At 38.7% G+C, this 243,793-nt stretch overlaps 10 protein-coding genes and 25 non-coding genes across 37 annotated transcripts; 21 read left to right on the plus strand and 14 right to left on the minus strand.

Annotated features, from left to right (window-relative positions):
* Positions 1–42,989: 42,989 nt before the first annotated feature.
* LOC134669532 (uncharacterized) lies at positions 42,990–52,245 on the minus strand. The gene is made up of 3 exons (XM_063527134.1): positions 52,206–52,245; positions 44,843–44,960; positions 42,990–44,284 (listed from the first exon to the last, which is right to left on the minus strand). The coding sequence occupies exons 2-3, from the start codon at positions 44,936–44,938 to the stop codon at positions 43,064–43,066; spliced, it is 1,317 nt and encodes a 438-aa protein (XP_063383204.1). The 5' UTR covers positions 44,939–44,960; positions 52,206–52,245; the 3' UTR covers positions 42,990–43,063.
* Positions 52,246–57,879: 5,634 nt separating this feature from the next.
* On the minus strand, positions 57,880–66,718 carry LOC134669575 (T-complex protein 1 subunit gamma). Its single transcript, XM_063527228.1, has 12 exons — positions 66,565–66,718; positions 66,427–66,488; positions 66,158–66,334; positions 65,562–65,759; positions 64,631–64,755; positions 64,292–64,487; positions 63,643–63,797; positions 63,300–63,468; positions 61,724–61,816; positions 60,373–60,487; positions 59,304–59,479; positions 57,880–58,044 (listed from the first exon to the last, which is right to left on the minus strand). Exons 1-12 carry the CDS (start codon positions 66,596–66,598, stop codon positions 57,913–57,915), a joined length of 1,632 nt encoding a protein of 543 aa, XP_063383298.1. The 5' UTR covers positions 66,599–66,718; the 3' UTR covers positions 57,880–57,912.
* Positions 66,719–69,362: 2,644 nt separating this feature from the next.
* Positions 69,363–118,742, minus strand: LOC134669565 (uncharacterized). Of its 2 annotated transcripts, XM_063527215.1 has the most exons (3): positions 118,702–118,742; positions 71,433–71,635; positions 69,363–70,125 (listed from the first exon to the last, which is right to left on the minus strand). In XM_063527215.1, exons 2-3 carry the CDS (start codon positions 71,633–71,635, stop codon positions 69,363–69,365), a joined length of 966 nt encoding a protein of 321 aa, XP_063383285.1. In that variant the 5' UTR covers positions 118,702–118,742. The 2 variants fall into 2 exon arrangements, with proteins under 2 accessions (XP_063383285.1, XP_063383284.1); XM_063527214.1 differs by lacking the exon at positions 118,702–118,742 and having other exon boundaries at positions 71,433–71,641.
* Positions 118,743–123,234: 4,492 nt separating this feature from the next.
* Positions 123,235–127,645, plus strand: LOC134669550 (centrosome-associated zinc finger protein Cp190). 2 transcript variants are annotated; one of them, XM_063527156.1, is made up of 2 exons: positions 123,235–123,351; positions 123,567–127,645. In XM_063527156.1, the coding sequence occupies exon 2, from the start codon at positions 123,622–123,624 to the stop codon at positions 127,642–127,644; it is 4,023 nt and encodes a 1,340-aa protein (XP_063383226.1). In that variant the 5' UTR covers positions 123,235–123,351; positions 123,567–123,621; the 3' UTR covers position 127,645. The 2 variants fall into 2 exon arrangements, with proteins under 2 accessions (XP_063383226.1, XP_063383227.1); XM_063527157.1 differs by lacking the exon at positions 123,235–123,351 and adding an exon at positions 123,361–123,470.
* A 1,371-nt stretch (positions 127,646–129,016) lies between these two features.
* On the minus strand, positions 129,017–131,222 carry LOC134669569 (ubiquitin-conjugating enzyme E2 J2-like). Its single transcript, XM_063527221.1, has one exon. The coding sequence runs from the start codon at positions 131,117–131,119 to the stop codon at positions 130,442–130,444; it is 678 nt and encodes a 225-aa protein (XP_063383291.1). The 5' UTR covers positions 131,120–131,222; the 3' UTR covers positions 129,017–130,441.
* Positions 131,223–133,586: 2,364 nt separating this feature from the next.
* On the minus strand, positions 133,587–176,376 carry LOC134669573 (centrosomal protein of 120 kDa-like). Its single transcript, XM_063527225.1, has 20 exons — positions 176,226–176,376; positions 176,002–176,149; positions 175,683–175,815; positions 174,478–174,588; positions 173,706–173,799; positions 172,273–172,421; positions 171,175–171,260; positions 170,519–170,670; positions 169,167–169,372; positions 149,417–149,586; positions 148,167–148,397; positions 146,381–146,436; positions 143,199–143,308; positions 141,593–141,775; positions 140,414–140,590; positions 139,162–139,248; positions 138,676–138,836; positions 136,983–137,104; positions 135,482–135,521; positions 133,587–134,697 (listed from the first exon to the last, which is right to left on the minus strand). The coding sequence occupies exons 1-20, from the start codon at positions 176,275–176,277 to the stop codon at positions 134,550–134,552; spliced, it is 2,616 nt and encodes an 871-aa protein (XP_063383295.1). The 5' UTR covers positions 176,278–176,376; the 3' UTR covers positions 133,587–134,549.
* On the minus strand, positions 149,935–150,053 carry LOC134669725 (5S ribosomal RNA). Its single transcript, XR_010098955.1, has one exon. It is a non-coding gene; the product is annotated as a 5S ribosomal RNA (ribosomal RNA).
* LOC134669727 (5S ribosomal RNA) lies at positions 150,555–150,673 on the minus strand. Its single transcript, XR_010098957.1, has one exon. It is a non-coding gene; the product is annotated as a 5S ribosomal RNA (ribosomal RNA).
* Positions 150,948–151,066, minus strand: LOC134669732 (5S ribosomal RNA). Its single transcript, XR_010098962.1, has one exon. It is a non-coding gene; the product is annotated as a 5S ribosomal RNA (ribosomal RNA).
* Positions 151,588–151,706, minus strand: LOC134669736 (5S ribosomal RNA). Its single transcript, XR_010098965.1, has one exon. It is a non-coding gene; the product is annotated as a 5S ribosomal RNA (ribosomal RNA).
* On the minus strand, positions 151,961–152,079 carry LOC134669740 (5S ribosomal RNA). The gene has a single exon (XR_010098969.1). It is a non-coding gene; the product is annotated as a 5S ribosomal RNA (ribosomal RNA).
* Positions 152,714–152,832, minus strand: LOC134669729 (5S ribosomal RNA). The gene has a single exon (XR_010098959.1). It is a non-coding gene; the product is annotated as a 5S ribosomal RNA (ribosomal RNA).
* Positions 168,044–168,162, minus strand: LOC134669731 (5S ribosomal RNA). Its single transcript, XR_010098961.1, has one exon. It is a non-coding gene; the product is annotated as a 5S ribosomal RNA (ribosomal RNA).
* LOC134669735 (U1 spliceosomal RNA) lies at positions 172,659–172,820 on the minus strand. Its single transcript, XR_010098964.1, has one exon. It is a non-coding gene; the product is annotated as a U1 spliceosomal RNA (small nuclear RNA).
* A 794-nt stretch (positions 176,377–177,170) lies between the features above and the next one.
* Positions 177,171–222,311, plus strand: LOC134669549 (uncharacterized). Its single transcript, XM_063527155.1, has 15 exons — positions 177,171–177,578; positions 182,980–183,700; positions 184,856–185,034; positions 186,652–186,772; positions 191,228–191,471; positions 197,173–197,400; positions 197,782–197,975; positions 202,729–203,518; positions 204,411–204,555; positions 204,828–205,058; positions 211,302–211,420; positions 214,534–214,645; positions 216,469–216,922; positions 218,426–218,610; positions 220,114–222,311. The coding sequence occupies exons 1-15, from the start codon at positions 177,553–177,555 to the stop codon at positions 220,655–220,657; spliced, it is 4,293 nt and encodes a 1,430-aa protein (XP_063383225.1). The 5' UTR covers positions 177,171–177,552; the 3' UTR covers positions 220,658–222,311.
* LOC134669737 (U1 spliceosomal RNA) lies at positions 187,390–187,551 on the plus strand. Its single transcript, XR_010098966.1, has one exon. It is a non-coding gene; the product is annotated as a U1 spliceosomal RNA (small nuclear RNA).
* Positions 195,046–195,164, plus strand: LOC134669728 (5S ribosomal RNA). Its single transcript, XR_010098958.1, has one exon. It is a non-coding gene; the product is annotated as a 5S ribosomal RNA (ribosomal RNA).
* On the plus strand, positions 195,449–195,567 carry LOC134669741 (5S ribosomal RNA). The gene has a single exon (XR_010098970.1). It is a non-coding gene; the product is annotated as a 5S ribosomal RNA (ribosomal RNA).
* LOC134669714 (5S ribosomal RNA) lies at positions 196,545–196,663 on the plus strand. Its single transcript, XR_010098945.1, has one exon. It is a non-coding gene; the product is annotated as a 5S ribosomal RNA (ribosomal RNA).
* LOC134669738 (U1 spliceosomal RNA) lies at positions 200,677–200,838 on the plus strand. The gene has a single exon (XR_010098967.1). It is a non-coding gene; the product is annotated as a U1 spliceosomal RNA (small nuclear RNA).
* On the plus strand, positions 201,359–201,477 carry LOC134669716 (5S ribosomal RNA). Its single transcript, XR_010098946.1, has one exon. It is a non-coding gene; the product is annotated as a 5S ribosomal RNA (ribosomal RNA).
* On the plus strand, positions 201,740–201,858 carry LOC134669717 (5S ribosomal RNA). The gene has a single exon (XR_010098947.1). It is a non-coding gene; the product is annotated as a 5S ribosomal RNA (ribosomal RNA).
* On the plus strand, positions 202,110–202,228 carry LOC134669718 (5S ribosomal RNA). Its single transcript, XR_010098948.1, has one exon. It is a non-coding gene; the product is annotated as a 5S ribosomal RNA (ribosomal RNA).
* LOC134669733 (5S ribosomal RNA) lies at positions 203,709–203,827 on the plus strand. Its single transcript, XR_010098963.1, has one exon. It is a non-coding gene; the product is annotated as a 5S ribosomal RNA (ribosomal RNA).
* LOC134669719 (5S ribosomal RNA) lies at positions 204,133–204,251 on the plus strand. Its single transcript, XR_010098949.1, has one exon. It is a non-coding gene; the product is annotated as a 5S ribosomal RNA (ribosomal RNA).
* Positions 205,575–205,693, plus strand: LOC134669713 (5S ribosomal RNA). The gene has a single exon (XR_010098944.1). It is a non-coding gene; the product is annotated as a 5S ribosomal RNA (ribosomal RNA).
* LOC134669720 (5S ribosomal RNA) lies at positions 209,893–210,011 on the plus strand. The gene has a single exon (XR_010098950.1). It is a non-coding gene; the product is annotated as a 5S ribosomal RNA (ribosomal RNA).
* LOC134669721 (5S ribosomal RNA) lies at positions 210,568–210,686 on the plus strand. Its single transcript, XR_010098951.1, has one exon. It is a non-coding gene; the product is annotated as a 5S ribosomal RNA (ribosomal RNA).
* On the plus strand, positions 211,147–211,265 carry LOC134669722 (5S ribosomal RNA). Its single transcript, XR_010098952.1, has one exon. It is a non-coding gene; the product is annotated as a 5S ribosomal RNA (ribosomal RNA).
* LOC134669723 (5S ribosomal RNA) lies at positions 214,699–214,817 on the plus strand. Its single transcript, XR_010098953.1, has one exon. It is a non-coding gene; the product is annotated as a 5S ribosomal RNA (ribosomal RNA).
* LOC134669724 (5S ribosomal RNA) lies at positions 215,318–215,436 on the plus strand. Its single transcript, XR_010098954.1, has one exon. It is a non-coding gene; the product is annotated as a 5S ribosomal RNA (ribosomal RNA).
* On the plus strand, positions 215,887–216,005 carry LOC134669726 (5S ribosomal RNA). The gene has a single exon (XR_010098956.1). It is a non-coding gene; the product is annotated as a 5S ribosomal RNA (ribosomal RNA).
* A 261-nt stretch (positions 222,312–222,572) lies between the features above and the next one.
* LOC134669564 (aldehyde dehydrogenase, mitochondrial) lies at positions 222,573–238,009 on the minus strand. The gene is made up of 11 exons (XM_063527213.1): positions 237,865–238,009; positions 236,893–237,041; positions 236,059–236,155; positions 233,843–234,011; positions 231,005–231,153; positions 229,978–230,080; positions 229,441–229,617; positions 228,573–228,691; positions 227,401–227,565; positions 224,950–225,084; positions 222,573–223,746 (listed from the first exon to the last, which is right to left on the minus strand). The coding sequence occupies exons 1-11, from the start codon at positions 237,961–237,963 to the stop codon at positions 223,576–223,578; spliced, it is 1,533 nt and encodes a 510-aa protein (XP_063383283.1). The 5' UTR covers positions 237,964–238,009; the 3' UTR covers positions 222,573–223,575.
* A 1,692-nt stretch (positions 238,010–239,701) lies between these two features.
* LOC134669228 (tRNA-uridine aminocarboxypropyltransferase 2) lies at positions 239,702–241,146 on the plus strand. The gene is made up of 2 exons (XM_063526741.1): positions 239,702–240,045; positions 240,406–241,146. The coding sequence occupies exons 1-2, from the start codon at positions 239,963–239,965 to the stop codon at positions 241,076–241,078; spliced, it is 756 nt and encodes a 251-aa protein (XP_063382811.1). The 5' UTR covers positions 239,702–239,962; the 3' UTR covers positions 241,079–241,146.
* Positions 241,147–241,760: 614 nt separating this feature from the next.
* On the plus strand, positions 241,761–243,574 carry LOC134669533 (small ribosomal subunit protein uS19). The gene is made up of 4 exons (XM_063527135.1): positions 241,761–241,909; positions 242,063–242,148; positions 242,376–242,598; positions 243,382–243,574. The coding sequence occupies exons 1-4, from the start codon at positions 241,901–241,903 to the stop codon at positions 243,505–243,507; spliced, it is 444 nt and encodes a 147-aa protein (XP_063383205.1). The 5' UTR covers positions 241,761–241,900; the 3' UTR covers positions 243,508–243,574.
* The last annotated feature ends 219 nt before the right edge of the window (positions 243,575–243,793 follow it).

The raw sequence follows: 243,793 nt of genomic DNA on the forward strand, positions 1-243,793 counted from the left end.
TTTTGCGTGTCGGGCTGTCGGCGTGATAAACCTTATAGAATCCTTGTTTCAGCAATGAAGAGATATGAACTGTTTACTTTATAAATGTTTTAGTATTTAAAAAAAAAGGCGATGAACATATTATTAAATAGAATTTTATACTTAAAACCTTGAGAGCCCGAATCTGCAGCTTCAGTCTTTGGCCCATCGGCGGAAAGTCGCCAGCCTGTCGGTATTCTACAGGTTGCACTTCGGGGAGTGTGCCCAAGAGCTACACGAGCTTATTCCACCGTCCCCATTCTACCATCGGACTTTTAGACGCACGGCCGGTTTCCATCCTTACTTGGTAGATATTCCACCAATTCGCACGAAGCGCTTTGCTTCTACTTTCCTTATGCGCACTGCCAAGGAATGGAATTCCTTGCCGGCGTCTATATTTCCGTGTTCTTATAACCCGGCAACCTTCAAATCAAGAGTGAACAGGCACCTTCTGGGCGAGCTCGCTCCATCGTAGGCCACGTCTACGCCTCGGCTAGTCTGTGGCCATGAGTAAGCCCATTCATAATAAAAAAAAAAAGCAACGCATTCAGATGACCTTAGAGATTTTTCCATGCAAAAAGCAGGTTCCTTAGGTAAAGTAGAGATTCAAGCTTTGAATTTATTTAGCGTACCATTAATCGCACAACGTGTTTTGCCACGTTAATGAGTAGGTCAATAATATTAGAAACAGGTACAGGTGGGTGAAAATAATTATTAACATAAATAATTTTATACTTAAAACCCTTGAGAGCCAGAATCTACGAGGCCACGCAATAAATTCAGATAATCCAGAGATATTCCACACAAAAAACAGGTTACTTCGTTATGTAGAGCTTTCAATTTCTAAATAAATCAGCAGGTGTGTGGTGCCTTGCCTTTAATCGCACAATAACAACAACTAAAAGCAAAAGCAAATGTCATGTCGTGTCTACAGGGACTTAAGGAACCTGGCCGAGGACCGCGAAAACTGGCGCATACTCCACCGACAAGAGCCATGCTCTCAAATTATGATGATGATGATTCAGGTCGCGTGTTTTGCCACGTCAATGAGTAGGTAAACAATGTTAGAAACAGTAGGAACGCACAAATCGTTTACTTTGTCGTCACATCAGGGGCGCGACCCCAGTTCATCGTCGCGAGATCATCCGTCATCCGACGCACCGTTGATTACACTTGTTTTCACGCCTTGACGCGTTTCATTGCAGAAATTGATTTGAGTGCCTCTACTATCAGTTGGCAGAGTATTTTTCACTTACTTTCAGTGAATAAACGTGCCGTGTGTCACGTTTTACGTTTCTTTACGGTCTTATGTACCTAACTTCACTCCACTCCAAATGATGTTGTCCCTTTCTAAGTATACTATAAAACAGAGCAAGAGTTATATCGGAGTTTTATACAGCGCCTCTAGGATTCACCTATAGAACTAAATAACAAAATTGACACATTTTCTCACGTCTACGTAATTTACTATCTATGCATCTCGCTCTCGCATATTAGTGCAAGTGAGATGCACAGAAAGTAATGTTACATATACTGATGGTAGCCGTGAATATGGAGGGTAGAGGTAAGGAGAATCCTTTATTACTTTATGAGAAAACTCCTTTATGGGAGAATATTTGCAAAAAGTGGGCACGCTGTCAGCTATTATAATTTTTCTAAATCTCTCCAGAGTAGCGAAAAAAAGAAAACCCATAAACCTAGTTTTTCATTGTATCAATACCGTACTAAAAATCATGGAGAATGGAAGATACTCGTATTTACAAGTGGAAAAACGTTTTCTCTTTTTGTATGGACGATTACGTAGTATACTTCCCTTTCAAGGTTTTTGACGGACACTTTTTCATTATTAATTACATGGAGATTGTATTCCTTACCTCTACCATCCACTAAGAGCATTTAGAAGGGACATGTCATCGCTGTCATTTTCTTTACAAAACAGTCTGCCGATTTTTGCGGGGGAGGGGACGTCAAATGTATTGCTATTTCTACATGATTTGTACGTAACGTACAAATAGCCATGTCAGGATATACAAAAGTTTGCACAATTGTGTTTTTCGGCAGAGGGGTAAGTAATAATGTCAACAAAAAAATAAAGAGTATACCTACGAGACTACTACGACTATGATATTTGATTTATTCGGTTGTCAATATAAAACAAATGTAGGTGTTCTTTCTTCTCGTATGAGACGCCATTACTATGTAGTCTTGCTTGAGATTAATAAACATTACCTATATGGTGTTAAAACAAGCTTTTCTTTCCTGCTTGGAACCCTAATCCTAAATCCTAACAGTAAGCACTCAATGGCCACTCCAGTTATTAAATGCTCTAAGACCAATTTTGTCACTTTGTTACTGACTCAACCTTCATTCTACAATTTTTTAAAGATTTGACGTTGCCATAGTTACGAAAATAATAAACACATCAATGTTAGTAAACAATGTATAAATTAAAATATATTGTATTCAAGACAAAAATTGCAAAATATGATAATTACGTAAACATCAATAATAATCGAGTTAAAATTATGACTTTACGTGTTAAAAAATAGGAAGCAAAGTATACGGCGCGATTATACAGGCTACTTTTGGCTACATATTTATTACCTATGATGAAAATAGTACACACATGAGCAGAAATCTTAAAATATTAAAATCGGTATGTATTATAATGGTCCGCATCATGACAGCGGCCGTCTCCTACTGCTAAGTAACATTATCTAATAGAGTGTGCGGAAAGAGAAGAGTCGTGAAAGGGAGCCCATACATTATACCTACATTATACCTACGACTCTTCTCTTTCCGCACAGACCCTACGTATGACCTTAATAGCGATCTTAATTTTATACTACCTATATGATCTCGAGTATATTTCAGTGCCAAGCGCCCCATTTCCAATACAAAATGAACCCACGCAGCGGGTTTTTGGCAATAAATGTGTTTTAAATTTTCAGATTCTGAACCACCAGCAAAAGTTTTTGAAGAAAGTTTTATATTTCCTGTTACCAAGTTGACATGAAAAACGAGTACTTACCAAACACAATAATTTGAACAACGGAAAATAAAATAATACTTACTTAGTAAAGAAAAATAAATAAACTCACAGAACATTTGTATGTTTTATTTTATTTAAGATAATAATGCTTAATAAAATACGTAGCAATTCTTGTGTAAATATTCTTACTATGTGTTATGTGCACCCAGCAACAAAAACAGCAACATGTCTATGTACCGCTCCTTGTATTGAGCCTTAATTCTTAATACATATGTAACTTCTACATGCATACGCATGCATACATTATGCAATCCGGGTTTTCAGGGAAATGTTGTTTTCAATCAGCTTCTTGCCTAAAACCAAAAACTGCTCGTAAGCAATGTGATTTTCGCAAATGTAGCAGTAGAAATAGGAAAATATGATGTCAAGTATAACTCATTACCTTTGTACTAAATCAGCCTTTTATCGAACTATTAATTGATTTATCCCTTAAAGTTTTGCTTGAAGTTCACATACTGTTATAAATTTATACATATTACGTTGAAAATTGCATTAATATTCGTGAAAAATCTGCGTATTTGTTGTGTTTACAAGTTGACAGAAATGTCACGTTGGAAACGCACGTATTTTTCCATAACATCTGTCACGTTTACTCGCGTAAAGTATTTACGCAGAATAATTCTGGCTCAGTTTTCATTATATAATTAGAAAGAGAGCGTTTTAGGTGTGAAGTTAGGCAAGTATGGAAAACTCGCGTAAAAACGTTTGTAACTCATGGTACAAATTGAAATTTTTAGTTCTTTACGTGACCGGTAGAGGCACTGTACAATTACTCCATACATTTTCCTTAACTTTCTCACTATCTTCACTTCTCACTGTCATTCACGGAACTCATAGTAGAGCTAGAGGTCTGTTAAACAATTGCTAGTTTTGTACAGCCCGCCACGTTTTTCTTTTGGTTGCTTTCACGATTAACTATGATACCTACACATGCAAAGTTTATCAGTAAATAGTCTTTATTTTCAAAGCCACAAACATTCCAAGTCAATCTGAAAGTCTACTTAACAATCTACATACCTATACCCTAAAATAAATGTCCTAACTTAATATCTAAACACATTACTAATACTTAAAATCTAAACACTATCAAAGTTTATTTCATTTTTAACCGATGCCTTTGTGGCCGCGAGCTGAGCGACTTTTACTAAAGAAAACTAGCACGTTTTTGCCATGGCCATAAATAGGTATGTAAATATTAGGATTGTATCCTGTTTAAAAACTCCTAATCTTCCACAATCATTTTTTCTGTCTACGTATAACATTTCCAACCCCATTTTCAAATGCCCATTACCGCAACACATCCGAATCATTCTTCAACTCCCACAAAACCGATGCTTCTACATTTTAATCCACTAAACCGCAAACACGGCCAAGCAAGACAAATTGACACCATAAAAGAGCAAAATAGACCGCTAAGCAGATTCGCCAACTCAATATCCAAATTGCCACCGTAAAGTCAACCCCTCCTTAATCCAATCACACCCATCCTTGTCAACGTTTTGTTTCTACCAATACTGCCAACATAAAAGAACCTTCCAATACCCCCCTTCCCTGTAGTCCACTATAATAAACAAGAAGGGAGGGAGCTCTGAATATAATAGACACGAAACAAAAGAACGTCACAAAAAGACCCATAGGTAATATTGTTTTTGAAAAAAGAACACACGAAGAAAATAATCCATTTAGTCGCGTGCCGCGCAAATGCTTGGCCGTTAGGGTACAGTGAGGAAAATGCAGTAGGACCACTCCATTAGGAAAACTAAATAAACTGTAGTGATACGCATAGATATATTACCTATGCAATTCTTACTTACGTGTCTATGTATAGAAATAAATAATGAGGCAAAAAAATATATATATACAAGTCTTTGAAAAATCAGTAGTCACCGTACTTGAACTATACTAAGGTTGACCGACGGCCGTATCTTCGGCAGACATAATAGCGTACCACGTACCAAATGCGTATTTATACCATGCTCTAATACAAATATACTTAATGGTCTGATTGGTGGTTTCATTGGGAAGAGATTAGCCAACTTTTTGTCAAAAGAAATCAATAGAGATGTGAGCTTATTAATATATGTAGATAAACGCGAGTGAGTGAGTTGAACAATTCATTGACTTTTGAATCATTGAGTTTTAAATAATACACCGTTTACATCGTTTTCTTCTCCTGCAACACGGTTGGAAGTAAGAACAGAAAATATTAAGAAGTCAGTACCTATACCTTAGCAGATTTGCATTTACCCGAAACGTTTAGCTCCTAACCCCCTTATTCATAAACGTTTACTAAAGTTGACAAGCCGATAATAATCGTTTGTCCCTTTCCATCATACAAATACGTCGGAAAGGGACAAACGATTATTATCGGTTTGTTAACTTTAGCAAACGTTTATGAATAAGGGGGTAACTAAAAACAAAGCCTTGTTCCTAAAGTAATCCCTTTTTCCACATAATAATTATGAACCTGCTGGACTTGTGTGCACTACGCTGCGACCGTTAAGGGATGCACGAACGAGATCAAAACACTCGCATTTCGAACGCGGCCATTCTTTTATTTCGGCCAGTCAAAGCGAGGGGGAAATTTAAAATGTACTTAAATTCGATTCGAATTTCCGTTTTCCGAATTTTCTTTTTAATTTCCATTCGTGTCCATGGCAGCTTGTTTTAGGCCATTCATAGTTAACGCGAGTGGTCTTTTGTAAGGGCTCTCTCTGAAATTGGAGAGGGCAGTGTTTTTGCCTATTTGCTAAATCAAAATTACTGTCTCTGTCTCTGCTCGTCGTGTCGTGTACGATTTACTCAGACGTGTTTGATATATATATTTAAAGGCAGTGTCATTTTGTTATTTAAAATCCGGATAACAGCTGTTTTTAAACTGAATTCGTTAATGTCTGGTAAATTATTTAAATACCTAATAAGTTATTCACAATTACAAAAAAAATGTGCAGTCCATTCCTAATTGCCTTTTATAAAAGGTGTCCAAGTATTTTAAATTTCCTCACAATTTTAATCAATAAGAAAGAAAAGCTTATCTTACGACTCAGCGCTAATTTAACTTAGTTTCCCAGGCCAAAGACCCAAGATGCAAGATGAAGAAGGACCGATCCAAGATGCATTGCCAAAGTGAAAATCGTCAATCGAAAATGCCACCCGAACAGTACCAATCCTATTATAAAACGGGGCTATGAAACGTGACTAAAAACCGGGCAAGTGCGAGTCGGACTCGCGCACGAAGGGTTCCGTACCATAATGCAAAAAAAAAAACAAAAAAAAAAGCAAAAGAAAAACGGTCACCCATCCAAGTACTGACCCCTCCCGACGTTGCTTAACTTTGGTCAAAAATCACGTTTGTTGTATGGGAGCCCCATTTAAATCTTTATTTTATTCTGTTTTTAGTATTTGTTGTTATAGCGGCAACAGAAATACATCATCTGTGAAAATTTCAACTGTCTATAGTCCATTTTTTTTAGCATTAGAAAGAACTTCGCAGAAGTAAGCTTGTGGTTCCAAATCCGGCACTTTTAGCGGTAATAATTTGAAGTAAATTATATGTATTGACCATGCTACATTAGATAATTCAATAATTATTAACAATTAAAGACCAAGATAAAAACTGCACGCTTGCTTCTGTGGAGTTCTTTCTAATGCTAAAAATAACGAACTATAGCTATCACGGTTCGTGAGATACAGCCTGGTGACAGACGGACGGACGGACGGACGGACAGCGAAGTCTTAGTAATAGGGTCCCGTTTTACCCTTTGGGTACGGAACCCTAAAAACTATCGCCGATTTCCCATTGAACCCTGCGAATGCATCGAGTGTAAATAAAAGCGGTGGTATCGGTTTAAACCGTACTACGCAACCGGCGCGGCGTGACACACATCCTAATAGTTTTTTATTGGGGAAGCTGCAAGCTGCCTGAGGGGCACTCACACGAATCGTTTTTGGAAAAACTATTGTTATACAACGAGGATTTATGAAACACAGCACGAAAAATTTTCAAAAATTTATTACAATCTGTAAATTGCGCTTCGTATAAAAAAAATGTTTAAAAATCGTTTTATAGGACTAAAGGACTAAAGGTTGCTATTGGTGGGAACCTATAATTGGCTTTCTGTTATTTACATACATAACTATTGTGCAATTGATAGCTGTTGGGTCTCCGAATAATAAATAAATAAATAAAACCTACGTCTCCATTCAATTTGCGGTTGTATTAAAATACACGCTGTATTTTCTGTAATATCTTTAGCGACAATTTACATTACGTACTACAACTGTATTATTAGTAATTTACATACCTAATGAATAAAATTGGAATTGGTACCTATCTACGGAATCACTAAAGTCTAAACAGACCGTAATATCATATCATGTCTTCGCACGGCAATGCCTGATGTAAATTAAATTACAGACTTTAAAATTTTTTTTAATAATAAAGACAGGCCACTGGACATATTCATAATGAGTCGTAGAATTTTTCACAAATAGACATGCCTAACATTACTGACGTAACAACAACGTGGTCTAAAGGAGCCCACAGATCACCAGTTCGCTGGACGATATCAGCCCTTCAGTTAAACGCAAAAGGTGACAGATCCGAACCACTGACAGAATGAAACCAAGTTTAGATAGCACGGTGTGAGTGGCCACCAATTCAAACGGCATTTGAAAACATCGCTTAAACTTAAGATGAAGAACCCCTCGAGTCGGTTGTCCACGCAACATTACCCACTGCGGGTCAAGACGCTTGACATGTGTCGACAGGAATTTCTATTAGCTTTAAGGAATCAAGTAAACTTTGTAAACGGACTGACCGGGGGCGTATTTTGAACCGTAAAATGCGATGTCCGATTTGATTTCAATTGCGTGTCATGCTCGTGCAAACATAGAAACGCGTCATATTTAATTTAAGTACATTTTTTGAATGCGTAATGGACATATGAATATGCTATGGTAAGAAAAACATAATTATGGCGGATAATCATTAATATCACCTCTAAAGGTAGATGCTAGCGCAATATGTATACTGATAATCATATTAAATGGATATTGAAATTGTGATTTCAATTTCATTGTCAACGAATGTAGGTCTACGACTGATCAAAAGACAAAAATCTTAAAACATTTTATAAACGCTATTACTTAATAGTGATTTAAATATATGTACCTATGTATACCTATGTTCTATTTTAAATTCCTTACACCCCAGCACCGCTAAAACATGGGTCTATATCATCATTAAATTTCATTAAACGAGCAAATATTATGTTATCAGTTCCCCTTCCATAATAAGCAAAACAGACACAATATTAAACCGAAAAACCAATTTACACTTCCTGGAAATTGACTGTAAATTTATTAAAGCGACGAACCAACGAACAAATTACGACAAATCCGACTTTTTGTCCGCCATATTAAAATAATAAAACATACATTTACAAATTTAACTTTGCATTTAATTTGAAATACTTGAGTTACTACTGACTATGTGCAATTGAAATAGAGTTCAAATTAGTATGAACTAGATATAATATTGGTGGTCGGACGGCAAGACGAAGTGGTGGTTTAGGGTAAATCACACAGTAGGCGAGTACGGTTTTGGCGCGACAGGAGGTCCGTTAGAGGTTTCCCGGCGAGACTTGCTTCTGATATCCAATATTGGGGCATCTACCGTGCTGGATGATTATTGGTCCTATCGCTACTATACATTAAGGAACTGGAAATTGTCTGTGAGTTTATCAATTTTCTAAGTACCTTTGAATCCCTACCAAAACAGTCGGCAACACGTTTATGGCACCTCTAGAGCTGCAAGCGTCCATAGCCAAAGGTGGCAGCTTATTATCAGCGGCTCATACGTTTGTTTTCGACAGGAAAAGGCTTTAAATTCTCTTTGGTCTAGCTAGAAAGTCACAGTCATAATTGTCATAAAGTCTTCTCTTGATTTTTACATACCTATAATGAATCAACCGTCTACCTACTTACTTATATATCCAGATATGTAGGTAGTTATAAAGATAGGTAAGTATGTATAACCTTTTTCGAGATAATATTCGTCGCTCAAAATGAGATAGATAAAACTATTTGCACTTCAATGTGAATGGTATCTGTTATTTTTTTGAACAACTTTTATTATATCAAATAGAATATAAACAAAATTTAATAAAGTATTTACGTCTAACTTTTCCCAAGAAAACACGTCCCACCACAGACTTTAATCAAAGCACCAAAACCGCTGCCACAGATAAGCCAAATAAACCGCCCCTGTCAAACGCGGCGCGCCGCGAAATGTCGTGCGATTCAAAATGGCTACGGGAAACCTTATATTTTACACAGGGCTGTGCCACTCGCAAGATGGGGAAATTGAAACTAATACGAATTAGAATATTCTGTTGTGAGTGATACGTCTACAAAAATGTCAAAAGTAGTCACTGCCATAATCCCTTGCACTAAAAAGAGGTGAAAGTCGTTAAAAAAATAAAAAAGTTTTACGCGGGCGCCGCACAGTTGATGTCAAAACTGCTATAGCTTCCATTTAGTACGTCTAGAAAAACTACATTGGGAATTTTTTTTGTCAACAGTACGTTGTCAGTACTAATTATAATTTTATACCGGGTGTGGCCTGTAATACGAGCAAAAAATTTAACTGTATGCTGTACTCCTCATACTTACCAACATTTGTTCAGCAACTTTTAAAAATAACTTGTGGTTTGATTTTTAATACACTTTAAAGTTTATTCTAAGACGCAATGTATTGCGAATTTTGTTATGTTCCAGGCGTGACAAGCAACGTCAATCTCAATGATATGGCGTGATGATGGCGTCCATTGAAGATAATATTTATTTTGTATGAAAAATAGGGAGTCTAAATACTTCATAATTTTTTAAAGTTGTTGAACAAAAGTGTCATCGTTTGAAGAGTACAATCTATATTTAATTATTTGCTCATGTTACAGGCCACACCCGGTATATTATGAAGCTAGGTAAGTAGCTTCATAAATAAAGAAAAATATAAAACAATAATTTCACCGCCTCGATGAGATTAGAACTCGCACTGTTCGAACTTGGTGAATCTTTCCTGAACATCTAATTTTCTTTTTCGACGCAATGTAGACTTCTTTTATTTTCATAAAAAAAATCACATAATTATTGCTGTATGCACAACCCTATAGCATCTAGCTAATATTGTTGAAATATCTGAAAAATTTGTCTTTGTTTGTTGTTGAGACTTCTGAGTAGATTCTTTTGCTCTTTGCGAGCATAAATTAGACACAACTTCTCCCCCATCCGTTGACAGTTTAAATATGCCTCTGTCTTCTTTAAGACATTTTATTCATTTGAGAATTGGGTTTGTGTCTGTAGGAATTATTTTTACATTGAAAATCAGTGTATTTTTTTAATAGTGTGTGAAAATACATACGAATGTTAGTACCTGGTCCTTTTTAGTGTTCCGTACAAAACTTTGTTTACGGAACATTTATGGGATCACTTCGGTCTTGTTTTAATTATGAATGGGCTTACTCATGGCCACAGACTAGCCGAGGCGTAGACGTGGCCTACGACGGAGCGAACTCGCCTAAAAGGTGCCTGTTCACTCTTGATTTAGGTTGCCGGGTTATAATAAGAACACAATACCTACGCAATTTTGGTACCTACAGTCCAAAACTACATTATGAATAGTACCTATAGATATATCAAATATCTCATAATGACCACCAACTACGGCAGCTACGTAAGAGTAGACAGAGTCACAAAAAGACATAAATTAAATTTTAACATTTTTATGTCGGATCGTGATAACTTTTCACAAAATCTAGTCCCCAAATGACTCCTAACAGGCAGCTTAATGTACACTTTATAGCACATTAGGCCTCACAAGGATATTTTTGGCTCCTACAAGTTCGCAAGTTGGCCACCCGCATTTCCGGCACCCCGTCACCGGCGTCCGGCGTGACGTCACATCCGCTGCCGCCGCGATCAATGTACTGGCTAATTCCAGACTGATTTATTTGCAAGACGTCTTTGTTTATCTAGGACAGTGGTAGGACAGGGTGCCTCCAAACCACAGATAACTTTTATGGAACAACACTGTACAACACCTATGAAAATCGTAGTTCAAGACCAAAAAAAGTAAGACAATGTTGCCACTTTTTACTAGCGCGTCTTGTATTTATGTAAAAATAAGTAAATAAAAGTACTTTTTAAATCGTAGGAGTAAAATTACCAATAAATAAATTATCTTACAAGGAAGGGTACCCAACTGTCCGACTCTGATTTGATTTATTTTGATATATGTTATAGAGTAGTCTAAAATAACGGACACGTATTTTTTTTTAGCTGCCCAAACTCAACCTGTTAGGAGAAAATGGCCTTAAAAGTACTGAAAATTGACCAAACCTTCTAATTTCTATGAAAAACTTTTTTCAAAAAAATTGATAATTAATTACTGGTTTCGTTATACATATGTTGGAGAACATGAATAAAGAATGGGGACGTGTTTTGTCATTTCACCACTAACTCATTTTTTATATAACAAAATATATATATATATATAATAAATAAATATAATAAATATATTTTTATAAGTGCACATTGCAGACTGAGCTGAGTGCTCCTCAGAGCAGAATGCTGATTTGCTATGCCGACTTGTGTTGCTCGCATTATTGTCGTAGGCGCTTCATAATTGGACGTGCAAAATATGGTAAAATAAATTTAAAACTAAAATAAATGAATAAAAATGTTTTATTAAATATTTTAATTTCGTGTTGTATCTGATTCGGTCTCGACATCTGAAGGGTTTTGTCATCTTTTCTTTTTATACCTTCTAGTATGATATTTATTTTGTCTCAACAAGATTTTCTATATAGCTTTTGTTTATAGTTTCCTGACCCTACAAATTCTATTCATCATTAATCAAGTCTGTGTTTAGCTCCAATCCTATCCACCAACTATTTTTCCACATATGTATATAGTAAGTAGTCTATTTGTGAACCAAACAAAACTACATCAAACAAAGACTCGTCTACGACAAGCATCAATAAAAGAATCCAATCAAGTGTGTAGCGACAGACGATAATGATTGCCCTTTGACCACCATCAACAACTGCCAAACGACTTTCGACCTAATTACAATATAGTTAGGGTGGAAAAGAAGTTGCGTGTTGGTCGCAGTTTGCGAAACAACAGAACGCGTTCATAAACTAGTTGTTCTGTCGAATGACATTACTGAGGACGTGTCGAGGAAGTGTGGCCAGGAAAACAGCGATAGCAGGGTAAATAGTAAAGTTTTTGGACTTTGTTTAACTTACAAGTTTACAACTCAATCAGATCCAATGTATGTAAATCCACATCATAATGTACAGTCCGTTTTGTTTTATATTTTCCCCGGCTTTTCCTATCAAGCAGGAAAAAACATACACCTATAATTTATTAGTAGTATATTTTTTCTAACTACATAGTTCCATTATTATACAAGCTATTTTTGTAAAAATCATAGGTAATGTGTGAACATTTTTGAAGGGAAACTTGACTGAAAGTGAAAGGCAAGGAAGCCAATTATAGCAAACATGGATCGAGTCCTTATTAGAAGCTTTCAGATCTTAACCTAAAGTTAATAGGTATTAAACGTCGTGTCATTAAAGTCGATCTACCGACAAGAGCCTCTCTAACTTTTATGTACGTGTAAAAGGTAACTCGTCGCCAGAAAAAATCGCGAAATTTCCACATGGAATAATTACGGAAACTTCATATTTTTGTACGACCAACTGTTTTTCTTTCTTGTAAAATTTTCCTGAATTTCCAACTTTCCAAATTTTTGGATTTTTAAGCAAACTACCTACAGCATAGCTGAAACAGGCGTGCAAGTTGCGAATAGGGCTGTGACCGCGAAAATTTTTGAGCAACTATCTCTCACTCGTCACTCTTTGTATATGATTACGCCTTAATTGGAGAAAAATATAGTATAAATAGAAATTGGAGACTGGAGTAAAAGAGAAAGATGCCTAGAATTTGCGAGCTTTGCTGTTCACGGTAGTCCCTCAGATACATATTTCTCATTGGTATAGTTTGTTTCGTGGCCCACCAGCCTCCCATAGTTAAGACGCCATCTTTCTCGCCGCCATCTTGCCTAATTAACCACTGTCCGTTAGTGTCCCTGTCTCCTAAATTTGTGATTAGCTGCTATACTAGTAAAGTCATACCGACTAGTTCCTAGATGTATATAATTCTATACTTTACTTACTTTATCGACTTGTCTAAAAGAGGTTCATATAAATGTTCATACACATATGTACTTTGTACGAGTATATAATATTTGGGTACGTGAGTTGTTTCCGATTGATAATTTCGTCGACAAAGCGATTGCTTTTAGTTTCAGCAATCAAAAGCAATTGGTTTGTTTTTCCTACTATTGAAAATCAAAAAAATATACGCTTGTGGACGGAATAGCTCCTATGACGGAATTAGCCACATTGATTGACCTTAGAGTCTATTCGGAAAGAGAAGAGTCGTGAAATGTATGGGGCCCAATACATTCCACAACCCTTCTCTTTCCGAACAGGCTCTACCTGCATCTAAATTTATTTATTTATTTTGTATCTAATTAAAACATGCTCTCTATGTAGAGAGGTAAAAAAAGCAAAAAGAAGGTCAAAGGTGTGAAGTATCGCTACAATCCTTTAGACATCCCGACTTATATACAACATACAACTATATGGACTACGGATGGACGCTACAAAATTGTTACCTACAAGCAAGTTCTGTTGGGAAAGAGAAGAGTCGTGGAATGTATGGTCTCTTCCGTACAGACTCTAGTAAACGCTGATTCAATTATTTTCTGTCAAGGTACACTTGTAGGTATCATAAATTCTATGTCTAAGTAAGATTCACAGTATATTAGCACGCCAGGATACAGCTATTTCATTAGTAGCCATCGTAAACGACTTGGACCGAACGGTCCGATTAATCCTAATGTATTGCTTTCGATATTTTCTTCTAAATTTCGTCTGTAATTGTTCTAGATTTAAATTTCGTCTGTTATTGAGGAACATGATTTACTTACAAAATTAACGAATTAAAAAGAGATAGGTTTTTAAACCTAAAGCTGTAAAATTGTTGTAAATAATAGAAAAGTTACATGAAAGTATGTGAGTCTCATTCATTTAAATACTGAACCCTTTCAAGTGACTTAAAAGGCCGAGAGAAAATAAATAAATTCAATTTAATTTTAAACAATATGGAACTAAGTATGTCTATTAAGTAGGTGATAGAATCGTCTGAATTCGAATGATACCTACCTTAACTCTGTTACATGGCAAAGATTGAGAACTTTTCTTTTCATTTATAAATTATTTTATTATTATTTCTTTGTAAAGTCATGTAGGTACACAGTAGGTCAAGATATTATTCAGTTAAATAAAAGTCAGACCATGACACCCTGTAAGGGCAACTTAAATGAAAGTCTTACGAATAAAAAGATCGCCGGTTGTTATCAGAGGGCCTACCGCGAACCACGTACGACGTGTTGCCTCTCTGTCACACTTACGTACAAATTTACAAGTGCGACAGAGAGGCAACACGTCGAACGTGGTTCGCGGTAGGTCTTCAGAGTATAGTAATAGCGATAGCAATAAGTACTTCGTAGTAGTGTCCTAGGGGACACGTCGGAGGCTGATGGAATGGTGTCTAATTTTGTGCAACACGGAACGAGGAAATAAACAAGACATTTTGTTTAGCAGTTACCCGTGGGTTTACACAGCTGTGGGCTTGTTACACACACTACTACATATACATACACAGTTACACACACTTGTATCTTATGATTCTACTCAGCCGGCCTAGCCAAGGTTACAATCGCTATCGCTTCGACAGCGAAAAGCTTTATGTCTCTCTATCACTCTTCCATGTAACGCTACGTCTTACGTAGGCGAACAACGCGCGAACGCGGCGCGGCGCGGCGCGGCGAAATCAATCCTTTGATGCCCATAGAAGTGTCCTACGTAAGCGATCTCGTTGCGAACGCGGTGCGGCGCGATTTGCACGCGAATGTCAGGCGGCGCGGCGCGGCGCGGCGCGGCTGCGGCCGCTTTCGCCGCGCCGCGCCGCGCCGCGTTCGCGCGTTGTTCGCCTACGTAAGACGTAGCGTTAGTGCGACAGTGACAGTTGCGTTTCGATCGCTACGGAGCGTAAGCGAATGGCATCTTGGCTACGCGGGCTTATGGCAAGTGTCTGAGACATACAGTCTAGTCAGTCTACTAAAATAATTTAATTTTAATAAGTACCTTTAAGTCGCTAGGGACCTCATATTATTGCCACTGTGACACGGTACGAAATGGTACTGAAATTAAATTCATTGACCACTGTACCTACACTACCTACCTTTGCCAAAGTGTCGATCAAGGCTCTTACTCGTAATACTACGCTCTCTGTGTTACTAATTCTATTGTTATTGATCCTATAGTTCGTTTTTTAGGGTTCCGTACCCAAAGGGTAAAACGGGACCCTATTACTAAGACTTCGCTGTCCGTCCGTCCGTCCGTCCGTCCGTCCGTCCGTCCGTCCGTCCGTCCGCCCGTCCGTCCGTCTGTCACCAGGCTGTATCTCACGAACCGTGATAGCTAGACAGTTGAAATTTTCACAGATGATGTATTTCTGTTGCCGCTATAACAACAAATACTAAAAACAGAATAAAATAAAGATTTAAATGGGGCTCCCATACAACAAACGTGATTTTTGACCAAAGTTAAGCACCGTCGGGAGTGGTCAGTACTTGGATGGGTGACCGTTTTTTTTTTTGCTTCTTTTGTTTTTTTTTGCATTATGGTATGGAACCCTTCGTGCGCGAGTCCGACTCGCACTTGCCCGGTTTTTTAGCATTAGAAAGAACTTGCAGGAAGGTAAGCGATCTTGACATGTCTTTTAATTGAAAAACGCTTTTTAAAAATCAGAAACTATTACTTATGAAAGCAGAAGAATATAAATGATCGTATTAGATTTATAATTGTTACATATTTGCCGTAACTTATTTTTAAAATGTGTTTTTCAATTAAAAGACACATCAACATTGTTTACCTTATTTCTAATGCTAAAAAAAACGAACTATAAAACCAATAAAATTATACTGTTTCTTCAAAGTCTGATTTTGTTGAATATTTTCTTAATTTATAAAGGAATTAATAAGTATTTATAAAAACCGTCAAATAGTTCAGTATTTAGACGAGGCTCGACGCGAAATACCTAAATGTTTTTAGTAAATTGACTAACCATTGTGTCAATCACACAACCTCAAACAGCCAGACAACTTTAAACAATTTAGAAGCGAATCAAAGCTTTTTATATATGTATAGACAACATACTTTAAATGTAGACAATATTTTTCCCATGACACCAACTCGCAAACCTGTCGGTCCCGCAATAATTTTACTAAATAGCTCCAAATTACTCTTATTATCGGATTACCGCGCGGTCAGCATCATTTCCGAATATTGTTGGACAATGTTAAGGCAGTGTCTTGCATTCAAAATGAGCCCGGGACGGCAATTCCGTTTTTTAAATCTCATGACATACCTCGTGACATAACTTTAAAGGTGTTCACTTTAACTTTCGCATGCTATCACTTTTGAGAGCAAGCGATTGTGGACTAAAGCTTTAAAATGCAAAATAATATATTATATGTATCTTTGTACTCTTTGTAGTCTACTGTACCATATAAGTTTTTTTTTTTTTTTAATTATGAATGGTCTTACTCATGGCCACAGACTAGCCGAGGCGTAGACGTGGCCTACGATGGAGCGAGCTCGCCCAGAAGGTGCCTGTTCACTCTTGATTTGAAGGTTGCCGGGTTATAAGAACACGGAAATATAGACGCCGGCAGGGAATTCCATTCCTTGGCAGTGCGCATAAGGAAAGTAGAAGCAAAGCGCTTCGTGCGAATTGGTGGAATATCTACCATGTAAGGATGGAAACCGGCCGTGCGTCTAAAAGTCCGATGGTAGAATGGGGACGGTGGAATAAGCTCGTGTAGCTCTTGGGCACACTCCCCGAAGTGCAGCCTGTAGAATACCGACAGGCTGGCGACTTACCACCGATGGGCCAAAGACTGAAGCTTAGCCGTTAGCTTCTTGTCGCCAATCATCCTCCTGGCTCTGCGCTCCACTGAGTCCAAAGCGGCGAGTTGGTATTTAGCTGAGCCATCCCACAGGTGGCTGCAATACTCCATACACGACCGGACTTGAGCTTTGTAAAGTGTTAGAAGCTGTCCAGGTGTGAAGTATCGCTTCAGCTTATTTAGGACGCCCAGCTTTCTGGCCGCAGTTTGTGCTTTAGACTCAATGAAACTGCCGAAGCTGAGGACTGAACTCAGCTCCATGCCGAGGAGTTCCAGGCTGTCGGCAATAGGTACAGATGCACCCCGGAAAGAAGGAGTCAGGTCGAATGGACTCCGTTTTGCGGAAAATAGACACGTCTGCGTTTTGGAGGCATTGAACGTGACCAGATTGTCATCACCCCACTGGGAAACGAGACTAAGGGTCAAGTTCGTTCGCTCAACCATGGCCTCTCTCTGTGAACGTATATCCTCCCTTTTAGTAGGAGATAGGTAAAAAAAGTTATTTTGTTGTCTGACATGACAATCTACAATCGCAGTCTATTGGACCTAAGGGCCAGTTGTACCATTCACTTTACCCGGGGTTAGTCGGTTAAACCTGGAGTTACCATGGTTACCAGTATAATTTGACACTGGGTTAACGGTTAACCCCGGGTTAGCGGAATGGTGCAAGTGGCGCTAGAGTCTTCGGTAATCGCTCACCCATCGATAGGGTTGTCACCGCGAGTAATTTCGCGTCGTCGTTTTGTTGATCGGACAGTGACGGGCATTCATAATGAGCTGCGGGATCCAGTGATTATTCACCCGCTCTTAGGGCTGTCAGCAGTTTTCTGAATACAGTTTAGAGATTTTTATGTCGAAAAAAAAAACAAATTTAAGTTTGCAGATATTTAAAATGCGGTTTTTTATTCAAACCGCAAAAAAATGTACATGTAGATACTAGCTCCTTTAAGGAAGGGCAAAATCCATATGTACCTGATATATACGATGATCTTTTAAATGTTACTAATTATATAGATATTCTTATATGTAAAAAAACCGTTTTTGTTTTTCATTTATTTCTTAAACAGGCACAAAACTAAACAATAAAAATTGTGTGAACACATTTTTCAACGAAAGCACAGCATTTAACAATTTAATGAAAAGTGGTAATTCGTTTTGTAAACGCCAATAAACAAAACATTGCAATTAATTATTAACAACCTGCCAGCCCTACCCGATGTCAAGAGTGACCGTACGTAAATTATTTGTTAAATTTAGAACAGGATCGACTAAACGTTTCGGGGCATCAATAAGTAATACCCCCCATTTTACGTTGACCTACCCCGCCCCTCGCTTCTTTCTCACCCGTAGGGTTTTTTAGGTAAAGGTACCCAGTTCGAGAGGTCTTCGTAAAGTGGTGGGTGTGTAATTATGGCTGGTCGCAATTACGTGGACGGTCCGCAGTGACAAATGTTCATGAGTTTGTCACTTGGACATTGTACGGGGGATTTAATGCTGGTTTTGTTTCGCCGCCGGGATCGGACCTTTGGACGGCGAAGTGGAATTATTGCAGCGTATGTAAGAAGTTATGGAAGCTTTAAATGCTTTGTGAGATATTTTAATAATAAGAGAACTATTTGGGAACAATCTTAGTCAGACCGGCCTAGTCCCAAAATAAACAAAGCTTGTAGGTTCCTATTGGGCATCATACCTTACCTAGGCTAGGCGACGATAATACTTACTTTTTTTTAACGAGCCTATAAAGTGTCCCACTGCTGGGCAAAGGCCTCCCCCCCTAGACTTCCAATCATTACTTAAAGAAATACTTAAACAAATGCAATACATTTTTAGATAAGCAGGTAACTACTCGTATATATAAAACATGTATAACTAAGGAACAATAATTAATAGAAAAGGATACACGTACCGGTTGTACCTAATTTTTCACACAAGAAGGATTTTTTTCTTGTAACAGAAATGTCACATAAATACTCTAAAGAGAAACTATAAATAAGAAAGTGGACATTCTGTATAGCCATTCAGTAAAAACAAAGACCACCCACCCGTGTTGTGTTTTCAGCCTATTCAGTCAGCCTTTGCCTATAGGCCGCCTGTCTCGCCAGTACAGTCGCCATCAGATATATCGGAGCGGCTAAGGTGCTCACAAATATCTGAACACGCCTCTATTGTCAGGGCGTTAGAGTGCGTGTTCAGATATAGTGAACACCTTGGCCGCTCCGATATATCTGATGGCGATTGTACCTAAACATAGAACTAACATTGTCTTGGCTCATTTATTTGTGGCTTGGACTCGGCCGTAGATCTCCGGAGACTGAGCGATATTAGTTTAAGTTAGTAAAATCATTTGTTTACTTCAGAAGTTAACTTTAGCCGAGCAAACTTTAAATCTGTGTCGAAAATGTCGAAATCCCATACATACCATTCGTTTTATAAACGGTAGTTAACATTCAGAAAAATTACACAAAAAAATTTCCGCTCAAAATAACTCAACCCGCTGTGTAAAGTTAAACACTCAGTTTATTTTCCAAAATCTGATAACATGTAGTTCGTCTTGCAATGCAATAAGTAGGTAGGTAGATAAGTACCTTATCCAATAGCTAGACTGGTCATTGCCCGTCATTTGGCTGTTTTGCTTTTTGAAGGGACTATACCTACGCCAAAAACGCATTCTCAGCGCAATTTTAATCATATATATAAGCGTGGAAAAATGCATAATAGAAAGTTGCAGTTTTTTTTTAATACAAGGAATTTTCATTGACCTTAAATGGCCCCGGTTTTGTGACAAGACGTTAAAACCATGATTCGGCGCTTCAGTATTGGTCACTTTTCCTCAAACGCATACCAAAAGGTCAACGGTGTGGATAAATCAATAGCAGACACGGTATATTTTGTCACCGGTCGATATAAATATCGCGTGGTTTATCGAGACAATCGCCATAATTACTGGGAGGCGCAGCGGGTGACGATTGGCTGTACATGATATTTTCAATATACACAACTATAAGTACAAGTTATATGAATATGTTTTAACAATATATTAATATAGGTATATAATTAACTAGCGACCCGCCCTGGCTTCGCACGGGTTAACAAATTATACACCTAAACCTTCCTCAAGAATCACTCTATTGATTGGTGAAAAATGCATGAAAATCCGTTCAGTAGTTTTTGAGTTTATCGCGAACATACAAACACACAAACAGACAGACGCGGCGGGGGACTTTGTTTTATAAGATGTAGCTGTAGTGATATTTGTCAAGAGTGAACAATTGTAATCGATATGGGGTTTTTTTCGTCCAAAATTCTTCAACATCATCTCTGTATTCAGTCTTTGATTAGTGCATTGTGGTAGCTCGCAATTAGACTCATAAGGTGACTCAGTCACTTAATATGCAATAGAGAGACGCTGTGGAATACATAACCAGGAATGATAATTGTATGTGTTGAGCATCATGTCATATGTTAGTCATTTGGGCTTTATCATACTCTCGAAACACGATATCCTCTCTTCACCAGTCGGATAAAATGTCCGCCTACAAGTTTAGGCAATGCTTTGTCACCAGTCGATATATGGCATTGATTTATCGATCGACAAGTCGTGTAATTACCGAGAGACACAGCGGGTGTCGATGGGCTCACGCGATATGTTAAATCTCGATATAGAAAGGTTATAATTATGCTTTTAACCTGTCTTTTTTTTAGCTGGAATATTTGCAATGTCATGGGAACCATGTGAAGTCATGCAAAATCTTTTGAATTTTATCATAACATCATAACATGTCATCATCATCATATCAGCCCTTTATCGCCCACTGCTGAGCATAGGCCTCTCTTCTAGTACGCCACTTGTCCCGGTCCTGAGCTAATCTCATCCAGCAGTGACCCGCAATTTTCCGGATGTCGTCCACCCAACGAGCCAACGGACGCCAGGCGCTTCTTTCATTTGAAAGCGGCCACCATTCTGTTAACATTTTAGTCCACCTGCCATCACTCTGCCTAGCAACGTGTCCTGCCCAATTCCATTTTAGTTTGGTAATGACGAAACCCACGTCATGCACCTTGGTGCGGCGACGGATCTCGACATTCCTTACTCGATCTTGAAGCTTGATACCGAGCATGGCGCGCTCCATGGCTCTCTGTGCTACGCGGATTTTATGCACAGCCCCCTTAGTGAGCGTCCATGTCTCGGCACCATAGGTCATGGTGGGCAGGACACATTGGTTAAAGAGGCGAGTCTTCAGGCATTGTGGAATGTTAGCAGGTTTCAGGATGTCCGCTAATTTATTGAATGCCGCCCAACCGAGCTGGGTTCTCCTGGAGATCTCCTTCTGCTGGTGTGTTTTGTCAAATGATAGAATATGTCCAAGATACAAGTATTGCTCGACCACCTCCAGTCTTTCGTTCCCAACCAACCAACATGTACTAGAACGTATGCAACAGTTTATTTCTACCAACGGGCTAGGTAGTAAGCTACCTGCTACCTGCAAGGCGTTCAAACGAGGATCACCGTGGAACACCGTGAGCGCAGGCGAATATGCATATTCAATAGGTATGTAGTTGTGATTGCTTGATTACTAGGTGTTATTCTGTCTTATAAACAAAATAAGCTTACCAACCTAAAGAGTTCTATCTTAGTAGTAATTCTTGTGTCATCGCCGATTACTCAAAGTTGCCACGTACGCGGTTCATATTGGTCCGTATCCTGACTCACATTTTTAGGAACCAACTAACAGCTGAGAGAAAATGGCCTGTAAATTAACTAGCAGATCCCTTTTCCCAGCAATAGAGTATAATACTCGTGTCTCCACTCAATAACTCAGTGCAGGGCGCTCCTAAAACAAAGTGTCGTAATTAGTCAATAGGGGAGGACAGGGCACTCGTAACAAGTTATTTGGAGCGGCCATTCCAGCGTGTTTATTATCCCCGGTGTCCCCAACTAATTTATTTGGCCCTTAGCGCCCTTTGGCCGAGATGGATCGCCTAATTTAACATTAAGGTGGGCACCTTCATACTTCTGCAGGACGCAATGGCAATCCATAAAATACATAATGGGCAAACAGGGCAATAGATGCCGGTGAGACGAAGGGTGCAATCAAGCCATTATAAGAAGTTTGTATCGTTGCGAAACATTAAAATTTTAGTAGGTATAAAATAAGGTCAAATAACGATGTGGTCAGGTGATTGATTCTCAGTAAGTAGCCAGAGTAAGTGAAAAAAGGCTTACCACCACATATGCCTACAATATGTTGTCTAACTATAATACGCTATAAGGTACCAATACCAAGTCCTACTGTGTCCTAGCCTAGCAACAACTTTATAAAGTGTTTTTTCTTACCATATAACATTTATACCTGCACTAGCTTCTGCGACTTCGCTTGCGTAAAATGATGATGATGATTTAAAAACTGTCCTACTTATATCATTCCTCGGGCCTCAATGTATCTCCTTGGATACCAAATTTCATCTAAATTGCTTCAGCGTCTTTAGCCGTTGCGGCATGAAGACATACAGACAGACAAGAGTTACTTTCGCATTTATAATAGGTACTTAAATACTCACTAGTACATATACCGGGTGTGGCCTGTAACACTAACAAATACTTAAAACATAGATTGTACGCCTCAAACGGTGACACTTTTGTTCAACAACTTTTAAAATTTATGAACTATTTAGACTCTCTATTTTTCATACAAAATAAATATTATCTTCAATGGACGCCATCGCCACGCCATATTATTGTGATTGACGTTGCTTGTCACGCCTTAAACATAACAAAATTCGCGATACATTGCGTCTTAGAATAAACTTTAAAGTGTATTAAAAATCAAACCACAAGTTATTTTTAAAAGTCGCTGAACAAATGTTGGTCAGTATGAGGAGAACAGCCTACAGTTTAATTTTTTGCTCATATTACAGGCCACACCCGGTAGTAGAGTTTATTGCAACCACCAGTCGCCCCGGCCTTACTATAACAGAAACAGATGTCGTACGAAAACAAATTCTTACTGAATTTGCTAATAAATAAATACACTATAACCCAATAAACTGCAATCATAATCCCAAACTGTATCGACATTCCCCTCCCAGCGATAACCGTAAACACGCTACTCTGTGGCGTAACCCTGATCTAATTTGCCATATTGATGTACACAAGGAGTCCTAAAGTTCACTGAAATAATATAATGGCTCATATTTACTGGTTGGGGGAGTTAAGGGTTAGGTTTGCATGGTGGTATCGGAAATGGCGTAACTGCTCATTTAAGACGTGAGAAATCGTTTGAAAGGAGTATCATTGACATCGTACCTACATACCTATTATATTAGCACAATTGGATTAAGACTAACTTCGAAATTTCTAGAACAGTCCTGAAATTTAGTATGTACATACGTTAATTAAAGGTATTTTTAATTTCGTTTAGTAGTATACCACTGTATATATTTTCACGCAAAATAGGCGCAATAATAGACGTCGAGTTGCGGAAAACAAGCCCGCGAAAACCTATAACCTGTATATTGTATCTTATGAAAACACTCTTTACTCTTAGCCCTGTGGCCCTCAAGTCCAACTCTCCTAAGTTTCGCAAGTGTCCTACCAACGCGCATTATCGCACGGCATCGCGTCTATCAGAGCAGCGCGTAAATAAGCGCGCGCTACAAGGTTGCGCACTCAGCGCAGATAGCTTTGCGGTGACAATACCGTGCGAGCGCATGCGCGGTAAAATGGTGCGCCGATTACTGTGAGTTTATTATACACTTTATACAGCAATAGTCAGAGCTGCGCGTAAATAAGCGCGCGCTACAAGGTTGCGCGCGCAGCGCAGATAGCTTTGCGGTGACGCCGGTGACAATACCGTACGAGTGCATGCGCGGTAAAATGGTGCGCCGATTACTGTAAGTTTATATAGCAATAGTCAGAGATGCGCGTAAATAAGCGCGCGCAAAAACGTTGCGCACTCAGCGCAGATAGCTTTGCGGTGACAATACCGTGCGAGCGCATGCGCGGTATAAAGGTGCACCGATTTGGTAAAAAAATAATTAATAACATCATCATAAATATTAATAAAACCATTATAATAAGTAGTTATCACTAAATGGGCCCAACTTGTATACTGTTGCCTTAGAGGTCAGCATTTGTCTTGCAGTAGAGATCATTCAGTGATGACGATGACCGGCTTACGAAGGGTAACAATATATTCAGATCAGCGCCGCTATCTTTCCACAAGACAAAAGTTCTGTTGTTAGTGACAAGAGCTTGATTTTCGGTCCAAAACTTTTTTAAACCATTCGTTGTGAATCAACAATTTTCTATGTGTCCCATCAGATTACGTCATATTTGTTCCAAATATACCTACCGTATTTTTATTTTGCCTGGCATGGAAATATTTTTTTTTCTTTTTTTTAAAATCCTTGCAATTAAACGATAGCCGTGTAACCTGTCATTAGAAACTCGGGATGCCTATACCAACAAGTCTAGCCTTAAAGTCCTGAGTTCCTTTAAAAAGAACAAATTAAAATCGAATTGTGAACTATAATGGAATAAAAGACGATTCCAAATTCAAAACTGCAAAAATGACTCTGGATTTTAGGAGTCTAGAGTAATTTAAACCTCGCACCACAATTTGCTATTCGACTCTCAAATAATTCGCGAATATCGACCCCTACCACTTCCATTCACTCCCATTCCATTACCACGTGCTATACATTACTGGCGCACTTTACTACACAAATAGTTAAGCAAGACCCAAGCCCGCAATGGATTGTTTACCAATACAGTAATAGCCATACGGTGACAATTGATAAAGATTTTGTAGTACAAGGTCGTGACAATGTAGGTTGTAAAGAGTAGTTCGTCTTCATGTTCCGTCTTTAATTACCTACCAAATCGATAGCCCAAACCGTCTTGAGAGAGGACGCCAGTGTGGGACATTAAATAAAAGCCTGAAAACGTAACTAAGTATTATGAAAAAGGATTTATATAGTAGACTATTATTAACTAGAAGACTATCGAAGACAAAGAATTAATGATACACTGGCCGTAGATTTTGATGGCATATATTTTCTTGGGGTCCATTTCTCTTGCCGTAAAACCGAAACGCTATCAAACCCTGCTTGTATTTACAACATCTCATCCTTACAAAATACAAATACAAATGTTTATTTCTTAGAATATGGTACAATGATGGCCAAATTACAATAAGTGCATCATATTCTGCCTCTATCGGCGTAGAAATATTACAATTATGTTGCTATATCTACTTGATTATTGCTAACATGCATATATATTAAAGTAGGTATTTACATGTTTTAATAAATATTATAATTACCTACTCCACGAAACTAATTGAAATTTGGAACCATCATCAAAATCATACGTAATACTAACCCACCTATAGTCTAAACGAATTTCTAAAGCTTCGAGATAGTTTACTGTAATTGTCTCTACTACGATCGTGTTATCGAATTACGATTTACAGTGTTCCCTGTACTGTATCAGTTGAAGCGCGTGTCGCCTGAACTTTTTGCTCGGCCGGTATTGTTTGCAAAATATTACGTGGGAATGCTGCCTTGCCTTGTTTATAGACATCGATACTGGACAATACTGGGCTTTGTAGGTGTCGTCAAACTAAGTTTAGGGACAATAAGACTCCTAGTAAGGGTTACTCAATAAAACATCAGAACGTAGAGATATTAAAGATAGCTAGAATACTCTTTATTGGCACACCTCAGTAAAAAGATACAAAAGAAAAGAACAATTAATTAAATGTAGAGGCAGACAACAGGCGGTTTTATCGCTAAAGAGTGATCTCTTCCAGACAACCTTTGGGTAGCGGAAACAGAGAAATAATCGGAAAAGCAGGTGTTGCAAAAACATTAGGTATGGAGCCTGCGTTTACACACACAATGACGTAGGTATGGACGATATTGCTATAGAAACTATAACGTCTATAACTCTACGTATATCATTATCCTATAATTTTCATACTTTCTACTTGAGTTCGTCCAAGCCAACTCTGCGCCGATTTGAACAGAACAAAGTGTGGGAGTGTCATTATAAGCGTCATATTTGGTTTGACTTGGTTTGGTTTGGTTTGGTTTGGAGACCGGTCTGGCCTAGTGGGTGCGAAGCCGATGGTCCCGGGTTCGAATCCTGGTAAGGGCATTTATTTGTATGATGATACAGATATTTGTTCCTGAGTCATGGTTGTTTTCTATGTATTTACGTATTTAATATATTATATTATATTATACATATATCGTTGTCTGAGTACCCACAACACAACCCAAGCTTTCTTGAGCTTACCGTGGGGCTTAGTCAATTTGCGTAAAAATGTCCTATACTTATTTATTTATTTATATTAATTTTCATAGTTTCTAATACTTGAGTGTGTCCAAGCTAACTCTACGCCTACTTGAACAGAACAAAGTGTGAGAGTGTCATATTTTCACGTCATATTTTCATATAAATTACACATTAATGATGAGATTGCCGCACTTAAATTTATTCCGTTTTTCAGTTTAACATATATTCACTATCATTTATTATTATCATTATAGGTATGTCATGTAGAGAAACTTTGGTAACCGCTGAATCTCCTTAATTTCATATGCCTGTGACTATAACTTCGGAAACGGTTAGCCATCGGTTACTATATATACTGATACGACTTCAGTTGACTTTAAAATTGAGGTAACATTCGAACCCGCCATCAATAGTAACGGGCCCCGAGCGCCCATCGGGCTTCCAAATCATTCCGCCGCTAAAATATCAATAAAACAAGCTCGCCCCCCGGCGCCCCCTGCCTTGGGACTCGTTGAGATTGCTCCCGATTACAAACGATCGCCAAACACGGCCTGGCATTTTCATGGGACACTTTGGTTTTTAGGGTACCGTACTTCGAAACGCTCTGCAGTCTACAGGGTTCTCAAACAAACAACTGTAACTAGCCGTAACCAAACGACTAGAGTCTGATCAAGTAACCACGCTAAATTGCACAAACTTAACAGTAAGAACACCAAGAACGCATACTCGTTCAGACGTTCATGCCCCTATAAGCTCGACTTAGCACTTGGCATGAATACTTAGCGTGGTCCGCTCTCCATCCGGATATGATGGTCGTTTTTGTCACCTACGTGACAGCGTGGTAAAACGGTGTCCGTCACTTTTTATCCCACGGTGTTAAACAGTAACAGTTATTTTATCACGTGGATAAAGCCACCCACATACGCCTGCAGCTGACATCAGAAAGAAAACTTTATATTTTTTGTCTAGAAAACTAAACTTACTTGTCGACAAATATAAAAAAAAAACAAATGTCTTGGATTTGAGACACCAGTATGCTCGAGAGACATGTATACTTATTAGGTACACAACAGAACGTCAGATACAGACAGCTCACCTCAGGGCATGCTGGTTCATTAGATACGTGTAGCGTCTGGTTTCCTGAAAAGGTTTTTGATCTTGAATGGCAGTGCAAATATTTTACAAACTCAAAAACCAACCTCTTCCATTATTTTTTGCACAAATAATATAGTAGCAGAACCCTTCGTTGAAAAGGCCGCTTCGCCCTTACTACATTTTTTATTGCAACCGACCGTACACCGCAAAAGTGCGTTATGTGATTTACATTGAGTCGTTATTTTATTGCAGGTAATGGCAATGGGGCAAGTGCCCCAAATGGCCCAAATGGCCGAAATGAAAAATTTAACCAACAGCCACGGGGAGTTATTTGATTTGAAGAGCAACGTGGCTTTTACCGGTATGACGGGTATAAAATAAAATTGTTGAGGGTAAATATAAGTGGATAGTAAGAACCACTTATTTTTCTATTTTTATAATAAGATTGGTGCAATGCCACAGAATAAATAATAGTAGGTACTAAGTACAGAAGACTCACTCTCTAACAAAACGCGTCTGTTACGATCAGCACAGATATGGCCGCTAGGTGGCGACGGCGCCACGCGCGGCTTATGGCAAACCCCAAAATTGGGGCCGAACGGATGTACTTTTAGCTACCTGTAGCAAAGCGACGAAATCGCGGAGTGAGACACGCCTGGCAATGTTGCGATACGATGCTTTTATCAAGAGCAAATATGATATTTATTTTAGTTGCAAATAATAGGTTCTTTAGCATGTTACTGCCCCCTGCTTTCTTCGAGTAACCATATTATCCTGGTCATGAGCTGATCTTATCCCGAATTAACCCCCTAACCTCATAAAACCATCGGGCTGTATAGGCAGTGTTTCTCGTGCTTGAAAACCACCACCAAACAGCCTTACAAAACGGTTTTTGAATTATAATTTTATACCAAAGGACACGTACGACATTTACACCTTCCTAGACGAACTTTTGTTACTGCAAATCGGAATCCAAACCACCAAACTGCTTACCAAACTTTCTCACATACGTGTAAAGCGTTCAAAAGTGAACTATAGGGTTACCCCTTTACAAAACTTGTGAAAAACTTTATCCTAAAGTTTCTGAGATAAAATAAAAGTACCTACGCCAGCGAGGCTCGTGCTGGGGTGGCAATAAATATCCCGGAATCCAGGAGTTTCCTATCGCCGTGATAAAAGTCCTTTCGTTCGACCGACTTGTGATCTTAGCTGGGGATGGGACAGAGCTAATGTCGATAAGAATACGCTAGATATACACAAGTGACTTCAGCCTTATCAGGGGGCCTAACCTAACCAAAATAACAATCGTAAATTGACAAACGCCAAACGAATAGAAAAAATGTATGACAAGTCATATATTATTTAAGTTTCGGTTAGCGTTTTCTATCAATGATTGTAATTTTGGCTAGGGACCCTAATTAGGTCTCTATTAGAAACCGATGACAAAATACTTGGAAACTGTAGTTAATATTATAGTCACATGCAATCCTGCGGTTCCACCGTTACAAAAAGAATGTACCTAGTACCTATCCGTAAGGTATATGTACGGATTCCCCATACTGGCCCATTTTTTATGTCTCTTTACGATTAAGGTTACCTACGGGTTAGATTAGTAGAGTTAAATGTTAAGATAAATGTTTTTGTGTTTTCTACAAGTATACGTCAAAAATCGTAGCCAGTTACTTAGAAAACCTTACCGTACTCCGCTCTAGCGATATCGACATCGATAATCGATATCATCCCGTGTCCCATCCCACGTCTGACCGTTAGTGTGCACCGCACGTCGCGGACGGCGCCTGTTTTCTTTTTAATTACCTCCAATAAATAGAGGGGACCGTGCTTGATGCACGAGGTGTTTGCGAAACTTGCTGGAGAATACTAATTAAAGATGGAGACGTTTTTGACCAAGACATTGTCCATATGACATATACCATCGACCTCTATAGTTCGTTTTTTTAGCATTAGAAAAAAAGGTAAACAATCTTGATGGGTCTTTTAATTGAAAAACACGTTTTAAAAAAAAGTCACGGCAAATATGTAACAATTATGAATCTAATACGATCATTTTATATTCTTCTGCTTTCATAAGTAATAGTGTTTGATTCTTAAAAAGCGTTTTTCAATTAAAAGACATGTCAAGATCGCTTACCTTCTTGCAAGTTCTTTCTAATGCTAAAAAAACGAACTATGGTGTCCATAGGCGCCATCAATATTGGTTGACCTAGTCGAGACTTCGCACTTACTTACGTATTATTATACGTAAGTATTATATTAGTCAGCCTCCAAGCCTGCAAAACAATAATAAAACACGTTAAGCTCTAATCGATGTCAACCACCATAAATTATACGACATTGTAAACTTTTAGGACCAAATCGCCGCATATCTTCGTTCATTATACTTTATGTGACACCCGGTCGCCTTCAACTGGCTTATATTCAGGTTTTAGAATCCAATTTCAATATCTTCGGCACGTCTCTCTCGCACTCGTAGATGACCTGTAGTACGGATATGATGATCGTTCTTGTCTACGTGACAGCGTGATAAAACGGTGTCCGTCACTTTCTATCCTACGGTGTTAAAAAGTGACAGTTATTTTATCACGCCTGGCTGAGGCGGTAGGTATCAATCATGGTCGCATTTTTATCACTTGTCATGCCATGCGTCACTTACGCACTTACATATATGTTAGAACGTGGCAACAATGGTGACAAATGAGAGATAAATGATAAGAAATGATCTTAGCCCTACTGGTATATATAGTTGGTCAAACCAAATTTGTCAGTAAATAAGAACAAAGAAACTATACTCATCTTTTTCCATCCGTCCGTTTGGGTGCTATTACTAGTGTAAGACAAAGATAGTATGATTCTCTCTGTCTATGTTTGAAATGTGACAGTCCTTGAACAATCTATATATAGAGTCTTACACAATAAGTAAAGCCAAATCAGCCCAGATTTCTCAATGAATATTTTTGATGCGCAGCCGCTGATTGTTATCATATTTCTAGACTCTGAATGAGCCCGCTGGTGTTTGACCCGTAACAAAGGGTCTTCTAAGAAGAATTCACAAGCAATCGGCGATAAAAAAATCATTTGCATAACATACTTTGTCGCCAATTTATTATACTATGACACATACTTTGAGAGAAATTTGGCTGATATGTTATGAATGTTAGGTTAAAGGCACCGTTCTGTGAATCAGCGGTGATAAAATATTGATCATGGAGACATTTAAAGCGTTTATTAGAAATCAACCGTAGGTCTTTATTTAACCCAATGATGCCACAGGCTAAAGTCAAATCGTAAAAATCTTAAAAATTAAACCAGCCAATTTTTACAACGCTTACATAAAAACGCTTCGATTAGTGTAGAGTAGGGTTTGCGATTCGGATCGAACTAGTACGAAATTACCCGAATCGGGATCTGATGGACCTTCCATACTAATGGTATCCTGGCAATAACAGACGCGTTCATGTTAATAAAGACAATAAATGTGATTTGGTATGAATATTTCTAATTAATTTGACCAATTTTCTTTACACTTGAGTGATATTTATTGGAAGTGGAGTCCGGTGTAAATTTGACATTAGTTATAGGTAGTAAACAGCGATACCTATAGTTCGTTTTTTTAGCATTAGAAATAAGGTAAACAATCTTGGTGTGTCTTTTAATTGAAAAACACATTTTAAAAATAAGTTACGTCAAATATGTAACAATTATGAATCTAATACGATCATTTATATTCTTCTGCTTTCATAAGTAATAGTTTTAGATTTTTAGAAAGCGTTTTTCAATTAAAACACATGTCAAAATCGCTTACCTTCTTGCAAGTTCTTTCTAATGCTAAAAAAAACTAACTATACTACCAAAGAAGTTTTCACTATAGCTGGAAAAAATGTGTAATTTTTATACTTACTCTTTTGCTTATTCTACCGATAAACAATTATTTTTGAGTCGCTTGCGATGAAAACTGAGCCGACTGTACGTGTACAGCACATCCCAATATTAAGACAAAACTTTCACACTTCCATCAATGATAAAATCTCCAATCGATAATGTCCGCAATAAATAATAAAAATATCGACCATAAACACAATTGATACGTTACGTTGGCATATTTATGGTTAGTGTCGCCGGGTTCGAGTCCGGGCGAAACACGGCGCGTAATGTAGCGCGGAGTGATCGCCCGTAATGTGTGTATGGTGAAAATTATTGCGATTCTGACGATCTGCATGAAAATATGCTCTACTTACTTAGTGATGTGCCGTCAGAACGTGTCCAAAATTGCGAATCTTCCATTTAAATTCCATATAGTATTCCATTACCAAAATGAGTATCATTTGTTAAAAATTTAACTGATGTGAAATTCCTAAAATTTCCGAGAACTTGTCCAACTTTTAGGAAACTTTAGTGGGAATTGTAACTATCAGCTGCTCTTTAGTATACCTATAGCTTGAAATGTCAACAGTTTGAAAATTCTAAGAAAAGTTGCAATTTTGACGATAAAAAGTAACCCTAAACAATACTATACGCGCAATTCAGCCGCACGGCCAGATTCGAACAATGCTTATAAGAAGTCACAGCGGTACGATACCGATCTTTCAGTGTCAAAAGTGACATTGCTTCAACCAAAAAACGTCACTTTTGACACTGAAAGATCGGTAACATTTCTTCAACCAAAAAACGTCACTTTTGACACTGAAAGATCGGTATCGTACCGCTGTGACTTTTTTATAAGCATTATTTGAATTGGCCGCCAGACTCATACTCGTACAATGACAAAAAAGTAGAGCCACTGTAGGACCGGCGCGGGTCACTATCCCAGCAAGGCTTCTTTATAGTCTTGTCATATCGGTTAATGGTCGCGCTTTGTCGCACCGCCGCCGATAGCGCGATCCTATCGAACCGGCCCCGCATGTCGATAAGACGTCCGGCACTCCTGCACTTAGGTACCTACATTACATACCTTTCAGGAGGTCGATGTCGCGTCCGTGGCGATAAACGATAAAAAGTAAAACGGCCCAAAATGTTAGTAGTTCATAGAATGTCGCACGGCACTAAGTAGCTTCTAAATCTATAAATTGTATATGCAGATGTCAATCACAATGAAAAAATCAACGACTCGGGCCAACGTGGGACTCGAACCCACAATAAAAAATAAGCGGTTTTGACTTATTCACAGTATTAGTGATAGTACTTGCTGTAACTGTTCCAAATTTTAGGTACCTACATCAAACGGTCTTTAGAAAAACTCATTTAACCGATTTGCAAGACCGAAGTGATCCCATAACAGCTCCGTGAACAAAGTTTTGTACGGAGCTCTAAAAAGGAAAAATATATGTATTAATATTTAAGCTTCTAAATCATTGTTTCAATAGGCATGTTGACTAGATTTTTTATAGCGACAGGTATGTGAACTTCATTCATCATTTTCGTAATTTACCTATTTAAAGTTCATACATAAAATATCCGAACGAAGGTAGGATTTCACAAATATTATGCTTTGGCTAATCGTTTTCACATTTCCAATCCAGCATCAGATGTCAGATACGACTATAAAGAAGGATAAAAGAAAAGTGGCTTTTGATATTTTTTATACCGGGTGTGGCCTGTAACATGAGCAAATAATTAAAACATAGACTATACTCCTCAAACGGTGACACATTTGTTCAACAACTTTTAAAAATTATGAAGTATTTAGACTCGCTATTTTTCATATAAAAGAAATATTATCTTCAATGGACGCCATCGCCACGTCTTATCATTGTGATTGACGTTGCTTGTCAAGCCTTAAATATAACAAAATTCGCAATACATTGCGTCTTGGAATAAACTTTAAAGTGTATTAAAAATCAAAACACAAGTTATTTTTAAAAGTCGCTGAACAAAGTCGTTGGTCAGTACGAGGAGTACAGCCTACACTACAGTTAAATTTTTTGCTCATATTACAGGCCACACCCGGTATGTACTACCTACATTTAATTAAGTTTTCAAAAGAAAGCGCTAATGCAAAAATAAACGGGCTTTATTGATGTCACAGGGCATTTTCAGGCAGCTGTTGTTTTTCCAAAGGTCATCCGACATCCGATATCGGATCGGACAATCTAAAAACGCTCTATGTTTCGCAAATATTTTGTTTACCTTACTAAGGTCCACTTGCACCATTCCACTAGCCCAGGATTAAGCGTACTGGTAACCATGGTGACGTCAGGCTCAACCGGTTAACCCCGGGTTAATGGAATGGTGCAAGTGGGCCTAAAACGCTCAAGATATTAAGAACAATTAAATGGCATTGTAATGAATTCCTCTGGGACGGAGGTCGTGAACTATTCAAGCGTATCATGTCAAAACTTACCCCTGTCAAAACATTATCCGTAGTAATGGGGTCGTCGGTAAATATTAATAGTGCCACCGGACCTTTAATGAATAAGCGATGGCTTGACGGTGCCCGGAGATGATACAGGGTGACCCTAAAATACTACCAGATTTATTCACGCCATGAAAGTAAATACTCTTTATGGATATACGTGGTGGGTCCCATAATAACCTGGCCTGAACCAAATATTATTATGCTAGCGAAATAAAACTATTATTACTTTTCAATATAGTCGCTTTTAATGTCAACACACTTTTGACATCTTTGAATAAGCACCTCTATTCCTTTCTAAAAGTACTTTGAGTAATTGTCTTCAAAATGACCTAAAACGGCTGCCTTCAGGTCAACATCAATGAAAAAATTTTTTCTCGCAAGTCTTGCTTCAGGTTTGGGAATAAAAAGGAGTCACTGGGAGCCATGTCCGGACTATACGGGGGATGGTCGACCTCAGTCAACCCGCACTCGCGAACTGCAGCCTTGGCCACGAAGGCGGTATGCACGGGAGCATTGTCGTGTAGCAGCAGTACACCTTTGGCTAGTTCTCCTCGCCTCTTTTCCTTTACTGAAGCCCGCAATTTGTGGATCAAAGAAGCGTAATACTCGCCATTTATAATGGTATTACGTTCTTTAAAATCGACCATCAGGATGCCATGGCAATCCCAAAAGATTGTGCACATCAGCTTTTTGGTGGACTGGTGCACCTTCGCTTTAATATGGGGCTTTTCGTTTTTAAAGCGCCACTCCATCGACTCGCGTTTGCTCTCGGGATCATAATAAAGGACCATTGTTTCGTCTCCAGTCACCAGCCGTTCAATTATGCTTTTAGGGTTTTCGCCACAGAGCTCCATTTCAGAAGTCATTTCACTCGTCCTTCTTTCGGAACAGCTGATACAAGTTTAGGTCTCCACATTGCACTGAACTTACTCTTGTGAAGATGATCGTGAATTATGCGGTGGACGGTGCTATTAGAAAGCCCTAGCCTTGCTGCTATTTCTCTGATCTTTAGGCGGCGATCACTTGAAACTTCCTCTTGGACACTGTTGATATTTTCAGGAGTGAGGACCTCCACTGGTCTTTAGTCATATCTCAGATCTCCGACAGCTTCCCGGCCAAATCGAAACTCGTTTACCCAGTTTTTTACGGTGCTATAAGAAGGTGAAGCCTCGCCGAATACGACATCTAAATGAGCTTTGATTTGAGCGGGAGATAATCCTTCTTTAGCCAGGAATTTTATGACACATCGGTACTCAAATCTGAACATTGTTCAAAATCTTGCGACAACCTTGACTTAACTTTCTCTAAATCTGAAAATAAAGCAACTAAGTTGCTGCTTTTCCGTTTAGAAACTACTGATTAAATGTGCTATCCAATAGTGCATAACATGTCATGACATGTTGCGCAGAAGTGGGTCAGGCCAGGTCATTATGGGACAGCCTGGTATATTTAAACGGATAAAAAGAAACCCTGCTTGTAATTTGTAAAAAAATTACGTAGCTCAAAAATTACCCAGCTTAACGTGAAGAAATGCTAAAATTAGCCAATTGCAAATTTTTGAGTTGGGCCGATTTTTGAATTTCGACCGCTCGATTTCGTGTATTTCGTTCAATAATATCTCCACTATTAGGCATTTAAATTCTACTTAGCTTCGAAATTGTTATCGCTCGTATTTCAAAAATTAGCATTTCGCCGTTTTCCAGCGATTTTCGAGTGACGAAATCGAGGGATCGAAATTCGACAAGTAGAAAACCGGACAAGTGCGAGTCGGACTCGCACACAAAGGGTTCCGTACCACAATGCAAAAAAAAATACGGTCACCCATCCAAGTACTGACCCCGCCCGACGTTGCTTAACTTTGGTCAAAAATCACGTTTGTTGTATGGGAGCCCCTCAAATCTTTATTTTATTCTGTTTTCAGTATTTGTTGTTATAGCGGCAACAGAAATACATCATCTGTGAAAATTTCAACTGTGTAGCTATCACGGTTCGTGAGATACAGCCTGGTGACAGACGGACGAAAGAACGGACGGGCAGCAGAGTCTTAGTAATAGGGTCCCGTTTTACCCTGTGGGTACGGAACCCTAAAAACCAAAAAACTATAATTTAACAAAGGTGTGCTAAGTTTTATGATAAGGGGGTTAGTATTTTAGAAATCTTGACTGATGGAAGTTTACTCTCAAAATTATTGTCTATCTGTTTGATTATCATAAAAGTTCCGTAAAATGTACAAAAAATAAGCGCAGCCCAATAAAGTGAAATATTTCGAAACATAACAGAGAAGAAACAGACAGGGTTTGTAGTAGTAATCACTTTATTGTACACAACACAGGTTTACAAAAATAAAATACAGTAGGTAGGTAATGGAAGTACAAAGGCGAACTTATCGCTATGAGGGATCTCTTCCAGCTAACCGAGTCGATGAGAGGAAAACTCCAGTCAGGTCAGATAGACTTTTGAAGAAAAGCTTGAAAGGTTCCAAACCTCCAACTATACACCAACTGAATTTATAATAAGCTTCTACTTATAGAGAATAGTATGTGTATCGTCCTGTACGCCCTTGCCCCGACATCGGTGAAAATTATCAATTTACCGGACCCTTCGGAATTTAAAGTCAGGGCTGTCGCGCGCCAGTTAATTGAATGCCTTGAGTGGCAGCGGACAAATAGACTTCTGTCAAATTATAAACAGTTTCGTCGAAAATTCCACACATTACCACGTAAATGCTTTTTGGACAGAAGACAACAACTTATAAAAAAAAAGAAATTATAATAACTTGTTGTGAAGAGATAAAAAATATACAACAGCAGACACCAATGTACCTATTTAATATCCTGTCATTTTCTTTCGAAAAATATTACTAGTTATTCTTTAAACCTCTTGTTTTATATTAATAAGGTCTTGTAAAAATATATTTTCCGTAGGCGCGAACCATATAATTATATAAAAGCCGTAGAGGCGTAGAGACTTACTTGTAAAACTTTTCCTCCCTTGTATTGTATTCCTATTAAATAAAAAAATGATATTTATTTATACAATTTGCCTTATACTTATAACCTCATTTTATTCTTAACAATCTTAGCATCCGTATATCCCGTAGACGAATACTCTGAAATGCAGTGACATCTACTCACTACAGCGTAGTGACTACGCGTATAGCGTAGTTATACCTACTCTTAATTAATGGATAAACTAGGTACTCGTATACTCGTAGGTACTTGAAAAGCGGTCCCTCACCTACCCTGCCTAGGCATAGGCAACCCTAAGCTCACCCCTTCCCACACTCGTAAAAGCAATTCGCTAAATTGTTATCTGCATGTTAACGTGGCCCCGAATGTCGTATGTCGCCGTTTACCATCAACATATTAACTCTAAGTATTAACTACATGACATGGTAGCTTTATTATACGAGGATTTAGAGCGTCTTTATACTCGCTGATACGGTATCGGAACGGACTCAACGAACAGCGGTATGGCGGCGAATGATCTTGAAGCAAGTTGCGATAATTTTCTTTTAGAAAGTGGATACTTTCTAAATGAACATTATGGATAGGGCGTATGGATATATGCACCTATAGGGGATATTACTGCAATGTTCTGCCGCCAGAGTGCAGCACTACCGACTCAGTTAATTCATAAACTAACTTATACATACTGTGCCTTAAACTGTTTTTTGATGGTTTTTTGACAAGTTTTCACAGACATGACATTGATGCATCAAGGCGGTTTGTTAACAAGGGCGGACCGGTAAACGTGAAAATCTAAATTTAGTTATCTGCCTCTTTATCGCTCGAATACGCAAGAGTGATAGAGAGATTATATAAAGAAATGTCGGTTTTCTTGTTTCGTGGTAGGCCATGTGATTGATGTGACGTGTGATGTGTCAATGTTGTTTGTTTACTGTAAGTATGTGCCACAAAGGTGCCATCTACGCAGAGCTTTGCCTAATATTCCCTATTGACTCAAATTTTAAATTAATGTATAGGTATTATACAATATTTATACCTATGAGCCTTCAGTGATATCAACGAGGACGCTTTGGATGGCCCGCAATCGGACGATGATTTTCTTACTGTGGGTACTAACGATAAAATCGTTATAGGACCGATTATAATATCGGAAGATCGAAAAGTCTGTAGATGTCTGTGTGCCACATACCTTATTGTGGCGATGTAAGTATAGTGATAATTAAGATCTACCGTAAAATCATTCGGCTATAGTCCAATATCTCCCAACTATGGTCCAAAACTAACTCAAATATCTTGGTTTTGGTGTGACTAGGGATTGCAATCCGGTCCGGCGGATCCGGTAATCCGGCCGGATCCGGCACTCTTTAGAAGCTACCGGATCCGGTTAAAATCACCGGATCCGGACCGGATCCGGGAAAATAGACAAAAAGACCGCACGCAGCACCCACTGCGCATTTTAGGTGAGATAAAGGCGACGGATAGAAGAAAGAAGTTAAACAGAATAAAGAACGAATGAAAAAAATCTAAATTTAGTAAAATAAGAAGATATTTAATATGACGATGATTGAGAACAGAAGAGGATTTCCTCTTCTTTCATGATGGTGGCACAATAATTAGAAGTAAAAATTAAAGGATGGAGATGTCATGGAAGGCATTTGGAACGACCGGTCTGGCCTAGTGGGTAGTGACCATTCAGTGACCCTGCCTATGAAGCCGATGGTCCTGGGTTTGAATACCGGTAAGGGCATTATGTGTGATGAACACAAATATGTATTTGTTCCTGAGTTATGGGTGTTTTCTATGTATATTTATAAGCATGTACAGTAGAGTCCGGTTATAACGACACTCAAGGGACCGCTGATATTACGTCGTACTAACCGGACGTCGTACAAAACGAGCCGCCAATTTTAATATATTTTTTAATCAAAATAATTACATCATTTTGTATTTATTAATACTTATGCGACAATCAAAGAAATAAAACATTTATTTTAAAATATATATTTACGTTAGTATTACGACACCTTGTCTTAAATGGAGAGACTTGTGTGTTTAGAAGAAGCCACTTTTCATCAAGGTACGCGTACTCACTCGTCATCCGCAAATTACTCGAATCCCGTAAAATAAAAAGTCGTAATTCTTGGGGATCTAATCAAGATGACGTTGTTTTATCACATAGTTCCTGTGGCCACCTCCTGTGTCCATCGACAGATCAGCTCGAAGGTACCTACCAAAATATTGTATTGTCACCCAACTTACATAATTATATCTTATTAATCTTATTTTTTTATTATGTGTGTGAAGTTAAAGCTCAATCGAATAATGGGAATTGTTTTATTTAGTTTGCAAGATTACGAAAAGTTGCATGACTATCTATTTCATCTTGCTCCCTATATGCAAAAGGGGGAGGAGAGTTAGGTGCGCGGGACGGAGTAAGCTTCTTACCAACAATTTATTTGTAAAAACTACGTCGCTCGTCGTTGTAACCGGACTTGACGGACGGATTTTGAGTCAGTTTCCGTCGTTAAAAGCGATCGGTCGTTATAAGCGGAGTCGTTATAAACGGTTGTGCTTTCATAGTAGCTTGTACTAAAACCAAACAAGTGCCTATACTTACGTCGCTATAAGCGGTTAGTTGTTATATGCGGAGTCGTACAAACCGGACTCTACTGTAGTTTTATTTTATTGTTAAAAAGTTATTCCTTATTAACTTCAAATTGTTGTTTTATGAATAAATTTATAAAAATACCCTTTATTTCTCATATAACGCATAAAACTTGAAAAATATGTCATTTAATTAATTTTAATATCTTTATACCTAACCGGATCCGGTCCGGCCGGATCCGACCGGATTGAGGCCAAAATCCGGCCGGATCCGGTCGGATTGAAAATCACTCCGGTTTGCAATCCCTAGGTGTGACTATTATTTGAATTACTTTGTTCTAAGCCAACATATACTTTCATAAGTGGCGAATAATAGGTACCTACCCAGAAAAAATAACAATTAACATTGGTGTTGGTACTTTAAGTATTAATCTTATGGACCATAGTTCTACAACTATGGTCCACCAATACCTACGTATCGGTCTATAGTTAGAAGGTTTAACGCTACTGTTGTAACAAATATACCTATATAATTCGGAATTTTGAAAATGTCTCGTGAGTCGTGACGGATCCGTACCGTAAAGGTGTCGGATATTGTAAACGGTTCATAAGAGATGCTATAGTTTTATCATAGTACGTAGTTCAGTTAAGCCTTAATGACCTTATGGTTCATTTGGGAGCTGTTAGGTCCTTTGAAACTAATAACGTTTGAAGTTTGCGGAGTTCGAATATAATATCTTCGTGAACGTTGGGCTAGTGGGACACTGAAGAGACAATTGCCGTTACTAAAATGTGTTTCTAGTAAAATAATTGCTACTTAAGTAAGTACAGTCAGCCAAGAAAGTGGTTTACCACTTTTCGACTCTGTCATCTGATTGATAGAGTCTAAAAGTGGTAGACCACTTTCTTGGCTGACCGTACATACTTCTATGTGCAATTTATTAGTGTATTAGTCCTTTGTAGGCATTATACTTTCACTTTGATCGTAAAGTTCTAAACATACTCGTATTAGTTTTAACTTTTAAAGTATACTTACAGATTTTTGTACTGGAAAATTCTACAAAATCAAACGTTACAAGTCAAAATGTGAAATTATCATACTCCCTGCAATTGCTACAGAAAAAATATTTTCTTTTCATTCATTTGCATGCCTATGTAATTCGTATATCATAATAATTGGGCAGTCCACCGATGAAATGAAAAAAATGGCCAGTCGCCATATCGCTAGCTATTTTTAAAACAGGTCGAATTTGCGTCGCTCATACCAAGGGGGATTTGCGCTCGTAGCTATTTAACCACAATTATTTATTAACATGACATCCTTTATCCGCTTACCGCAAACAAGCCCAATTAGCCTCGTTATCTTTCGCAACCTCTTATCTCACTCGCCTTTTCAATCCGAATGTAACCTTATTTAAAACACATAAGGTTTAAAGTCCTAGTACGTGATTTATAGTTATAAGAGCCTGGATAGGGTATTGTGGGTAATACGGACGTATCTTAAGGCAGGTTGAGTGCCTTGGGGGTCTGTCAACCCTTTCGTGGGGTGTGCTGGTGTTCCAATTTACGGACATTGTATTAGAGAAACCAGTAGGTATCCTTCTTAACCTTCCTTAAGTTTGGGCTCAAAAAGAGAATGAAACATTGTGTATTCCAAACACTTTTTGTCCAAGAGAAGAAAGTACATACCTGTGGTTGCTACCTTCTACCTGCTGCCATCTAAGCAGAGGTGTCCGCTTATCAGAAAGCGGGTCCTACGCTCGTTTGCCACCGTTGTGGTATAAAATACTTAATACATTCGCTTTTAAGAGGCGATATGCACACGATGGATTGCAAGAGTAACGAACGGTGGGGCATTTCTAAATTAGATCAATAATATTATTTGCCATCATCTACCGCCAACATCGAAAAATCGAAACGCGTTATCCGCCTCTATAGCTCATGCATATTCGAGCGATAGGGACACATATATATAACGATATTCGATTTTCCGATATTGGCGGCAGGCATATAACCGCGAAAATCGAAGTTCGCAAATTGCGAGCATTTTTCTCTGTCACTCTAATTACGCCTTCATTGGAGTAAAAGAGAAAGATCCCCGCAATTTGCGAATTTCGGTTTTCACGGTAGCCCCTCAGGCCCTCTGCGAAGGAATACGTACGTATACACCACTTGTAGAGACACGATCATTGAAAACAAGACAAGCACCGTAACTATTTCTTAAAGTCTGCTTTTCTCCGCCGTAGTCAATCAGGTATACTTACCCATCCATCTTACCCGCCTCATGGACACCCTCACGACGAATAAATAATTCTGTCCGGACTCGTCCTGCCGTGTGGACATTACTAATTCAGGGGATAGTCCGACGTAGTATTTACACGCAAAAATGTCTGGGGAATCGGATATTTGGATACCTTGATTGGGCAAGGGTTAGTAATGAGATAGTGGGTTATGTGGATTATGTTTGGGCTTGATTACAATCGTATGGGAATATGTATGTGTAGTTAGTCGGTCCGCTTAGCTACACGCAGGGTTATTTTTTTTTTTAATTATTGCTTTACGTGAAAAAAATCTATTTAATGTTAAGTATTTACATTAGATATTTTTATACTATATTTTCTAAGTCTAAGATGCTATTTCTGGAGAAAGTATTTTGTAGTAGGTAGTAATAAGTATGCTTACGGGTGAGTGTACTTATTCCTAAACCTGACGTTCTAATTCTACTCCAATACATCTTATTCTATTAATCCCAAACACTCCCACGACATCACATCACTCAACACAGAACTGTGTCAGCCAAAATGATTTAAACCCCGGACTCAAGCCTCCCTCAACAAGATTTAATTACTCGTAATTTATCGTCACCATTAATCCGTCGCTTCTGCTTTTAAAAAAAGCGTTTTAAAAAACAAAAAGCGCGGGAATCTATCCCCTTGATTACAAGCTGTCACGTTACGGGATTTTTTCTAAGCCACTCTAATTAGTTGTCGGTTAGTACGCGTGTCTGGAGCATCCATTTTCTTAAATGTTTACTGTAATTGGCCCCCACCTCGAGATGTTGCCAGCCACAAAATTTATTGCTTAATTACCTCGAAGTCGCGTCGCGTTTCAAGCAGATGTTTTTTATTCGCAAGGAAAAACGAAACGGTTTAAGAATGACATTAATTAATTCTTAATGAAATTCGTCTTCACCCTCCTGAGTTTTAATTTAAACGGCCGATTTATTACGCGTACAATTTGTCGCGGGACCCTAGTATAATTAATACAAAACCGTTCTTAATTACATTTATTACCGACAAGTTAAACAGATACTGAATCTGCATTGCATTTACACGGGTAATTTATCGTCGAATTTAAAGACAAAATCAATTTACAAACATAAACATAGGCAACTTATAAAACGTTATTAAAAGTGATCGATACAAACAGGTATTGAAATCATAAAATATTTTAAGACTTTACTAAATCTAGCCTGTTGTTCATACGTTAATATACGTAAATAAAATTCATAACACGTATGAAAATAAGTGTACGAAGTTGCTTTCAATTAGTATTTTCTTTGGTACGGGTCTTCCACGGTGCCTTGGAACAATGGTTCATCGTACCGCAAGTAGGTGTCGTCCTGCCTCACCACATCCTGGAAGGCCTTGTGAGACACCGGCTCATTATAGTTCACCACGCCGTCGTGATACTGGTGACTGTTTATTAGATTCCTGTTCACGTTCCTGTTGTAATCTGTGGGTTTCTTATACTTGTCCTCTTTTTCTGAAGTTATTGGAGTCGGTGTCACTTTCTCCTCGGCTTTCTTGTCTTTTGCTGTCGTACCCGCTCCAGCTAAGTCTCTATAATTCCTTTCTTCCTTCCTAAAAGGTGCGTACGGATATTTGTTTCTGAATCTGTAGTCGTACCTGCCGTTTCTTGCATAGTAATCGTCATCATACGGCCGCCTGTAAGGGTCTACAGAGTACCTGTATCTCAAATCTACGCTAGGAGGCGTCCTGACGACTTCAGGAAGATGGGTGTAGTAGATTATTCTCTTCGGTTTACGTGGTACGTAGTTGTCGTAAGGTTCATCGTATCTATCGACTTTAGGGCCATATGGTGCAGGGATAAACCTAGGAATACTCCTTCTGTCGTAACCGTCGTAGTAAGGATCGCGCCGATACATATCATCAGCGGGGTAGGCCGGGTAAGGGGGGTACCGTTCGTTGTAGTATGGTCGCCGGGATTCTGCCGGGTAGTACACTGCCTGCCGCGGGTACACTGGCTTATACAACTTAATTCGCTCGTCCTCGTCTGGCCTGACGAAGTCTGTTCGTATATCTCGAACATCTTCGGTCCTTGTTACTCTCTGAATGGCTTCCTTGTCGTTTCTAGATTCAGATGCCTCTAAAGCTTTGTTTTGTGTAACGAAGTTAACTCGAGGCATGCGGGAGTTGATCAGCTCTCCCGATGGTTGCGGGGGCGTGAGGATGTCGTCTCTGTTATCCTCTTCGCGGCCTGGATAAGGCAGTTTGATCCAGTTGTCGTTGGAGGCTCTGGCACCTCTGCCAGTAGGTTTATCGGTAACTCTTTCTGTGGTCTGATACAAAGGAAGAACCTCCTTAGCGTTCTCGTTTGTGATAGATATTTTCGTAGTGGGGTCCTCAGGCGGGCCGGGCAGCCAGGGTTGGTTGGCCTCCTGGTTGTTTTCGGTGTGAATGTTGTAAAATTTCTCCTCTTCGATAACACCGCGGCGGCCCCGGGTCATATCAGTTTCCATCGTCACCTGAAAAGAAGAAATATACAGTATGTATGTATTCATTATATATGTATAATTTATCACAAAAGCAAGGGGAAGAAACCAGAGATAAGGATTAGAATTTTTAACTGGACTCACTTCAGTGACTGACCAGTCGAGTGAGAAGAATTGAAAACGCGCTGCTCGATCTATGTCGTAATGGCTTAACAAATCATAAGCAACAATGTACCCTTCCAAAGCATGCTTTATTTTAATAAATAAATAAATAAATATTGGGGACATCTTATCTTACACAGATCAACTTAGCCCCAAACTAAGCAAAGCTTGTACTATGGGTGCCAGGCGACGATATACATACTTATATAGATAGATACATACTTATATACATAGAAAACACTCATGACTCAGGAACATATATTAGTGTTCATCACACAAATAAATGCCCTTACTGGGATTCGAACCCAGGACCTTCGGCTTCGCAGGCAGGGTCACTACCCACTAGGCCAGACCGGTCGTCCATGCCTTATGTATAACATACCATGCCTTATGTAGTGTGTGTATAAAATAACTAGAATAAGAGCTTACCTCTGAATGCGTTTCATATCCATGATGTTCCTCAGCACAGTGCGCAGTCTGTATGAGAGCCGCGCACCAAAATATCAAAATCTTCGGATTCGTCATCGCGGTTTCGATTTATTTCGTTCTGGAATGCAACATAAAAAAAATTAAATCCATTGATTTTTCATTCGTGAGATTATTGGAAGACGATGAGATTATTGGATGGATTAAAGATATTTTTTAAATTGTAGTCATGTCGATTCATTTAGAGCTGACTTATAGCCTTAGCTTACTTTTAGCCTTTTTTTTATAGGCTTTATTTCGACGACGTCTTAATAAACATTAGGTATTAGGTTATAATTATTCTTTAGAGTTACCAGTTAATTTTGCAGAACATTATATGCGTAACTGTTCTATAAACTACCTAATGATTGACCTACCGCTGGCCCAATATTACAGGGTTCTATGTTTCACTTTTATCGAACTGAAATTTGAACATTGTCATAATGATATTAAGTCCAATTTCAACTATCTTGAAAATACTATGAAGTATTTGAACAAATTAAATTATTTTCCAAGAAATATTTTAATTTGTTTTTATCAAGTAGAAACACTACTATATAAATTATAAACTGAAATAAATGTCATATACTAAGAAAAAGTGACCAGGGCCTCCAATACCCCAGGCTGGAATCGAACCAGCGTCCTCTGCTATCGCGGCAGGTGCCTGAACCACTCGGCCACCGGGCCACAGCGACATAAGTCAAATTTTCCAAGTATATGCACTTCTTACTGAAGGCTTGTGGTGCCAGGGGGCGACATTTATTTCAGTTTATCTTGAAAATGTAACAATCCTGTAATATGCCTAGCGCTATGCATTGGCCCTTATAGTTTGTAGAAAAGTCGCCACTACTGCCTTGCAATAAGGTTGAAGGAGGTAAACATTGGTGGGGACATAAAGTACAGTTTACCCGATTAGGTTTTATGGTAACATTCCATTTCTAACCGCAGCAGCTGCACTACCGGTAATGAACGCGTCGCTGTCATTGTCAATTTCCATAGTAAAATGACCAGTAATGCAGCTGTCGTTGGAAATGGACTGTCACCTTTAAACTCTGATATGTGTTATTAGCAGACCGCGCGTGGTCTGAGGTTTTGTCCATTAAAACCATTATGTTACGCGATTGATCTTAACGCTTTGATAGGCATTAAATAAATGGTAAATAACGATGTTTGGTGTCATTGTGGTACCGGAAGTGATGAAATGGGCGGAAGGCGCGACGGACCGTGAATGTTATCTAGCCCAACATTGCTAATGCCCGCGGATTTGGGCGCAGGCGAGGACGATGGCCTGGGAAACGTGAGAATACAATAGATCCTCGATAATACAGACACAGACCCGGCAATCTGGCACCTAATCTTAATAATCTGGACCAGCGGACGGCAACAAGCGGCCCGCGAACCTCTCGCTTGTGGCCCGCGAGCCTCCCTGGCTATTTTGTATATAATATTGACAAACGTCAAAGTCACAAATATTAGGTACCAAAGTGCGGCCCGCGTCAACTTCGTTAACTACTATGTGGCCCTTGGCTGCTAAAAGGTTGCGACCGCTGATCTGGACGACGCTGACGGCGGGAACGTTGGAAGTGTACCTACTACCCCCACCAAAATAAAAAGCGCCTACTCTAATCCGTGCCTAACGCAACGTTTCCATTACTATAGTTCGTTTTTTTTAGCATTAGAAAGAACTTGCAAGAAGGTAAGCGATCTTGACATGTCTTTTAATTGAAAAACGCTTTTTAAAATTCAAAAACTATTACTTATGAAAGCAGAAGAATATAAATGATCGTATTAGAATCATAATTGTTACATATTTGCCGTAACTTATTTTTAAAATGTGTTTTTCTATTAAAAGACACATCAAGATTGTTTACCTAATTTCTAATGCTAAAAAAAACGAACTATAAGGAAATGTGCGATCGCGGTAGAAGGACCTCTAACCCTTACTCCATACTTGAGTAGACGTAGTTGCCCCATTGACCGCGTACTACTCGATAGGTACCTCTACCTACACGTCTACGTATTTTTAAGTATTTAAATAAAAGTAAACAAAATCTACCCTCAAATGGCACCTTGTGCTAGTTGAGGGTAGATGAAAACATTACATGATCAAAATAATGTAGGTTAAAGACAGGTCGTTCAGTGACAGGTTCAGGCGGGTTTGTGTATTTGTTTACTTTTATTTAAATAGCTAAAGATACAGACTATAAGTTAACAACTATAATTTCGTGTAATACTCATGTAATACTCGTATAAATTGCAAAATTATATAGTTCGTTTTTTTTAGCATTAGAAAGAACTTGCAAGAAGGTAAGCGATCTTAACATGTCTTTTAATTGAAAAACGCTTTTTAAAAATCAAAAACGATTACTTATGAAAGCAGAAGAATATAAATGATCTTATTAGATTCATAATTGTTGCATATTTGCCGTAACTTATTTTTGAAACGTGTTTTTCAACTAAAAGACATATCAAGATTGTTTACCTTATTTCTAATGCTAAAAAAAAACGAAATATAGAGCCTGGAATTATAAGAATAAAATCAATTTTTTTAAATCTTATAAAGCAGGAAGCAGTGACAGGAGCAATCTGAAGGGGCTGGTTTTTCGTAACGCCACTTGCACCATCCCACTAACCCGGGTTAACCGGTTAAACCTGGAGTTGCCAAGGTTACCAGGACAATTTGACAATGGGTTAACGGTTTAACCGCTTAACCCCGGGTTAGTGGGATTGTGCAATAAATGCGATGCCGTCTTCAAATTCATCACCAAAGCATTTGTGACGTACGCACTATTAATAACGTCGCTCCAATATTATTGCGGCGCTATGCGACGTAAGCGCCAGCCACCATAAGGTACCTTTTGCCGTGGAACGTCACATTTATGTAAGTATATACTATCGTTAGTACCGACATCTATAATCAGTGTTGGCCGAACGTTAATTGCAATTGACCATTAACCAGTACAAATTGAACCGTAAACGGTAACGGACGGTTACAGTTGACGGTTCAATTTGTACTGGTTATTGGTCAAGAATAATCAAACTCAAACTCAAAATATACTTTATTCGTGTAGGCCTAGCAACAAGCTCTTATGAATCGTAACTAATCTTAATCTAATTAGCTAGGGAATGCAAATAGGTTATTTTTTGTATGGAAATAACCGCGGTTTCGGTTAATAACCGATTATTTCCATACAAAAAATAACCGAAAATAACCGATTTGCATTCCTTAAAGCAATTGCATTAACGTTTCGGCCAACACTGTCTATAATGCTACGTCTCCTACGCCTCGTCATTGAAAATGTGATTCTAAAAGTTAGTCCACAACGATAAACAACATGTGCACCTAAACCTACCACAATAGCTTAACTAGCCTTTAATGAATCACCAAAATCCCACGATCAGGTGTCAGCACGGTACGTTCCGCTCCATATAGCCGCGATCAATAGCAATAGGTCCCGTTACCCGAAATCCTATTCAAACATGTAGAATGCGATCAAATAGTCCGTGCAAATAGACTGTTGACTTATACAGATCATTTATTCATGGGTCCGAGTGTTGAGTATGTACTCAACATCAGAGGTTTGGTGGGATTCCTCGAGGAGCTGGGCTGGCAGGACTAGGCCACCCCTTATCACGCAAAATAGGCGCAGGACGTCGAGTTGCGGAAAATTGCCCGTACTTACTACAATACAATACAATGGATCCGAGTGCATGTAATGTTATCCCAGACGGTGATCTATATTGTACCTACTAACTTTGACCGCGCCAGTCCATATCCGCCATTAAAAAAATCCAAACCCTGAATTGACAATCAGAAAATCTGTAATTAGCGAATCCGTTCACAAAATTTTATGTGAATCGGTTAAGAAATGCGACCTGTACTTGCAGGAGAATAGCCGAACATTATTGTCAAAGCTGGAACCATTGACGTATATCGTATGATTCCAATTAACTTTAATTTTATTATAAATCTTGATCTGATTGTCAAAATATTGTGTTAATGATTAATTTTAATGTACTTACTAACATGTAGCTGTAATGTATTATGGTACTAACAATATTGTATGGAATTTTTAATGTTCTGAAATAATAGTTATTTGTTTTACAAGGGGGCAAAGTTGTTGTTTAACCGCTCGTGCTAATATTGATACCCGAGCAAGCCAAAGATTCCAAAATTGAACCACGAGCATAGCGAGTGGTTCGAAAAATGGAATCTTGAGCGTTGCGAGGGTTTCAAAGCACGAGGGTTAAACAAAATTTGCCCCCGAATGAAACACAAAATTTTTCACCACACCAACTCGAAGCAAATATTAAATGTAAAATATCAAACAAAATCAAACCAAATCAAATTCAAATGAATGTTATTAAAAATTTATCATCCAAAATCATCATTTAAAAGTCAATTCTACCAGCAAACATAAGAAAACAACTCAAAATTTGCATTTGATTACTTTGCCTCGCATGTGGATAAAATGCAACTTTGCTATTCGTTTTTGAAGTACAAAGTAATTCTTTCCGAGCTGGTGTAGTGAAAAGATATTTTTTTTATCTCAGGACTGGCCTTACGGGCAATAAGAATGGGGCCAGTAGGTACAGCGGTACATCGCGATTGGTTGACGAGTTCGCAACACGCACGCGTTGCGTTAGGCTGCACGATTGGCTTGAATTCGTGAGTAACACCGCTGAACTAGTACCATTTATAGTGTCCGTAAGGCCCGTCCTGAGATTTACGTCAATGGCTGGAATGGAGACGCTTCGCACGCGTTTCACGCTGGCTTAGTGAATAAACCCAAAAAGATGTCATATGTATTACGTAGAGAAAAACTGATTAAGCTATGGATATTAGCTTGATCAGTACCCGAGACCAAATCCGAACACGCGTCATCAGATTTCGCTTATAACGACATAAATCCTAGGCGACAACGCAGTGGAAGCGTAACCCATAGGAAGGGCCCATAACCTATTGAAATGTATATTTCTTGAGCCTTGATTATCGAATCATTATATTGAAGACGACATATAAAGACGCATAAACAAAATTAAAACTGTCCCAGAAGTGTGTCAATCCCGTAGGTCAGCGGTCGGCAACCTTTTAGCAGCCAAGGGCCACATAGTAGTTAAAGAAGTTGACGCGGACCGCACTTTTGTTAATATGTGTGACTATCAGACATTGTTGTTTGACAATATTACCTACAAAATAGCCAGGGGTGGCGGGCCGCAAGTGAGAGGCTATTAGCGCGACCTCCGGTTTGTATTGATGATTAGTAAACAGGTGAACATTGAAAACATTCACAACGAAATTGAGCAACAAACACAAAGGATTGGTACAATACCAGCTCAATTTTGATAATGATCATCATGTGCACTAATATTTATTATAATATTATTGTAGATAGTTATCGAACGTGGCCCACAAAAATGGACTCGCCGGAAGATCAGCGCCAACTCTCGGGTCAGCATTATGCTGAGGCACAGAATAAATAATAGTACTAAGTACAAAAGACTCACTCTCTAACAAAACGCGTCTGTTACGATCAGCACAGATATGGCCGCTAGGTGGCGATAGCGCCACGCGCGGCTTATGGCAAACCCCAAAATTGGGGCCGAACGGATGCACTCTTTTACTTCTAGCAAAGCAACGAAATCGCGGAGTGAGACACGCCTGGCTGAGGCAAGCCTATTCGTGGTAAACAATATGTAATTATGTATGTCTAATCATGTTACTATTGTAGGTACACTAAGTTTATCACGAAAAATAAATAATTTATGAGAATAATTATGTGATATAATTTCTTTTTTTCCTCGAGTGCCTACTGCAAGTTAAATAGAACAATAGGTAACATTAATAACTAATAGATATTATGTACTTTGGCATCATACTTTCCTTTTTACCTAGGAATGTAAAAAAATCAAAAGTACTAAGCCAGTTTTGATAAATGGAAATGTTGTTGTCAATCGATAGGCTACATTTATATATCCGACTTTACACACTGCTTTTGTGTTTACATAACACCCGAGCAAAGAGAAGATCCTAAAATAAAAATAAGAATCTTAAGCGTTGCGAGGGGAACTTTGCTTCCGAGTGTCACCACGCTAACGCGAGGAAAATTGAAAATACTAACTGTAAAACACTGGAAATAACATTCTCATGAACATTCAAAATCATGACTTCAAGTAAATTCTACCAGCCAACATGTGGACACACGGCTCGATTCGAAAAATGAGTTACATATCTATTAGACATCAAGAAGTTACGATATGGATAATTTAAAGATATTTGTAAGGTAGAATGTCAAATTTGACGTTTCCACGATTCAGAGCGGCTACCGCGAAAACCGAAATTCGCAAATGGTGGGGATCTTTCTCTTTTACTCCATTGAAGGCGTAATTAGAGTGACCGAGAAAAATCCCCGCACTTGACCATTTTCGGTATTGATGGCGGTAGCTCTACTGGACGTCCTCTTGAACGATTTCCACAAGTTATGATTTAGATATCCAAGTCACATCTACTCGATATCTAATGTAGATCCCAAAAATCTCTAGTTCGTCTCGAATCTTGCAATTATCTCGTTTCCCGAATACGCGTGACAAACTCAAAATTTGCATCAGATTACTTTGCCAGTGTTGAAGATAAAATGTAACTTTCTTATCAGGGGGCCTACCCAAGATGCCAATCATTTGCGTCGTTGCGAACGAAACGCTAATGTCTTTTTATCGCACAATATACATTACTGTATCGTTATGCAACGACGAAATAAGTTCCATAAAGCTTAAATCCATAGTTTCTCCTGCCACTGCTAATGCATAGATCGACGAATCCAGCAACATAAAAACTAGTCTGATGTATTCAAAAGGTACTTATATAAATACAAAATACAGTACGTAGCGGCCCCCTTTTTTAAATGTCTTTCGTTAAATTGAAATAATCAGGCCTATAACCGCAAAAATCGAAGTTCGCAAATTGCGGGCATTTTTCTCTGTCACTCTAAATTACGCCTTCATTGGAGTAAAAGGGGCTGTCCATTACGTCTAATTTGAAATGACATAATTTTATGAATAGCCCCAAAGAGAAAGATCCCCGCAATTTGCGAATTTCGGTTTTCGCGGTAGCCCCTCAGGATTATTTAGCAGTGGCGCTAGTGTGCACGTTGATGGGCTCTTAATCTCATGTTGTTGTCTTATTCCACTTTTATAAATCGTATTAAATGTCGACACGAAATTTTACTCCGCTAAACAGCATTTTTTATATAAATATGTTTCGGGACTTATCTTTAGAACTCGGGTGTGAATCCAAACAAATGTCACCAAAAATGTAAATATCACTCACCTCACATAATCCCGTGGTGTCGGAGCCAGGATCGAACCCATAATGAGCCGACCAGCGGCCGGTCGGTCGTCACGGGCTGTGACCTTTTGTTGTCGCGGTGCGCGGGTCCATTATCGCCCATAGCACAGAATAAATAATAGTACTAGGTACAGACGACTCACTCTCTAACAAAACGCGTCTGTCACAATCAGCATAGATGTGGCCGCTAGGTGGCGACAGCGCGGCTTATGGCAAACCCCAAAATTAGGGTCGAACGGATGTACTTTTAGCTACCTGTAGCAAAGCGACGAAATCGCGGAGTAAGCCACGCCTGCCCATAAGCTAGTTGACTTTACGGTTTTTAAATTAATGGGTTTAAAACCCACAGATTATACTGGTTTCAACTGTCTTTAGTTTCGGTGTGTTCCCATTTCTCTGCCGGACCTAAAATGAATGCACCTATTTGCATTCGTTATTAATCTTTCCCATGTCTGCGCCTCATACGTCACTGAGGCGCGAACACGTTCGACGTGTTACCTCTCTGTCACACTTGTAAATTCGTACGTAAGTGTGACAGGAAAGCAATACGTCGAACCTGGTTCGCAGTAGGCCTTCTGTTTACTCGTATAACCATAAAAATAAAGTGTGAATGCTGCGGCACTCATCACCAAATAATTATTTATTAGAAAGCCTAAAACAATTGAAGGGATGTTTACAAAAACAACATGACTACACTGGTTGACACCTGAAACGATTGACAATGTTCTTAAAAAAGTGTCAACCGCTCTAAGCAGTTATGTTGTTTTTGTAAACATCCCTTCAATTACATTTATATAATATTTGTAGATGGCGTTGTACAGCTCCATACATTATGCGGTAACTCTGGTTATCAAAAGTTTGATACCACACCACCAGAGTTACCTCATAATGTACGGAGTAAGGCTTACATTGACAATTCACCGTACATTTCTGGCCCAGCAAGTAAATAACCGTCGTTATTTGGCTACCTAGAAATGTACAGAAATTAACAGTGTCGATCGTCAATTGTCAAGTTTGCAACTGTCAAAAGTTTGCATAGATGGCGCCATCATGGCTTGCCCCTTTTTCCTATAAAGCGGTCTTTAAAACCAATTTTCTAAAAAAATGGTTTAAAAGGCTGGCATCCAGGGTATAAAGTATCATTAAAAAAAGCAATAAGTTGACACAATTCTAGGGATTGCCAAGGCAAGCTATGCTTGCGCCATCTGCTATATAATTCGACCGTCCAACCTCATTGGTTTTGACCTTACAAAAGTGTAATGGAAACCCGCTTCGTATAACGGTGCGCATTCAAAACATGATCGATAACAATGCGCACACGCATGCGTAGCGTCGCCAATCTGCAAGTCCGACCTATGGCTGAAATTATTTGAGATTAACCGTGCGTCAGTAAAAAAAGTCGCTGCAATTTGAATCTTTTTGCCTAAAATTAGGGTTGATATTTGAATGGACAAGTTAGAAATGATAATCTCGGATACGAGCATTGATCTCTGCAATTAGTGCCACAATATAACTGAATCTGTATATCTGTTCGTCTCTATCAGAATGTTCTGGGTGGATAGAGATAATGAGAGCTTGGTATCAAAGATACAAGGATATAAAAGAAACATCAGAACTAATTATTAGTACATTTATAAAACATTTAATACTATTGCTGTATCATTTTCGTCGCAACGAACATAAATGCATTCTAGACATTAGGTGTGACCATTAACAACAAAATAAAGTAAAACTAGCGTTTTATACGAGGAAATAAAATGTTCCTCTCGAACTGTGATACATAAGGCATTTTAGCATTAAGTGAAAGCTATAGACTTAAATAAGACGTACCGAGATACTAACTGAATATTTATTACAACAAATAATGATGTAGTGACAATTTAATTAGGTCTCAATACCTTTACCCCCTTATTCATAAACGTCTACTAAAGTTGACAAGCCGATAATAATCGTTTGTTCCTTTCCGTCATACCAATACCTCGGAAAGGGACGAACGATTATTATCAGCTTGTCAACTTCAGTACACGTTTATGAATAAGGGGGTTAGTTTACGAGTATTTCCTGTCTTTGCCAATCACCAAACTTGAATCATTTTAAAAGGAGACACAAAAGTATTTTCACCCAACATTACAAATTCTAATATTCGAAATGTTTTGACAGACGACTAAGTAATAAAACTAATAAATATCCACCTTAGGGTAGTATTCTAAATGTCCAATTTCTTTGACCAATCTGTCTCACTCTCTTAGCAAAATGTGAAACAAAATACACATTAAACAAAAAAATTGGACAGGTGGAATACCACCCATAGATACTCTCACCGTAGGACTGGTTATGTTGCCAGTGTCAAAAATGGAACTGTATGGACTGCAATATTAATATTTGTTGGATGAGTGATATGAAATGACGAAGGGCCTCCTGCCCTTCCACACCGGCAATACAACTAGCACTGACTATTCTCAATAAAACACGTTAAGATCGAGCGTGCTCGTGTCGCCACCGACAGTAATTGTACCACGCAGAGTAAGGTTGGCATAGTTACGGGAGTTATAATGTGCTGTAAAAACCAAATCAGATCTTTGTCTTATTTATCAGACTGTGGCGAAATGAGCTGGATATGTAATGTCTTATATATCACACTCTGGCGGTTAAAGGGTTAAAAGTCTGCAGCGATTTTGATAGCCCACGCAGGGCAACTGTTATTTATACGTCATTATTTCATAGAAGTTTGACGTTTAAAATGACACTTGCACTGCGTGGGCTATCAAAATTGCTGCAGACTTCTCGGTCTGACTCTAAACAAAAGTCACTAGTAAATTCATAATTCAGAGACAATTTCAATATGGCGGTTTGTTTACATAGTTAGTAAGTTCCATAGAGCACACGGCGACTTACAGCAAACCATTCAGTAGCTCGTTTTAAAAACGCTCTATTGTTTTTTTTTAGCAAAATGTCGGTAGAAAACGGAAGGTCGCAAATACAAACCTGCAAAAATTCGCCGTGTCCGACAGTGTACTTGACAACAACGTTCATTATTGAACACTGATGACCTGCATCATATCGCATAATTGCACGGAAACAGTTTTAAACCAGATAAAATAATGTATAATAGTTATTTCACCAGTACATTAGAACATGTCTTCCAGAAGCTTGCGCCGCATTGGGGAGACAAGGGGCTGGTTGTCGGCGAGAAAAGGTTAACTAACCTTCGCTTTGCCGATGACATTGTCCTTTTTTCCTCAACGGCATCCGAGCTACATCATATGCTAGAAGACCTTAGCAATGCAAGCCTCGAGGTTGGACTGAAGATGAATATGTCAAAGACCAAAGTCATGACTAACGGTATACAACGTTGGATTGAGGTAAACGGAGAACACATTGCATATGTCCATGAATACCTTTATTTGGGCCAAATAGTCTCTTTCCAGGCGCGACAAGAAAAAGAGGTCGACAGACGGACCGAGAACGCCTGGAAGAGCTATTGGTCCATGAAACACCTCATGAAGGGAGATCTACCTCTGTCTCTCAAACGTAGGCTCATGGACATGTGTATACTTCCAGTCCTCACCTATGGTGCTCAAACTTGGTCTTTGACGGAAGCTCAGAAGTCCAAACTCGGGGTTTGTCAGAGAGCTATGGAGCGCAGCATATTAGGTGTGAAACTAAGGGATCACATCCGGAACACCACGCTGCGCTCTAAAACTCAAATAATAGATGTAGCTCGAAAAGCGGCCAAGTTAAAGTGGGACTGGGCTGGTCATGTCTGCCGCATGCCGAATGACTTATGGGCCAAGATAACCACGGAGTGGGTGCCCCATGAGTCGAACCGGAGATGCGGCAGACCTCGTCGGCGATGGCGGGATAACTTAGACTCCTTTTTGAGAGACTGGCCAGATGCAGCTCAAAATCGGGAAGAATGGAAGAAGAGGGGGGAGGCCTTTGCCCAGCAGTGGGACACAATGGGCTCGTAATAATAATAATAATAATGGCGAGCTGTTGGGGAGTAACGACCCCACGGACCCGAGTGCTCCCGAGAGTCGGTCAGGGTCTCCGTCTCCGGCGTGTCTTCGTCGGTCGGAGTGGACCCCAAGGGGACCCGCAGGACTCTCAGCTCTGGCTTGCCTTCATTGGCCGTCCAGAGAGGAGTCGCTAGAGCTATATGCTCCAGGGGTGGAAGTGAAAGATGCATAAGACGCGAGTTGGCACAGTGGCTGTTAAGTCACTGGGTAGAAAGCGGCGCACACCTCTCGACACCCCTGAGCCGCTCACACCGATGTTGCTCCTGGTCGTCTTCGCGACGGCAGTTTCAGGGGCCCATCTAGTCAGCGGCGAGTCACCGCCTGCCTCGATAACGTGTGTTAGCATTGTTATGGCAGGTGTCCGAACTCTTCACAATAGCCCAGTCTCATTGTCCACCCAAACTTCAATCCATAGACCGGTATACTATTCACTTTTGCTACAATAGTCCCAATGCCTGCTGAGACCGGTTCATGGGTGTCTATTGTTGCACCTGTGAACGGGTTCCAGCAGGCGTTCTACATGACATTAAAGCTCTCCAAGAGGCCTCTACGTGTTGGATCTGTGTCCCCACGCAAGCCTATCAAAAAACCGGGATTATAGGCCCGTGATATCGAAGGAGATACAAATAATAATAATAATAATAGTTATTTACGTTACAAGTGCCGGAAAAGAGGAAATTCGAAACGAGTGGCGATGCGATGAGTCGACACGAGTTACCTATTCGCACGTGTATCGTACAACGTTTTACAATACATATGGTCCTTTAAACTTTTAACATACCCACGGAAAGTGCTCTTTCCCGCCCTAGTGAGGGAAAGTAGCATCATATGTAAATCTATTTACGACTGTGTAAAATGGACACTGATGTTCTTTTGGTTTGTTTGTAGGTATACAATACTGTTATAATAACATCAGCTTTTCCGACATGGAATTTGATAAAAACAATGCTGAAAGTGACTATTGGCTTCTAGCGATATCTATAAATGAATGTAAGTCTTAAGCATATTTGTGTAAAAAAATATCCGCAATCTCGGTACATTTGATTAATTTAAGATTATAGTAAGTATTTAGTCACATAAGAATACTAAGAGTAAGCGTCCGTTATGTCACTAAACAATATAAAATTATACATTTCTTCTGTGCTCGCAATAATGGCTAATAACAACCGGTTAATGGATTGTCAGAATCTTCCGTAGGTGTGATATGAATGAACAAAAAGTCTAGCACACAGATCGTATTAAATTTCGCTTGATTTGCATCATTTGACGCCATAGTAAAATTAGTACTTAGTATCTCAAGCAGATATCCAGGCAAACTTAAGTGTTCTAATCATAAGCGAACAGGAAGGAAAAGGTTTGTCGCTCGATAATGTTCAAACAATTCCATGAGAGTTATTAGTTAAATTTATTTCACAGAAAAGTGATAGACTAGACCTTCGAATGTCCCAACACTAATGCTCTAGTTTCCTAGGATAGCGGTGCCGTCATATAGCGGGCGTCTCCATACAAATACTACGACATCCATATTTAGCCGTATTATTTAGTATGGAGTCGGCCGCTATATGACGGCACCGCTATCCTAGGAAAACCGATCTTAACCGGTGCAATTGGCCAAACGCCAGCACCGAAGAGATGAACTAGCTAGGTGTAAACTTGTGTTTGTTCGTGTGTTACTCGGCGCCGGCAGCCATGGCGGAGGGTGCGGGCGGCGCGGCGGGGTCGTTGGCCTTCTTCTTGGAGCCCGACACGATGTCGTCGATCCGCAGCAGCAAAATGGCTGTTTCCACCGCCGTCTTGTACACCTGTGGAAAAGAAGATAAGGCACGTAAGGAAGAGAATGTTAAATATGTCGCAAATGTGGTGTGGTGTCGTAAGACTCGTAAGTAATTTGTGGATTCGAAAAGCTTAATTATTACGTATGAGTCAGCCTCTATAGTTCGTTTTTTTTTAGCATTAGAAAGAAATTGCAAGAAGGTAAGCGATCTTGTCATGTCTTTTAATTGAAAAACGCTTTTTAAAAATCAATAACAATTAGGTACTTATGAAAGCAGAAGAATATAAATGATCGTATTAGATTGTTACATATTTGCCGTAACTTATTTTTAAAATGTGTTTTTCAATTAAAAGACACATCAAGATTGTTTACCTTATTTCTAATGCTAAAAAAAACGAACTATAAGTTGCATTTACGTTGAACATTTTCTCGTAATCACCAGGCAAATGCTTAACTCTGCCAGCGTACATTTAGTCGGAGCGCTTTTATCCGGCCCGGCTGACGGTTTTTTAGGGCTCAGAGGGCCTACCGCGAACCACGTTCGACGTGTTGCCTCTCTGTCGCACTTGTAAATTCGTACGTAAGTGTGACAGGGAGGCAACACGTCGAACGTGGTTCGCAGTAAGCCCTCTGTACTCAAAGGATAAAAACGGGACCCTATTACTAAGACTCCGCTGTCCGTCTGTCCGTTTGTCACTATATCTCATAAGCCGCGTGATAGCTATGAAATTTTTACAGATGAGGTATTTCTGTTGCCGCTATAACAACAAATACTAAAAACAGAATATAATAAATACTTAAGTGAGGCTCCCATACAACAAACGTGATTTTTTTGTCGTTTTTAGGGTTCCGTACCCAAAGGGTAAAAACGGGACCCTTTTACTAAGACTCCGCTGTCCGTTCGTCCGTCCGTCCGTCTGTCACCAGGCTGTATTTCACGAACTGTGATAGCTAGACAGTTGAAATTTTCACAGATGATGTATTTCTGTTGCCGCTATAACAACAAATACTAAAAACAGAATAAAATAAAGATTTAAGTGGGGCTCCCATACAACAAACGAGATTTTTGACCGAAGTAAAGCAACGTCGGGCGGGGTCAGTACTTGGATGGGTGACCGTTTTTTTTGCCGTTTTTTGCATTATGGTACGGAACCCTTCGTGCGCGAGTCCGACTCGCACTTGCCAGGTTTTTTTGCTTAATGGTACGGAACCCTTCGTGCGCGAGTTCGACTCGCAGTTGGCCGAGTGCCCTCGAGTGGTTCTGCGGCCGGTTTCCCCGTGTCCTACCTGCAGTTTGACGGCGAGAGGTTCCCAGATGCCCTTGGCGGCCATGTCTACAATGGCTCCAGTCTCGCCGTCGATGCCGGCCGTGCTGCTACCAGCAGCATGCTGCGCGCGCAGCGCGGTCAGCGTGCGGATGGTGTTAGCGCCGCAGTTCTGAGCGAGCGTGCGGGGAATGATCTCTGGAATTTCAAAAAATAACAATTTAACTATAGTTTATCAAAGGACTGTCTCATTTCAATTATAGACAGAGAGAATCATACTATATTTGTCTTACACTAGTACTAGCACCCAAAAGAAAAGGATGAGTATAGTTTTCCTGGTTCTTACTGACTGACAAGTTGGTTTGACCAACTATAACAACTATTGAACCGTAAATTAGCAACAGATTTTATACGATGTACATGTGACCAAGGAGCATTGTGCGTTTCATATCTTCAATATTTATGCCGGATTTACATTTATTCGTGTTATCATTGCTGGTTCGATATGTGCCGTAATTTTGTCTGTCGTGCCATCACAGATTATAGTTTGTTTTTTAACACTAGAACAAGACTACGCGATTATGACGTGTCTTTTAATTGAAAAACGCTTTATAAAAATCAGTAACTATTACTATGGAAGCAAAAGAATGTAAATAATCGTATATGATTCATAATTGTTACATAATATATTTGCGGTGACTTATTTTTCAAAAGTGTTTTTTCAATAAAAAGACACGTCAAGATTCATTACCTTTTTTCTAATGCTAAAAACAACGAACTATAGTTTAGGTGAGAATAAAATCATCGTCATCATCTCAGCCATAAGACGTCCACTGCTAACCATAGGCCTCCCCCTTGGATATCCGTACCGATTGGAAGCGACCCGCATCCAGCGTCTTCCGGCGACCTTAATAAGGTCGTCTGTCCATCTTGTGGGTGGACGTCCTACGCTGCGCTTGCTAGTCCGTGGTCTCCACTTGAGCACTTTTCGACCCCATCGGTCATCTTCTCTGCGTGCAATGTGGCCTGCCCATTGCCACTTAATGAGAATACTGAGAGTAGAATAAGAAGTTGTATGAAAGTGTGGTTACCTAGCGCCTGCGCCACGGCGCGGTAGGGCGTGTTGTGCGCGGCGTTGGCGGCCAGCGCGTGCGACACCGCCATCTCCACCGCGCCGCCGCCCGCCACCAGCCGAGGGCTCAGCACCTGCAGCACATACATACCATCCTTCAACAACCTGCTCTATATACGTTTGTATTAATCGACATATTTAAAAGAAGCCTATAAACCTGAAAACAAACAAATAATACAAATAAACTATAGAGGGATTTCTATTCTTTACCAAAAAGTTGTACGTCATAATGTATTGTTTGCCCGCATTTTCGTATTTACTATAGACTACCCCCCGCGTGCGCCCATGAGAGACAGATCATACATAATGCGATCAAAAACACGTTCATACATTGTTGACAAGTTAGGTACCAAAAATACGTAATTTCGTCAGGTTCATTCCTTCTAAGGTAAGCTTTGACAGGCGTGTCTCACTCCGCGATTTCGTCGCTTTGCTACAGATAGCTGAAAGTACATCCGTTCCACCCCAATTTTGGGGTTTGCCATAAGCCGCGCGTGGCGCTGTCGCCACCTAGCGGCCATATCTATGCTGATCGGGACAGACGCGTTTTGTTAGAGAGTGAGTCTTCTGTACCTAGTACTATTATTTATTCTGTGGCTTTGATAAGGAACAAGATACGTGTATCGTCTTGACGTGAAAGAAATTTAAAAAATAGGCAAGTTGAGAATTTAAATTACACTGGCATGAACAAACAATAATAACGCTTTCTCTATTACTCCTATTAGAAGATCCATCAGACGACGTCGTTTTAACCTGGCGTTATCCTCCCCTTAGCGAGGCGCTAGGAGTATCGTGGACAGAGTTTCGTACAAATGACTCCATATTAAAAGAACTCGGCATCAGACAGCGCCTACCAACCACAGTGGAGTCACGCATTTCTGGCCTTCTTCGGCCATGTTTGTCGTCGTGGTAATGACTCCATAGAGCGTCTCGTAGTGCAGGGAAAGGTCGAAGGCACCATGCCACGTGGTAGATCACCAATGAGATGGACCAGATCAAGGCCGCAACTAAGTGCTCGGTTTACGAATGTACCCGGAAAGCTGCAGTCCACGACGAATGGAGCCGTATTAGCAAGATCATCACTCATCGAGATTCACAATGATGACCACGACCACTCTGGCAAGAGTGTACCGACTAAGAAGATAGTCCCCTTAACCTTTTCGTCTCTGTACAATACCTGTTTTTAGACTTAACCCCCCCCCCAACTACCTCCGCCACGATATCGCGTTGATAAAAAAAAGTTACTTCCGCATCCCACTGTCCCAACACAATAGACCCATAAAAATCTAATTAACGTGCATATTGTTTACCAAATTCTTAGCGACATGAAGAGCGTCCTGGAGGTTCCTCTCGATTTCATTCAACACGTCCTTGGAAGCACCGCGGAGGAGGATCGTGCACGCCTGAAAATCAAATATATTTAATGTTAATACGTAATATGGAGGAGACAGCCGCCCACGTCATTCTCGAATGCCCAGGGGTGGCAAAATACCGGGCACAACACCTCGGCTCACCGGGGTCTCTCCCAGAAGTCGTCGGCAACGTCAAGGGTCGGCTAGGCTTCTTAGTAGAGTTGGGTTGGCAATAGTGCCGCCAACCCATCACGCAAAATAGGCGCAATAATATGACGTCGAGTTGCGGAAACTAAGCCCGCGAAAACCTTTAACCTATAATCTAACTATATCTAATATGTTGCTTGGGGAAAATATAGTTCAATCAAAAATAGCACTTTGATGTTTGCGTAAATGCCGAGACTGCACAAGAACATATACAGGGTGTGACAGGGTTAATGTCACAGACTTTTACACATCAACACAAACACAACAATCATTTTAAATAGCACACGACTATTGTTTTATAGATTGTGGCACTAGTCAAAAACATTTTCAGCTTTCATATTCTTATGGCAAGCATTACATAGTGTGTTCATTTCCAATCACACAATTGGGAACACGTGCACGAGAATTTACCCACATGGATTTTAAGTTACAGATGTAGTGCATTGTTTTCCATCGTATTTTCTCGGAAACGTTCGTATGTGCCATGCTAGTTCAGTCAATGTCAGTACTTTTTACACCGAGACTGACTGAAATAGCAAGAAACTTTCGCAAGTTTCCGTGAAAATACGATGGATAATAACTATGCACTACATCTTTACCTGTGTGCAAAGTTGTCTCTCTCTCTTGTGTACATTGCGCCAATCTCATAACATGTAGGCAGTTCCTTAAAAAAGATGATGTTCAAGTTTACTTTGGGGTTCTTGCACTCTGTGATGAAGGAGAAGTAGTCGTCGCCGATCTTCTTGACCTCGAACTTGCCGGCGGCGGTGCCCACGTCGGCCTCGCGCAGCTCCTCGGTGCGGTTCACGATGGTGGCGCCGCACGCGAGGGCCAACCGGTTGTTGTGCGATTGTTGTACTGGTCGCGGTGCCTACATCGCTCCTGTAGAGATACATGACTCACCTTGGGGTTCTTGCACTCTGTGATGAAAGAGAAGTAGTCGTCGCCGATCTTCTTGACCTCGAACTTGCCGGCGGCGGTGCCCACGTCGGCCTCGCGCAGCTCCTCGGTGCGGTTCACGATGGTGGCGCCGCACGCGCGGGTCAGCCGGTTGTTGTGCGATTGTTGTACTGGTCGCGGTGCCTACATCGCTCCTGTAGAGATACATGACTCACCTTGGGGTTCTTGCACTCTGTGATGAAAGAGAAGTAGTCGTCGCCGATCTTCTTGACCTCGAACTTGCCGGCGGCGGTGCCGACGTCGGCCTCGCGCAGCTCCTCGGTGCGGTTTACGATGGTGGCGCCGCACGCGCGTGCCAACCGGTTGTCGTCCGGTTGTTGAGCTGGTCGCGGGGCCGACGTCGCTCCTGTAGAGATACATGACTCACCTTGGGGTTCTTGCACTCTGTGATGAAAGAGAAGTAGTCGTCGCCGATCTTCTTGACCTCGAACTTGCCGGCGGCGGTGCCCACGTCGGCCTCGCGCAGCTCCTCGGTGCGGTTCACGATGGTGGCGCCGCACGCGCGCGCCAGCCGGTTGTTGTCCGTCTTGCGCAATCTGAACATATCATATTCAATTTAAACCACCAATACTCAAATCTCCAATTAAAAAACACACTAAAATTTTCTTGACACCCAGCTTAAAGTTATAAATAAAAAAAATACACTTCCAATGGCGTCGGGCTTCAGCGCGATGATGTCCTCGCACTGCTACTAGACAGCTGTTAGTTACCTGCGGATGGCGGTGATGCCGGCCTTGACCAGGTAGTGCTGCGCCAGGTCGGAGACGCCCTTCTCCGTGAACACGATGTCGGGCTTCAGCGCAATGATGTCCTCGCACTGGCGCTGCACGTGCTCCTCTTCCAGTTGGAGTAGCTTTGTGAAGTCCTGAATACAGTATATGCCATTGTTTACATACAAAACCATTTAGGAAAGCACTGAATTGAATGAGCTTTTGTTCAGCTTTTCCCTCAATGCTAAGATTGTCTGTCATGTTTAAAACGGCATTAACAGTTTAATGTCTAGTCTACACATTTCCTATTATTGTTAACATCTGGGAGACCGAGCTATGCTTAGAAAACATATAAAAACTCAAAACATGCGCGTTTTCCCAGAGATAAGACCTGGCTAGATCGATTTTTGGCCCCCAAAAACCACCATATAGCAAATTTCATCCTTCCCATTATTTCAGCCGTTTCTGAGAAGCCCGAAATATATAAATAAATAAATATACAAAAATTGCTCGCCTATAAGATGAGTAGATTCATTGATTTGCCTTTAACATATTAATAAAGTGCCGCATCTCTATTGTTCTTTAAATTCTCAAGCTTAGAAGTTCTTTTTAATCCTGAAATATAAATCAAAGTATTTCAACATCATACCTGTTCTCCTACAATCTCGATGTTGGTCTGGCTCTCTCCTTTCTTGTACTCAAGGGGACAGTCGAGCAGCACGATGCGCGGGTTCTCGATGTAGCGCCTCATCTTGGGGTGCGTCACGTCCTTGTTGATCATCACGCCGTTCAGGACGCGGGACTCCTCCACCGTGCCGCCGGGGATCTTCTCTACTTTGGCATAGCTAGAATTTAACATTGTTTCATGTTTTTATTATAGGTAGATGGAAAATGTGAACAGAGGCCGTAAAAGTTTTTACCATTAATGTTTACGAAAAAATTTAAATACTCTCAGCAATCAAAGAAAATGAAATACATAATTTCTTACTTCTTAATATCAACCTCCACCCTGCCATTCTCGTTGACCATGACAGTGTTGACTGCATCCAAGGCAATGTCGACAGCCAGGTCGGCCCAACGCCCAATGTACTTGGTGCCTACACATGAACGGATCTGAAACAGAAAAAATATTATGTTTACTCTAATTCACTAAACAAGTGCCCCGCACTAAAAGTCCATTAATACATTGCCATAGACTAGGAATCCTCTAGACGGAGTTTAGAACAATTATTTCATGAAACCGATGCTGCCAAAAATACTGGGGTGCGGAGGACGAGGTGAGAGTCCCGTGCCGTGATCGGTCCATTCAAAGACACAGACATCACACAAAAACACTTTGACTCAAAAATGGAGTAAAACTACTGTATATTTGTGGCAGAGAGGGTAGCGCTACTATGCTCAATCTGGAGGATATCTTGTCTGTGTACATTGCGCTCCACCAAATGTATGAATAGTCTCCTTTTGCTTGCAGATTCGCAGTCCGCGCCCTAAAGCAATAGAACCACTTCTTGTATATTGTCTTTTGCATAACGCTATGGCAGTGATTTCCAAAGTTGACTGGGCTACGACCTACCGAAAAAAACTGCCATTTTCAAAACCCAACTCTCGGCCTAAGTAATGCAAACGGACATTCTTGGAAAATGCATCAATGCTAATAAAGTTGATTAATAGGTGCCGTGCCGTACAGCGGGCCCGAACTGGAGAAGAGTGGCCCACAACAGACCTCAATGAGGCCTTTGCCAAGCGGCACACTGAGCTTAGAGATATACTCTAACTCAGAACAAAGGGGCTAGATAGAATAGGTGCTGTAAAGGTCACTTGATGAATTAAATTTGTACCTAAATATGTGTGCCCTAATTTATAAAAATATCCAAGTCTTTGCAGACTTCTCTACAAAAGGATGCAATAAGATCACTTACAACATCCTTCATCTTTTCCTTGTCATTCATGTCAATGGGGATAGAGATCTTCTCCTCCAGTAGTTTGATGGCATCCTCCAGGGCCTGCCGGTACTCCCTGATGATGACTGTGGGGTGGATGTTCTGGGTCAGGAACTGCTCGGCCACGGCCAGCATTTCTCCGGCCAGGACTATTACCGATGTGGTTCCGTCACCAACCTAGACACATCAGTTGGGGTTTTTAAAGAATTAGAGTGCACCAAAATGTATGGTAATTGGGATTGTTTCTAGACACCATATTATAATGATCCCTTTGTTAAGGTGGTATTCCATCTGTCCAACAACTTGGTCCAATGTGGATTTGAGTCTCACATTTTGCTTAATGAAAGAGTAAGACGCAATGCACATTGGACAAAGAAATTGGACAGGTGGAATACCACCCACACATATGCAATTAGTTTGAGAGTGTCTTAAGCTAATTTTTATGGCACAAAATTAACAGAAACAAGAGATAAGTGAGCGTTTAAGATACAATTAAAAGATTTATTGTATGTGTAATGTTTTAAATTATAGTTAAAGGATTGTAACTGGCAAAAAAGTATAATAATAATTATAACCTCTTCATCTTGTGTTCTCGCTATTTCTATCATAGATTTGGCTGCGGGGTGCTGTACAGTGATCTCCCGAAGAATAGCATTGCCATCGTTGGTCATCACGATGCCACCCATGGGGTCCATCAACATTTTTAACATCGCCTGAGGTCCAAGGCATGTTCGGATTACGTCCGCTATTGTCTAAAATAAATCACAAACGTACAAAATAATAACTAGTATAGTTTGCTAAGTGCGGAAATTTTAAGTATAGTATAATTTGAACACATATTCACCTTTCCTGCATTAATATTTTCGAGCTGAACCTTCCGGCCGGACTCACGTTTTGTGTTTTGACCTGCAACCGTGAATCACCATTGAATAATTTTACCTTTTATTAGACGATACAAAAGCTTTCTTCACACAACACTTACTCAAAACTAAAATAGGCTGTTGACCACCAAACATTTTCGAGTATCTTTTCTGGAAACTAAAGTGAAAACCTTTTAAATTCTTCGAGAAGAAGTACAAGCAAATTCGGAAAGAAAATCGCGTGGTGACTAATGTTGCTATGCGAATGAATAAAAATATGAATGTCATTTGTCAGACTTCCTTTGTTTTTAGAAATTGATGAAATTACCGAAATCGTTTATATAAATTGTATTAATACTTGTATTGTAGAGTATCAATTGTTCTTTTATTCATATTCTAAATACTATAATATTAAAAATGTATAAAAAGTTTTTGGACTATTTTTTTTTTACACCGGCAGCACAACAATAACTGTCAATTCTACTTTTTTTTAACACTATTGTCACGAGACTACAGAAATTTACGTTCGAGTTTCAGTTTGGTTTTATCTTTCTATCACAATATTCTGTTATCTTCACCGATATATATCAGATATAAATATATACAGATTCTGTAATATACTATTTTGAATCAGTTTCGTTTTTAAGTGGCTTTTTTCATTTAACTTACAAGTTCGGATGTTACCGAGTATTTAAATGTTATACACTGGCAACATTCAATCGTTTGACAAATAGTTGACCAATCGCGAATAGCCTTTTGACTAATGTTGCCAGATTATACCTGTATTGTTGTAATTTGGTATTTCGTGAAGGATGACTATGATTGTGAATCGTAACATGTTAATTCGTTCCAATTCCAACCAACCTCGACTTGTATCATCTGATTGATAGAGTCGAAAAGTGGTAGACCACTTTCTTGGCTGACTGTACTTATGGCATTGGGCTTGTGCACAAATCACGCGATGTTCGATAGGGGGAGGGGGGTCACGAAAAAATCACGATAGATCACGTTGGGGGAGGGGGGTTTAAGGAAACCTCACGTGTATTTTTCTACAGTGAACGAAACTAAGAAAAAAGACCTACCACATGAGTAGATACTTTTTCTCGGTTTCGTTAAACATAAATCTTCACTCTGCACTTCAAACTAGTGAGTCTATTTAACGTGAATGGAAAAATAAACAAGATTTTCTATATACAATAACCTGCTATTTATCTTAAAATTAGGTCAATTGAAAAAAAATCAAAAAATACACGTGAGGTTGTGTGTGGGAGGGGGATAGCCAAAAACCTCACCAAATATCACCAAGGGGAAAGGGGGGTCCAAAAGTAGCCGAAAACATCTCGCGTGATTTGTGCACAACCCCATTCTCGGAACTAAGTTGTAATATCATTTTTACTACATATACTTGGTCAAGCAGATCTTGTCAGCAGAAAAAGGCGGCAAATTTGAAAAATGTAGGCGCGAAGGGATAGCGTCTCGTAGAAAATTTGAATTTCGCGCCTTTTTCTACTGACAAGATTTGCTTGACCATCTATCAGTCGATTTTCGGTGTATGTAAACATCGTGAGGAAACTTATAATTTTCCCTCTCCGTTAGTGATCATTATTTCTATTTTTTTTAAATCTAGTTATAGGTACCCTATGATATTATATTATATCATAGGTTATTAACAAGTATGGAAGGGAAGGTTACGGTGCTAAGTAATACTCGTAACGAAAAAGAGACTGTATTTAAGTATCAATATTTTATTATGATTCAGAATAATATGGGTTTTATCATTTTATAACAGTTAAATCGTTACATAATTACTATTAACTCAGAATTTTAATTAAGTACATATACAGGGTGATTCAGGAGACGTGAGCAGGACTAACACTGCGTATTTCGTAAATTATAAGCAGCTGTCTCGTATCAGTATTAGTGAGGTTAACGTTAATTTTCTAGTCATGTTGAAAAAAAAAGTTATTAATTTATTTACGATATGCGTGGTCACCCTAAAATTAGAATACTAAACTACCGATATTCTGTGTCAAATTGAATGTCATCACTGTCATCACGGACTGGTTACTTTTGAAAACTCGTATCTCACTCAAGTTTGACAGTTTATTTTTTTCGTAACAAAATGTTGTCATTATGGTTAATGAGGTTTTATGTTTATTAATTAGGTCTAGTAGGGTGACCATGATTGTACAGAATTAAATTTGCTCTCACCAAAAAGTTAAAAAATAGGAAAAAGTGTGGTTGTTTCACATAAACACGATGGTGATCGATCAATTATGAGTTACTGAGTGTGCAGGATTAGTCCTGCTCACGTCTCATGAATCACCCTGTATAAAGGACTAGATTTAATCACTTTGGAATAGGGTACAATACAAAAATGTTTTATTACATTGAGATCATCATAAACTTAGCTTAAGTCCTACATAGCTTTAAACACGGTGTATACCTATTAAATTAGGTGGACTAGATTTTATTTAACAGCGTTCTCTAAAAATAAACATTGTGTAATACATTTATATACATTCTTACGACCGCTGATAGGTATTAACCTAATAAATATTGATATGATCTAAAACGTGAATTCAAACAAACAACCAATATTTTCGCTCTGAATATTTCTCATCACAGAATATCCATCCTGTTATAGTAGGTACATAGGTATTTACTATTTAGGTAGGTACATCCAGTTATAGACTCAGGCCCGCGCTTATGTAGACAACAGTTACATTAATAATACAATTTTGATAAGTAGGTAATATTTCCTACAAAAATCTTTACTAATCATAATCACATTTAGTTAATCTTCTCAATGCCAGACTTCGCACATTTCATCAATCTATTTTTAATAAAGATTCATTCATCCATCGTCACTTTAAATTACACTTAATTTTATAACTACATATTAGTTAATATCATACAACTAATCTATTATATCTTCGTCAATATCTGAGGACTCGGCTTTCGTATCCTCATCCTTATCTACCCTGGAGACGTCTTTTACATCTTGAGAGCTTTTCAAATTTTCGTAAACGTTTTTCAAATTCTTCATTATATACGACGTCCCGTTGATTTTACCCTGTTTGTTAGTGCCGTTCTGGTCAAAGTATTTAGTTGGTACTTCAGGAGCAATGTTCCCTGGTCTAACTGGGACGGAGAACGCAGAAACGTGGCGTGGTTTCACCCCAAAATCCCTGCCCAATCTTTTGTCTAAGCCGGAATCTTCTGGTCGTTCTTGGCTAATATTGTCTAAACCTTCGGCCAAGGCGCGTTTTCTATCATATATATGTCCAGAGACACGTAAGTCTATGAAGAAGTTTAAAGGGTCTACGCCGAATTGGGGGTTGTAGATGGGTGGATACCACATCGGTGGCGGCGGGGGTAGGATGAGGTTTGAAGGGACGGCGTCAGCTCTGCCGACGCAGGGCGAGGGTTTGGGGAGTTCTTCTGTGCCTACATCGACGAAAGACGACTGTCGGCCGGGAGGTGGGCTACTGCTGGGTTTCTGTTCAATCTTCGGCGATAGCCTCCTCGGCGAAGGAACGCGAGGGTGCTTCTCCACAGTTAACTCTAAAGGAACTTCGGGCCGTGTTTCTGGCTCCTTTTTTTCTTCGTCCTGCTTTGGCCAGTCCCGCCGCCACTCGTCATTTTCAGCGAAATATTTGTGTGATCGTCTTTTGAATCTCCTGAAATTAAAAATATAAAGTTTCAGTTAGTTAATGTACATGTTGAGATTAATTGTGACCTAACCGAGTTTTGTATTGTTAAGGTAATTATGACTAGAATCGTTCGAAGCGTTACATTAAACAAGCATTAAATTCTAATAGAATTGATACACTTTGGGTAACGTTACAATTAATATTAGAGACAGAATAATGTATGTGGTACCACAGAATAAATAATAGTACTAAGTACAGAAGACTCACTCTCTAACAAAACGTGTCTGTTACGATCAGAACAGATATGGCCACTAGGTGGCGACAGCGCCACGCGCGGCTTATGGCAAACCCCAAAATTGGGGCCGAACGGATGCACTTTTAGCTACCTGTAGCAAAGCGACAAAATCGCGGAGTGAGCCCCGGGTGGTACTAAGGATGGCGCCACACTCACTAACGGAGCGTTTGAGTTCTATCACGCTCCGCGACTGTTGCGCCATTTAGGGTCCTATCTAAATTGGTTGTTCAATACTTAGGCACTGGTCCCACCGCGAGCTAGTATGAGCTATCGGCTATAAACACGAACAAAAGATAAGCACTCCTGTGTAAATAAAAGAGACACGGCGATATTTATAGCTCACCGCTGGGCGAGTAACTATAAATATCGCCGTGTCTCTAGCTTTTATTTACACGGGAGTGCTTAAGTATCTTTTGTTCGTGTTTATAGCCGATAGCTCATAGCTTACTAGCTCGCGGTGGGACCAGTGCCTTAGGGTCCTATCTAAATTGGTTGTTCAATACTTACGCTATAGAATTTTCAATTTAGCAAGAACCCAAAATAGCATAACAATCTCGTGTGGTGACTGTACGTGTACAGTCATCAGCAATAGTATCTTACACAACTAGGGCCGCAAAAATATGTGACACGTTCTTATTTGGAGCGCAATAAGAGCGCGTCATATATTTTTGCGACCCTAGTTGTGTAAGATACTATTGCTGATGACTGTACTGATAACCGATTATGTGGTTTGCTCGAACGCTGCTCTAAGGTCGGTGTCAATTGTGACATTACGATTGGCGCGACCCGGACTGTCAGAGGAGGATCGCCTGCCATGGCTGCGTCGGAGTGTGATTTACTTGAAGCTACGCCTGTTTTCCATGTTTTATGTATTAAATCCTTTATTTAATGATGTATGGTGTTTTCTCTTCTAATAGTACATGTAGGTATATGATTTTACAAGTGATCACGATCGTAATTGATTGATAGAATTGGAAGTCAGCTCAGCTCTTTCAACTAGGCAAGTCTTTGAATGTAAGTAGGTAGATAAGAGTGTTACCTGTGGTAGTGGTTAGGCCTTGGATGTCGCGTCACGAACGATCGCAGCATCTCACTGAAGAAGAAAGCATGTGGCTGCAGTGGAAAGGAGCTGTATAAGTATGGTGGTGTAGCGGCGAGCAGCCGCGACACTAGCTCCGCGTTGCGAAGCTCGCGGACTGCCTTCGCTGGCTCTGGGGGTTTCTCCTCTTGCACTGAACTCATCTGTAACATAATGATAAACTCAATTAAAAAAATACCAGGCAATAGGTAGTTACCGTAAAACGGGGTGAGTAGGTTTCGCGGGGAGAGGTGGGTTATGAATGGGGAGAGAAGGTTTGAGAGTGGGGTGAGAAGCGATTTTAAGGCTACTGCTACAAAAATAATGTATTCCAATTTAAAATGGAGCTATAGTAATACGCATAATAAAAAAAAATCGATCCAACAATCTTCCAAAATCACCTTTGTATGAAAAACCCTCTCACCCCAAATACGAGGCACTACGGGGTGAGGTGGGTTTCCCTCTTTATCGTCAAAGTTATGAAATGGAACTACCCAAAATAAAATACAAACGTCCGAACCACTTATTATATACACCATTCAGTTTTCACATGTAAAAATAAAATTTTATAGAGGTTTGAAAGTCAAATTTCAGCCAACTCACCCCATTTTACGGTAGTAGGAATCGCCTGTGCACATAAGTAGCATGTAGGGATTAGCAAAGTGAAAAAAATATCAGAGCAGCTTCTTTACATTCAACCTTCGATTCAACTAACTCTAGTATCATGTACGTATCTGATTTTAATTGATAGTAGTCAAACTCATACAGTTTTTGTTCAGTTGGCAAATTAATCCTAGATAGGTGAAGTAAAAATCCTAAATCGCGCTATTAACACTTTTCTTGGGATAATGACCCCAGATTCAGAAAATGTTTACTTTGTTACCAAATTGCTCGCTAGATTGCATTGTTCCGTGTAATAAAAATCCTGAATCGCGCTATTATGATTTTTCTTGGTATAATGACCCTAGACCGGACTCATAAAACGTTTACGTAGTTTTGATCGTTAGATGGCGCTGTTCTGTGTAGTAAAAATCCTGAATCGCACTATTAAAATTTTTCTTTGAATAATGACCCGAGACCAGACTCATAAACGTTTACGTAATTACCAAATTGATCGTTAGATGGCGTTGGTCGGTGTAGTAAAAAATCCTGAATCGCACTATTAAGATTTTGGGATAATGACGCCAAAGTCATATTTTCTTTGATTAGATATAGCAAATTGATCAATAGATGGCACTGTTACGTGTAGTCGAAGTTCTGGATCGCGCTTTTAACCTTTTGAACGCCACAGACGGCAATTGACGTCAACGCAAAATCGTGACAACGACGCCAAAGACGGCATTTGACTTCGATCATTTTTTAATGTTAATCTACTGAAAAACACCCCACTTTTAGGTTGGCATTATTAATTCACAAAACTAAATTTTACCCCCGTGGCGTCAGTGGCACGGCAAATGGATGCGCCGTTTGGCTTTCAAAAGGTTAAGATTTATTTTGTATGAATTAATATAAATAATATATGAATATACCTAGTATATAGTTCTAAAGTATACCTACTTCAAAACTACAGCGGATTTGACAGAGCTCCGTTTGCAGCGCATCGGAAGCAGGTAGCTGAGCTCAATGTTGTATTTCCAACTTATGCTCTGGTTTCCTAGGATACCGGTGCCGTCATATAGCGGCCGTCTCCATACAAATACTACGACATCCATATTCGACATCTACGACAGCCGTATTATTTAGCATGGAGACGGCCGCTATAAGACGGCACCGCTATCCTAGGAAAACCGATCTTTATCTAACACCGGCGAGACGGGAACCAACATAAATGCTCAGGAGAAGGTGAAGACGAAATAGCGGTGCCGTCATATAGCGGGCGTCTCCATACTAAATAATACGGCGAAATATGGATGTCGTTGTATTTGTATGGAGACGGCCGCTATATGACGGCACCGCTACCCTAGGAAACTAGAGCATAATGGGATAATCAGAAATGTACTATCAGATGCATCCGTACGGATATTTAGAGACCTCGTTACACTGGATTGTCCGAGAATTCTTCTCGTTCTCGCTTGCGCTATACTACCCACAAAACAGACTAGCGAGATCATATTACCATCTCTTTCACTCGTGCTGCGACTATCCAAGTATGAATGAGAAGTTTCCGGATAGTATAGCAATGAGAATACGCTCGCAAGTAGACAGCATTGTTCGCGGATTTCGCGATAATCAACGTCTCACTGGAGAGTCTCTATGTTCTATAGTTTGTCAAAGGACTGTCTCATTTCAATCATAGACAGAGAGAATCATACTATCTTTGTCTTACACTAGTACTAGCAACCAAAAGAAAGGGATACAGAATATAGTTTTTAGAACCAGTACAAATACCTACACTGGCCACTTTTGCAGTGAAATGGGACTTTGGTACTTGTTGTAAAGTTGTGTAAAATGTTCCTTCTACGGTTTATAGATTGTATCCTTCTGAGAACAAGAAGCATTTGTTTTGTTTGTGAATGTGTGGAAACCTTAGTTTCTCAACAAAAGTTTAAAATGGATTGTGAAATAGGTATGTATAGCAATGTACAAATTGCAGAACATTCCCAAAAAGCGGAAACGTTCTCGAGAATGTTCTCAGAACATTCCTGCAACATGGAAATTATTGTTTAAACAAGAGAATATACTTGAAATAAAGTTTAAATAGGCATAACTTAAAACTAAATGTTATTATGCATATATTATTGTCTATTACAGTTAGCTATCTTGTTGATGTGATAAATTTACCAATAAGTTGCTTAAATTCTCACTGTATATCAGAGAACATTTCGACTTTCGACAATTTTTTCCAAAATTTTTTTTAGTTTCATTAGAATCTAGAGGCCTCTATTTCCCGCCATGCCAAATCTCAGCGCGCTCGGACCAACTTGAAAAATTAAAAAAAAAGTCGGCCATTTTTTTTTAATGCAGTTTGTTTTGTCTCGGGGCCCTCTATGACATTTGGTCGAGCACCCCCCACCTATCACGCACCGTTTAAAAGTTGCCATACAAAACAAAAGTGGCTTGTTTTCCCGCAATTGAAGCATTTTTCCAAAAAAAAAATTTCATAGGTATCTAGGAGACCCCGAGATTCCGTGACCAAAATTTCAGCGCGCTAGAACAAAATTAAAAAAGTTTAAAAAAAAAGTCGGCCATATTGAAAAAAAAATGGGGGCGTCAAAAACTGCCAGGGTCCCTCTATGACATTTAGTCGAGCACCCCCCACCTAAGTCTGACCGTTTGGCCGGGCCGTCATACATTTTTCTGACCGGAAGCGGACGACCAAAAGTCGGAATTTTCTGGGGGTAAGGACTACACCTAAACTATCGTGAATATTCATGGTGTAAACTACGATAAATAAATAAATTCTCGTTCTCGAGAACATTCTCAGAAGTTACCGAGAATTTCTCATGTGGAAAGTTTCGCAACTTTGGAAAGTTCTCGTGCGTGCATTGCTAGGTATGTACAAAAATTTGTACGCACTGTCTAGCAATACGAATAAAACATAAATTAACGGATGTGCAATTCGTGAGTTTTGTGAACATATTGATATCATATTTTACATTACTGAATAAGCCTTTAGATACACTACAGACGGCACTGTCCCTGATAATCTGTCTCGCCGCGCATAACAGGCGAAAAAGCCATTTTCAAACTCAAATATTTACCGTATTCTTGCGCAATAAAATCCAAATTCAAACTCATCAATGACCGTTACGACTTTTGTGCATGGTGGGACATTATTTCCCAGCAAATGATGGCTGAGAACATGACAAGTACAATGCTATAGGCACAGTGAAAGACAGACTCTACCATAAAAGATAAATCATAGTAAGTAAGGTTAGCAAAATAGCGTTCACATTATTTATAACAACAGGTAGGTAATGTCGAGAAAGTGGCTTCATAATGCGGTGCGTGTTGCGGATGACATGTGTGAAAATGTACGTTTTATTATGACGAAGCCTGCGCTGTAGGTAGATCTGAAGGTATGCTGTTATTATATGACTGTAATGTGATACGAATAATTGCTTATAGTTGCTATGCAGAATTGGAATCCATTTCAAATTGATTGCTCTTCAATGATTTATATGTGGCACAGGTACTCACATCAACACATTGACCATTGTCCACCTTATGTCGTAGCCATAAGGGTTACGAATGATCAACTCTGTCAACGTTGGTACACTCTGCAATGTTTTTACTATAACCGTTCGCTGGTGACAACAGTTTTAGCTAGATTAAAAACCTGGACCGGATTGTTTGCGGATGCACTGCGATCGGATCGTGTTTACAAACTTTTACACCTATGTCTTTTGTTATTTTTATATGTCCTCTACCGCTACCACAGAATAAATAATAGTAGGTACTATCGTACAGAAAGGAAACTTCCTACAAAACCGAAGTTTGACAGCGGTTCAGGGTCGAATCTTGCTATCTCTTTCTAATATATGGCACTATCCCTTTCGGCTGTTTAGGGTTGTCAAAATTCAAGTGATTATCTTATCTGTGGTCGTGCACGCAAAAGGAAGTCAAGTGGTGCCAACCCTAATAATTGCTCGGAGCAATGCTGAGCCGAGCGGAGCCGAGTTTGGCCGATCTCGGGAGTTTCGCACCCCTGCCGCTACCTAGTTAATAATTGAACTAAAATCATTTTTCGTTTACAAATTAACATCATTGTGGTACATTTGATGCAATGAAGCATAGGGACAAGTTATTTTTAAAAGTCGCTGAACAATTGTTGGTCAGTATGAGGAGTACCTACAGCCTACAGTTTAATTTTTTGTTCATATTACTGGCCACACCCTGTATTTTAATTTTAATTAATCACATAAAGCAAAAATAAAGGGTCCATAGCTTGATTACAGCACTATGGAACCCTAAAAAGGGCTCATCTATAGGTACTAGGGATGCGGTGCGAGCTCGTCTGTCGACATCGATTTTTCAGCTCAGCGCTGTTTTATTGCCAATATTCCAAATTCGAATGACGCATACATCCGATCCGGATTCGGTTAGCTCTCTTTTTAATATCGACATATTTTCATTTGGATTTGAATCCCTTTGACGTAAAATCAAAGGGTTCGTTACCTATCAGGATTTTTATTTAGTTTAGCAATCTGTTTGCATTGGTTTGTTTACTCAAGAGATGTCGTATAGTGTGATTGAAAATACTGCACTTATATAAACGTAAGCAATGAAACAGTTTTAAATTTTCATAACTGGGAATCTGTAACTTTTTATCAATGACAGTTATGGGATCAACACTCCTATCGGTCGTCGGTTCACCTTCTAATTAACTCTGTAGCAACTTTTGATAATTTCAACTAATTAAGACTAACTTAACTTGATAACAATAAATTTACGGCCATCAAGATCGTTTTCCATCCTTTACTCCGTATACGTAAGTAGGTACTTAATTGCATCATCATCATCATCATCATTTCAGCCTATATACGTCCCACTGCTGAGCACAGGCCTCCTCTCATGCGCGAGAGGGCTTGGGCTATAGTCCCCACGCTAGCCCAATGCGGATTGGGGACTTCACATACACCTTTGAATTTCTTCGCATGTATGTAGGTTTCCTCACGATGTTTTCCTTCACCGAAAAGCTAGTGGTAAATATCAAATGATATTTCGTACTTAAGTTCCGAAAAACTCATTGGTACGAGCCAGGATTTGAACCCGCGACCTCCGGATTGAAAGTCGGGCGTCATATCCACTCGGCCACCACTGCTTAATTGCATAAGTGCCTATATTTCTATAGAATAACCACAAGCCATAAAAGTTACACATCTGTATATTATGTTTGCGTAAGTGCGTATAGATGGATAAATTGAAATATAACGAGGGATCCCTCAATGATAGGAATTAAATGTCACATTACCATATCACACGAGTTTCAAGTGAAAGCGATACATCGGATTTACGTGACAATAGGTTTGGGGTGGTAACTACCAACCTAATCCAAAAGAACCCAACTATATGTAAAGCTATGCGACATGTGACGTTTCGGTTTGATGAGCGAGTACAATAAATTCAGCGCCGCGTGCTTCTATTCAAACAGTTGATGTGAGCGTAGAACGGAATGGATCTTGGAATGACGGGCGTAGAAATAGACCCCCCTCTCCCCGTCGCGACTTTGGTTTTTAATTTTGGAACGTGGATGATATAATGCCGTAAACAGCAAGTATTTTGATTTGAATTAATTTATTATGATAATTTCCTAATTTCATTACAATGTTTGTACTGCATAGTTAATGGTCTATAATTTTACTGCTTACTTACATTGTGTATTGTTACTTAAATTTTTTAATGGCTAGTTAAGTAAAAAAATATGTTCACATTTCTTGAATAGAGCTATAAATTTTATATTTTATTTTAACTTTATTGTACTTTACATCAAAAAGGTACAAATGGCGGATTTAATGCCTCATGGCGTTCTCTACCAGTCAATTCGAATTTCGTTTCTTTTTGTATCAACACGGGCTACGACGGCGACGTAGCACTTTGTAGCTGGTAGATTGGCGCTCGACATTTTTCAATGTATAACACAGTGATAATAATAAAAGAACTAAAATTTTTACCACTGACAATTCGTAAACCTTATTGCAATGGAATAAGGTCCACTTTGGGTCAATTAAGAAGTCGTTGTTAGTCCTACAGCTCCGTACTCGAATGGTCCTCTTCCGTCTCAGTACTTCTTTTTTTAATGCCAATGCCAAATGGAACACCGAAAAGTTGAAAATGGAACGAAGAGGGAAATGAACGTTACGAGAGATTGATATCTTTTATTAGTGATTTTCCGTGTTTGTATACCTTGGTTTGATTATTGTCCAATATCGATGTTTATTTGAATTTATGTCTTTTTTTTGTTTGTAGTATTAAATATAAGTCTTTAATCAATGTGTGTTACCAGTGATGACTTACGGCTCCGAAACGTGGTCTTTCACTATCGGCCTCATCTCAAAACTCAGAGTCGCTCAACGAGCTATGGAGAGGGCTATGCTCGGAGTTTCTCTACGTGATCGAATCAGAAATGAGGAGATCCGTAGACGAACTAAAGTCACCGACATAGCCCACCGGATTAGCAAGCTGAAGTGGCAATGGGCAGGCCACATTGCACGCAGAGAAGATGGCCGATGGGGTCGAAAAGTGCTCGAGTGGAGACCACGGACTAGCAAGCGCAGCGTAGGACGTCCACCCACAAGATGGACAGACGATCTTGTTAAGGTCGCCGGAAGACGCTGGATGCGGGTCGCTTCCAACCGGCACGTATGGAGGTCCAAGGGGGAGGCCTATGTTCAGCAGTGGACGTCTTATGGCTGAGGTGATGATGATGATGATGATTAAATATGCGATGCGTTTAAAATAAAAGATATTGCTTTGTATCTGTCTTTCAGTGTGTCAATTCAAACTTCATTCTTTTTAATTTTTAAAACGCTTAACTAACTGCTTTTGCAGTTCAATTATACTTTTCTATAATTACTAATTGCATTGACTGATTAATTTAACCGAGCTCTATAGTTCGTGTTTTTTAGCATTAGAAAAAAGGTAAACAAAACAATGTGTATTTTAATTGAAAAACACGTTTAAAAAATAAGTTACGGCAAATATGTAACAATTATGAATCTAATCAATCATTTATATTCTTCTGCTTTCATAAGTAATAGTTACTGATTTTTAAATAGCGGTTTTCAAATAAAAGACATGTCAAGATCGCTTACCTTCTTTCAAGTTCTTTCTAATGCAAAATAAAACGAACTATAAGTTATAAAACAACCCGTATGAAGCAATAGTAGCACTTGGCTAGGTATCTTAAACCAAAACTGTAGAATAAACATAAGTAGTTTCGTATATTCTGGTACCTGTTTATCTGAAAAGAATCTGCCGCTGCAAAAGTCCATAAAAAATTCAATTAGGCACCCAAATCCGTGGATTTTAGCGGCAAATTCTTTGTGAAAGGCAAACGTACATCTTCCGTCAAATAAAACCAACAGTGCGAATCGCCACTTTATGCTGATACCTTTAAAGGCGAAATTGTGAATGTTAGTGGTATAAAGGGGAAGGAATAAGCTTGTCGAGTACGTCACACGGTAGAACGTTAATTTCCATATTAAAACCGTCACAAAGGAAGCAGATTCAAAAACCGCACGCGGCGGGGGCTGAGCTACGAAGCAGTGGATATATGCGTATTGTGAAGCTTTTTACTTAAATTTTATATGGATCGTCGCAAACTGTATTAATCTTGTATATAAAGAATTGCAGCAGTTAGTTGTACCGAATTTTTATGATTTATCTCCACAGGAGATTTTGGAAATGAGAAAGATAGGATATTTTGGAAATGAGATACGTCTTAGCTCGTAGCAATAATTTGCAAAAAAGTAAAATCACTCAGACACAAGACGCACAAGTGCTGTTGAACTGGACTACTCCTAGGCTCCTGGCCCTGTTCTCTAGTGTGCATTTGACGTATCGTAATACATATTTGAAAATAGTGGTCTTCACTTGACTACTTACTCACTCACAGTCAGCCACACATCAGCACATGACAGCGGCGAACAGGCATTTAAAAATTAACAATCCACTATACATTTCTGAACGAGACATTCTTCCATTTCCAAGTGCCGCATCCTTTCTGCCCACATCCAAAACGACAGCGAGATACCGTCGGGTATGATAATCGCGTCAAAACGCACGTGAAGTGCCGGGGGAGGGGGCAGACGGGTGGGGGGGGGGCTAAGCCGCGCTTTAAAACGCACCCCGTTGTGGGGGGAGTATTTTTAAATCGTAAGGAGCTTTGGGCTTGTTGACCACTTGTAGCCTATTTAAAGGATGTCTTTTGTATCCTTTTGTTAGGCACCGTAGCCAGAATATTATATCTGAAGGCAGTATTATATTCCTAAATGTGAAACCCATTTCTTTTTTTGTCTTTAATATTATAAATGATATAATATAACATATTAATTAACAGTTTTAAATAAAGAAACCTACTCAAAGCGTGTTTGTTAGGGAACATAGAAGATAAAAGATTCCCTTTACGTTCAGTAAGCAATAATACGTTTTGCCTCGAAAAAAAAAAAATCCATCTGCTAGCCGTGCAAACTGCAAAGTGATGTCCAGACGCGAACTATTTCTTTCGTTCGGTCTATAATTTGCCTCTCTATCGCTCTTCCGTATTCGATCGATAAAGAGACAGATAAAGAAATTTCGAATTTCGTTTTTCACGGTAGGGCCTCTGGTACCAACGGGTATTTTAAATTAGCAAAATCCTAACCGTTTGATGTTATAATTATTCTTGTGGCACATATCTCGGAAAACAATAAAAACTAAAACAATTTTTATGCTTTAGTCAATTGTAAATTAAGTTAAATTATTTTCTTTGATGGTGACTTCTTTAAAATATTGAGCTGTAACAATCAGATTCAAATGTATTCAAATCTCATCAATCTACAATCTGTATCAATCTACAACTGTACCTAGCAAACCAATTCACCGCTGTCCTATCCACGTCCTATCCTATCGAGTTGGCAATCGCAAAAAGTCTTAAAAAGTAATTTCGAGCCCGAATCGATGTTCGCCGAACCTAACTCGGTAATGGAGTAAATCGAGCCAGTCGAGCGGAAAGCCGACTCGGGCCAATTTACACCGATGCTGATACCAAACGCATATCGATACGTTTTTAATTCACGTGCGCATTATTTTACAAGCGGATTTCAACCTTGTCACGATAGAGTAAAGTCAAATTTACGATGAATATTTTCAACAAGTTACGCCCTTATCGTATCGAAGTAGGTATATGAAGTAATTTTGACTAGATACAGGTGGGTATATTTTAATTTCAACCTTAATTATACGAAGTAAGGTATCATTTACAAGGTTTGATTTTTTAGAGTAAGAGTTACTGAGTGTACATTCGGAATTGGGAGTGAATGGAATGATTTTAACTGAACGAATGAGTTTTAGTGGATTTGAATAAGATGAAGTTTACTGGTGCGAATATGGTATAAAATGTTACACCACTTAGTTGCCTTTTCGTTACATTTACTTTTTATTTAGTGACCAGTGAAAACCAGTTTTGTCCGTTTTATTTCATTATGCATCTAACTATCAAATCCCCGTGGATGTATTATTAGATTTTTTTTTCAATTTAAATACATAATTTAAGTTAGGTAGGTGTAAAGCTGGGACTTAGTTGCCTTTTCGTTACATTCACTTTTTATTCAGTTTCCAGTGAAAACCAGTTTTGTCAGTTTTATTTCATTATGAATCTAACTATCAAATCCTCCGTGGTACAGTATTATTAGATTTTTTTTTCAATTTAATAACAAAATTTAAGCCAGATAGGTGTAAAGCTGGAAGTCTGTGCTCGTGATTTATTAACATTTGTTATTAGCGTACAGCGTATTTTATTTAAGTTTTATATTCATTCTAAAATAAAGAAAATATATATACCAAACAAAAAATTAAGATATCTTGCTAAGAATAGCACTAAAAAAAGAATTCCATAAAAAAACCTATGAAAATATGCCGTTGTACCTAAATTACCTAATACATCACGGTACCCTATTCAAAATGATCGCTCCCAGCTCCCGCGTCGCCCCTGTTCGTGAGCAATTAATAAACAACCGATAATTAATTAATTATACGTGTTTTGGCGATAATTACCGCGCGACGACGCCCGCTTATTAACGCAAGTCTCATCTCGCGACATCCCAACTAGCAAAAAAGTCTCAGATTGCGCACTTTATAAGAGTAGTAAGCTTATAGCGCTCTTATTTTTGTTTTGAACTTATCATCGCTCTTATATTAGTCTTAGACAAGCTAATACGCACTTTAGTAAGTTTAGTCTTATTACCTAGTCTTATGTATGTATATAAGAGCATTTTATAATACCATTATAAGCCTCTCGCTCTTACAATAACATTTACTAAGTCTCATTGAACTTGAGAGTACCTGGTCTTATATCCACATTCACTAAGTTCATTTGATCTTATAATAGACTTTATAAATGCTATTATAAGAATGTAAGACTAATATCAACATGGCATAATACTATTATGAGCCTCTCGCTCTTACAATAACATTTACTAAGTCTCATTGAACTTGAGAGTACTTGGTCTTATATCCACATTCTCTAAGTTCATTTGATCTTATATTAGACTTTCTAAATGCTATTATAAGAATGTAAGGCTAATATCAACATAGCATAATACTATTATAAGCCTCTTGCTCTTACAACAACATTTACGAAGTCTCATTGAACTTGAGAGTACCTGGTCTTATATCCACATTCTCTTAGTTCATTTGATCTTATATTAGACTTTCTAAATGCTATTATAAGAATGTAAGACTAATATCGACATAGCATAATACTATTATAAGCCTCTTGCTCTTACAACAACATTTACGAAGTCTCATTGAACTTGAGAGTACCTGGTCTTATATCCTCATTCTCTTAGTTCATTTGATTTTATATTAGATTTCTAAATGCTATTGTAAGAATGTAAGACTAATATTAACATAGCATAAGAACACTGTAAGTACGTACTTTTCTGATCTTACTAAAGCTATAATGAGATCAACAGCAGCACTTTAGTAAGATATTAGAGTTATATAAGATCAAGACACTTATATCACAAAAGAGAAGATCAATATATAAGATGGTTTGATCTTAAATCGTTTTTGGGAACACTATTGTTAGTATAAGTAAAGCAAGGAACCGTAATTTATTCAACATGGCCACATCATTTGTATTCAGAATGCTTAAAATACTCTAATAGTGCGCTTGAAAAATGCACCTACATCAATGGCTGACTATCAATACAAAATAAAGAAATAAAATAATTATAAAAATATTCAAATACCATATTTGAGTAGGCGCATGAAGTTTGAAGTGTAAAACAGGGTCTACTTTACAATAAATAATATTTTCCCATGTGAATACTTACCCTGAAACATAAACAGACGATGATAAACAGCACGTTATTATATTTAAACATAATTCATAAAAAGTTTGATAAACACTTACACTAATATGTTTTTGTCACGTTGCAGTTAATTTCACCCGTATATTTATACTTCACAAATAGAATCATAATCATAATCATAATCATTTATTCGATGCAATCCATGGTGTTTATAAAGGTGTTTAAGTTTCATTCAGTACAGCATGGACCCTACTAGGGCGTGGCAACATATTATACGTAAAAAAAGTAAGATATTTAAACATTCATACATTATATAACTATTTATAATTTGTCAAGCTATTTCCGTCAGTAGAGAAAAGCGGTAAATTTGGAAAAATGTAGGCGCGAGGAGTTCGCATCCCAAAAAAGGTTTAAATTTCTTGCCTTTTTCTACTGACAAACTTGTTTGACTGTCTATATTTATTATTTTAGGTAATCAAACTAATTAAATAGGTCACAATATGCTATAGTCCATATACTTTACTATTTAATTGTCCATAAACTCTTGCAAAGTGTATGGGCATTTGGTTAAAAGGTAAGTCTTGAGCTTATTTACAAAGCTATTATATTTATTTTCATTTTTTATATACTGAGGGATGTGGTTATATATTCGAATGGACATTGAGTAAGGGCCTTTGTTGAAGAAATGTAGGTTAGCGGGAACTGCTTGTACAAGTTTATTGCGGATACGTAAGTTATGTAGTTGTGGTATGGGATTTTGGGGTTTTACAAATAAGCTCTCGTGTTTTCGCACAAATTTGCAGGTTTCTATGATGTATAAGGATGTAAGGGTGAGAATATTTAATTTCGTAAAATGTGGTCTACAACTTTCCTCATTACTTATCTTGGTTAGAACTCGTATGCATCTTTTTTGTAGTAAAAATAGGTCTTTAGCGTTTACACTATTGCCCCACAAAATGATACCATATTGCAGCCATGACTGGGCAAAAGCATGATAAGCACATACAGCAGTTTTTAAGTTGGTATTTATTAATATTTGTTTGAGAGCATAAGCAAATCTGGATAATTTAACAGAGATTTTATCAACATGGGCTTTCCAGTTAAAGTTTTCGTCAATATTCAAGCCAAGTAGTGGGCAAGTGCTGGTAAGTTCTAGATTTTGTGATAGGTATGAATAATTTATTTCTAGGGCCAATCTTTGGTAGGGTCTAAACTGTATTAAGTTCGTTTTCTGCAGATTTATAATTAGATTATGATCTTCAAGCCAAGGTAAAATTGTATTAAATATTGTGTCTAAGGTGTTCGTAACTTCAGCGGTGTTCGCGCTGGGAAATATGATAGAAATATCATCTGCATAGAGTAGGGATTTGATATTAGTATTAAGTAATTTTGGTAAGTCATTAATATATAGTATAAATAAGATGCAGCCCAACACGCTACCTTGTGGGATAGAACAAGTTGTGTTAATTGTGGAAGACCGAACTTTGGATAATGTTTTAGTATTGTCATTATAGAATTCTATTTCGACTATTTGTTGGCGGTTCATTAGGTAAGAGGTAAACCATTTATGCGCGGTGCCACGAATACCAATTCCGTATAGTTTGTTTAGGAGTATGTCATGTCGAACTCGATCGTATGCTTTACTCATGTCCAGGAGCAGCCCGAACGCGTATTTCTTATTATCAATTAATTTTAACGCTTCTTGAACAAATTTATATACTGTTAGTGTGGTAGATCTTTGTTTCCTAAATCCGTATTGTCGTTCATCAAACACATTAAATTTGTTGCAAAAGGATGTAAGTCGGTTTGTCATAATGGATTCAAAGATCTTCGAAAAGGTATTGAGCAAAGCAATTGGTCGATAATTTTGGGTGTCTGAAAGGTCTCCCTTTTTAAATATCGGTTTTATTAGTGAGATTTTAAGGCTTTCTGGGAATATTCCTGAGGAAAAGGATTGGTTTATTAGGTCCGTGAGAGGATTTGTCAATTCAGTGGCACATAATTTGACAAGTGAGGGAGGAATTTCATCAATTCCATGACTAGTTTTATTCTTTAACTGTTTAATACATTTGAACGTCTCGCAGGGATCTACAGGCGACAAGAAAAATGTGTTGCTGGTTGGGTTAATGACAGGGCGGCCGTGCGGTATACTATTACTAGTTGTTGATCCTACGGAGGCAAAAAAGGTATTGAAAGTATTCGTTACTAGTTGCGGATCGTTTCTTATCTGTTTCAAACCAAAATAAGCTTATTTAGGCTTACAAGATTCTAACGTTCGACCAATATAAGCCTATGTAGGCTTACAAGATACTTACGTTCGACCAATATAAGCCTATGTAGGCTTACAAGATACTTACTTACCTTCGACCAATATAACCCTATGTAGGCTTACAAGATACTTACGTTCGACCAATATAAGCCTATGTAGGCTTACAAGATACTTACGTAAAAGCGATATTAGCCTAAAGCAGCTTAATATAGTTTTGAAAAAGATTACTGTGAATGCAAACAACATTCAATTAGACTGATATTAGAACGATATTAAAATAAATACGCTTATGCTTTGTGCCCAAACCCGGGCTTATACGATGATATAAAATCAATATAAGAGCGACAAAATTGTAGTCTAGAGACTGTTGTTAGCGTGATTTTGCTAGTTGGGATATTAATAGGTGGTGAGCGTAACGGAACCAACATTATAGAAATAAATTTAAAACTCAACATTAAAGATTTTGTGTAGGTACTCAGTTATATTTTTTTTATCAAAGCATTAATTGTTGTCAATGCAAGCAATTTTTTATATTCGTTTATGTAAACAGAACGACACACAATGCAGCTTGGCTGCAATGAGGCTTAACTTAATTCTTTACCCAAAGGTACCCAAACTTATAAGTAATTTGTGATTTGTGTGTTTGTGTATGTGTTTGATCAAAAGTGATAAAGCAGATTTTATAAGATAAAACACATACTCACAAAATACCTTAAAATTGAATTTAAAATAAAGGTAAGTAACTTATAATTGTACAATCGTCTAAGATAGAAACAAAACTACTTAATCCTAAAAAAATAAAAACATTTATTTCGGACAATAAGGAATTCATATAAACATATACACAATCTTGTATTGTATTAGTCTAGCCGTAACCCACCACACTACTACTAACCAACTCCCTTCATATATTTTTTTTCCTTGTTTCAGTTTAAATTAACTTGTTGTTAATTGTAAAAAAAATCTTATAACTACTTAGATCACACACAGGTTAACTAGTACCTAAATTTTTTTTAAATAGTTTTATTGTAATAATGGTTCGTGGTTACTTTTTGCATGTGTGCTACCACGAGTGCCACGTAAACAAATACGAGTTTAATGTAGTGGAAACTATAGTCTGTCGCTCGTAAGATGCCTCGTTGCTTTATCAAAGGCAAATTAATTACTACTGGAGCTCATGCGCTGACACTATTGAATGTTGTGGAAAATCATAATAATGTTTCAGACAGACCTACAGTTATACCTACATATGGAGGCCAATTTGAACTTACATTCCGATACTAAAATGATGTCATTTTGTGATCGTTCGCTGTTGCATATCGCTATCATTTCATCATAATCCCTACAAATATGAAATCGTCTTGGACCACTCGTAGGTACAGTCATCAGCAATAGTATCTTACACAACTAGGGCCGCAAAAATATATGACGCGCTCTTATTGCGCTCCAAATAAGAACGTGTCACATATTTTTGCGGCCCTAGTCGTGTAAGATACTATTGCTGATGACTGTACGATAAGAGTAGAGTTCCATTGTTTAGGTTTTAGTGGGAGTTTGCCGTCGCAAATGAAGTCTGGTTTCCATTCTTAATTTTTTCTATGACATTTGCCCTTGATTAAAACTGCATTTTGCGCTTGAGTTATAGTCAGACCGTAAAAAGTCTGCAGTGATTTTGATAGCCCACGCAGTGCAAGTGTCATTTTAAACGTCAAACTTGTATGAAATTATGACGTATACATATCACTTACACTGCGTGGGCTATCAAATCCGCTGCAGACTTTTATTGGTGCGACTATAAGCACAAACGAGATGCAAATTCGTATAAATCCGCCATATGACTATACTATAACAGTATGGCAACCCGTCGTTTTCAGTCCATTTAAAAAAGCTTTTTTTTCTAAGCGAACAATAGAAATGTAAAACATTACCATTCTTTTACCGGTACCGGTCGGGAATACCGGTTTTATGCGCCGGCTACAATACGGTACATTTCGCATTTTATCTCGCCATAATAACGCTATCTCGACACAATGCCGAAATGTCTCTACGTCGCGTCAAAACACGGAGCCGCAAAAAATAAAGGAATCATTGGATGTGGCTAATGTCGTCGGAAAGTTTCCAAAGTTAAAAATTTCCTCTTAGGAAATATTTCGAAAACTTATCATATTTATGCTTGGAGGATATAACCAACGGAGACGCCATGTCTAAAATTTTCGGTACAAAATAGTCTGCCGTTTTTTGCGGGGGAGGGGCACATCAAATGTATAGGTACGTCATGTCAGATAAACGTCAGTCCATACATATGGTTGACATGAGGTTGACCATTGGCCGCCTATTTTCGACAGAGGGGAATGCCTGTTAATGGCGGCTCCATTGTTAATTACTCCGAGTATTTATGTATAGAAAACGAATTTCCTTTATTTCTTTTGAAATATTTCTGAAATATCCTAGAACTTTATCATCTTTTTGGAACTTGACCCTGTCGACCCATTTTACTATATCTCATCTTAAATTTATTTAAGTATTTAAACTTTTTTGCATATAACACTATAATAATGTACAAATGGTGGACTTAATGCCGAATGTCCAATGTGTAATTTCTAATTGTAATAAATGGACTTACGATGGAATGGATTAGATATGTCAGTGTCTAAAGTGATTAAACGTCACTTTTGACACTGACATATTTCATCCATATCGGGAATAGGGATTCGAACTTTAAGATATGTCAAATATTACGTCTATCTAGCTACGATATGGATGAAATATGTCAGTGTCAAAAGTGACGTTTAATCACTTTAGACACTGACATATCTAATCCATATCGTATCTAGTCATAATATTTGACGTATCTTAAAGTTCGAATCGGGCCGATAATATTAGATGAAGCAGCGCATCCAAAGCCTTTCAATGCTCCACGGAACATTTCAGCGGCATGGTATCGCGCGGTTTCTTTGTGGAGCCAATAAAGGTGCTACGGAGCTACGAGCGCGTCTACGAGCTACGCCGTAGCGAGGACGTATCAAAGCTTTGTTGCGGCCAATCTCTTTGTAGCCAAATTTGCATTTACTTTTTTTTAATGTGAGGGTTGTTTAGGGTTGTTTATTCTGTCAATGATTTACTTATAAGTTCTCGCAAAAATGAATCTATCTAAAATAGCGGAGGTATTTACATTTAGTAATAATATCCACTACAGATCCATACGATATTTTTAATCAAATCAATAAATTTTATTGACTTTTTAAATCAATTTTTATTATACGTACAGACCTAAAGTGTCATTCTATGGAACTGTCTATAAACAAACCGCCATATTGAAATTGTCTCTGAATGATGAATTAACTTGTGACTTTTTTTACATAGTTAGCAAGTTCCATAGAATGACACTTTACATGTCGCTTTATCATAAAATAATTATTAATTTACTAGTAATAATACTGAGTTGCATATGCACACATTTTCACTCAACTGGACGCATTAGAGCATTTAATATTCCACAAAAATACGAATATATTCCCGTTCAATCGGAAAAAATAAGCGCAACATCGAAACGTATCTCGAATCATGTTCTATTTGAATACCAAACGCGGCAGAGTGGGTTTGTGTGTAACTTTCAATCACACATACATCTCCGAAAGGACGTAACACCACGAGTTTATCATGCGACTATCGACCTTATTTTAAAAGCGTAAGACGCATTTTCAATGAGCCGGTTACAAAGTGTCGCCAATCACTAATAAGCGTATGTCGCCTAACGGGATTAGAGAAATTGAATTTTAAATGTAAGGGATTATAGTTGAAAATTGTACGTACTAGTTTTAAAAAATATAGAAAATGTATACACCTTGTTACCTCGTCGCTTGTCGAATCTGTACCAAGCGTAATGTAACTTGATGTTAGATATCAGTTTACATGGGAAAAGAAAAACAATGTTATTTATAAAGAGTAGAATACGAGACAACAAGTGCATTTGGGATTAAAATGGTTTTTAGAGGGTTCCGTACCCAAAGGGTAAAACGGGACCCTATTACTAAGACTTCGCTGTCCGTCCGTCCGTCCGTCCGTCCGTCCGTCTGTCACCAGGCTGTATCTCACGAACCGTGATAGCTAGACAGTTGAAATTTTCACAGATGATGTATTTCTGTTGCCGGTATAACAACAAATACTAAAAACAGAATAAAATAAAGATTTAAATGGGGCTCCCATACAACAAACGTGATTTTTGACCAAAGTTAAGCAACGTCGGGAGGGGTCAGTACTTGGATGGGTGACCGTTTCTTTTTGCTTTTTTTTGCTTTTTTTTTTGCATTGTGGTGCGGAACCCCTCGTGCGCGAGTCCGACTCGCACTTGCCCGGTTTTTTTTTTTATCTTTTATTAACAATGGCACTTATTTGTATGTTTGCCAAATGAAAAACAATAAGGGAAAAACCAGCTTATAGGTAAATACTCGTATGGGTATTTTCACTTCTTAGAGTCTATTCTTATTTTTTTTCAGCACATACCTACTCTATCTACTTTAAAGGTCGAGTTAAGTAATTTGAAAATCAAAAACTCTCGTTGTTGTTAACTTTGAATACTCAAATGTCAATCTATTTTTGATCGCCAGTAACTAAAGGCCATTCTACGCTTTAAGGGGCCCACTGATTAACAGTCCGCCGGACGGTATCGGCCGGTCAGTTGTTCGGAACTGTCAATTGTTCTAACATGCCGATACCGTCCGGCGGATTGTTAATCAATGAGGGGCCTAAATTTACCTGTGCACCTATACCTGTGTGACTTGGCAGTGACAATGTATATCCAACAGGATCTTGGCATGAAAATTTACCGTGGTCTATTTGGAAATCGGTTAAAAACAAAGATTTAAGCAAACTCCCCAAACCGCCGCCGGCCCGGCTGCGCTTCACGCACGGAATCTAATGAACAAACACACGGAATTGAGTCTTGTGTTTACATTGCCACTCACTCGCTTTTACCGACTGTCACCCTTGTTACCTGGGCCATAGAGTTCACAAATATCAAGAAAATTTAGACTCGTGTGTGGAAGGATTAAAATGTATCACTTCGGTGACATAAGAACGTATGTAAGTGCGGATCTCGTACTGACTTAAGTCTGTTATATTTGAGAAAGTTTGTCAAGGATATGGATAGCCATATTCTTGGTTGATGTTAATATTCATCCACGTTAGGTTAATAAAGACGATATTTGCCTCAATATACCACAAGATATATTATTAACGGGAAATGTATGTTTGGGTGTTTGTTACTTGATCAGGCAAACACGAATGCACGAATTTAGTACGAAATCTGGCTTAGAATTAATTTAGACTTCAAATATAGTTCACATACATAATATTAGGACCCAGGGGCATTCTTATGAGGAGATTAAAGGGTTCTAAGAAGATGACCTCGCGGGCGATTCCTAGTTTTTGAGAAAATAACAAAGTTTATCAGATTTTTTTTTTCTTAGCATTATCTCCACTGTCGTTCCAACAGAATGCGTAAACTTCCCCGTCTGTTTTCAATCACTTTGAAAATACCTGCAGAGGTATTATTCTCAAAATGTTATGTTTCGACAGCGAACTTATCTCTGGCATAACTTGACCTCTAAGTCAGTGCGTAATCCGAAGTATCCGAATTATACTTATACTGGACCATTGAAGTAAATAATAGGTACCACACTTAGTGTAGATTCTGAATAGCTCAGGACTGAAACAATACAGTAAAAGCGGTGCAAACAGGGCATCCCCAGAGTGTTGCCAGTCTGCGGAAACCAGATTACATTCAGTTGGGTGAGGGAAAACAAACGGTTTCGGATAGATTATCGGTACTTGACGTGACGCGTGACGGAGGATTCTATATTAATGTTGACTAGTTTTTATTCGTGATCGTTGACTGTTAAATTTTCTTGAGTCGCGTAAGATAACATTGTAAAAAATTTTAAATTCCCATTTAAGATTTCATCTTGGGCACGTACCTATAGTCAGGCCGTAAAAAGTCTGCAGTCATTTTGATAGCCCACGCAGTGCAAGTGTCATTTTAAACGTCAAACTTCTATGAAATTATGACGTATACATAACACTTACACTGCGTGGGCTATCAAATCCGCTGCAGACTTTTATTGGTGCGACTATACCTATATTACCTAAGCAGTAATTTTCTTTTTATAATATTTTCTAACGTGAAGATAACCTAGGCATCATTAGCAATAATGTAATTGCTAGGTAATGAACCATTATCCAACTGACGATGAAATATGGATTAAGGTTGTATGTGGGTTGAAATATTGTAGTTTTTCACACGCTTTACTTATTGGGATTGGGTTTCATTAATGGTGACTCTTGATTGTTATTAGTTTCTAATCCGGCCAAATAACCAAGGCATATGTTTTACAACTCCTGATGTTAGTACTGCACAAATAGCGTAATCCGACTATACGAAAAAACAACGGGTTGCACTCCGGGAGTGCTGGCAGAAGTGAAAACTCAATGACATTGTAACAGTTTTTCGATCAGGTCACGTGTCCGTCTAACGTCTTACGAATCTTACGGTCACGTGACCTGTCGCGAGTTTAACATTTTTTCCCTATCACAAAAAGTGCACAGCGCCGCTAAAGCAGTTTTTACTTCAACAAACGGCCTCCATTGGTAAAATTATTTCTCTGTATTTATAAAACTGTATGTACCCAACGATCCTAGGTATTTACAAATTGTATACAATACAAGTCTACCTTCACCCACGTTTCAAACACGGGTTTTATCCGCTGGCAGCCCTAAAAGGCGCGTGCACAATAGACGCAGAGACAATGGCGCGGAAGAGCATTGTCCCGGCGGTGTGGACACGCCTTTAGCGCCGGTGTGACGCGAGCGTAGGATTTCACAATCGTTGTTATATTAAAAATCTTATTTTAGATCATTTTAGATGAAACGTTACAGTTTTTAAATTGTGAAGTCTAGACGCAGATTTTATATGATTCGATTTTCCTAAAAGTTTAATAAGTATGACAAAAAGACGCGCCCATACAATATAAAAAATGTTTTTGACAATTTTTTTATTGCTTTAGTTCAATTATGCAGAAAAGGCTGAACTCTTAAAACATCGTGATAGTAACTACTACGGTTATTTTTTTACCACTTGACAGGTATTAACACTTACACGCGTATCCGGGAAACGAGATAATCACAAGATCTAGAGACGATATAGAGATCAACTAGATTTACATTAGATATCGACTAGATGTGACTTGGATATCTAAGTCATAACTTGTCGAAATCGTTCAAGAGGACCTCCAGAATCGCGGAAACGTCAAATTTGACATATCTATCTTACAAATATCTTTAAATTATCCATATCGTAACTTGTTGAAGTCCAGTAGATATCTAATTCGTTTTCCGAATCGAGCCGATATACACTGCCGTATTCGAACTTCAAGATATTCACAAGAGACGACACGTACTAAATCCATTCTAGATACGTTATAGATTAGATATCAACTAGTTCTCTTTTGCAGCGCAATTTGGGCAACCAATGTCACTTTTACGTTAGATAGAGTAAGATATCTATTAGATGTGAATTGGATCTCTAAGTCATATCCTGTGGAAATCGTTCAAGAGTATCTCCAGAAACGCGCAAATGTCAAATTTGACAGTTTAGATCTTAAACATATCGTTATCGTATCTTGGTGATGTCTAAAAGATATTTAATCGATGTCTATTTCAAAATCCGAATCGGGCCCACATATTTTTCTTTGTTTTAATCTCTAACCATCCCCCCGCGTACGACTTATTCATTCAGATTGTAATTAAAATAAAATATATAATTATACACCGTGAAATTTTAGTGGTTGTTTTCCCGCGGCAGGGCGATTTGCTATCGGTAGTACTTTCGAATTATGATAGACAAACTTTTAAATAAACAGTTTTCCAATAAAAAAAATTACAAAAAAAAAACCTAAACTCGAACAAGCGAAAAACAATAGTAACGCACTAAAACTGCAAGTCGACGACAGTTCCCGATATTGTCAAACAGATAAACAAATAAACAAGCACATGTTACTTTTTTAAACTGTGTATAGAGTGCTTTACTGTTTGACAACTGAAATATCTGTACTGAAACTGAAATTCAAATTTACTTAGACTGTTCCTTCACGATTAACAGTTGAAATAAAACCTTTTTATTAGTTTGATGATTGCCATTACGTTGTGTCAACTTTGGTAAATCGAATAATTACATCCTCTTTGCTTATTAAACTAATGTCATGAGTAATGTGATAACAGATCCTGTCAATGTCATCACTGCTATTTCTAGTAAAATGGATCGATATTACGAATATTCTAATTTAGAGTACGTCGCGATGGTGCAGTTGTACGCTAGGGCTAACTACGACTCCCACGCCGCTCGGCGACTTTACGCGGATCGGACCATTTACAGTCGCTGCGTCTTCGGGGGATTTTAAACCCCCAAGTTCCACACGGACGAACAATTGTCGCCGCAACACAGCGGCTGCTTGACCACGGGCAGTTTCAAACGCCAGGACATGCACAGGGCAGAGGTGATTGTGTATTGAACGTGGCGGATTGCACTTCGAACAATTATTGCGGTATCGGGAAGTTTAAGTGTTTGTTTAAGTTTTTGATCATTAAAAGCTTGATCTTAACTTGTTATGTTTACTTTTAAGGATCTGCAAACTAACTGCACGTAAAATGTGTGAAGGAAAAATAAATGGAACTACTTTTTAGGTTATTTTGTTTCATTCACTCAAAAGAATTAGGTAGGTACTACTGCAGTGCTACTACTGGTGTTAGGTCACTTTCGAGTTTCGTTCGACACATTTATAAATCTGGCATTTCTTAACATTATTTAAAAAAAAGATTACACATCGACTGTATATCGATAGCAGAATCATTTCGTTGCGGGAAAACAACCACTAAAATTTCACGGTGTATATTGACCCTCAAGTTATGTATCAAACTCGTATGGACATTTTATACCCACACGACATTACCATATTTTAAATTGAAAAGGTATTGTTTACCCTCCTGGCTTACCCAGTCACTTGCTCTTAATAGCTGTGGCTAAGCCATCACCGTTATTACATAGGCAATAGAGTTCAATGAAAAACTCAAACTTTCTTTAAGCAAAAACATCACTTTTGAAACTGATATATCTAATCCATATCGTATCTAGTAATATTTGACGTATCTTAAAGTTCGAATCGGGCCGCTAGATAACTATAATTATATGCTACGGCTACGACGCGACGTAGCACTGGATCGTAGCACACCTGCGTAGGAAGAGTATAAGTGACATTCCATTTCCAACTGCAGCTGCAATACTGTTCATTTTACTATGGAAATTGACAATGACAGCGACGCGTTTCCATAGTAAAATGAACAGTATTGCAGCTGCAGTTGGAAATGGAATGTCACTCTATACCGGCGCGATTCGGGATATGAATTACAAATTAACTAGATACGATATAGTAAAGATAATATCTACAAACCTCAATAAAATTAGCAAATAATCGTTTGTATTTATCTGTCATTTTGACTTACGTATTTGTAAGAAAGGAATAAAACATAATTTAACTAAATCAGGTCCATAAAGTTTTATGAATTAATTGTTAAGCGCCCTCCAGACTATGCGCGTGAATCGCGGGCGAAGCCGCGAACGCGAGTGTGGAGTCTAGTTCGCTGATGTGCGAAATCGACTCCAGACTCGCGTTCGCGGCTTCGCGCCGCGATTCGCGCACGAGTGTGGAGCGGGCTTTAGACTGTACCTAATAATTACAAATTCAAGAGCCTTTAAGGGTGTGTATCAATTTGAATGTATTTAATCCACACACTCATATAAAAGATTGAGCGCACACAGACTGCGACGCGACGCGACACCGTGTTTGCTCAGGGGGCCGACATTCATATTGTTCGCTGGGATCTAAATGTACTTCAATTGTGGGATCCAGACCGACTAAGAATATAATTTAATGGATATGGTATGATTCCGATTGTAAAATATGATGATACCAATATGCTTCGAATCTCAGAGCGAGATACTTTTTCACTTTTACCATAGAGAAATATAGTAAGAATAGAGTGCTCACTCCATACATCAGTTTTGATACCAAAACGACTATTATTTTCGCAGTCGACATTTAGCATCGAGCAGCGGAATTATCAGTACCACTACTTGATACTAGAATTCTCTAGTGTCGCGACTCACGAAAATTGTATTGAACCACAATTTACAACTAATATTAAAGCAGAAGGAGTTGAAAATAAGTTCTGGTTACTCCGGTTGTAATATTAGCTGAACATGAACATTGGTGAGCATTTACTTTGATTTTTCGGTCGTCGGAACATCTAACATGTCTTTTTTTCTGTATGCTTTTACCCATCTCTAAAAATAGTAAATCCCTGAAAATATAGACCCCGAGAGGGTTTAATTAGCCAGAGTCAACCTTAAAGCATATCAATCCAAAAATGTGACTGGAAGATGTACGGGGAGAACTATGGAAGTACCCGTTTTTGTATTTGTAGGTAACGTACCTGTTTAGTTTGATAACCAAATTTCCTAAAAGATGGCGCTGTTACATACGCAAACTAGGTAACGATAGTGTATCTTAAAACCTACAAAGGAAAATGTATATTATGACGAGAATAAAAGATTGGTACCTATTGATTACTTGATTAGAAACAAAGAGCATATAATCACTAATTAGAAACTTAGCAACATTTTAAACAGCACACGTAGGATCGTAGGTATACTGGAGTCAGTTACGGATCGCTGCCATATATGACCCAAAAACTATTTATTAAGCTATGAGCTTCATCACATATGATCTCTGAGTAATTCTAAGCATTTCTAGCCTCGGAGGCGATAAGAAGCGTGCGTCTAGTCGAGGAGGGCGGGGTACAAAGATGGCCGCCACCCGTCATCATTCAAAAAAATCTGTTCTGGTCTTGGTGGCTACTAGGGCAAGTTTGGTATCATTTTCGTATAAACCGGAGACGTAGAATTCATTGCTGATATTCGTTTTTTTCAGTTTCATAGTAATTTTGCAAGAAAAACGTAAAAAGATAAAAATTTGGGATGGAGGTTTTTGCTTTGAGAGCTAATAACTTTTGTATAGTAGCCAAAAATATAATATAAAAAATAGTATAATAAAGCGTAATTCATGCAGATTCTAAACATATACACGTTGAGTAATATCCTACTGCAAAAAGATGGTGAAAAAATTATTAAATGACCGCAGCGCGGGTATGTTATGTGCAGGTTGAAGTTATTTATTAAAAACAACAAGTAAGTACCTATAAAATTACTTAAAGTGAGTTATAGCATGAAAATTATCGTGAAAATAAATATTTTGCCTCTTCCTAAGTAGTACAATTTCTCTCATAAATAGTGTTTTAATATTATGAGCAAAAATAAGAGCGCTATTTTATTAGAATAATTTCATTTATAATAGTTATTTCTCGAACCTAATTTTGGACCCGGGTATCCTTAAACTACGTTCAAAAGAGAGGTATCGGCACTGTAAATGTCATCTCGCTTTGTGTGGTAGGGCACAGCACAGCGGATGTCATTCCTGATCTATCCGAGCAGAGCCCAACTGGGGAAGTACGTACTTACCTCCACCTTACAGAAAACACCGGTCAAATAACACTAGGCCCCACTCAAATCGTTGCAAGTGCATTAAAATTAAAGTGCATAAAATTATGTCTGTATGATGAATTATGTCTGGATGAAAGTATTTTATTCGTCATCATAAAATCTAGCAAAGTAAGCATACCTACGTAGATCCTCGTACTCGATCATTTTGTAAGATAAACGACGGTCCGCAAGATAAACGAAAGTCCAACTACACGCGCTGCGGTCATTTAATAATTTTTTCACCATCTTTTTGCAGTAGGATATTACTCAACGTGTATATGTTTAGAATCTGCATGAATTACGCTTTATTATAGTATTTTTTATATTATATTTTTGGCTACTATACAAAAGTTATTAGCTCTCAAAGCAAATATCTCCATCCTAAATTTTCATCTTTTTACGTTTTTCTTGTAAAATTACTATGAAGCTGAAAAAAACAAATATCAGCAATGAATTCTACGTCTCCGGTTTATACGAAAATGATACCAAACTTGCCCTAGTAGCCACCAGGACCAGAACAGATTTTTTTGAATGATGACGGGTGGCGGCCATCTTTGTACCCCCCTCCCCTTATTGCCTCCCAGGCTTGAAATGCTTAGAATTACTCAAAGATCATATGTGATGAAGCTCATAGCTTAATAATTTTTTTTTGGGTCAACTTCATAACTGACTCCGCTAGTACGGCAAAGTGTTTTGAAGTGAGTCTTTGATAGTTCATTAATTTTAATATAACAAATGCATGGACCATACGTATAACAAATTTATTCAAATAATTATTGTACACTTATCATCGGTATCTGTACCATCAAATTGCAATGAAATTCAAAATATTAAAACGTATTCATGCATTCATGTTCAGTAAGAGATATGGAGTCATTAAACAAGGGACGAATAAGTCTTGTGCAAATGACTCACTAATCCGAACGTCATATATGCCTCATAAAACTTGCTCGTTGCAAGTTTCGGCGATTACTTCGAGACTCAACCGTCATAGGATGATGCCTGAGACTGCGAAAAACGTGCAAGTTCTTAACGAAATATATATATATTTGTTTATTGAACAAATATTAGCATACCGAGCATGTTGCTTTACTTTAAAGTGTAATATACATGTGATTCTTATCCTAAGGTAGGTTTCGTAGTCGTGATATCGTTACGGTTACGGTAGGTACAAATTCATCTAATAGTACATATGTCTCACAACAGTTTAAATTCGATTCCTCTAATAGTTTTGTGTGTAGGTACATAGGTATAGTGTGGACAAAGCAGGTTATATCGAAAATCCCTAAACACCACTGACCAGCTTTAAAATGGAAAAACCGTGAGATAATTAGTGGAATCAAGCATGACTACGATGTAAATGCAGTTAGGTACTTGTGGAAGAAAAACAAATGGAAAATACGAAAGCCTGTGTCTGAAGACAGGACCAAATGCTGTAATTAATTAATGAAGTATGTATCGTGCAAAGACGAACATCACCAAAAAGTCATAACTTGAATACTTCCTAATTTTTTTTATGAAACATATAAACATTACTAGAGTTTTAAGATGAAGACTCAAGTTACTCTAACAAAAGTGTTAAGTCATGTAATCAATAAACAGTCGTCAGACGATCCAAAATCCAATCCGGAAATGGCGTCAAACGATCAGAATCACTCATACCTCTGTCAACCCATCCGATATTAAATCCTATCCCTCATAACGAAATTAGCCTCTATTCAAACGACATTCGTATATCTCCGACATAGACTAGGAATCCTCTAGACCGAGTTTAGAGCAATTATTTCATGCAACCGATGCTGCCAAAAATGCGGGGGTGCGCGGGACGAAGTGAGCGAAGTCCCGTGCCGTGATTGGTCCGTTCAAAGACACGGACGTCACACAAAGACACTTTCGACTCGAACATGGAGTAAAATTACCGTATGCGTGGCAGAGGGGGTAGCGCGACTATGCTCAGTCTGGAGGATGTTTTGTCTGTGATCTCCGAATAGTCGGGAATTTCTCGGAGCAACCCTTTGTCTAAACGCGATTGTAAGTCAATCGCAGACGTCTTAGAAATTAATGTAATGGGTACTCAGGACAATTGGGCCCCGAGCGGAGACGTGTCGCAGTCTATATATTATCTTGCAGTACCTTGACTACACACGCATTTGTAGGTTTCTGGAAAACAAGCTAACATTTTACTGGTTGAATCCAATAATTATTGCTGTGAAAGACAACATGTGATTTACCAACAACGAGCCTAGTTAGTTGTAGTTTGTAGCTTTTTAACCTCCTGACGACCCGCGTCCTACACCTAGTACATAGGCCCCAATTAATTGCGTCCTTGGACCTTTGCTTTTTCTTGTTTATATTAACGACTTGCCATCTCTTACTAATCACAAGATGACGCTTTTTGCTGATGACTGTTCTATAGTAGTACAAGAGAAAGATACCCAAAATTATGAGAATGAAATCAACCAAGTCTTTAATGATGTAAACTTGTGGCTAGTTAATAATAATCTAAAAGTTAATCTACTTAAGACAAAATTTATGGAATTTTATGCACCACAAGGTAAACCGAGGAACGTAAATATAAATTATGATGGTCATGCCATTGAATGTGTGTCATCAATTCGTTTCTTAGGTGTTATTTTAGATTGCCACACCAACTGGAAAGACCATCCACCAGACCATGGTGTCCATCAAACAGAACCCTGTCGACCTCTTTTCAATAAATTAAAAGTGATGACGCTACCCTCATTATACATTTATGAGATAAGTTTATATGTCAAACACAATATAGGTTTATTTAGAAATAAGGCAACTACCACAATATATCCGTCTCGAAACGGCACTGATCTATGCTATCCGTTCCACCCAAAGACAGCATTCTTTGCAAACAATGTGTTATGTATGTCTATAAAAATATTTAATAATCTACCCGTAGAAATAAGAAACTCTGACATGCCTGAATTTAAAAACAAACTATATAAATTTTGCTTGGATAAGTGTTATTATAGAATCGACGAATATTTGACATGTGTAAATAATGAATATATATGATAAGTAATGGAAAATAATGATGATGGATAATAATTATAATATATTGTATATCGAGGACATAAATTAATTAGTATGTGAGTTATTATTGTTCTATAACTTTTTATATGTATATACTTAGTTATAGTACCTAGTTAATAAGGAAAGTTTGCATGCTTCTTTAAGTAAATGTACGCACTTAAATCACCTACTGTCCAACTATGTTTACCACTACATTTTTGCAAATAAATATCTTTATCTTTATCTTTAAACTTTAGACTCTTTGTCAACTTGACAGAGTTAAATTTAAGCTGGCAAACTAAGGGTGGTTCGGTTTGGTTTGCTTGTCATCCTAACTGTGGATTGTTAATGTCAAATTTTGACATTGTACGTATTCGAGAACTTATGATTTTTCCCACATCAACGGGAGATCAACACGATACGTCAAACGTCGCTTGTCGAATAGGGGTCCAGATATTTTAACTTGACACCACTTGTACTTGTATTATGTACTCGTAATACAGTATTTGATTTCGATCAAAGTTCACGCATAAGGTAACATTATCAATAAGGTTTTCTCAATAAATTATTCTTAGTCTTAAAGTACTGCTACTAATAGTTTGATTGTGATCGGGCCCCGAGCTAAGACATACGCTCGTGGAGGAACATCGCGTCAAGTGAAATTGTGTTTTGATTGAGATGAGACTTACTCGTACTTACCTACGCGGAACATACTGCTGTATTCGAAATTCAAGATATTCACAAGAGGCGACACGTAGGTACTAGATCCATTCTAGATACGGTATAGTTTAGATATCAACTAGCTCTCTTTTGCAGCGCAATTCGGGCAACCAATGTCACTTTTACGTTAGATAGAGTAAGATATCTGTTAGATGTGAATTGAATCTCTAAGTCATATCCTGTGGAAATCGTTCAAGAGTATCTCCAGAATCGCCCAAATGTCAAAGACCGGTGAGATCTTAAACATATCGTTATCGCATCTTGGTGATGTCTAAAAGATATCTAATAGATGTCTATTTCAAAATCCGAATCGGGCCCATAGGTAATAGATACTATAGGTAGGTTAATAGTTGTCTTGTTAAACATACATAGTTTGGCTTTGCGATTTAAATCGCCCATGTGTGGCTTTCTTATAAAGCCATCATTGCTAAATTACAACTAAAGGCGGCGGCTTACAGGTCAAGCCTAGTATGGAATGGTTCTTGTCTTCGTGACAGCGTGATAAAACGGTACCGTCACTTTCAATCGCGCTCTGTTAAAAAGAGACGGATATTTTGTCATGTAGATAAAGCCTTCCATAATAGGCTTGCAGGTTATCGGCTGCATACATCCACACATCTCATGTACATGTTTACAGTAGGTAATATATCCCATTGGAGCGGTGTAAAGAGAATTTGGAACTCTGATGTATATACGCAAAAAAAAACTTTCTGCGATTATGATCCTGTCAATGTAAACGTTAACAAGATCTTTAAAAAAAACACTGGAAAATCACAACAAAATAAACACACGGGTTTTATATCCCCAATATTAGCGATATTCGCAACGTCTTACTTGTTGATTCCTCCCTCCGTAAGAAACCCCTTCCCAGTCGTCGCCAACAATTTATAGCAAGCCCATAAATATTAAAAAGTTGGCGCATAAATCTCTGGTTTTAATAATAAAGGAGGCTCTGTACCGAGGAGGTGAGTCGCGGTAATATTGGTTTGCTTCCATCAAAGCTGAATTTATGGAAGACAGGTGGAGGATGGAATACTTTAATGACTTATAAATGGCGAGGCATGTTTAGAAATATATAATAACAAATTGATTTTCATATTTATATTTTGCGCTAGCAGAAAGTAATTCGAAATAGGATTAACTAATAAGTATAATTAAGAGAATTCTGTAGGAACATGCAGGTCTTCAGTTTGAAGTCGGGTAAAAGCTGCGACTGAATAAACTAAGTACCTACCTAATAGGCACTTACAAAAATTCCACTATCGCTAAAATCATTACATAAGTACTCAAAATTTTCATTACCTAGTACGCAAAGAAAAAAACATTGAAATCCTACAAAGCACACAAAAAGCAAAACATGGGCGAACCCAGCAGGAATCAGTTCTCCCCAGCAAAAGCACTGGCCGCAAACAAAAATCCAATCTCGTAATAATTGTGGTATTACCAGTATTACAATAGGAATAGGAGCTTCGTCGCGGGCGGTCTAAAAAAAAGTAAAATCTCTATGGAAATCATTGGGAGACTTCAACAAGGATTTCTGAGGAAATCTGGAAGAGCATTTAATAACCGGAGTCGCCTTTAAGAGCTTACCCCTCTGCCGAAAACTTTTTTATCGACTGACGTCTATTTGACATGGCTATTGTACGTTACATGCAAATCGTGTACAAATAGCCATACATTTAACGTGCCCCTCCCCCGCAAGAATCAGCAAACTGTTTTGTATAGCCATGGCGTCTCCGGTAAAATACCCAAAATATAATCTGGGTCACACACATTGATATTGACTGTCTTATAGTTGTAGGTTGTGTTGCATTCCGAGAGTAAATATTTTAGAAAGAGCTTGCTAAATAGGTACTTACACTAATTTACTTAAGTAGGTAGAGCATAGTTTACCTGAAGAATTCCTTCTATTCCATCATCAGAATTTATACCATTAGGTATATACTAACCACGTTATCGCAAATTCACAAATTCGTACAAAAAAAAGTTTTTTTACAGTTTGTGTAAGTAAATAGTCAAAATCATCAAGTACTTAATAGAATAGAATTTTCCTCTTCCTGTGTCCTCTCCTTAATTTATTCTTTAATAAACAATCTTAAATTAGTCAAACATTTGTATCGTTGAATTTTATTCGCTATATTTTCGGATATCTGTAAAATATCCACTTCCAGTATACGAAAGCATTTGTTAATAAATCCTCGGTTTTGATTAATTAGCGCCATTCTTTCCGAGACGACAGGAAGCGCCGCCATTAATCCCGCAAGATGGCGGCGGTATTGAGACATATCCGGTTGCTTGAGGGACGGGTTTTTCGATATTGTCTCGGCTAATTAATTAGATTTCTTGCGGTTATTCTTGAAGCGAGAATTTGGGGTTTTGGGTAAATAATCGTTGTTTTACAAGCTACCAACGTATAGGTATGTACTTGCGCGGTATTCGGTCTTTGTTGTAAGTTTGTCGGCTTCGAATTTTAAATATCGATGACCCAAATTAGTAATTTTGTTTTAATAAATATATAATAAGTACATACTTACCTCAAACATCCTTAGCCAAAATTAAGGTATGCAATTTATTTTAATTACCTATGTAGGGTCTCCAAGTCGGTGTACCCTTGTTTTGCCGACAATCTTTTCATCGAATATTATTTCATCGACAACGATTCATCGAAACGTTAGTACTAGTAATATTGTTTGGCGTTATTTTGTTTCATATACTATTTACTTCAATTTTTATTACTGCGTAGAAATACTATTCAACGAATATTACTTAATCGCTAATTCGTTTCAAATTATTTTAATTGGCACAACTACTAAACATTGCAATTCATTTGTTCGACGTATTACTTTAATACATTTTTATATGTCGTACTATACATTTATACATTTTTCTGTTGTATTGTAAGAATTTTAGATTTAGGTTAGGTTAGAACTGCGCCCCACACAGAAACGAACGGCTATCAAAGTCAGTTTAGGTTAGGTTAGAACTGCGACCCCACGCAGAAACGAACGGCTTTCAAAGTAGGTTTAGGTTAGGTTAGAACTGCGACCCCACACAGAATCGAACGGTTTTTAAAGTAGGTTTAGGTTAGGTTAGAATTGCGACCCCACACATAAACGAACGGCTTTCAAAGTAGGTTTAGGTTAGGTTAGAACTGCGACCCCACACAGAATCGAACGGTTTTTAAAGTAGGTTTAGGTTAGGTTAGAACTGCGACCCTACACAGAAATGAACGGCTTAAATTATTGTTACCAACCTATTTATAATTTGCCCAAAATGAAAATGGCAGCCTTGTAAAATTATAATTATCTTCAAAATTAGAATGCAAACTTAAAATTACCGCTTTCTCAAAATTATGTCTGTCCAGATAAACAATTTTATATCTTAAACTACCCACATAACATAGCTATAATCGCGCAGAGTGAGCCGACTGACATGACTGCGTTTCGATAACGAAATATTACAAATTGAAGTCATTTTACGCGTAATAAATTGTATTAAATACAATACAAAATGAAATAAGAAAACCCGTAAAGAAATACCACGATATAAACAATATACAAAATAACTCAAGTACCAATTAAAAGTCCCCGATTTAAATTTACTAGTATCGATTCTTCGACGCAATAACTTGTCGATGAAATGAAAATACTTGAAACGTTGTCTTCGAAATAACATTCGATGAAATGTCTGTCGGCAATTCAAGGGTAAACCCTCCAAGTCACCCCAAAGCATACTATAGGTACGGCAATTTAAACTACTTTAAACAAAATCAGTCACATAAAAAAATGATTAGGTAGGTATGGCGGTAGCGTAACTTAAGTCTAGTAAGTACTTATCTATTTACTGCTTAGTTTCTTACATTGTGTTAATAAAAAGATAGCAATGTTTTTGGATAATACCCACCCTATAATTAACAACCCTTATTCAAAGTAGCGGTGATAATCAGAGCTCCCTCCAATATTAAATTTTATTGCGATCACAGGTACAATGCCGGCTCGGCGAGGCATCTTAAACCGCAAATCCCAGTTTTATTTGTTCGAAAAGACATTTAAGCTGGGAGGAATTAGCGATCAGGGGGACGGCCGGGCTTATTGCGTGTCGGCATTGTTATCAAGTAATCATTGTTACATTTTTTAATATTTTGACTCTACCAACGCCCATTCAGATACATACCTTCATGAATGAACATTAAAAATAGGTAGTATGTACCTATAGAATAAGTACTAATATACAGAGAAATAAAAATAATATTTGTAAGAGTTAAGTGCGGTGATAATTGTGATTCGCACACTGCCCAAGACGACATTGAAAATTAAAAAAAAAACATACAATGCGATACAGCGACGAAATGCCGCTAGCATCTTCGGTACAATGCCTCAAGGGCCTATTTTAGATTTAAGCTAGTTATTAATTTCTTTTAGTAATACCAGTGTATATATTTTGTCTGTAAATAAATGATTTTCATGATCTTAAAAAAAACTATTTATCATTATCATTCCCCCTTTGGTAATTCACTCGAATAGCCTAGTTATAAATGTACTTCCCACAGCTACTTAGGCACAAGTCTTCTCATTATAATTCTCACAAAAGTAAGCAGAAAGGCAATACCATAGCGATAGCAATAGCGATTTGACTTACGTAATGATGAACCAAATAGATCCATGGCTACGGCCATGCTAATCAACGCTTTGTTTCCATGCGATCTTATTGTTGGCTAATTGTTTTTAAAACAACGTTTTTACCAACTGTTTCGTATTCTAGTTCCCTCTTGTTTTAATTGCATTCAATTTGTCATCCCCAGTGGAAAGTATTTCCATTCATAGCAGAATCAATAGAGTAAATGTAGAAGAATTATTGAAGAAATATTATGCATAGCTTACCGATCGTCTACTTTTTACCTGTATATGTATTTATTTATGGTGTAATGTGATCATAAAATAGTGACATTTTGTCTGCGCGGGCACCTTATCAATTACAGTCCATCTAAGCTAACTTTGCACCGATTTCAATAGTAATTTGCCATTAACAATGACATTGCCACACTTTGTCATTACAAATGCCATGCAGAGTTATCTTGGTCCGATTCATATAGGAGCCCGTCCAGGTTCAGCACCCAAACAACTCTCAAGATGTGGCCAGCTGATTTTCATGAATGATGTGTGCAAATTCGGCTGCAAAGCTGACAAACTAAAAAGTGTAGAGGTTGTTTATACAAAAATCCGCACTTTCCTCAGTGGGGTTAGTTTTTCAAACATTTTACTCGTTTACCTGTACGGTGTACTTCGTTTCTTTTTAGCATTAGAAAATAACTACGCAATCTTGACGTGTCTTTTAATTGAAAATCGCTTTTTTAAAATGAGTAACTAGGTAACTACTAACTATATTTGCCGTGAGTATTGCTATTTTACAAAAGTCACAAGAAGCACACTGTATTTAACATGTCTTTGGCGAGACAACTAGCATTTTAACGGTCCGCGTTTTGTTCGATGTGAACTGTGGGACGGGGACGACACGAGGATGAGGAGAGAGAAACATGTAAAAAGGTTCCGTGTAAGCGCCACTCCCATCCCACTAACCCGGGTTAACCGGTTAAACCTGGAATTACTATGATTAACAGTAGGTACAATTTGACAGCGGGTTAACGGTTTAACGGGTTAACCTCGGGTTAGTGGGATGGTGCAAGTTGCCCTAAATGCATCACATTTTTTTTTTATAAATGTTAACTCTCGCTAGATTGATTCTGTGAGGAGTGATCGGTGATCATTCGTGATGCTTTCTATACAAGACTAAGTGTCGGACGCCTCGGCCCTGACCCGGACCGTTTTAGCGTGGGTCACGCCTAGATTATATTTCTAGATAGATATATGGTAAGGTAAACGTACACCGCGGTCCGAGTACATGTCATCTTGAAACTTAAAGTCATTGTCAATAGAGCTGACAGCAAGGTGTCATCTATTGGGCATTGTCGAGTAGGTACGTTTACCTCAGGTAGTTAAATATCTATGTATTACAATTAGATATGTGGCTGCGATTCGTCTTTAACCTTTTATTTAAATCACAACTATGTAAAAGCACAACTAGGTAAAAAGTGCGGTACGACCCAATCTCAATTAAAGGATAACTCACGTTAGACCGGGCCGTGTCCGGGCCGGAGCTTCCAGCGCTTACTTTTCTATGAAAAGCATCACGTGATTGCCTGTCATGTCATAGAAAAGTAAGCGCCAGAAGCTCCGGCCCGGACACGGCCCCGTCTAAAGTGAGTCATCCTAAATGTCATATTAAAATTAAGATGGAAAAGTAAGTTTAGCTTTATAGAATTTTATGGCTTTCGGGAGTCTTAAGCGACTTTCGTCTATCAAAACTATTAAAAATAGTATTGGTAGCCTGCGGACCTCTAAAATCGGTAAAAACCGTGTGGGGCACCGCAACCCCCGTAATGACATTAGTTCATAACCTCTTATTAGGGCGGGGTGTGATTGCGCCCCTTCAACACCCGGCGGTTCATATTTTATGGAATATAGACACAGAATAAATAATAGTACTACCGTACAGAAAGGAAACTTCCTACAAAACCGAAGTTTGACAGCGGTTCAGGGTCGAATCATGCTATCCCTTTCTAATATATGACACTATCCCTTTCGGCTATTTAGGGTTGTCAAAATTCAAGTGATTATCTTATCTGTGGTCGTGCACGCAGAAGGAAGTCAAGTGGTGCCAACCCTAATAATTGCTCGGAGCAATGCTGAGCCGAGCGGAGCCGAGTTTGACCGATCTCAGGAGTTTCGCACCCCTGATATAGATGTGATTCAAGGACGACAGTTTTTTATTAGACTCGAGAGCAATGAAAGTGGCTCATTCGTATGGACTTTTAAATATTAATTGTTCTTAAATGTTTAATGTAGGGAGATTTGGATATAGTAAATAAACCTACGTTCTATGTACAATTGTACATTTTAAACTGTTACATGTGTCATAGTCAAAAATAGTGGGTTCCAGCCTCAATTAAGCTGTAGGCATACCTAGAGCAGAAAATATCGTTCTCGAAAAAAATACGCATTTAAAATGATTAAAAATTCGGTCTAAATCTTTATCAATTATCATATTACACAGGATAAACGTGTTAATAATTTTTTAACAAAATCGTCCTATTCTCCGATTTTTCTTTGTCTGATTTCGAAAGAGATATCACAAACGTATGATTTGGTGCACGCTCGCTTGAAAGCGCGACGCACTATGTAATATTTTTAACTAATTTAATTTAATTCGAATCCCGATTATTTTCGCGTTTGAATATTGATTGATGTCAATATTATATTTTTGTATTTTATAGTTCCACTCGAGGAAAATATTTGTCGTCTTGCGACAAAACAATAATAACAGTATTAACATCTGTACAAAGATAAGTATATTTTTGCAGAATATTGGTGAGGGGAGTAAAAATGTCACAGCGTAGTAATGTGACGCGGTAACGAGCGCATTTGTTCCGGCGGATGCAGAAACGGTGACAAATGCCAGGCCGCCGGCGGTGTGGTGTCGACCTTACATTTATACTTTTGGCAAATACATATTTGCAACTATTGGCATTGGCGAGCCGTACACAAAGAGAATGTATGATTTTATTTTACTAACATAAACAACAATATTGTTGCAAGAAGCTGGCGGCCAAGCAAAGATGACAATCGCTTGCGCTTCGCCATCGAATCGCTTTGTGTCTCTCTATCACTCTTCCACATTAGTGTGACAGTGTGACAGTTGCGTTTCGTTAGCGATTGGCACGTTGGCTACGCGGTCTGCCGGGCTAGCACATGATTGGCGCGATAGTATCTCGCCGCTAGATAGACTACCCGTCCCTCTTTAATTAATCAATTAGAAAAAGACGGTTAGTCTACTTCGCGGCGAGATACTGTCGCGCCAATCATGTGTTTGGCCTACTGCATGGTCAGCCAACTCCCAAGCACCCAACTTCGACTAGACAAATGATCCCAAGCCGCAAACCGAATTAAAACCGAATCACAATGCGTTATCAGGGACATGCACGGTGCGTGCACAATGCACATATAATGTTACCGATGATTGACAGCGAGGGCGACACCCCCCTCGCCCCTCGAGCCCTTTACCCCCTCTGCCTTGATTAATAAAGGGGCAAATGCAATGCATTGCGTGGATATAGCTCGGTTGTATTCACGTAGCTTACAGGTGATTTGTACGCTAAAAAAACCTAAATCCACGGCTGAGCTATTCATAGGAGCTAAGTATGAGAAGGTGATCTAAGAGTAATCTTTTAACTTTTGTAACTAGTTTACATAACTTTTCACTCGCATAAGCTCGGTAACCGATTGGAATGACACTCCTAATTCAAAAATATTTTGTCTCGCTGTGAGCTCGTCCCTAATACCAATAAGTATAAGTTGACTCCATGATCAGTGACAGCTATGCCTTATCAGATTCAGAATTTTATTGGTTTGCCTGAGGATGCATTGGCATGGCGTTTGTTAAACCGTGAGCATCAATGATTGGTAGGATATAAGAGACTAAATATTTGCTGGGATACTTATGATTGTATTGTGTTACCAGAGTGAAAACGATTTAAATCAGACAGTAGCTCGTCTAAAGGTGAATTACACGTACACACGTAACTAAATGGCTTAAACGCCTTTATATCTTGCCGCCCTAATAGGCCCAGGCCTACTTGGCCTTAGGGCAAATCCGCCACTGTTAGAGCTACCAAAAGCGAGTCTATAACGCTACGTCTTACGTAGGCGAACAACGCGCGAACGCGGCGCGGCGCGGCGCGGCGAAATCAATCCTTTGATGCCCATAGAAGTGTCCTACGTAAGCGATCTCGTTGCGAACGCGGTGCGGCGCGATTTGCACGCGAATGTCAGGCGGCGCGGCGCGGCGCGGCGCGGCGGCGGCCGCTTTCGCCGCGCCGCGCCGCGCCGCGTTCGCGCGTTGTTCGCCTACGTAAGACGTAGCGTAAGGAAGCATTCCCTTGTAATGAGCAATACTACCTGTGAGTTCCTATAATTGGCTTTCTGTATCCACTATAATTTCTATGGTATGGTATAGCTATTGGATCTCCAAATAAATAAAATAAAATAAAATAAAGAAATAAATACACGAACAGATGTACTATCGTTCGTCGAACAATTTGCCGAATCTACTTAAAAACTGCGAATACTCGATGTTCTGGTCGAAAGAATCCTTCAAGTCTTCCTGACCTTAAAAATAATGTGCAGATTATTTAGAACACTTCGCTCCTTAATTACTATTGCTGCTGAATATCTGCGACAGAATTCGCTGATCAATTATTGTTTGATAAAAACGGAGTTCATGTTTTCTTTCGTTACTACTTAGCACACAACTCAAATTGCGCATAAGGATTATTATTGTTTTCATTTGCACTAATTTTTCGATCAAAGGTCATCCCATTTAAGTCCCCGATTATCTACCTACTTTAAAAAATCAATCTCATGCAAAAGTTATTTTTTTCTTCTTAAAATATTTTCCGCCCGAAGCGACATAAACAAGTCCCGGCCACTCTACGAAATGGGAAAAATTAAAAAGTAATAAAAACACAAATGAGCCATTCAATCATCCCTCTGGCAACACCGACGCCTGTCACGTGAGATTAAAAAGTTTCGCACGGTTAATTTGCATTTTGGTCTCATTTGCATAGCGGTTGCGTCTAATTTTCGTCATTGTTTTAACTTGGAATTAGATTTTTAACTTTGTAGGTTTTATGTAGAACGCTTTTGAATACTTAAAATGTAGGTTTTAATTTATTATTATGGCTTATTGTAATCTTTTAAAATTTTGCTACCAGTATACTATTTTGAATACTCTAATATGAAGAAAAAAAACGAATGATTAGACAAATTTCATTTTAAGACCAGTGTACTTATACTGTACTTACATCAGATATACCAAATTTAATACAGTGCAACCTGTAATAATATTGTGCTTTTCCTGAAATGCAAATCAAAATCAAGGCAGTCTCTACCTACTTTTAAAATGCATCAAGTTCGTTAAAAGTACAACAAAGAATAAAAAGTGGACACAAAAGGAAATTGAAACGAGGAAATTGTAAATTTATGAGATGCAGAGCCAGTGACGGACAAAAAAATATGACGCGAGACACTTTTACAGCGGGCGAATAAAGTGAATCACTGAGCAGCTACACTTTTTATGAATTAAGGGCTGTTTTGTTGAATATTATTTAATAACATTTTAATATCATTACAGAAGAAAGTAGTGAGACGTTAGGAGACTCCAACTGCAAAAGATGAAAAGACAGAAAAAAATGCAATCATTACCTACTCTACAGGAAAAAGTCCAAAGGCAATCAAATTTAATTATAATAACTACCTACTTCTAGTGGTGGTGGTGTAGTCATGACCGTAAGTATTTACCGACAAGCTTTTAACGTTACAGAGTACTTATACCTATTATACTTCTTACCGCAGAGGAAATTGTTCACCGTATTTTTTAGGGTTCCGTACCTCAAAAGGAAAAAACGGAACCCTTATAGAATCACTCGCGTGCGTCTGTCTGTCTGTCTGTCTGTCCGTCTGTCACAGCCGATTTTCTCCGGAACTACTGGACCAATCAAGTTGAAATTTGGTACACATATGTAAGTTTGTGACCCAAATACGGACATGTAACGTAAACAAATGAATTTCAAATATGGGGGCCACTTTTGGGGGGTAAATGAAAAAATGAAAAAATTAAACTTTTCAAACTATATCATGTTACATATGAAATGAAAGAGCTTATTGTAAGGATCTCAAATATATATTTTTTATAATTTTCGAATAAACAGTTTAGAAGTTATTCAAGAAAATAGGCAAAAAATGACCATCCCCCCCCCCCCCCTTATCTCCGAAACTACTAGGTCTAAAATTTTGAAAAAAATACATAAAATAGGTCTATATCTATAGATGACAGGAAAACCTATTAGAAATGTACAGTCAAGCGTGAGTCGGACTTAATTACAGTTTTTGATCCGACCCCTACGGATTTTTTAAAGAGATTTCACTCACGTTTCACATAAAAAATACATTGTTAACAGTGCCGGATTACTTAGAGTAGTAGTTCTTAGAGTAATTGGTGATAATTTTCTGATAAGATAATCATTTTAAATATTTAACGGTCTTACCTACTTACGAGTAATTGTAAGGTCAAATTAAAAATAATGTTTTAAAAAAAATGTTAAATTGAGAGCTAGCTTAACTTTTTTTGTACCTACTCGTCGACTTTAATGGTTGAATTAATAAAGACTTTGTAACCAATAAGCAAAACAAGCACGTGCACACGATTTTTTTTAGCTGTCCAAAAGCTAATTTGCAAAAATAATGGCGCGTAATTCTTTGGGAAACAATCGGTAGCAGTAGAAGAGTCGTGATTACATGCATAGATTCGATTTCAACCCACTCTTTTGCGGTTCGGCGTTAGGTCTTATGCGAGGCCTTCTGCCTTACGGCAAAGTTGATCTTCTGCCTTAATTACACTTGGGCGTGGATCCAAATCCAAGCTTTCCTCTTTCGCAGCTGGGCCTACTGCCTTTCTCACACTTCGCCAATTCAATTCCAAGCTCTGCTTTCTTATGCATGAAAACAACCTCGCTGAGACCCTTAAATATCGAGCCCTATGCGAAGCTAGGCTGATAGAAAACTGTCCCATCCCTTCTCTGTATGAAATCCTGGATTCGCGCCTGGCTAAAAGTAAAATTGCGTTTTTATATCAAAAAAATTTCGCTCAATAACTTTATAAGGTATGATAAAGGTGACATTCGGGTGGCGACTGTTGCAACGTTACTGATGCAGTACTGTCAACTTCCGTGATAAAATGATGTGACTGATTTCCATACTAAAAGTAAAAATGTACAAATGTCTATCATATTGCGTTTTTATATCGAAAAATTTCCGCGCTCGCTTCGCTCGCGTTTCTATTACTTTCTAAGCTATGATAAAGGTGACATTCAGGTGGCGACTGCAACAGCAGGTTAGGTACTCTGTTGCAACATTACTGCTGCGGCACTGTCAATTTTCGTGATAAAATGATGTGACTGATTTCCATTCTCAGCTGTAATATAATGCGGCAATGAACTTCTCTCAATTTACCAAAAAAAAACAATGTAATCTTGATGACCCTAGGGAGAGGGGGCACCTAGAAATGCTTAGGGCATCAAAATATCAAACACTGATTGTTAAAAATTGTGTAATATACGGAACCCTTGGAACGCGAGTCTGACTCGCACTTGGCCGGTTTTTTATCATATTGCCATCTGTCAGCTGATTAGGAGCGGAACTTATTAGTCATATGCCTTATGGGAATATAGTTCAGAGCCGGAAACCGCTACCAACTTTTAGTATGTTGTTGGGCATGGCATTGGATCTCCAAAACTGCCGGGAGACAGCGGCGCCAGCCATCTACTTCAGCGGAATGACGTCATCAAAATGACTCCCGTTTCGTTGCGAATATTGCATATTGTACCCAAACTATGCATGGCACATAATTGTGTGGGGTATTGAATGAAAGCCAGTTAAATATGCTATATTTTATTTATACAGTGTGTATCAAAATATCCAGCCGTTTAAGAGCCATTTGCAAAAGAATCAAAATGATGTAAAAAAATATTCAATTATTTGGGTTTTACAACCAAACCAAAAGTCGGACGTTAAAGCAATGTACTACAAAATTAAAGACGATGTCTGACGCCATACGTTGATATCAATCAAGTCAAAATTGGGCCAAATATGTGGAAATTATGCATCAAAATGTAGATATTTGCCCATACAAATGCATTAAAGTTAAAAAAATCCAAATTTGTCATTTTCAGGATAATCCGCGTAAACTTCTAGTATGTTATTAGTAATATGACCTGGGTCCTAAAACTGCCGGGAGACCATCTTTATTGTCCCCCAGTCACGAATAATGACGTCATACAAATAATCACTGCCGAATTTCGTAAAATGTAAATTATAGCTATACTATGAGTCACACATACATGTGTGTTACATGTAATGAAAGGTTATTAAATTTAATATGATTCACCTAAACATTGTTTGTAAAAAAAATGTACGGTTTAAGAGCTAGAAACAAAGAAATACCACTTTTTATGGAAAAAGTAGATGTATATCAATTTTATAGCTAAACTAAAATCGTCAATAAAATGTTGCGTATAATATTTAAAAAACCACTTATTCAACTATATATCACAATTTAAATTTTACATTTCCGACAAAAACTGTGGAAGTTCTGGAAAAAAAACTAAAGCGCCCCAACAATTCTACCTTAATGCGCTCATATTGTGCAAAGAATAGTTCTAATCATCGAGTATTAAATGAATGAACATTACATAAAATGCATGAAAACGACATTTTCGAATGGAACCATAATTAAAAAAAAAAATTACTTGATAAGTAAGCAAAATACTGTTTCTTTAAGTACCTAATCTCCTCCTTTCAAAGTCGGTTAAAATGTGGCTTTTGTGACCTGGGCTACAAAGTCAAATAAATTGACACCTCATTTATCAAAATCAGTTCAGTTGTTTCATGTAAAAAATACATAATTACATACGTAGATAGCAGTTCCTGCTGTAGTCGCGGTAAATATTAATATCAAATAGACTCTTATTATCATGGCCTAACGCTACATTATTAGAGAAATGTAAAGTTACATGCCAGTAAGTAGGTACATGCCTAATACAAAATGCCTTATCTCGGTAAATGCCATATCAGTTCACTTAATGCGATACATAATTATATATTTAAGCCTCGATTAGCCTTATACATACATGCATACATACATCACTGGCTCAGTGACCCAAAGAGGATCTTGACCTCTGACACAAAAGAGCGTCACTCTGCCCTATTCTGCGCCATTTCGCGCCAGTTGGGTATTCTTATAAAAGTGGAATCTTGAGTGGTGCAAGGGTTTCAAGGCTGAGCTGAGAAGGCTGGCAGAATTTTCCCTCTGATCCTCCGAAATACAGGTCACCCCTCTGGTCTGCTAACATCTATGACCTGAGGGTTTCAACGTTAGATGCCAAGCCACGCCAGGCCATAATAGTAAAGGTCTAATTATTGAATTTTAATTTTTTGTTCACTACGGCAGAATTTGCTATCTATGCGTGCATGTGTAGGTACCGTTTGCATGAAAGTACTGAACTGATTTAGATAAATTAGGTGTCAATTTATTTGTCTTTGTAGCCCAGGTCACAAAAGCTACATTTTAACCGACTTTGAAAGGAGGAGATTAGGTACTTAAAGAAACAGTATTTTGCTTACTTATCAAGTAAATTATTATTTTTTTAATTATGGTTCCATTCGAAAATGTCGTTTTCATGTATTTTATGTAATGTTCATCCATTTAATACTCGATAATTAGAACTATTCTTTGCATAATATGAGCGCATTAAGGTAGAATTGTTGGGGCGCTTTAGTTTTTTTTCCAGAACTTCCACAGTTTTTGTCGGAAATGTAAAATTTAAATTGTGATATATAGTTGAATAACTGGTTTTTCAAATATTATACGCAAATTTTTTATGACGATTTTAGTTTAGCTATAAAATTTATACATATCTACTTTTTCCATAAAAAGTGTTATTTCGTTGTTTCTAGCTCTGAAAGCGTACATTTTTTTTACAAACAATGATTAGGTGAATCATAATACATTTAATAACCTTTCATTACATGTAACACATGTGTATGTGAGACTCGTGGTATAGCTATAATTTACATTTTGCGAAATTAGGCAGTGATTATTTATATGACGTCATTATTTGTAACTGAGGAACAACAGAGATGGTCTCCCGGCAGTTTTAGAATCCAGGTCATATTGCTAATAACATACTAGAAGCTTATGCCGATTATCCTGAAAATGACCAATTTGGATTTTTTTAACTTTTATGCATTTGTATGGGCAAATATCTACATTTTGATGCATAATTTCCACATATTTGGTCCAATTTTGATTTTATTGATATCAGTGTATGGCTTGAGACGTCATCTTTAATGTTGTAGTACATTGCTTTATCGTCCGACTTTTGGTTTGGTTGTAAAACCCAAATAATCGAATATTTTTTAACGTAATTTTTATTTATTTGTAAATTTCTCTTAAACTGTTGCATATTTTGGTACACTTTGTATAAATAAAATAAAGTTTATTTAATTGGCTTTCATTTAATACCCCACACGTGTATGTGCTATACATAATTTGGGTGCAGTATGCAATATTCGCAACGAAGCGGGAGTCATTTTGATGACGTCATTCCGCTGAAGTAGATGGCCGGCGTCGCCGTCTCCCGGCAGTTTTGGAGACCCAATGCCATGCCCAACAACATACTAAAAGTTGGTAGCGGTTTCCGGCTCTGAACTATCTCTGCGACCGTTTCCCATAAGGCATGGCACTATATTGGTTAAAGTAAGTAATGCGAGGATCGTTATTCCATTTAATTATATCGTATCGAACTATTTAGACACTCCTCAATTGTAACGATAATCTGAGACGTTTGTCTTGCATGTGTCTGAATTTATTATATGATGGGATGTTGTTCATTTCACAAAAAAAATTAGTTAAGTACGTGCACTAAAATCGAACCCGTGGTACGGTTCGAAGTTCGAACCGCACTGACCGCCCCGCAGCTGACGGTTAATAATTTAATTGTGCATTTCCCTCCCTTTTTCGCGACGCTTCGTGCGGAATTCGCGGGAAACCACAAAGCTCTACCGTAACCACTCTGCAGAGAATACCGCAATACGGTTTCATTATCAGAGTTTTAAATTCAAACGAAACCCTATGGTAGGTATTACTACTCTGTGTTTATAGATACCTACACGGTACACTTGTGCGAATAGCGAGGCGAGTCAAGAACAGCTTACTCATCATTCGTCTAGTCTAATAGCCAATGTCTCCAGAAGTGTTAAACGCCAAGTAAGAGAAAACAAACACAGGCAAGTAAAAGAAACCGCAAATACTGATACCTAACCGAGAAAATATGAATGAGAAAAAAAATTGTAAGAATTAGATAACACTGTTCTCGAGTTTTTCGCCGAATTTTGCCAAGTCTAGTGCATGAAAAAAGGTACGTACGTAAACTAAAATTAGGAACTTAGGTAGCTACTTATTTGGTATTTGTTGATGAAAATACAACAATATCTACATATATACTTACCTATAGATATATAAAATATTTAGCCTATAATATTTAAGGAGTTCCCTCGATTCCTCATGGAACCCATAATTAGTAGTAGTAGTAGTAGTAGTAATCACTTTATTGTACACAACACAGGTTTACAAAAATAAATTACAGTAATGGAAGTACAAAGGCGAACTTATCCCTATAAGGGATTAGAATTGGATTTTGACAAAAATAGGACCAAGAAATGACGAAGTTTTATTCTAAGGTAACAAACATTATAAGACCTTATAACCGAATTAAGAACCTACTCTTTTTGGAATTTAGAAGTCAGTCAAAAAGAAAGAAATATGCAAGTACCTTCCTACTTATTTTACGTACCTAGGTATCTTAGTGTGTCTACCTAGAATTTTACTCCTCTCCTCCAGAAAATTAACATTCATCCGTTACCGGTGCAACATTCAGACCACTCAGAATGTTTTATTTCGTCTGTTATCTACAACTTTCTATAAAACTTGCCCCCTGAAACTGTTCCACCTGTCAGCAGTTGAGGGTCCAACTTGTACCGGTCCGATGGTGGTGGAAGCATTGTGAACGACACCCCAGATGCATCATCCGCGCCGGAAAGCTTTTACGAGACGAGGGCTTTCATCGCAGAACAAAATGGGATTTTCTGCACCATACAACGTAACTGTGTATAGGGCACCTATTATTGTGGATTGCGACACTTCAGAAACTTGAAACTGGCGCATTTTTTTAATAGCTCGTGGTATCGACATTTAAAAAGTTTTCCTTGTTCACTTCGATTATCTATTCACTATTGTGAATTATAATGTATTTCTATGTTATCACCACAACAAAAATTGGTCATAAATTCGCCATTATTTAGATATTTTCATAAAGACATATTTATTTAAATTCGAATACAAAATAAAATATTTTTTAGATATATTAATGCCAATATGGCTCTTAATTTAATTAATATTTAACTGTCTTCACCAATCCCATTAAGAACGTTGTTACTTTTAAAAAAATGCTATAACTACTCAATTAACGATGTCGGCCTTTAAAAAGTTTTATAAGCACAGTAGGTACCTAGGTACTGCACTTAGAAAAAGAACTCAACTCATATGTGTGTGTGTTATTAACGAATGTGATTAACGAATAATAATTAAATTTTGTTTTTTCATATTTCTATCGTTTCTTGCAACTCGGGAAATCCCGTTATTTTCGTATAGGAAAAGAAAAAAGGAATCGGCTGTTCCTGGCAGTTTATGACGTAAGTAAGTACTTACCTAAGTTTTGACCTTAAAAAAAAATTATAGCCCCAAACTTCAGCATGGAAAAAATTCAAAATTCTAATCTGTAGGAACTTTCACTAAAAAACAAGCTACAAGAGGTCGCAAACAAATTTAAACTACCCAACATACTTAGACTATACAATTCGCACGTACCTTGTCTTCGTCCGTAACTCCGACACGTCCGTCCACCAGCACAGTCGAGGCCTCACTGCGGAGCCCTGCCCACCCACGCTGGGCGGAGCCTCGGCTGGGCGGGGCCACAGATCAGCTGTTACTTCTTTCTTGCCACTGGTCAAGTCGCGGCTAAGATAGTTCTTGCTTGGCTCTGAGTGGACAGGATAAGTAAGCTACTTTAGTGTATAAGTGTGGTATATAAGTGTATCTTGCACACGCTTAGGCACGGATGAAAATGTGATAAGATTAGGATTGGGACGATTGGGTGACTTTAATCATGTCGGCAAGTGAGTTATCGGTGATTCATATAACAAATATCCCATATTTTTAAACAATTAGCTTTAGATAGAAGAAGTACCTAAGCTTTTATAAACAAGGAGCCACAGTTTATATACAGCTAGGCAGTATCAGTGGCACTGAAATGCGGACAAAACATAAACAACGAATTACCTATTAGAATAAATTAGGTACCTATAGAAAATAAGAATTAAAAAGAAATAAGAAATAATTTTTTGCAGATAAAATAGTTTTGGCGTGCTACAGCTAAGGCATGAGATCCGAGATGGCGGCGGCAGTTCTTCGGGGTCCCCAAATGTACATAGACCACATTTTAGGTACCAAAATTCAGGACTGTTCAAAAGATTTTGACCTTGATCCTAGTTTGTCAAAGTCAAAGTTAAAATACTTATACTTTATTCATGTAGGCCTAGGAACAAGCACTTACGAATAGTTACATGTCATCTTAATCTAATTATCAGAGCAATTTAATGATGTTAATATTATTCCATAATAACATTGGATTATTATTCAGATCAAATTTAACACTAAGAATTTCACAAAAGGATCATCATTAGGACATTAAAAAAAATGTATAAATAAATACTATACTAGTCTAGAATTTCTAGAATAAAATCTAAATGTCAAAAAAACATAACAAAAGAAGTAGGTATATATATAGAATTATAGATAGTATTAAGTACATCGGAATATCCATTTCCTCATCAATAATCAAATATGCCTAATAAATAAATATGACATAGGGCGGTGCAGACTCTGCATGGAGGCAGAGGAGACGCCCTTACACATCCTCACAGAGTGTCCTTGCCTAATGCGTACTCGTGACCTAAGCTAATCTTGGGCGGACACATATTACGCCCGGAGGAGGTAAAGTCTCTCGAAACCAAAAAGATCCTGCAGCTATTTGAAGTTGCAGGGTTGGATCGAGAGTTGTAGTAGGTGGCGATCACAATAGATCAGGAATGGTCGCAGTGATACATAGGCTTTGGAGCCTTATATAGCCCCTAATAAAGAAGAAGAAGAAGAAGAATAAATAAATAATCATTTCGAATAACAATTAATCCCACGTTGTATTATCATTCATGTAGTCTTGTGTGGTATAATAAGCTTTAAAAAGAAGTTTAAGCATTACATAATTCTTAAATTTATTAATAGATAATTCAGTAATATGGTTTGCAAGTTTATTATAAAATCTTACACAATTACATGAATGACTTTTTAATTTTACGGAGCCGAGTGAAGGGCACTCCGAGCTTATATTTATTTCTAGTATTGATATTATGAATTTCACAATTTTTCCTAAAATTTACAATATTTTTATGTACATACAGAATATTCTCATAAATGCAGGTATTGATAGTGCACTTTCATTATGTCAATTTCCTTAAATTTATCTCTAAGTGAGTCTCTATCAAGTCTCTATTGTTCATTTTGTATATTGCTCAAATAGCCCTCTTCTGCAAAACAAAAATGGTATTTTTATCTCTGAAGCACCACCCCACAGTAAAATACCATATGCCATAATGCCATGGAAGTAACTAAAATATACTAATTGAGCTGTTTTCACATCAGTTAACTGACGGATTTTGCTCACTGCAAAAGCTGCAGAACTCGGTCTATTCGAAAGACTAGCAATATGGGGATCCCACTGGAGTTTAGAATCTAAAGTTATGCCAAGAAAAACTGTACTATCAACTAATTCCACTTCCTCATCCTTCACAATGACACTTGTTTGCACATGCCTTACGTTACTACTAGTGACAAACTTAATACATTTAGTCTTTTTCTCATTTTTCAATAAATTATTAACATTGAACCAATTTACTACTTTTGTAATAGCATTGTTTACATCATTGTAAGCTTGTTGCTGTCGTTTGACTTTGAAAATAAGTGAGGTGTCGTCTGCAAACAATACTATATCATGGTGGGTCTTAACAAGGAATGGCAAGTCATTTATGTAGATAAGGTACAGGAAAGGCCCCAATATTGACCCCTGTGGTACACCCATAGAGACCAATGGCCCAGGTGATCGCTGTCCATTCACATCGACCCTTTGTATTCTACCATTTAAGTAGGACTGATTAATGTTTCTTGACAAACGCAGTCGAAGGCCTTAGATAAATCACAGAAGAAACCTAAAGCATCTCGTGACTCCTCCCAGGCATCGAAAATATGATTAATTACCTCAACACCAGCATCGGTTGTTGAGCGACCCCGTGTAAAACCAAACTGCTTATTATGCATTAAATTATTAACGTTAAAATGTCATACTAATTGAGACAGAACGAAGTTTTCAAAATTCTTGCTAAGTGTTGGTAGCATAGATATCGGTCTAAAGTTAGTGGGGTCAGAGCTGCTACCAGTATTACTGCTAACAGTATTTGAACGTAAGTACGAGTAAAACTCTGCTCCATGTGCCTGATGATTTGTGATGATTTGTGTTGGATTGGACTAAGTTCCTAAGCATTCATTAAATACGTTAACTTAAGAAAAGTGGTAGACCAGTATTCCCGTACCGTTAGTTAAGAAAATCACCTCTTCTGGTATCCGGCCGTATCCCGTTAATCCCATGTTACTTAATCCCAGTTTGCACCACAAAACCTGTAACCTGAATGAAGCGAATGGAATGCGCCACCCTCAAGACTTGACGAATTCTCGTTAAGTAGGTATATATGAAAGGTTCATGAAAGCCATGAAAGGTTACTCTTGTGTCTACTACTTAGTCACGTTTTTAAAAACACATATCCTTATGCATTTTACTTTCCTCGTATTCGACATAACTCGGGTGAAAGGCATCAAATCAGCCTCGGACTATTGGCTAAACTACCTCGACAGAGATGGGTGCCTTTCATCCCTTGGTTAACAATCTACTATAACCACTTGCTGGTCGATGCCGGCGTAGCGCCAGCGAGGATGACAGCTCTATTGAAAATCGCCAAGGCACCTGAGGGGTTGAAGCTCGTGGTTTTCCTACCTTGCATATGGTGTCGCCCTGCACGCTACCTTCGTGAAAAGAGCTTTGGCTCCAGAAAGGGACAGCCTTACCTGTCGCAGCAAGCGGTGTTCGCAGATGAATGTTCGCAATACACGGGTTCAACGGTATGGTATACCATGGATAGTTTAGTCGGTAGTGCGAGGATTTTTCCTGCGAGTCCGACATAGTCGTTCCCAGTTCCCTGGCTCGGTGAGATGCCAAAACAGGTCCCCTGGCATGCCATCCGTGATCTAGCTGATTTATCTCGTCATTTAGGTTCGCCACCTATCCAATTTCTTTGTCCATGTGTATTGCGTCTCACATTTTGCTTTAATGAGAGAGTGAAACGCACTGACATTGGACAGGAGGAATACCTCCTTAGGTACGTTTTCCTATAAATGGAATCTAATATTACTAACTAGGTAGGCTCCGTAGGCTAGGCGCCATACCCGCCAGCAGTGTTCAAGTAACATAATTTGATAATGTCTTCTTCGTCTTAAATAATAGCGCCATCTGTGTAATGACCGTATTATGATAATGCAGTCAATAAATCTATGAAAGTTGAAATGGGTAAAAAGCCACTTGTTCCGACAAAAAAAACATGTTTTTATTTAACGAATTCGCGTTTTAATTAACATAGGGATCTATTCCATTATCTATTATATATTATAATTTAGAAAACGGTAAAATGTAAGTATGTAGTTAGTTATTAGATAGGAAATGTTAAATTGTTGTATCAAATTAAATTATAAACAAATTAATTTCAATGTTATACCCTTATACCTAGTAGTTAAAAAAAATACCAAGCTAAAATCAAAGCCTCATTTTGAAGCGGCACATTATATCAGAGCCATCTATTGACTTTTACATCGAAACAAATTCACCGCTACAATAGAATGGCGTCGACGACTTGTACCGTTGCAATGCGTCACCTTGTCCTAGTATGCCCTTGTTCCTCACATCGGCGTAAAATTAGAACGCAGACAATCAATAGTTGAGACCAAACTCTATGCAGATGGCGACACTCGAGTAAATTTAAATCACTACACCGATTTTCAATTTTTTTTAATAATAAAACTCTGATGATTATCACTATGTTTAAAATTAATAGCGTTATTTTGGTATAAGAATACTTATAGGAAGAATGTTAAATTATTTTTTACAATTTAGGCCAACAATATTTAAAGCGACTTGTTATTGATCTCTGACTGCCACATCAAGGCGTCGGTCCAAGCTACGCTTTAACACCGCCATCTTACGTTACTACTGTCAACTTCAGTCGAATTTAGTGGAGTAATTTTGTGAGAAGTGATGCTAAATTCAAGACTGCACGAGTCTCAATAAACCTAGGCTTATTGGTAAGTTCCAACAACAAATATAGTGTGGCGCAAAATTCAAGTAATTTAACAAAATGTACACAAAAGTTGTATCTCTAAATAGAAAGTGTGAAAGCGTCCCTCGTTTGCTTTCCGAAATGGTTTGTAAACCTATCATCATCGATCGCACCTTTATAACCAGTGTTCAGTTTATGTGACGACAATTTTCCTAAACTATCATAATTTCGTTGTTTCAGCGTACAAAATGCTACAGCGATAACCTAGAAAACAGTTATAAATGCCAACAGCAAAATGTCCGATCTAAAGCAAGTGAAAGTTGATAACTGGGGGATATACTTCCTCCAGCGGTTAAAGCATTTCTTCAATCGAACCGATTATTGTGACCTAACGCTGCAGTTTCAAGACAATGCGCAGCTAAAAGTGCATCGGTTGGTGCTCAGTGCGTGCACCGAGTACTTCGAGCTGCTGGAGCGGACATGCGAGATGTACGAGGACTGCCTGGTGATGCCGGACGACCTGCAGGCGGACGTCGTCGTCCCCATCGTCAACTTCATGTACACAGGCCAGCTTGAATTCAAAATAGAACTTCTTGAAAAGCTGTACCAAACATCACAAATAATGAACATGCCAGTGTTGTCTAAACTCCTCGACGCGCAGCGGCATCAGCAAGCGGCTCCTAAACCGCCGCCAACCCACAGTTACAGTGGCTTAAAAAGTTATGCTAAAAGTACAAGCAGCAAGCAAAGAGCACCGATTGCCTCTACAAGTAGCTCTAAGCGTACATTTAGTAAAGCTTTTGATATTGAAACACCAAGAGACAAATCCTACAGCAAGGCAACAAGTAGCACAAGTAATGGCAGGGCTTTTCGCTCACCTTCTCCAGCCCATATAGAAAACCATGTTCCTCCAAGGAAGCTTATTAAGGGTGAACCTCGACCTACCAGGTATGAGCTCCCTGAGGAACTTGATACTGATAATATTTATGACAACTCATTTACTGATATATCCTACACCTCTACACCCTTGATGGTACATCCAGAAACAACAAAGCGGTATTCAGCCAAAAAGAGCCAGTTTAGTTCACCATCAAGCTCGAAAAGATTTTCTCAAGGTCCCTCTACTGTTGAAATTGTGGAATGTAGGAAAATCTCTAAGGAAGAAAATGTTTATGATGACGACTCCATGTTAAATGAACCAGATATGTTTGGAAGAGATGTTTTACCACCTGAGCCCCGAGTCAAAAATTCCAGTCAACTTTTTGACCAAATTTTAGATAACAATCCAGGTCCAAAAGTGACAATTGAAGCTAAGAACAGCAAGCAGGCAAGCAAATTGGACCATGCTAAGATAATAAGTGAAGTGCTAAAGAAGTACCCGCATTTAGTAAAAAGTAACAAAAATATCAAACTCAAACTTTTGGACACCCCATCCAAACCAGTCAAAAAACGACCGGCGACCCCTCAAAAAATACACAAAGAAGAATTACAGTTGAAACAAGAACCAGACTTCACATATGAATCTGAGGTTCTAGATTCTGCGAAAGCAGCAAAGCTTATTGCCATGGGAGCAGAAAATGTAAAAGGGCCTTGGATCTGCCTCATTTGTGGAACACCTGGTAGAGCTTTACATTTTACCTCTTATTACAAATTTAGACGCCATTTGGTTGAAGTTCACAATGAGAAACCAGTTGCAAATATGTGTGAATACTGCGGTCTGAGGTCGCTTAAGCGAAATTATTTATTACACCACTTATACACTAAACATGGCAAGAAACCTCCACCTCAATACAATTTCCCAAAATGTAACATTTGCAGTTACATAGCATTGAATGAAGGTTACCTAGTCAAACATAAAATGACACATGTTGAAACAAGAAATTTCCGTTGCAATGTGTGCTCTGCAGCTTTCAATTCTTCTGCCATGTTGTTGATGCACATCCAAAACACAGGCCATAAATACAGTGCTGAAAGAAGAACCAACCTCCAATGTGTTTATTGCCTCAAAGTCTTTTTACGCGAAGCAAATCTTTATGCTCACCTGAAAACTAATCACAAGCTAGAAGCTAAAACTGACTGCATCATTGATGATTCGGATGAGGAAAAGCAAGAAGAAGAAGAACCTATGGAAACAATTATTGACCGTAAGCCCATTAAGTATGAGTTACCTGTGACCTATGATCAGGAGTCTGAAGATGATACCGCATATCAAATTCAGCATAAGCCTCATGGTACCATTGATATTGTAGAACGACCAAAAAGACATCGCACTGTTACCTCAACACCCAGGCAAAAGATCTTAAATTCAGGTTTTGGTGCACCAATCCAACCTACTATCCAACCTTCAACTCCTCAAAAGAAGCCTAAGCCACAGACAATACAAAATCAATTTCTTAAAGAGCTTAACATTCCACATATTGATAACTCAAACCATGAGGAAATTATAATGATTGGTGATACTGAATACATCATGAGGGATAACCAACTCATACCTAAAAATTCTAAAATGGCTGAAAATGATCAATATATTTTATCTGATATGTTACATACAGATGTGGATCAAACATTACATACTCTGGAATCTGATACATCACTTGAGTATTCAAATATCCATAATTCCACTGAAATTAATCAATCTGATATGAAATTAAATAAAAAATCCACTATCAATCAACCAATTCAGATTGTGGTTTCAAATGAAGAGGAATATAAAGCTTTGATGTCCTCTAATCATTCAATAATATTTGATGATACAGATGCTAGTAAACGATTAACAGTATTGGCTGCTTCTCATAATGCTACATTGGATGGTACAATAGACCTGGACACTACACAAACTAATGACATGATGATTATTCAAGATGACTTTCCATTAAATGTGTCTGAGGCAGTTCCTGGTGATAATTCTAACATAGTTGTTGTATACAGTCATCCAGTTGATGATCATAATAAACCATACCAACTTATTACATCACAAGCTCTTAGTGGAGCTCAATTTGTTTCCACCTCTGCAGTACTCACTAGAAACTATGAGACAGTCACGACTACCACTGGTGTAGTAAACACTCAAATAATAGATAATCAAGTAAACTGGCACAACAATCTTGAACACAACATAGATAGCCAACAAATGCAAGTAACACAGGAGCCTGAGCTACAAGTACTTACAAATGTAGAAGAGGTGGTCATGGCTCCATCACAAGATGCAATTACTAACAAATTGGAAGAGCTCCCAGAAGTGCATCTGCTGCCTGTTGCATCAAAAGATGAATCCCAAATAAATCAAGTATCACAAATGGTAGAGCCATCGCCATGTGAATCAGAAGCTGAGCACAACAATCAGAATGAGGATCAAGCTGCCAAAATAGTGGCTGTGGAAGAAATTCAAGCAGCCACATCAATGCCCATGGAAGTGGATGTTTCTTCACAAATAATAGAAAATTCTGAAAATCTAGTAGCCATATCAACTGAAGAGCCCATTTCTGAAACTATGCAAACTGAAAATCATGACATAGCTCAAGATGAAGCTCAAGAGCAAGTTTTAACTGAAGTTGAGGAGGCCATGGAAAAAGATCACGAGCCTATGGATGAATCAGCCATTGAAGAAGAAGAAGAAGAAAATGTACAGAATGTAACGGAACTTACAGAGGAAACAAGTGAGTCACAAGAATTTGCTGAGGAAGCCACAGTGGCTGAGCAACCTTTAAATAATGATAGTCCTTCATTTACACCTGTCACCAAGGAACAGATTCTAAATTTGACATCAGAATGGTCTGAAGATGAAGATGAGGCAACTGCTCAGAATGAAACCGTAGAAAATGAAAATTCTGACAACAATGTTACTGAAATGAATAATCAGGAAAACAATTCTGTGGAGCTAGAAGAATCAATAGAGAACATCCAACAAGAAATGGAGAAACAGATGACTAGAATAGTTGCCATTGAACCAATTGAAGAAAGTGAGAATCCCATGGAAGAGATGCAGACTGATCAGGGGCTACAAGAAAATGTTACTGTTAACAATACTGCACCAGCATGCCCCGAAAAAATATCATCATTACTTAATGACTGGGATGAGAATGATTCTCAAGAAGAGGAAGAGGAAAGAAATGATCCCACAGCTGAAAATGATGGCGAAATCACTAACGAAAATGAGACTGTAGCAGCTCCTGAAGATATTGAAAGTACTTCTGCTCCAATTGTTGAAGAACCAACTGAAAATGAACCACATGAACAAGAATCTCCAAAAAAACAAGACAAAATCAAGAGTCTGGTTAGTGACTGGGACGATGATGAAGAAGATGGGCCAAAGGAATGAGGTGAGTTCAATATTATGTTAATAGAGTCATGGCGTTGTTAAGTTGTGGGCCATAAGCTTGAAATAAACGTTAATTTCATTTGAATCCTTTTTATGGCATTAAATTGAATTTCTACTTTTAAAGAACCTCCTTTTTTTTAAGGCGGTTAAAAAGTTTTAAAGTGACGATAACTTTCTTTTTCGTCAGCGCTTTAAAAATATTTTTACAAAATGTTGCCTCCTTATTAATGATTTCAATTGTTATAAATAAGTAAGGCTAAACTCATAAAATCGTCAGTATATATTAGAATTAATGTATGTTTTACGTTACTTGCAGAAAAGCCGCCTGGCAGACCCTGGCGAATGGCGTCATGGCAGAGCTCCACCACTACCGATTAGGAGCTGTTGCTGGTGATCCCAACACTTGCCTTAGGGTGGTATTCCATCTGTCTAATGTCTTGGTCCATTGTGTATTTGCGACTCACATTTTGCTTAATGAGGGAGTGAGACGCAATGACGGACAGGTGAAATACCACCCTTGGGCAAAATATCTACATATTGTAGTAAAGGCAAAATATCTATTGTAGTAAATTCTATATAAAGATCATATTACTTTAACAAAAGTATTAGTATATAATAAAGAGTCATTCTCGTATTTATACTATATAATAACTATAATAAGCTTACCTACATTTGATATGTAAATAAAAGATCATACACAATACCATGATTTATATATTTAGAAATATATTAATGAATATACTTGGAACTGTATAAGTAATAAGTCTTCTATATAACATGTAAAATTTAATATTTTCTGTAGCTATTTGATTTCCTAGTGTCAATGAATGGTTTGTGTGGCCCTTCCAAAAGATTTGACCATTTATTTATATTGTAAGTATGATATGGAATAATATGGATAGTCATATTTTGTATGGTGTATGGCTGGATTGTTTTACAAATTATGTAGCATGTTTCTGTAGTATTGTAGGTAGTATGAATAGGTGGTGAATTGACTGGGAATCTAAACGTCAATGTAATAGGACGTAATTATGTCCACCGTTTATTAGAATTGCAATGCTAAACCTAGACTCCATTATTACCAATCACTAGTTTAAGATGAATCTACTCTTGTTTGCCTTATTGATGACATGCCATTCTAAGGTGGCTAGCACAGAACACATTAATAAGCTTAATTGAATTCCGTGGTGGCCAGTTACGGTATGTATATAGGACATTATATAATTCTCTGCTTTATTATGATGTTACAAGTTAGCAAATAGCATCTAGGTACAGTTGGCCTCTTATGTGTAAAGTAATAAATAAACAGACCTTGCAAATTTTAATGGTTTTTAATTTATTCATAAATAATTCAGTCTCAAATAAAACAACATTAAAATAGAAAAATATCAACACTTTACTCAATGCTTTATTTAAACAATATTATCTACAAATTTTCAGCTGAAAATTATACATTCAGTTGTATTGATTCATTGTTACTAGTTAAATTGTTATTTAACAAGCTAATTACCCAACACAAACATTTCACCATTCATCATGATCAAATAAACAAATGAAATTAGTTACCTATTCGCCAGATTCACGTAAATATGTCAGAATCTGACGAAACAGGAATTTGGCGAGTCGGGAACTAATCACAAAATAAATAAGTCTTGGTTCCTGGTAGCATCCCTGGGCAAAAGTATGGATTGCAAATTTCATTTGCCAAATTGTCAAATTATATGCAAAATTGCACATTATGTGCTTTCATCACAGCTACTAAGTCAGTTCCACACTTTCGACGGCAAGATTTCACTGTCCTTCAACCTACAATGTATTTAGCTAATTTTGACAATACCAGTCACTCTTCCATGCTGACACTGATATGGTACCAGATCCCAAGTAAACATTTTGCGGCGGTAATAAATACAAATCAGGTTGCGCATGTCTAAACCACCTCCAAAGACTAAGAGGCTGCTGGCAGTGAAGGTACTGCAATCCTTCTCTACAGTAAATACTTAGTAAAAGATCTGATAGAATAGTAAATGCAATTTCGATACTAATGAAATTATCTTACAGATAATCATAGTTACTTGCACAAACAATCAAAGTGAAATCATCAGATCATATGCAATGCAAGGATGCATGGCCGTACCTATTAAAATTTAACCCTTAGAGCACCGCAGAATCACAGTAGTATGGAACTCCTATACTAATTACTATCACACAAGTGACAGTAGGGCACTCCACGGGTTAATTCATGTTTGTGCAACTGTGTTCATAAATGGTTGCATCTATCTAGAATACTATGAAAGCAATTAATAAATAGGTAACATAGAGATATTACGTTAGTTAACAGCTCTAACAGTAAATTAGAAAGTTAAGAATAGGTAGTTGCTGAACGAAAAAGACAAGGAACAAAAGTAATGCACACTAGGAGCATTCCACGGGCTGTCCCGTACAAACACATTTTATTTCCTGTGTTGTGACTTTTCTCGGCATTTAAAGCAGACAATTATTTTTCTGTGCATATTTTTGACCATTTGTCATAGAAAAGAAAACTCTTAATACCTTTAAATCTTCAGAAACTTCGCGTTTGTACGGGACAACGGTAGACAATTTCATGGAATGCTCCACTATTAGATTAGCAACAGCTAACAGCCAAATTGATTACAACAGTGAGATAGAATACATGGAGCACTGAACAGAATGTGAATGTGCAGATGCAAAGAAATTCATTGTACACTTTCAGTGGAATAAGTACCTATATACAAAATAAATTACAATATTTACATTAAATTTAGCAATATTTAATTGTCTAGTCATTGGATATAGAGACTAGGACGTATTTCACCATATATGCGAGGAAGATGAAACCCACAAGAACAAACAAATTTGTCATAATATAGTACATGTTGGACTGTTGCTCTGTCATCACTTCACTTTCACTACCCGGGACCTCCTCCGCTTGCAACATAGCTTCCTGTCTCTCCTTCAGCTGTTGTTCAATTTCCTCCACAAATTCGGGGAATAGTTCACAGAACATCTTGTTTTTTATATTAATTTCCAGAGATTCAGCTGCCATACACCGTTTCTGGTAATCTGATGTTTCTATGGAACCCCAGGTGGGTGTTTTTTCTAGCATGAAACTTAGCAGGCCCGTTAGGATGGTTGAGATAGACCACGCCGGGTTCCAAGTGTCGGGGTGGAAGTCCGTGATGCTGAGGCACAGACGTGTGTTGGTTCGGAAGCGGCCGTTGGGCGTGATCATGTAGATCGACGGCGGCTTAAACGGAAACTCCCGGGGAAATATGATTTTCCCATGGTAGTAACCACCTTCGTATGGACTTTTCTCGGGTCCTCGTACCACATAATGCCACTCCAGAATGTTTGACGGCACAGGTTCCGCAGTAACGTACGGCACTGGGTCGTTTTTTAGCCGCAAGTAGTCTTGCTTTAGCCTGCTAGTGGCGCCGGTCACTTTTGTTTTAGCCATACTTTCTTGGTTCTTAAGGGTAAAACATGGAAATATTTATAATTTACTTTTATGCGCAATCTATTGTATTACACATCCGTCACGTCAAACGTCATACAACTAGCAAGTACGTAAACGTCGACTTCGACGAATCCTCGATCAACGCTAGTGTTGTAACACCAGCCAATATTTTTATCGACAATGTTCGGAAAAAAAGACTAGTTTTTAGGGTTCCGTACCCAAAGGGTAAAACGGGACCCTATTACTAAGACTTCGCTGTCCGTCCGTCCGTCCGTCCGTCACCAGGCTGTATCTCACGAACCGTGATAGCTAGACAGTTGAAATTTTCACAGATGATGTATTTCTGTTGCCGCTATAACAACAAATAGTAAAAACAGAATAAAATAAAGATACAACAAACAACAAACGTGATTTTTGACCAAAGTTAAGCAACCTCGGGAGTGGTCAGTACTTGGATGGGTGACCGTTTTTTTTTTTGTACGGAACCCTTCGTGCGCGAGTCCGACTCGCACTTGCTAGGGTTTTTTACTACGAACATGAAAAACATGGATAGTTACCTAGTGAGTATTTATATTCTTTGATGGTTACCAAATGGTTACTGAATGGGAAGGGATATTAATATTTTCTATTTAAGTTTTATTTGTATCGCCGTTTAGTGAAGTTTGGAACACGTACCATTCTAAAAGCCGTAACACACTATCGCGAAAGAGATATCTCAGATATCTATTTCTCGCTCTCATTTATGGGTGCGGCGCACCAAGGTCGCGCTGCGGTGCGGTATTCTGTTATGGCTTTAACAATAGCGCTAGTAAATATGTATTCCCGTTTGTCCCCTCTAGATACAGTGGGAATAGGTACCAAAGAATATAGGGTACATCCATATGAATCATTTCCACCTAGGCCCAGTTTTATAAAGTTACAAGTTACAAGTTTACAGGCGTTTACTGGCAACACTTCCTCCGTTTTTTACAATTTGCGTTTTATAAAAGTACCGTGTTACAATTTTACAGGTTACAGGTACAAGTGCCTGTAGCTCAACCATAGACGAAAATATGGGAGATTAATAGTTTTAAACTCATAATCGAACAAGCGTTTTATAAAAATATTGTAAATTACAAATGTAGATTGGTAAACTTGTAACAAAAACTGACATACGTCTTGAGTCCTGTAACAGCACAACAGCAGCTACTTGTAGTGTGTCTGATTCGCTCTTTTGCTCGTAATTCTTAAGTTTAATTAAAGTTATTCGTTTTCTTATTATCAGTTTTTGTTAATGTATCTGAAATATATAGTAAATAGGAAATGAAGTGACAATATGTTTGATATTGATTTTATTGATGATTCGTTTTATTTTATCTACTAGGAAACGGAAAGGGATTGGTGCCGATATTTGTCGTTGATTTATTAGCATTCGTCTCTTTATTTAAGTATAGTGCATTCACATTATGGTAAAGTGTACTATTCATAATTTTCGATACACAGCGTACTTATCTTTGAGCCACTACCGAAACGATACATTGTAATGTGAAACAGTACTTATTTACTTATTAGGTAAATATTTCATTAAATCTAACTTAATCTGAATCTGAAAATGGCCCGAATAGTATATCCTTGGCATCAAACACCGCTCTCAACCACTCGATTTCTCCTTCATTTCTGGCCATTTTTCCAATACTTAACAGCAAACAATAACACAGCATTTATGGAAGGTACACTCCATAACAGCATTTAGTAGAGCACAGAGTATCTATGAATTCTATGACAGACATTTTTTTTAAATAGTGATGTTCTTCGCACCTGTAAATTTCACATGTAATCGAGATTGACCGTGGTGCTTTACAACTGTAATTATCTATGTGTATTTATAAAACACCTGTAGCCGTACACAGTGCATTACAGGTGCCTGTAGCCTGTACTCTTGTAACCTGTAACTTGTAACTTTATAAAACTGGGCCCTGTGGGCCTCATATATGGCGGCGGACACATGGGGCGCGGACAAATGGGAATACACCGATCTAAACAGATCAACCAGTGGTACAACAAAATTCAAAAAGTAAGTATATTAGGTGGTACATGTAATGTACATACATGTAAAGAAACACGTAAATATAAAAAAAAATTATATATTTTATTTAAATAAGAACAACAATAAATTGAGCTAGTTTCGATGAGCACATGTCATAATAATTACCTAGCATGTATATAATAAAGAATTACGGGTGTAATATTAATGTGCGTTGCAGTAGTCAATTCCACCCTGTAAAAAGCACACGCGAGTAACAAGTAGGCCGGCCGCTCGGCTCCTGTACTTACTCTAGCTACATGCGCCATGTGCAATCATTATTTCTGTCAATCACAATCGTACAGCTTCGCAAGAGTAGAAAATTAAAAAGTGGCAACACTGTAGTGTCGTCCCGTTTTCATGAGTTGGTTTGAAAGGAACGACACTACAGTGTTGCCACTCTTAAATTTCTACTCTTTTTTGCCAATCTGTAATGGGATGGGGACTAATTTTTTAACATTTGCTTAAAGATCCCATAATTATATGTACTTGTATAATGAAACCAATGATTTAAGATGAGTAAATTCTAAAATAAATGCCCCCATGCCCCCCGAGTTCCACAGCTACGGATGATGGCACTTTACAGTAAGAATTGTAAATAGTAACACGGCGCTATCTTTTATGGTAATAGAATTGTTAAACGTTAAATTCGGAGCACAAATTTGTTAAGCTTTATACATCTAATAAAATCAATTATTCTTTGATAAACCCTTTCACCGCAAGACGTCAACTGACGAGCGCAGCCCAATATCAACCTTCGTGCATTCCCACAAGGTTCACTATGACGCACCGCACACGTCACATTTCAACCAAACTTCAGCAGCGTAGATATTAAGAATTTTGAATCATTTAAAAAGTGCTTATATATTTGACGTTTTCAAATAAAAGGTACCACTTATTCGGTCGATATGGTTGATTTTAAATTGAAACTTTATGGAAATAGCTCCTTATTAACAACTGACATGTACCCTTTTGATTGAAAACGTTGCCAAGACGTTACCGGTATTTTGAACGTTATCAAGAGAGAGAGGGATAGACCTCGGCGGACTTTCTCTGATCAGATCGGGGAAATCCTGAAGAAAGGCCAAACCGGCGAGCGTGTATGAGGAATGTTATGAAAGTGAAGGCAGCGAAAGAGGTATATACGTCAGGCCGCGTAGCCAAGATGCCAATCGCTTACGCTCCGTAGCGATCGAAACACAACTGTCACTGTCACACTAATATGGAAGTGTGATAGAGAGATATAATGCTTTTGGCTGTCGAAGCGATAGCGATTGTAACCTTTGCTAGGCTGGCAGGATCTTAGTAAGTGGAAATGCGTGGTCTCTGCCTACCCCTCCGGGAAATAGGCGTGATTATATCTATGTATCAAGAGCCGCAGTTGAGCAGGAGAGATCTGATCTCCTGGTTCAGCTGCTGCAGGCGATCCTCGTCAGGGCTATCACGCTCGACGAGGCGGTCTCGCTCTGCGATTAACTGCGACAGTCTCTCGTTTGTTGGGTTCTTTGGCGCGGTTCTATAAAAATAAAGGTTGGCCTTAGTTCTAAGGTTGGTAAGGTTACAAGTTAGATGGGATGCAAAAAGAAAATAAGTCCGAAGACGGGTCCGTTCATAATGAAAAAAGGAAAAGATACAATGATTTGTTGCCATTTTGTTGTGTTAACTTTAGCTTGATATAGGTGATATCTGTCATTACGTTGCTGTCATTCGAATTATGCTACAATAAAATTAGGGAATGCACCCGGGACCCGGGACTAAATTTTAATGCCTAAGGCCCACTTGCACCATCCCACTACCCCAGGGTTTAGTGGTTAAACCGTTAACCCGTACCAAAATGTACTGGTAACCATGGTAACTCCAATGTTAACCGTTAACCCCGGGTTAGTGGTATGGTGCAAGTGGAGCTAAGGATGGTATTCCACCTATCCAATGTCATTGTGTCTCACTCTCTCATTCATCTCAGCCATAAGACGTCCACTGCTGAACATAGGCCTCCCCCTTGGACCTCCATACGTGCTGGTTGGAAGCGACCCGCATCCAGTGTCTTCCGGCGGTCTTAACAAGGTCGTCCGTCCATCTAGTGGGTGGACTCGAGCACTTTTCGACCCCATCGACCTCTGCGTGCAATGTGGCCTGCCCATTGCCACTTCAGCTTGCTAATCCGGTGGGCTATGTCGGTGACTTTAATCTCTCTCTCTCATTACTTAAAGCAAAATGTGAGACGCAATACACATTGGACAAAGAAATTGGATAGATGGAATACCACCCTAAGTTACAATGAAAACAGTATAAGTACTTACTTCATTTCGTCAAACATATCCAACTCTGGTCCCGTCGTAGCTGTAAAAGATACATCTTTTAAATATTTGCTATATCTAAATTAAGGTGTTATTCCATCTGTCCAATATAGTGGTCCAATGTCATTGCGTCTCAATCTCTCATTAAGCAAAATGTGAGACACAATACACAGTACAAAGAAATTAGACAGGTGGAATACCACCCTCACATTGTTGTAAATTGTACATTTTAACCTACCTACATAATGCCTCCAAATATAATGTAACCTTCAACTTATGACAGTATACAGGGTGATTCAGGAGACGTGAGCAGGACTAACACTGCGCATTTCGTAAATTATAACCAACTGTTTCGTATCAGTATTAGTGAGGTTAACGTTAATTTTCTAGTCGTGTTGAAAAAAAAAAGTTATTAATTTATTTACGACATGCATGGTCACCCTACAATCAGAATAGTAAACTATCGATATTCTGTGTCAAATTTAATGTCATCACGGTCTGGTTACTTTTGAAAACTCGTATCTCACTCAAGTTTGACAGTTTATTTTCTTCGTAATCATAATGCTGTCATTACGGTTAAAGAGGTTTTATGTTTATTAATTAGGTCTTGTAGGGTGACCATGATTGTAGAGAATTAAATTTGCCTTCACCAAAAAGTAAAAAAAAATAGGAAAAAGTGTGGTTGTTTCACCTAAATACGACGGTGATCGGTCAATTATCAGTTACTGAGTATGCAGGATTAGTCCTGCTCACGTCTCATGAATCACCCTGTATAATTCAGTATGTATTTGAATTTAATTATATGAGTAATACCACTTCACAATGGAGACCCATGAAAAAATATTCACGAAAAAATCGTGAGAAATGCGGAAGAGAAACATTTGTGCATCACAGGTACGATTTCGGCATAAAACAAACGTTATCTAGTTTCCCGGAAGAACAGCGACATCTAGCGGGATATCTTAACAACGGTATCAGTTTAATTTTGATGGTTGTAATGATTCATGGATTGTATATAACTTATATAAGGGTGGTATTCCACCTGTCCAATTTCTTTGTTCAATGGCATTGCCTCTCACTCTCTGATTATTCTCATTAAAGCAAAATTTAAAACGTAATACACATTGTACAAAGAAATTCGACAGATGAAATACCATCCTAAGATTATTAAAGTTATTCAACAAATGAGAAAACGTCGTCGAGTTTTGACTGCCGTTCACTCCGACTATAGTTAATTACTTGGAGCATTAAATAACTGGAGATATCTTCGCTGTCATTTTCTTTACAAAACAGTCTGCCAATTTTTGCGGCGGAGGGATGTCAAATGTATTGCTATTTCTACATGATTTGTACGTAACGTACAAATAGCCATGTCAGTCCATACAAAAGTTTGCACGATTGTGCAAGTTTTTCGGCAGTGGGGAAGCTCTTAAAGGCGACTCCAGTTATTAAATGCTCTAAGGTTCCATACCATACCATAAACCGGTATAGAGCATACACTTACTTATGATAGAATTGGACTCTAGAACGGGCATGTTGGCGAGTATGTCGACGTAAAAGTCGTCTTTTAGCCGTTTCATGTCCACCTCCTCGGCCTTCTCGTCTTGGTCTTGAATTGTGTCTAGTCTGAAAGATAATATGAAATATTAGGACTGCGTCAAGCGAGACATGAACTCCTTCAACATCCCGGTTCATAAATGGGAGGAGCTTGCCGAGGACAGAGATAAGTGGCGCAAACTGGTGTTCGATGGTCGTAAAATCCACGATGACGCTTGGTTTAAGACACTCGCAAGTAAGCGAGCCAAGCGTCATCAGCCCGACATCTGTTCGCCACGGGCACACTACACCTGCCAGTTTTGCGGTCGTGGTTGCCGCTCCCGTATTGTCTGATACAGCCATGAAAAACGTTGCCGCCCTGCCTGACACTGTTTGTATAGTCTGCAATAGACTGAAAGGCCTATGATTATGGTGTGCAATAAAGAGTTTGTATTGTAATATAAATAAACATATTAACTAATAATGTTGAAAAACATTAGTACATTACGATACAAGTGAGAAAAGTAGAGAATTCACAACGAGTGGCGATAAATCGAAACGCGGCCGAAGGAAGTGTTTTAAATCGACACATTTTACAGCAAATATGGCCATTTAATTTTTTTACACAGGCACGTATTGTCTTTAATCCCGCCCTAGGGAGGTAAAGTACCTCTATACATGGTGTAATCATTAAGTGTAGCCAGGCGATAATTCCATAAATATAACATATATCAGAATACTTCCAACTAATATCGAAAGTGTGTTACCGTTAAAAGCAGAAATATCCCAAACATTAACTTCGTTCGTTGAAAGACTATTTATACGGTCTAGTCATTTCACCGTTATCAAACGATTCATGAATTGCGTCTCACTTCCTCATTAAGCAAAATGTGCGACGCAAATACACATTAAGAAGAATAAGACTCTCACTCACTCACTCACTTACTTACTCATTGAAAGAATATTTAGACTATATGCCGCATATTTTATAGTATAATGTAGTATTTAAATATCGTGACTGTATTATTTTTGCATGCTGCATGGTAGGGCATAAGAATCTAGTCATAGTTTTAGGTAATATTCAATATTTCTATGCCTATTCAGGCAGGATGTGCTGTTCAGAAATTGTATTTTACATCTTTATTGTACCTTCTTCTTCCTGGCGTTATCCCGGCATTTTGCCACGGCTCATGGGAGCCTGGGGTCCGCTTGACAACTAATCCCATGATTTGACGTAGGCACTAGTTTTTACGAAAGCGACTGCCATCTGACCTTCCAACCCAGAGGGGAAACTAGGCCTTATTAGGATTAGTCCGGTTTCCTCACGATGTTTTCCTTCACCGAAAAGCGACTGGCAAATATCAAATGATATTTCGTACATAAGTTCCGAAAAACTCATTGGTACGAGCCGGGGTTTGAACCCGCGACCTCCGGATTGAAAGTCGCACGCTCTTACCGCTAGGCCACCAGCGCTTCTTTTTACATCTTTATTGTACCGCATTCAAGAAATAAATAAATGATTATGATTATTATGATTATGATTAAGAATAATATTTATTTGAATTAACATTGGACCAAGATATTGGACCATATTGGATTGGATTCTACAAGTAATGGATGATTAGATGGAATACCATCCTAAAATAGATGTTGTTTCTAACCCCATCTCCCCGAGCTGCCTCCTGTCCTGTCGCAGCTGTGTGAGCATCTGCCTTCTTGTATGGAGCTTGTTCAGGTGTAGCTCCCGTACGGCGCGGCCCCACTGCTCTTTGAAGAACGCCTTAGACTGCACGGCGCTGTCTAACTTTTCTTCCAGACAACGCTAGAAAAAATAATGGGAAATTGGTAATTGTTTCCAAAGTTGAGTTTAGAGATTGTTTGTCAGAAAAAAGTCACCAGAAAAGACCAGAAGAAGAGAAGGTAGGAATAATCGTTAGTAAGGATGAAAAAATAACGAATCTTCAGATCTGTTGTAAATATAAGTACATATAATGAGTACGAAAATCTGATTCAAACCCTGAAAATGAAAACTCCAACGACTAGAGTTGTAGCAATGAAGCAAACGATCATTTGTATGATAATACCGACATTGAAGATAACCCTTTTACCACATTTTAGAAAAGTATCTCTCATGTATGTATACATACCAATTCCTGTATAAGGCTGGCCGTTTGGTCTTTAGTCAATCCGGAATACTTGCTTTCGGACTCCTTTTCTATATTTTTGGCATTTATCTGAAAATGAGATATTTCGCTTTTAGATGATGTACCAACTACTTGGGATTGAGAAAAAAAGAGACGATACAATGTTCGTTGAGAGACTATGGGGCCAATGGGGTTGGCAACTGTCAAAGGTTGCTCCCGTTTCTAATAAGACGATTTATTCCATGGGATTTGGCTTAAATAAGGACTAGCAACCGGGTTATAAAAGTAAAATAAAAAAACAAATTGTTGTTATTAGTAGAATTGACAGGGAAACCTATTATACTGGTGCTATCAGAGTTAGTAAAGCTACACTGGCTATTTGTCCAATAAATAGTATTAAATCATTTGTACCACTTTTCGAGGGTGACCACATGGAGTTTAAACTTATTGAATTTAAGAGAGGTGAATAGACCAATAAGGAGAGACTAAAGCTCACAGACTCCGTTAGTTGGGCCACCTTGAGAGAATGGATGAAGATCGGAACGTGAAAAGAGCATACCTGGGCCGTCCAGCAGGAAGACGTCCTATCTGACGCCCCAGATATCGATGGTGCGACATGGTGGAAGCGGATCTGCGCGAACTTGGAGTCAACAATTGGCGAGAGGTCGCACAGGACCCAGAAAAGTGGCGCCGTCTTGTGTCGGAGGCCAAGTCTCATTTTGGGTCGCTGAGCCAACGGAGTAGTAATAGACCAAATGGAGTGTTGAATTCCATTTTAGCATACGCGGGTATGAATTAGGTTTTTGGCTTTCCTACGATACCTTCATGGTCTCCAGCTGTCGTTCCAACTGCTGGACTCTCGCCTCCAGCTCCTCGATGCGCATATCCTTGAGCTTCAGCCGGTGGTTCATGTCGTCTTCCATCTTCTGGGAAGCCTCTCTTAGCTCCTGGTAGTTCGCCGTGTAGTGGGTCTCCAGAGCATTCTTCGCGTCTAGAGGCTGTGAAAGATTACAAAGTTTTCTTCCTACGGTGTAATACCTCCATGGTCTCCAGCTGTCGTTCCAACTGCTGGACTCTCGTCTCCAGCTCCTCGATGCGCATATCCTTGAGCTTCAGCCGGTGGTTCATGTCGTCTTCCATCTTCTGGGAAGCCTCTCATAGCTCCTGGTACTTCGCCGTGTAGTGGGTCTCCAGAGCATTCTTCGTGTCTAGAGGCTGTGAAAGATTACAAAGTATTCTTCCTACGGTGTAATACCTTCATGGTCTCCAGCTGTCGTTCCAACTGCTGGACTCTCGTCTCCAGCTCCTCGATGCGCATGTCCTTGAGCTTCAGCCGGTGGTTCATGTCGTCTTCCATCTTCTGGGAAGCCTCCCTAAGCTCCTGGTACTTCGCCGTGTAGTGGGTCTCCAGAGCATTCTTCGCGTCTAGAAGCTGTGAAAAATTATAAGTTAAACTTATGAGATTTGGACGCATTTGGGGCTGGTTCTTGAAAAAATTAAGCCTTGCTGAATCTTTCAACGATATCTTAGAACATTTTCTATTCCTAGTAACTTCGTTTGTTTGTGGTTGTCAATAACCTACGAAACTACCAGGTTTTTGACTGCACCGCTTTGACATGCATGGTTGGTACAATGTCATTGCGTCTCACTTTCTCATTAAGCAAAATGTAAGACAAAATACACATTGGATATTGTTTCCATCCATTGGTAACCAATTGAATACCAATACATTCCATGTATTAAACTGAAACATGTAATTAAACATATATTGATCAACCAACCAAATACAAAACCACCTGGATCTGTCACTGAACGACCTGACTTTAACCTACATTATTTGATCATGTAATGTTTTCATCTACCCTCAACTGGCTTAAGAAGCCATTTGAAGGTAGATTTTGTTTCTTTTCTATCTTCTTTATATTTAAGAGCTGTGCTCTTGTCGGTGGAGCAATCTCCAACTCGTCCGGTCCTCTGCCAACTCCTTAACCCTCTGGTATGACACGACCTGAACCTTTTCTTTTATTTGGTTGAAATAAGATTTTGTTTTCTCTTTTTAGGGTTCCGTACCCAAAGGGTAAAACGGGACCCTATTACTAAGACTCTGCTGTCCGTCCGTCCGTCTGTCACCAGGCTGTGTCACACGAACCGTGATAGCTAGACAGTTGAAATTTTCACAGATGATGTATTTCTGTTGCCGCTATAACAACAAATACTAAAAACAGAATAAAATAAAGATTTAAGTGGGGCTCCCATACAACAAACGTGATTTTCGACCGAAGTTAAGCAACGTCGGGCGGGGTCAGTACTTGGATGGGTGACCTTTTTTTTGCCTTTTTTTGCATTATGGTACGGAACCCTTCGTGCGCGAGTCTGACTCGCACTTGCCCGGTTTTTTAAATACCTAAAGATACAGACTATAGGAGTAAGTAACCTTCTTCTCCCTCTCTGTGTTCCGGTACCCTCGCAGCCGGAAGTCGTCGGTGGCGCGCGCCAGGTCGGCCGCGAGGTGGCGACACTGCTCGATGCCGCGGCTCAGTTTGGTTTCCAGCTCGGTACGCTTCTTGGTCCACTCGCGGGAGAGGAGATCGAGGTGGTATTCTTCTTTGCGTTGCAACTGAAATATTATAATTACAATTAAATTACAGCATGGTTCACGAGCATTTGGGGCATTGCCCGTAGAACCGATGGCCGTTGGGGCGGAAAGGTTCTCGAATGGCGACCACGTACCGGAAGGCGCAGCGTGGGTAGACCCCCCACAAAGTGGACTGATGACCTGGTGAAGGTCGCGGGAGTCCGCTGGATGCGGGTGGCGCAAGACCGGTCATTGTGGCACTCTTTGGCTGATATGATGATGATGATACATTTTTGGAATTTAGCACCTTAACTACTTCATACATATGTAGGGGTTTTCAGAAAAAAAATTACCATTTACTTATTTTGAAAAATTATGAACTTTTGGGTTATTTAGACTCAGAATCACGATTAGTAGAAATAACCCAAAAGTTAATGGATTTATGAAAAAAAATTAAATGGTACACGTTTAAGTGAAAATGCCCATAACTGACAAAATATATAATTAAATCAGAAGGCACAGCAAACTAGCTTCCGCCAGCCTACGTAGAATATTTCCTTGATAAAAACTATGCTTAATTCCTTTCCCGGGACGCAAACAATGTTCATACAAAATTTCATCTAAACTGGTTCAGCAGCGTAAAGAAGTAGCAGACAGACTGACAGACATATTCGCATTTATAATATCAGTGGGAATCGCTACGAATTGATCCAATTCAACCCTTCGCGTAACGATTGACAGAACTCATTGCTTTTCATTTATTGCCCCAAATGGATTCAATACCCTATTTCACCGCGAGCAGGCGTGGCTCACTCCGCGATTTCGTCGCTTTGCTACAGGTAGCTAAAAGTACATCCGTTCGGCCCCAATTTTGGGGTTTGCCATTAGCCGCGCGTGGCGCTGTCGCCACCTAGCGGCCATATCTGTGCTGATCGTAACAGACGCGTTTTGTTAGGGAGTGAGTCTTCTGTACCTAGTACTATTATTTATTCTGTGCCGCGAGATAACCCCACCAAATTTTTGAAAGGCTTTCTCGGCCGCAAAGATACATATAGTATTTTTCAAGCTCGAAGGGTAAGGTGACAGGTGTCAGCTCGATATAATTTATAACCTAATAAACGCCAAATTCCTAAAAATTTTATATGACACCTGTCAGCATACCCAACGAGTTTAAAAAATAATATAGTTATAGGCCCCGTGCATGAACTATAGGGGGCAGCATAGGAGCCGTCAGATTTTTGGCGCGAGGCGTTAATGTGTCGTTCAGGCTTCCGATGTAGCCCACAAGATGGCAGAACCTACTATGCACAAGGATAGGTACTGACGAGAACAGTAGATGGTAGCACTTGCTTTGGCAATGTACATGTGCATACATGTTTCCGCTTCAGGCCACAAGATGGCAGACCCTCCAACGCGCACGGTCCCTATAGTGTAATGAAACTATACACGGTAAAAGAGCAATAACCTGCAACTTATACAGCTCCTGTTGTTTCTCCTTCCAGTCTTCCAGCTCGTCCACAAATTTCTGCATGATGCTGTCCCGCTCCTCGTATGGTATCACCCTGTTTACCATGTCTGCAACGGAAGCAAAGTTATAGTCAGATTCGTGGTGGCAGCTCTACATGTAAAGTACTAGTATGTCAAATCAAATCAATCAATCTAATCAAAGCATTGATTTTCAGGCTACTAAGGCCCATAGATACATACCTTACAAACTAACATATATATACAATAATAAAAATCTTAAATACTAAAAAAACATTTTCGTGACGAAGTTTTCTGTTGCGGCGTCACTTGCTCTGGTATAGGATTCGAAAAAGATAACCATTACAAAAAAAAACTGGTCAAGTGCGAGTTCGGACTCGCGTTTCAAGGGTTCCGTACATCACACAATTTTCAACAATTTTTTTTTGTACATCAAACGTGACGTGAGTGAAACGTCTTGAAAAACCCGAATGGGTCAATCAAAAACCAGATGTAACATGAAGTTTTCTGGCGTGGTGGCTTATATTATCTCTGCAACTATGCAAAGTAGCTTAGATAGGAAGGTTAAATGCCGAAAAGTAGTACAAGGTGTCCAAATGCGAAGACTGAAGACCGAGCTCCGCCTAGGGCTGATAGCTCGGAGCGTCCACCCTGTTTAGTGCTTTTTAAAACACGTAACAATAGTAACCTAATCAATCAGTACTACACTTGTACCAATGCGGCTGTGTGCCAGATACAGCCTATAGTCACACCAATAAAAGTCTGCAGCGGATATGATAGCCCACGCGGTGTACCTAAGTGTTATTAATACGTCATAATTTCATAGAAGTTTGACGTTTAATATGACACTTGCACTGCGTGGGCTATCAAAATCGCTGCAGACTTTTTACGGTCTAACTATAGTCGCATTTTTTGTCGTCATTCCGACTCATGCTTGAAGTTAGCTTCAAGCGTGAGTCGGAATGGCACGCCTCTTCGGGACGCTTCGGGCCTTCGGCCTTATGCGGATATCGGCCTAGGGCCTTCGCAAATAGCTGTCTACATCACGTTTCACTTAAACCATTGCGGCTGTGTCCCTAAAAAACCTAAACCACATTTTTATTCTTAAATCCGACTCACGCTTGACTGTAGATTTCTAACAGGTTTTCCTGTCATCGTTAGGTAAAGGACTATTATGAGTAATTTTTTCAGAATTTTAGACCCTGTAGTTTCGGAGATAGAGGGGGGGGAATGGTCATTTTTTGTCTTATTTCTTGGTTAACTTCTAAATTTTTTATTGTAAATTTATAAAAAAAATATATTTGAGATTCTCACAATGAGCAAAGAGCTCATTGTGAGAATTTTGATATGTAACACGACATAGTTTGCAAAACTTTGTTTTTAAATTCTATCTTTTACCCCCCAAAAGTAGCCCTTATGTTTAAAACTCATTTGTTGACGTTACATATTCGTCTTTGGGTCACAGACTTACATATGTGTACCAAATTTCAACTTAATTGGTCCAGTAGTTTCGGAGCAAATTGGCTGTGACAGACGGACGGACAGACAGACGCACGAGTGATCCTATAAGGGTTCCGTTTTTTCCTTTTGAGGTACGGAACCCTAAAAAAGAGAGGTTTCAAAAGATAGCCATTAGCCACCTTTTTAAGCTAATATAATCAATTGAGGACTACGGGCCCAGCCTTACAGAAAACCAGCGCTTGCTACCAAGTCGTCATTTTGCTGAATTATCCATTTCGTGGTATAGTTACGTTTAATATGGTTTAATGTAACAGTTAGCGCCACGTGCACCATCCCACGGGGTTAACCGGTTAAACCTGGAGTTACCATGGTTACCAGTACAATTTCACAGTGAGTTAACGGTTTAACTCTTTACCAAGCTAAGGGCCACTTGCACCTGCTCACTAACCTGGGGTTAAGCGGTTAAACCGTTAATCCAGTGTCAAAATGTACTGGTAACCATGGTAACTCAATGTTTAACCGGTGAACCCCGTGTTAGTCGAATGGTGCAAGTGGCCCTAAGGGTTGCATATTTCCCACATACGGCACTTCAAACATGTGTTCTATTTTCGATGAGTAAGACCGACATTCGATTGTCATTTCATTTTTGAAATGTCAGCTTGGTAAAGGGTTAACCGGTTAACCCCGGGTTAGTGTGATGGTGCAAGTGGCGCTTCATCATCTCAGCCATAAGACGTCCACTGCTGAACATAGGCCTCCCCCTTGGACCTCCATTCGTACCGGTTGGAAGCGATCCGCATCCAGCGTCTTCCGGCGGCCTTAACAAGGTCGTCCGTCCATCTTGTGGGTGGACGTCCTACGCTGCGCTTGCTAGTCCGTGGTCTCCACTCGAGCACTTTTCGACCCCATCGGCCATCTTCTCTGCGCGCAATGTGGCCTGCCCATTGCCACTTCAGCTTGCTAATCCGGTGGGCTATGTCGGTGACTTTAGTTCGTCTACGGATCTCCTCATTTCTGATTCGATCACACAGAGAAACTCCGAGCATAGCCCTCTCCATAGCTCGTTGAGCGACTTTGAATTTTGAGATAAGGCCGATAGTGAAAGACCACGTTTCGGAGCCGTATGTCATCACTGGTAACACGCATTGATTAAAGACTTTCGTCTTGAGGCACTGAGGTATGTCGGACGAAAAGACATTACGTAGTTTCCCGAACGCTGCCCAACCGAGTTGGATTCGGCGGTTGACCTCCTTCTCGAAGTTCGACAAGTGGCGCTTACAGATGTCAATAAATGTTAATTAGATTATACCTACTCGTATTTTTTTTTTATTATGAATGGGCTTACTCATGGCCACAGACTAGCCGAGGCGTAGACGTGGCCTACGATGGAGCGAGCTCGCCCAGAAGGTGCCTGTTCACTCTTGATTTGAAGGTTGCCGGGTTATAAGAACACGGAAATATAGACGCCGGCAAGGAATTCCATTCCTTGGCAGTGCGCATAAGGAAAGTAGAAGCAAAGCGCTTCGTGCGAATTGGTGGAATATCTACCATGTAAGGATGGAAACTGGCCGTGCGTCTAAAAATCCAATGGTAGAATGGGGACGGTGGAATAAGCTCGTGTAGCTCTTGGGCACACTCCCCGAAGTGCAACCTGTAGAATACCGACAGGCTGGCGACTTTCCGCCGATGGTATTGTATTACCTTTATCGTTCCGTATGCAAGTGTCACTCTTACTCGTCTCTAGTTTTATTGGCGTTCTGAAAATAATAAAGTATTTTCTATAATCTCATGTTACACAGTTGGGACTGTAAAAAAAATTAAAATGGGAGGACTAAAAAGAACCAAGCCTTTGTTTTTATGGTGCATTTTGCTCACTAATATCTAAAACGAAACAGTCATATGAAAATGTATCAGAACTACCTCAACTAAATTAACTGTTGTATGTAGTTGTTCAGTGATGACTGACTAAGAAAGTCTATTCATCTCCTATCACACCTACGAAAAACAGTACAACAAACAAACAACAAATGGTAAAGAAAATAATTATATCATAAATAATGAAGTAACAAATGAGGAGAGTATTTTCAAAAGGGCTTATATCTTTATGTACACCATACAAAAATAAGTTCTTTTGAAAAGACACTCCTCTAATGTAACTGCACGATTTTACCTCTCTTCACACTAATTTATTTACCTCTCTACCCGATGCTACCCTTGTCTCCAACGCTCTCTTCCCACACACCGTCCTTGTCTGTCTCCGTCTCGCACTCTACTTGCATGTCGCTAGTGAGTGGTCTCTCCCTAATCGCTAGCAGTTTCTCTTTGCTGAACGCGAACCACTCATCTGAATATCCTGAATATGTTATTTACCTCTCTTTCTCCCCGACGCTCTCCTTGTCTCCCACGCTCGCTGTGACGAGAGTATGTTGCATGCTAGTGAGTGGTCTCTCCCTAGTTGCTATCACTTTCTCTTGGCTGAACGCGAACGACTCATACATCTGAATACCGTGCATATGTTATTTACTTCTCTTTCTCCCCGACGCTCTCCTTGTCTCCAACGCTCTCTTCCCACACGCCGTCCTTGTCTTCCTTGTCTATCTCCGTCTCGCACTGTACTTGCATGTCGCTAGTGAGTGGTCTCTCCCGAGTCGCTAGTAGTTTCTCTTGGCTGAACGCGAACCACTCATCTGAATATCCTGAATATGTTATTTACCTCTCTTTCTCCCCGACGCTCTCCTTGTCTCCCACGCTCTCTTCCTGCACGCCGTTCTTGTCTCCCTTATCTATCTCCGTCTCGCACTGTACTTGCATGTCGCTAGTGAGTGGTCTCTCCCTAGTTGCTATCACTTTCTCTTGGCTGAACGCGAACGACTCATACATCTGAATATCGTGCATATGTTATTTACTTCTCTTTCTCGCCGACGCTCTCCTTGTCTCCCAAGCTCTCCTCCCGCACGCCGTCCTTGTCTCCCTTGTCTGTCTCCGTCTCGCACTGTACTTGCATGTCGCTAGTGAGTGGTCTCTCCCTAGTTGCTATCACTTTCTCTTGGCTGAACGCGAACGACTCATACATCTGAATATCGTGCATATGTTATTTACTTCTCTTTCTCGCCGACGCTCTCCTTGTCTCCCAAGCTCTCCTCCCGCACGCCGTCCTTGTCTCCCTTGTCTGTCTCCGTCTCGCACTGTACTTGCATGTCGCTAGTAAGTGGTTTCTCTGGAGCCGCTAGCAGTTTCTCTTGGCTGAACGCGAACGACTCATCTGAATATCCTGAATATGTTATTTACCTCTCTTTCTCCCCGACGCTCTCCTTGTCTACCACGCTCTCCTCCCGCACGCCGTCCTTGTCACCCTTGTCTATCTCCGTCTCGCTCTGTACTTGCATGTCGCTAGTAAGTGGTTTCTCTCGAGCCGCTAGTACTAGTAGTTTCTCTTGGCTGAACGCGAACGACTCATACATCAGAATACCGTGAATATGTTATTTACCTCTCTTTCTCCCCGACGCTCTCCTTGTCTCCCACGCTCTCCTCCCGCACGCCGTCCTTGTCTCCCTTGTCTATCTCCGTCTCACATTGCACTTGCATGTCGCTAGTAAGTGGTTTCTCTCGAGCCGCTAGTAGTTTCTCTTGACTGAGCGCGAAGGAATCGCACATCTTTCGTATTAATTCTGTTATCTCGTTGGTTTGGAGAATGGCGGCGCCTGATGCGTCCTTGTACCTGGAATGATAAGTAACTCATTGGACATAGGCAAACGAATATGCAGTGAATTACGCCAAATTTCAGGAATCGATCGAATCTGATGGATGTGTTTTGAGATAGGGGAACCAAATGCTCTGGAAATGCTTAAGGCATCAAAATGTGTTAATCTGGAACTGGGAATTTGTATGCTTAGTAGTAAAAAGTAGATTTGACAATTGAACAGATGGCGCTCTAAGAATTCTAAGATTATGCAGTAACCAAAATTACTTCAAAGTTCTTTTCCAGGCCGCACTCATCTAATTTTTTTTTCCAAACACATCCAAATTTATTTCAATTAATCCAGCTTTAATGATTTATTTGAAGACAAGTCACATTTTCCGAAAGTTCATTATAATTTAAACCATTTTTAAATCAGATTCCTGAAAATCTATTGGCGCGTATGTGATCGATAAATTGTACAGTCGCCATCAGATATATCGGAGCGGCCAAGGTGTTCACAATATCTGAACGCGCACTCTAATGCCTTGACAAGAGAGGCGTGTTCAGATATTTGTGAACACCTTGGCTGCTCCGATATATCTGATGGCGACTGTACTATGCCTGGAACAGGGTTAACAGACATTGCACTGGGACCAAACAGAACTCACCGAACAATGTGAGAAGAAGTCAAACTACAGTGTTTCATCCCTTTTAGATTACGGGATGACTGAGAAACGTGGCATTGTACCTATGCAAGTTGCCAGACTTCTATACTTACTACGAGTATTTTATACTGTATACAGGGTGTTACTGACCATCGGGCTTTAAATCCAGGCCTCGATTCTACTCGCTAAACTGAGCTACTTTTATTATGGCACCAACCCCGAAATCCCGAAAAATTTATTTCGTTTTCATACATCAGATGTCGACGTTTTCTATGGATAAGCCAAAAAAAATTCCCCGATTTTAGGGTTAGTCCCATAGTAAAAGTAGCTCAGTTTAGCGAGTAAAATCAAGCCCTGGAATTAAAGCCCCATGGTCAGACACATACTGTATACCTGGACGTATTACTCGCCGTGTTGTTAGTGTACGCCACGCCGCCCACATCCTCCAAGTTGGTACAACTGCCGCTGCTTTTTATATTCAGAATGCTTTCCTTCCGCAGCACCTCCGTCTGCGCTCGGATTTCCAGTTGAGTTGCACTACGCGCCGACAGTACCGGTGGTTTCTGGAAAAACGTAAATTCAATACTAAATTTAAGACTTTTAGATCGCTTTTGGGTGGCAAACTTAAAACTAAAACTTAAACGATCGAGTTACTTTCTCAAACGAAAAAGCCAATTCATTCATACATTTAGTGCTACGACGTAAGGAATACATTTTGATATAAAGTCAGACCGTAAAAAGTCTGCAGCGATTTTGATAGCCCACGCAATGCAAGTGTCATTTTAAACGTCAAATTTCTATGAAATTATGACGTATACATAACACTTACACTGCGTGGGCTATCAAATCCGCTGCAGACTTTGTTTGGTGCGACTCTATGACTGTTACTCTGAGGCAAAAATAAAGCAAAAAGCCAACGACACGAGGTGTTCCCAGGCGGTCACCCATCCAAGTACTGACCTCGCCCGACGTTGCTTAACTTCGGTGATCGGACGAGAACCGGTGTATTCAACGTGGTATGGACGTTGGCGACAGAACAACCGGATATTGACATCCAGATCGAAAAAATGACGTCATAGTTATTTAAATTTCAATGTCAATGTCTGTTCAGTTCTGTTAGGGTATGTACATACAGTGTGGAAAGATAAGTCGGGCCCTGGAGGGAGACTACCTTAAATCCTTAAGCTGACTCATTTTACTTAGAGGAGACATTCCTTTATTTTTAAAATCAAACAAAACTGCATTTATAGTACTTTTCTTTTTTTTTCAATTTGGATAGTTTAAAAAAATCTTGAGTACTAAATATTCGATTTTATGGATATTTTGTACGACAGACGAGTGTAGGACCTAATGTTTCTTGGAGATATGTTATGACACTGTATACAAAAAAGATTCACAGGTATTTAAGATTAACATGATACGAAACCTACAACTCGTACAATGAATAACTTTTTAATTTAATTGGTGCAAACTACCTAGCAGAAAACGAAAGTGGACCAGTGTTATCAATCTCTGCAAAAAAGAAGCAAAAAGCCAACGACACGAGGTGTTCCCAGGCGGTCACCCATCCAAGTACTGACCTCGCCCGACGTTGCTTAACTTCGGTGATCGGACGAGAACCGGTGTGTTCAACGTGGTATGGACGTTGGCGACAGACCAACTGAATTTCGTTATTCGGATCAGATATATGACGTCACGATCATGAAAGTATTTAACTAAATGAGGATAAAGCTCAAAACTAAGGTCAGATGGCGCTGTAAATGTTTAAAAACATCTTTAGTGCTCAACATTTTCTTTTCAATGTCGATGTGTGGTTGTGGTGATGACTGTAGAACGATCGAGTTACTTTCTCAAACAAAAAAGCCAATTAATTCATCCATTTGGTGATACGACGTAAGGAATACATTTCAAAAATAAAGCAAAAAGCCAACGACACGAGGTGTTCCCAGGCGGTCACCCATCCAAGTACTGACCTCGCCCGACGTTGCTTAACTTCGGTGATCGGACGAGAACCGGTGGATTCAACGTGGGATGGACGTTGGCGACAATACAACTGAATTTCGTTATTCGGATCAGATATATGACGTCATGATCATGAAAGCATTTAACTAAATGAGGATAAAGCTCAAAACTAAGGTCAGATGGCGCTGTAAATGTTTTAAAAATATCTTTAGTGCGCAACATTTTCTTATCAATGTTGAATGTTGCTTTGTATTATGTTTTGCGAATTTATGTAATAATAATAAAAATGAACTAAGCAAGTGAAGCGGAAGATACGTATATCACAGACTCCAGACTTTTCTGAGGTTTACTATCATTAGTAATTCTGATAGGAAAAGGTTTTGTTCTCGATTTGCGTCCTAGGGAAAATACAAAACTGTAGATTTGTGCCTCGTTTTACATATTATGTAGAATAAATATTCTGTAGTGATTAATTTAAGAAGATATTTGCCTATACTGGATGTTTTCTTTGTGACTTTCACTATTCATGGGTCGGGCCCAAAGAGAAAGAACAAAAAAAATATTAAGAGTTACTTGATGATTTTAGAATAAGGATACAAAAAAGCCAACGACACGAGGTGTTCCCAGGCGGTCACCCATCCAAGTACTGACCTCGCCCGACGTTGCTTAACTTCGGTGATCGGACGAGAACCGGTGTATTCAACGTGGTATGGACGTTGGCGACAGAATAACTGAATATTGACATCCAGATCGGAAAAATGACGTCATAGTTATTTACATTTCAATGTCACTGTCTGTTCAGTTTTCTGTTAGGCTATGTACATATTCAAAAAAGATACACAGGTATTTAAGATTAACATGATACGAAACCTACAACTCGTACAATGAATAACTTTGTAATTTGATTGGTGCAAACTACCTAGCTGAAAATGAAAGTGGACCAGTGTTATCAATCTCTGCAAAATAGAAGCAAAAAGCCAACGACACGAGGTGTTCCCAGGCGGTCACCCATCCAAGTACTGACCTCGCCCGACGTTGCTTAACTTCGGTGATCGGACGAGAACCGGTGTATTCAACGTGGTATGGACGTTGGCGACAATACAACTGAATAATATTATCCTGATCAGAAATATGACGTCATAGCGGTAAATTGTATGTAACTAAATTAGTCATTATGATAAGAATAAGTTGTTCGGCATTGTTTTATAGAAGAACTATAGTTTAGTGCCTCATTTTGCGCACATAATATAAGACTGCTGCGTCAAAAATACTCGCCAGTTTTTAAACGCAGCATTAAACTGTATTTCCTCTTCCTGGTATCTGTTAGTATTTCCTCTTCCTTGGCTTTAAATTTCAATTGTATAAACTCACTTGAGTCTGGGTTACCTACGAGACAGGCTGAGCCCAGTGTAGGAACCAGAGCAACCTGATATAATGTAGTTCTTAGCTGAGGTACCTACACTTTGTCAAATTGTACATAATTAGGATAATCTTAGCACCCCTGAAAATGTTTTTGTGTATTACCTACAATAAATTTTTTGATTTGTTTTTAAATAAAGTATTACAATTTAAAATGGAGCTTTAGTAATACGCATAATAAAAAAAAATCGATCCAACAATCTTCAAAAAAAAAATACCAAAGTGGACACATGAACAGTCAAGTTTTATAAATATACAAAAGGGTAAGCACCCCATTGCATAAGGAAGGTATTGAAAAAAATAGCAAAAAGCCAACGACACGAGGTGTTCCCAGGCGGTCACCCATCCAAGTACTGACCTCGCCCGACGTTGCTTAACTTCGGTGATCGGACGAGAACCGGTGTATTCAACGTGGTGTGGACGTTGGCGACAATACAACTGAATAATATTATCCTGATCAGAAATATGACGTCATAGCGGTAAATTGTATGTAACTAAATTAGTCATTATGATAAGAATAAGTTGTTCGGCATTGTTTTATACTATAGTTTAGTGCCTCATTTTGCGCACATAATATAAGACTGCTGCGTCAAAAATACTCGCCAGTTTTTAAACGCAGCATTAAACTGTATTTCCTCTTCCTGGTATCTGTTAGTATTTCCTCTTCCTTGGCTTTAAATTTCAATTGTATAAACTCACTTGAGTCTGGGTTACCTACGAGACAGGCTGAGCCTAGTGTAGGAACCAGAGCAACCTGATATAATATATTTCTTAGCTGAGGTACCTACACTTTGTCAAATTGTACATAATTAGGATAATCTTAGCACCCCTGAAAATGTTTTTGTGTATTACCTACAATAAATTTTTTGATTTGTTTTTAAATAAAGTATTACAATTTAAAATGGAGCTTTAGTAATACGCATAATAAAAAAAAATCGATCCAACAATCTTCAAAAAAAAAATACCAAAGTGGACACATGAACAGTCAAGTTTTATAAATATACAAGTAGGGTAAATATAGGGAGTCTGGCTCAAATAGGTGAATATGTTTAGGGCCCATTTCCGGGGTTGTTTTGTATCGGTACATGTTCTGTATTACATGTGATGTAGCTCACTTAATGGGCAATTGAAACAGCTCACTTTGAATATATGTTTCCATACAAGATTGTTAGTTTATTAAGGTAAATGTAAGACGACTACCCCAATTATAGGTATTTACTCATATGATTGGTAGGTATGTATTTCTGCACTTGTTTTGTTATCAGTACATGTTCCGTGTTATGATATCTTTGTGGTTTTCCTGTACTCGCGGGCAATTATAAAATAATTAATTTCGAATACTTATTTCCATACCAGATGCTCTGTTTTTGTTGCGTTCAAGTGTATTTGTTTTAATCAAATATAGCGTGGGAGTGATTTGACCTATTCTGTTATCAGTTACTACAGCATATTTTATTCGCTATTATCTAATTGCGTAATTGGGTCACTTGTTCCTCTATTTGCATCGGATGTGTGTTTTAACAATTTATTGTCTTCATTATTTTATAGACTAGCAAACACTGCGAACGGTTAAATTAAAATAAATAGTAAAAATGGATTACGCTATTGAATTATGTGTTAGATTATGGTTCAACAACGAGGGCATTACGTACAATTATAAACGTACAGGGCAAGGAACAGAAAATAACATCCTATTTATTTCGAGCGTCGAGGCGCTCGCCCCCCGACATCGACATTAAGAAATGGAGTGCGGCGCGGAAGGAGCGGAAAAAGGTTCTGGAGGAGCAGCTAGCTGAGCATCCGGCAGTGACGTTACACTCGGATTACCACGCGGAGGGGATCCGGCAGGAGATATTAGTTAAATATCAAATTAGGACATTCCTTGCAGTGCCGTGCAAACAAACAACAACCATATGGAAAGAAGGGGCCATATGGTTCGTGGAAGTGAAAAATCCCCTAATAACGAAGAAACTCTATGTGTTTGTAGACTTTTAGTGGGTGTGTTGTGTATAATTAAAATAAAAGCGTAAGAGTTTTTTAGCATTTATTTATTTTATAATGTCCCCATGCTAGCGTTTTGATACCGTCATCTAAGATGAATCTCTTTTCATCTCTGCCGCAGAGAATTTTTTTTCTTTTAATTTGAGTAAACACGTTATGCTTATCACTAATCAAGTTATACAAGTCATCATACAGCGGTTTTTGGCTTAAATCTAAACATTTGTAATATTTATTAAAATTTAATCGCCTGACAGCAGCAGCGCTAACACCTTTATTCTTTTTAATACACTTTCTTTTATTGTCTTTGGTGTATTCGTCTAATACATAAGCATACATTTTCGATCTTAATGCTACAAATTCTCTCACAATTATACCTTTGTTTTCATCTTTCATCACGCCTACGACTTTTTTATTTACCTGTGCTAACCCATATACATTATTTTCCGGAAGGTCTGAAGTGTCAAATCTACTTTGTAAGTCTGGCTTAATGTCTTCATAAAAGTTCTTTGTTTTTATATCATAAACAAAAGAATCGGTGTCAGTGTATAACAGCTTCACATTTTCACCATACTTAGGTAGGATATAATCATAATGAAAATTGTACATTAAACTTTTACTTAATTCTAGCACAGTAAAACCAACATAAATGGGTTTGTTATAGACAATTCTAGATTTCTTTAACTGCACTGCCACTAGCTCTTCGGAGAAAATAGAAGCGCTGTGGAAGTTTGGTTTTGAAATATAACGTTCAAGGCCATATTTACATTTTCTTCCTGTTTTTACACTATTCCAACGGGTACACAACTTCACATCGACCCTTTTCTCAACATTTTCAATTGTTTTTCCAAATATAGAGTTATTCATCAGTTTAAAAAAATCCTTTTCAAAAGTGTTTTTCGCCTCTGTTCTCATTTGTGAATTCAAATCAATGTATGATTTTAACCAAGGTGATTGATTGAAAGTGAGTACTCTGTGAATTTTCTTACATATCAAACCTTTTTCAATACACTGTTTGAGGTTAGCGCAGTGTATGACGTATTTGAATTTATTATCTAAAGTAAGTAATAACTTTTTAATTTTGCCCTCAAATGGTATTTTTGTTTCGGCACAGAAAGGATAATCATTGTGATAATCATGTAATATGGATGGATACTCTAAGTCAACTTCTAATATATATCCAATATCAGAATCTATCTCATGTGACAATACATCAAACTGCTTAATCTCTTCTTCACTCATCCACCTGAAGTTATTGATTGGGAGTGGACGTCGCATAGCATCACCGTAAAGATTGTTTATATCTAAATATATGATAAAACTGCTATCCTGGTTGACGTCATAGTCTTCCATAAATTTATTATTAGCTTTACCGTAACGATTAGACGCCTGGCTAAGACCACCTCTAATACCTTTCTTTATAAATTGAATAATTTCGTAGTCGGTAAGCAATTCAAGACATACATTAGTATGCTTTAACATTGCATCCCAACTCAAACCTGGAGCTGTGACATATTGGCAAGGATCTAGTTGGTAAGTATCTATACACACCTGACGAAAGTTTTCAAAGACTTCTGCTAACAGCAAAACATCTGTTTTGAGGTATAGATCAGCGTACTCTCCGAGGGACTTTATGTTGAATTCGCGCCATACATTCTGCGCGTGTTGATAATCTTCAATGGAGACGCGTGAGTCGGTGAGTTTATTATAGAATGCGGAAGGCTCGGGTAATGAAGTTTCTTCTAACTTGTCCCAGTCGCTAACATACTCATAAGGGAAAACCCCTTTGCGTGTTAACAGTTTCATATGTTTGTCTTGTTCGCTTTGATCGTGAGACGGCAAGAAATTCGGTAGTATCTTGAACTGTTCGCGTGAAAGGTTTTTGACTAATTTATCCAAGCTACTCGACATAAATTTATACGAGTCTATAAATCTTAGCGCGTAATCACCAATTCGCTTATCGATTGAAATGTATTTTTCCTTGTTGATGGGGATGCAATCCAAGTTTCCATCGGCCTTGGCCAATTCTTTAATGAACAAATGGCAATCGTAGCCACTCAGATTATGGAAGATGACCGGTATAAACTTTGCTATTTTAAAATTTAGATTACACGCGTTATGTGCTTTTCCCCTAACTTCACCTGTCAAGTGACAATGATCAGTCACGTGAACCTCATCTTTGTCTATTGTTTTACTGCAGATGTGGCAAATGTTGGGGGCAACACCCCCATCATCCGAGCTATTATTCTTTATAGGTATGACTTTTTGCAAAACTTCTATAATCCTCCCCGCGTCTTCATAAATGCATTGTATGAATCTCTCGACACAGTCTTCACCGCGATAAATAACAAATTTTGATTGGTTCTTATCAAAATCGCAATGAAGATAATAAGAAAAACTACACGGCACGTGTTTGTGGGTGTTATAAGTAGTAGCGGTAGTATCGCTGTTTCTATCTAAGGGAACTAAAATTGACTCAAAGTCAGCATAAATTACGAATGGTACTTTCATCATATTTTTAAAGTTTTGAAAACGCAAAATTTTGTCACCTTCCTTAGGTAGCTCTATTAGCGAATGTCCACAACCGATCGTCTTGTGAAGTTCAAGTTTGCTTTCACTCGGGAAGTGTTGTAGACATCCACGGCATAGCCAAATTTTATTTTTAGATTGAGTTATTTGCGAGCGCACTAAGCGACATAAGTTCTTGATCCAACAATAATGCGACAATGTCCCCTTCTCATAATACAATAAATCCACATAACGTTCATAAGATACTTCCGAAATTCTTAAAGGTACAATTATCAAATCTCCGCCGTCCTTTTTAGAATTCTTTTTCTTAGAGTCAATACCGTACACATTCACACTGATCTTGTTTAATTTTTCAAACTTTTTAATACCTAAATGGCAAACCGGGAGTTCTATACCGTTAATTTGTAAAACGTCCTCATGGCGTGGGTACGAGGAGGGTCGATCACAATTTTTGTCCACAGGATATAGGGCGCTAACAATAGCCCAAAAAAAGCACTTATTATCACTATTTTTCACATTGACACACGCTTTTTTCACTTGCACTGCTTTCGGGAGGGGTATGTATGATGATCCTTTGAGCGGTTGATATTTGTTGATGTTGACTTCGATAAACTCAATTTTTTCAAGCGACCAGCCGCTGTCACGCTCTTGAAAATCTTCGCACTTTTTTAAAATGCATAAAGTGATATGTTCATAGAACGATGGGAAATCTACAGCATCCATATGTAGAGACACATTTTGAGTATTAAATGACTTCAAATCACGTATTATTTCCCCTTCGGGGTCGGTCTTCATAAAAGTACAAAATAGTTCCAGGTTCACTTTTACATGTTTGTGGATTTTTAATTCGATATCAATCACTTTCTTTATCGTATCTTTAATATGTAACAAGTACATTTTAGGATCCAATATTTTTGAGCTCCCATTAATTCGGTAACTCACAATTCTACATCTGAAGGCACTATTCACAATGTATACGGCGCAATCCTTAGATTTTTCTTGAGTACACAGTAACTTATGACGTTTAGTTCTCGAATGAGCTATGAGACGGTTTGATAAAATATCTTCATTACAAAAGCCACAATGATATGAGGATGACATGGTGCGCGATGTGTGCGTATGGTTCAAACAAAGGTTGGTTTGTATATAAGTATGAGCGAGCACATCACCTCACTTTTATAACCTAATTTTTTTTTAAAAAAAGGTACCTAACCATTTTGTGGTCAGAGCTGATAAGGGTTTCTATGCTAAAATAAATAGGCCATTTTTTTTCTTAATCAATAATTTATTTTAATAAACCGCTAACATTTACCATTGGGTTGGCGCTGCTGCTGCCCAAGTGTTCTCCACACTTGTTAAGAGGCATTGTGAAAGTGAATAATGGAGGATACCCTCAGCCATATTTATATAGATCAGATAGAGTACCTAGCCTACATGAACAGATAACTGATCTACTTAAAACAGGTAACCGATCGGATGAACAGGTTTCCTAACGGGAGAACAGGGTCTGTTTCCTTGGATCCTGTTTCTTACTTTAAAATTATACCACCCTCAGTCAGTTCCTCAACTATCGCGTTTATCTCGTTAGCATGGGAGGTGTTACCGGCACTCTGCGATGCGACCAAAAGCTGTAAACGGCTAACCGGTTCGTTTGGATCATCCCAATAGATATAATCAGTTTTCGGATAAAACGTTTTAGTAGTCAATATATCGCTTCTACGAGGGTTCAAACATCCACCTTCTTTATGTCGCTTAGATTCTTGCGAATGCTTAATGAAAAGTTTATACTTTAAACTTTTGTCACCGCTCAGTTGACCGTTTGGTGTGAATCCTCTACGGTGAGCGTTTGTAATGTCTAAAATCGTATTATAATCCTTTACATCGTCTTTCGAAATTATATCCTTTTTTGGTATTTTTTGAAAGATAAGTTCACCTAGCCCAGGTGTCATTTTGAAGGTTGAATCTTTAATATGTATCAAATCATCGATTATTTTAATTTGACTATCTCCAATATACATTTTATTTTCTTTGAGATAAACACCGAATGGTATTTTAGAAAAGTGTTTGAGATATTTTTGATAATCGCTTTGATCTAATACACTGCTATGATTATTCCCATCATCATCATCATTATCATCACTCTCGAGAGCTGACTTCATAGTTTCTTCGTCATCATCATCATCATCATCATCATCATAATCCAACTGTTGTACTTTTGTTTGAAGATTATCGTTCCACTTAATCGCTTTACTATGGGGTTCTTCTTCTTCTTCGCTTTTTATCAGATATTTCCTTTTACGTGATTGTGGTGTTGGTAATGGTGTGGAGGTTTTTTTTATTAACATGGGAGGATGACGATGAGGGGTGTTATTCATTAATAGCGCTGGTGCTGGTTCACCATTTTCATTGTCATTATTACCCTTAGATTCTAACGCTTTAGTCATTAAAACGTTGAGCGGTTTTGTAATCGGTTCAAAGGTTTGAGCCAGAGATGTGTCAAGAGATGACTTATCTGCCCGCAATGCCTTTACTTTTTTCTTTACACTCTCAATGGAATCTACCAGTTTCCGTTTCAACTTTTTATTACCAAACATATTTCCTTTTTGATGTATGTGCTGTTGTTGTTGTTGTTGTTGTTGTTGATAAACAAATTAAAAAAAAGAGGTTGTTCCTCAGTAGCCGACAACATAAAACTGATAATAAACCGGAGATGACGCTCAACTTTATACAATAATAAAAACGTCAAATCCTTTACGATATCGACCCTTATTAATTTCTCTCTCTTTGTCGATTGTTAAAAAAGTGTACTTTTTCTCCCAACACTCACGGCAAACTTCCTTAAACTTTTCCCAACTCATATCGGTGTTCACGTGATCATCATAGGCATGTTTTAAATTCAACTCGTCCTGTTTAAATAGCAATATGAGATTGGCATTATCACGTACCAATTGTTTAGGTATCCTACTGTATGTCTGACACAAGTAGAAACAATCTAACCAACGATGACGTCCCATTGCAAAATACTGACGAATGGCATCTTGATCTTCCAACGCTACATCATCAAACACGATGACGCTGTCTTCCGAGGCTTCCGCCGGTGGGACAACTTGACTCTTATCATTGTATGTGTGAAACGGTATGTCACCCGCCCGCTCTAAAACTTTACTCAGAAACTTGTATTTCGGTTGGTTTAATGATTTCGAATAAAGATAAACATTATGAAACTTTATACCGTTCGGATCTAAAAGTAGAGACAACAGGACATTAGTCTTGCCACAGTTGGAGGGTCCACAGATGAGACATCTAATATTGTTTGCCAACAACGATCCATGTTTGAAGACACGGGTTACAGCTGCCGCCGCTGCTGCTTTTGTAGATTGATTACTACATAGTTCCACATAATCATCTGACGTAGTCCAATCTTTTACCGTAAGCGACGTGTTTTGTTTTTTAAGTTTCATTTTATTGTGATCTATTAAATCTTAAAGACGTGTATATATATATATACACGGACACACATACACGCATACATATATATATGTACTTGCAAACATATCATCATCATCATCATCATTATCATCATCTACATCATTACAAGAATTAAATGAAGAACAGCAGCAGCAGCAGCAGCGGTAACAACAACAGCGGCCGGAGACGGAGTCGAAGCGGGAGACGGAGCTCGAGATTGAGCTAGATCTAGATACGGAGACGGTTCTAGAGCTAGATATGGAGACGGAGACGGAGACGGAGCTTGAGATGGAGACGGAAACGGAGCTGGAGGTGGAGTTTGAGGATCTCCGTCTCCATATCTAGCTCTAGAACCGTCTCCGTATCTAGATCTAGCTCAATCTCGAGCTCCGTCTCCCGCTTCGACTCCGTCTCCGGCCGCTGTTGTTGTTACCGCTGCTGCTGCTGCTGCTGTTCTTCATTTAATTCTTGTAATGATGTAGATGATGATAATGATGATGATGATGATGATATGTTTGCAAGTACATATATATATGTATGCGTGTATGTGTGTCCGTGTATATATATATATACACGTCTTTAAGATTTAATAGATCACAATAAAATGAAACTTAAAAAACAAAACACGTCGCTTACGGTAAAAGATTGGACTACGTCAGATGATTATGTGGAACTATGTAGTAATCAATCTACAAAAGCAGCAGCGGCGGCAGCTGTAACCCGTGTCTTCAAACATGGATCGTTGTTGGCAAACAATATTAGATGTCTCATCTGTGGACCCTCCAACTGTGGCAAGACTAATGTCCTGTTGTCTCTACTTTTAGATCCGAACGGTATAAAGTTTCATAATGTTTATCTTTATTCGAAATCATTAAACCAACCGAAATACAAGTTTCTGAGTAAAGTTTTAGAGCGGGCGGGTGACATACCGTTTCACACATACAATGATAAGAGTCAAGTTGTCCCACCGGCGGAAGCCTCGGAAGACAGCGTCATCGTGTTTGATGATGTAGCGTTGGAAGATCAAGATGCCATTCGTCAGTATTTTGCAATGGGACGTCATCGTTGGTTAGATTGTTTCTACTTGTGTCAGACATACAGTAGGATACCTAAACAATTGGTACGTGATAATGCCAATCTCATATTGCTATTTAAACAGGACGAGTTGAATTTAAAACATGCCTATGATGATCACGTGAACACCGATATGAGTTGGGAAAAGTTTAAGGAAGTTTGCCGTGAGTGTTGGGAGAAAAAGTACACTTTTTTAACAATCGACAAAGAGAGAGAAATTAATAAGGGTCGATATCGTAAAGGATTTGACGTTTTTATTATTGTATAAAGTTGAGCGTCATCTCCGGTTTATTATCAGTTTTATGTTGTCGGCTACTGAGGAACAACCTCTTTTTTTTAATTTGTTTATCAACAACAACAACAACAACAACAACAGCACATACATCAAAAAGGAAATATGTTTGGTAATAAAAAGTTGAAACGGAAACTGGTAGATTCCATTGAGAGTGTAAAGAAAAAAGTAAAGGCATTGCGGGCAGATAAGTCATCTCTTGACACATCTCTGGCTCAAACCTTTGAACCGATTACAAAACCGCTCAACGTTTTAATGACTAAAGCGTTAGAATCTAAGGGTAATAATGACAATGAAAATGGTGAACCAGCACCAGCGCTATTAATGAATAACACCCCTCATCGTCATCCTCCCATGTTAATAAAAAAAACCTCCACACCATTACCAACACCACAATCACGTAAAAGGAAATATCTGATAAAAAGCGAAGAAGAAGAAGAACCCCATAGTAAAGCGATTAAGTGGAACGATAATCTTCAAACAAAAGTACAACAGTTGGATTATGATGATGATGATGATGATGATGATGACGAAGAAACTATGAAGTCAGCTCTCGAGAGTGATGATAATGATGATGATGATGGGAATAATCATAGCAGTGTATTAGATCAAAGCGATTATCAAAAATATCTCAAACACTTTTCTAAAATACCATTCGGTGTTTATCTCAAAGAAAATAAAATGTATATTGGAGATAGTCAAATTAAAATAATCGATGATTTGATACATATTAAAGATTCAACCTTCAAAATGACACCTGGGCTAGGTGAACTTATCTTTCAAAAAATACCAAAAAAGGATATAATTTCGAAAGACGATGTAAAGGATTATAATACGATTTTAGACATTACAAACGCTCACCGTAGAGGATTCACACCAAACGGTCAACTGAGCGGTGACAAAAGTTTAAAGTATAAACTTTTCATTAAGCATTCGCAAGAATCTAAGCGACATAAAGAAGGTGGATGTTTGAACCCTCGTAGAAGCGATATATTGACTACTAAAACGTTTTATCCGAAAACTGATTATATCTATTGGGATGATCCAAACGAACCGGTTAGCCGTTTACAGCTTTTGGTCGCATCGCAGAGTGCCGGTAACACCTCCCATGCTAACGAGATAAACGCGATAGTTGAGGAACTGACTGAGGGTGGTATAATTTTAAAGTAAGAAACAGGATCCAAGGAAACAGACCCTGTTCTCCCGTTAGGAAACCTGTTCATCCGATCGGTTACCTGTTTTAAGTAGATCAGTTATCTGTTCATGTAGGCTAGGTACTCTATCTGATCTATATAAATATGGCTGAGGGTATCCTCCATTATTCACTTTCACAATGCCTCTTAACAAGTGTGGAGAACACTTGGGCAGCAGCAGCGCCAACCCAATGGTAAATGTTAGCGGTTTATTAAAATAAATTATTGATTAAGAAAAAAAATGGCCTATTTATTTTAGCATAGAAACCCTTATCAGCTCTGACCACAAAATGGTTAGGTACCTTTTTTTTAAAAAAAATTAGGTTATAAAAGTGAGGTGATGTGCTCGCTCATACTTATATACAAACCAACCTTTGTTTGAACCATACGCACACATCGCGCACCATGTCATCCTCATATCATTGTGGCTTTTGTAATGAAGATATTTTATCAAACCGTCTCATAGCTCATTCGAGAACTAAACGTCATAAGTTACTGTGTACTCAAGAAAAATCTAAGGATTGCGCCGTATACATTGTGAATAGTGCCTTCAGATGTAGAATTGTGAGTTACCGAATTAATGGGAGCTCAAAAATATTGGATCCTAAAATGTACTTGTTACATATTAAAGATACGATAAAGAAAGTGATTGATATCGAATTAAAAATCCACAAACATGTAAAAGTGAACCTGGAACTATTTTGTACTTTTATGAAGACCGACCCCGAAGGGGAAATAATACGTGATTTGAAGTCATTTAATACTCAAAATGTGTCTCTACATATGGATGCTGTAGATTTCCCATCGTTCTATGAACATATCACTTTATGCATTTTAAAAAAGTGCGAAGATTTTCAAGAGCGTGACAGCGGCTGGTCGCTTGAAAAAATTGAGTTTATCGAAGTCAACATCAACAAATATCAACCGCTCAAAGGATCATCATACATACCCCTCCCGAAAGCAGTGCAAGTGAAAAAAGCGTGTGTCAATGTGAAAAATAGTGATAATAAGTGCTTTTTTTGGGCTATTGTTAGCGCCCTATATCCTGTGGACAAAAATTGTGATCGACCCTCCTCGTACCCACGCCATGAGGACGTTTTACAAATTAACGGTATAGAACTCCCGGTTTGCCATTTAGGTATTAAAAAGTTTGAAAAATTAAACAAGATCAGTGTGAATGTGTACGGTATTGACTCTAAGAAAAAGAATTCTAAAAAGGACGGCGGAGATTTGATAATTGTACCTTTAAGAATTTCGGAAGTATCTTATGAACGTTATGTGGATTTATTGTATTATGAGAAGGGGACATTGTCGCATTATTGTTGGATCAAGAACTTATGTCGCTTAGTGCGCTCGCAAATAACTCAATCTAAAAATAAAATTTGGCTATGCCGTGGATGTCTACAACACTTCCCGAGTGAAAGCAAACTTGAACTTCACAAGACGATCGGTTGTGGACATTCGCTAATAGAGCTACCTAAGGAAGGTGACAAAATTTTGCGTTTTCAAAACTTTAAAAATATGATGAAAGTACCATTCGTAATTTATGCTGACTTTGAGTCAATTTTAGTTCCCTTAGATAGAAACAGCGATACTACCGCTACTACTTATAACACCCACAAACACGTGCCGTGTAGTTTTTCTTATTATCTTCATTGCGATTTTGATAAGAACCAATCAAAATTTGTTATTTATCGCGGTGAAGACTGTGTCGAGAGATTCATACAATGCATTTATGAAGACGCGGGGAGGATTATAGAAGTTTTGCAAAAAGTCATACCTATAAAGAATAATAGCTCGGATGATGGGGGTGTTGCCCCCAACATTTGCCACATCTGCAGTAAAACAATAGACAAAGATGAGGTTCACGTGACTGATCATTGTCACTTGACAGGTGAAGTTAGGGGAAAAGCACATAACGCGTGTAATCTAAATTTTAAAATAGCAAAGTTTATACCGGTCATCTTCCATAATCTGAGTGGCTACGATTGCCATTTGTTCATTAAAGAATTGGCCAAGGCCGATGGAAACTTGGATTGCATCCCCATCAACAAGGAAAAATACATTTCAATCGATAAGCGAATTGGTGATTACGCGCTAAGATTTATAGACTCGTATAAATTTATGTCGAGTAGCTTGGATAAATTAGTCAAAAACCTTTCACGCGAACAGTTCAAGATACTACCGAATTTCTTGCCGTCTCACGATCAAAGCGAACAAGACAAACATATGAAACTGTTAACACGCAAAGGGGTTTTCCCTTATGAGTATGTTAGCGACTGGGACAAGTTAGAAGAAACTTCATTACCCGAGCCTTCCGCATTCTATAATAAACTCACCGACTCACGCGTCTCCATTGAAGATTATCAACACGCGCAGAATGTATGGCGCGAATTCAACATAAAGTCCCTCGGAGAGTACGCTGATCTATAACTCAAAACAGATGTTTTGCTGTTAGCAGAAGTCTTTGAAAACTTTCGTCAGGTGTGTATAGATACTTACCAACTAGATCCTTGCCAATATGTCACAGCTCCAGGTTTGAGTTGGGATGCAATGTTAAAGCATACTAATGTATGTCTTGAATTGCTTACCGACTACGAAATTATTCAATTTATAAAGAAAGGTATTAGAGGTGGTCTTAGCCAGGCGTCTAATCGTTACGGTAAAGCTAATAATAAATTTATGGAAGACTATGACGTCAACCAGGATAGCAGTTTTATCATATATTTAGATATAAACAATCTTTACGGTGATGCTATGCGACGTCCACTCCCAATCAATAACTTCAGGTGGATGAGTGAAGAAGAGATTAAGCAGTTTGATGTATTGTCACATGAGATAGATTCTGATATTGGATATATATTAGAAGTTGACTTAGAGTATCCATCCATATTACATGATTATCACAATGATTATCCTTTCTGTGCCGAAACAAAAATACCATTTGAGGGCAAAATTAAAAAGTTATTACTTACTTTAGATAATAAATTCAAATACGTCATACACTGCGCTAACCTCAAACAGTGTATTGAAAAAGGTTTGATATGTAAGAAAATTCACAGAGTACTCACTTTCAATCAATCACCTTGGTTAAAATCATACATTGATTTGAATTCACAAATGAGAACAGAGGCGAAAAACACTTTTGAAAAGGATTTTTTTAAACTGATGAATAACTCTATATTTGGAAAAACAATTGAAAATGTTGAGAAAAGGGTCGATGTGAAGTTGTGTACCCGTTGGAATAGTGTAAAAACAGGAAGAAAATGTAAATATGGCCTTGAACGTTATATTTCAAAACCAAACTTCCACAGCGCTTCTATTTTCTCCGAAGAGCTAGTGGCAGTGCAGTTAAAGAAATCTAGAATTGTCTATAACAAACCCATTTATGTTGGTTTTACTGTGCTAGAATTAAGTAAAAGTTTAATGTACAATTTTCATTATGATTATATCCTACCTAAGTATGGTGAAAATGTGAAGCTGTTATACACTGACACCGATTCTTTTGTTTATGATATAAAAACAAAGAACTTTTATGAAGACATTAAGCCAGACTTACAAAGTAGATTTGACACTTCAGACCTTCCGGAAAATAATGTATATGGGTTAGCACAGGTAAATAAAAAAGTCGTAGGCGTGATGAAAGATGAAAACAAAGGTATAATTGTGAGAGAATTTGTAGCATTAAGATCGAAAATGTATGCTTATGTATTAGACGAATACACCAAAGACAATAAAAGAAAGTGTATTAAAAAGAATAAAGGTGTTAGCGCTGCTGCTGTCAGGCGATTAAATTTTAATAAATATTACAAATGTTTAGATTTAAGCCAAAAACCGCTGTATGATGACTTGTATAACTTGATTAGTGATAAGCATAACGTGTTTACTCAAATTAAAAGAAAAAAAATTCTCTGCGGCAGAGATGAAAAGAGATTCATCTTAGATGACGGTATCAAAACGCTAGCATGGGGACATTATAAAATAAATAAATGCTAAAAAACTCTTACGCTTTTATTTTAATTATACACAACACACCCACTAAAAGTCTACAAACACATAGAGTTTCTTCGTTATTAGGGGATTTTTCACTTCCACGAACCATATGGCCCCTTCTTTCCATATGGTTGTTGTTTGTTTGCACGGCACTGCAAGGAATGTCCTAATTTGATATTTAACTAATATCTCCTGCCGGATCCCCTCCGCGTGGTAATCCGAGTGTAACGTCACTGCCGGATGCTCAGCTAGCTGCTCCTCCAGAACCTTTTTCCGCTCCTTCCGCGCCGCACTCCATTTCTTAATGTCGATGTCGGGGGGCGAGCGCCTCGACGCTCGAAATAAATAGGATGTTATTTTCTGTTCCTTGCCCTGTACGTTTATAATTGTACGTAATGCCCTCGTTGTTGAACCATAATCTAACACATAATTCAATAGCGTAATCCATTTTTACTATTTATTTTAATTTAACCGTTCGCAGTGTTTGCTAGTCTATAAAATAATGAAGACAATAAATTGTTAAAACACACATCCGATGCAAATAGAGGAACAAGTGACCCAATTACGCAATTAGATAATAGCGAATAAAATATGCTGTAGTAACTGATAACAGAATAGGTCAAATCACTCCCACGCTATATTTGATTAAAACAAATACACTTGAACGCAACAAAAACAGAGCATCTGGTATGGAAATAAGTATTCGAAATTAATTATTTTATAATTGCCCGCGAGTACAGGAAAACCACAAAGATATCATAACACGGAACATGTACTGATAACAAAACAAGTGCAGAAATACATACCTACCAATCATATGAGTAAATACCTATAATTGGGGTAGTCGTCTTACATTTACCTTAATAAACTAACAATCTTGTATGGAAACATATATTCAAAGTGAGCTGTTTCAATTGCCCATTAAGTGAGCTACATCACATGTAATACAGAACATGTACCGATACAAAACAACCCCGGAAATGGGCCCTAAACATATTCACCTATTTGAGCCAGACTCCCTATATTTACCCTACTTATACAAAAGGGTAAGCACCCCATTGCATAAGGAAGGTATTGAAAAAAATAGCAAAAAGCCAACGACACGAGGTGTTCCCAGGCGGTCACCCATCCAAGTACTGACCTCGCCCGACGTTGCTTAACTTCGGTGATCGGACGAGAACCGGTGTATTCAACGTGGGATGGGCGTTGGCGACGATACAACCGAATATTGTTATCAGCATGACGTTATTATTTGTTTAAAAATATTCTTGCATATATCGCTGCTCAAGTCAAATCCACTTTTCCCCATTTAGTTTAAATTCACTGCCATCACACTATAATCAGAGTACACGGCCTGCTTTCAATCACGCATTCTTCTTTCGCGTTAAAAGATCAGCCTTTTGGCTAATCATAAACATGATATATTTTTAATTTTTATCACCATCATTGAGATAGCCCATAAAAATGCATTACATGAAGACATAAAATAAAACACACAAAACATATTTTTAAAGCGTGATGTGATGATTATTGATATTTGATAACAAAACATTACCATTTTGCTTCTACATGGTGTAATAAATAGTAATAATGTTTTAAACTTGTAACTTTGCCATGAGCCAATAGATGGCGCTAGTTTACTATGAGCAGGGCACTAATTTTATATTAGACATCATTTTTTTTTAGGAAAATTGATCTGACGGTTATCTATCTGCATACTAATTGATTTCTTTTTCTGATCGTTTTGTACACACTTATTATTTTACATTTCCTATAATATGCTGATTTCTTATTGTAAACAACAGTTTCTGACTTCAAAAACCGATGGCGTTAGTGTACTCGGTATTTGGTTAAAAACTCGTGAAAGAATAAAATTATCGGTAATGAAAAACGATATTATGATCTGTATTCTGTTAATCAAAAGATCATAAAAATACATAAAGAAACGTTTAATCACGTTTGCATATTGTAATTAGCATAAACACTAATTTCAAAGGAGTTCTTAAGAAAGTGTTCAATTTTGTCGGTCGGGACTCTCCTTGTCCATCCAGTACTGAAGTTCATAGACTTATGCTCTAGTTTCCTAGGCTAGCGGTGCCGTCATATAGCGGCCGTCTCCATACAAATACTACGACATCCATATTTAGCCGTATTATTTAGTATGGAGACGGCCGCTATATGACGGCACCGCTATCCTAGGAAAACCGATCTTTACCGTAGGTTCAGTTTGTATTCCGACGTATTTAAGGCTCATATCAACATCGACATATGGTTTGCGGTCCCCGTCTCGCTGTCCGTCTGTGCGCAGTATGAAGCAGCGCTCGTGTATGGATAATGCTTGCGGCTCGTTACAGAAGTTGTTGAGGAAGTGTTCAATGTTATCGGTCGGGACTAGCTTGCGGAGATCCATGCTGCAGATACCTAGGAACAATACCAGAGATATATATAGCTCCGTATAAGATAAATAAAGTCTAAGAAAAAAACGTGTCTCGGAAATCAAGAAAAAGTCATTCTCAAATAGATGGCGCACAGCACACACCTTTGGGCTATTCTCGGCTAGATGGCGTTGACGACACCGTTTGATATTTAACAATTTTAACACATATCAGTGAAAGAACATGGGTCAGTATGGAACAATAAAAATTAAAAATCATTTATCCGTAAACATATTTTGATTAATTTTTACATTTTCAATTTTATTTTAAGTTTTAATCGTGTGTCGATAGATGGCAGTAAATGTACTGTGACTACAAAAGTTTACTTTGGCAATAGCCCTCTATACTATCTATTCTCTTTGATAATACGTAGTAATTATTAATTCAATTCAGCCTAACTTGTATAGTAGGTATTTTAATTGCTACAGTTTCCGAAGCTGAAGATTCACACGTGTATAAGATATCCAAAAAGTTTAACGAAACAACAGTTTCCGACTTCAAAAACAGATGGCGTTAGTGTACTCAATATTTGATAAAATTCTCGAAAGAATAAAATTATCGGTATTGAAAAACAATATCAAATTCAAAAGTCAAAGTCAAAATATACTTTATTCATGTAGGCCTAGGAACAAGCACTTACGAATAGCATGTAGCACTATATCATGATTTGTAATAGTTGAACGGAAAAGCAAAATGAGGACTATTTTCTTTGGGTCAATAGGACAAAATTAAATCAACGACAGTTGCTGTAGGTATAATTAGTGCCTACAACAATTTCGGAATTAAGTTTTTTCATTTCTAATTTATTTAGGAAAACGCCTTGTACTCGTAAACGAATACATCGCTCTTGAGCGGTTCCACATCAAGCGAATTCGCTAGGAGCATTTTTTTAGGCCCTCTGTTAAGCCCTTGTGTAGTGTGTGGATATAACATCGGATCAGCAATGAAAAACTGAATTAATTTCTAACTGTAAAGGTCGTCTTTTCTTTAGAAAATTTCGATCCTTAGGGCCTCAGGTCTGCCCGCAGCCGCAGCGACGTGCGCTAGTTGAATAACGCCGCCGCACCTGACCCCGTCACCGTCACACTCACTCAGTAAAACGAGACAAAAGGGCCAGACAGGACAGACATACCGACGTCCCGGTCCGCGGCTCGCACGGTGGTGACCAGACTCGGGCACTCGGCGAAGTAGCGCCCCAGCGCGGCCAGGTCTGCCCGCAGCCGCAGCGACGTGCGCTGGTTGAACAGCGCCGCGGCGCCTGACCCCGTCACTGTCACACTCACTCTGGGAAACGAGACAAAAAATTGTTTCAACTTAGACAATTGTATCGAATACAATACCACGTCCATTATTGTTTTTCTGTATAAATAACATTGACACGTCGCTGGCCTAATATTACAGGGTTCTATGTTACATTTTCAAGATAGTTGAAATTCGCCTTTACCACTATGAAAATTTGAAATTCGATAAAATTTCAGTTCGATAAATGTGAAACATAGAACCCTGTAATATTGGGCAGCGACGTGTAATTGGTATAGCCTGATCGCTTTATAATTTATAAGCATAATTAATGCGTTATATGTAGCTCAATTCCTAACCTAACGCATCGTCAGCGCCATCTAGTGATATCTTTAAAAGTTAATTGACGCATTCTTTTAAAGAGCTAATATAATTGGGCACAATTATATCCCTATCAGTCGGGAGCCAAAAATAAATGGTTATTAAAGGAATGTGTCCATTTCAAAGTTACCCTGTATATAAAGTGGGTATAAATTGAACATAATTTACCTGTCAGTTGTAATGGTATGCGTGAAGACGGTGTATGAAACATAACAGTCAGTAGCATCTTTTCTGGTGGCATAGTCAGGTATAAGCTGAAAAAAATAATTATTACATAAAATTAACAAACCACTTTTCAGGCTTTAGACCTCTGATTGTACCAATATCTACGCGGGAATTATCGTTTAATATTTACCAGTCACTTTCGGCGTAAGAAAACTGAAGTCCAAAGGTGTATGTAGGTATCTACACCTACATATGAATGAAATACCGAAAACGCATTGGTCTAGGGCGAGAAACTAATGTATCTTAAAAGGAGACAAGTCCTAGGTCAGTAATGATGAGTAAGTATGTATAAGTAATTAAGTAACTAGAATGTATCTGCTTTAAATAGACTTCTAGTCATCATTCTCTTGGGGTCGGTTCATGACTTTCTCTCCCACACCTCTCTGTCGCCCGTCATCTCATCATTCACTTGCGTTCGTTTCATATCATCTCTCACACAGTCCATCCACCTTAACCTCGGTTTTCCTTTCCTCGTACCTCCCTCCACATTCATTCGTAATACTTTTCTCGTCACATGACTTTCATCCCCCCGCATCACATGCCCGTACCACGCTTCTAAACTGCAAAACGTAATTCAAGACCAAAAAAAGTAAGACAATGTTGCCACTGCAATAATTTGTTTGTCAAATAGTAAATTCCTTTTGATAAATAAGCACGCTAAGATAATTTATTTATTAGTAATTTTACTCCTACGATTTAAAAAAGTACTTTTTTCACTTATTTTTACATAAATACCAGATCATCATCATAGGCCTTTCAGTCTATTGCAGACTATACAAACAGTGTCAGGCAGGGCGACAACGTTTTTCATGGCTGTATAAGCCAATACGGGAGCGGCAACCACGACCGCAAAACTGGCAGGTGTAGTGTGCCATTGGCGAACACATGTCGGGCTGATGACGCTTGGCTCGCTTACTTGCCAGACGCGCTATTAAAAAGTGGCAACATTTTTTTCCTTTTTTTTGGTCTTGAATTACATTATGCAGTTTAGTAATATAAGAAGTATGTATATGCTCATGAACTATTAGAGAAGATAGATACCATGTCAATGTTTTCGACAGAGCCAATGACGAAACTCAGCACGAACAGATGTTTCCCGCCGCCTATCTGTATGAGCCCCTCATCGCAAAGCAGGTTGGGCTGCAGGTCGGGGCTCGACACTGTTTTCTTGCTTTCTGCTATGTATTCATCTGAAAAGGCAGTGGTTTTGATGTGAAAGTGTTCATGCTTATGCAATATGGAGGCAAAAATGTATAAGCGCCGATTTCCTGTACTCTAGTTGGGTAACTGGGGACAGAGAAAAATATAATGACGGGAACTAAACCCATTACTGTATGTAAAATATTTGTTGTCTTTTGACTGAATTGTATCCATTCAATGAAATAAAAGTAACGTTCGAACTAACTAATAAATTACTTATATCATGGGGGGGACAGCGCGTACGCAGTCCCCACTACCAAAAATTACGCATCCGAGTTATCCACATTAGGGATAATCGCAAGGGTCAACCCAACCGCAGTGCAATGGAAGAGTCTCGCCCTGGGGGAACCGCCTTCTTGATCACGGTATCCCCTATGCCAGGTAAGTATGAGTTCACAACAGTGCGCCCGGAGGGTTACTAAACCGGGAAAAATCTTAACACCGCGATGTACGATTCCCAAGCGGAGAGCACAGCGACATCTAACGGGAAATTCAGTAACTATACGTTGTATGGCGTTTGCAGGGTTCATTTTAATTATCCCATTATCATATTTTTTATTAAATAAATTTCTTGATCTTTCACCTAGCTGAGATCATAGTGAAAAAATGCTGTCTAAAATTATCCCTCTGTCCCCAGTTACCCCATTTTACAACGATATTATATTTACAGACTGTACTGCAAATTACAGTACCTATACTTCGTTTTTTTTAGCATTAGAAATAAGGTAAACAATCTTGATGTGTCTTTTTATTAAAAAACACGTTTCAAAAATAAGTCACGGCAAATATGTAACAATTATGAATCTAATACGATAATTTATATTCTTCTGCTTTCATAAGTAATAGTTACTGATTTTTAAAAAGCGTATTTCAATTAAAATACATGTCATGATCGCTTACCCTCTTGCAAAAATGCTAAAAAAACGAACTATAGCATGAGATAAAATAAGACTTAAAAATCTGAAAACAATAGATACAGTCAGCATAATTAATAACTAAAACAATATGTTAAAATTATCTCCCAATCCTAATAATTTTATATACGTCTTTTTGTGAAGTTATTAGAATGAAAGATATTTTTAACGCATAGTTTCATCCGCTATTATTGATAATGACTATACCTAAGCCCAGCGATAAAGAACCTTACGCCATTTTTTTTGGGACATGTTTTCACTTTTTGTACCATCGCCCACACTGTTAACTGTACATCGGTGGGCCTTATGCCTTTTGTAATAACGTCCACCGGTACAGTAGCTGTTGCTGTTTGTACTTACTAAGTGTCAGTAACAGTCCAGCGGTGGGATTGACCGTGTTGCTAGTAGTCGGGTAAGCCACGTCGTTGCTATGAAACATGCGGAGTTCATTCCTCTGAAAATAAAATAAAAAATACCACTTTATTGCAAACTGTAGGCCTAGCACATGATTGGCGCGACAGTATCTCGCGGCGTGATAGGCCACCCTTCTTTTTCTAACTATGTTAATTAAACAGAGACGGGTAGTCTATCTCCATGCGAGGTACTGTCGCGCCAATCTGGCCCGGTAGGTAAACAAACTATGTAGTCATTTTATATTACTTATGTTTCTGACTTTAGGAACTCTGACTATCATAATGCAAGTTTGATAATTGATGGAAAATATAAAGCTACCTTTTTAAAAAAAGTTACAAGAGCATTATACGAAATTGTCTACCATTGCCCCATATAAACGTGAAATTAAGTAAGGATTTGTAGGTAATGCTTAGTAAAATAATCATTGAATTTTGATGGAAATAAAATGCGATTGTACGGGACACCTCAAGTATGCTCCTTGAGATAAATAAATAATCAGTAATATATAACAGAAAAAAAAAGAATGACTTTGGTAATGAACAGGGTGCCACTTGTGAATTGTAAACGCTCCTTTTTATATTACACCGTCCAGTGCCTGTTTCCGTCCCGTACGCCAAGTGGACGGAAACAGGCAGTGGACGTTGAACTGACGCAATGTATACACTTTCTGATAAAAAAAAATCGGGTAACAAAATGTAATCTTAATTGAAGTAATTACAGGAGTGATTGTGTTGACACGGTCTTCAACAGAAAGGCTGAGCATGAGCTGCGGGTGGCAGCACTTTCCCTCTGACTTTACTCCTAGCAACCGGTGCCATGAGTGCCGCACCTGAATAGGACACATTTTCTGATGATAGAAAATACAAAATAAAAGTCTTGACTGCAGCATAGTGTAGTCATACACATTGGCTGGCCCAATAAGTATTACAGGGTTCTATGTTACATTTTCAAGATAGTTGAAATTCAACTTAATGTCCTTTGTTGACCTATCTTGTAGGATATTAAATATTTTATCTTTATGCCGTTTAGTACAGCTTTTATGTCTACCGTTCTCCAATTCTCCCTCAATTGCTCAAGGGTTAACTGGAAGAGATCCCTGAAAGAGATAAGTTCGCCTTTGTACTAATGATGTATGCTCTTTCATGTTTTATGTTTCTTTTTGTACAATAAAGTATTTTACTACTACTAGAACCCTGTAATATTAGGCCAGCAACATGTACAGTCACCTGCAATAGTATGATACACAACAAAGGCTACATAAATATCTGGCATGATCTTATTTGTAGAGTCATAAGAGTGTGTTACATATTTTTGCGGCCTTCGAAAGTAAAATATAATGTCATGGTAAAGTATAAATGGTATGTAATCTCAAAGCATTAGTAGGTATCAAGGAAAACCTTGTTATCTGCTGGTTATTCTATATACATTGAAAAATCCAGGACTGCCAAGGTAACTAGGAGTCGAAGTAGTCGCCATGGTCGAAATCGGCCAGAAGGATCATTATGTACATTGCAAAATGTGGGTCAGAGCTTTTTGAGTACAAAAAATATAAATGAATAAATAGAGGCTTGCCATGGTGGCTTTGTAATAGAGGCTTGCCGTGACCCATATACTAGGCAGGGACAGTGAATATAACTACAAGTTAACTCTAATTGCCACATATGAGATATTTGAGACACCAAACCCAGCCAAACAAGACTTCCGTGCCAGGCCACAACAATTTCGTCATATAAAGCAGTAGTACCATGATATTATTGGGTCATCTAGCATGGTAATGAAATCATAAAATACCCGATAGTCAGGTTTTTGGCGCTGAATGTGTTAAACTCAAAACTCACAAAAGCATGATGATCAGCATTTTGTGAAATATCAAATTAATAAAGTTTGAATCTTGAGATAGAGAAGTAATGTTAACCGACTTACATCAACAATCTTGGTGGCAGGACAGGGCTGCGCTCCAAGGAGACTGAGCAGCAGGTAACCCACTTTATCCTTTCGGCCCTGAGTCCCCATTGTGAACACTTCCACTTTGATGGGGACATTCTGGACTCGTAGGCTGAAGAAATATCATACAATGAATTAATGATGCAAATACTTTAAAAAAAAATATTTTCTCACAGTTACTAAGGTTATATTATATAAATATATATGTATAATTGTAATGTAGATTAAATTTAATTTAACGTAATCGGAACTCGTTCATTAATTAGTTTTCCACTAAATTAAACCAAACCAATCCTACCTACGAAATCTTCGTTTATCGGCCTCCCAGACAAGTTCAGCGTCGAAACTAGGTGCATGGCAGGGCACAACTGGATCTGTCTCCAGCATATATCCATTTAAAGATCCACTTACAATAAAAGGAGCCCTCAAGAAACCAAATCCAAGACCTAAAAAACGAGCACAAGTTACAATAACGAAAAATATATTTTAATGCCACGCAGTTGTTTCGCAAACTGTGTTTACCTTCTTTGACATGAAGTACTATTTGGATAGTAGGTCCTTTTAATTCGTCCATTTTAATTGATTTCCAAAATTGGGAGCAAATAATAAATACAACTCAAACTCAACGTAAACATGTCCTTCGAAAATTAAAATTGACTGTGACAGATAAAACGTACCAGTGCCAGGAAAAAAAAGTAGTGTTAGTGACGATAATGTACCAAAATAGACAATAAAAGTATCGATAAAAATTAACTCATCTTAAATAACCTTCAAAAATTTAAAATGTCCTGAAAATAAATGGATGGTATAATAAATGTTAGAAACGCAATGAAGTACAATGCATTGCATCAATTGCATGTATCATAAATATTGTGTCAATTTTAATTTCAGACTCTTGCACATGGCGCCAATTACCGAGCAAGCGCGGGTTTGCACACATGGTAACAATCTTTTTCTTTGGGTAACACTGGTCTGGCGGGAAAACGGAAAATAGTCAAGTTAGAATTCATTAAATTAAAAAACTTAATTGCATTTTCTATTTACTATTCACTGATATATTAATTAGAGGAACAAAATTTATAACCAGTTTCATTAACTATATTCTTACTAAATGAAATATATATGTGATTATTATTTATTTTTCGACATGGTTTTGACATCCATTTTATTTTCAGTCAACTTGAAGTTGATTGTTTGTATACAATCATTGTAACAATTACGCTTGCGTTACTTTCATTTTGATAAATTTGTTATATAAAGTGGTTAATCTGGTTCAAGCCGAATGAAGAAGTTTCTGTACGAGTATAAAGCTGTGAAAATTCTGAAATGCCGGTCAGAAACGGAAACGTCAAAAGAGAAGTAAATAATCATTTTATGTTTAATATACCACCCACCCACAAACGTGTTAAACTACTACCTTCTAATTTCTTTACAAATTACTGTTTCTTTTTTGTATTGTCTGTTGTGTGGTTCGTACAATCGCCGAGCCGCCTGTGACCGCGGTAGACTAGAACGACGAGCGAGCGAGGCCCGACCGGCGGATGAAGTGGATCACCGGAGCGCGACGAAAAGTAATTTGTACAAAAAACAGAATTCAGTTCATTGCGAATGCCGTGTTGTTCGTGATGTTTTGTCTGACCGCACAATATATCAGTGGTCATTGTTGCTAGACGTTTTTTATAAGTGTAGCCCTCTAATGCGCCGGTAATGTTCCGCGTGCTTCTGTCGCGACTTTCTGTTTTAGTTGAAAAGTTACTTGATTAGTTGCTAATTGCGCACCATGCGCGTGTAGTGTTCTTTATTACTGTATGGTTTATATTCTAACAAAAAAGTGGCTTCGTTACACGACATGGGAGTTTTCAAGTGGTTGCGCCGGTAAGTACGTACTTAGGTACTTTTTGTTTATTTAACTTTTGTAACTTTTTCTGTACTTGCTCATTTTATTGTATTACGGACTTATGTGTTTCATGGGTTGTTCGTATTTTGTAAAAATTATATATTCGTATATTTCTGTGATGATGAAATACCTTAAAAATTTACCCACACCATGTACTTTGACAATAAAGTAGGTAGTTGAGTGTTACTTTATCTCTAATGTCACAAATGCGGATTTATTGTATTGTTACCATACTACCTATGCCCGCGGCATCGGCATTGCTCGCTTCAGAATTGTACTGGTATGTTTACTTCTCTCCCCCCTCCAAAGTCGCCTTTGCCATCCAGGGTTTAAGCTTTACAAGCCAAATTTTATCGAAATTGGTTCAGTAGTTTCTGTAAACTACTGAACCAATTAATTAATTACCAATTAATTAATTAGCCAATTGAGTTAGCCATGAAAAGGTAACAAGCAGTCAAGGCAGACACTGGCATTTAATAACTTTAGTATGGAGTGAAATGGGTATCAACTTTCCATCATTATTACTTTGCATTATTTTCATTAATTAAAGTAAGTCTAATAAAGTGAAACTAACTTTCTATATTTTGATTAAGTACTTATCACTTACCAACTTTTCACAGAAACACATTTTGTATAATGTCCCTTTCTATAAGAGGTATTTGTTAATTGATGTCATCTCATTGTTAGGCCTGCCCAATACACCAAGCCTCCAGGAATGTTTGATCCATTTTAATTGTATGTGGACAATACTGGTGTACACAAGTACAATACTTGGCCACCTTTGAATAGCCCGAGGCCACATATTGTAGCCAGGAATTGGTTGGATTGTTGAATTTTCTGCACTTTAATTGCAGTCTGTATGTCTGAATCAGTCAGGTGCATGATACATGTAGTGGGCAGGTTTTGATGAGAATAATAATTATTAAAACTATTTGGTAAGTTGGCATTGAACATTATGTATAATATAAGTAGGTATTAGACTATTATATCGTTTTTATTTTGAATGTAAGGTTATATCTTGTTTCTTATAAGAATCTATTTCACTTTTAATTGACTGTTGGCCAATAATGTTTCAATTACTATTGAAAAAATGACAACACATAGTTTTACTAAACTAAATAAAACCTACAAAAAATATATATAAGTAGGTACCTTTTAGGATTAGTGTCAAAATTTATTTCAAAACCAGAGCTTTTAATCACCTGTAAAAAGTAAAAATTAATCTTTGGTCACTCCTTTTCTTAGCAGCACATTTAAATGATCATTAGTCACCTTTTTCACATTGACTGGTCTACCCACATAATAAGTATTGTACTTTGTGGGTAGCTCTTGTGCAATGAATTTTGTATATTTAAAAATAGGCATATAAGAATTTGTAGAACATAGTTTATCTTCCTATTAAACTCCAAATGCCACACACCTATATAATAAGCTTCTTTTCGTTATATCTTTTTCGTTTCATCATAGGTACACAAGATTATTTACCTATACTTTGAGAGCCCTATGTCCATGATGAGGGATAACAGGATACCATCATCATCGTCATACTTTGAGTTAGTATTTATCATGCCCACTAGAGGAGGCCACCTGTTATTAAAAAGCTTACATTAAAATTAATACCCATATATTATGGTAGTGTTTATATAAGTTGATTGCTCAGTAGACTGTAACATACCTAGCACCTACCAGTCTATGGCAGTGGTAATACGAGCACATTCTCAAGTCCTTGCAGTCAAGTGCAATCGTTACGCATGCTTAACAAAGGAATTAGTCGTATTTACTGTTTTTTTTTATAGCAATTTGGTGGCAAACCTTGCGTAGTAGTCAATGGATGCTTGCAATAATGTCTGTGAAATATCACAAATATCACAATGATGATGACCTTTATAAATTACTTAGGACGGTTGCAGGTCACGACTGCAGACGACAGGTCGCGGCGACACGTCGGGCTTCTATGTATTTACAGGGGCGTATTTAGCCTAGGGCCATCCGGGCCATGGCCCGGGCGCCAATTTTAAAATACGCCCCTGTGTATTTACCATTTGAAGTCAGCGACGTGTCGCCCGAACGCAGGGCTATAACCGCGAAAATCGAAGTTCGCAAATTGCGGGCATCTTTCTCGGTCACTCTAATTACGCCTTCATTGGAGTTAAAGAGAAAGATCCCCGCAATTTGCGAATTTCGGTTTTCGCGGTAGCCCCTCAGATCAGTATGACGCGGCGACGTGTCCCGACGACACTTCGTCTGCAGTCGCGACACATCGCCTGGTCCCAACTTGTACCTTAACGGCTCGGCCACTACATTACGCGACTGGCGGCAGCGACTACCATAGGTGGGAACGAAAGGCCCGATCGCTGTGGCTCGCTCCAACCTATGGTTATCGCTTCCGCCGTCGCAAGTCGCTCAATGTCGTGGCCGAGCCGTGAGGCCTACATAGGCTACATATCTACCCTCACAACATTAGGCCGGCCACGCACCACACTACGTTTTTGCCACGAACCATCAGACGGGCCGAGCCAAGTCATTGCTCGACTTTGTCCTATAAAAACAAATGATATGCTTCCTATTATGACATAACATAAGATAAACAGGTACCATTACATCAATATTACGAACATCGCAATTCCTAAAATTTCTCACGCACCGATCGTCTCAAAAACAAAGAAAATGACCGAAGCTCATTCAAAATCAACATTAGAAATCAATCGTGATTGCATTACATTAATTAACCCATTCAAATTTCAATGAACTTCAAAACAATATCGGAATTTCACTTTCGCCGGACTATTTGTCCGTAATTCGTTGTTTTTATTGCTTCAGAATAACCGAAATTGATGGGCAGATAGCTAATACAAAGATAACTTCCAAGCTGTGCTATATCATTAAACCTTGTCGGTTAAAAGTCGACTTTGTTTTTAGTGCCTGAAGTCTGATTTTAGGACGAACGATAATGCGGTCAAGTGACCTTGCTAAATGTATATTAGTAATTTATGTAAGCATTATCTTGTCACTCAGACAATGACTATAGCTGATCCAAATTGCTTTCTATTTTATAATTATGAAGTTACGCAAGGTGTTCACTATTGGTCATTGTTATGGGTTCCTAGATAAGAGCCAGATGAAATAGAGGACTCTTGGAAATGTCATCCTCCCGGAAACATTCTCCTCTTAGCAATCCGATTCTGCTGCTGAGTCAACTTTAACGTCATACTGGTCATAGGTCATAGGATGGGATATTTTCAACAGATGTAGTGAATAATCCTTTACCATCAAATTTTCACGGAAACGCACGAACGTGTTATGCTATTTCAGTCGTGTTTCAGTCAGTCTCAGTACAAAAAGTACTGAGGTTGACTGAAGTAACCAGCATTAGAAAATACGAACGTTTCCGAGGTAATACGATGGCAAAAGATTGTTAACTACATCTGATCCACGATGATACAAAATAAAAGCAAACAATACCATCGTCATCGTAAAATAAAAACTAGAGATGCACCGGATATCCGGTTACTATAAAGTATCCGGCCATTATTTTACTATCCGGCAGGATTCCGGATAGTAACATTGCTTGATTTCGGAGTAAACAAATTGGATGTAAGAAACAGACACGGTCATAATCATACTAAGCTTGTTTATTATTTTAAAACAATTTAATCATTCCACTGACTTGCACGCGCACTCATTTCTAACCTAGAAATAAGTCCGGGCGAACGTTTACTAGGAAACAGGTCAAACCTGCAGAATGCGCACCTGAAAAACCGAAATGTACGTATAGTTCCGCTGGCCGAATATCAGGTATCCGGCCAAACAACTATCCGTTGCATCTCTAACAAAAACTGTAGAATTATAGATAGGTACGAGTAAAGCACGGAACCTTACACTATAACCGTACTCGTTGTTGGCGGTTTTAAGATGTATTTAATCGGTAAAAGTGTAGCGGTTGACCCATTGGTCGTTATAATCGTTTATTCGCTTTGGTTGGACATTACCGATTTCGCTTTTGGAGCATTCCACGGGCTTTTCCGTTCAAACGCATGTTTTCGTCTATTAACGTTCCTCCTACGTTGTTAATCGATGTAGCTCTTTTGGAGTCCCTGTGTAAAGAAAAAAAAAACTACGGGCTGCACTCCGGGAGTGCCGGCAGAAGTGAAAACTCAATGACATTGTAACAGTTTTTCGATCAGGTCACGTGTCCGTCTTACGCTCTCGCGAGTTTAACATTTTTTCCCCATCACAAAAAGTGCACAGCGCCGCTAAAGAAGTTTTCAGTTCAAAAACTTCTGTTTCTGAAATATGCATAAAAATTCGCGTTTGTACGGGTCACACGGTACACAATACTGATTGTGTAGCCATCCCATCATGGTATTCTAACGCTAACAGAACCGATTGACAAAAGATTGCAACATGTGTGTGCATATGCATTATGCATAGGTAATACGTTACACAACATGGCCGAAATACCTCGCCTTTTAATATTATTATAACATAACAATCATACGCTAACTTCTGTGAACGAAAAACAGACAAATGCAAACTTTAAGATATGTAGTCATACATTTGTTCATAAACATTATTGGTAGGTACATTCAAAGTCAATCTTAAAATTTGTACTTAACAATTTACATACACACTAAAATAAGTGTCCTAACTAACATTAACTTTTTAACTTATTGTTCTAACTTTAAGATTAAAACCGATATATCGTCAAACTTACCGACACCGAGTGGAGATTATTGTTCTACGAACAGTATGACTGACAATAAACAATTAAATACACCATGCAGGGCTCTTGGGGCAGTCTGGGGGCCAACCGCGAAAACCGTAATTCGCAAATTGCAGCGATCTTTCTCTTTTACTTTCATTAAGACGTAATTAGAGAAATAGAGAAAAATGCCCTCAATTGACGAACTTCGATTTTCGCGATTATAGCCCTGTATTGAACAGGACTCGGTCTCCATTGACCCGTGTCGTCCCACGGTTTTACCAGATTCCAACGAGTACTGGCGTTTTTGTCGAGAAATCAATCGGGTCGAAAATAACTCGGGATTGACTAATAACTTTCATTGAAGCAGTGTGATCTGTTTGCCGGATTGTAATGGGTATTAGGTATTTATAAAGGTTGTCGTTGTCGTTTATTGCTGTAGATATGATCGATAAAACATGCATCGATCTCGCAAACATGTCAAAATGTTACGGTGAAATGGATATTATATTATATCCACAGCGCAAAACGACAAGCCTAGGCAGATGCTTTAGGATAACAGTAGTAATAGACCCTAATAATCTAGAGTATATTTGATGCTTTGCAATTCCCTTGTTCACCCACCACGCGATGCGGGCACGTCTTATTAAATGTTTTACAACAGCTCGATTTTACAGGGAGCGCGTGACGGTGAGCACGCACCGCTCGCCCAGCCCCGACCCGCCGCACGCTCCCGACGACATCGGCACCATCCGCACCGACGAGTACAAGCGAGACCTCGCCGAATTCCAGGCCCGCCGCTCCTCCGGCCCGCAACTCCCTGACACCCCCGAGAAACGATGCCGAGACTCCCTACCCATCCCCTGCACCGACTGCGCCGACTCCGACCGCACTTTCAGCTATGAAAAGAAATCAGCAGCCAAGTACAAAAAGAAATCGCAAAAACGAGCGCGAAGCGCTAATCCAGACGACCCTGTCCCTAACATACAATTCCTTTTCCAAAATCAGGTCTTCATGCCCGGTACTTTATCATATTCGGAACCTAAGAAACGACATTCGCGCAGAGCATACAGGCAGGAAACCTTTACCCAAAAGCAGATAGATTTTAAGGAAGACGAGTCTAAGCTTCAATCGCCTCCGTTCTTCTATAAGAATAACTCGCTGCCTTACGATATCAAGAGCTTTCTAGACACTAAAAACGATGCAGAGGAAGTAGACGGGATGCGAGCCACGGAGAGTGTTAACGTTTCTAGTCATAGCTCTTCGGTGACCAGTAGAGGGAGTAGCAGCAGAGACAATCTTAGGGAGGTGATGAGCGAACTGAAAAACTTCGACCGTTGGGCCGACGAGCAACTGCAAGTTCAGTCTGCGAACCAGAGTAAAACTGACGACAGTAAGGTGCGTGTTTCTTGTGCTTTTTCGGATTACATCATTTTGTAAAAAATCCAAGGTTAGGCAACTTTACGCTATCCTAAACGTTAAGTGTACGATCCACGAGGATAATTCGATTTGCGCGAACGATCACTGCTTCAGTCATGGTCGTGAGTCATGCATTGCGTTGGATAGAAAATGCACAATGTATTTCAGTTCAGTTCAAATATATTTATTTATTTCTCTAAGATTATAAATCACTTATCGAGAAACAAACAATATTTTAGTAATAACATAAATTACAGGTAATCCATAAACGAGCATAACATTTTCAATAAAAATGGATGTCGGTATTTTTAAATTCACTTAATTATAACAACAGTTGAGCACTCGTAACATGTTGGTTAGCGACAGCGTAGCCGATAAAAATATACGTCATTAAAAACTGAAAGTCACTAATTTTAAGTAGGCTGCCAAATTTTATGTTTATTCGGCAGCTTATTTGTTAAGTTTCGTTTCGAATAAATTCAAGAAAGCCGTTAAATATTGTAATGTAAGCACGTAACACGCACTGACACCGGTGAAAAGTGGTATAATGTTAGTGCGGTTGCGGTGCGGTGCGGTGAATTGTTGGTTCAGATAATTGCCTATCATTAATTAAACTTTTATTGGTATGTTTACACTTCAGGAACATAATCTTAGAGAAATCTTAAAGAGTCTTAGTACTTGTTAGCGTCCAGTCCACTGTACTAGTTTAGGGACTAATTAACCAGCAGTACAAACGGCAACATTACTAACTGTACATCGGTGGACCTTATTACAAAAGGTATAAGGTCCACCGATGTACAGTTAACAGTGTGGGGCTATGGTACTAAAGCAGTCGGGAGACACTCCTGACTTCGGTCGAACTCGGCTCCGTTCGGCTCAGCATTGCTCCGAGCAATTATTAGGGTTGGCACCAATTGACTTCCTTCTGCGTGCACGACCACAGATAAGATAATCACTTGAATTTTGATAACCCTAAATAGCCGAAAGGGATAGCATGATTCGATCCTGAACCGCTGTCAAACTTCTGGTTTGTAGGAAGTGTCCTTTCTGTACGGTAGTACTATTATTTCTTTTGTAACTAAAGCTTGTAGTAGATATATTTGCCGCGAATAATATCAACAACATATCCTACAGAGCGAGACAAGCACATACGGACTGTCTCTAGCCAGCGCGAGCAACCTCGACGTAAACCTGGACAAGGCGAGGGTCTGGAGCCCCGGCAAGTGGGGCGTGGTGCCCGTGCAGATCAAGACTCTACCCGTCTCTGTCGAACACGTCAGGAAGAAACGGAACATAGAGATTAACATATTGAGGTAAGCTACATTCATTCATTACTTTTTTTTTAGGGTTCCGTACCTCAAAAGGAAAAAACGGAACCCTTATAGGATCACTCGTGCGTCTGTCTGTCCGTCCGTCTGTCACAGCCAATTTGCTCCGAAACTACTGGACCAATTAAGCTGAAATTTGGTACACATATGTAAGTCTGTGACCCAAAGACGAATATGTAACGTCAACAAATGAATTTTAAACATAAGGGCTACTTTTGAGGGGTAAAAGATAAAATTTAAAAACAAAGTTTTGCAAACTATATCGTGTTACATATCAAACGAAAGAGCTCATTGTGAGAATCTCAAATATATTTTTTTTATCAATTTGCGATAAAAAGTTTAGAAGTTATTCAAGAAAATAGACAAAAAATTACCATTCCCCCCCCTCTATCTCCGAAACTACAGGGTCTAAAATTCTGAAAAAAATACACAATATAGTCCTTTACCTAAAGATGACAGGAAAACCCATTAGAAATCTACAGTCAAGCGTGAGTCGGATTTAAGAACAAAAATGCGGTTTAGGTTTTTTAGGGACACAGCTGCAATGGTTTAAGTGAAAAGTGATGTAGACAGTTATTGCGAAGGCCCTAGGCCGATATCCGCATAAGGCCGAAGGCTCGAAGCGTCCCGAAGAGGCGTGCCATTCCGACTCACGCTTGAAGCTAATTTCAAGCGTGAGTCGGAATGACGACAAAATATGCGACTATAGTTAGACCGTAAAAAGTCTGCAGCGATTTTGATAGCCCACGCAGTGCAAGTGTCATATTAAACGTCAAACTTCTATGAAATTATGACGTATTAATAACACTTACACTGCGTGGGCTATCAAATCCGCTGCAGACTTTTATTGGTGTGACTATAGGCTGTATCTGGCACACAGCCGCATTGGTACAAGTGTAGTACTGATTGATTAGGTTACTATTGTTACGTGTTTTAAAAAGCACTATACAGAGTGGCCAAAAAATTAACAAAGTGTAACCCCGAAATTGCGAGGAAAGATTTGGGTGTTTCATACATTTTGGCTTGTCCGTTTTCAATGGGAGGATTTTTTTTTTCGCGATTTCGGGGTTGGTCCCATAGTAAAAGTTGTAAAGCTCAGTATAATCCGAAAACCTCCCCGGCTACGGGAATGCACTTATTTTTTGGCCACCCTGTAGGTATTATCTCTCTTCGGCCTTCGATTTTAAAACACTTGCGGAAGTTGTACATAGCGCGATCCGTCGGACGCTCCGAGCTATCAGCCCTAGGCGGAGCTCGGTCTTCACCTTCAGTCTTCGCATTTGGACACTTGTACTACCTACTGTTCGGCATTTAATCTTCCTATCTAAGCTACTTTGCATAGTTGCAGAGATATAAGCCACCACGCCAGAAAACTTCATGTTACATCTGGTTTTTGATTGACCCATTCGGGTTTTTCAAGACGTTTCACTCACGTCACGTTTCATGTACAAAAAAAATTTGTTGAAAATTGTGTGATGTACGGAACCCTTGAAACGCGAGTCCGAACTCGCACTTGACCAGTTTTATTTTTCATTATCAATGGATACTATACGGTCGTTCTTTTACTTGTGTACACTATGTTAAAGTGTCCTCATTTTTCAGAAAATGTCGCCACCCCAACATAATCCTTTTGATGGGTCTATATCCGGATGTCCACAACAACGTGAATATAATCTGCGAGCGGTGTGTGGACACCCTACATGATATACTCCACGATGGACAGGTACTTTTTTTTATACCACTTTGAAGTTTTTTAAGCGCTACTTGCACGATCCCACTAACCCGGGGTTAAGTGGTTAAACCGTTAACCCAGTGTCAAATTGTAGTGGTAACCACGAAAAGTCTGCAACGATTTTGATAGCACACGCATTGCAAGTGTTAATTTAAACTTCTAATTTCTATGAAAATGATTATGACGGATATATAACACTTGCACTGTATATCAAAATCGCTATCTTTTTTCTTGGTCTGACTCTATTATACCCGTGCCATCGCCTGTGTACCGAGCATCTACGTCTGGGGGACTTGAAAGAGCGGCGACGCCGCGATTAAGTTATATATGGACCCACATGTTCACACACACCTTGTTTCTAAATATGTAATTATAATTGACAAAACTTACTTCTTAGCGGCACACAAAAATCATTCTGTAATACCTCACTGGAATAAAATAAGGGGATTAAATAACATGAACTCGATATGAACGCCATACGGCCAATACAACGTATAGTTACTGAATTACCCGTTAGATGTCGCTGTGCTCTCCGCGTTGGAATCGTACATCGCGGTGTTAAGATTTTTCCCGGTTTAGTGACCCTTCGGCCGCACTGTTGTGAACTCATACTTACCTGGCATAGGGGATACCGTGATCAAGAAGGCGGTTCCCCCAGGGCGAGACTCTTCCATTGCACTGCGGTTGGGTTGACCCTTGCGATTATCCCTAATGTGGATAACTCGGATGCGTAATTTTTGGTAGTGGGGACTGCGTACGCGCTGTCCCCCCATAATTAAAAAAAACTTCTAAGGATAGTTTTGACATTTTATTTGTTCGTATGGAATTATATTAAGGATATATTAAACTCGCGTTATCATATTTCTCTCAGCTAGTGATAAATATAGTCATAAGTACGAGTATAAAGTTATGGCACGAGAAAAAATTGCAACCAATTAACACCATTTTGACTATACTAGGTAAAGTAATAGTAACAAAAGTATATAATAAAATTCCTTACGGCTCGTTAACTTAATGGAATCTTCTATATTTATACCTACGATATCTGGCAGCTGCTTATTCTATTTTTATAGTTAGACAGATAAGTTTGCAACGATTATGATAGCACACGCAGTGCACGTGTTATTTTAAATGGCAAACTTCTATGAAATTATGACGTATAAATAACACTTGCACTGCGCGTGTTATCAAAATCGTTGCAGACTTCTCTTGGTCTAACTCTACACACTTTTATATAACCATAATAAGACGATCCGGCCTAAACAATTAGCCCCATGCGTGATTTTATTTTAATTTTTCAAATCATTATTTACATCGTTTGAACACCGGAAAATATAAAAATTCTTTTATAAAGTTTCCCATTATTTTATAAAAAAATATTTAAAATGTTGAAAAATTTTGAGCGGTTGAAACGCTCATAATTTTTGGCGCGAATTCTTGATGACGCGATGACGTCACGCGTTGGATCGTGAACTAACTGACGTTTGTTATTATTTACTGTTCTATGAAACTTATGCAAGCAATACCGCTCTTTCTGTGTTTATTCGTTGTATTGTTGTTAATAACATGGAAAAACCTAAAAAAACATTTTATACTTCTAATAGGTATTATTATAGTACCAATGTGTAGAAACACTACCATGAATGCACCCGAGAAAACATTTTTTGACGTGCCAAGAGATGCGAAAGTACGCAAACGATGGTGTAAACTTATGAAAAGAGGAAAACTAAACCCCAAAACTACTTTTCATTGTTGTAAAATTACAACAATGTTGATACATACATGGTCATAAAACGTTACTCGTCCTTTGCGTTTTCAAAGTAAAATATACATACACAGTTTATAGGTTATTTATTATGGTAACTATACATTTGATATCACTTTGAGCTTTACACACACACATAGTAAAATTCATTATATTATTATATTTACCTTTCAGCTTTCTTTCCTTTCATCTCAGCGGAAACGAAATTTTTATTGTTGGCGAAATATGCAGACATCATGAAAGCATCTACATATGTGTTGTAGATTGTCCGATTGCGCTTTGACAAACCCGCTGTCCGTCATCGTCTCGGTGGCGTCGTTTTATTTGATAAATACTTATATTTTCTATTTCACTTAAATTTCCACCGCTTTGTTGTTTGGATATTTTGCATTGATAAAATTGAAAAAGCGCGCTTTGAGTATCCCGTGCGCATGACAATGACAAATTAGATTACAGCACTAACCGTTCAGATACTTACAAAGTTTCATGGTTATAAAAAATATAAATAAAAGATATCTTTATTATTCATGTATTCAGAAATATCACATGCAGTGTATTGGATCTAATATGGGGTCACATGCTTAATGCGTAAATAAAATGACACTAAACTCAACGAGTGACGTCACGTGACGTTTCGACCAATGGCGTTGCGTTTCGTTCACTAGCTTTTCGCGGGCAAATTTTTGTACTTTTTATTTATTATTTTAAACAATTCAATGATAATTTAATAACGGAAATGCATTTGTAACATGATATAATAGTAACAATCATCCGAATAAAAAATATTTGAATGAAATTTAAACTTCATGCATGAAGCCAATTGCATTTTTTTTTATGAAAAGGTCACTAGTTAATGTCAATATTATCTCCCCTAATAAACCAGTTTAGCGAAGCCATTACAGGTACAAAGCAGCCTCGTGTTTACAATTAAATTTCAATTCTATCTAGACATTCGATCTGGCCATCTTTTGTTTTTAGCGCTTATATGCCAAACTATTTTAAACCTTATTACTGTGAATTTAAATTAGATTTTCCTGTGAGGTGGTTCGTGTTCTAGCAAAAAGTACATTCCATAAGCGCTCATTTTAATAGTCTACTGTCCAATAGACTTTAAGGTGTATTATTATTTCTTGTTCTACCACCGTATCAGCTAATCGATTGACTTGGTTGTTTTATTTTGATTTCCGGGTGGGATTCCTCGACTGATCGATTGTGTTTTCTTTTGACGAAAATAAATAGAGCAATGATCGTGGATCGACTAGTTTTACTGTGACGAATGAATTATAAGCTAAGTATTAAGGAAAACGTTTTACTTAAAACTAGTTCTATGGTAAGGTCAAAGTAGGTAATATGGTCATACTTTATTGAAATATAACTTATGTATAAGTTCGACGCTAATATAACTATATAGAGATGCAACGGATAGTGGTTTGGCCGGATACCGGATATGCGGCCTGACCATCGGCCGAATATTCGGCCAGCGGAACTATACCTACATTTCGGTTTTTTAGGTGCGCATTCTGCAGGTTTGACCTGTTTCCTAGTAAACGTTCGCGCGGACTCATTTCTAGGTTCTAAATGAGTGCGCGTGCAAGTCAGTGGAATGATTAAATTGTTTTAAAATTATATATAAACAAGTACGATTATGACCGTGTCTGTTTCTTAAATCCAATTTGTTTACTCCGAAATCAAGCGATGTTACTATCCTGTATCCGGCCGGATAGGCCGGATACCGGATAGTAACCGGATATCCGGTGCATCTATAAATATAACGCTCCAACAGACTATCAACATCACACTTTAAATTTAGCCATTCGACACGTAAACAAACGAAACGAACTCGTTATTTTTTTATTTCACATTTTAAGCATACGTCTATTAGACTTATATCGACCGGGATATGAACCGTGATTACCTTTACAAGATGCATGTAACTGCGTCGAAATATCGGGAGCTCGAAAACAATACAAAAGGTAATCACGGTTCATATCCCGGTCGATATTAGTCTAGTGATACCAACCATGAATCATTTAAGACTGTCATACATCTATTGAATTAAAACTATAATACTGTTTATTGACAATAAGCGAAAGCTGCAAATTTGTTCAAAAACGAAAGTGAAAGCCTGTAGTCGTGATTGTCTTGAAGCTGATTTTATCAATATTGACATTTTAAGAACAATGCTTATACTTCCTAAAAGGGTTCTGGTATCTTACCGAAACGTCAAAACTTAAAGATCGCCTGTCTCTGCATCTTACCTTATTGGAGTGATAGGACGCAGATATACGAATTTTGATATCAAATGTTTCCCTCTCCACACAGTTGAACTGTTAGCGCACTCGTTTTTAAGATACGACGCCAAAATATCTTATAATTCATATTAAGTAAATGAGTGAGAACTATAATTACAGCGCCACCTTTGCACGGTACAGAGAACTAAGTACCTTTATGTAAATCGATAAGCCATCTAGGGATTCTAGGGCTCGATAAAGTATGTAAGAGGTCACATAGCGTCGTTGCGCTTTCCAAAGCTGATATGTGTTCGATTTTTGATTGACTAATAGTTACCTAGCAACTAAACATATAAAGTATTAATTCATTTGATTAAAATCTCGCACATATCAGATTTGGTAAGCGCAACGACGATAGATGGCGCTGTTAACAAGTTTTATATATTACAGGGCCGAATCCTCAGCGCGCAGACTTCAGTCCAATACGCGTTGGACATCGCCAACGCGCTCGTCTTCATCCGCATGCAAGGGTACCTTCACACGGCTCTCAGCAGTAAGAGCATCATGATCACACGACAAGACTCCGCCAAGCTGGCCGACTTGGGGCCTTGTATGAAGCTTCCTAAGGAAAATAAGAAGGATAAAATTGGATATGACATGTATTCGCCGGAGCCGCAGTACGTCAATATTGATGGTAAGTGTAAGATTTGTCTTCCTCCGCACTCTAACGTGACCTCCAGATCCATAACAACTAACGTTCTCGCCTCGCAAATTAATCGCGACTGTGACAACTCTATATCACGTGGTACATGCATGCTTACGCTCGCGACGATAGCGGTGACTAATTTCAACATGATGACGTCATTACTCGACGGCCCGGCGGCTGCTCGCTAGGTGTTCGAGCTCTACACTATGGTTCATGGTTCTAATCTCCGCGGAAAAAATGCAAAAAGCCGACGCGGGCGGCTTCGGACTCACCGAGGCTTTGTTGAGGGCCGATGTTGAATGTAATATAAGTAAGTAAGACCCAAATATTTCGAGGTAGAAAAAAATAGTTAATATAAGGAAAAATTGAAAAATATTCAAACATCAAACGAAGCATTCGTTTGTCTAAAGACTCTAAAGGACCGCACAACAATAAGTAAGAGGCTTATAATAGAGTAAGTAAAAACAACATGCAAATATTTCGATGTAGGTAAACTTAGTTAATATAAGGAAGAATATTGAAACTCAAATGAGGCATTCGTTTGTCTAAAGGACCGCACAATAATAAGTAAGAGGCTTATAATATAGTAAGTAAAAAACAACACCACGAATATTTCGAGGTAGTAAAATTAGTTGATATAACAAAAAATATTGAAACTCAAACGAGGCATATTCGTTGTCCAAAGGACCGCACATTAATATAAGTAAGGAGCAATAATGGAGAATCGCATAAAACGCTATATTCCTACCTATTTTGAATACAAGGAACTCATTGCTTGTATATTCAATTGTCTAGCCACCAATGTTACATTCACAGAGGTATTCATTAGCAATGAACAGCAATATATTGATGTCTTTTACCATATAAAGCGTTTGGGTGCATACAATTTGAGGGACATTAAAACCAAATGTGTAATGTTCAAGACGATTCTAAAGGATAATCATAGAAATAGAAATTTATTTGCTAGAAATGTGCATAAAAAAGTGGAGAACTACGGTTTTACCAACCGAGGCGGTTACTACGGACAAACATTCGAATCTATTAACTTTGGTGATCGATCACGCCAAGCAAGTGAAGATCCAGGTCTCTGTCGCGTTAAGTCAATAAACGCACACATTTACATTGTCACACATGAGTTCGCTCATGTATTGTCTTCGTATGACCGAAATATAACAGAAGAAGTCTCAGTTGCCTACTGGCGAGAACTAGAGCCAATATGGGTCAAGTATATAAACGATGTAGCACTTAACCCAGCCGAAGCCTTTAGCAAGTACAGCTGCAGGAATATTGACGAGTTTCATGCAGAGGCCTTCACTTGTTACTTGTTGAGCGACGACCCTCCCAAAGTGGTTGTAGAAGTTGGAAAGTTGATTGATAAATATTTCAAAAAATAGTTTACAAGTTGACGAATGAATTGTTGGTTATTGTTATTTTGAAACAAATTTTTTTTTTACGAAAAAATAAGTTCGATTCGGAGGTGGCGGGTTCAAATTCTGGCTCGTACCAATGAGTTTTTCGGAACTTATGTACGAAATATCGTTTGATATTTACCACTACTTTTTCAGAAAAGGAAAACATCATGTGGAAACTTGCATACATCTGGGAAGAAATTCAAAGGTGTATGTGAAGTCCCCAATCCGCATTGGGCTAGCGTGGGAACTATAGCCAAAGCCCTCTCGCGCATGAGAGGAGGCGTGTACCTAGGGCGGGCTGTCCATAAATTACGTCGACGATTTTGGACAAACCTCCCCCCCCCCCCACCTCCTAAAAAATACACCCCGTTTCTTCCTACGTCATGCTACCATCATCCGATGTCCAGACCCCCCCTCCCTAATTTGAAATGACGTAATTTATGAATAGCCCCCTAGCAGTGGGACGTGTATATAGGCTGAAATTATTATTTTAAGTCATGATTTGTACAAGCAACGCTTGGCAAAGTACTAGGGCCAGTAGGGCCATAACGTTATAAGAGCTATACTTTGTTAATGATTATTGATGTCTGATGGCACGTGGGCGGAGGTCGGAGGATCTTGAGGAGAGTTGCGAGACAAACAGCGTGTGCTTCTTTTGGCGTATATTAGGAAAGTGTCATGAGTACATTACAAATTCGCTGGCCTAAAATAATTATGTATAACTAATTACAGCGCCACCTATGCACTGTATAGGGAACTAATTAGGTACCTTTATGTAGATCGATAAGCCATCTAGGATTCTAGAGGTCTCGATAAATTATGTAAGAGGTCAAATAGATGGCGCTGTTAACTATACAAAGAAACAATGTCCATGTGTACGTGACTGACGTAGCGTTATCTTTATCTGCGAATTATTATTGAGATTATGTCATACTGAAGGAATTTAAACTTAAAATAAAATTACATAAGGTTCAAATTTCTTCAATTTTTTTCCCGCCAGATATCAACTTCTTCCCGCCGTGTACGGCATTCACCCTATCGTATTAAGCTAACTGTAACATAAAGATAAATATAAAAAATAGTTTATTCAAGTAGGCATATTACAATGCGCTTATGAACGTCAAATAAACCTTTACCGGCTCCAACCGTACACCTCTGCCCCGAGAAGATTTAAATCCCCCCTCAATTGGAGGAGGGTATCCCAATATGGGACACATCTTTTCAAAACATTATTACATCTTATAATTAACATGCATTACGAGTAAACCATGCATAAGATAACCGTATCTTTTGTTATATATTTAACCTTGCCATTACACATGTGATAAGTCATCAAACGAGAGGGCGTTAGTGTACGCATTGTTAGGTAACTTTTAACCACGGCTTATTTAATTCGCACGTTCAAATCACACACTAAACTTTACGATTGATCATCACATTTGTCTCGCAGAGATGTAATTTTTACATTCATAATATTTGGAAGTGTTTCCTTCAATTCCACTATTTTTAACCAACTAGTTTCCCGCTTATCACTAGATGGTGCTAGTAGGCAGCAGATTGCTAATATTTCTGACCGATTTAACTTTTTATTAAATAGCTACAACAATAAACTAAAGCAGGGATCTCCAACCTAGAGCCCGCGGGCCGGTTCCTTCCTTCCTTTTGACCTGGGATAAAGGTCTGGAGAGCTTAAGGCCATACAATTCGGTCCGCGGGTCCCCACAAAGGTAGCAGAAGAGCCATTCATCAGTCATTAGATTCGTAATGATGCCAGAAAAATGTATTCGATGCGTTTATTAGCACACAAAAAATATCAAAAATTATAAACAAAACAAGGAGAGGAAAACAGGAAAAAACAATATTTCCCCGATATCTCAAAAAGTATTAATATTTTAGAAACCAAAATTTATATTATCATAGAGGAGGATATTTCCACGTATTTTTAAGAGTACATAGTATATATTTTTCACCGTTTTCAGTTTCTCGAGTAGTCTATAAACTGGAGAGACTGTGAAACTATAAGATTCACTCACTCCGTACTCTGTAGACATAGCCATAATAGTATAGCAAATGAATGCACCATAATAAAGAAATCAAGTACCTTGTAAGAAAACAAGACTATTCTGACAAGTAAATTCGACTTAGCTTTCGCCAACGTCCATACCACGTTGAATACACCGGTTCTCGTCCGATCACCGAAGTTAAGCAACGTCGGGCGAGGTCAGTACTTGGATGGGTGACCGCCTGGGAACACCCCGTGTCGTTGGCTTTTTGCAATTTAATTTTAATACCTTATGAATCAATGGGGTGCTTATACCCTTTTGTATATTTATAGAACTTGCCTGTTCAAGTGTGCACTTTTATAAATACATACTTGTACAATAAAATGATGCGTTAAAAACTGGCGAGTATTTTTGACGCAGCAGTCTTATATTTGCACAAAATGAAGCACTATAGTTCTGCCATAAAACAATGCAGAACAATTTATTCTTAACAATTTACCGCTATGACGTCATATTTCTGATCAGGATGATATTATTCAGTTGTTCTGTCGCCAACGTCCATACCACGTTGAATACACCGGTTCTCGTCCGATCACCGAAGTTAAGCAACGTCGGGCGAGGTCAGTACTTGGATGGGTGACCGCCTGGGAACACCTCGTGTCGTTGGCTTTTTGAATCTTTATTTTTTTTAAATCGGTAATCAACGCTTTCCTAAACATTTTTTTAATTTTGGGACCGACCCATAAATCGCAAAAGTCACAATAAAAACATCCCATCTTTTCGTTGTGACTCTCGGACCACCGAAATATAGGCTGAAACAGCCAAATATTTTTCGGGGTTGGTCCCCTGGTAGTTAAACTTATTCAGTTGGCTAACAGTTGTAAAACATAATCTATAGGCATATATTATAAGTTCTTAATTTAAGTACATATGCAAAACGAAACGAGGCACAAAACTACAGTTTTGTGTTTTCCATAGGACGAAAATCAAACACAAAATCACTAATCATAATCAAAATGACTAATGCGGTTAATCTCCACAGATTATAATGGTTTCAACTGAGACCCTTGAAAAGTCTCTGGAGTCTGTGATACATCTTCCGCAAAACATGATACAAAGCCACATTGATAAGAAGACTAAACAAGCATATTTTGAGCACTAAAAATCTTTTAAACGTTTACAGCGCCATCTATCCTGCGCATTCATCGTTATTTAGTTCAATCAAAGACATATGTAACTTCGTATAAGATGAATAAAGTCTAAGAAAAAAACGTGCCTCGGAAATCAAGAAAAAGTCATTCTCGGATAGATGGCGCACACACCTTTGGCCTATGCTCGGCTAGATGGCGTGACGACACCGTTTCATATTTAACAATTTTAACACATAGATATCAGTGAATAAACATGGGTCAAAATTATATAAAAATAATAAAATCATTTATCCATATATATTCATTTTTTGATAATTTTATACGTGTTTATTTTGAGTTATAGTCGTGTGTCGATAGATGGCAGTAAATTTACAGTGACTACAACATTTACTATGACACACCCTTTATATGTACTATCTATTCTTTTTGGTTCAATAATTTCATGATCATGACGTCATATTTCTGATCGGAATAACGTAATTCAGTTGTTCTGTCGCCAACGTCCATACCACGTTGAATACACCGGTTCTCGTCCGATCACCGAAGTTAAGCAACGTCGGGCGAGGTCAGTACTTGGATGGGTGACCGCCTGGGAACACCTCGTGTCGTTGGCTTTTTGCTATTTTAATTTATAAATTATTTAATTGGTTGAAACACCTTTTGTACAAAGGTTTTATCCAACTGTGGCAAATGTTATGATATTAGCAGTCTATGTATAACCAAGTATAAGTTATATTATTTTGTGCCGTGAGCATAAAAACTTCTGTGCCGATATTGATAAATGAAGTGGCAATTGATTCATATTTAAACAAGTTTCTAATGTTTCTATGCAAGTAGGGGTCAGTTATCTCTGAAGCTAACTGTGTACATCAGCTATTATAATTATTATAAAACAAGAAATACTTTCGTCTGAAGTAGGTATTATCTAAGGGTGCTATTCCACCTGTCCAATGTCAGTGCGTCTCACTCTCTCATTAAACAAAATGTAAGACGCAATAAACATTGGACAAAGAAATTGGACATCTGTTCCATCTGGAATACCACCCTTAAAAATTGTTATAATTCCCTCAAATCAAAGTGATGCAGTTGATTGTAGAACAACGCCATCTAACGTTGCTTTTAGAAACCAGTCACAACAACCAAGAAAGCGAGCCTCTAATATCCCAGCACGCCTCCGAAACGTACATGAGGGGTAACGCGGTGGCGAAGCCATACAAGGTTTACGAGGAGTCAGAAGCATATTATTGGCACGCCCCGGAGTTATTCGAGCCCAATGAAGAAGGGAATGTGTATCCTTGCAGCAAGAGCGACGTGTATTCGCTGTGTTTGATACTGTGGGAGAGCTGTAACGGTAAGAAGATCTTATAAGTTATCATAGATGGCGCTAGCTGTATCGGCGTTCACTGTATCGTCATATGGAATACAAAGTTGTTCGTGGACGAAGTCGGCAAGTGCCAATATATTATACGAGCCTTTATGAAAGTTTATCAAGACTAATTGATTAAACTTCATTATGGTTATTAAAAAAAATTAAACCAAACCTAAACATACATAATTTTTGTATTGTTCCATTATTGAAAATTTGAAAGATACATTCAAAACTTAGGTTTGTCTTATTTTTAATTGGGCCCCATTTTTATATCACATTACATGATACCCGTTACAAACACAGTTAAACGCAGATTTTCTACGGCACTCACAGTACCTTAACAAGCAATTATTAATTTTCCAGCTAAGATTCCTTGGAACACACTAACCTACGAGAAGCTAAAGGAGCAATATACGCTGTGGAAAGCGGGCATGCCCTTGCCGCAAGACGGCACGTATCCGGGCAGCCTCCTAGCGTTGCTGCAAGACGGAATGAGACTTGAGCGATCCGAGCGCATTGACCTTGAGAAGTTGCAGAACATACTGCAGACGGTCAAGGTACGTATTAACAGCAATACATTCTTTAACTGCCCATCGGTGGTTATGTCTTTGCGATAATTGCGATTAGGTTTATGGCTCCTCTACACGATGGCCCAGCACCGGCCACTCCAAGATACGCAGCCATGCGGTAGAATAAGATAGCAATATCACTTGCTCCCTCTAACGCGTAAAATAATGCGTCCCTTGGAGTGGCCGGCGCTGGGCCATCGTGTAGAGGAGCCATTACGCATTACCTCGGCTGAGGCACGTCTACAGCTGGCCGTGTCCGCAAGGAAATTGCCACGCGCTTATACCCGCTCTGTGTGAACCCGGCTAATTGTCAGTTGTAATTGTTGAGACAATTTTTTTTTTGCAGTAAAGCTTTTTTTAACATTATAAATATAAATAATCGCAATTTCATCTCTACACATTTTAAAATCCTGGCACGCTTAATTGACTAACTACATTCTCATAACGAATAATATTTTTTACAAAGAAGTGTAGAGTCTGTCCACTCTACGTTTTCATGTCTGCGATCATATATAACTAAGGATACCGCCTTTAGGAACATTACCGTTCAAATTCTCGGGCCAAATTAGCACACATACACAATTACGCCTACATTCAAATAAGACGACGCGTTTACAGAGCCTGTAATCAAAGCTGGTAAACGAAATAATAGTCATCTTTATTACACTAATGGTACATAGCTAAGTGTAGATGAAATGCATATAATGTCAATAACTACCAATCAGCGACATTAATCCGCTAATAACCTTCTTGCTGTACGTACTGGCCGCTTAGAGATCGCGGTTCATATTTGATTAGAATATGACTTGGACAGGGATAGGTTTATGCCATACAGTGAAGAACCAGTCAAATAATTCACGTATAATAATTTAATGCAGATTAAAATATAACTAGTTAAAATGTTGTTATGACATGACAGACTAACTCAACATAAGTAAATATATCATTGTTGTATAAATGTATTCCGCTATGATAAGTATTTTGTATATTTTATTATCAATCTGCATGGCAGTGCGAAGTCACGTTCAGGTATAGTCTGTCCGTTTTTCTAAGATCAAGTACGCCAAAGTAAATGTATGGCGAGCTTGATCTTAGAAATAGGACTGGCTATACAGTCTGCAAAATTTACATGGGAACACGAATCGGGTCAAAAATATTTGAACAGGCGGAGTCACAATAAATCCCCACTTTCAGTTCAGAATATTTTATATGTATATAGCCGGTCAAGCAAGTTTGTCAGTAGAAAAAGGTGCAAAATTAAAATTTTGTATAGGACCACATCCGTTCGCGCGCTTACATTTTCTAAATTTGCCGCTCTTATAATATTTTAAACTTTCGCGTTTTGAACACATATTAACTCACATTATACGAAACGAAACTGATATACGTCGGTAAATCAAGGTAATTGAATATAATTCGCGTTAGACCCGTCTATAATGTGAGTTAATATGTTTGCCGCTCTTTTCTACTGTCGGAAATGGCTTGAGAGAGAACCTACATAAATGTGACAGTAGAGGGTGGATTCAAATGATCAACATTTTCAGATAATGTTTGTATTTGTTAAATTAATTCAGTGAAAGCATGATAGGAAAAATGTATCTACATATAGGAGACCGGGTATGATTATCTCACGGGTTATATCTCATGAATAGAACATATTCTAGATATCTTGCCAGACATCCGCTCAATTTCAGGTCTCTCTAATTGGACAGCTTTTTTCCATAGTTCTCTGCGAATAGCATCTTGTGGAAATCTGAATGGAAAGTAATGTAAAATGACAATACCAAATTTGATTATTAATTTGAAATAACTAGGTAGTTTTTTTATAGCTCCATCTCATGAAATAAAAAAGGAAAATACAAATCTGTAAGAAGGAATTTATTACTACATTTATAATTATATAGAAAATACCTAAACCAAACACAAGTTAATAAAATAGTCTACTTCATTTAGCATAACACCATCCCTATTATCCTCGCAATTTAAAAAGTCGTATGTTGTTATGAAAGTCGTATGCAGTTGTTACGTTTTAGCTTAGCACGGTAGTATTGAAAACAAATCGTCATGTTTTTTCCAAATTCTACTGAAGTTATCTGTTTACTACAAGTGAAAAGTGATTCCACTGTCCTTGGTATGAACTAAAATAACTTCTGCACCACTTCACGACACATGAATATATTTTTAATTACAAAGAAACGTTGTTTTTATAAATCAATTTAGCCATTTGTCACTGACTGTCATCTCGGTCGTACTGAGATTGCCAATCGAGCAGTTTGTAAGTACCGCCTATCGCGGGGTAGTTTGCGTTGGGTCATAATTGAGCGGACAGAATACTTCCATGTATAGCATTTCGCTGTTTCATGTGAAGTGCTACGTCAGGTTTGGAAGGTCCATAATCCAGTTTAACACATTGGCGAAAAAGAAAATAAAATTGGAAAGTAAACAGAAGCTTGACTATATGGGTTAAATAAGTAAGAATTTTAAATTTAAAATAACACTAACGCACGACATATTGTCGTGTGCGTGGCCCCTCTCTTAATGACGATACCCGTACTTATCAAACGCCATAGAATCGTTAGCTACCGAATTTCCCGTTAGATGTCGCTGTGCTCTCCGCTTGGGAATCGTACATCGCGGTGTTAAGATTTTTCCCGGTTTAGGGACCCTCCGGCCGTACTGTAGTGAACTCATACTTACCTGGCATAGGGGATACCGTGATCAAGAAGGCGGTTCCCCCAGGGCGAGACTCTTCCATTGCACTGCGGTTGGGTTGACCCTTGCGATTATCCCTAATGTGGATAACTCGGATGCGTAATTTTTGGTAGTGGGGACTGCGTACGCGCTGTCCCCCTCGTTAAATTTATACAAATACATCGTCATTATTATTACATTTATGCTTTATCAATTTTGAACCTTTACATCACGGTCATGGGCACATGAGGCTATAAGGCCTAGTGATTCGACAGACTTGTATAGATATAGAATTAATAATTCTAAAACAGAGGAGCTCCCAAAATTCCCAAACAATAGTTGAATGGCTGAGAAAAAAACATAGGTAGGGGTGATCTGTCTTCGTCAGTCGCAGTGGACCCCAAGAGGACTGAGAGGACTTTCAGCTCTGTCTTGCCTTTATTGGCCGTCCAGGGAGGAGTCGTTAGAGCTATATGCTCCATAGATGGAAGTGAAAGATACATAAGACGCGAGTTGGGATCGTGGCTGTTATGTATTGTGTTAACGACATTTGTACGACGACGGAAAGCGGCAATTTCGTTTGGGGCAGATGCCGAAATTTTATGCTTTCCGGCTGGAGGACAGAAAAAACTATTACGTCATATTTTCTGATATAGTTTTCAATATTCAGTTGTTTGGTCGCCAACGTCCATACCACGTTGAATACACCGGTTCTCGTCCGATCACCGAAGTTAAGCAACGTCGGGCGAGGTCAGTACTTGGATGGGTGACCGCCTGGGAACACCTCGTGTCGTTGGCTTTTTGCAATTTTTTTTAATACCATATTAATCAATGGGGTGCTTATACTCTTTTGTTTATTTATAGAACTTGCCTGTTCAAGTGTGCACTTTTATAAATACATACTTGTACAGTATAATGATGATGAGTATTTTTGACGCAGCAGTCTTATATTTGCACAAAATGAGGCACTAAGCTATAGTTCTGCCATAAAACAATGCTGAACAATTTACCGCTATGACGTCATATTTCTGATCAGGATGATATTATTCAGTTGTTCTGTCGCCAACGTCCATACCACGTTGAATACACCGGTTCTCGTCCGATCACCGAAGTTAAGCAACGTCGGGCGAGGTCAGTACTTGGATGGGTGACCGCCTGGGAACACCTCGTGTCGTTGGCTTTTTGCTTCTTTTTTGCAGAGATTGATAACACTGGTCCACTTTCATTTTCAGCTAGGTAGTTTGCACCAATCAAATTAAAAAGTTATTCATTGTACGAGTTGTAGGTTTCGTATCATGTTAATCTTAAAGTCCTGTGAATCTTTTTTGTATATGTACATAGCCTAACATAACTGAACAGACATTGACATTGAAATGTAAATAACTATGACGTCATTTTTCGATCTGGATGTCAATATTCGGTTGTATTGTCGCCAACGTCCATACCACGTTGAATACACCGGTTCTCGTCCGATCACCGAAGTTAAGCAACGTCGGGCGAGGTCAGTACTTGGATGGGTGACCGCCTGGGAACACCTCGTGTCGTTGGCTTTTTGCTTCTATTAATATTTTTGGCAATTCCTAATGATATACCCACCTAAGTACATATGTACATACCTAGTATTTTTTGTCAAACATTCAGGTTAGCGAATTTATTTTTACGACATCAGTTCTGAAACCTAAACAATAAATAAAATTTCTGGTGTTGCGGGTGTCCATGGGCGACGATAATCGCGTACCATCAGGCGATTCGCCTCGTACATCATAGAGAAATGTTTAAACTATCAAAGCAAGATTATCCACGTCTTCCAGTTTTGCATTATAATGTTATCTATTATCGACGTTTTGTTTTGTAGCTAAGGGTGTTATTCCACCTCTCCAATTTCTTTGTCCAGTATCAGTGCGTCTCACTCTCTCATTAAAGGAAAATGTGAGGCGTAATACATGTGTATTGCGCAAAGAAATTGAATAGGTGGAATACCACGACCCTAAGCAATCAGTTCGCTACACTACCTACAGATGGCATTAAATATAAAACCGTTTTCTTACAGAACGACATCGACAAGATGGACTACATAGTAATACCAGCGCGGATTTCAAAGAAGAAATCCAACTTTAGCAGCGTCGCATGGGACACGTCTCCTACAGACTCTGAATGCTTGAGTCCCGTTCAACAAAATATCCAGCTTCAAGCCGACATCCACAATAAAGACAGCTCAACTGAGAGTGAAAAAGATTATAGCAAGAGCGAGAGCCCCGTATATGAAAGTGTAGAAAAGAGGTCGTTCGCCACATCCGACTTGCCACAAAAATGTTACGTTTCAGACGACGAAGAGCGCCCCGTTCTAAAATACGAGCATCTACCGGAGAAGGATTACTCTAGCGCCTGCTCCACCCCCATAGCAAAGATACGGGCGCGGATGAAAGACATCGGCACTCCCAACAAGTTGCACAGGAGCGACTCCACTGAATACTGCAGTATCTACAGTCCCGATAATCGCACACGCAACTTTACCATCACAGACGATAGCGTTAAAGACCATAGTGGCGTGGAGAGACCGGCGGCCAAACTGAGCAGAAGCTTCACCCCTAAATCTTACAAACCGCTTCACATTAAAGTACCTGAGTACAATCTAAACTGTCTAAAGTCGTTGCCGAAGGATAAGGTCAGTGGGCGGTCGTCGTACAATTTTGATATAAAAAATTATAGCTTGCCTACGACGCCTATAGCACGTAGTAATAAATTAAGAAAAAATGCCTGGCTGTCTGGAGAGTTGACTGTCTGTGACAAGAATGTGGAAGTTTTAAGACAAGCTATTGGTAAATTATCTAATGACAGAGGTGAGTGCTCATAATCAGATAACTTAATTTGTTTTAGCAATTTCGTTTGCCAGCTGTATGTACGCACCACACAACGACGTATATGTACATATAACACGCAGCTCAATACAACCGAACTGACATTTATAAATTAAGTAAATAATAATGACGTCATTCTCCGATCTGGATGTCAATATTCAGTTGTATTGTCGCCAACGTCCATACCACGTTGAATACACCGGTTCTCGTCCGATCACCGAAGTTAAGCAACGTCAGGCGAGGTCAGTACTTGGATGGGTGACCGCCTGGGAACACCTCGTGCCGTTGGCTTTTTGCTATTTTTTTTTCATACCTACCTAATGCAATGGCGTGCCTTTTGTATATATATAAAACTTGACTGTTCAAGTGTCCATTTTGGTAAATACAGTATAATGCTGCGTTTAAAAACTGGCGAGTATTTTTGACGCAGCAGTCTTATGTGCGCCAAAGGGGCACTAAACTATAGTCCTGCCATAAAACAATGCCAAACAACTTATTATTATCATAATGACTAATTTAGTCAAAAACATTTTACTTGATTTCACTACTGTGACGTCATATTTCTGATCAGGATAGTATTATTCAGTTGTTCTGTCGCCAACGTCCATACCACGTTGAATACACCGGTTCTCGTCCGATCACCGAAGTTAAGCAACGTCGGGCGAGGTCAGTACTTGGATGGGTGACCGCCTGGGAACACCTCGTGTCGTTGGCTTTTTTTGCCTCAGTTTATTATTTTCGTGACAATGTGACGCGTAATTATTGGTAGCAATACAGTTTATTTTACAATTTCTAATTTTTTTTTTCTTGAATTAAGACTACTTTAGCCAACCAAGACTTATAACTGTGACTTTAATTTTAACTTTTATTTTAGCGGGCGATATCAATGATCCATCGGAAGTAGGCAACAATCATTCGTCTGAGAATATCAATGTGACACCATCTAATCGTCTCTCGGAGAACGGTTCAAAGGAGCAGTCGCCGGATGCTGACACTGACAGTTATATGGGACTAAGGAGGTAAAGAAAACAATAATATATGTTACTTGCATTTAGGTGAATCCTAATACATATGAGAAGAGTGAATTATCGAAATTACCCTACAATTTAAATTATTTTGAATTCCTTCGGCATTTTCGGAATTTTTTCGGCAGGCTTTTACATTGTAACATACAACCATTTCTATATTGTTTTGAGTTACATCATTGTGTCATATCAAATATGAAATAGTTACCTCTATAAACGTTCATATTTCTATTTCCTCTATGGTTAGGTTTGTATTTTTTTTGCAGAGTTGACCTTCCAGAATCACCTGTAACATCTGACACGAATAGAGACCGGACAAATTCTTGGTCGTACAAAACGTCACAAAACTCCGAAGCTGCGAGCAAAGTGAAGTATAAGATTGAAGAGGACATACTTGCCAACGTCAATGTTAAACCGTTGGTCGCCATACATGAGAAGTGGATCTTCGAAGCCAATAGGAAAACCGAGCGATCCATGTCTTTGCCAGAGAATAATCGGTATGTAAAGGTGGTATTTTCTATAAGCAAAGTTTTCAGAAAATATTGATTTCCAATCACCACATTCTTTTACATAATCATAATCATTTTATTTACAGAATGCAATGGTCCACACAGTATACATAATATTACACACAACACTATACAAATTATATTAACATAAGATTAAAATATACATTACAATTACAATTAAATTAAAAATTACATTAAATTATATAAAATACGCTAGTTAATTACACCTACTGGGACGGCCCCCGTACGTGCACACTTTACACACTTATACAGTGATTGATGTAGGGGCAGTCCATCCGGTCCGCGATCATGGCTAGGACGCTGTTGCGTTGTTGTTGTGTTGTAGGACGTTGTTTACGGTTTTTAAAATACGAGTACGAGATAAACAATGTTATACAAATGAGTACCTAAAAATAATCCAGACACCGATGTAAGTATGTATGAAAATGAGGATGACGTCATGCTCCATGGCTGATCTAAAAGTCAACATTCAGTTGTTTGGTCGCCAACGTCCATACCACGTTGAATACACCGGTTCTCGTCCGATCACCGAAGTTAAGCAACGTCGGGCGAGGTCAGTACTTGGATGGGTGACCGCCTGGGAACACCTCGTGTCGTTGGCCTTTTGCTATTTATTTTTAATACCTACCTAATGCAATGGTGTGCTTACCCTTTTGTGTATACATATGTATAAAACTTGACCGTTCAAGTGTCCATTTTTATAAATTCAATATAATAGTCCGGGAGCCGGCTGCATGAAACAAACCTCATCAAAAAATAGAATATACCTACCCTGTAGAGGTACCTGACATTTAGTAGATTCCAACGCACTTGGTCGGCCTAGGCTTAACCTGGCAGATTTTGTACAAATGGCAAAAACGTTGGACAAAAATTCACCAAAAAAAACCTCATCGAAAAATAGAATGAAACTTGTATGGTAGGATACCTGACCTTGAGGACAGTAAAAAAAAAGTGGTCGGCCTCACCTTAGCCTGGCAGTTTTTGCAGTCCGACCAGATTTATTGGGTCACGTGAGAGCTACAATTTACCTCATCGAAAAATAGAATGAAACAAACGGATTATAATAGCTAAAATAAGCCTGTTGACGTATGTCTTGGTCGGCCTCACCTTAACCTGGCAGTTTTTGCAGTCCGACCAGATTTATAAAAAAATCATCAAAAAATTTTTATCGATAAATCGTATGAAACTTGTATGGTACGATAGCTGCCTTTGAGGACAGTAATAAAAAAATGGTCGGCCAAATCCTGTGTTTGCAGGTTCCTGTGTCCGACCAATTTTGTGGTACCACGTGAGAGCTACAATTTACCTCATCGAAAAATAGAATGAAACAAACGGATTATAATAGCTTAAATAAGCCTGTTGACGTATGTCTTGGTCGGCCTCACCTTAACCTGGCAGTTTTTGCAGTCCGACCAAATTTATGAAAAAATCATCAAAATTTTTTTATCGAAAAATCGTATGAAACTTGTATGGTACGATAGCTGCCTTTGAGGACAGTAAAAAAAAGTGGTCGGCCAAATCCTGTGTTGGCAGGTTCCTGTGTCCGACCAATTTTGTGGTACCACGTAAGAGCTACAATTTACCTCATCGAAAAATAGAATGAAACAAACGGATTATAATAGATAAAATAAGCCTGTTGACGTATGTCTTGGTCGGCCTCACCTTAACCTGGCAGTTTTTGCAGTCCGACCAAATTTATAAAAAAATCATCAATTTTTTTTTATCGAAAAATCGTATGAAACTTGTATGGTACGATAGCTGCCTTTGAGGACAGTAAAAAAAAAGTGGTCGGCCAAATCCTGTGTTGGCAGGTTCCTCTGCCCGACCAATTTTGTGGTACCACGTGAGAGCTACAATTTACCTCATCGAAAAATAGAATGAAACAAACGGATTATAATAGCTAAAATAAGCCTGTTGACGTATGTCTTGGTCGGCCTTACCTTAACCTGGCAGTTTTTGCAGTCCGACCAAATTTATGAAAAAATCATCAAAAAATTTATATCGAAAAATCGTATGAAACTTGTATGGTACGATAGCTGCTTTTGAGGACAGTAAAAAAAAATGGTCGGCCAAATCCTGAGTTGGCAGGTTCCTGTCTCCGACCAATTTTGTGGTACCACGTGAGAGTTACAATTTACCACATCGAAAAATAGAATGAAACAAACGGATTATAATAGCTAAAATAACCCTGTTGACGTATGGCTTGTTACGGGCGGCTTTCATAAATTCAATGTGGCAGTGTGCGGCAGAATCCACTTGCATCAAATTTGATGCAACACATTGTGGCTGGACATTAAGAGATGAAATGTATAAGATCAAATGGTTTGAAGGACACATAACGCCTTTGCGAGTCGAAGAAATAACAATAAGATAATCACTTAATATATGTGAGGTTATCTTGTGTATTTTTATTTATTTATATTTATTGAGAAGTTCAACAGCGTTTACATTAAATAATATACAAAAAACATGAGAACTTATAGCATAGCCAATAACAGAACTTCCTGTAATTTATACATAATAAAAAATCATCTGTGGGTAGACTTGTAACTTGTGCTGTACAAGAATCGTAAATATAACTTAATTTGTAAGTCTTTAAGGTACAAGGAAAAAGCGAAAAAATTAATAATAACTGTAAACTGGAAAAAAAATCCTAAAATAGTAGGTATAGCTCTAATTTTGCGTAAACAATAAATAAAAAATAGTAAAATAAAAATACATACATTACCTACATAAACGAGCGAATCTATTAGTTTGTATGCATTTATTGGAATTTATGTGTTCGTGTGTGTGTGTGTGTGTGTGTGTGTGTGTGTGTGTGTGGGTGGGTGTATGTGTGTAAGTGGGTGTGATAGTGCGTGACTACAGTTGCTTTGCAATTTGTGATTTGAAAACACGTCTGGAGGAGAAGAAAGGGTCAATGTTTTGGTTTATTATGGAACGATTTATTATAGATACGTGCGATTCTACTCAGAATTTAATAGAATAGAATTTTGGCCATAATTGGTACGATGACAGGGAATATGGAATAGTGTGGTGTGACGAGTTCGGCGCGTGGGAGCGCGGAGCCCTAACTGTGACAGCAATCCAACGCAGTCTAGATGCCCGTTGAGAACATCGTGGAGGAACATTTTACCATTTATTTAAATTTTGGAAGGATCACGTGCAGTTTTTCCTCTTATATTACAAGTGTTCGATTGAAAACTAAGCTTTGGTGTATACCTGGATCACCTGCACGTACAAGAAGGCGTTTCATATACGCCCGCCCATCAGATAGGTACACAAAGTCATGATGCGTATGGAATACAGCATGTGTGGTCCTATTCTAGCTGTCACGTGGTATCACAAATTTGGTCGGACTGCAAAAACTGCCAGGCTACGGTGAGGCCGACCAAGCCATACGTCAACAGGTTTATTTTAGGTATTATAATCCGTTTGTTTCATTCTATTTTTCGATGAGGTAAATTGTAGCTCTCACGTGGTACCACAAAATTGGTCGGACACAGGAACCTGCCAACACAGGATTTGGCCAACCACTTTTTTTATTACTGTCCTCAAAGGCAGCTATCGTACCATACAAGTTTCACACGATTTTTCGATAAAAATTTTTTGATGATTTTTTTATAAATTTGGCCGGACTGCAAAAACTGCCAGGTTAAGGTGAGGCCGACCAAGACATACGTCAACAGGCTTATTTAAGCTATTATAATCCGTTTGTTTCATTCTATTTTTCGATGAGGTAAATTGTAGCTCTCTCGTGGTACCACAAAATTGGTCGGACACAGGAACCTGCAAACACAGGATTTGGCCGACCATTTTTTTTTTACTGTCCTCAAAGGCAGCTATCGTACCATACAAGTTTCATACGATTTTTCGATAGAAAAATTTTGATGATTTTTTCATAAATTTGGTCGGACTGCAAAAACTGCCAGGTTAAGGTGAGGCCGACCAAGACATACATCAACAGGCTTATTTTAGCTATTATAATCCGTTTGTTTCATTCTATTTTTCGATGAGGTAAATTGTAGCTCTCACGTGGTACCACAAAATTGGTCGGACAGAGGAACCTGCCAACACAGGATTTGGCCGACCACTTTTTTTTTACTGTCCTCAAAGGCAGCTATCGTACCATACAAGTTTCATACGATTTTTCTATAGAAAAATTTTGATGATTTTTTTATAAATTTGGTCGGACTGCAAAAACTGCCAGGTTAAGGTGAGGCCGACCAAGACATACGTCAACAGGCTTATTTTAGCTATTATAATCCGTTTGTTTCATTCTATTTTTCGATGAGGTAAATTGTAGCTCTCACGTGACCCAATAAATCTGGTCGGACTGCAAAAACTGCCAGGCTAAGGTGAGGCCGACCACTTTTTTTTTACTGTCCTCAAGGTCAGGTATCCTACCATACAAGTTTCATTCTATTTTTCGATGAGGTTTTTTTTGATGAATTTTTGTCCAACGTTTTTGCCATTTGTACAAAATCTGCCAGGTTAAGCCTAGGCCGACCAAGTGCGTTGGAATCTACTAAATGTCAGGTACCTCTACAGGGTAGGTATATTCTATTTTTTGATGAGGTTTGTTTCATGCAGCCAGCTCCCGGACTATAATGATGCGTTGAAAAGTGGCGAGTATTATTGACGCAGGTGCAAAATGAGGCACAAACTAAACTATAAATAGTTCTGCCATAAAACAATGCCGAACAATTTATTCTTATCATAATGACTAATTTAGTTAAATACAATTTACCGCTATGACGTCATATTTCTGATCAGGATAATATTATTCAGTTGTTTGGTCGCCAACGTCCATACCACGTTGAATACACCGGTTCTCGTCCGATCACCGAAGTTAAGCAACGTCGGGCGAGGTCAGTACTTGGATGGGTGACCGCCTGGGAACACCTCGTGTCGTTGGCTTTTTGCTTCTTTTGTTTTTGACCCGTTGACCGCCAAAGACGACAACTGACGCGCGGGGCTGCAGCCTAATGGCAACATTGTCAACCATTGCTATTATACAAGCTTCAAGATGGACTTTGAACGCCCCGCATATCGTCAATCTATAGAAAGCTAAAGTTAATAATTAGTTTTGATTTTATTAGTTTGCAAAAGTCGAGTTAGAGAGTTAACTATTATTGGTAATCCAATGGCTGTTTGTATTTATTTAATTGCCACGGACATATCAATATACTCGTTGGCCACAGACTTTACAGACCAATTATGAGTCATGATTTTACCTAAAATTCGAAAGCAGTTATAAAGCAGCAATAAATATGACATAAGACGGTTAAATAAACAATGTTTATGTGTAGAAAAACGTGCAGCAGATGTAAAATGTATAGGTGTGCCTATAAAGTACATAAACGTATACATCGCCACATGACTAATCTAACTTTAAGACATGAGACATGACATTACGTAATAAATATCCAAGCTTATATTTTTGATTTGGATGACATCTTTCGTTTTCCCTGTCGCCAACGTCCATACCACGTTGAATACACCGGTTCTCGTCCGATCACCGAAGTTAAGCAACGTCGGGCGAGGTCAGTACTTGGATGGGTGACCGCCTGGGAACACCTCGTGTCGTTGGCTTTTTGCATCATTTTGTAGGATTTGGAAAAATGTATAGTTTTTGTCTCCATTGACATATTTCCATCTTCGTTGTCTATTTAAAATGTGCACTAATCTAATCAAATAATTATTGATTCTAATATTGCTTTGTCATATCATGCATACAAAATATTTTTGAATCTGGTTATACGCGCAGCTCAACTTAACCGAACAGACATCTAAGGTGACGTTCATGTTCTAATGCGACTGCAGCTGCATTACCGTTTCGGCATTACTGCTGCGTACTGCGCTGCTGCGGCATCGATGCGGCCGCTCTGTCACTGTGAATTTTCTTGATGAAATTGATGATATTTTGTTGCCGTGATTAGATCGTTCAATCTGTCACTTACAAGGAAATTGATTGAAGATGTAAATTATGTAACTATATAAACCATGTCATTTCATTCTTCCGATGTTGATGTTAATATTCAGTTGTTCTGTCGCCAACGTCCATACCACGTTGAATACACCGGTTCTCGTCCGATCACCGAAGTTAAGCAACGTCGGGCGAGGTCAGTACTTGGATGGGTGACCGCCTGGGAACACCTCGTGTCGTTGGCTCTTTGTCTTTTTCAAATATTGATTTTTATTTTTCAGTAACCAGATTGCTGCTCTGAAGCCAGCCTCACACTGTGTAGACACTTTGCAGCAGTCACTGCCCCAGCTGAACTCCAAGCGGCCAGGTTCGAGATGTTTTAAATCTTCATCAGACAACGGTCAGTCCGCTAGTACTAGTACACCCACCAGTTTCTCATTTGCACGCTTTTGTTATTTACTGTCTTGCGATAGGGGCAAGGAAAATGAATTGGTGAATAACGGTGACTGAAATCAAAGTAACTGGGATTAGTTATTAACGCATTCACTGCCACCAACGCATATAACTATGCGTCACCGTAACTTTCACGCTGTGCCTTTGACGCACAGACGCGTTCATAATATATAGTGACAGCAAAGTGCGGCACCTGGTGAATGTCCAGGAAAAGAGGGTGGCAGTGAATGCGTTAAAAGCGTTTGCTTCACGAGTCGATGGCGCTACTGGTAGCAATTAGTGATGTACCGACTATTGATTTGGCCGACTAGCCGACTAATCGGCGCTCGAATGGCCGATTAGTCGGCTAGTCGGCCAGATCATTAGTTTCGTATAAGTTCGGGTGACAAACAATAATTTTGCTCTTTTGGTTGCGCTATTCATATATTAGCTTGGCTAAAAGGTGTTCTCTACAGGTTCAGAGACTCCTCGTTCAATTTCTGTCTTTTTTTTTATTTTGCGATCCTGAGCAGACCGTCAGTGGGTACAACTTGTAGGAGGTATTTCCAAGGCTCTATTTCTCATACGTAGTCGCCAGTTAAGAACCTATCCCCTGTGGTCAGCGTCTTTACGAGCAACGTGCCCTGTTTATAAGTCTCTAAATTTTGCAATAACATTAATACTCGTAGTTTCCCATGGCTCCACCACTAAAAAAAACAAAAACTGAATTATAATAAAATCCTTTAAGTATAGAACTTCCATGAAATTACACGAGAATCAGTTGAGATCGACCTGAGAATTATATGAACAAAAGTTTCCACACCCTGAATAGGTATTTTGGTAAAATAGACATAAAACATATGGTAAATATTGACTGTTGGTTTCTTTTTTTCTGTTTTTCTTTCACTAATAAAGTGCCGACTAATCGGCCATTTTTGCCGACTAGTCGCCGACTAATCGCCGACTACAAATGTGGCCGGATAGTCGGCTTTCCCGACTAGTCGGCGACTAGTCGGTACATCCCTAGTAGCAATCTTATTTAGTATAAATCTTACATTTTCTTGTTAGATATGCAAATCCAGTACCAACATATATATAAACAAGGTTGATATAAAAAAAATATTAAAAACAATAAATAACAAATAATTCCAATAATTGCTAGCGTCCAAAGTATTTTTGATTGGAATCAGGTTGAGTTCATTTTCATGTCATAATTACTTTTCTGTAAATGTTATTTGTTTCACGTTGAATTGAAATTGGTGTCTACTAAACTAAAAGTAGGCCTTTTACTATACATAATCATACAAAAATAAATAATATTATCATGTTTCTCCCTTTTGGATTTCAAGGGCCTATAAATCCCGGTCTTTTGATAGGCTTGCGTGGGGATATAGATCCAACACGTAGAGGCCCTTTGGAGAGTTTTAATGTCATGTAGAACGCCTGCTGGAACCCGTTCACAGGCGCAACAATAGACACTCATTATTATTATGATTAACGACTAATATCTAAAGTATTTCAATTACCTATTTAATTAAACAATAACAATTAGTTTACTAACCTAGGCGAGGGTTAATATGGTATATATCTAACTGGTGTTTTATTTGGGAATCATAATAATTATTTAGTAATGCCTACACCTTTTCAATTGTATAAGTGATTTATAATAATGTTCTAAGAGAATATCATTCAAACTTAATGCGTAACGTTTATTCCAGTTAATGGATTTGAAAAGGTTCTGGGTCGTAAGGTTCTAAAGTCTAAACTTGTACAGGGATCACTTGTATAGGTATTGAATGGTAGAAAGAGGCCACACATATTAACAATTGTGTATAAACATGAAACTGTCAGCGACATTCTTAATTCAGTTAAATATGTGCGTGTGTGAGATTCCGTTCCTTTATCTGTGGAATGAGAAACCATTCGCTTCTCTCTAAAACAAGACCTTATACTTTAAGCCATATTTTACTTATTTGCTTGATTGTTTTGTTCTCTAATGGTAATAATGCATGTAGGTGCCAGTGTGTTTGACTTTTAATAAAAATCTAATATATTTTAGCCTTTTATTTGATATGTGATCTGACATGTAACTTGAACCACTAACACAAGATATGAGTTGTTCACACGAAAAAGAAACCTTGGTGCGTGATTTGCATTGTATCATCAACATCTTTATATCTGATAGTAATAGCGGATGCAACTGACGGACTGAGTTCTCTTTTTCCGAAGAACGGTAATTATCAGCCTCGGGGCGGGGTAGAAATCGATTCCCACCGGCTTGCCTACTTAAAAATGACTGAATCAGATGCAAGCTGTTCGCCGTCTAGCTAAATATGCTTCAGCCTGCTGTTGATAATGTTGACGCCTCGACACTGATAGTTCTAACAATACGTTACTATAGTTCGTTTTTTTAGCATTAGAAAGAACTTGCAAGAAGGTAAGCGATCTTGACATGTCTTTTAATTGAAAAACGCTTTTTAAAAATCAAAAACTATTACTTATGAAAGCAGAAGAATATAAATGATCGTATTAGATTCATAATTGTTACATATTTGCCGTAATTTATTATTAAAATGTGTTTTATAATTAAAAGACATAAAGATTGTTTACCTTATTTCTAATGCTAAAAAAACGAACTATAATAAAAACAGCTATGTCACTTGTTTAATGGAAACTAACCTAGGGGCTATTCATAAATTACGTCATTTCAAATTAGGGGGGTGGGGTCATTTGAAGCATGATTTTTGAATGATTATAGGGGGGGTCAAAAATCGTAAAAAATCGATGACGTAATTTATGGACAGCCCCCTACAAATACGAACACAAGACCCTGATCTTAGCGGGGAGAAACGACCAGGTATGTATGGGGAGATATTGTATCTATCTCCAGTTCCATAAGCCAGAACACTATTTTATATTTTTGAATATATACAGCTACTAATGTCTTTCGTGGAATAAGTTTATAACAAGTATATTACGTTAAAAAATATTACACAAAAGCACGATCACAGTCACACTTACTAATGAAATTAAATGTTTACTTCTGCGACCCTACGCGTGATTCCTTTTTATTTCTTCCAGAAGTTCAATGGAGCCAATTCTGCCAGGCACGCGATAACATAGCCAAGAAGATGAACTTTGCAGCTAGAGACCCGGACCGCCATCACAGCTGGCGAAGAGACATTGATAAAAGGTATGATGATGTAATAACGTCATTATTTGATCACGTTATTCGCTCCATTTGTCGCCAACGTCCATACCACGTTGAATACACCGGTTCTCGTCCGATCACCGAAGTTAAGCAACGTCGGGCGAGGTCAGTACTTGGATGGGTGACCGCCTGGGAACACCTCGTGTCGTTGGCTTTTTGCTTTTTTTTTGCAGAAATTGATACTACAACTCTTTAACCTTTTGAACGCCACAGACGACAGTTGACGTCAACGCAAAATCGTGACAACGCCGCCAAAGACGGTATTTGACGTCGATCGTTTTTTGATGAAAATCTAATGAAAAACACCCCACTTTTAGGTTGGCTTTATTTATTCACAAAACTAAATTTTACCCCCGTGGTGTCAGTGGCACGGCAAATGGATGTGCCGTTTGGCGTTCAAAAGGTTAATACCTCCACCCCGTCCATTTCGATATATGTACTTTGTTTACTAGTTTGCATCAATCAAAGTCTTATTGTTTACGTAACGTATCATGTCCATTGATAATCTTATCAACTTATCATTGAATTAATACGTCTGTGAATTTTATCCTTATATGTATATGCACGAAGCTCAACACAACTGAACAGATATTGAAATGTGATTAAATATGACGTCATTTTTCGATCTGGATATCAATATTCAGTTGTTCTGTCGCCAACGTCCATACCACGTTGAATACACCGGTTCTCGTCCGATCACCGAAGTTAAGCAACGTCGGGCGAGGTCAGTACTTGGATGGGTGACCGCCTGGGAACACCTCGTGTCGTTGGCTTTTTGCTTTTTTTTTTTGCAAAAATTGATAATACAACTCTTTAATACCTCCACCCTGTCCATTTCGATACCTAAATATATGTACTTTGGTTACTAGTTTGCATCAATTAAATCAAAGATTTAGGGCCAGTTGCACCAACCACAGTTAACAGACTGATCAACGTCAGGCAGCATCAGAGATCTATCCCTTCCCATACAATACATACATACAATAAAATTTAGCGAACGCATTAACGGTAACAGACGGTTTGGTGCAACTGACCCTTATTGTTTGTAGTATTCTTACGTATTATATCATGTCCATTGTCAATCTTATCATTGAATCAATACGTTTGTGAATCTTATTTTACCTTGATTTCCACGAAGCTCAACACAACTGAACAGATATCAAAATGTGATTAACTATGACGTCATTTTTCCGATTTGGATGTCAATATTCGGTTGTATTGTCGCCAACGTCCATACCACGTTGAATACACCGGTTCTCGTCCGATCACCGAAGTTAAGCAACGTCGGGCGAGGTCAGTACTTGGATGGGTGACCGCCTGGGAACACCTCGTGTCGTTGGCTTTTTGCTTCTTTTGAAATATAAAGACATTCGGGACAATCACAAACAAGGGTATCGCCAAAAAGAATAGATAGTATAAAGGGGTCCTGTTCCTGTCATTGTAAATTTTGTAGTCACAGTACATTTACCGCCAGCTATCGACACACGACTAAAACTCAAAATGAATAAAATTATCAAAAAAATGTATATATGGATAAATGATTTTATTATTGTTATATCATTTTGATCCATGTCCATTCACTGATATCTATGTGTTAAAATTGTTAAATATGAAACGATGTCGTCACGCCATCTAGCCGAGGATAGGCTAAAGGTGTGTGCGTCATCTATCCGAGAATGACTTTTTCTTGATTTCCGAGGCACGTTTTTTCCTTAGACTTTATTCATCTTATACGAAGTTACATATGTCTTTGGTAGCGCCTAACGAACGTCTTAACTAAACCATGACTTTATTCTTAATCATAGCACAACAACTGAAGAGATGAGGCGAAGTGAGCCCATGATCGACCAGGCCACCGACACACACGGCATCGAGGACTTCATCCGCGAACTTATCCGCAAAGAGCTGCAACACATCTTCCTAGAAATGCAAGACGACGCCTCCTCCGCCTCGGCCAAGACCGACGAAATACTAGACAAAGGCGTGGCAAATATTATAGAACATTTGAAGACTACCGAAGACGAAACACGAAAAGATGCAGCCAAGTCCTTTTCAAGAGTTAAAATTAACGGCAATAATAAACCGCTACTCCAAATAACGTTTAACCGGTGCGGCGAGAATAGTCTGCAGGTTTTGGACAACTGTGTGAATGTGACGATTTGCGACAGCCCGCAGAAAGATAAGAACCAGTCGTTGGAGGACGCGGACGATGTGCAGGTGCATTCGCTGAAGAGGTGCCAGGCTTTCAACGCTTTACAGGTGAGATTTAACACTGATTTAAACTTTCACCATTTTTAATATTATTCACAACGTCGGGACTTTATCGCGTAAAATTGAGTTTTAAGTTTAGCCTCGACGTTTCGAGGACCAAGTGCGGGTAGTTCGAATAACTCGAGCGGCTAGAAGATGTTGATCTCAACATTAGCCAGTCTTCTCCGAGACCACGGGGACAACGCCGTCCTCGAAACATCGGCGGTAAATTTAAAACAAATTTTTACGTAATTAAGTCCCGACGTTGTGAATAATAAGGTGAGATTTATGTTGAAAAAGTGAGTATTGTCATCGAATAATCTATAAATACGTTACAGCCCCGGTAATTCTTACTTACTTAACTTCTTACTTAAATTACAAAGAAAGATCTCAATCAGAAAACGGCACTTGCGATCCATATATGGCATTGGCGGAACTAATTATTAATCACTTAATTATAATATAGCCTAATAGCAATTTTGAGCAAAGGAAGTTGCGGGTATAAAGTATAAAGGCTTTGGTATATCACGGTTTGATTGATTATTGACCCTAGAAGGTTGGAAAACAAAACAAGATAATTTCTTGTAGGTATGTAGGTGGTGTAGATGGCGTACCTGCTTCAATCCAAAAGTCTTCCTTCTGGATTTGTACGGAAAGTAGATTGAATTCAAGAAAACCTTAACATTTCTCAAATTACAGTGATCAAATTGTGTTATGTCTTTATCAGCATGATTTTTTCGGACTGTTTTCAATCCGATTATAACGTAACGGGGCTTTTCAATTTGAGATGACGTTTTGATAGACCAAGAATGTTTTGACGTTTCTGGCAAGAGCGGATATTCATACAAATCCCAAGTCCTAAAGACTCCTCTTTCTGTTCACCTAGCCTAATTTTAACAAAACCTATAAAAAAAACCGGGCAAGTGCGAGTCGGACTCGCGCACGAAGGGTTCCGTACCATAATGCAAAAAAAAACAAAAAAAAAACGGTCACCCATCCAAGTACTGACCACTCCCGACGTTGCTTAACTTTGGTCAAAAATCACGTTTGTTGTATGGGAGCCCCATTTAAATCTTTATTTTATTCTGTTTTTAGTATTTGTTGTTATAGCGGCAACAGAAATACATCATCTGTGAAAATTTCAACTGTGTAGCTATCACGGTTCGTGACATACAGCCTGGTGACAGACAGACGGACGGACGGACAGCGAAGTCTTAGTAATAGGGTCCCGTTTTACCCTTTGGGTACGGAACCCTAAAAATTAACGACACATGTCAACCACAGAGCCAAGCCAAGTTAACCACCGGGGAGCCGGCAGGCCTCGTCGGCGATGGCGGGGTAACTCTGACTCCTTCTTGAGAGGCTGGCTATAGATATAGCACTAAACAGACACGAGTGGAGGAAGAGGGGGGAGGCCTTTGCCAAGCAGTGAGACACAGTGGGCTCTGAAAAATAATATAATTAGAAAAATTAAAATCTTTTTAATTGATAATTCCCGTCATCCATCTACAGGAAGCCCGCAGCACGGAGGACCTGTACATAGACGACGAGCTGTCGACGCAGATGGGCGACAACTTCGCCAAGATGCGGCTCATCCCGCTCCACGGCTCGCTGCACGAGATCCTGTGCGAGAAGGCCGACGACTGCTGCCTCATCAAGGTCAAGCAGGAGAACGGCTGCGACACCATCTACTTCAGGTACCCTCCGTCACAGAATAAATAATAGTACTAGGTACAGACTCACTCTCTAACAAAACGCGTCTGTTACGATCAGGACAGATATGGCTGCTAGGTGGCGACAGCGCCACGCGCGGCTTATAACTAGCCACCAAAATTGGTGTGGAACGGATGTACTTTTAGCTACCTGTTGCAAAGCGATGAAATCGCGGAGTGGGCCGCGCCTACTTTCGTCTGGCAAACTCCCGCTGCGAAATTGAAGCATAGACTTAATAATATATAAAGACGGTGTCTCAGCGAGCTGTCACTGTTGCCACTTTTGTTTAGTGTACGATTAACAATGAGGCCCACGTTGCTGTAGCCATGTCGATAAAGTCATATCGATAAACTATCGACATTTCTTGCAATTTTAATTTTACTTCAAAGGCTTAACGATACCTAAAATGACCAAAAACGCTTTTATTCTTTATTGTGGTTATCAGATCACAATTTTATAGTCACGCCCCAGCAGGGAACCAAGGGAAAGTTCAGATATTTAATTAAAATACATAAATACCTCCTAAAATAGGTGTTCCGCAATAATTGAATTATATTATTATATTATAATATATTCATTATCCATTAGCATTTCAATTATGTTTATGTTTAACGAAGATATTGAAGCTTCAATTAATCGCTATTTCGTTCCGCTGTGTAGCGTTTATCGATATATAACATGATTAATATCGACTTTTCACATCCCTAAAAGAGCACACATATACGCTTTTACGCACACATACACAGCCTGGGCGCATCAAGAAAGGCAACACTTGATTTGAAGTCCACCTTGTCAACAGTATGGTTGTCCTTTTTTGACAAACGGCATTTTAAAAGAGCGAGGAGAGAGAAATGATACTAGCTGCTGCGTCGTGAAAGAGAACAGAAAACGTTGGGCCCTTGAATTGAAGTTTACTTAATTGGCATAAAGTTCGAATTTCAACAACTTAAAATGATGTAGTTATATCCAACTGAAGGGATAGGTAATTTTTCATGAATGTTCTAATCTAAGGCGAAGGCTACTCGCGACGGGTGGAGCTTTTTAGATAACTTCTTCCCTGTTTTTCATAGTAAATAAAATTTACAAATCGTCGTTGCGCTTTTCAAAGCGCTGTGTTCGATTTTTGATTGACAAATTGTTACCTAGCAACAAAATACATAAGGTATTAATTCATTTGATTAAGATTTCGCACAAGTAAGATTTGGTAAGCACAACGACGAAATGTAATTGTTTTCAAAGAAGAAAAGTTTAGTGTGACTAAACTACCTACTAAAGGTAGTAAAGAAAATATAACTTGGTTCGTTGACGCGATGACCCACAATCACTCTTGGCCTCCAACACAAGAGCACGTCACTTTGATCGGGTCCAGAGCGGTATCCCGCCAGCTTTCGCCGACGCCGAGCGCACGGAAATCTGCCTCCACTATCTGCCCAACTATATAATATAACAAAACAAACCAATAACAAATGAATCTTTTCCCCATTCAGGTGTGACCACTCCGACACCGAATCAAGAGACGCTATCGACGGCGTGCAAGATATACCACAGGACACCGTCGTTTTCAAACGGAGCATATCCCTAGTCGAGGAGAGAATTCAACGCATCTTCCCCAGCGAGAAACGTAGCACCGTCAGCCCAGTAGTGTCGCGCAAGAAACGCCGCGAAGCAGCCAATAAAATAGCCCGCCCAAAGTCCGAGGTATTTATCAAACACTTAAAGGATGAGAAAAAGTACTTGAGCAACAGCACCCCTTCGCTATCTGTTAAAGACGACGCCGTAGAACTCAACATAGAAAACGTGTTAGCTTACCAAGACTCCTCATCTGAGGAGTGCTTGAAGTGTCAAGCGGAGAATGACGACTTTGAGTTTATCGAGCGAAAAATCGAGGAGGACTTGGCCAATAGCAATATTAGCACCCTTTCGTCCCTGACGTGCGGTTGTTTGGCGAAGATATCTGAAGAAAATCTTTCTGCGATGAACGAAGACACCACGGATAAGGAGTCTTCGCCAGACCCCGGGACGGACGCCTAAATATACACTTAAAGGTGCGCCCTGAACTATTTTTGCCTGTTTCCAGATTCGGGTACTGTCTTTATTCATGGTACTGTAGATTCTAGACTTATTTGAATCTCGAGAACGTTAAAATTAGACTGATAAACTGACAAAAGCGTTGATTCGCAATCCGTTCTTGATTTTTTTTTTGTTTACTGACTAAATAGCTATATCTACGCCTTGAACGTTCTCTATGTATAAATGTCTTACTTCCGATGCAGCAGACTGATTTGAATAGCATTCATTCGCATTCACAGTTTATAATCTAATAGAACTCATTTACCAAAAGTACAATGGAACAGTATTTATCTAACGTGGTACAAATCATTATTTTATTTAAACTTTATTTATGAGTGCAAATAACGTTAATCATAGCATAATAATATTTATTAACACTAATTATATCCTAATTACTAATTGTTGGTTTGCTATCAATTATAATTTCTGTTTCCGTTATGATGTTAGCGCAAATATTTTCACTGAAGGTACGTGTTTGAAACATGGAATGAATAATATTTGTTTCGGTAAGTTTCTCAGTTTATTCGTAACGAATGCAATATTTTGAATCAATAATCATTGATAAAATTATTTTTGTTTTGTAATGACCAGATTGATCGAATAGCGGATTCGCATGAAACTAAGTTTATATAGTCGCACCAATAAAAGTCTGCAGCGGATTTGATAGCCCACGCAGTGTAAGTGTTATTTATAAGTCATAATTTCATAGAAGTTTGACGTTTAAAATGACACTTGCACTGCGTGGGCTATCAAAATCGCTGCAGACTTTTTTATGGTCTAACATTAGTTTATGCGTCGTCTGGTGATGGTAAGGGTCGCAGTCTACCGCCAAAATTATTTAATCTGTTGTAGCCAGGTCGTAAAATTTGTCATTTCATAAAACTAGGGCAGACAACTACCAAAACGCTTAAACGTCAACTTTCATTCGTTCATTTACACTTTCAGCCATTCTTATAATGGTCGAGCGTTTAGATATTTTTCGAATCGCAGATTATTAACTGATCTGACCGGGCCATACATTATGTTGTGGCTTTTGGCCCGCCGTTTTATGAAATCCGACTCTTACGACATATCCATCTCGTGCTTTCTGAATGCGTCCCTCGCAATTGCCTACACGACTGTGACGCGAGTATTAGTCATAGTTTTATATTCGAGCACTAAGTTTTTAAAAGATACCGGTTTATCTTTTTTGCATCTTCAATTTCGTTAGCATTTTATAGTATAAGTTTATTTGAATAGTTTTGTAATGCAAGGCTATGTGATTATTAGATTAAGTGGCACGATACATTCCACTGTTGTGATTTTTAGATTAGTCTAAAGTTAACCTTTTGAAGGTAAATTTATTTAGATTTCGTTCTGTTTTACTTCTCTTTTAATTGTTTCTCACTCATTTTAGATACTGCATCTTATGAATCTATCGGTTTCTAAAGAAATCTGAGAGGGCCAAAGGTTTTATATCTTCTCTTACTTATTCTATATTGTTACATTACTAAGAAGTTTTATCATAGTTTTTATAATAGGTTGATTTACAAAAGTTTAGGATAGTTTTAAAAGTTTCTATTTTATATAAATAAATTAAATTGTTAAAACAATAAAAACGTGAGATTTTATGGCACGTTTTTTATTTAATATTTCTTAATCAGACACCTGACACAACTTTTCTTGGGTTACACCAGTGGTTCCTAAAGTTGACTGAGCCTAACAAATACTGCCAAATTCGGGACCCATCTCTTGGCCGTTTTAAAAAGGGGGCATACAATTTTATTGGCAACGCTTTCCCTATTAGTTTCTGGACCTACTTAATATTCGATCGCGGCCCACCAATGGGTGAGCCATAGTTTGGGAAATGCTGGGTTAGACGGTAGTCAAAGAACTCTTTAAGTTTATATTTATTAAAATAAACTTGAACATACATACGTACATCATATACTTAATATATTGCAAGGAAGTGATCACTTCACACGTTCACTGCGGTATGTGGTCGAAATGCTTAATTACAAGTTACAATAATTGGCGCAGTGAAGGTGTCAACAGTATAATTATACATAATTATGATAAACGGAAATGGCACCTTTTACGCAAATGCATTGTATCAGCCTCATAATAACTAAGATACGGAAGACAAGAGATTTTTATCACATAAAGAAGTAGATTACAATATTGTGCCAAAGAATATTTAAACAAACAGCATAATATTATCCTAAAACGGTGTTCCATAAACTTAAGCTTGTGCTATTTGGCAATGATCTGTTATTTACACACACACCTACAAACCTATGTTTAGAACTACAATTCGCGCAGGAAAGCAGAATATTCGACTTGCATTTGCACCAGGCAAGATATACAAGCACTGTAATTCCTTAAGACTTCATGCTAACTTGTAGCCTTACCCCCTTATTCATAAACGCGCTACAAACCTCAATGGGGTTGGCCGGTCGAAGTATTTAGCAGATGGCGCCAGCATAGCTTGCCCTGTCAATCCCTAGAATTGTGTAAATTTTCTGTTTTTTAATGGAATTTTACGCCCTGGATGCCAGTCCTTTAAAAAAAGGGGAAGCAATGACGGCGCCATCTATGCAAACATTTGACAGTTGCCAACCCCATTGTGTAATAATCGTTTGTATTTATCTGTTATTTTCACTTATGTACATATTTGTTAGATAGGAATAAAACATAATTTAACCCGTGGAGCGCCCTACTAAGACACGTGTGATGCTAACTCAATTTGGGTTATAGTGACTCAGTATTAGACGTATGTTGCTACAAATCAATATGGGTCAAATTGCTTTGCAACAAATGGTCGGCGCTCGACGGGTTAACTAAATCAGACCCGTAAAGTTTTATGAATAAGGGGGTTATTCTTTACGTTTATAGGCAGTCTATGAGTTCTTAGCGGTGAGTTTGACAACGACGGACTTGTTCTCTACGTAGTTGCGGATGCCGTAGGGGCCGTTCTCGCGGCCGAGGCCGGACTGCTTGAAGCCGCCGAACGGCACCTGGTTGCAGAACACGTTGTAGTCGTTCACCCAGACCGTACCGGCGCGGAGGCCCTGCGAACAATACATTGTATCTTTAAGGGCTAAATGTCTCATAAGGGGCGAAAGATGGAAACTTACTGCACTCGTTTTAAACCCTTTTTGTACGATTCCCACCGACCGGCTGGAGTCGAGCCGCGTTGGAGAGCATTTTCAATCTGCCTATCCATTATGTATGGCAGAAGCGATGGAGTCCGTCCGGAGTTGACCGGCTTGCGGCAAATGTGAAATACGCGCCGTCTCCGTCCGTTCGGTGGAAATGCTACTGCAGGCATACCTATCACGAATTGTTGACCACATTGGTATGTTCCAAATTGGAATCCAATAAAGGGGCTCGTCTTAAAATGAAGTACCAAACAAAACAAAACGAATACCTCATTTAGTACGGACTGAAAAAGAGCTATGCTAGAATCACGATTACATAAAGAATCTCAAATTTAATGCATCCACCTCGAACCGCCTTATCTTATTAGATAGATAGATTTTTATTAATATCAATCCAATACTATTATACTGTATGCAATATTATTTGCGTTATTTGACAGATTGTGACTGACGTATATAGAGATGTAACTAACCCAAATCGATTGTCACAGCAAGCGATTACGATTGGATGGCACGTAGACTGAGGTATCGAATTGTGACGTATAATGAATTTTTATTTGAGATTTAAATAAAGCTAGAATTATATGGTTTTCCCGCAAGGTAAATGCATTTAATACACCGACCGAGTAGGTCGCACCCATCGTCAAAATCTAAACTAACTGGGGATCTATTTTAAAGTTTATTTATGTTATTTCTGTGTCAAATTTGTTGTCTGTTAGGTGACGATAAATATATCCATATTTACAGTTAATTATCCACCTTTTCCTTACTTTTATTAAAAGAAAAATGAAAAATTCATATCGATTTACTTAGACTACTACCGATTCATAACGGTGGTGTCCGGCCAACCCTAAAATTAAAAAAAAAAGACGTAGAACGTAAACGTTCGCAGTGTATTTGTTTTCCTTTGTGATTTCGATGTGCAAGACATTTTACGTTGTATTGCTGTTGTGAGTGACAGATGTCAAATAACGCAAATAATATTGCATAGAGTATAGCGAGATCTGGCCTGTCCGATGAAGGTGTGGCGTTACGCGACTAGATCGCATACGTAACGAATACTCTGGCTCGGACTATATATAAAGGTTACAGCATAATTGTTAGTATAGCTACCTGTACAACGTAGTTGGCGCGGTCGATGTCCTTGGTGTAGACGGCGGCGGCGAGACCGTACTCCGTGTTGTTGGCGCGCTCGATCACCTCGTCCACGTCAGAGAAGCGCAGCACTTGCTGGACGGGCCCGAAGATCTATAAATATAATGTTAAAACGGTAAAAAATACACTCCGCAGTAATTAATAGGTCAGTTTGTATTGATTTTTTTTTAACAAATGAACTCGTTTTATTCAGTTACGCCGCTGTCAAGTTCGGCGTATTTAAAATGTCTATCTCGCGCGGTTTTCGGATTTACCGTGGAAAACTCGCGCCATAACACAGACAGCTGTTGCAAAGAGATGCATATATTACACGCTGATTGCAGCCTGTTCAGACTTTCGGCGATTACTTTGTCTAACTTATTTACACTCTCTGATCATGGCTAGTAGGAGACTGCTATAGGCTGGATTTGAATTGCGACTTAGGTGTCTTATGGGTCATATACCTCAGTCTTAGCGATGTCCATGTGGTCCTGCACATTACTGAACACGGTGGGCTGCACGAAGTACTCAACGTTGCCGGCACGGAAACCGCCGGTCTCTAGCTTGGCTCCCTGCCGCTTGCCCGTCTCGATGATGTGGTCAGTCATACCTCAATCTTGGCGATGTCCATGTGGTCCTGCACATTACTGAAGACGGTGGGCTGCACGAAGTACCCAACGTCGCCGGCACGGGACCCGCCGGTCTCTAGCTTGGCTCCTGCTGCTTGCCCGTCTCGATGATGTGGTCAGTCATACCTCAATCTTAGCGATGTCCATGTGGTCCTGCACATTACTGAACACGGTGGGCTGCACGAAGTACCCAACGTCGCCGGCACGGGAACCGCCGGTCTCTAGCTCGGCTCATGCTGCTTGCCCGTCTCGATGATGTGGTCAGTCATACCTCAATCTTAGCGATGTCCATGTGGTCCTGCACATTACTGAACACGGTGGGCGGCACGAAGTACCCAACGTCGCCGGCACGGGAACCGCCGGTCTCTAGCTCGGCTCATGCTGCTTGCCCGTCTCGATGATGTGGTCAGTCATACCTCAATCTTAGCGATGTCCATGTGGTCCTGCACATTACTGAACACGGTGGGCGGCACGAAGTACCCAACGTCACCGGCACGGGAACCGCCGGTTTCTAGCTTGGCTCATGCTGCTTGCCCGTCTCGATGATGTGGTCAGTCATACCTCAATCTTAGCGATATCCATGTGGTCTTGCACGTTGCTGAACACGGTGGGCTGCACGAAGTACCCAACGTCGCCGGCACGGGAACCGCCGGTCTCTAGCTTGGCTCCCTGCTGCTTGCCCGTCTCGATGATGTGGTCAGTCATACCTCAATCTTAGCGATGTCCATGTGGTCCTGCACATTACTGAAGACGGTGGGCTGCACGAAGTACCCAACGTCGCCGGCACGGGAACCGCCGGTCTCTAGCTTGGCTCCCTGCTGCTTGCCCGTCTCGATGATGTGGTCAGTCATACCTCAATCTTAGCGATATCCATGTGGTCGTGCACGTTGCTGAACACGGTGGGCTGCACGAAGTACCCAACGTCGCCGGCACGGGAACCGCCGGTCTCTAGCTTGGCTCCCTGCTGCTTGCCCGTCTCGATGATGTGGTCAGTCATACCTCAATCTTAGCGATGTCCATGTGGTCCTGCACATTACTGAACACGGTGGGTTGCACAAAGTACCCAACGTCGCCGGCACGGGAACCGCTGGTCTCTAGCTTGGCTCCTGCTGCTTGCCCGTCTCGATGATGTGGTCAGTTATACCTCAATCTTAGCGATGTCCATGTGGTCCTGCACATTACTCAACCAACCACCAAGGAGGAGTTTTGGCCGAAGGGTGTCAAGTTCCGTCGGTTCCGCGGCCGGCTCCCTGACACTGCGGGGTTGCGAACTGCATCGCAGCCATAATTGTGTTTTTAGTTTTAAGATATATTTTGTATTAATATGTATGCTAGTTTTAAGGTATTTATCTATGGGCCAATAGTTGCCTGAAAATAAATGTTTTCATTCATTCATTCATTACTGAACAAGGTGGGCTGCACGAAGTACCCAACGTCGCCGGCACGGGAACCGCCGGTCTCTAGCTTGGCTCCCTGCCGCTTGCCCGTCTCGATGATGTGGTCAGTCATACCTCAATCTTGGCAATGTCCATGTGGTCTTGCACGTTGCTGAAGACGGTGGGCTGCACGAAGTACCCAACGTCGCCGGCACGGGAACCGCCGGTCTCTAGCTTGGCTCATGCTGCTTGCCCGTCTCGATGATGTGGTCAGTCATACCTCAATCTTAGCGATATCCATGTGGTCCTGCACATTACTGAAGACGGTGGGCTGCACGAAGTACCCAACGTCGCCGGCACGGGAACCGCCGGTCTCTAGCTTGGCTCATGCCGCTTGCCCGTCTCGATGATGTGGTCAGTCATACCTCAATCTTAGCGATGTCCATGTGGTCTTGCACGTTGCTGAACACGGTGGGCTGCACGAAGTACCCAACGTCGCCGGCACGAGTACCCCCAGTCTCCAGCTTGGCTCCCTGCTGCTTGCCCTTCTCGATAAGGCCCAGGATCTTGTTCTGTTGCTCGCCGTCGATCTTACAACAAAAATAGTCGTTTAATACATCTAATTTAATGTAGATATTGAGAAACAAGTTGTTTCTTATATTCCCAAAGTTAAGGACGCTTGAAAGCTAATTGTGACTAGAGTGGCTTAGTTTTTAAACTGTATTAAAATATGAATTTTATAAATTCACTGTCAGTCGCTATAATATAAATAGTGGGTTTTCGAGTTAGTTTGGGATATTGTTAAAAACGTTGAAATAAGAAAAGGAATTCAACCCAAAAATATTAATTTAAAATCTAAGAAAATGTCTACGTTACAAATTGTATAAACATTACTGGAAGCATTTTTATATACTAGTCTACGATGATAAATGTAAACCATATAGGCTCGAAAGACAATGTTAGTGAGTTTAGCGACGTTAGTTATCTTTTTCGATAATCGTATATAATATTGGAAGTCTTGACTTGATCAATGAAGGCTGATTTAGACGGTGCGAGAACTCGCAAGCGAGTTTCATTACAATTTGATTGATCGGCTGAATTGGTTGTAACCAATAGTCCTCAATGTAACTAAAATCGCATACGAGTTCGCGCGCCGTCTAAATCAGCCTTTAGTATTTTGATAGCTCTAGTTACCGGACATCAGCACTCTTCTTCTTCCTCGCGTTATCCCGGCATTTCGCCACGGCTCATGAGAGCCTGGGGTCCGCTCGACAACTAATCCCATGATTTGACGTAGGCACTAGTTTTTACGAAAACGACTGCCATCTGACCTTCCAACCCAGAGGGTAAACTAGGCCTTATTGGGATTAGTCCGGTTTCCTCACGATGTTTACCTCACCGAAAAGCGACTGGTAAATATCAAATGATATTTCGTACATAAGTTCCGAAAAACTCATTGGTACGAGCCGGGGTTTGAACCCGCGACCTCCAGATTGCAAGTCGCACGCTCTCACCGCTAGGCCACCAGCGCTTGCTTACCGGACATCACCCTTATTACTAGACAATAGAGTTCAATATCAATCAAATAAGTGTGTACCTGCGGTCCGTGGTCGGTCTCGTGGTGGAAGGGGTCCCCAACCTTGCGCTGTTCGGCGCGCTTCGCCGCCAGCTCCACGAACTGGTCGTAGATCTTGTCTTGCACGAAGGTACGGGATCCTAGAAATTAGAACATCAATTGTACGTAAAAAGTAAAAGTTCACGTTCAATGTAACATTAGAAATAAGGTTATTCTCAATAAATTATTCTTATTCTTAATTGAAAGTACGCTCATTTACAATATAGGAATGATATTACCATTTAAGCCTCAATTGCGATTCCATAGAACTCAATTCCCACCAGCGTGTCTATTTTGATACAATTTAAATATGTAAGTTTTTGGCAAAAAAATCATTTTTGGTACAAGGTTTTATCGCTGACTGTACTTTTCTTACGACAGACAACTAATACTCATCGAGACAATTCTAAAAACCCCTAACACAATTAGGTTACGTTGTTTCATCACAGAGTTCCTATGGCCACCTCCTGTCTCCATCATCAGATCAGCTCGATGGTACCATAATATTGCATTGTCATCCGATTTATACATGCATGCAAAATTTCAGCTCAATTGGAAAACGGGAAGTGGATCAAATTTAACTTGCAAGATTTGATTACAGACAGACAACGGTCAGGTGAAACTAAATAAAAGCTTGTAAAAAGGAGACCGTTAAAAGTAAGAGAAATCGGTTTTGATTTTCATGAGCTCCGTATATTTCAATGCCGAGAAAACGGGAGGGTGTGGTGTGCGCCGCCAAGTCGCCACCAATTTGCAGTGTGGGAGTGTTTTTGAAATGTTTGCAAGAAAGCTAATAGAAGCTAATATCTAATAGACGTCTCAGCTGAAATACTTATGATGAAACCCTTACCGGCGGTGCAGCACTGGCCCATGTTGTAGAAGAGCCCGTAGTGCGCCGTCTCCACGGCGGCGTTAACGTCCGCGTCCGCGAAGATGATGTTAGGAGACTTGCCGCCCAACTCCAGGGTGATTCGCTTCATGGAATCCGCCGCGCCGCGCTGGATCAGTTTGCCTACCTCCGTTGATCCTGAAAGTATTTCGAAATATTATTAGGGACACATAAAATTGCATTAACCCTTCATATGTGTGTGATGGCAGGCGTGTCTCACTCCGCGATTTCGTCGCTTTGCTACAGGTAGCTAAAAGTACATCCGTTCAACCCCAATTTTGGGGTTTGCCATAAGCCGCGCGTGGCGCTGTCGCCACCTAGCGGCCATATCTGTGCTGATCGTGACAGACGCGTTTTGTTAGAGAGTGAGTCTTCTGTACCTAGTACTATTATTTATTCTGTGGTGATGGTCAAAAATCGTGGGTCCATATCTCATTATTATTCTATGACAAATGAACTCTTTGGTTGTTAGAAAAATTATGTAAAACATTGGCTTACCGGTGAAGGCTATTTTGTCGATCTTTGGGTGCGCGACGATAGCGGCACCGACGTCCCCAAAGCCTGGCAGTACGTTCACCACGCCAGCGGGGAATCCGGCTTCCTGCATAACAATTGATAATTCATGCATTCAAATTGTCAACTAAATTGTGACAAAGTATTGTAAGAACAAGTAGCAAGTAGCCTTTCGAGCATATCAGAAGTGGGATAATAGTGACAATAGGTGCCTTACCTATTTCGGGGAAATAGTGCCGTACTTTTATAAGTAACACGGGACTTAGGGCCACCCCACATCTAGCGTCTTTCGAGCGTCGGCGTCTGGTCAGCGCTATGGAAAATGACGTCGCTGCTTGCGTCTAGCAGCGGCCATAGAGTTGTAGACGCCGACGCTCGAAAGACGCTAGATGTGGGGTGGCCCTTAATCGCGTAAAACCTGTGACCACCAACGTAACGTCACGTTCTAACAGTCAGGCCATAAATAAACGTAAGTTTTACGCGATTAAGTCCCGTGTTATTTAAAAAAGTATGAGTGAAAATCGTGTTAGTTTAAATCAATATAAATAGCGCCGTCTTTGTCAGCGGGGTTTGGCCATCTCGCTGAGAACGAGCGAGCAGCAATTAAGTCCGGCTACTACGTCAGAAGTAGGATTACGCGGCACTCTACCGGGCGCCAGCGTGGGGCGGAGCCTCCACAACAGAGTGGGATCACGACAGTACCTTGACGAATTTTAAGTCGAAAAACGCTCGACATGTTTCACTCCGTACCGAGGAGTGTCATCAGGAGCCTGCGTTTACGGTGACGGACCGGCGCAGACTGCGAGACGCAGCTCTCCGCGCCCGATGACTCGGCGCAGGCGCCGGTGGCGGCAGGGGGGGCGAGAAACTACCCTCATTTAGGGCATTATTGTTAAATAATTGCACACCACACTCACTACGTCATTCGCTAATGGTTCGTCCACACTGTCCACCGACAGTTAATATATTTAATATGTCTGTGTCTCACGGAAGTTTTGTTATTAAAAAGTACCTTGACGAGTTGTGCGAGGTATAGCGCAGTCAGCGGGGTTTGCTCGGCGGGCTTGAGCACGAGCGAGCAGCCGGCCGCCAGCGCGGGCCCGAGCTTCCACGCCGCCATCAGAGCGGGGAAGTTCCACGGGATGATCTGGCCGCATACTCCTGATGATCATAGTTAAACTTATCATTTTGCGAAATTATTCAAAATTATTCAATGTCAAGACAAGACAACAAAGATAGTTAAGATACTTCATAAGTAATGCTTTGGTTTTACTAGCACCTATAAAAGTAGGTATCTTATTTTGAGGCAGAGTTCAATTCAATGCATTTACGCATCTCACCCCCGCCCCCTGGCTGGGGAAGCGCATTGAGGGGTGGTATGTGGGACTCGCTCCTCCCGTAAGTAACTTGCTCTCACAGACAAAACATCCTCCAGACTTAGCCTAGTCTAGCCTAGCATAGTCGCGCTACCCCCTCTGCCACGCATACGGTAATTTTACTCCATGTTCGAGTCGAAAGTGTCTTTGTGTGTCGTCCGTGTCTTTGAACGGACCAATCACGGCACGGGATTTCGCTCACCGCGTCCCGCGCACCGCGCATTTTTGGCATCATCGGTTGCATGAAATAATTGCTCTAAACTCGGTCTAGAGGATTCCTAGTCTATGCTTCCTCTGCTAGCCAGCGGGAGGGGAGGAGAATACCCACTATCATCCCGTCATCCATATTGCCGCTAGGGGAGCGTCATGGAATCGGTTGCGACATTCTATCCGCGACGTCCCGAGACCTATACCAGTACCTAGTAGTGTTTACTAAAGATTGCTAAAGAGAACTAGATCTAGACTAGTAAGAAGGAACCATGGACCCCTATTCGACAAGCGACTTTTGACGTATCATGTTGATCTCCCGTTGATGTGGGAAAAATCATAAGTTCTCGAATACGTACAATGTCAAAATTTGACATTAACAATCCACAGTTAGGGTGACAAGCAAACCAAACCGAACCACCCTTAGTTTAGAGTGGAGTTTTGGTTGTACCAAATGATATTATATTATCCACCGTTGATGGAATCATAACTCAGTATGCGATAAAATCAACTGTTGATTTGACGTGGATGCGAAATCTGACAGTTGTACGTGTCGAATTTGGCCCCAGAAATGAATGCGGCGACATTGCGTGCAAAATGTTATTACTAGAAATTTTTTATTAAATGTCGCTACATCTATATGTATAGCAACTATGACAAATACTACCTAATGATAATTAGTTCTTAGATTTGTATTCAACTATAGTGCTGTAGTGTTGTGTGTGTGTGTCTGTGTGTGTGAGTGTGTGTGTGTGCCTGTGTGTGTGTGTGTGTGTGTGTGTGTGTGTGTGTGTGTGTGATAGTGTACTGGTATGTATTGTTAAATAATTGGGTACACAAACATAAAAATCGCCAATAAATAAGTTACATGTACACGAATCGCGTGACTTACCGGCATATATAATATGAAAACTTGAAAAGCAATAATCGTTAAATCTATTGCAGACATCATAATATTATACATTAATGCATAAGTAAGTATATCCTGCTCAATGGATATCATTTATAACCTTAAAAGTAAAATTAACAACTAGAATAAAAATTCACGTATTACATAATTTTCAACTAAAAAACCTTTTGACTATAGGATAGTATGATGGTGTGATGCAAATAGGTACAAGTAATTAAAATGCCATATACCTATTCATTACGTAATCTTTATTTTTAGATAACTGCTTTGACCTTTTGCCAACGGAATAACAATTTCGTTTATCCATATATCGCAGATTCCAGATCAGACTGGATGTTAATAGTTAGTTAAAAATAGACCACAGTAAACGATTCTATCATTAAAAAACCGGGCAAGTGCGAGTCGGACTCGCGCACGAAGGGTTCCGTACCATAATGAAAAAAAAATGCATAAAAAAAAACAGTCACCCATCCAAGTACTGACCACGCCCTACGTTGCTTAACTTTGGTCAAAAATCACGTTTGTTGTATGGGAGCCCCATTTAAATCTTAATTTTATTCTGTTTTTAGTATTTGTTGTTATAGCGGCAACAGAAATACATCATCTGTGAAAATTTCAACTGTCTATCACGGTTCGTGAGATACAGCCTGGTGACAGACAGACGGACGGACGGACGGACAGCGAAGTCTTAGTAATAGGGTCCCGTTTTACCTTTTGGGTACGGAACCCTAAAAAATTGCGTACGAGCGTCCTCCGCCTCTGTGCGAAAGTGCATTTCGTAAAAATAGGCAAAAGTTATCAATTTCCTATATTTTCATGCTGCATTAGCGTGGCAGATCTTTGCTGACCTATCGCTGGAGATTGCATAACAGTTAATATAAATTGTTATCTATATTATTGCAAACTCATGCTGATACAATATCGCATACAGCTAAAGATATGTTTGTTATCTCTTCAGTTGGATAAACATACATCACATTACATAATCAGTCACATTATGTGTTCGCCAAACAAAAAAAGGTTGATACACTATCTACGATTCCTATAAAAGTTTACCTTCTGAATCCATATACCTAAAACTGAACTGAACTGGTAATCTGTGGGCCCCTTTAAGCTGTCGTCAATCTGCAAAACTAAACCACAGAGCGGGCGCAAAAATTATTACGCGTGCACGACTGTGCACGCGTAATAAGTCGCTTCACTGAGAGGACGCCAGAAGCCAGAAGTCCGTCAGATTCATGTCGCGGCCAGTCGCGGGGCGAGGTAATGCGAATCGGGGCGGGACGGTGCGTGGCCGTTCTGTATGATAATCCTATTACTTATTCTGTGACTAAACTAACTGATAGCTCGCACTCACCGACAGGTTCGGGACGGGTGTACGCGAAGTAGTTTCCATCGGCGGGCAGAGTGTACCCGTGGTTTTTGTCGGCCCAGCCGGCGTAGTATCGCAGGTTCTTCACCACCGACACCACATCGTGCAAGTAGCTCATTTGGTACGGTTTGCCGTTGTCGAGCGTTTCCAAACTCTGCGGGATGAGAAATTTAGTGTTGTTAAGAACTCGAGTCCTTTGAGTCTGAATTTGAAGAACTCTGCTCGTTTTTACGGCGCTTTAAAAACTTCTAAGTCTTTTAAATCCCGAATCGAGTCCTTTGTTGAGTATTTTTTAAGAGCAACTTAAATGGATTCGAGTCTTCTAATAAAGACTCCGCCAACAATTATATAGGTTTTTCCTAAACAACAGTAAAGAAATTAGGCGTTATTGTATGATTTGTGTATCTAATTCACGAATTTTACATAAAGACAATTTGAATTCTTCTAGAGTCAGGAACGTGAAAATGTAAATTGACCAGAAACGCAGTTCATGTATAAGTTTTAAAAATTCAGTCTTGCCAACATAGACTATAGTTCGTTTTTTTTAGCATTAGAAAGAACTTGTAAGAAGGTAAGCGATCTAGACATGTATTTTAATTGAAAAACGCTTTTTAAAAATCAATAACTATTACTTATGAAAGCAGAAGAATATAAATGATCGTATTAGATTCATAATTTTTACATATTTGCCGTAACTTATTTTTAAAATGTGTTTTTCAATTAAAAGACACATCAAGATTGTTTACCTTATTTCTAATGCAAAAAAAACGAACTATAGGAATCCTCTAAACCGAGCATAGTCGCGCTACCCGCTCTGCCACGCATACGGTAATTTTACTCCATGTTCGAGTCGAAAGTGTCTTTGTGTGACATCCGTGTCTTTGAACGGACCAATCACGGCACGGGACTTCGCTCACCTCGTCCCACGCACCCCCGAATTTTTGGCATCATCGGTTGCATGAAATAATTGCTCTAAACTCAGTCTAGAGGATTCCTAGTCTATGCTTGCCAATCTGTACTGACTAGACGGCTAGACCGGTCCGACGAGTGTCTGGGTGATTCTCAATAGCTATTTTTATGTTTCAGACGCTGTGCACTCCCAGCTTCAATAAAAGAACAGAAAAAAATGTATTGAGATCCGCCCAATACATACATCATCATCTCAGCCATAAGACGTCCACTGCTGAACATAGGCCTCCCCCTTGGACAATACATACAGGGTGTCCCAGAAATCGACGTCAAGCCGTAAACGGATGATAGACCAAGTCATAACAGTTATCATAAAAATACAAAAAAAAATCCAACTCATGTTTTTTAAAAATTATGGTCACTTTAAAAATTCACTAAAAAATCCACACCCTGTAATAGTTCTTTAACTCTTGTTACTACAAATTCCATAATTTATTCTATTTTTTTATATTATTGTGTGATCTTGAATAATTACAGGGTGTGGATTTTTTAGTGAATTTTTAAAGTGACCATAATTTTTAAAGAACATGAGTTGGATTTTTTTTGTATTTTTATGATAACTGTTATGACTTGGTCTATCATCCGTTTACGGCTTGACGTCGAATTCTGGGACACCCTGTATGTACCTAATTAGGTACCGACGGTAATCGAACCATATACGTCTATGTTATTATGGAAATATCAGAAATCTGAGTTATATTTTTTTAAGAATCACCCAGCCAGCTATTATGAAAACGAACACTCGACCAGTCTAACAACATTTCATAACTAGTTTTTGCATAGGAAAAGTTATTTAATAGTGTTAATACCTTTAAGATAGCTAAACCTTACGTATCTTCGACCTAGGGTTGCCAACCGTACTATATTATATAGTATTGTACCTACTATATTTTGGCTCTGTACTATATACTTTTGGAAAAATATATAGTACGCTAAAATACTATATTTCCGATTAAACGTATATTACACTCATGTTTAGTATTTTATCAAAAAGTACTATATTTTTACTAGGAAGGAAAATACTATATTCCACCAAAAAAAAGTTGGCAACCCTACTTCGACCCCCTATAATAAATAATAATATAATACCGCTTCAGGCTTACATTCTTTGATAGATTAGATACAGATAAAACACTAGATTATGGAGACACGCACGAATGCGAAGGGATCAGAAACAGGCCTAGTTTCAGTAATGGTATACCATACCTATAACTTGCTAGAAATATACTTACAGCGAGGTAAGTGGCATCGCGCTCCACCAAATTAGCGAGTTTGTTGAGCAGAACCCCGCGCTGGGAGGCATCCATTCTCCGCCATGGAGATCCGAGCCTGTGAAAGAATTAGGAATTATTTATCAACCCTATTAAATTTATTTTATCTTCTAAATATGTTCTTTTTCATATAAAATAGTTGCTTGTGCAGGAACCGGGCCGCGTGAAAGGCCACCTACGCGATGGACTGACCAATTTAAATAGTCATGTGAATAACTTTGCCAAACTATTAAAATTGACAAATACAATACGCCTGAAATTTTGTATAAGTAATGTGTTCATCATATCATCATCATCTCTCTTCGAGTACGCCACTTATCTCGGTCCTGAGCCAATCTCATGCAATCCAAACTAATACCTTTAAAGCCACACCATCCAAAATTACAATACAAACCTAACATCGCTGGGGGCAGGATCACTTAGTATTAAAATTCTGTTTTATACCGGCCATTATTACTTTATGCATTTGTTTTTGGTATTATTTAATTTATTATTTTTATAAGTTCAAGCGGCAGCCCTGGATAGAGTCAAATGGAGAGAGCTACACCGACAAGAGTCCAACTCTTAAATTTACGACGACGATAAGTTCAAGGGTCCACTTAAAATCAGCGTCATTGCACTAAGTGCTCCGACACATGCTGAGTGGTATCCTCTTTGAAACAACCAATTACATTAACCTATTTTACATGTTTGTCTGTATTAATTTTAAGATGTGTTGATTCAAAAAAAAATATTTTCTATTCTATTCTATTCTACTTAGCTTATTTTTACTAAGTGGCTATCACTCGGACTCACTTGAAAGCCTCATTGGCGGCCTGCACTGCCTGCTCCACATCAGCCGGGCCCGCCTGCTGGACGTCCGCAATCACCTTGCCTGTGGCCGGGTTTACCGTGTGGAAGGTCTTCCCTTCTGATGACTTCACCCACTCATTGTTGATGAAGAGCTGAAATTATATAACTTATTATAGTAATGTAGGTATGGTAAAAAAAATTTAAACTATTATGATATTGAGATGTATAGTCACTACACGGGATTGTTATGCCATTTAGGGTTCTTGCTAAATTGGTAATACTTTAGCATAAGTATTGAACAACCAATTTAGCTAGGACCCTAAATGGCCAAACAATCGTGGAGCGTGAATAGAATTAAAGGTTCATCACACAGGTTAAGCCTTTATAAGGCAGAGGGAATATATTTCCCACCTGATTTTGAACTTTATTTCAAAGTGATAGAGTTCAATTTTGCATAATTCCTGAGACCCTTATGCCTTATAAAGGGTTAAAGTATATTTTTAGGAATATTTCCACAAGAGAGAAAAGAAATAGGTGGCATTAGGTGCATGGTATGGTAGGAGCATACCAGAACAAGTCATAATTTATTTAACTATGTTGCAGTTGTTTAGTAAAACTTATAAAATATGCCATTGGAAAAAAATATAGTATTAGCCACCATCAAGATTTACAAATAAGCATTCCTTCAATAATAATTTCTACAAAGTAGCTTACTTGTAATTGATAACATAGCAATTATAAATCTGATTATAACATTTAGATGAGCTACAAGACAACAAGTTAATATTTATTTTAGATAGGTGCTAAGAGTTTAAAACAAACATGAGTTTGAATTACTTATTATTAGCAGTTAGCGCCCAAAGCATTGAATTATGGCTTGGCAAAAACGTGATAACCTTGAAACATTCGTATTATTGGAATGTGAGTTCATAACATATGATAAAAATAAAATTATATTAGTCAATTTGAACTTACTCCGGTGTAGAGAATTTCGGGGTTGGTATGAGGTGCCGGTGCAGCTGCTGTGGAAAATTTCGCATTTTGCGCTACAACTTTACTAATATTTCGCAACATGATATTTCCTTTCAAACAGCAAGCACGTGAAGAAGCCGGCCGGCGACTGGGACTAACTGAACTGAAGTGAGTCAGCCCATCGACACCCCATACTTTGATAAATTATGAAAGCCCTTGTTACCAACATTGAGGCATAGAAATAATCTTATCGAATTAAAATGACTGCTGTTGCATTTTGGTGGCACATACCATACTTGCTTTTAACATAGACGTATTATACTTACTTTTCTTTAGGTTGGTATGATTGGTAGTAAAACGTCAAACGTCATTTGAATTGTCGTGAACGTGAAAATACGTGGTTATTTTTTATTGTAATTGGTAAAATAACTTTAGCTGTTATTTAAATGGGGGCCAAATCTTTAAGGAAATGTGAAGTTTGTAGTGGGTGTGTAAGAAGACTAACTACTGACGCATTTTTGGCCAAATTTCCAACTTGATCCGAACAGGTCGGTAAACTGATGTTTGTATGCAATATTTTCATTTTTTACTTTGAGTCGTTAACAGTTACTAATTTAATTAGTTTTAGTCGTGTACAATCCATGATTAAAACGAAAATATTTTGTGAATAAAGTATTTTTAAGTAAAAAACTAAGTAACCTATGACACGAATAGTGTACGACCAATTTTATCGATAATCTCTTTATTTCAGATGTCGATTATGGGCAAAGCTGAGGAAAAGGAAATGAGGATTTGGCGTATTTATTTACCTATTCAAAAGCTGAATGGAAACAAGTTAATTTGTGGAAATCATTCTCCATCCAGTGCCTTCAATAAAAAGGGACCAGATTAAAAAAGAATGCGCGCGAATTCAGCATATTGTAATATGCCTACTTGAATAATAAACTATGTTATTTTTATCATGTAAAATAAAATTGTTTATATATATATAATGTTCTTTTATTTTATTAATAGGTAGTACAGTAGGTAAATACAGCAGCACGTATCGCACATTTATCGATATCGATAAACAGTAGGTACTGGAAGTGTCGAGCCCTAGCGTTGTTTTTTTTTGTGTTGGTAGTATTGTGTGGTTTTTCTTTTTTTAACAATTATGGCCTGGATGCGAGATCTTTAAGCCTGTATTTGGTGTGTTGGGATATGTACGTTCATAATTCGGTTCGAGGATTGTTCGAGAGTGCCGACTCTTAAAACGTAGTGATTATATGCTCTTTGAAGTGAGTGAACTATTGAATTCAATTATGTCGATTACGTTTAGAGGCGGGACTCCCATACTAGTGAATGGAATCAGTTTGTATGGCAAATCGATACCAACATGTAGGCAAATAACTGTCAAAAAACAATAGTAACAATACAACAGACTAAAATAGTGTAGTTTGCTACACGCTTGCGTTTTTTATCGATATCGATGAAATGGAGAACATTGAAATATAGGACATGTTAAAGCCCGCTCCACACTCGTGCGCGAATCTCGGCGCGGCGGCATTTTACCAAAATGTATTTATATTTATACCGTTTCAGTCCTTTACCGAACAATTAGGACTAAAATATAGAAATCTAAAAAAATATATGAACAAAATATGCGAGCCGCACAAACAAATTAACATGGCTGACAGTTGACTCGACATGGACTTGACAATATAAACACCACTGACGTTTTGTTTTATTTGGTTGGCAATGATTTGCCATGCAAACTGCATACATATGTTTTTTAGTTCTTAGTGATCCGACGTACGACAGACAAGACAACTGTCAATGTCAACTTGAGAGACTTGTGGGTCTTGTGGTGTGTCGTTTGCGAAGTTTTATATTTTTTTTGTTAATTTTTGATTAGGTATTAACATCTATTCATATTAAAGTTTGACCAACATTTAATTTTACTTCAGCTCTTTATTAAAACCGCGATTATTATTGAACATGAAGCACCTAAAAGCCTTTAAAATATTGGCACTATTCTTCGACCTGTATTATTAGTGAATTTCTTTGGAGTGTCCAAATGTTCATGGTTATATTATAACCTAAAGGTCTTAAAGCTTCAAGCATGGAAGAAGAAGATGTATGGGAAGACCTGTCTAATATACCTGCTGATCCACCACATATGCGTGAATTGTGTGAAAATTGCAAGTAAGCAAAACATTTTATAACTGGAGTCTCAATGTAGCTTGTTTACTTACATACTATAGTATAGTCTCTATAGTCTACTATAGAGTCTATACCTAAAAATTCAACCCTGATAGGGATAAATGGAATAAAGTTTAAAGTAAGGTGGGAATTTTTTTCCCTCTACCTTATAAAGGGTTAACTCTTGCGTTTGTACGCATGCTCCACTTACAGAATGTCAGTAAAGCAAAAGGAATGAAGCTCTTCCATTCTGGCTGTCTGAGCAACGAACTTTGCAAATACTCTAGAGTCTTCCCAGGAATAAATTTAATATGCCCATTTAAATCCCCACATTAACCTTAAACTGTGTTGTTTAATTTCCAGCAGGCCACAAGTAGTGTGTTGGTGTGCAGCCCTTCCCCCTGAGAGGTTGCAACCACGCAGCAACATCATTCTCCTGCAGCACCCGGCCGAGGAGAAACGCTGCCTCCGGACTGCCCCCATGCTGCAGCTGGGCTTAGCAGAAAACAAGTGCCTTATCTTCAAAGGAAAAAAGTTCCCACAACCAAGACATGACAACTTGGAGAACATCCTAACTCAACCTAATACAATATTACTCTATCCTAGCAAAACTGCTATTGATATAACTGACTTAGTTAATGATAATGATTCATACAATCTTGTCCTGTTAGACGGTACCTGGCCCCAAGCCAAGGCTATCTATGCCTCCAGCCCTATATTACATAATATAAGGCAGGTTAAATTAATTACTAGTACTGTAAGTAGCTATATTATAAGAACGCAACCAACTGAAGGTTGTTTGAGTACACTGGAAACAGCGGCGGAGGCTTTGTCTCAATTGGAGAAGGATCCAAAATACAGAGATCAACTAGTACAACCTTTACATAAGCTGTGCCAATACCAGTTGGACAATGGAGCTGTTACTCACCAGTCAAAGGAGTTTTTATTGAAAACTAGAACATATCCTAAGTTGATAGGAAAACGCCTATCTAGGCTATTAAGGTCTACAAATGATACTGTTCTCAATTTAGATTAAGTATTACTATTATAAGTGTTTTATATGATATGATTCATATGATGGATAAATAAAGTTTATCAGTTTTTTTTTATGTGTATTATTTTGCTTAATTATTTTCAATCCTAGGAAGGTGGGTTAGAAATTTAATTATGAAAATATCTATTGATACAATACAAAGGAGGCTGTTAAATTATATCTCCTATATAGGTATATATAGTTAGGAGGTCCTAACTATAGTTCGTTAGTATCTATATAGCGTATTACCCCGGCTACACACGTAACGATAAATCGTAACGATAAAACTGTGCAGTCCGACTGTGCAGATAAATCGAACCGTGTGTATGACAAATCGTTACGATAATCGACAACGATTTGTCATACACACGGTTCGATTTATCTGCACAGTCGGACTGCACAGTTTTATCGCAACGATTTATCGTTACGTATGTAGCCGGCATTAAGTGCCTTTTCCCTTCACTTCATTGGTAATGTTTCTCTCACACTCACACCATGGAATGAGATAAAGCAGCAAAATATACCGCTGTCTCTTTCTAACTTTGTGTAATTCTTTGGGTTATACAGACAAATTATAAAATTCAAAAGTTATTATAGGTACAGTAAGTCAGAGAATAAAATTCTCAGACTTATTTCTTCTTTCCTCCATCGATATCTATCGATGTGTCAATGTCAAATAATCGCCATGGCTTGAAACGTTTTTTGATATAACTACAACAGCTTTAATTTTATAGCATAGCAACACTAGAAATTGTCATCTGTCAGATCAAGCTGTCAAACGTCCTTTTCTCTCTTTTCGGTTTTCTGTGCTGTCAGATCGGAAACATGGCTGAGGTTAGCTTATAAATTCAAGACTAAAATCCGTTTTTACTTACACAATCGTGTTACCAAATGCGTTTCTAAGTGCAGTGTATTCTCAGATGCAATAAACATATTAGTATCAGTGGTTATTTCACAGAAGTGATCAACAATGTTTACGTTTTCCAGGTCGACGAAACTCTTAAGAAGAAGCGTACCTTCAGGAAGTTCACCTTCCGAGGGGTTGATCTCGATCAGCTTCTTGACATGCCCAAGTAAGTACACCCATAGAATTACATATATAGTAGTCGGAATCCGATCTACCTACCAAAACATGATTTATAAAATCGCCGCTGATGAGTGTCATATACGTGGTGATTTTAAACAATATTCCCTATTACTTTTTAAATGCAGAGGCTCCTAATTTAAAAAATGGCTTTGGTAGACTTTAAATAGGATCATAATCATTTTTTAACCTAACCTCAAAATTGTTGTTTTTCAGTGAGCAACTTATGGAGCTCATGCACGCCCGCGCCCGCAGGCGGTTCGCCCGCGGCCTGAAGCGCAAGCCGATGGCGCTGGTGAAGAAGCTGCGCCGCGCCAAGAAGGAGGCACCGCCCAATGAGAAGCCCGAGATTGTCAAGACACATCTGCGCAACATGATCATTGTCCCAGAAATGGTTGGCTCCATTGTTGGTATCTACAACGGCAAGACCTTCAACCAGGTAATATTCAATATTGTTTACATACTACCATTAACAAAGATAACTGACCATTTGTGATAATTGTAGAAGTTCCTAATATTTTTGATATTATTACCTTACCTGATTAAGACTGATTTGTAGCAATCAATATATTCAATAAGTATTTACTCTGCTATTCCCATAAAACCTAAAACCCGGGAGGGTTTCTTTTATTGCAACTGAATAATATGTGCTAATCTTTGTTTATGTGTGAGTTAGTAATCAAATGAAATACAAATACCTGACACTATTAGACTAGTCGTTCAATAGTGATAGTTTGTATATAATTATTATTTGTTCTGATGACAAACCTGCCTCTGTTGCTCCAATGTTGTATGCTGCTGTAGTGCAATGAAAAACTGCCCTGCACATTTCTAATTATTTCATCACACTTTCTTGAAAAATATCTTATCATGCAGGTGTACAGAAGGGTAAAGGCCTATATTGTTCCTGCGGGAGTTATGCATTGTGAAAAAAAAGCTATAGCTCCCTAGGGTGATATAGCTTTTGATTGCAATTATTTCGAGGTTGTTAATATGAGTGTTATTTTTATACAGTCATCATAGTTTCATAGAAGTTCGACATTTAAAATTACACTTGCTCTGCATGTGCTATCAAAATCATCTTGGTCTAACTCCACCATTAAACTTTGTAACAGGTCTAAGATGGTAAAGCATCAAACAGCAAGCTTATGAGTTCTTACATGAACACAAACCTCAACTATTTTGTATAACATTTCATTAAAAAAAAATTGTTTATTTCCAGGTTGAAATCAAGCCCGAGATGATCGGCCACTACCTGGGCGAGTTCTCTGTCACATACAAGCCTGTCAAGCACGGTAGGCCCGGTATTGGTGCCACCCACAGCTCCCGATTCATCCCGCTCAAGTAGAGTGGCTCCCCTTTAGGTTAAGTGGAAAAAATGTACAAGGGATTACAATAAAGTATCTTTTGTACTAGTATATGTTTTATTTTACAAAATGCAAACTTTAGATGTACACAGATAGTTGCTAAATTCAAAAACCACAAAATTTAACCCTTCCAACACCACGAAGGCCAAAATTAAATTCCTCCAAGGGTAAAGCCGAACAGGATTACTCTGATTGTCGAGAACACGTAATGTTGCTGTTTCAGGAGTCAATTATTAAGGCCTGCTCCATAACGGATTTTCCAAATTC

This window comes from Cydia fagiglandana, chromosome 12 (assembly GCF_963556715.1).
Source record: "Cydia fagiglandana chromosome 12, ilCydFagi1.1, whole genome shotgun sequence".
In the NCBI taxonomy this organism is placed as follows: Eukaryota; Metazoa; Arthropoda; class Insecta; order Lepidoptera; family Tortricidae; genus Cydia; species Cydia fagiglandana.

What these genes read in the sequence shown, in the direction of transcription:
- LOC134669532 (XM_063527134.1), bottom strand. Translation starts at nt 44,938, where the DNA reads ATGACGAATCCGAAGATTTTGATATTTTGGTGCGCGGCTCTCATACAG. An exon ending in GATATGAAACGCATTCAGAG is followed by an intron (nt 44,285 to 44,842) that starts GTAAGCTCTTAT and finishes TCTTCTTTTCAG; the next exon opens with GTGACGATGGAAACTGATAT.
- LOC134669575 (XM_063527228.1), bottom strand. Translation starts at nt 66,598, where the DNA reads ATGTTTGGTGGTCAACAGCCTATTTTAGTTTTGA. An exon ending in GTGGAGGTTGATATTAAGAA is followed by an intron (nt 64,488 to 64,630) that starts GTAAGAAATTAT and finishes GTTAAATTCTAG; the next exon opens with CTATGCCAAAGTAGAGAAGA. An exon ending in CAGAGTGCAAGAACCCCAAG is followed by an intron (nt 61,817 to 63,299) that starts GTGAGTCATGTA and finishes TTTGATTTTCAG; the next exon opens with GCGTGCACGATCCTCCTCCG.
- LOC134669565 (XM_063527215.1), bottom strand. Translation starts at nt 71,635, where the DNA reads ATGAGTTCAGTGCAAGAGGAGAAACCCCCAGAGCCAGCGAAGGCAGTC. An exon ending in AGGCCTAACCACTACCACAG is followed by an intron (nt 70,126 to 71,432) that starts GTAACACTCTTA and finishes TTTTAATTTCAG; the next exon opens with GAGATTCAAAAGACGATCAC.
- LOC134669550 (XM_063527156.1), top strand. Translation starts at nt 123,622, where the DNA reads ATGTCCGATCTAAAGCAAGTGAAAGTTGATAACTGGGGGATATACTTC.
- LOC134669569 (XM_063527221.1), bottom strand. Translation starts at nt 131,119, where the DNA reads ATGGCTAAAACAAAAGTGACCGGCGCCACTAGCAGGCTAAAGCAAGAC.
- LOC134669573 (XM_063527225.1), bottom strand. Translation starts at nt 176,277, where the DNA reads ATGGACGAATTAAAAGGACCTACTATCCAAATAGTACTTCATGTCAAA. An exon ending in CTGTCGAAAACATTGACATG is followed by an intron (nt 171,261 to 172,272) that starts GTATCTATCTTC and finishes TATTTTTTTCAG; the next exon opens with CTTATACCTGACTATGCCAC. An exon ending in GATATGTTTGACGAAATGAA is followed by an intron (nt 134,698 to 135,481) that starts GTAAGTACTTAT and finishes TTATTTTTATAG; the next exon opens with AACCGCGCCAAAGAACCCAA.
- LOC134669549 (XM_063527155.1), top strand. Translation starts at nt 177,553, where the DNA reads ATGGGAGTTTTCAAGTGGTTGCGCCG. An exon ending in ACTGTGGGAGAGCTGTAACG is followed by an intron (nt 197,401 to 197,781) that starts GTAAGAAGATCT and finishes TTAATTTTCCAG; the next exon opens with CTAAGATTCCTTGGAACACA. An exon ending in AGTTATATGGGACTAAGGAG is followed by an intron (nt 204,556 to 204,827) that starts GTAAAGAAAACA and finishes TTTTTTTTGCAG; the next exon opens with AGTTGACCTTCCAGAATCAC.
- LOC134669564 (XM_063527213.1), bottom strand. Translation starts at nt 237,963, where the DNA reads ATGTTGCGAAATATTAGTAAAGTTGTAGCGCAAAATGCGAAATTTTCC. An exon ending in GCGATGCCACTTACCTCGCT is followed by an intron (nt 234,012 to 236,058) that starts GTAAGTATATTT and finishes CTCATCCCGCAG; the next exon opens with AGTTTGGAAACGCTCGACAA. An exon ending in ACCTCGCACAACTCGTCAAG is followed by an intron (nt 230,081 to 231,004) that starts GTACTTTTTAAT and finishes ATTGTTATGCAG; the next exon opens with GAAGCCGGATTCCCCGCTGG.
- LOC134669228 (XM_063526741.1), top strand. Translation starts at nt 239,963, where the DNA reads ATGGAAGAAGAAGATGTATGGGAAGACCTGTCTAATATACCTGCTGAT. An exon ending in GAATTGTGTGAAAATTGCAA is followed by an intron (nt 240,046 to 240,405) that starts GTAAGCAAAACA and finishes TTTAATTTCCAG; the next exon opens with CAGGCCACAAGTAGTGTGTT.
- LOC134669533 (XM_063527135.1), top strand. An exon ending in CAGCTTCTTGACATGCCCAA is followed by an intron (nt 242,149 to 242,375) that starts GTAAGTACACCC and finishes GTTGTTTTTCAG; the next exon opens with TGAGCAACTTATGGAGCTCA. An exon ending in ACGGCAAGACCTTCAACCAG is followed by an intron (nt 242,599 to 243,381) that starts GTAATATTCAAT and finishes GTTTATTTCCAG; the next exon opens with GTTGAAATCAAGCCCGAGAT.